Source organism: Electrophorus electricus, chromosome 4, assembly GCF_041902795.1.
Source record: "Electrophorus electricus isolate QZ-2024a chromosome 4, ASM4190279v1, whole genome shotgun sequence".
Classification (NCBI taxonomy): Eukaryota; Metazoa; Chordata; class Actinopteri; order Gymnotiformes; family Gymnotidae; genus Electrophorus; species Electrophorus electricus.
The window spans coordinates 11336384-11564397 of NC_137500.1; the positions used below are offsets into that span (position 1 = coordinate 11336384).

General features: G+C 42.1%; 5 protein-coding genes, 2 long non-coding RNA genes and 1 other non-coding gene across 25 annotated transcripts; 3 read left to right on the plus strand and 5 right to left on the minus strand.

Annotated features, from left to right (window-relative positions):
- Positions 1 to 6771: 6771 nt before the first annotated feature.
- cmasb (cytidine monophosphate N-acetylneuraminic acid synthetase b) lies at positions 6772 to 14313 on the minus strand. Of its 2 annotated transcripts, XM_081712376.1 has the most exons (8): positions 14021 to 14313; positions 12698 to 12840; positions 10784 to 10936; positions 10094 to 10227; positions 9826 to 9920; positions 9244 to 9415; positions 8753 to 8918; positions 6772 to 8638 (listed from the first exon to the last, which is right to left on the minus strand). In XM_081712376.1, the coding sequence occupies exons 1-8, from the start codon at positions 14212 to 14214 to the stop codon at positions 8424 to 8426; spliced, it is 1272 nt and encodes a 423-aa protein (XP_081568502.1). In that variant the 5' UTR covers positions 14215 to 14313; the 3' UTR covers positions 6772 to 8423. The 2 variants fall into 2 exon arrangements, with proteins under 2 accessions (XP_081568502.1, XP_081568503.1); XM_081712377.1 differs by lacking the exon at positions 10784 to 10936.
- A 4633-nt stretch (positions 14314 to 18946) lies between these two features.
- Positions 18947 to 19087, minus strand: LOC113572153 (U4 spliceosomal RNA). Its single transcript, XR_003410076.2, has one exon. It is a non-coding gene; the product is annotated as a U4 spliceosomal RNA (small nuclear RNA).
- Positions 19088 to 34388: 15301 nt separating this feature from the next.
- On the plus strand, positions 34389 to 128647 carry plxnb2b (plexin b2b). 8 transcript variants are annotated; one of them, XM_035535967.2, is made up of 41 exons: positions 34389 to 34775; positions 55915 to 55950; positions 56355 to 56369; positions 61803 to 61880; positions 62034 to 62104; positions 62508 to 62615; positions 99858 to 100996; positions 101397 to 101591; positions 102826 to 102951; positions 103201 to 103301; positions 104576 to 104702; positions 105315 to 105471; positions 105764 to 105875; positions 106444 to 106555; positions 106982 to 107083; positions 107483 to 107578; positions 108422 to 108509; positions 109508 to 109674; positions 109948 to 110096; positions 110782 to 110884; positions 111920 to 112056; positions 112442 to 112624; positions 113027 to 113138; positions 113961 to 114176; positions 114814 to 114993; positions 115296 to 115435; positions 115598 to 115698; positions 115858 to 116087; positions 117018 to 117199; positions 118223 to 118289; positions 119136 to 119282; positions 119451 to 119607; positions 120488 to 120588; positions 120715 to 120799; positions 120987 to 121138; positions 122299 to 122459; positions 123563 to 123710; positions 123879 to 123943; positions 124235 to 124310; positions 124410 to 124484; positions 125656 to 128647. In XM_035535967.2, the coding sequence occupies exons 7-41, from the start codon at positions 99860 to 99862 to the stop codon at positions 125758 to 125760; spliced, it is 5592 nt and encodes a 1863-aa protein (XP_035391860.2). In that variant the 5' UTR covers positions 34389 to 34775; positions 55915 to 55950; positions 56355 to 56369; positions 61803 to 61880; positions 62034 to 62104; positions 62508 to 62615; positions 99858 to 99859; the 3' UTR covers positions 125761 to 128647. The 8 variants fall into 8 exon arrangements, with proteins under 8 accessions (XP_035391860.2, XP_035391868.2, XP_035391871.2 ...); XM_035535975.2 differs by lacking the exons at positions 56355 to 56369; positions 61803 to 61880; XM_035535978.2 differs by lacking the exons at positions 61803 to 61880; positions 62034 to 62104; positions 62508 to 62615.
- LOC113571277 (uncharacterized) lies at positions 66470 to 83691 on the minus strand. 2 transcript variants are annotated; one of them, XR_003409984.3, is made up of 4 exons: positions 83214 to 83691; positions 71061 to 71407; positions 70658 to 70791; positions 66470 to 66554 (listed from the first exon to the last, which is right to left on the minus strand). It is a non-coding gene; the product is annotated as an uncharacterized LOC113571277 (long non-coding RNA). The 2 variants fall into 2 exon arrangements; XR_014123165.1 differs by lacking the exon at positions 66470 to 66554 and having other exon boundaries at positions 69801 to 70791.
- Positions 112611 to 114833, minus strand: LOC113571283 (uncharacterized). The gene is made up of 4 exons (XR_003409986.3): positions 114720 to 114833; positions 113268 to 113336; positions 113067 to 113166; positions 112611 to 112743 (listed from the first exon to the last, which is right to left on the minus strand). It is a non-coding gene; the product is annotated as an uncharacterized LOC113571283 (long non-coding RNA).
- Positions 128648 to 130435: 1788 nt separating the features above from the next.
- tubgcp6 (tubulin gamma complex component 6) lies at positions 130436 to 147043 on the plus strand. Of its 7 annotated transcripts, none has more exons than XM_027001334.3 (26): positions 130436 to 130549; positions 131334 to 131469; positions 131577 to 132416; positions 133012 to 133175; positions 133311 to 133527; positions 133739 to 133900; positions 134063 to 134184; positions 134363 to 134426; positions 134522 to 134631; positions 135635 to 135726; positions 135878 to 136017; positions 136379 to 136528; positions 137035 to 137116; positions 137662 to 137750; positions 139658 to 139773; positions 139949 to 140087; positions 140182 to 140265; positions 140361 to 142521; positions 142742 to 142909; positions 143667 to 143835; positions 144175 to 144316; positions 144664 to 144858; positions 145096 to 145228; positions 145426 to 145639; positions 146144 to 146337; positions 146518 to 147042. In XM_027001334.3, exons 3-26 carry the CDS (start codon positions 131622 to 131624, stop codon positions 146607 to 146609), a joined length of 5994 nt encoding a protein of 1997 aa, XP_026857135.3. In that variant the 5' UTR covers positions 130436 to 130549; positions 131334 to 131469; positions 131577 to 131621; the 3' UTR covers positions 146610 to 147042. The 7 variants fall into 7 exon arrangements, with proteins under 7 accessions (XP_026857135.3, XP_081568511.1, XP_081568509.1 ...); XM_081712381.1 differs by having other exon boundaries at positions 130444 to 130866; XM_081712383.1 differs by having other exon boundaries at positions 130443 to 131469; positions 142754 to 142909; positions 146518 to 147043.
- A 64-nt stretch (positions 147044 to 147107) lies between these two features.
- On the minus strand, positions 147108 to 161421 carry appl2 (adaptor protein, phosphotyrosine interaction, PH domain and leucine zipper containing 2). Of its 2 annotated transcripts, XM_035523808.2 has the most exons (21): positions 161290 to 161421; positions 157662 to 157760; positions 157497 to 157556; positions 157177 to 157248; positions 156592 to 156679; positions 156298 to 156339; positions 156122 to 156180; positions 155810 to 155956; positions 155556 to 155638; positions 155251 to 155403; positions 154678 to 154866; positions 152173 to 152215; positions 152024 to 152080; positions 151410 to 151504; positions 150942 to 151091; positions 150774 to 150823; positions 150328 to 150502; positions 150189 to 150225; positions 149886 to 150041; positions 149598 to 149645; positions 147108 to 149415 (listed from the first exon to the last, which is right to left on the minus strand). In XM_035523808.2, exons 1-21 carry the CDS (start codon positions 161341 to 161343, stop codon positions 149284 to 149286), a joined length of 1989 nt encoding a protein of 662 aa, XP_035379701.1. In that variant the 5' UTR covers positions 161344 to 161421; the 3' UTR covers positions 147108 to 149283. The 2 variants fall into 2 exon arrangements, with proteins under 2 accessions (XP_035379701.1, XP_081568513.1); XM_081712387.1 differs by lacking the exons at positions 150328 to 150502; positions 150774 to 150823; positions 150942 to 151091.
- Positions 161422 to 163104: 1683 nt separating this feature from the next.
- c25h12orf75 (chromosome 25 C12orf75 homolog) lies at positions 163105 to 178157 on the plus strand. Of its 2 annotated transcripts, none has more exons than XM_035523593.2 (6): positions 163105 to 163302; positions 165065 to 165089; positions 166935 to 166970; positions 167072 to 167151; positions 169078 to 169119; positions 178044 to 178157. In XM_035523593.2, the coding sequence occupies exons 1-5, from the start codon at positions 163260 to 163262 to the stop codon at positions 169080 to 169082; spliced, it is 189 nt and encodes a 62-aa protein (XP_035379486.1). In that variant the 5' UTR covers positions 163105 to 163259; the 3' UTR covers positions 169083 to 169119; positions 178044 to 178157. The 2 variants fall into 2 exon arrangements, with proteins under 2 accessions (XP_035379486.1, XP_026857049.2); XM_027001248.3 differs by lacking the exon at positions 178044 to 178157 and adding an exon at positions 169238 to 170240.
- Positions 178158 to 228014: the final 49857 nt, after the last annotated feature.

The following is a 228014-nucleotide window of genomic DNA, read 5'->3' on the forward strand; positions in this document are numbered from 1 at the left end:
AGTTTCGTTGTTATTCATGTTTTCACAAAAGCTTGTTTCAGAGGGTCCACTCTCACTGTCATTCACACCTGTAAGAGCCACTTCATTGTCATATGAGTTCATTGTTGGAGTATAGAATATCAGACGTGTTTCTATACTCATCATTTCAAGCTGTAATGTTTCGGTGAGTCCGGGGTGGGGGTAAGATTATTGCTCACGGCAGCAACACTAGGTTCAGTTTCCCTTTGACACGTGACACTACCTTCTATGTATGGGTATCGAATATCCGCTTCAAACTTATCAGAGAGCCTCATTTTTAAAGAATCATTCAAGAAAACATGTTTCAATTGTTTAAATAACAATATCAATCAGGCTGAAATACTTTTCCAGCAGAAACCAGTTGATACATCCAAAGTTCATTACTGAATCTCTCCCGATATCTGCTCCAGGTTCATGACATTTATGGCCGTGAATCACTGAGAAACAAATGTCTACCTCATCCTCTGAGATCATCTTAAGATAATAAACCTTGTTTAGCCACATACCTCTCAAAGAGGCTTTCAATTATTTTAAAGACACTGATCTTTCCCAGTACTAATGAAGTTACTTCTCACTGGAACAATCCAGAGTGATCTGCCTTAGACTTGCACAGAGGCCTTGAAACCACCTGCACCTGGACTATAGATTTATGGCATTATTTATGGACTGAGTTAATCAGAATTAGATGGCTGTTTTCAGGCATACAGGCAATTTGAAAAAAAAACAAAAACAACTCTTGAAATTTCAAATGAATCACTCTATCCAGAAATTTATGACAACAAAAATGAAGAGAGAAGAGAAAAAATACCAAAATGCACTTAATTTTAACAAGCATTTGAAAACACCTTCATAATGCAACCCAAATTGTAGACATTGTGGTCCTATCAATTTCTGTGGAAAACTGGTAAGGGCAAAAAATATCCATCCCAAAATTTGATGTACAAGAAGGGTGTAACAGCCCAACCTGGGAAACTTATGGAGCTGTAAACCAACAATAAGTACATATTATCACTATAAAAAATCATGTGTCTAAATATTCCATCTGATTATTTATTATTAGTTAATTTACCAGAAGATTGGCCAAATTGATCAACTTTGTATTTTACCATTATCATAATTTACCATTTAACATATTTTGGGTTAACCTTTTCTCTTTTGCATTCTGCAGTTTCAATTTCTGGGGCTGAGCAGCTCCACAAAGCTTGCAGTATTTACAGCCAACATTTATTTGTACTTTGCATGACTGGTGGGTTTTTTAGTTGAACCTGGCATAATATCCAAACAGCAGACATGAAGCAAATTAGACAAATGGATGGTCAGTAAGAATTTGGTGATGTAATATCTTCTCATGGTTTCTCCTACCACTGCTATGCTGATGACACTCAATTATTTCTTTCTTTTCCACCCTTGGACACACAGGTCTCCAGACATATCTCAGCATGCTTGACTGACATCGTGTCATGGATGACAGCCCACCACTTGAAGCTCAACCCCAGTAAAACTGAGCTTCTGTTCATTGCAGATATTCCCAAACCTTACCATGACCTTGCTGTTTCCTTTGAGAACTCCCTGGTATCACCATCCGAAGCTGCCCGTAGCCTGGGCGTAACTTTGGACAACCAGTTGTCGTTCTCAACTCATGTTTCTAATCTTCAAGTTTCAAGTTTCTATATATATACAAAAATATATTACAGTGTATGTACAATATATGTATATTATGTTTATATACACAATGTACAATGTATATATGGATATTTAAATATGTAGGTACACAATGTACAGAATGTACAGTCCCATCTTGCAATTGACATATTTACAGTCATATTACATGGTGGTAATTGAACATATTACAGTTATGTTCCATGGTGGTGGTGGTCCCCACAGTTTATCAGTTTCCCTGATTCAGGGCCCGAATGACCTGTGGGAAGAAGCTCCTCTTTAGTCTCTCTGTCTTGGTCTTCAGGGAGCGAAAGCGCTTCCCTGACCTCAACAGAAAGAAGAGTCTATTGTTGAGATGGGTGGGGTCCTTCACAATCCTCCTGGCCTTGGTCTGACACCGCTTGTCGTAGATGGTCTGCAGGTCAGGAAGTTCCGTACAAGTGATGTACTCAGCTGAACGCACCACCCTTTCGACTGCTTGTCTGTCCTGCTTGGTGCTGTTCCCAAACCAGACTGTGATGTTCCCCATGAGGATGCTCTCAATAGTGCAGGTGTAGAAGTTCCGCAGTACCTTGGAGGGCAGTCTGAAGTCTCTTAGGTGTCTGAGGTGGTAAAGACGCTGACGAGCCTTCTTTGCCAGGGAGTTGGTATGGCGGGACCAGGACAGGTCCTGCGAGATGTGAACACCAAGGTACTTGAAACTATCTACTCTTTCCACCGTGGTTCCACTGATCCTCACAGGTTGTTAGTGCCGCTCCTGCTTCTTGCTGCAATCCACGATCAGCTCCTTTGTCTTGCTGACGTTTAGGAGGAGATTATTTTCCTGGCACCAGTTTTCCAGGTGTTTAATCTCCTCCAGGTTTGCCCTCTCATCATTGTCCAAGATCAGGCCCATGACAATGGTGTTGTCAGCAAACTTGACAATGATGGTGGGGCTGGAAGTGGCTGTGCAGTCGTAGGTGTACAGTGAGTAGAGCAGGGGGCTTAGGACACAACCCTGAGGAGCTCCAGTGCTGAGGGTGAGGGTGGATGAGGCACAGTTGCCCACCCATACTGATTGTGGTCTGTCTGTTAGGAAGTTGGAGATCCAGTCGCACAGGGCTGTATGCAGTCCTAGATCCTCCAACTTAGTAGTGAGTAGGGAGGGGATGATAGTGTTAAATGCTGAACTGTAGTCGAGAAACAGCATTTTAACATAATTGATGGCAAGATGGTGCCGGTGAGGTCGGCTGCCGTCACGACTGCTCCGTCCACACCTGGCACTTTTTTCGCTCTTTTCACTATCTTTTTCGCTCTTTTCGCTCTTCCCGCTACCCCTGATTTCTCCGCAGCCCTTCTCTCTACACCACGACGCATATCTCATACAGCAGAGACACTCTTATTTCTCTTAATATACATAGCACTCACCTCAAGCCGTCTCTAACCCCGGACCCAAGATGGCCGACGGAGATCCTGAGGGAGAACAAAGGACGTGACGTGAGGAGGCCTCGAGGGAAGCGAGCCGGCGTCAGGAACAGGCTGAGGACTCGGGCACACCGAGCTCCCTTACCCAGCATCCTGCTAGCCAATGTCCAGTCTCTGGACAACAACCTCAACGACCTCCGGGCCAGGATAAAGTTCCAGAGGGACATTTGGGACTGCAATCTCCTCTGCTTCACCGAGTCGTGGCTGAACCCAGCGGTACCAAATCACGCCATCCAGCCGGCCGAGTTCTTCTCGGTTCACCGTATGAACAGGACGGCAGATTCAGGGAAGTCAAGAGGCGGTGGAGTGTGTGTGTAAACAACAGCTGGTGCAACAATGCCAATGTTGTTACCCTCGCCCGCTCCTGCTCACCCAACCTGGAGCTGCTCGCCCTCAAGTTTCGTCCTTTCTACCTTCCCCGGGAGTTCACTTCGGTCATCATCAACACCGTGTACATCCCACCTCAGGCCAACATGGACACTGCACTGTGTGAACTTCATGAGGCTCTCACACAGTTTCAGGCACAGCACCGGGACGCTGCACTTATCGTGGTTGGGGATTTCAACAGCGCTAACCTCAAGCGTGCAGTGCTCAACCTTTACCAGCACGTAACCTTCCCCACTAGGGGAAATAGGACACTCGACCACTGCTACACCCCATACAAGGACAGCTACAAGGACAGCACTAGCTCATCCACCGTTTGGTAAGTCGGACCACGCTGCCATCTTCCTCTTACCAAAATATAAACAAAGGCTGAAACGGGAAGCTCCAGTTCAGAGGGAGGTCGCGCGCTGTACAGACCAATCGTAGGCCGCTCTGCAGGATGCTCTGGATGACGCAGACTGGGACATGTTCCAGCGCAGTACTGATGATGTCAGTGAGTTTACGGAGGCAGTAGTAGGGTTTATTGGGAAACTGGTGGACGACACGATTCCAAGAATCACCATCAAGAAGTTTCCCAACCAGAAGCCCTGGGTGGACAAAACCATCCGCGAGGCTCTGAACTCTCACACTGCTGCTTACAACGCAGGGATCATCAGCAGGAACATGGAGGAGAACAAGGCATATGGAGTGCGCAGGGCGGTGAGGGAGGCGAAGCGGCGCTACGGGAGGAAACTAGAGTGGCTTTAGATTCCTGTGGCAGGGACTACGGACAATCACGGACTACAGGAGCCCACCCTCCGGACTGATGAGTGCAGATGAGTCTCTGGCGAACGAGCTGAATACATTCTTCGTTCGCTTCGAGGCTACATCTAGCAGCGCTAATGCTAGCAGCGCTAACGCTAGCAGCGCTAATGCTAGCAGCGCCAATGCTAACAACGCTAGTGCTAATGGTACTATCGGCGCAGCCAGCGATGCAGGCGCAAAGCCCACCATAGAACAGCGCCCTGTCATCATCACGGAGAGTGATGTGAGGAGAATGTTTAATACCAGGTGAATACCAGGAAGGCGGTGGGACCACACGGTATCTGCAGGAGAGTCCTCAAAGCCTGCGCAGACCAGCTAGCACCAGTATTCACCGACATCTTCAATCTCTCCCTGATGCTTGGTATCGTCCCATCCAGCTTCAAACGATCCACCATCGTCCCCATCCCGAAGAAACCTCGACCCTCCGGCCTCAATGACTACCGCCCTGTTGCCGTCACATCAGTCGTGATGAAATGCTTTGAAAAACTAGTCAGAGATTTCATGACATCTTCACTGCCAGCCTCCATGGACCCACTGCAGTTTGCATACCGCCACAACCGCTCCACTGATGATGCAATTACACATCTGCTCCATACCACACTGACCCACCTGGACAAAGGAAGGGGTAATCTAACCCGGCCTTGCAGATTCCTCCTTTGTAACATACAAAGGATTCTACCCTTTCTCTCGCAGGAAGCTACCCAGGTGCTTGTACAGTCTCTTGTGATCTCAAAGCTAGACTACTGCAACTTGCTACTTGCTGGTCTTCCTCTAAGAGCCATCAAACCTCTACAACTTGTCCAGGATGCAGCAGTACGACTGGTCTTCAATCTGCTGAAGTTCACACGTTATTCCACTGTTGTGCTCCCTTCATTGGCTCCCTATAGGTGCACGCATCAGATTTAAAACCTTGATGCTTGCCTACAAAGCCAAAAATGAACCAGCCCCTTCATACATGAGATCAATGGAAAAAGCCCGATCTGTACCTCAAGTACTTTGAACCTCAAGTACGGCTTGGCTTGAAATACCTTGCTTCAGGTCTCATGGACCACAAGCATCAAAACTATTTTCTGTCCTGGCTCCAAGATGATGGAATGAACTCTCACTTGCTGTCCGGGTGCCAGTGTATAATAAAATGGTTACTCTATTTGGTCCCCCACATTTCCATATTAGTCTGATATGAAACAATATATAAACAATATATGTCGATATGTATACACACATCTGTACACATATGCACAAACACACTGACTGGACACTTCATAGGGTACACCTCTTTGTATCTACACTCTGTCTATTTTATCAGGTCCATTTATCATATTAGTACACTTTGGATGCTTCTAATAATTAGTTTGCCCCTTTTTCATTTGTCAGAACCCTTGCAGGACACAGTGCAGGTTTTATTTCCATGGTGGTTCATTCTTAGTGACACTGAAATGATGGTGGTGTGTTAGTGTGTTGTGCTGGTATTAGTGGTTCAGATACAGCACTGTTGCTGGAGTTATTACCGTCCAGTCTATTAAGACAATTGCACCTAGTGGTGTACGCTTTGTACTTGTAAAGTCAGAGATTATAGCTCATCTGTTGCTGCACAATTTGTGCTAGTCATCCTCTAGACCCTCATCAGTGGTCACTGGATGATACCCACAGAATGGTCTTGGCTGGATATTTTTGGTTGGTACACTACACTCAGTCCTTCAGCAACACTGAGATGTTTAAAAACTCAAATAACACTCATACCAGTCCAATACACACTAACATGCCACCATGTCAGTGTCACTGCAGTGATGAGAATACGTGCTCTGTGGTAGTACTGCAGTGGTGTAGTGGACATTCACGGTGTATGTGTGCATTAAGTAACTGCGCTAAATAAAATATAAAATGTGCTATAACTTTTGCACTAGCCACATTTAATGTTTAGCCCTCCCGCCATATGTTAAATTTAGAAATTAACAGTAATCCTGCATTAATGTGGCCTTATCAGAATGGGGATAGTATGATGATGGCAAGCTAAAAGAGCTGTAGGCATTTCATGCAAATGGTTCCTTCCTATCAAAGAGGAAACCACAAGATTGTCTGACAATGGCCAGACCATGATTGGGTTCACTAATGTATCATTAAGCACAAATTAAGTACATATATGCAGCGCAGGAACTGGCACCCTGCAATTCCATTTGGGTCTTTTCCGTCAGGGATTACACTACACATGTACAATTCACAAAAGATTCTTTAAATTAACAGTACCCTAGGTAAACATATGCTGCTTTATACATGCCAGCATTAATTTTTGCCCCATGATATATTCAATATTTATAACTCTAAAATCCTAAAATATGAATGAACATTATACAATGAACATTATACAAAGTTCATTCATATATATTTCATGAACACTTGTTCAAATGCTCCTTAACGCAAATAATATATATTTTTAAAAACAGCTTAATCCAGCACATCCAGACAATTTAATCCACACAGAACATAAGAGCAATAAACACTCAACCACCAAATTAATTAAAGGCTTGAGGAACAGAAATCATCATTGGGAAAACAATTTACATAAAATTTGCGCCTAAACTCCTGTGTTAAGGCAAGGTGAGTTTATTGGTATAGCATTTTTCATATACAGCGACAATTAAAAGAGCTTGACACAGAATTTAAAAATAAAGCTTATTACATCTTGCAATATATCACCTCAGGAAGGTTATTGCCAAAAGGAAAAATAAAAATAAAAAAGCTAAATAAAACAATGTATTTGTCACGGAACGCTCGCCTCCCGCGAGTCACGTGGTTTAGCCAGCCACGTGCAGTGGGAGGACCTTCGTTTGTGGCCACGCCTGCACACACCTGCACCTCGTAATGTCTATGTATTTAAACCCGTCTCAGTGTGTGCAGTGTCGTTGGTCATTGTTGTAGTGTTGTTTGCATGTAAACATGCAGTCGAAACTATGTTGGTCTTGATCATGTTAAAGTTTAGTGTGTCTTATGTTTGTTGTTGGTATTATATGTAAGTACCATTCTGGTCTTTGTTTTATTTCAATAAATGTTTGTCCAAGTTGAGAGTATGTACGTCCAGCTCCAAGCCCTTTGGCACTCAGGCCGCCATGTTACAGTATTAAAATTTTCACATTTGCCTGACACTTTTATCCAAAGCAACTTACAATTATGACCAAGTACAAGTTGAGCAATTCAAGGTTAAGGGCCTTGCTCAGTGGTGGGGTTTGAACCAGCAATGCAAATACCATTACAATGCAAATACCTTAACCATTGAGCTACCACTGCAAGCTTAAAGACAATGGATTTAAAACAGAAACAGATCATTTCATTAAAAGAAATGAAAGCTAAATGCTGCTTCTCCATACTTAGTGTTGTCCTTAGGCAAGATGAACTGATGAGCTTCTAGGAATCCAAGAGTCCAGCTTGGATTGTACTGTTTGAGCATATGATAGATACATTGGCTGTAAAACATTTAATGACTTATAGATGAGTAATGGTATCTTAAAGTAAATTCTGTAAAATATTTGAAGCCAATGTAAGGATTTATGAATCAGTCTAATGTTTTCCATTCTACTGGATCTTGCAAGAAATCTGACAGCTGCATTTTGAATCAACTGAGTTCAACTGAGATTCAGTTATTTTAAGGAAGACCAGTAAGCAGACCATTATTGTAATCAATCCTGATAGAAATAAAGGCATGCTTAAGTTTATCAAGATCTTGTTTTGACAAGAAATCTAAAATGTTAATATTTTTAGATGGTAGATTCTTGATTTAATAACTGTTTTGACAAGAGTCCAACAGAACACTTAGGTTGCAAACCAGTTATTTTTATTTGAGGACTCTGAAGTCAAGATAGGCTTTAAAACCAGACTTTAAATTCTGTTTGTTTAGCAAGGGAGAACGTGGTGTGTAAAAGCAATGTAGTCCAGAGAAACAAATTTAGAAAGAAAAGAAAACTAAACCAAGTAAAGCAAGAAGAATATGAACAGTAGCGAAGCAACAGTTTTAAAACAAAAAGGATTTAAAAAAAAAAAAAAATTCCACAGGAAAAAATTTAAATTGACCAATGTAGAAATAAGAACAAATTTAATTTGCTCTAAAAGTTTTTTCTATCGATGCAGTCCTCATACATCTCAGAAGTCACCTTCTTTTTCAGTAGTAGGATGTGCTGGGCAAACTCTCGGAGGGCTCCACGCCCTGACGGACTGTGGCAGGTGTACTTAGCAGCTATCATGGCTGCTACAGGGGCATCTGGGGGAACTCCACTCAGGCCAGCCTTCAACAGGCAGTCCAGGTCCTGTGTGTCTGTACCTGAGGTCAAGGAAAACCAGTGTGGCAGGGAGTAAGTTGCGTGAGAAAATATTGCCTCTCTGACATGCCAACGTGGTAAAGAACATGCTGCTAATTAAAATTTCTGAGCCTCACCAAAGTAGGCCACGTCTTCCCACTGGAGCCCCCTGTCTTTCAGCAGACATTCCACCTCTGCTTGCTTGTGCTCCACCATGTACCTGAGGGTGCAGCCAGCTTGCTGGGAAAGCTTCTCAGCAAGGGTCCTGGACACTGGATCATCACTGGAAGACATCAGGATTACCTAGCATCGATAACAAAAGCAATGATGCATTATGTGCTAGCCAAGCAGCAACATATTAAGAACGCAGGATATGCATAACTGATTCTCAGTATTTATCATCAAATGTTTTAACAACTGGTAAAAGAAACAAAACCAGTAAAATATTACATCAGGAATATGTAGTGTACATACAGTTCACCATTTGAACAGAAAATGCAATAAGACAAGAGAAAGCTAGAATGCTGTACAAGGACAAGTAAGTCACCAGCAGTTCTCTGCTCTTTAAGTCAATCACAAACACACCTGCTTCCAAAAACCCCACCCACCTATACACACAGACATATACCTCTGTTTTCTCACGCTGCAGCATTCCTATGGCAGTGAGATCTCGTGTGTTAGTGGACACCAGCTCTTCTCCAGAGGCTGAAGTGTACATCTGTCCATCAGTCAAACAGCCAGAGACAGAGCATAACAGGAGTCTGAAGTGTGCTGGTTTGTTCTGCCCAAAATAACCAAACCTACAGAATGCACAGTACAACAAAGCATTCATGCAGAAGTGAAAATTTATGCAACTGAATTCTGTTCCCTGTAAATTCCATGTTTCCTGTATTCTGTTCCTTGTAAATATGGCTCTGCTTTTTGAACATATGCAAAAGAATTCATAAATTGGAGTTAAACAACTTTACACTGACTCAAATGCTGTGTATTATATTGTATGCTGAACAGCTTTAGGTTATATACCTTTATAGAAATTGAAAAAAACACTATTATCCACCACACTGAAGCAACTATAGAACCACACAAAATGTTGCTCCAGCTTACATCTATGTAGGTTATCCACCATTGTACAAATAATGGAATAACAAAATACAATTACAAGACAAAATAAGAAAAAAGAAAGTGACTTCTTTGATGCCTTTTTCCCTACCTGAGAACCCTCTCCTCTGCCACAGGCCAGTCTATGTCTACATCAATATCCACACTGTGTTCAGGAAGCATCTCATAATAGGCGATTCTCCCACACTTGGAGAGGACAAAATATGACCACATACTTTATGCAAACCAGACAGACTTCACAATGAACCTCTACAGAACCTCTGATTTGTTTATATTAGTTATTTTAATTGATCACTGTGATCTGTAATCATCTTAGAGCAGCATCATTAATGAAGTATGAATTATATCAAATACTGCACCTGCTGAAGCCCATTCTCTAAGATTTCTCTTTTGTAGAAGTAGAAAGATCCATTCTCAAACAACTCCCCCGCCCAGTCCTGTCTCCGGGGCCTCTTGGCAAGATTGATGTTCAGAGGAATGGTGTTCTTCCCATCTGTAACAGGATTGAAATCAGAGGGAGGCTGTCCTGAGAACAGGTGCTTTTCATGTCATGTATGCAGAGCCGGATTACTTAAACTTACTTCTGCTCATATTTTAAAGAGCCAAAGAATGTTTCAGAGGCAACATCAGAGGTAAAATACAGGAACTGGCAGGAGGGTTCAGACTCTCATTTCATACTCTGCATACCTTTCATATTGCTTTCATATTACTACTTACTGAATAATTCACAGTAGTTACTGAAAAAACAAAAGCAAAAAAAAAACAACTTAATATTATCAACTAAATAATAAGCCTGGAATTTAAGATGTTAACTAAAGAAATACAATAAATACAATAATAAATACAACAAATATAACAATACAGTAAATAGATGTATAGGCTACCATAAAAATGAAGCGGATCCTAAAAGAGCCCTGCTATGAGACCTGCCCCAACTAGGGCTTACATACTAACCATAACTTGCTTGCTTACTCTTACTTTGCATCAACAGGGCTGCTTACTGCAGAGGTCATATTACATTTTTGCATTGGAAAAGGATTCACTCTTACCTTTGTTTACTTCAGACCATCGAAACTGGTGTCTGCGCACCACAGAAAAGACATAATCATAGCCCTTGTCTGTGATCATCTTTAATGCCTCATTGATATGGTAAGGGTGCAGACATGGGGATGTTGCTTGAATATGGCAGACAATGTCCACCTCTAAAAGACAGATGTGAGCAGAGCTTGTCCACCAAATGGGGAAAGTGCAGAATAATAATCAGAATATACATCTTTCTACTTTTATATTATATATATACACAAGATAACAATCTATCGCTGTGTTTCATAATGTGACTTGACAGAGAACCCCAAACTGAACTGTGCATGTGTGTGAGTACAAATGACCTTGGGCAAAGGGAGAGTGCTGAGCAACAAAGAGCCAGTGAACCTTACTAATAGACTGTGAGAAAGAAAGAATTCTAGCAAGCCAATGAGACATAGTGAAGACGTTCCCGCTTTGCAAAACTGTTAAGTTTAACATAAATGCTTAAAAGGTTAGCTTTTCCTCTTGAGATTTAACTGCTCCTTGTTACAGAGAATGGATTATTTCCAGAAAAGTTTATTCTTATTTTTAAACGCGTGTCATTCTGTGTTCTTCACTTGTCATGGACCTTAATTGGAGAAGAGAGAAATCTCTCCATGACAAAAGATTGGAGTGCTATTGGTTTAGTTTTCAGTTACAACACAACAATTACATATCACATATGCAGTTATATATCAATCAGGAGACAAAAACAGACATAATAAATATAATTTAAAATAAATAATTAAAATTTATTTAATAAAATAATTTAATAAAACTGATGAAAATAGAAATTAATGTACTGCTGTCTTTCCATTTTATGACATTTAGCTGACGATTTTATTCAAAGCAACTTACAATTATGACTAAGTACAGCTTGAGAAACTGAGGGTTAAGGGCCTTGCTCAGGGGCCCAATGGCAACTTGCCAGTGGTAGGGCTTGAACCAGCACCTTAACCACTGAGCCAGTGGTACCTTAACCACTGAGCTACCACTGTCATATGACATTAGAGGGAATACCTAAGGAAGGCATGCAGTGTGGTTAGGATCACATGCAACTGGGGATACAGACACTGAGTGGGTGTGGTATGGAAGAGCTGCTAAATTGATCTTTTAAAAACTTTTAAGGGGGAGAAACTCATATGCCTGAGTTTGCATGGACAAAAGCCATGTATTAACCTGGCTGTTTATAGTGTGCTTAGGCCAGTTTAACTTTCTTTACTTGTACATAAGCCAAGCTACTTATTTATGTGATTTGTGTGCAGATTCCCATGCTATTTTAGCTTTTACGCAGTTATATGGGGATTGCAATGAGTACACTAGTGAGGACTGTTGTTGAACTAGAATCTGAACATAACCTTTTAAACATGTCCCAGATATTAAAAAAAAAAAAAAAAGAACAAAGGCTAATCTTATGTCCCCAGGTTACACCCAGCACAAACATCTCCCCACCCTTGTCTCCCTGGCTTTACACCCAGCAGCGTGCACACACACACACACACACACACACACACACACACACACACACACACACACACACACAGACAGACACACACAGACAGACACACACAGACAGACACACACAGACAGACACACAAACACACCTCAACACTCTTTTGAAATGAAGTATTTGTGTCAGCCTGATGGTACCATCTGAAATTGTAATTTCCTTCCTTCTTTGACTGGAGAATAGCAAAAGGTTTAATAGTATTTTAACATTAATAAATCTGCAGCCACACAAAACCATCCCTTACTTGCTGACTTATGACTTGCCAATAAGTTTTTTCTTTGTAATGTTATATTAATAATATACTTTTTCATGTAAACATTGTTTAATCTTTTTGCATTCAGTGGTTGGTGCTGCTCCATCAGTGAAATGCTCATCTAAAAAACTGTACCTGGCCGCAATCTGAGGAACTCCTGGATGGTTTCTAGTGAGCTTGAGGAATCTCTGGACACCTCTGGACTCCGGCGGATCACCTGAGCACCCCACAGGTTGGCAACCCTTTCTATCTCATCATGGTCTGTGGACACCCACACACTGAGAACGAGCCAACAACATTCTGAACTGTTGCACTGAAGCTACGCATTTAATCTACCCAAAAGTGTAAACATTCAGCAAAATAATGGTGTTACACTATAGACACTTTCAGTAACAGTAGTTAAATGGAAATCATTATTTCTGTTGACATTTTACATTTGGCTACACTTTTCTCCCAACTCTGATATAAACAAAATAAAGTTGTATGAAAATGTTTATAAGCATGTTGCCTGTCCAACACTTTGTTGTATATTGTAATATACACTAGAAATGTCTGCTTTAAAAAGTAGTAAAAGCTATGGTAGAGGTACAAAAGAGAGAGATGCACATAAAACTCAAAAGGGCAAGGGCTTTCCTGCTTGACCTCTTCTACCATACACGTAACCCTCCTCTGTAGAGGCCCCTGCAAGCTTCTGCAAAAGATTCTTGGTAAGCCTCTGCAGACCTCTGTGTAAGGCACCTCATCCCTCCACCTTAATCTCAACCCAAACCCAATCCTAATCATCACCCTGGCCCTAATCCTGATGCTAACCCTAACTAACATCCAGTTGCAGAATGTTGTCAACTCTATAATAGCTTGTTGAGTATGATAAGATGGTATGCATTACACCTGTTACATATGCAGTGACTTCTCAAGTTAACATCTACATCTATAAACTTGGTCACTCCAAATAAAGTGGGAAAACAACTGAATTCACCAGACTATAAACAAATCTTAGTTACACTTACTTAAAAAAATGTTGATTAATCTACTGAATGTATTTCGAAGCTTCTCTACTTCTACATCATTTATGTTACTGAGAGTGTTGGATGTTTATTTCATCTTGTTTATTTAATCTAAAAAGGACCACTCAGAACAAAGTGTGATCTTTTTTCCTTTTGCTTTTATGACTGGTTAAACTAGGCTAATAAAACAATGCAGAGTCCACAATGCAGAGTTTTGCATTTGTTCCATGGTAATAAAAACAAACGATCCGGGTTCCTCCCTTCCTCCCAACAGTCATATCACAGATATGACCTCCCACATTGCCATCAGTATAGCAATAAAGTAAATTGTTGACCATATCATCTTAAACTAGATAAGCAAACATGAGACATATGTTTAGTGTTCTGTACACAGAGTACAGAACACTAAACATGGTCACAGAATACCATGAAAATAAAAGCACAGGCATCTTACCTGTCAAGAAGTTCTGAGTTCAACGCTGCTCTCACAACCCATCCGATTAGGGGCACCCCAGCAAGGATCTTGATATTTTTCAGGGGTATCCCTTTACTACCTCCCCTAGCCAGAATGAGTGCTGCTCTGTGGGTATTTTTGAAGCTTGAAGAAACTTTACTTTGACTGGGTGTTGATTTCATATTGCTCTCCATAGTCAACAACAGACTCCAGTTGAAGTTTTGCCGTTTGCTAATTACTGAGATTCGTTCAGGACTTTTGTATCTCTTTACAGGCTGCTATACCATACTGACGTTGCGTGGAAAGTTGCATGTGTGGTTGTAGTATCTAGTGACACACGCGAGGTGTGTGTTTATTATTCCGCTCCTCCCCTATGGAACATGGAAAGCCAAAGTGGTCAAAAATCACATCAAACGAAACGTTTTTTGTTTTTATTTGGACGCTTTTACGCCGCAAAATACGGCGTTAGTTTACAATACGCCGTAAAACACGCGACAAAAAAAATATCAAAAACTCCATATTTTACGCCGTTTATATGTCAGTTGAAATGTCGTAAAAACGCTGCTTTAAGAACTTCAGAACGCCGTTTTTACGCATTTTTGGCGTGCTGACAACGGTGTTTAAAATTCCGTTTTATAGTATGATAATGAGCTCCACCTATTGGGTTTGACAGCCAATAGACTAGAACTTTCTTCACCCAGTCACTCACGAACAAGGCCAGACCAGACCGGTTCAGTACAGATCTTAATCGGCTGATGAACCATTGCTCAAGTTTGTTTATTTTTAGGGTTTACATATGTGTTAATTCACTCAAGAATTTATTTATTCATACACTTGTTAGCTAGCTGGCTAAAAGTTTAGTAGACCTTGCAGTAGTGACCATGGTTAGATACTTCAGACATCATACTTTCAATAGGCACCTGTCTAACTAGTTAGCTAACTAGCTAGCAACATTTCCTACAGCTGGAAGATGGCGAGGAGGAACTTCATTTTACATTGTCGACGGACACTTAATGACCACTCGACTACTATTAACAGACAATCCTGGACCTGTTGTATTTAATTCCACATTAACGTGGTAAGGGCCATTTTAAATGAGTCCATTAAACTGATAAAACTATATCCAGAGACAACTAACTGATAATTGGCTGCAAAACAAAGTTCACCCAAAGGTAGACAGACAGATAGCTAGCTAGCTAGTGTAGTTAGTTAGGGTTATTTGACGAAACGTGACTTATTTTTGTGTTCCTGTTCCAACTCTAACCCTGCCTAGTAAAGTTTCAAGAATTGGCTGCACCCACACCTGTGCCTGTAAGAGTGCTGATCTAGAATTTGTGCTACCAGGACAGGTCTAGTAGAACTAAGAACAACTGATTTCACACATCCTCTTCCAACCAGGACTGACTTGTTAATTATCAGATTGGTTGGAACAGTGGGTTTGACCACGAAGGACATCAATCTATGCAGGGAATGGGCACTCCCAAGACCAGGGTTGGGAAACTGTGCTTTAGTTTGTTACATAAATGCCCATATTTGATTGAAATGTGTTACACAGTGCCTGCTTTTTGTCCTCATACATTTAACTTTAAATGACTGCAAGTTCATGCATCTGTGTATGTTGGAAACGATGCAAAGGAGTCTTGAATGGGCCAGGGGAAGATTCGTAAATGTCACTGCAGCTGATCAGCTAATTAATGACATAAGTGAATATCTCCAGGAAGTTCGGACATATATTCATTACCTGTAAAATGGTATTATCAATATATGGTGCTGAACACTTAGATTTGTACTTTTAAAAAATGTATTGATGGTTTATACTTTCAAGTGGGGAAAGCTGCCACTTTTTACAGGCCTATAGTCTATATTTAAGCAGAACTTGCAACCTAAATTGTCTTGTACTATTGTTGCAGCCAGTTCAAGTATACCAGGCACCGCTGAGTTGGAGTGGCACTAGAACTCAACCACATTACTCTATCACTAGAGACCAATTATTATTTCTGAGGTCATGTGGTTTTACAGCAACACTGATGGCAGACATTTTGCATGTCGTCGTGTACAGTCAGAAGACGTTTGAGGTAAGTTTGTTTAATTCTTGTATTGTTTGTGATGGAATGACTTGCCCACACTTCATTTCCCCCTCCCCTCCCCCCAAGTTATATAAAACTTGAAACTGAGACTTGCATATAGATATATCCCTATAAAATGAAATTCATACAGAATATGCTTACCTAGATAAACATTTTACTTATGCGTCACAAAAAAGGAGTGGAGTGTGAAACTGAATTCCCACAGTATCGGTCTAATCATATTTAAATCAACTTTTTACAAAATGAGACTAACATCTTAATTCATTCATTTTTGTACAGTATATTAAATGTTTTTATATATATTGTTGAATTTTTAATCTGGTTGTCTTTCTGGTTTTCAAACAGTTAGAGTTCTCTTGTTCTGTGTCATATTCTGACATGGCAGACTCTGCTCTGAATGAAATGATCAGGGACCTGGTGGCTAAAAATGACCAGCTTGGACCTGAGGCTGTTCGTGCACAGTTGCGTGCCATGGGAGTTTGTGTCCAGAGACGCAGAGTGTGGGCGAGTATGCGTTGGTTTAATCTTCCAGCAGCTGCACTTAGAGCAATGTATCAGACGCTACACTGAAGAGCATACCGTGTGGCTGGATGTAACTCTCGGTGGCAAAAAAAATTCATAAGGTAAAATACTCAGACCTTAACTCATGCCACTCTTTCTTGGGTAAATAAATTCAAATAAACTGTTAATTATAGACTTTTTGAAAATGAGTAGCCTAAACATCCAGAGAGATGGCAAGCTGTCTGTCTTCTTGTTCCCCAAAGCATATACTAACATTATTACTGAACTTTATTTTAGATGGAGGATGGTGTGGTGGAAATTCAATGAAACGGGGAGTCAGATGTGGATAATAAGTAAAAAAGGTTTTAATAGAAAAGAAAGATTCCACAGAGTGTGGGGCTCACTACCAAGAGAAGCCCCGAGTCATACAGAGCATTGCTTGATATACAATTCTAACTGTATGCCTTGACCAATCACGGACTTCCTGCCTCTTGTTGCTATGGCTCATACACCAATCAGCTTTAAGCGTTGCTTATCTCTTTCAGGCCGGCTGGTAACAATCTGCTTGAGTGTCATCCCTTAATTGCAAGCAATAAAGCAATTGCAGGCAATAAAACGAGAGACATTTTCCTGCTTATCTGATCTATTGTCTCAGTCCCTTAAAGTTATTTGCTTACATAAACATTTTTCCTAGGGAACAGGATACTGCTGAATGTATGTGAATCACTGAAACGCATTGTATTTCCTTTACAATGGTTATTCATGGAGGCATTGATGGTTATAGCCATCTCATCGTCTTCCTACGTGCCTCCAATGACAACTGGAGCAACACTGTGATGGAAAGCTTTAAAAGCACTGTGGCCAAGTATGGTATGCCTTCTAGAGTCAGGACTGATTGTGGTGGAGAGAACAATGCAGTGTGCTTACTGATAAATATTTTCAGGGGTGTCAAAATGTATACAAATATATATATAAAAAGTCAAAATATAGGTGTCAACCAATGCCTTAATTTTTATTAATTTGTGAATGAAAAACTTAGACTATGATAAAGATTTTATCAGCCTGTTGATCTTATTAGCTATTATAGTGCATCGTTCATTGTTTTTGTTTTTTTTTCTAGCATTCAGCCACTGTCAATATCACTAACTTGATACATCCGTGTAACCAGCTATCTGTTGCTTAATACTCTCTAAGGCATAGGCTACAGCTGAAGATCTTAAATGTCCAGTGTTTTTTGTTTTTTTTTCTCTTATGTAAGTCCAAGCGACTTACAATTATGACTGAGTACAATTTGAGCAATTGAGCGTTAAGGGCCTTGCTCAGGGGCCCAACAGTGGCAGGACTTGAACTGGCAAACTTCTTTACCACTGAGCTACTACTGCCACATTTAGGGCTCAGTGCCCAGATGAGCAAGTGGAAATGAGCATGGATCTCCAGTAATACTGGACTGACTCCAGCCCAACTTTTTGACCACTTTGGCTTTTCATGTTCCATAGGGGAGGAGCAGAATAATAAACACACACCTCGCGTGTGTCACTGGATACTACAACCACACACAAAACTTTCCACGCAAGGTCAGTATGGTATACCAACCTGTAAAGGGATACAAAAGTCTTGAATGAATCTCAGTAATTAGCAAACGGAAATTTGTTTTATTAGCAAACGGAACGAATTTGACCACTTTGGCTTTCCATACTCCCCAAGTCGGTTATCATGTTTCATGGGCTACAACACCAGTGTTGCCACCTCTCTTAATGCATTATTTCTCATTTATGACACCCATGAGCGTCAGTAATGACTCGCACACAATCAAACCAAATCAGTTTTGCACAAAACATTTCCCATTCGTTCGATTCTCTCATTTTACGGATCGCTACCGTACTCTAATGACCGTTTCCTGACAAGACGGGTCGATAACATTTTCTTTGTCGTTCAGTTACAATACACGTGAAAGTTAGAGAAATCGCACATCCTCCGTAACATTTTTATTGAACATTGTTTTCCACAATGTCACAACAACCAGGAAGCGTGAACTGGAACCGCCACTACTTTCTCGGAAAGTTTCAAATACATTAAAATACATTCAGTTGGATCTCTGTTAAAGCCACACACACGTTAATGGTAGACACAACATGTGAGTATGGATACAGTAAATAAAAATAAAACAATTGAAAACGTAACACATAGATACACTATGAATTTCAATAATGGCTGCAAAACATTTATAGCATTATGCAACACATGACAGAATTCTACATATACAAAATTAGTGTAAAAATATCCACACACCCACTCTATTCAGATAATTCTGGTTCTAACATCACAACAAAATGTGCAGTCTCCGTAGAGACCGTCAAAAATTGCCACAGCCGACTATATTTCAAGTCGTCAAGGCGGGGTATTGGGTAAAGTTTTCAACTAGCAATAATCGCGCCTCGGATAAACCTCATAGGCTACGATACTGCCACTGCGCAAAGCTGAGGAACGAAGTCTGGCACAAGATAATATATTTAAATGATTGAAATGTCCCGATGACGGTAAACACTGATTAGCTCCCATAGACAGCATTAAAAGTAATACGTTTAATTTTAGCTTGATAAAGTATATAGAATGAACATTTTTACTATTCATATTCCATTATATATATATTTATTTTATTTTATTTTATTTTTTTAAAAGTAGATTCGTAAAGATTCCCAATTGCATTTTGGGGGATAAGTAGGGCGTGTGCATATGGTTGACCAATGAGGAGGAGACTCGTGAAATTTCAGTAGCCTATAACATAATCCTGGCTTATTCCGAAAGCTAATTACAATACGTATGATTTTACAACATCAAGTCAATGTATAGATCTAAAAGAAAGTGCATTTAAAATTATTTAGATATATAGATATAGATAGATAGATTGATCGATAGATACCCGAGGGAGGTAAGATCAGCGTTCTTCCGGTATGAAAAAAACACGCTCGAGCACTGGCTAATACAGCACCACAAGATGGCAGTGAAGCTACATCTCCACACGCTAATGACGCATCAAAGCAGGCCTTGTTATTTGACTTCGAATGGTTCTGTAACTCATTTTCCGGCTTTACCATATAGCATTCAATGGCGAAATGTTAGTGTTTGTTTGTTCTTACAACACCATGCTAATGTATGCAATACGTTCATGCAAGGAGTTTGTTTAGTAAACTTCTTGGCGCCACGTCCATTTAAGTCACAACTCCCTAAATCTTGTGAAATGTAAAACTATACCTTGTGTAGGTAATTGTGCAGCAACAACTGCCTTTTCAAGTCAAATCTCGTCCCTTTAAATGGGTTTCTTAATAGGGTTTTTTTAAACGTTATCATTTTTCAAATGAATAATAGGCTACAATAGCTGCATCAGCAAATATCTCTCATGAAAGAGGACCATAACATCTAACAAAATGCCATAGAATAAGTGTTAATAATAGTGTATGTAAACACGCATATAAAATAATTGCAGCCTGTGTAAGTCCAGGACATCACGTTATCCCATCAAGATGTGAAAGAATACATGGGGGATGAGAAAAACAACAAAAAAGAAAACCTGTTGTCAACCAGTCAAACTGTTTTAGAGAAAAGGCAGTTTCCTGGAGGGCGTCGCCCACTTCGATGTCATTTTGTGAGCTTTTTCCATTCTAACGTGGAATTGTTTGTCTTAGCAGGAATGCTGTTACTCGTTTTCATGCTGAACGTTTTAAATGTGTCGATATTTATGTGTGCTCTGTGAATTTTTGTTCTTTTCTATTTACAAAATTATTTTTACCCATAATCCACAGCCTACATTTACTCTAATTGGTCTCTGTGTTATTTTAATGTGGACATTCAAAGAAATTCATAGAAATCCAACCACCAACAAACTGATGACAGGCCACCACTTGAAGATCAACCCCAGTAAAACTGAGCTTCTGTTCATCCCAGGTACTCCCAACCCTTACCATAACTTCACAGTTTCCATTGAGAACTCCTTGGTATCACCACCTGAAGCTGCCCGTGGCCTGGGCATAACTTTGGACAACCAATTGTCATTCTCAACTCATGTTTCAAAGCTAACCTGGTCTTGCAGATTTCTCCTTTGTAACATATGAATGATTCGGCACTTTCTCTCACAGGAAGCTTCCCTGGTGCTTGTGCAGTTTTTTGTGATCTCAAAGATAGACTACTACAACTCATTACTTGCTGGTCTTCCTCTAAGAGCCATCAGACCTCTACAACTTGTCCGGAATGCAGCAGCATGACTGGTCTTCACACATGTTACTCCTTTGCTGTGCTCCCTTCTTTGGCTCCCAGTAGCTGTACGCATCAGATTTAAAACCTTGATGCTTGCCTACAAAGCCAAAAATGGACCAGCCCCTTCATACACGAGGTCAATGGTCAAGGCTGATCCGTACCTCGAGTACTTCGAACCTCAAGTACGGCTTGGCTTGAAATACCTTGCTTCAGGTCTCATAGTCTCGCATCGAGACTATTTTCTGTCCTGGCTCCAAAATAGTGGAATGAACTCCCACATGTTGTCCAGACAGCATGTCTTCAAATGCTGTCTGAAGACCCATCTATTTGCGGAATATTTAAAGGACAACTGACCCTGCTCCCATATTGACTTACTAAATTAGTACTTATTGTAGGGTATTGTTTATTATTATGTTGGTTAATTTTTGTTTATTGCACTTATCATTGTTTAAGAAAGACCTTATGTATTTGGTATTTCTAGGTATCAGCATTGATCCCTGTATTTCTAAAGTATTCTAGTTCATTGGTATGTTGGATTCTAACCTACTGTAGTGTACTAGGATATATTCTATGAGTAAATGACAAAGCACTTTTGTAAGTCGCTCTGGATAAGAGCGTCTGCTAAATTCCGTAAATGTAAATCTAAATGATTCATGGTCACTTAATAAGAGGACCAAAACCCCTGATATTTGGAAGACAATGGTAGTTTCATGCACACACAAGTGGTACGTTCACAGTTTGAAATCAAACTTAAATTAGCCTAAATTAATTATTTGTAAATATCAAATAAGCTAAATTTTAATTGGTCCCTTCAAAATAGCACAGGTGTGAAAGAAAAAGTGTTGAGGCAGTCATTTTAGGTAAGAAATTGAATATAATTAATTTGTTTTTTTAACCATCTAGTCATATTCTTATGTTTTTCTACTACTAATGCTCATAAATAAGTTCGATTTCTTTGTAATTTTTACTCATGTGACTGTTGATCTTAAAGATCAGGCCAGATTAGATATGGCACAGATCCGATATCACGTATCGAAAGTTGCAAAAATGCTTGATCGGATATCGTTGAATACATTTTTATAAAGAAACCGATTCGACACGTGTGGTTTCCATTCCTATCATTTTGATAACCTAGTGTTCGGAATAGTTTACCTACCTTCTAGTTAGAGCATTTAAACGAGACAAAATGGCGTTTTAGCACTGTTCATTGCTAGCTTGCTTATATATATATATGTCTCCTCGACCAACTGTGATTTGTTTATTAATTCATTCTTTAAAAAAAAACAAACGATGCCTTTTCCAGTTTGGCTATGGAGTAAAGGAAATTCTGGGTCGGGGAAAGGTGAAAGATAGCAGACATCTGACCAAGGGATCCAGAGAGGAGAATAATAAAGTAAGATACTCGCTTTCTTTAAATTCACGAAGCTAATTCATCTTTGACTTTAGTATATTCGTACCGCATTTTTTTAAACGGAATAAACGCTGTTTTCCGCTATTCCGAGTGTTAAGGTAGACTCTGAATAAGAAGCTGGAGAATAAGGTAACTTTAACTAACTGTCCATAGATTTTATTTATTTGTTTGTTTGTTTGTGGCTAGAAAGAACAACCATCTTGGAAATATTCTCAGATTAAATTTCTATAGGTTTAAGCTCTGTGAAGAGTACTGGTAGTCTCTCTTTGCTCACTCACAGCCTGGTGTGCGCTTGGTGTATGGCGGGTAAAACAGCTGAAATTCACAAGAACAGTTATAAGGTTATTAAGTTAATGTGGAATTGCAGTTGCATTTGCTAATAAGAAAAATGCAAAAAATATAGTGTAAATTAAGGAGTGAGTGACTGATGTAGCCATACTTGGGAGAAAGAATGCACTCTGAGGGTGAGTACAGTAAAGCTGAGAATCAAGCAGGTGATGAGAAAGGCAGTAAATATCATCTCAGTAAGAGACACACTGACTGTAATGCTTGTCATTGACTGAAACGCATGCCTTGAAAACAAAGTTTTTTGTTTGTATAATTTTATTTATTTTATCTGTAAAATAACATATGTAATACATCTCGCACAAAACAACATCTTGCCAAACAACTAAAGAACAGCTCCACAGTGGTTTTAATGAAAAATCAGATCATTATCTATGTTGGGCCATATTCAAATGCAAAATATCAGTATTGTATCGTTATCATTATCGAACCAATACTAATGCCTGCAATCAGTGCAGAAGATTTTTTTAATCCCACCCTTGCCAAACCACCGCACATATATTTTTCACAGTTGTGTTTATCCAATATGTCTAACTAAAAATATAATTCACATTTCAAGTAAACCTGTATATCCTTCATAATACAACAGTAAACAAGATGCTTTGTATTACACAACTATATTAGTCCTTGCAGTCTCACACTTTGCAATAGTTAAATAGGGAATAAAAAAGTTGCCAGTGAGATAAGGATGCCTAAACATCACTGCAAGAGCAGAACTCTAGCACATGCTTCAAAGTTGGGTTAATTGTTTATCAAGCTTGTACTATTTAAGGTAGTCCACACTTGAACCAACTAACTCATTAGATAAGGAAAGTAGATAAGGTGTGCACTATTGCACCTGTACATCTTTGATCCTGCACACTTAAGCTTTAACAATAATTGAACACACATAATTAATCAAATTCTTCAGGAGCATCTGAATATTGGAGCCAGGCCTGGTAGATTAGAGTTGAAACAAAGTTCTGCAGGAGAAGGGTTTGGTTACTGTGCATAAATTATCTCATTAAAACTCAGTACATCAGGAGGGTTATGCAAATAGTTACAACAGTTTACACAGCACTCTTGGTTCACATATGGGAGTACAGGTAGCCTATGGAATGAGAAAAGAGACATAGGAGTAAACCACCCTTACAATGCACACATTTACCTCCACCTTCTAGTAAGCTCTCAGTCTCTTTTTAAGCCATTCACGTAAATACCCTCAGGTGCATTTCATAAGCAGAACCCCACCCCAGTCCTGCAATACCCCAGCCAGCCAAAAGAGGACATGGGGGTCATCACAGTATCTTATCTCCATTGTCCTATTAATAAATATACAGTACATGCCGCTGGTTTTAATGTAAGGTTGACTTTCCCCTACAGTGATCCCTTTGCATTTAAGATGTTAGTTTAATTTTCCCATTGAGCTACAGTTGTCTGTTGGTGTGAGTGCACACTGAGGGTTTGAAAAAAAGGCAAAAAGATATAATATTTGGCTTAAAGCTATCATTAGATAGGAGGGATAACATTACCTAGCCACAGCACCTTTAAGGGATCCTGATAATATGGGATCCTGCATGCAGCAGACATTTTGTGTGAGGCAGGATGAAAAGTTAACTAATTCTCTATATGAGAATGTTTGGTTTGTTTGTTTAAAAATGTTTATACCTGTCCGAATCATAGACTGTATATGTATAGTTGTATAAACAATCTATGATTCAGCGAGGTAATGGTACAAATTAAAATAAGTGATGGCTGGCCACTCTGTGGGGCATTTTTCCACACTGATTTTGTGAACAAAAAGGAGAAAAGAGATATTGAAGGAGTCCAATAATATTTAGTTTTTCTATGTCTGACTCTTTCTTTGAGTGGACGTTTATTACAATAGGCTGGTGTTAACATTTATTGTTAAATCTGTTTCACAAAACTTCACTTCCTTTTAAACTTCGCAGAATGTTTTTTTTCCCCAATGAAAGGCGTGGTTTTGTACGGAAAGCCAAATTGGTCAAAATTCACGACAAACGAAGCACGTTTTATTTATAAAACGGCGAAATAAACACCACAAAATATGCCGTTATTTTTCACTACACCCTAAAATATGCCACAAAACCCATCAAAAACACAGTATTATACTGCGTTTACATGTCAGATTAAAATGCTGTAAAAATATTGCTTTAAGTGTACAGAACGATACAGAATGACAGCACTCGACAATCCGGGGCCAGATGTAATTCAACAAAAATGAACAAGGTAAGGGCCATTTTAAACAAGTTAATCAGAGTCTGTTAAACTTGTAACATGAAACTCTAACCAAAGAGTCCAGTAGTACTGGCGATCAAATAATTTATTTAAATTATTTCTATAGCTGCAGCAGTTTCGCAAAACAGCACCACACGCATGTGCTACACTTTATCGGATTACAATGCACAAGCGCCGGTTTGCTGGCTGTACATGGCTGTAGCTGATTAAATGGGTAAACAAATAAGGCAAGTGAAGCGTCTGTTTTTGTCTGATAGTTAGCCATCAAGTTTGACACAAATGTGCATTTGTTCCCACAAGATGACAAACTTGCTTTCAGTCTAGCACTAGAAACAACTTATGACTGGCCAACTCTAGCTACATTTGGGTGAGCTTTGTTTTGCAGCCACTTATCAGTTAACTAGTTGGCTATGGTTAACGTTAGTGTTTTACTAGTTTAACGGACTTGACAATTAACTCATTTAAAATGGCCCTTACCTCGTTAAAGTTGATTGAATTATATAGGGTCCCGGAGTGTCGAGTGCTGTTATTCTGTGTCCATCTACAATACAAAATGAAGCTCCTCCTCACCATCTTCCAGCTATAGGAAATGTTGCTAACTAGCTAAGTTAGCTAATTTCCTATTTAAAGTACTTGCCCATTTAAAGTACGATGTCCGAAGTACCTAATCATGGTCACTGCTAGGTCTACTAAACTTCTAGCTAGATAGATAACTTTGCTATCTAAAAACTGTACAAATTCATAAATAAATGAATATATATGTGGATTCCAAAAATAAACAAACTTGAGCAGTGGTTTATCAGTCTATAAGCTCTATAGTGAATTGGTCTGGTCTGACCTTGTTCGTGCGCAATTGGGCGAAGAAAGTTCAACTTTATTGGCTGTTAAAAACCGGTAGAGCTCATTATCTAATTATAAAGTTGCGCTTTTAACGGCACTGGAGGGAGGCGAAAGCATCTTAAAAACGCTGCTTTAAGTACTCTAAAACTGCGTTTTTGAGATGTTTTAAACGGACATATAAACGCCATGTAATACAGTATTTTTTGATGGTTTTTGTGGTGTATTTTACAGCGTAGCGAATAACAACGGCATATTTTGCTACGTAAAAACGCCCAAAACGTCGCTTTTTTCGCCTTTTTGCAAATAAAACGCGTTTAGTTTGAGGTGAATTTTGACCACTTTGGCTTTCCATAGCATCCGGTGTTGCATCGAATTCTGTGATCTTCGGCTTTTGTGACCGAAGACGACGCTAATTTGTAGTTGCTCTTCACGGGCACGAACGCTTTACGTAGTAAGATATGCCGATGCGCTTTATTTTCTCATTCTGCTACTGTTACCAAGCCGAATGATGAGAGATGCGTGTATTTACATTTTATGTTGTCTATTAATTACATAAATGTACTTAAACATGAATGTCATTACAAATTTTCTACATGTGAGGAAGGTCAGGCAATATATACGCTAATAGCAAGCTTTTATGCCTGAAGAAATCAAAACGCCAGGCACAATAAAACATTTAGTAAACGATTAATACACACGCTATAAAAGGTGCAACCACACACAAAGTGGCTTTATTTGTTTAATTTATACCAAAAAAATTCAATTCAGACACTTTGCCCAGACAATGTTCCCTTAGTGTGTAGGTCCGAGAACTGTACTGCAGCGCCCCCTCTAGGTTACATGCGTATGCAGTTTGGCGCCACGAGAGGATACAAGTCTGGTGGCTGCTCATTGGAACTCGCATCTAGAGTGGATACTAGATTCACTGTGTTTACTGTATTTACCTGCAAATTGAATATATTTTCTTCGTATTAGCGTCGTTCTGACAGAAGAGCCTCTGCTAACCAGTGGAACCACAGTAAGATTGTTCCGCATGGGAAAACTTAATCTTATATTCTAGACTCTTGTATGTATATAGATTCAAGCACAGTTGTGCACAACAATTATAGAACCCGAACTGCAGCTATTTTTTTTTTTTATCTTCCTGAATGGCCATTCATGCTGTCCTCTTTGATTTCTACACATTTGAAATTTTGTACTAAGCTCTTAAATAATAGATACCCAAATTGAAACTGTACTGCTGTTGGTGCGGACTAGAAGTAGCTCAAGACAAGTAAAAAAAAAATTTTAAAAATTAAAAAAAAAGGTTTAAGTCAGAAACCTGGAACATTCATAGATAACAGGTAATGATCCTAGACCCTGCAGATAATTTTTTTCAGCAGACCTATTCCTACATTTCACCATTGGGTTCAAAAAGCACTGAGTAACACTAAGAAAGATACATTTAATTTTGTCTGTGACATACAATGCAATACTTTTATATAAGAAAGGTATTGCAAAGCCACTGGAATAATTATATCATACTTCATGCCTGTTCGATCGTGCTAAACAGATAATGTGCACCATTTGTAAGATGCTCTCTATTGGGCTTCATTCATTTGGATAAAATGTTAAAGAAAGTTTAGTCTCCTAAAAGGCTTTTAATATTTTATTATTGTGGAGTCGCAGTGGGGTGACAAATTCCCATGGCAGATTATGAAACTGTGACAAATGTGCCTATGCCTGGTCCTGTCTTTAAACGCTAGATATGGAGGTTAATGTGATTAATGATGTAATGACCGATTTGTACACATACGTTCTGGCACAATAGTCATCAGTTAACACAGCTGCCATCAGAATATGTGACCCCACATAGAAAAATTGAAACATTGAAAAAAACAGCAAAACTTTTCAGTTGACTTACCATTCCTTCACCTTTTCAGACAAAATTAAATGAAGAATTAAAACATTCTTAAAAGGAATGGACAGAGGAGCCTTGGTATAGGGGTCATCAATTCTGACAGTGGTGCACTTTGGTGCTCTCCTCTCTTAGTTTACTTCATGAGAGGATTTTCACCAGCTACACTGTGAGCAGTGCTTTCTCACACTTGTTGGGTTGGAGACAGTAAATCCAGGTGAGTATGCAGATAATAGGATTACAACATGTGTGTGTCTGCAATCTCTGGTGAGCACAACTTGTCTTTCACCTTTAAGTTGTCTAGAATGGACCTGTGCTTTTCAATATAGTCAGACAGCAGCTTGGTTACATGAGTAGAGACCACTGAAGGTCGATGTGCTCCACTAACAGTACTGTGACCCTTGGCTTACTTTCTGTATGCTGTAGATATCAGCCTGTAAAAATTATATTGGCATTATACATGATTGTTGCCAGTAGCCTAGGTGGATGATTGATCATGTCTTCATATGCAAAGAACTGAAAAGCTCTGAATACATTAATAAATCAGGGTGTGACGGAGACCGTCACTCCCTGAAGGGTAGTGTGATGGAGCCGTGACTCATAAATTTAAAATGGATATTCTGGCTTCTGTACCAGTGAAGTGGCTTAGACATCATATTTACTGCCTGGAAGACTGGGGTACGAGACCGCGTATGGTTGTTGCCCTCAGCCTTTGCTACACGGGGCATTATATGATACTGCAGCATGGCAAATGCTTGATTTTTAAACTGATTATTAAAAAAGATTAGGTTTTACTGACATTCCCCATATTCACTGTATATATGAGAGAAAGAGACAGAGTGAGTCTCTCATTCTCTTTGGTGTACAGAGGATTTTACCAAAGTAAAATTGGTAAAGATCCTTGATGAGTGTCTATTTGCTCAAAGGAGCAGCTTTGATGAGAGATTTTTGCCCTTCTCCCTCTAGACAAGCCCCCCGGATTCTGCAGAAACAAGATATCCCCAATGCTCTCACCATCACACTTTCAGATAGTATAGGATTCTTCTGTTCAAGTATTTGCTTTTTCCAGGAATGTTTGGTATAGTAGACTAACATCATTCATCTGCCCTACCACATAATTCCAGGATTATTCAATACTCAGATAACATGAAATAATTTGCTGTAATATTCAGTCAACTGCATTATTTTCCTGCAGTTTACCCATTTACAGTAACATGGAATTTAGCTGATACCTAGAACCCCTTTCTAAAGGAGTACGTCATTCACAATATCAACATGGGTAAATAGCAGCTAGTGTCAGACTGTTAGAATAATCTTATTGCACTCCCTGGTGCATGTGAGTCTTCATTTCTTCCTGTGTGACACTTCATTGCTTTGGGTGCTTGGTTCTCACAGCCGGTCCTGGATACCACATACTTTGCCCTGTTCCTTGGACCTTACCTGCTTTAACACACTTGATTATGAAGCCCTTCTCAAGATCAGCCTTGTCATGGAGTGGAGAAAAGGGCAAGGCAAAGTGCATGGTGTCCCCAGGATAAGGACTCCAAATCTCTACTTTCAGGAAATAATAAAGATTTTCGACATGTTTTTATTGAATTGTAAACTTGTGATAAATCTTTAATGTTATTTGTTTAATGTGTTGATATTGAAAAGAAGATCCATGTACTCACTTAGGCTAAAAAGATCTTTTGAGAGGGGCAGTGCCTCTTACCACTCTCTGAGTTTTGGCCTTTACATTTAGTAACATATTCTTACGTATAGCAAGTAAATGTAAGCCATTAAACTAATAAAAGGTTCTTTAATGTATCCTTTGACTTTTAGCTCAGGGATGAAAATAGAGTGCAGCAGATGGCAGAGCCATGGCTCAGTTTCAACATGAGAGACCAAGCTGCACCCACGCAATACACACAGTGCCATGAGAGAGCCTAGATTTGCATGCTGCCTTGCAGAAATAGAAAAATTGCACTGACAAATGCATTTCCAATACCTGCCTTTTCCTGAATCTTAAATGTTCTAAAGAGGAGGGCAGACCTAATGTCATAGTTGAATCACTTCTCTCCAAACTTAAAGGATTTATAGATTACAGGTATTATGCCGCAGAATTAAATGTAGGCCTGGTTTCTAAAGTATAGCCCAAAAACATTTAATGCTCCATTCAGGATGATCTATATTACAGCAAAGCAGGGTTCTGGAACCAATCAAAATCTAGAAATCCAGAGTGGTGCAAATGTATTCAATAACTGGTCAAAATGATTAAAGCATAGTACTCTGTGTATGTGAGTCTGAGAAAGGGAGGGAGAGTTAAAAAAAAACAACAACAACAACAACAACAACATGTTGCTACATTCATTATCACTTCAAAATCAGGGTTTCTAATTTTTAGGCAAGTCCTAAAGGAGGTGGAAAGGGGGGCAGTAAAACAATGGGCGGGCATATCTTTAGTCATATTCATAAGCCAAAACTATTCCACGTGCTATTTACAGACCAAGTTGCCTTGGGCATATAAGGAATTCATCATGTCCACCAACTGTCAGGGCAGTACAAAAGAGATGGTTCCGCGCGACAATCATGTTTATTGGTATCTCGGTTTAGTAGATGCACTAAACTAGCATCTACTAGCAAGAACTGTGGGTTTTTTTTCTTCATAAAGAAAAACAGTAAGCAGAATTAACCAATGAAAGTTGTTTGGAGTTAATAAAACTGAAAAATATTACACAATCTTATGGGATTGTTTTATTAAATTAAATACAATTTAAAGGATGATATAAAATGTTACACCGTCAGCTGCATTAAGGCGAAAACTGCTAATTTAGTAATTTAGTGAGTTATTACTGCTAGTAGTGTGGCTAACGCTAAAGTACACATCTGAGTTTTAACCACACAAAGGCTCAGAGGAAGGCCTTTAGCTGACCCTGAATGGAAATGATTACAGCTGAGCTAATTATACTGTCTTAAATCGAAAGAAATAAACAATTTTTAAATGCGAATATGTCTTGATTTAAGTGTGATGCGTGGCCAAACGTGCGCTTTGGAAAAGGTTTCAGGTTTGGCTGCGACGGTGAGGAATCATTCAATCCATAAGATGCTTCGGCTTTTGCGCGGGAAACAGCACAAGCTCGCAGAAACGGGTCTGACAGACGTGGACGAGCTAAGAGATTTGGCGTTACCAAGCTCAATGTTTTTAATCAGAAAACGATGCATTATGCGGCTTCGTATTTCTTATTAAATGCACAAAATAAAACATGCGAAAAGCTGTAAATTATAGTCAAATGAGAGCTAACGGAAATTAGCTGCCACTAGCCAACAGCTAACTGCTAATAAAATAAGTTTACAAAAATTAAATTTAGTTAGAAATGTTAAAGAAATATCAAGCAATAAATCACCAAAATTAAGCTAACATTACCGTGTGGATGTGAGTTTAAACTCGTAAAGCTGTTTAACTTGCCATAATATCTACCTCTACTATGTGCAATAACGGTTAGAACTATGAGTTCTGCTGAGCTGCACTACGTGCTCTGTCAAGTTTAATATGACTTGAATAGCCAATCAGAAATAAAGAAATAACTTTACACTGAACTGAGCACAAGTTGAATAGCCTTTGCTTGCTTCGTGCTTGAGGAGGCAAAGATAAACGCTCCCTCTATCCCCCTCAGCATTAGATTTTGGTAAAATCATGATTTCTGTTCTTTCAGTACATACTTTAGTCTGCCTGGGCAGACTAAAGATGTCATTTCATGTTTAATCACTACTCTACACACTGGTATCAAGAACAAATGATAAAATGCCAATAACAGGATTGCTTGGCATCAAAGTGTTATCATTGTTTTATTATAAACAGAACTCAGACATGTGCAAAATTGTATCTGATATATGCATGTCCCACACTAAAACAAACAAAAAAAATGTTGAATTAACACCAACATCCATTTCCTAGTAATTTATGCAAAGTTTGGTTCTGTCACTATCTATAGGTCTCCTTCTTATGAGCAGTATTTACATTTCATGTTGAGAGACACTGAGTCTGTCTCACCAGCTGTCCTTCGGGTCTACAGTACACACGGTCCCAGGAAAACAAAAGCCATACAGCCTGTCAATCACGCATTCATCCACTAAACTCTACACAGAGACTCTCAGCTCATTAGCATGAACTCAGCCTGACTTGGGCTCTTGCAATATGCACTATGCCTACATTAAAAGTCCCGGATATTCCAGAACAAGGCTTTTTTTTCCTCGCTGCTGTTCTAGTATTATATCAACTTATTATATCAGGCACCCATACTACAGGGTGTAGTCAGTCCATCATAGGAACTTTGAGAGTTAGAAGTCAGAAGGATAGTCAGTACTGTGCTCCACTGAGTTGTTCAATGACTCCTGGCTAACAGTGAGCGGTATTCATGCCTAAAATAACCTGCCTCTGAGTGTGCGATGCGTTTTCTCAGCTCAATTCCCTCCTGCCATGCCAGTCTTGTCTGTGTCAGAGTCGTCCATCTGGTGTCGAGATTTAACTCCAGCCCTGAAATGTCTCTCAAATCACACCTATCTGTAGTCACATCAAAGAGCCTTTTCCCTGACAAAACTTGTCATGAGAAGGGTTAGCTTTAAAATTTAAAACAATCATCTCGACTTTTAATCAGAGTAAATCTGACATTTTGTGCATTTTATTACACTAGTCGCAAACTGTTTAATAACAAAATAAAAAAGTAGACTAGTAAATACAGATTCCTGCTGAGTTTACTAAGAAATATATGGAATATAAAATATGTTAAAGCAATTATGATGCACCTTGCCAGAATTAATAAATTAACATTTGGTCTAATGTTTTCTTCCATATCCATTCCCTTAAGAAGTCTTCTAACCTGCCACTGAGTTGATCAGCCATATAAACAGTAGGGGGCACTCACACTACTGGTAACTAACAGTGGAGGCTGAGAGTATGCGTGGACACAGCTATCGAAACATGAAATGTGTATCAAGGTTATGCTGTGATTAGGCAAGGTCAGACAGTTAATGCAGGTTCAGCGTAAATTAAAAACATATTAAACATGCAGGTCACATGTAACCATCAGTTTCAGAATTGGTTGATATTTGAATTGAATGAATTATTATGGAACTCTAATAAGATTATTTTTGTCTTGAGCCAGAGGTTCACTTCTGCTTTCCTGACAGCTCACTTCTCATGACTCCTGAGTCACACATATTCCTGACCTACAACATTGCTTTACAACTCACATGGAGAGACTTTATTCCTGTTCCCTGCACACATGCCAAATGTTTTTCTTTTTCTTGCATATTGTCAGTCTGCCAGATACACATGCTGGCCTGCCCCATTTTTCTTTATCATCTCATCACTCACTCTGAAGATCTCTGAAGGCAATTTCTCTGTTTCCCTACCAATCTCATCCCTTTATCTCTCCCTCTCTGGATCACTCATCAGTCCATTTCTGCCCCGTCTTGCTTCCAGCTGTCTCAGCACTATGAGCCTGACTCATGCTTGCCACTCTCCACTTCTCCCATAAGCCATTGGGGCAGTGCCCACTCTCTTCCCAGACAACTGCATTTGCATAACCATAAATCACTTGCCATGGTGGCATTCGGTGCCAGACCAGCCAAATGCCAACTGCCAGGCTGTTTGTGCCCACCCGCTCTCGCTCTCTCTCTCTCTCTCTCTCTCTCTCTCTCTCTCTCTCTGTCTCTGTCTCTCTCTCAGGAATTCAACTTTCTGGAGCTATAGAATCATCTTGGAGGTAAAGAACTGTCTATCTAAAAGTGTTAGATCTCCCTTTAACGCCAGGTACAGTTTTTAAAAGTCAAGGGGGTGAAGGAGGAAGATAATCTAATCAAGACTGTAATACATGGTAGTCACAGTATGGACTTAATTAAGGCTTGGTCACAGATTCCACCAAACACTGGAATGCAAAGATAGGAGAGGAAGAGTATAGGATGTGGAGGATAGGATACAGAGAGACAGAAGAAGCACAGTGACAGATAGGCTACAGAGAGTGAGTGAGAGTGAACAATAGAGTACAGAGAGAGATGGGATTCAGAGAGAGAGAGAGATAGCTCTAAAAGAAATAACTAAGAAATCAGCAAGTAGAATAGGAATTGAGCTGGTGATATACATTTATGACAAAACTATTGATTTTAGACTTCATATTTACAACCGCACAGTGGGGCAAAAATAGTGGAATATATTTCTCCACACTGACAGAAATAAACTATTCACAGTCCCATTACTGGAGAATAGATGTCTCCCAGGCAGTTAAATTTTCACAGGTGACTAGAGCTGCAGATTAAACTTGGCTCACCATAATCTTTTCAAAAGTGAAAAGTGTGGGCAAGGCTCTTGCAAAACTCTGAGGATCATAAAAGTGAAAGGGATAGTGTGAAATGAGCTACGGAGCAAAATGGGCATATAACCTCATATACTGCTTTCAGAATAAAAATTTAATTTGTTGTCCTCGTCAATGATTTGAAAGAAATGTTTCCTAAAGTAGAGGACCTAACCTCCCATTTGACAGTAATCTGCAACGGATTAGAATAAAATCAGTTTAAAGCGATGAAGTGGCAGGAAATATGAAACGTCAAACCAGCGCTAAAAGCCTGCGCACTCGACGTGTTCTCCAGAACAGTGTCAAAGACAGCCTATTCCCATATTTCTACTCGTAGCCTAATTTGTTTGCATTCTCTATCAGTTGCATCTTTCAGCGCTCTTCACCACCGAGAAAGGGGAGGGGAAACAGATAGTCCGCTCTCTCCGGCTGCGGTTCGTTGGAGCCCTGCCATGCCGTTTTCGACCAGTAGGCTACGGTTCCACTCGGTACGTTACAGCACATTAGCAGGAGGTGAATGCGAGCAGGTCTCACAGGTTGCCTCTATCCCACTGAGCACGCGGTACAGACCGAGCACACCTGGACGAATCATGTGACCTGTTACCTGGGCGTGGATAACCCGACTGTAATTTTTCTCGATGCTTTTGTTGAGTAGTCCAAGCTGCCCGGTATCTTTCCGTAGGAAGCCTGAACTGGTCTTCAGCTTTTGAACGAAATGCTGTCATTCAACCCACAGTTGTTTTGAAAGTAAGATGTGAACTTTTCGTACGTCGCTTTTTGGGAGTCTATTTCTCGTGCTTCAGAGGGCATCTGAAATCTGGACGCTTCGCATTCGTGCAACTACAGTTCCGCCAAGGTGAGTGGGGCGTGAGTGTGTTTAGCGCTACGATGGCTCTCGCTGTGAGCTGCCTGAACTGTTTATGTCTAAATATTCCACGCCATTTAAACAAAGTTGCATACAGTTAGCTTGTGGTCTTTACTCATGTGCGTCAGTTTGTAAACAATAAGTCAAATTATGGTTGTGTAGATCATATCTGAATGAAGGCAAGTGGCATCGGCTCGTTCCGATGCCTGGTGCGCACATATCAGAACAAGAATATCTTACCCGAAACAGAAATCCTGTGCGTCGTTATAGAAGTAGTGAAGTCCCTGCTGTCACGTCAGGAAGGGTCTTGCACGGACGCATTTTAATTACGTCTAGCCACATGCCGAAGCATGAGCCTAACCGCTCTCCAGGTTTTCCTCGTCGCGTGTTGGTTTGTCGGCTTTAGATTGTTCGGTGACTCAGCTGAATAACATACTGCAGCGAAGAAATAAATTACTCCGGGTGGGTGGGGGGTAAATAAATACTACTTTGTCATTCGAGTGTGGTTCGCGATTTATTTATCTATTTATTTATAATTAGGTTTACGTCCGGTCCTATGGGCATTATATATTGGTTTAATAACCTAAGAAGCGAGTCACTTATTTTTTAGTTTCTGTCTGATATATTAAGAACCGTAACGTTTAAGATTTGTTAAATTATTTCTCAGTGCCTCAGTGGTCCTTTAGCTGGCAGTGTGTTTACTTTTTCTGGAGCAGGTAGGGAAAAATACTTTTTCTGGTCTTCCTATAATCTCTTCAATGTATTTGCCACTGTCAGATCACTCTTGTGATGCAAAGGGTCAACCTGCTCTCTGATTCATTCAGTGTGAGCACGTGTGAGCGTGGTCATGGTTGTGTGTGCAAAAGTCAACAGAAAAGCTCTTTAGTTTTTATCATTATGCCTGTAGCTTGTGTGTCTTAGTGCTAAGAGGCCAGAGAGACAGAAGGTCCCATTCAGGTTCCCGTGGGATGTCTGAGATTGTTCTGTCCTCCGTATCTCTCGGCCCCTGGCACTCTATGCTATCACTGTGATGGTTGGTTGAATCTCTAAATTGTGCCTTTATCCAAGTGTCCTGTGTCTCTGGCTGAGACTGACAGATCTGTACTGTAAGACAATAGCTACATCTCTGGAGGATTATCCTCATTAAATGACATTAAACAAATCCTCTAATGGAGGAGGCGGAATAAAAACATACTGTATGTGGGGGGGGGGGTGAAAGAGAGAGAGTGTGTGTGTGTGAGTGAGTGAGTGGGCACAGCTAGGATTGGGAGTGGCAGGGATTTCTCTCACTCCTTGGACAGAGAAGGGCAGCTTTGTGCATCTCTCTCTCTCGCTCTCTCTGTCTCTGTCTCTCATTCATCACTTGCCCTCTCTTTCCAGCATGTGCGCACACACATACGTCTGTACAACATTAAAAAAAAGAACAGCTCCTTTCTTTTTCTCATGATACCAAGCTTCACTTTCCTTATCTGCTGCCCTTCAAGTAGATAGAAAAGACTGGCTGTGCTTTATCAGAGGCATGAAGCAATGATAAATGATTTCTCAGTACAGTCCTCACAGCTGAGGATGACCCCATTCACCTTGAGTCACTGTGCTCTTTTCAAGCCTTTTTCCATAATGTCATTACTTTCATAATACATCCATTACTTGCAATCATAAGCAATTGTGAAGCCGTCCAGCTAAAGTGCCTGATGTTTTTTCCTTTGTTTAAAGCTGAATAAACAACTAAATACCTGACACGGCAAGCCACAATAAGCAGGACGTCTTTGTGTTTACTTGGGATATTTCTACCCATGAAACATTCTTCTAGCACTGTAGACTTCCTTTTTGAAGGCCCCCATTTTCCATGTGTTTAGCATTACTCATGTAGAAAGGCTCACAACAGTAGAGACTATACTTTACCTTTTCTCTTTACAGCCACTCAGTAAATCACTGTAATACTGAACCGAAGAGCCATGTTGTCAAAGTTGTTTAATTCCTACTGAATTTCTTCAAGTAAAGACCTGGTTGTGTGGAAGTTTGGGTTTGTGCAGTGATATGTAATGATTAGGCAGATGCTTCTTTGGTTCTGTGTTTTGTTTTGTTTTTCTCACCTGATTTTATACTAGCGTCACTGGCTGCCAATTCCCAGCACTATCTAAGTCTCTCCTTCTGCATGATAGCTACCAGCCTAGGAGAGGGCAGCATGCCTCTTCCTCAGTCCCAGTGTCTTTTTGGTTCTGCCATTGGCAACTAACTACCCAGTTAATATGACCTAACATTACTCCAGTTTGACAGGACTTGGAGTCTGTTCTAAGCCATTTTCACACTGAATTAAACTAGGGCCAAATGTGTTCTCAGTCCCCTCTCAGCCTTGGATGATTGTGGCATTGATGGGCTGTGAATTCATATCCCAGCAATAAAGAATCTCAGCTTCTTTTTTCTGTGAGCTCTGATAGGCTTGACATGTCAAACCTTTTTTATCTAGTCTGTACTAAAACGTCTACAATTTAAAGGCATTTTGTATCATTATTAAATACAGCACAACAAAATTTTTACTTTATCTACCTATATGTCTCAAACCAGGCTGCTGCCTAACAGATTATATTGATCTTATCAACGTTTGTCAAAATTAAATTTATATCTTTACTGGTTTAAATTTATATCTTTATTATAGCTCATTATCCCTCCAGATCATTATCCCTCCTTCACCAAACTTTACTGTTGGGACTATGCATTCTGGTAAGTAGTGTTTTACTTGCATCTGCCAATCCGTGATTTGTCCATCAGACTGTCAGATAATAAAGCATAATTCAGAACTCCAAAGATCTTGTGTCCACTGCTCCACAGTCTAGTGCAAGTGTTTTTACACCATTACAGCTGATGCGTTACATGTTGCCACTGATCATAATGATCTTGGGCTTGTATGCAGCTGTTCAGCCATAGAAACCCATTTCAGGAAGCTCTTGATGCATACATCTTGTGCTGATGTTGCTTAAAGAGGCAGTTTAGAATTCTGTATCAAGTGATGCAGCTGAGGAAAGACAATTATTACATGCTATGTGCTTCAGGACTCAACTGCCATGCTCTAGAAGTTTGTGCGGTCTACCACTTCATGGCTGAACTGTTGTGGTTCTTAGATGCTTTAATTTCATGATAAAAGCTTAAAGTTAACAGGAGCGAATATGACAGATAGGGCAGAAACTGTCTTGTGGCAAAGGTAGCATCTACGACCATGTGTGATGGAGACCACTGTTCCTTGAAGGAGAGGATTGTATGATGGAGATTCAGTCAGTAGCATAAATGTGTGCTCTGGCTGCTTTGCCAGTGAGCTGGCTCTTTTGTCATCAGCATGCATTTGCCACCGGGAATGCCCAGTTTTGAGGCTGGACATGGTCGTTGGACACCGGTATCAGAAGTGGGATGTTTTCATGAAGCCATTGATAATGTGAATTCCCACATGAGGGGTTTGAGTATGACCTTGGATGAGGGCTGGATACACAATGGACACATGGAATGTATCAAATGCACAAGCACATTCTTGGAAGAGGTCAGTGTGTCAGAGACTGTCACTCAATATATGTACCAGGGAGCTGTCTTTTTGCTATTGTCCAAACGTTTTCCAACTTAAAGGCAGGGGTTTGAAGCAGGAGATGATTGCTTCCTTTTGCCTTTGATACACAGTGCCATATTTAAAGTCACTGAACTCTTCAGCATGACCCATTCCACTGACAATGTTTATCTATGGAAATTGCATATATAGATTTTATATACCTGTTGGCAGTGGGTGTGGCTGAAACACCAGAACTCAATCATTTGCAGGTGTGTCCACAATCTTTTGGCCATATAGTGTATCTATTTTGAGTGAGTGTTAGTCAAGCAATATGAAATGCTGGCTTTGATTGTTATAAATGTACTTTTTATACAAAGAACTTTTCGACAAAAAAAACCCTGCTGAATTCATCTTTTGCTCTCTGATGCTGTTTCTTGTGATGAGTGTTGTCGAAACCTCTTTTCAGGTGATTTGGCATGGAATGACCTCTAGCCTGCTCTAACAAGATACTGTGAAACTAAATCATGCATGAAAATGAAAACTGTTAGCCTCATAGTTTATAGCACGAAAGACTGAAAGTCTTCAGAACAAGAATATCTTACCCGAAACAGAAATCTTGTGCCTCGTTATAGAAACTGTTTTGGGCAGTTAATTCTATCTCAAGGAAATGGAAATAGAAACTGACATGGTCTGTTTCGATGGCATTTATCCTTGTTCTGGCAGTAGTATTTAGCAAAAACTATTTCTACACCTATGTTCTCCCGTGTGCATCACAGCGTTAATAAACCTGGTGTGGCATCATTTGATGTGTCCTAAATTTGTCTTCTAAGGTCTTAGCAATTTTCGTGGCTTGCTTTTTTATTCATGCATGTAGGCATGAGAAAGCTATTGCATCATTCTACTAATTTTTAAGCGATTATGACCCAGTTCTTACTCTGAGAAGCTTGGAACTACCACCACTTATCTAAAATGGTTTTATTTGGGTGAAGAAAAAGATTGTCCTGTTCAACTGATTGTCCTTGGGGACTCTTTTTTCCCCGCTTCTTCAGAGGGTCCTCCTATTGTTAAATGTGGTACTATCGACCCCCCCCCCCCCATTCTGTGGAGTCATATGGCGTCTTCAGTGAGAGGTCTTTTGACCTCATTCAGGTCCTCTGTGCCCTCAATGGGAGGCAGGCATAAACCATGTGTCAGTGAACTTCTGCCTTCTGCAGCTCCGCAGTCAGATTGCTGTCTTTTCTATAATGGTTTAAAATTAGGATTTTAATCAGTGATGTTGGACTTGCACCAGTAGTGAGCAGTGGCTTACTCCCACACAGAGAGAGGAAGCAGATCACTCCTTTTATTTGTTGTGTCTATAAATTAGGCACAACAGATCAGTCTCTATGCAGATGAAGTAGCAATGAGATCTGTCCCCCACCCCCTATTTCCACTTTCTTCATTCACATATAAGTTCAGTTACATCTGAGAGCAAAACCTTATGGAAAATGGCTGGTGTGAGGTGAGATCCAATTCATCCTCACACTCCCCAAACAACAACTGGCACTGTCAGCCCGAGGGTCTTGATCTGATCGTCACTTCACCCACTCTGAGCTGCTCGCCTTCCCTCTCGTTCTTTTTTTTCCATTTGCTTACTCACCTTCTTCACTGCTTTCACACTACCACAGATAGTGGCATATACCTCATTCAAGCTGTTGCACAGTACCATTTACCCTATTTTCTCTCTCTCTGTCTCTCACTCTCACTCTGTCTCTGTCTCTTATTCTCATGCTCTATTTGTTACTGATGGAGCACTAAAATCCTATTGATTTGGAGAGAGACTTTTTTTCCCTTTGTGTGACCACAGACATTCAGAGTCACTATAAGCACTGTGTATAAAGTGTTTCATGCTCAAGTGAATGGAACATCTGTAAAGTGCACACATGTTTAGGCTTGGCCCAGTGGATCATATGCTCTTGGACCACAGACTCTGGTAACAGACATGAAACAGTTTATCACTGCAGAATAATGCTTGTGTGCACAGCCCCGCAGGGACGCGTGAGAACCACTGTACAACTATGACTGCTCTGCTTTTTCACCACATCACAGAATGAGCTGGCAGAAAGGCATGCAGGACTGCTGGGATCCTTCATCACCCCACAGACTCCCACACTCTTTATAAAGTACAGTACTTGGTCATGGCTATTAGGATGCACTTCCTACTCTATGTAGACCATGAAACATATATAGTAACACATTTCTGATGTGAAATGATTTGGAAATGCATAATGGTGTTCTACTGCGCTATCTTACTATATTTATTATACTAATAGTCACTCCAAACCCTGATTAGGAATTCTTTAATTTAGTAGGTTTTTTTGGGGACTGAAAGGGAATGAAAGGAGCTTTTTCAGAATGTCTTCGTGCGAGACTGAGACTACTGAAGGCATGCTTTTTCAGCTTGCCATGTACCAAAAAGTCTTTTTCAATCTGGGTGCAGTGACTTTATGAAGGCTACATGAATGTACATAATGCAACTGGACGGACAAGACACTGATGCATTATGTTGTGGTGAATAACTTGGCTCTCCTTTAACTGTTTCATTCTTAATTTATCACTTTGAAAAAAAGAGTTCATGCCTGAAGCCCACTCACTCGAAGGGAAAAGCACTAAATGATATATCCCCTTCATGTCAGACACACTGCTGCTTTTGATTCTGTTTGGAGAGTATTAGCTGAGCACTGGAGGGTAAGATTCATCTCCACAAATTGTTTGTAATGCCACCGATCGCTAAACTAAGCTCATGATTTATGCCACAGTAATTCTTAATGATTGTCTTTACAGTATGACTAGTGGGCAGCTGGATCATATTATTTGTATGGTCACTGTTTAGTGTGCTTTTTTCCCCCGAAAATGTATTTACATTTCAAAAATAATTTTCGAGTGGTTAACTGCAAAGAAAGGGAGGTTGGCTGAAGTCAAACTGCTGTGACAGATGGAGGACGGGTTAAAAATCTGCCAACAACTGGAAACCAAGGTTGCCCAAAGCTGAGAGAATGGGGAATTGTACTGGCATGCAGGAGTGCAACAGTGGGGTGCAAAGGAGGAGAGGTCATGTTAAATGATTCATTCGGGCCTCTATACAGAATATAAAATTTTCAGAGGGGCTTTTTCTTGGACTTCAGAAAAAAGAGGTATGAGAGCTAGATAGATAGAGAGATTAATCTCTTCAAATGCTCAGAACATTAAGTTAGAATGCTTAGTATTAATTAATTAGTGACAGTAATTACCCTGATGGATCTGTATCCCTCACCCACTATTTTTGCTCTGGCCATGGTATTGAATGCTAATGAAGGGGTCAAATGTAGCAGGGTCCATAGGGACTGATGAGATGGCCCAGACAGCATGAGCACTGGGTGGTGGTTAGAAAGCAGCAGGTTTCAGCCCTGTTGAGGCCCAAAAGGGAGGGAGGTCCTGCTGCTCTGAAGTGTTCCAGAGTTAAATCAGAGAGCCAGAAATTCCAGCTATGCCCATTACAAACAGATGTACAGTGGAAAACCATGAGTATGTGGACCTTCAGAACCCTGTGCTGGGCTGTCATGCTTTGCTCTCTAGGCAGCTCTTTCTGTCAGGTATCTAAACTCTCTATTCTCATTTGTTCCCTTCATACTTTCACTTTTTTCTTTTTGTTGAGTTTTTGTTCTGTTCCCCCCTCGCTCGCTGGCTCTCTCTCTCTCTCTCTCTCTCTCACTCACACTCTCACTCACACTCACTCCTTCTCTCTCTCTCTATCCTCCCATTTTTGCTGCTTATATACTCTTTGTTCCTTCTTTCTGTCACAGGCCTGTTCAAATCTTCCTTATGTTCTACCACTCCAGTGCCTCGGGCTGCTGTCTGTCTCTAGTTCGATACATCGGTAAATGTGTCATTGGAGCTGTGTGTCTTGGGTGTCTACAGGTGCCTCCAGCAAGCTGAGCTCATTCACGGTGATCAGGGTAGACATGCATGTCTTTGGACTGAGTCATCTGGACCTTGGCTCAGGCGGTAAATCTATGTTCTCCAGTTTCACTTCAGTTCCTTCAACACAGACAAGGGTTTTCTTTTGGGGGGCTCTGTGTCAAGGAGACACAGCACATGACAATTGAGTCACACTCTTGTCCTATGGTGTGTGTGTGTGTGTGTGTGTGTGTGTGTGTGTGTGTGTGTGTGTGTACAACATATGTTTTAATTCACCAGTAGTATCTTCCCTAAAGTCTCCTCTCTCCTCACTGGGTGGCTAGTATATCCTTACAATATCTGCTTTATGATCTTACCACGACCTTAAAAGTCAAACAAATGGTCCAGTTTAAGCCTCTGACAGTACAGTCTGCTGCACAACCCCTACAAACATTTCTAAACACACTCATGTGACTGAAACAAGTCTATCACCATCCCTTTGATGCCTATTCTAACCACATAGCACATGCTGACAAAGCCAGTGTAAAAAGAAACCAAAACATAGTCCTTGAATCTTAGCATGCCAAGTTTCTGTGCGGTCACCGTCTGGTTCTGCTCTGCTGTTCACTTTTCATTAATGTATGAGTGCTTGCAATACAAGTCAGTGATCTCGGCATCTCTTGGATCTCTAATTATTGTCATTAGAAGAAGTGCTTCAGGTGGGGTCAGGCAACCTTATTACTGAGCTCACAGCTCTGAAAACAGTCAGCATTTGTTACTCACTTTAGTGCAGGCGACACTGCCAAATTGGTCTAGTTTAGTGAAGAGGAGAGGGAGATGGTATGTTGCAAGGATTTAGGCTGACTGTGTAGACTCTTTATGATCACTTTGTTTGCAAGAGTGGTAACAGGTTAAGGAGTGTTCCCAGAAAACTTGTCACCTGAAATTACAGTCAGACCTCACATGGCCTGTCAGCATGTGCCATTGCTCTGTTGCTTTTCCCCTGCTGTTGAATGGGGTTTTACCCCAAGCTGTTCAGTGCATCTCTTATCTTGTCAGTTTGGAATTGACAGAATGCGCTGCCCCAGGGCAGTCTCCAGCCCTGGTGGCCACGGGGTGCGTTGTCATTTCTCAAACAAGCCTCTTCTGTACCAGTCACTGTGGCGTAGGTGAAACTTTAAAGCAGCCTGTCCACCACATCTGTCTCTGGCTGCAGTCGAGCTGTGTCTGAAATCATGTATTATGCTCTGATTTTCAGAATGATGTTCTTAATCTCTGAATTATGTGTAATTTAAAAATGGCAATATGAAGGCAGGCCAATGTGGAGAAATTATACTACTGAAACACATTTAAAAGATATGACATGTTCATAAGACAGCTACTTCGTTAGGTAACCTAGAAAAGGTTAGCTGGCATATTTCAAATATGAACTACCTAATGTAAATTGTTTGAATTAAATTATGCATACTTAGTGAATGAGTGTTCAAATATTTATAATTCATAGACCCTGTTTACACTTGCATCTTGTCCGAGAATAAGTTTTCATGCACCCAAGAAGCATTTACAAAATGGATTTAAACCCAATGGGTCAAACCACTTCGGGAAGTGGAGTGAGACACATTTAAGATAAGATGTTATACAAATGTAAATGCATCCATCTCCTCAGCCACACTTAACAGTCAAAACCTCTCACTATTCCCATTATGCTACCCGGTGTAACAATTCAGAAACTATGAACACATCTTAGTTAACATCTTTCTTCTAACTTTAGGAAAATGGAAAAACAACTTACAAAATTGCAACATAGGAAGTTGTCAGGTGGAATGATTGGATTTGCTTTCTTTGTACTATTTGGCAATCAGATTTCAATCAGGCTAAAGTTATGGTTAAAATGTTCTCAATACAATCTTATATACAAAATTCATGAGATGACAGAGTGCAAACAGGGTTGTAGATGCAGCCAGACCTGATGTTAGTGTTTCACTGTTTTATTTTGGTCACTGATGGCCCCATATATTTCATTATGTGGTGCCTGACTTGCCTTAAATGGTTTGGCAAGTGTCTTCTACAGTGCACCAGCTGACCCGCTAATAAGAGTTTAGCTGTGGCTGGTGAGCTCTGACATGGCCTGCCTCTATGGATAGCCACGGATTTCCCATTCTTTACCATGGCCCACGCCCTCTCATACATTACCCAGTCATATGCGACAACGTGTTCTGGACAAGGGATGAGCCATAACCCTTGAAAAGCCTGGTCAAGTGTCTGTCTAAAAAAAAAAGAATAAATAAAATAAAGAAGACCCGAGGCTTTACTTTTTTCCTAATGATTTTCTGCATTTTCAAGAAAGGTAAAAGGCCATCTATTAACTCTGGAACCAAATTAATAGAAAGATTCCCCCAAGGCTAAATGAATATGAAAAGAAAAGTAACAGTCTATATGCTGTTACACTCCAGTCTTCTAATGGGGCATGGAGAAGCTAACTGTATCATAACATGATGTTATTGCTTTGGCAATGACCTGCTAAGCACTCTGACATATAACAAGGTTAACAGAGCAGATGAGTGAGTTACAACATGACACAGTGGCTTTTGGTGATACAGGATAACGAGCAAATGCCAAATGAAGCGCTGGCATAAAAACCCTCTATTAAAGTGCAGCAGCTTTGTGACATTTCATTGGGCCTTCCACCCAGAACGATAGCAAATAGAAAAGACTCATGTAGACCATGGTGTGCTGCTCTGCAGATCAACCTCGGGCAGTTAAGTGGTATGGTCGTTTGCTTTGCGTTAGTCTGGGCCACCTGCACGATAAGGAGCCTGTGTAGGACAGACCTTTAGAGCATCAGACGCAAAATGATTGGTGGGTGTGGAGTGAGATTACAGGATTTCTACTGAAGTAGGTTAAGCCTTGAGAAAAGTTATGTGTGTCAACCCTTGGTTTCTGCCAGTCTAAATGGCCTCTATAATACCTTTTATAAGCACTTTAAGTGACTAAAAATACCCTTGTTGCGTTGGAATTCCAATCAATCCCAGAGTAATTGCGGCCTGGGCTGGAGAGGCTAATGCCTGGTTTAGGCCCCCTGCAGTCAGACCTTTCCCCCTCACTCTCCGTGATCAGTTTTGAGACCCAAGGATTCGATTTCCTACCAAGCTCAGATCACAAACACTCTGAGTGAACAGGAAAGCTCAGAGCATTGTGCTGGTGGGGACCATACATGGCTGGCCTGTTGTATTCGTCCACCAACAAGGTTGATCGATTCTGTTTACTCGGGCTTGTCTAAGAGCAATCTCTCTCTCTCTCTTTCTGAAAATAATCCTAACTTTAAATTGCATGATTCTTTCACCCCTCCCTAACTCTGTTCTGCACTGCCACCAGCCTGGTGGAACTGGACGGGCCCACCATAGATCCATGAATTCCTCATAACTCAATCTGTCGGGTGATCAATAATTCAATTCTACCTGTGAGCAGACATATCTGGATCCAATCTCACCTGCACCTGCCTAGTCCTCCCCTTACCAAGGTGGGCGCACTGTCCTTGAGCTTGGGCGGGGGGTGTAGAGAGAGAGTGTTTGTTTGTTTACATGTATAGCTCTGTTGGGCCATGACACACTGTAAGTGTGAGTTTTCTTGCAGACTGTGTCTGTATATCAAAGGTGTGGCTCTCATTAGAAGTCACACCATGTGGGTAGAGGCGGGGTTGACTTGTCTGATTATTAGGGCTGGGTGATCGGTGGGGCCAACGCTCCTGCTGCACAAGACTCTCTTATCCCGCTCCAGCAGTTAGCTGGTAGCCGTTCTTCCCCGCCTCTGCTCCATATGATGCCTGCCAGGGTCATTACCACGAGGCAAGGAGGCAAGGACACAGTATTTACTTCATCCTCATCCAACCCTGTCTGTGCTTTTCTCTGCCTGGATCCAAGGCAGTGTCCCCCTGCCCCGTTCAGGGTGTCCTGAGCTTATTTGCAGACAGGGCTGCAACTTTAAGAAAGCTTCCTTCTTTTTTTTGATGGCCAAAACTTTTGTATAGACAAAGTTGGAAAGTATCTTCTGCTTATCTGTGAATGTCCTCTTTGTGTGTCAGTTAGTCAAAAGCTGTTTCAAGGAAACAATATCTATTTTAAACTGCTTCTTCTCTCTGATAACAATTAGGCCTGTATTTCTGTCCTAGCAGAATCTCTCTCTCTCTCTTCCACTCATTTTTGTTTTCAAAATCTCTCCTATTAAATGTGTTGTTAAAAACACAGACATGAATAAGACAGGGAGCAGGAGAAGAATTTTCTTTGTGCTTACTAAAATCTAACTCTAGTGGGGACATTGCTTTGAAACAGAGATGGCTATCTCTGCATTAAATCTCTCTGCTTTTGAAATATTATTTGGCCTGTTGTGACCTCCACTCTACAAACTTGGTTGATTCTTTCCAAAAAATGCACAAATACTTGTTTATCACTGGCGGTTTCAGTATCCATCTCATCACTCTTTTTAGAAAGAATGCTTGTTTAATGTGGATGAAAGTTTTATTCAGAGTGCAGTGATTGCATAATTTCTTTTAGGCTTTCTGTATGAGTTTTTTCCAGATGTTGTTTTTTCACTGACATATTGAGAGCAATATGTTTTCCTTCCATGCCAATGCTAAAGACCTGTAGGAGTGGGGACAGTGTGTTAAAATCCCTGTAGTAGCAGGGACAGTTTATTATAAGCCAAGCAGTTTCTCTTTAAGAGGCACGTCGTGTGCCCCTAGTTGTTGAAACCCATTTGTTATAAGGTTTAATTAATGAAGTGAGCTTAGAGGATAAATTAGACCACTTGTTTCTACATTCAAGTGACAGGGGAAAAAAAGAATGAGAATGGTATTATTATTGCTGGCCAGTAGTTATCAGTTCCTTTTGTTGAATAAATCATTTTTTTCCCCTCCTGCTAAAATCCATACCATAGTGCTCGTATTTGGAAGAGTGGAACAGTATTGCTTGCCTAATGAGAGGTGAGCTGCCTGTGTTTTAGACCTTTTTAAACCCACCGTGAAATTACTCTTGAGTTTTCATACTTCAGCTGAATGGAACGTGTAATCTGAGTGGGAAAAGCTGATCCATGATCAGGCTTAGAGGGGCATGTGCAGTGGCACGAGATGTGCAAGGGAATAACGCACATCTCCATGGCACCTGAACCTGGCTGGGCCTTTCTGTCCTGCTGTCTATGCCACTTCAGTGACATTCCCAGCTCTATCACAAAACATGTAATCTCTCTCAGTCACACTCTCTCTCACACACACACACACACACACACACACACACACACACACACACAAAAAACCTGCTTCAAAAATGAAGTTTATTTTTCTGTCTCATCTGATCAATGTTTTCTCATTTTGACAGGAATGTAGATGGATATTAATGGAAGACTCCACAGGCCCTGCTGCCCTGGGCTTAGCAGAGCCGGCGATATTTCAATAATGCCTCCATCTTGGCTCACCCCAAAACTGGTACCCTTATTCATCATTGCCATTTTGGCCCTGAATGGCTCCAGATGTATTTGCCACCTAGTTGATGTTGTTTTGAAACCTTCCCATATATGTGCACGCCCCAGGTCATGCTCGTGGGGCCCATGTCTTGAAAGTGACTGCACAGGAGCCAATTAAAGCAGGAACTACTTGCTGAGCATGCTGCAGGGGTTTGATTGCAAACGTTGCGACCGCTGATGTGGTGTTGCGACGTTCGATGCATGCTGCTTTCTTGGCAGCCACCACTAGTGCAGTGTGAGCCGACCTGCTGGAGCACCTTCCAGACAGGCTCTGAGGCAGGAATTCCTCCAAGAACATAGCGACACACCCTCATCCAAGTAGCTACGAGCAGGGAATCAGGGAGTGCAGCATAGTGTCCAGGTATTTGTGTGTTTGGTCATGTTATTTCAATAAAATACTGAGTCATTGTCAAGGGCCTAATGATTTAATTGGCTTGTGGGAATCCTTAGAACAGCTTTGACTCATTGGTATACTTGCTCTTAAAAGCACTTAATGTTATTAGCCTGGCCTGCAGTACATGGCTAGTAAATGGGGAGCACACCTCGCTTAAGGAGACATTGTTTATTCTGCTCTAAACCGGCCTCAGGTTACAACTGTAGCTCTAAGCACATGGAACTGCGTGTTCTTTAAAAAAACATACCCAGCATGTGTGACTGTGTGAAGACTAAGGAATGACTAATAGGGTTGCATTAAAGATGTTCACATGGTGGTGAGTGATTTTCTTGTTTAAAACTATACTATGATTCAACATTCTTTCCTGCAGCGCTTTCATCTGTTTTGTATCCTGTTTTGTATGGAAAGACACATGTTATAAATGTAACTTCCAGTCAAGCAGTCTTGTGTTCTGCCATGATTTATCCCTAACCATAAATAGAGTGTCTGCAATGTCCGTCTTACTACCCACCATGTTGGATTGGCCACTAAATTGGTTCGTTACCTGGACATGTCTGGCGAGCTGCCAGCTACAGATGGACTTCTCAGAATTTGTTAGTCATTTTGGGATTACACCCCATCCGTCATATCCAAGATTCCGAGCTGCAGCCAGGACTTCTCAGCTGGCACCTGCTGCTGGGCTCACACACCCACAGCCTTCCAGTGAAGAGCTTTCAGCCTCACAGAGCTCGAAACTTCATCCCAAATAGTTTCAGTTGTAAGACAATCTATTTTTCTCTCATGTCTCCAATCCAGGACAGGCAGCTTTTGATGTTTCACCACATCCCTTGAAGATCCCATCATTAAGAGTAGTTATTTGTGTGTGGAGATCCATTAAGAGTAGTGTGTATTGTGCATAGCTCTAATGTCCTGCACCGCCACACGCGCCAGTACACAGCCACCCCAACCTGGTGAGGGTTTCCTGCCACTGACCCATATCTCAGCACCTTTGTTCAGGGGGAACTGACCCATATCTCAGCACCTTTGTCATGCTCTGCACTGAAATGGCTTGTTCGGAGGAACAATTAGTCCGCATCATAAGTATTCAACTGCACTGCTGTTTTTAAATTAACCTCAGTGGAAAAGCTGATCATTGTTGTCTAAGTGATTGTGTGTGTGTGTGTGTGTGTGTGTGTGTGTGTGTGTGTGTGTGTGTGTGTGTGTGTGTGTGTGTGTGTGTGTGTGTGTGTGTGTCTAGAGGGGTGGGTTATAATGCATTGCTTGTGACATTAAAAATGAATGCACAGCTCTTGGCCCTTGTTCTCAGTATTGCATTCAGTAGGGGAACATTGTTTTATGCAATCACAGTGTGACATGGCAAGCCTCCACATTCAGAGCCCTGCCGTTTTACCACACTCAAGACAGGTCTATAGAGAAGCTGAATAGTGGTGAAGTTGCTCTCATTTCCCTCATGTATTCATTTCTGGTTTCTGTTTGTCTCTTCCAATGTATTGTATATTACTTGTTAAGACACTTGGTAATGAGTTTTGTGAGCAGTCTGACTAATCTCAGGCAATCATACAGCCTGACAAATTGACATTTTTGAACAGCCTGTCAATTGACATTCTATAGTAGTGTAAAACCTGTATTTTTATGTAGGAGAATGAATGCAAAATATTTTGTCCATATTGTGCTATGTATGTGTGTACCCCTTGTTTCAGTTTCGTTCATGCTACATCTGCTGGGCTGTAATTAGTTTTTAGTTGTCTTGGGGACTGTTGAAATCTACAACTTTTAATAAGACTCAGAAAATAAGCATTTATCAAAGTCTTAATAAAGATGTGTGAATCCATGTAGACAGCAAGTCTTAACATGTGAATGGGGACAGAATCTCATTACTGCTCAGAAAGCTGCAGCTCAGCCTAGCTTCCACTTGAACACTCTGGGAAGGATTTGTGTTTGAGGTGACAAACTTGAGGTGACTCTCAGCAGTTGCTTTGTCAATATTGTCAGATTCATCAGTGTTTGCTGTCTGCAATGACCCTAACCCCACCTGATGTGGCTGTTGATTTGTGAGCATTTTTCTGTCACTTTGATCATCGGTTCTCCTGCCGATCCCTCTCTTTTCAATGAGAATCTGAAGCAGGATCTTCAAAGCCCTCTGACCAGAGCACGAGGCTAATTAGGGCAGACTGTTGGGCTCTGAGCCAATGCAAATCAACAGGCTGACCACGCCCATTCCATCTCTTTGCCTATTCACTTGAGTCGTACCTTACCAGGCTTGTTTGCTTCATGTAGCCTCCATCTCTCCCCTTGCTCTGTTTGGGCTTTTGCCTGGCTGCCTGACACTGTGAGCAGTGGAACAATAGAGGCAAAAGATGGAATATTTGTGGGTGGGCATGGGAGTAGAGTTGAGGGTAAGAACTAGTAAAGTGAGGAAAGAATACAAATGACTGTGAGAAAAGCGGGACTGAATTAGGCAGACACTCAGCTGTTCAGGCATGACACCTTTCCATAGCTTAAGGGGCATTCCTTCCCTCCAGTGAGGCATCACTGTCTCACCACCTTGTTGTGTCTCTGCCCTCAAGGCTTTGTTTGCCTGGCCTGTGTCTTACTTTTGGCTCCAGCTGCATACTTTTTGTGCCTGTGCCTTAAAGGCATGAGAGGGCTTCATCCCTGAGACCCCTTACTCACAGGCACATTTGCATGCATTTATAGGGTAAAAAACAGGAATCCCAGGGTTTCAGTGCTAATGCACTGGAACCACCATGGGCACAGGTTGCTGTGAGTCCCACACACAACAGCAGGGCCCCTCAACTAGTTTTTCACACACGTGCATGTCTGCTGAATTCCTCCATTCACTGAGGGATCTAGTTTGAGGAAAGGCCAGACTAGATTAAAAAGCAAGGACCCTGAAAAGAAAAGACCCTACCATCATCTCTTCAGGGCTGCTGTTGTTGACTGAAAATATGCTTTTCTTTATTCCCCCTCCTCACCCTCCCTTTTGTTTGTTTTCTTGTCTCTTGGTTTGTATCTGGCCAGCGATTGATAAGCCTGAATCCCTGACAATCCAAAAGCTCTGTGTGTGTGTGTGTTGTGTTGTTTTGTGTTTTCGGGAGTGATGCAGCGGGTGTACTTGTTTTTATCTAGCTTGCCTTTTCCAGATGGCGCACAGCAGAAAGAATCCACTTCCTGACACGCTCTTTTTCTCTCCTTCCTCATTATCGCCCGGCTGTGGGCTCTCGTAGGAATCTGGGCAGGTTTTCAGGGCCAGAACACACACCCCCCCCCCCCAACACACACACACCACAAGAAGCAGGAGGGGTGGCTCACTAGAAGGAGAAATATGCGAACAGGACGTGTGGATGAATATGTGTGTGTGTGTGTGTGTGTGTGTGTGTGTGTGTGTTTCACAACACATTTGCTTGAGTACAAACACCCACTTCTACCAGTTCTGCCGTGTTATGGAGATTGGGGCAAGGGTTGTCACATAGCTAAATATGCTTCCATGTACTCAGAAGCTTCACTCTATTTGAAGTAGGATCAATGCATCCATGTACTATATCTGTTAAAGTTAGCAAGCCATTCTAGGTTGAGTTGTGCAGTATGTTTACTACCTGTCTACAGTGATGGCTTACGCTAAGGTTTGAAATAGTATCTCCTGATGTATAATCCCAGAGCCGCGATGTGCTCATGTTTTGGAGCCCCAAACAGAAAGCCCTGCCAGAAACAGGGCTGTTCATCATGGCTTTGCAGGGTGTGGGCCTTATCAACTTGCCTGTGCTTGCTTGCATCCTAAAGGGCTGCTCCTTGCTCGTTCATTGCCATGCATTGACAGGCCTGCCCTAATATCCTCGGGGTCGTTGTGCTGTTAGGCTGCTGCCATCGACTTTTGTCTTCGTCTTGCTGCTCCTCCGGCTTCAACTGATAGACGGTCAATTTGAGTGCGTGAGGATAATGGCAGTGTGTCAGTGGCCACCAATCTAACCGTTATCTACAGCTTCCACCAGTAAGCTAGCTAACAACACAGAGAGGCCCCAAATGCAATTATCGTCCTCTCTACTTCAATGATGTGTTTACATTGGTTGGAGGTGAGCTTGGTGCATGCCCCCACCCCCCACCCCCACCTATCAGGCAGCCAGTCATTGTTGATGGTGCCCCTAGTGATTGTTTGTTTGTTTGTTTGTTTAGTTCAGACATTTTAACGATTTGTGAGGTTTTACCCAAGTAGTAGGATTCAGTTTATTGGCTTATTGAGTTTTATGACTTCCCTATACTGGTGAGAACTCCAATTACATATACAGTGGAAGACTATTGTTCTATGTCATCAGAAGGTCCAGACAAATGGATGGACCACATCAAACTTTAATGCCAAGCTTCCTGCCTATTAATGTGTCAGACAGTGAGGAATTCTACATGGTGTTTTATACCTGAGTTTCTTTGAAACTTTGAAATGAGCCTGAGAAATCGAGTGAGAGAGATATGTGTATATATATATATTTATTTATATATATATATATATATTTATATATATATATATATATATATATATATATATATATATATATATATAAATATATATATATATATATATATAAATATATATTTATATAAATATATATTTATATAAATATTATATATTTTTATCTATCTATCTATCTATCATATATATATAGACTGTTTTGAACAGATCAAAGATTATGCTAAAACACCCACAAATGGAAGTGACCAATCCACAAGCTTTTGTGGGTGTGGCCTGGTTTTTGTTTTGTTTTTTAAATAAAGTCAGAATGCCAGAGTCACATGCCAGGGTGCAAGTTCTCTTTCTAGCAACAGAAGGCATGCTGAATGCTGGCTGAATTGCTCAATATGTCTTCACAGTTTGGAATCACACATTACATTGTGACTTTTCAGAATAATACTTCTTTAACCTCAATAGTCATTTGAGCTTCAGATGATGGGCCTCCTCTTTTACATGTCAGTATCTGGTGCCTAAATGTCCAATAAAAGCAGCCACCATCATTATCAAGATACACTCACTGCCCACTTTAATAGAAACACCTACTATGTAGCTATACTCACTGATGACTTGAGTATTAAGCACACCTGCATTTATTTTATAAGTGTACATTTGCAGACTGTAGCCCACCTATTGCCATGCTCAGTTCTTTGGTCACCCTCAGCCTCATTTATACCCAATGTCAGTTGCTCTTCAAAGGACCACTGCTTAAAGGATGATTTTGGGTGGTGAACTGTTCTCAGAGTTGACTGACATGGTAGTGACATTTTCTTTGTCAGACACAGTGGTGTTTGAAGGAGATTTTAGACCTGTCTGTCCCTGTTGGGTTGAGGGTGGATGCCAAAAATAACCAACCACCAGCCAACAACTAGTAATAAAGGACTAATGTAGGACTAGAAAACGGTTCGTGGACACAACAGACTAACAGTATACTGAAGTGTTGTTTTCCTTTTCATAAAATCATTTTTTATTGAAATGACTTGCAAGTGTATCTCTTTGTTATATACTTAATTTCTCAGTCGTAGGCTACTTTTAAAAAACTGCTTAATAAACATGTAGAAGGTGTAGCAATTGCGGAGGAATGATTTGCAGTTTTAAAAGTTATTTATTAGTTTTGATGATCTCTTCGTCAATGCTTATGCCGTGTGTATGTGTGTGCTCCAGTGCTCGTGTGAGAAACGGACCTGGTCGTGAAGCTCTCAACCGCCTGTAATTAACCATGGGGAATGCAACGACCCCTCCCCCAGTTCTCCTCTGTGCACCTCCCCCGCTCTCTTGCCTTCTCATACTCACACTTGACTGCTGCTCATTCTCACTTTCTCACATTTCCCCATGAGAGACACTGAGATGACCAGGTCAAAGGCTGTGGACAGATCTCAGCCTGAACACAGATTAAATTACGTCTTTGTTTGTTCCATAGGCATAAAACCCAATACTTAAACGCACAAGCATGTTCAGTCAGACACGTGCGCAAACAGTCGTTTGCCAACTTTCCCACGGCTGTTGGTTGTTTTTTTTTTTCTTACTCACGTTTGCTCCTTCCCCTTCCATAAATATTAAACGCCGAGATGGGCTTCTCGCGAGTCATGAGTGCTCCGATTCCCCTTTCCCCCACTGCAGTTCTCCCGGGAACACCACGGTCAACCTTTCGCACATGGTTTACCTCACTTTCCCCCTCCCTTCTTCTCAGCTCTGAGAGCGCGTGAGGAAGTCTCCCGTGGAGGTCTGTACTGTTGTGTTTGTAGACCATATTACGATTCAGTGACAGGATCTGGTCTGAGTTGAATACGGTTCTTTTGCTCAATGTTTTCATAGCGGGCAGCTCTTCTCCCTCTGGGAGCGAGTGTCTGGCAGGGCCGGCACTAGGCCGGAGCATTGCCACTGCCCCCAAACAAACCAAAAGCAATTTTTCTTTAACTTGTGCCAAACCAATCACAAAACTGCGTTTTTGCTGTTTAACGGGGGTAGTGGTAGCTCAGTGGTTAAGGTGCTTGACTTGTATTTGGAAGGTTGCTGGTTCAAGCCCTGCCGCTGCCAAGATGCCATTGTTAGGTTCCTGAGCTCAAGTTGTACTCAGTCATAATTGTAAGCTGCTTTAGATAAAAGCGTGAAGTTATTTTATTTGGCTGAGCAGATGTGTTTTAAGCTTTGTTGCAAACAAGAGAGGTAGTTTAGCTAGTTATTAGGGCAGGTTGTTGGGTTTAAACAGCTTTACAAGTTTAAGCTTGCATACACACGGTAACGACACTACTACTTCATCTTGACAATGTAGCCAATTGTGTAACATTTTATATTTGCCTTAAAACCTTTTATTTTAGTAAATATTAAGACAATGCCCTAAGATTATAGTAACAGATTTTGTTTTATTAACTCCAAATATCTTTCACTATATAATGCTGGTTACTGTTTTCTTTTTGAAACAAGTTCACAGATCTTGCAGTATTTCAAGGGTTATCCAAGGTGCACGAGGCATCAATATCGCCACTGAGTTACCAATGAAAATAGAATAACCCCTTCTTGTTTGATATTCCTGATATGCCCAAGGCAACTTTGATGTGTAAATGACATCACATATATGTTTTACTGCAACCCCCCCAAGCAGTCTAGAACCAGGGTGGCTCTGGACAAAAGTTAGATGTTGCACTCTAAAACTCTGAAGGCTTGAGGTGGAGCAATTATCTTTGTGTTTGAAATGTCTCATCTGCTGTCGGGGGGATAGCATAATTGCTCTAAATAGCTTCCAAATCAAGCTTTGGCCTAGTTCACTTCATTGTGAGCATGCAGATTGAGGTTCAGTACATAACTGTGCAACTACATTGGGCCAAATAACAAACCCAGAGGATCACTGTAATGGCTGTGAGTAGTACTGTGCCTTATGCTTTAGGTTGTAATAGCTAATGGCTTGAGGTTTAGGAGAATGATGTTAAGCTTTTGCTGGTTACAGCCACAATTTGCTCCTCTAATGGTCCTTGAACATTTCAGCCTGTTTTTCCTTCCCCTTCAAAAAGCACTTTACATAAATTGAAGCACACGTTCGACTGACTGTATCTGGCAGAACAGCTGGATGCATAATTCAGGCTTTGATTAATCCGTATCTGTCACACGGTGAGCTCATTTACCCAACTGATTAGGACTGATTTTGAGGAAGATTAAAGTTTGTGATTCCAGTTCTTTACTTACTTTGTGACATATATTGATGATCTTCAAACTTGCATCGAACCTATGGGAGAGCGGACTGTGTTAGAGTTGTAACGGCTGTCATCTCTGCTCTCCACAGCTCTCCTTCCAGCACCTCGCTCTGGCTTTAATTCAGGTAAGATAATGGGATACTGCTCTCTCCCATCCCCTAACATCTGTCATTCACGTTAAGTAGGCTCCAGTCCATCCTGCCTTCCGTCACGGTTCTTGAATGCTTTCCTAGGGGGGAAAGTCTTGTGATTCTCTCTCTCTTTCTTTCTTTCTTTCTTTCTTTCTTTCTTTCTTTCTTTGACTCTCTCTCTCTCCCACTGTCAAATGAGGCTGTACTCATTAAATGTTTCCAGAAGAGTAGGAAATCAATGGTGCGTTTCTTGAGAAAGAGAACTTTTTCTTTCCTTAATTCAATTTACCTCTCCTTATCTGTTTGCACTTCTTTCTCTCTCCACCCCTCCTTCTTTCTTGTTTCTCTTGTCTTTCTCCCTCTCCTTTTCTCCTGTGAATTGCAAATGCCTAACTGAGGGAGCACAAGCAAAGGTAAGATCAGCTGCATTCAGATGTAATCTGCCTTGTAGGCGAGAGGCCATAAGCTTGGCTGGCTGTTCAGGGTTTTTTTTTCTTTAGTATCCATCTGGATTGTTTAGTATCCATCCCACGATAAGGCTTCTGCAAAGCTTTATTTGGCCTGACACACATCCCGACTGCTCAGGCTATGTGGAGAGTGCAATTTGAAAAGTTTTTTTGTCTGTGGTAGCCATTTAAAGTTAAAGCAAAGGCCACATCTCTTCATCTTTTTCTTGTCTCTCTCCATCATCCTCTCATGCTGCTCTCAGGATCTGCCCTCTTAGCTGGCAGCACTTGATCTGATTAGGTCAGCGGGGCTGGGGAAGAGCACAGTATGTCATGCAGAAGTTTGGGCGTCAAGTTTCAGGGCCTGGACGCACTTTCCCCTGAGCAGCTCTAATTATTCTTCTTTGTCTCTCTCCCATTCCCAACACACACACCCCTCAATTACACTCACACACAGTTCCTCACTTACTCAGACACACACACACACACACACACACATATTTCTTTACACTCCAACTATTACTCATTATGTTCTCTTTGCACCTTTAGACAGGTTCCACCACCTTCACCACTACCACACACTTGTCTGCACACAAACATGCGTATGCACATGCGCGTGCACACACACACACACACACACACACACACACACACACACACACACACACACACACACACACACACACACACACACAGAGAGCATAATTTAGCAACCTGGCCATCTTGCAGGCAGTTGTGCTGCTATCTGCAATGAAGCAGCTTTGCTAGTGGCACTTGGCTGACTCTAGAAGACAATGCCTCCTTCTATTTATTTATTATTTTCTCAAATGGGCCATTTTTCCCGCTGGTGTAAAGGAGGACAGGAGGCAAGCCTGGATAGGGCCGCAGCAGTTTGCGCTGTCCTGCAGGTCACGGTGCAGCTCATTGTTCGAATAATGGATGTGCTTGCAGCAGCTCCCTGGGAGTAGCTATCACTGGAGTTATCTACAGTGTGCACACACGCCTGCACACACATGCTCGCACACACACATCTAAGAGCTTGAGTAACCTGTGATGAATGGCTATGAGAGTCGCTGTGTGCGATCAATAAGCCACTAGCAACTAGATGAGTGAAATCGGACTACGCCCCCCTCTCTCCACCCCCTTCCATTTCTCCTGAGTTTAAGGACGGGCATGTCTCTGATGAAAATCCGTAGTTGTTTTCTCATTGCTGGTCAGTAGTACTGGGTACTGCCCATCGCCCCACATAAATGTGCTGGTGTACACACTTGTGGGAGAAGTGTGTGGTGCATTTGATGGAGGGGAGAATAAGCCTCCCTCAGCACTGATAGAGGAGTCCAACTGAAACTGGAGATGAGCTGAAAGCATCTCATCCCTTTTACTGGGTAAGAGGGAGAAGATGGCTTGGGTTACAATCAAAGGCCAGCTGGTTTAGCCCCCCCCCCCCCCCGCCACACACACACACACACACACACACACACACACACACACACACACTTTATATCTCTCTTGCTTTTCTCATGCTTTCTTAAGTGCATTCAAATAGACAAGTACACAGACCAGGGACCATCAGGAGACATTCAGAATCTTCAAAAGAAATCTGCATATTTCTGTGCATTTTAACCAGATGTTTTACTTTTGTTTCTAGAGTGTGTGATTATTCTAAAGCACTGACTAATTAAGCCTTCCGGACCATCACAGCAACACACCCACCCACACACCCACCCACATAACCACAGTGGTATTTTAGCAGGGGCTCCATAGTGGCCCTGAAGCATCTTTTGCATGCATGTTGCAAGAAGGTAAAATGTCTTTCCTCCTCCTTCCCACTGCCCCTGCCTTCCAAGCTTCCCTTCACTTGTCCTGCTCTAAGCTGCCTGTTTGTTTGCTGATTGTATGGCCGCTGGCCACTGCACCTGTTGCCGTCAACATCGTGTATGTGGATATGATGCTGCCCCGGTCACCCCTGCCACAGATTGTGTGTGTGTGTGTGTGTGAGTGTGATAGAGAGAGAGAGAGGTAGGATGGGGGGTGTGGGAGGGGTAGAGTGGGTGATCTTGTCTTCTGTAGACTGTCAGATTAACTGCCCTCTTGGTCTAATGAAGTCAGGGTCAGCTAGGGGTGTGCGTGTGTGCGTGTGTGCGCGTGTGTGTGTGTGTGTGTGTGTGTGTGTGTGTGTGTGTGTGTGTGAGCATGCATGCAGTCTAATGAAGGTAGGGTTGGATGCAGTCTGTATCTAATTGGTAATGTTTGCCTATGGCTACCATGGCTTTGTGTGATTGAAGAGTCCGGTTGGGGTCTCTCCTCTTTTCTACACTAACAGAAAACACCTATGCATACACATTACCCAAAAAGCTCGCCTTAAATAAAAACATCACATCTTTCTTGCAAACAGACATGCTTGCTCGCTCTCTCTCTCTCTCTCTCTCTCTCTCTCTCTCTCTCTCTCACACTCTCACACTCTCTCTCACACACACACACACACACACACACACACACACACACACACACACACACACACAGTACAGTACCCTTGAATCTGTTCACACCACCAAATTGGCTTGAGCAAGGAATCTGGATCCTTTAAAGACTGGCATTTCAATTTAGGAGAATTGCATAACTGGACTATAATTTTAAGGTCGATGGGCAGTGCAGCAGACTCAATCTCTGTCATTCAAATACTGCCCTACTGTTTGGAGACCAGATCTGTATTTTCTCGTCTCCAGTGTGAGTTTGCTTTGCCTCCAAATCTCACGGCACCATGAACAGATCTCATGGCACATGAACAGAAACTTGGGTCACCTGACCTTACAAAAGAGAGATGGTTTAAAGAAAATTGCTTGAATCAGTTTTAACATCACCAGCAGGAGGATCGTGGTGATCCCTCACACATGCTTGCAGTGCTGGCCCTTTGCTGGTCCACTTGGCTGGGTGGGAACTGGGACACAAACTGGTCACAGCAAATGGCAAGTTTGGTCCCAAGGCCTAGACCCTCGCATCTAGGGCTCATAAGACAGGCTGTGTGATTGTGGCCTGAAGATATAAAAGCAGGATTATTTCATTGATTGATTGTTTATTCAGTGCTGTAGTAACCTCATAAATCATAAGTCACTCCCCACTAGAAGCAAAAATAAACAATAAAAATGCTTGACCTTTGTTTGGACTACATAACTGTGCCATACACTGTTCTACTTCCTTTCTTAAAAACTAGTTCAAAGAACTATTGAAATCACTTAATAGTCTACAGCAATAACAACTAAATAAAATTCATAGCATCGTGATCATCATGATGATGATGAGCACATAATTATATACCTCATTAAACAGATCACATGAAACAGGTAAATAGTAATCTAAACTACTACAGATACACTGGATCTAATTACAGTGTGTTGGGCCAAACCTACTGATGCCTAAAGCTTCCACAAAAGATTCCAAAATCAATGACAGTGGGCAGTAAGGGAGTTAAAGGGAAAGAGAGAGGGATGTTTCAAGTGTGTAGCTGGTGTTACAAATGCTCCCATGAGAGGTATTGAGATGCTAATTGTCCTGGAGCTCGCCCTCTCCAAGTGGCCGATCTTGCCAAGCCGAGGAGAAGTCTTTCCCAGCTCAGTGCTACCTCTCTGGCTCACTCTCCGTCTCCTCTATCCTTTGCACTCTCACCTCATTTTTGTCGTCCCTTCTCAATCACTAGTCACTTTTCATCTTGATTCTCCTTCTGTGCTCAGTTTCCTCTTTTCCTCCCAACACCCCTTCTCCTACTAAGATACGCAACACACTGATGGTGGGAAGTTTGGAGCTCAGCCAGGAGAAACCCCACTCCAGCCTCATTTGCCCAACTCGGAGAGAGGGGGGTGGGACAGGGGGAGTAATAGTGGGAGAGAGGGACAGACATATAGAAAGAATGAATGTGCGGGGGGGTGGGTAAGGTAGTGAGGACTGTGGGGCAAGAGGGATGTGAGATGAGAGGAAAAAGGGGCCACCATAATTAGCTGAGCCTCTTCTCCCTCTCTCTCCTAGCTCGTTAGGGCTTTACTGGCTGCGATTGTTTAGCTGTCACACTCAGCTCTCCAGGGACAGATGGGAGGTCGCCTCTCACAGAGAGAGATGCAGTGGTCAGCCTCACCTGCTCCACACCTGGGCTTCTTGCGCTCGCTCTCTCTCTCATTTGTTCTCTCGCTCTCCCACTTGCGTGTTCTCTCGCTTGCTTGATCTCTCTTTCTCTCTTGCTCCTCTTTCTCTCTCTCTCGCTCTCTCTTTCTAGCTCGCTATCCCTTCTCTTTCCCTGTGGCCTCTAAAATGAGGTTGCCACCATGGCTTACTGGCTGCAGGCTCAATCTCCCCTTCTCATCAACAGCCTGAAGCCAAGCAGAATGTACAGTCAGAAAGACTGCTAGTTTGTATCTGCCTTCTTTTATTTGTCTCAGCAGAAGGAAAACCTAAAGCTTCTGTAAAGACGTTAATCTCTTCTCAACTTGTCTTAGGCTCTGTATGTTCTATACAGCAGCATGGTACCAAATGTCCACATGTCATGCAAGTTTCTTTATTTGGTCAAGATGGTGGAGCTTAAGTATAATCATAATAAATAAAATAACTATGGGGCAGCATTATAGCATTATAGATTACAATTAACATCTTTTCATGAAGGAAGCTGTCAAGCATGAATGATCCCAGCCTCCCTCTTCATAATACATGAGACATGCCCTCCACAGCCAGAGTTTCCCTCCCATTCTCGTGCACTGTCTGCTCTCTTCTACTAGGCCAGTTAGCACGAAAAAATGGGCTTTGAGTACTTTGTATCTTGGCGAGGTTTAACTACTATGGCACATTCAACAGTGTTACATTAAAGCCCACCTGTTTCTGCACCAGGCCCCTCTACATGCAAAAATCACATTTATGATTCGTTGTAGTCTGGCAGTTATCATGCTAGCTAGACAATGCTAAAAACTAGTAGGAGCTAGATTATGGCTTATAGGTACACTATTCAAATAATGTTTTAAAAGTAATGCTTATGTATACTGGTAAATGTATATGAATAATGTCAATTTATCTACTCTGGTCTCTATAAGATGATCATATATATTTCTTAAAATTCAGAAATAGGTAAATAGGTCTTAAAGCTCACGGCATAGGACAAGACATGGGGAAATGATTGCCCACGCAGTGACCTTTAAGACCTATTTACCTATTTCTGAATTTTCAGAAATATATGTGATATTTCATATATCATATATATTTCAGATATATAGATTCTTTTGCGCAATGAAATAATTAATGTTAAATATTGTTCAGTTTCCCGTTTTCTCATTAGGCCCTCATTTTCTTTAAGAACAAATTTCTTTGAGCATCACTGGTTTGGTATCACTGCCCTTTCCCTGGCTTTGTGCCTTCCTGCTGCAGGTCTGTCCATATGTAGCTCTCGGCAGAGTCTACCTGTGTGAGGCTCAGGAACAGCAAGGCTTGATCCTCTCCATGCTGGTACCTTCTAATCTCCTTGTATTGCTTTGTCTTCTGTTCTCACATATTTATTCTCATTTTCTCTCTCTCTCTCTCTCTCTCTCTCTCTCTCTCTCTCTCTCTCTCTCTCTCTCCAACTCTTTTTCTCTGTCTCTGACTTTCTTTCTCTACTAGGCCAATAAGCCCACTGGTATTAGTGTTGTCGGGATGGAAGAGGATGGGATGCGCCTGCCTCTCTCTAGCAGGTGGTGCCTCAGCTTTTGTTAAGCAGTGCATCCTGGGAGTGTGTTTGGTTTTTAAGAGCTGGAAAATGTGTGAGAGATTTTCGTGGCAGATTTAAATGCTTCCTTCTCTTCAGTCTTCGTTTTGCACATCACCCGGGCCTTCTCTCCCTTGAGCACAAGCAATGGAGTTTGATGGCTTCCATATTCACATGGGGTCGCAGCTGTCAGTCACTCCACTTGGGGCCTCAGTGGGGGGTTTGGACCCTGAGCTAATCATCATTTGTGGGGAATGAAGTTTTCTTTTCTCTCCCCTCACTCTGTGTTTTGTGCTTTGCGTGTGTGTGTGTGTGTGTGTGTGTGTGTGTGTGTGTGTGTGTGTGTGTGTGTGTGTGTGTGTGTGTGTGTGTGTGTGTGTGTTTGACAGGTGACAACCCTCTACACAGCAGAGCTTCCCCCTGCTGTTACTCTAATTGGTAAATGAAGCACTAGCCCCAGACAGAAGGCTAGAAGGAACACAGTTTTGGTCTAATAGGTTAGTTCTTTTCTTATGCTTTCATAGCTAGTTTAAATAGCTATTTTTTCCCATTTGAAATGAATCATTTTAAATTTAGGTTCTGGTCTTTTTCAAAGTAAAAGAAAATATTAAAATTACTCAGAAATATGTCCATAAGTGATTTTATTTGAAGCTCTTTATCTGAGCCCTGAGGTCTGCAAATTACTTTGTATGAGTCATGTTAAACCTTAATCATAACTTTGCTGTTTGTTTTACACCTCTTTCTGCTCTTAGTTATGAATATTTTTTTAATTGCTCTAGCATTTTGCTTTGTCAATAAGTCTAATAAGTTGGAATCCTCAGTACATTCCCTCTCCTAACAAATTAGGCACAGCTAATACAAATTCTTTCTTAACATAAATGGTGCATTGATCAATGATGTATAATTCAGCCTAAAATAGTGTGCTGTTTCTACACTCCAGATCTGTGCAAAATTGTGGTTTTGCTTTTTCATCTCAAGGCCAACCATAATCCTAGAGCAATTAGGGAGAAAACCGAACAACTATGCTGGTCATCATTTGCGCTTGTTTTTAATTTTCCATGAGCAACTGTGCACTCGGCAGGGTGGGAGATATTATAAAACACCTCGCTCGCTCCTACCCTTCCCTCTGCCCAATGTGAGTTCCTCTCCTCCAGTATCCCATCACCCCCTGTGAGGATCCAAGCTGTCACGGCAGCCTGGGCTACGTCCCTCTTTGCCAGGGCACGGCAGGACGGGATGCATCCTTCGGGGGCTCCCGATGCCCCTCTCTCAAGCTGCCGCAGACCAGTCCCTTCCTGCACAAATGTTATCTAAATGCTAAGCACTTTGGCATGGACCCACAGGAGTGCCTTGGTGCACTCCGCAAGCTCAGAGAGAACAGTTTGCTGGCCTTGAGCATGAGGCGCCTGCTCAGTGCAGCGAACAGGAACATGAGCCTATTTCACTGTGTTTGAATTAGGGAGCTGCGAGGCACTCTTAGGGGCTGGCAAAGCTTTAGATATGGAGAGATTTAACACAGCCGGAGACAGAGAGTACACATCATAAACAGATGGTGCTCATATCGGCCCTCCGCACAGTGTTGGTTCAAGGCTTTCGGGTGAAGACAGATCACGCATCAAGTGATACTGGTCTTGCATAACCCCTTATCCTTCTCTGGATCTTTTCCTACATTACCACTGGTACATGACAGTTTGTAAGAGATTCTTTGGACAGGGCAGGGTTGTGAATTTGTGAGAGAAGTAGGAATATAGGGGTGAAAGGGAGGTGGGGGATGGCTCACCAGCTTTAGGATGCTAAGCCCCTGAACAGTGTGGTTGGTGGTGGTGAAAAACTGCTGTCCGGTTCTCACTGATCAGGTTGCTCCTGCTCATGTGCCCCTTGCACGATCATGTAGCACGAAGGCAGTTCTTCACAGCTCAGCAATATTTGGGGGCATAAAAATTGAAAGCTGGTGTTTTTTTTCCCCCTGTGCAGAAACAAAAGGACATTGCTGACTTGTTCTAAAGTGATCGCCACAAAAATTCCAGAGTAGTTGCATTTTCAGTGCAGGCAGACGCATGCTCAAACCTGTCGGATTCTGTCAGTTTTTTCATAAGCAACTAGTACTGTGTCCATGTGTCTCATTTGTGCATATATGACTCCTCACATATTCTGTCTCTTTCTAACCATTGCTGGGTGGGAGTGATGGATGGGAAACATCTATAGCAGGAATGAGTTTAATTTCTCTCTAGATCAGGCCTGAGTCCGATTTCACTGTGAGTCTGTTTTGAAGCTAAAGACCTATCTCCCTGTACCGAGGCTGCTGACAGGACTCCCTGTATTGCTCCAGATCAAGCTAGATGACGTCAGGCCACTTTTCAGATCACTGCCAGACATACTTAAAGGTTTAGGGACATAAATTGCCATCTCTGTAACTGCATATTTAGGCAGATGCAGGCACTCTGAAACAGATAATGCTGTTGTTATACACTGCTTTGAATAACAATGAATAATATATAGCATTTTCTTGTTGTGAGCAGTTGAGAGGAAGACAGGATATGACTATTATTTCCTGAGTGGATGCCACAGGAAGTAGTCATCCAAACAGGAAGATGATGCGCGCTCAGTCATGGTGGGCATTGCATCTTTTCCCTTATTGCAAACCTTCAGAATGTTGCTGCGTTCACAAGAATATGGACAAATTGCCAACTACTTGAATTTCGGCTTTTCTCTTCAGATACTTGTACACAGCTGTCACCAGTGTTGGTGCTCTGGGCTACATGAGTCTCTTTTTATTTGGTTGCATGGAGAAATCTAAATAATGAAATGGAGCTGGTAATTGGCCTTTCACGGTAATTAGGCTTTGGCTGTCAGCTAAGCCAATGCCTTTCTCTCATCGGAAGAGTCTGAACCAAGAACAGTAATTACTATTATCTGTGGGGGATGTTGACACAACAATAATCCTGTTCTTAGTGAGCCAATCACAGTGCCCCATGGCCACCACCCTGGCCCCCCATTTTTTAGCATCTATTTCAAAAAGCATTTATCTTTAGGGTTTATGCTAATTTACCTACTGTCCCGTCAGCCTCTGCTGCACCAGAGAGAGCCTGACCTGTGTTTCTGAATTTTCTGCTTGGCGATTCTGAAAAGCTTGCCCATATTTTCATTAGACGAACAGCTTGAGTCTCCCATACTAACAGTGTGATGCTCGACCATAAACAACATTATCGGGCATCTCGGCGGGCTTTCTAATGCACCGGTAATCCTGTCATTTCATTCATGGGTACCTCCGGGTTTATTCTGCTATGGCGCAGGCGTATCTGCTTGCCTGTCTGCCTCTGTGAGAGATCGGATTCCCTTCACCCATTGCTGTGCCACACCCACCCGTGGGTCCCAGCTTCTGCTGGGCTTGTGCGAGCGGAAACTGGGACCTGCTGTTCAGGTATGAAATGAGACGCCAACTGGTAAGGAATTATACTATGGTTATGAGCCATATATGCTAAGTTTAGTCAGTGGAGTATTATTGAAAAAAGGAGTGTTAGTGATGGGTAGTGTGTGGGGTATAAATTTCAACCATTTACCAAGACCAAGACATTAACTGGGTTTAGGGCAGTTAAGTTAGGCCACTGCTTTTATAATTCCTTATTTTCCACATTGCCATGATGCATGGCTGAGAAAGGCCATATGGAACACTATTTGTGGAGAAAGGGTTTTTTAAGCCTAGCTGTTTAAGCCTTGCCTGTCTGACGTGCTACTGGACTGAGGAGAAACGGTGTCTAGCTATGAACGAGAAAATGGATCTAGCCATGCATCTTTGTGCATTTCTTTAATAACATAGCACAGGTAGTCGTGCAGAGGTTCCTGCCACCAAAGCTGAAATATTTTTTAATAACTCTCCCTATCTGTACTCTGATCTGCTTTGAGACCTCTAACTTCATTGCACTAGAAATGGAGTGCTGGAACGTAATGAAAACTACAGGTTCCTGGGAGATAAATACAAGGATGATGCATCTCTTTCTCCCTGTTAGTGTGAGACTGGATTGCAGGTAGGTAGTGTGTGTCCTCCATGCTAGCTGAATCACGTGTGTGTGCACACACCTGTGTGTGTGTGTGTGTGTGTGTGTGTGTGTGTGTGTGTGTGTGTGTGTGTGTGTGTGTGTGTGTGTGTGTGTGTGTGCGGAATGATGAGCGCAGAAATTGCATTGGATCTGAATTAAACATGCTGCTCCTCCTGTGCTTGAGGCATGATGGACACTCAAACATATTGCAGGCAGAGAAAATGACTTCATAAGTAGGATATTTATGAGAGGATATTGTGTTCATTTGATTACAATAAAACATCCATTTTGTTGAGAATGAATGGCATGGGAGCTGGCGACAGTTGGAGGGAATAACCGTCTCGGTGTCTGCCTCCAGTGTGGCAATGGGCAGGCCTTCTGAGATTAGCTTTCTTTGTGCTGCGTACATAACCACAAAGATGCGTTAAAGAGAAGTAATAAAGAAATATATCTGTTTTTATTGAGGTTTGGTGACAGGGTTATGTTTGGGAGGTAGCATAAAGAGCTGGGATGCCGTGCAAAGTGTAAAGTGATATTATGGGCCATTAGACAGGGGCAGATCGAGGAGCACTCTGGTAACCACCACAGCAGGTAATGGAGCCTATCACTCTACCACTGATCTCCACTGATCTCCATCCGGGGTGCTCCTGGGATGAACCCAGTCTAAAACAAGGTCTGACCACCAGCCTATCCTTCAGAGAATCGCTCATACAGCACTCATTCTCTCACTCCCCTCATCTCTTTCTCCTTCTCTCTCCCTCTATCTGAAATTGATACTGTTGTGGAAATGGTGTCGCAGCTTGTCGAGGTCATTTGAAGCGCAATGTTGATTGAAGTATTTGGCTTCCCCTTGCATTGCCGCTGTGAAGGTGAACTTGTGTGTTAAATGGTGTCTTTTTTCTTTTTCTTTTTTTTTTTTTGGCTGCACAGAGCCTCACTTCCCTCCCTCTGCCTTCTGTTATGGACAGAGCCCTTGGGATATTATGTCGCTTTGCCACTGAATTTGTCTCTTCCGACTACTGACACCAAATGAAAATGGTTAGCTCCTGCTAAGAACCCACAGACAGAGCGTTTCCCTCACTCTAGGGGAGATGGGGTGCCTCAGACTGTACAAGAATGTCCCCAGAGCTCCACCCCTCTGCTCAAACCCTATCCTTCAAAGCCCAGATAAAGGACCCGTGTACTGTCTATTGTCCTTATGGGCTGGCTGTGCTGTACTGCTTCTCCAGTCTTTAGGGCGACCACTTAACAGGGAGACATGGAATCCCAGGCATCCTGAGCAGAACCAGATGTGTTTGGTCTGTTGGTGTCTGGTGGTTTGCCTGCCTGATTTCCTTCAGTTGTGATCATTGGATTTGTTCCATAAAACCCCAGTTCTATAATGATATGATGACAAGTGCCAAACTTGCGATTATAGCAAAAAGTTAATTGCAGCAACTGCTCAGATTTGGCCTCTGCATCATAAGCTATAACAGTCTATAATTAGCTATAAGAGGCAATAACAAAAGTGCTCTCAGAATCATGATTCTTATAGTAGCTAGTCTTACACTGTTTTGATCTTGACACAATTAAAAGGCCATGAATTATCTTTGTTTACCTTAAGCTGAACTGAGAGGATGATCGTGTTGGTGGTGATCATGATTACATAATAAGCAGAGGGGAAGATGAGAAGGTCACTTAGACAGACTGCAGAAGGGGAAATGCAGAAAAACGTCACGTCGCACCTTCACCTCCAGCGTGAGCTTCTGCAGCGTGAGTGCACTATAGCCAAGCGCATCCCTTCAGCAAAGGGCAATGGCAGAAAGCAGTGTGCCGATCTTCTGGGTGACTTGCAGTACAGCATTAGCTCATCTCTCATCCTGATGTGGCTTAGACCAATGCATCTTGGCACCCGTTAGTCTGCCTGTCCAGTCGGTCAATGTAACTTAAATGTTTGAGGCTTTTCCAATAAGCTTCTTAAGAATGGAATGGGAAGTGAATGGTCAGCCTCCTGCATGTGTTTTAGCAATAACGGCACTTCCTAGAGCGCTCAGGGCTTTGGAGGGAGCTGCTGCCTGCCAGTGGTGCAATTAACCGGAAATGGTTGGAATAATTGGATGAATGCCAGCAACTGGGAAAATGAGTTTGTATATTTTAGAAATGTGCATAGTGTGTTGTTGATTTGCTAAGCCATTGGACTTGAGCCATTCCGTCTCAGGCCGCGTAGATGAAAAACTTGTCGCCCTCTCCACACCCTTCTGAGACCCAGCCTAGTGGTACGCAGAACAGCTTGCTATTAACATTGAGCCATAGTCCAGGCTGCCAGCAGGACCCAGCCTCGCCGGCTTCTCGCACTGTTCTCACAACCACAGCCGTGTAATTGCATCCAACCCCCACCCTCCCCACCTCCAGATAGAATCTCAAACATGAAGTGATAAAATGTGAAAATTTACCCTCTCCCGCCCCCACCCTCTCCTCTGGTAGTGGCTGGTCTTTCATGTCAGCATGTGGTGGGAGGGGATGAAATTAATTGGGTCACAGTTAAATGGTGATCTCTGCTCCTGGAACCCCCTACATGCCGGGTTCTATTCGGCAGAGCAGCGGTGTATACTGTGGCAGCCACTATGACACAAAGCCAGTCTGAAAATTGGAAACTCATAGGACATTGCAGCATTGCATCTTGGAGCTATGCAAAATGCCCCCTCTGCCTAACTGGCATAGGGTAGCTGGGCGAGACACAGCAATCACCAAAAAAAAAAAAAACCCCAACTACAAAAACAGATTTGGTAGGCCGAATTTTATCAAATGAAATGTCTGGTGGAGACATGGTGGTTTAAAGAAATCCTTAAATGTAAATCAAACTTAATTAAAAGTTTAAGTGCTTGGCAGTGAATAATTTGGCTATACATTGGGCACTGTGCAAATTTAAGCTGTACTGCCGTCCATATGTATAAAGTTTTTGAACTTGTATTTTCTTTCTCTCTGTTATTTTGTCTTGTTCTTTTCATTCTTTCATTTAGTCTAGCTCTCTCTTATGGCCCCTTCCCTCTCTTTAGTGCTAACTCTCTGCCATATTTGTGTCTCTAGAGGAGTAAATGACCCAGAACATGGCTCTGTGTCTCTGGCATTCTGATCGGAGGGCTGCCTCATTGTTCAGAGCGTGTGCTCGCTCTCGCGCGCTCTCTCTCTCTCATGCACACTCTCTCACTCTCGCACGCGCTCTCTCTCTCCTCCCTCCTTCTCTCTCTCAGCTCACACATGCTACTCTTTCCTCCCTGGACCCATGCCCTCTGTTCTCATCCATCTTCATCGCTCTACCAGACGCTCTCACCTCCAGACGAGGCCATCCTCATCCTCACCTCCCCCTGACAGCCACTGCTGACTGAGCAGCACATCACCAGTGTACTCACACACACATGCCTGCACACACAGAAACACTCTTGATCTGACTTCATGTGCACTAGTGTGTTAATTAGAATTGAGACAGCCATGTTATCAACGTCACCCTCTTTAATCAATCTCTCTCTCTCTCTCTCTGTCTCTCTCTCTCTCTCTCTCCCTCGGCCGCTCTCCCTCACATGGTGGAGAGAATTGAGGTACAGCGCTGTGTGCCGGGGTTATGGAGAGTATCCGTGCCAGCTGTCAGTGCAGTGGACCACTGCCAGCCCCCGATATGTCTCCCTCTACTCACATCCACTCGTTTAGTGCTCTATTCCTATTTATTTACCCAATCACTGCGTTGCAGAGGCCACAGCTATCTCTTTACTCACTTCTGCTTGTTTTCTTCTGTCTCTTTCTCACTGTTGTTGTGTTTGTGTGCTATGTAAGACTGCAGTGAAGCTCAGTGTCCTTCAGCTGTGTGTGGCATCCAGAGTTCTCCTCCAGGGAGCGCAGACAGGGCTGGTCAATGCAGAGGGCAGACTGCACCCACTGCTCCCCTGCCTGTTAAACAAGGCCTGAAAGTGGATACGCTTATGCTTGTGTGCGTGCTCGCGTGCACACACACACACGCTTTACCAGCATCCAGATATATGACGAAGAGCCGCAGCTGGGAAGACAAGGCTGACAGGATTAAAGTTTAAAGTTGCAGTACTGTCATGTGGAGAAGTGTTACAAATCTTTCTCAACTAATCCATGAATTTCTCGTTACAAAGCTTGTGGCTGCACAATAAAACTTTAAGGTGTCCTCTGAATTAATAGACCATGGTTTTGATAAGGTGCTTCACCACTATGAACTACAAATGTCTGTTTTTTTGTTTTTCATGTATTTATACAGCATTCAGTTTTATTTGTCTAATGCTTCTTTTTATAAATCAGTGTAAAATTCACCTCTTCCCTATTTTAACTGGACAGCTTGTCCACAGTAATGTTCACTGTGTTGTCCACATAAAATATTGTTCACTGTATTGCGAGCACCGCTCTGACAGAACATAATCACCCAATACATGTTACCCAATTGGCTCCTGGAAGGCTACAGCTAGACAGAGCTTAGTATATACTCCTAGATTCCCACTAGTACTTACAAGATGTGCTGGAACAGAGAAAGAAGCATGCAGTGATTTGGTGAACACGACAAAATTTAAGGCAGTTGGGCTACAACAGCAGATGATCACATCAGGTTTCACTCCTCTCAGCCAAGACAGAGGACACAGGCTCCCTGAAATTGCATGGTTAAAAATTTAGATAATAATAAAATATTGCCAGGTCTGATGATGAGTTGTGATGGAGGAGTGTGTGTGTGTGTGTGTGTGTGTGTGTGTGTGTGTGCGCATATATATATATGATATGATATATATATATATATATATGATATATATAATATGATATGATTTTATGTATATAATCATGTTTATTAAGTATTTTCGGTATAGTGTGTGTGTATGTGTGTATGTATGTATGTATGTATGTATGTATATGTTTATATACTCATTCCGTTATAATCCATCATTATGTCATCCTGAATCCTGCGCCCAGCTTCTTCTCGCTAGCGCTGTGCATCTGTTGGTTGCAGGTGGAGGACGGCTGGGCTTGTCCATGTGCATCTGTTTGTGGCAGGCAGAGGAAGGCTGGGTTTTTCTGCTCAGGTATAGAAACAAAGCTGTGTACTGTTGTCTGGCTGTGGGCTCATCCTACATCCAGGACTGGAGTTGTTCAGTAATGCAGGATGCGGGGTGTTGCCTTCTGGGGCTCAAGTGGATCACGGCCTTTGGTTTTGCTGTAAGGTCTCTCCTTCACCATCTCCTCTGAGCCCCTCGAGACAGCAGAGAAAGGCTCTGCTGGGCAAAGAGGAGGCTCTTCAGAAGTGGAGTTTCAGAGATTTTTCTATGAATGCATTTTCCCATATATATATATATATATATATATATATATATATATATATATATATATATATATATATATATATATATATATATATATATATATACATACACACACACACACACACACACACACACACACACACACACACACACACACACACACACAAACTATATTCTCTCTTTTTTGTGTGTGTGTGTGTGTGTGTGTATACTGTCACTCTTGTCCTTTTGTTTTTCAAACGTGCTTCATGTGTATCTACCTGGCGGGAGGTTTAACACTGTCTCACCTCCTGCATATATAGACAGAACCATGTATGCGCATGCAATTCATGTTAACACAGACATATTGCATGAATGCCTGAGTAGCTTGATAGCAGTTTAGGAGAGTAAACAAGTGTTGTGCCTGTTGTTTACTGATTGATAAGTGTTTTCTATACTCATTTTAGGCCTGCTTTGGGGGTTTGCCTTACACACGTTTTTAGAGACAGACCTCATAGTGGCATTTTTTTTGTGTGTGTGTGTGGGCAGGGAGCATGAACCATCAGGCTGCTCCTCAACATTTGTGTTCCTGTATGGACATTTCAGATGGCAAGGTTGGAACTGTGGAGTGGCTTATCACTTTTGGGCTGCACATCAAAGATGCAGCGAGACGATTAATGCGACTTGGATAAAATCTCATCTCATATATGTATATATATGCTTACTTGTGGTAAGAGTGACCAGATCTGTTGACAGCAACAGCAAGGGGTCACCAGGTTCCTGCAGCTCTGACTGCCTCCTGCCTTTGATAGGTCATAGGCCTCACTGGATTCCCCTCCTTCAGCCCTCTTTACATCCCACCACCCTAACTCACACTTCTTGGAATAAGAAAGATGCTTTATATCTGTAACTGTGTATCACTACACTATCCAGAGTTATACTTCATGAATCCTAATAAGATGTGGGGGGGGGGGTGAAATTTAAAAAATTGTTTGCATGAATGTGCCCAAGAGTACAAACCATTCTTTGACAAACAAGCCCACATTTCATTTTCTGTTATGGCTCTCGGTTTAGAAGCTGGATTTATTCTGCACAAGTCACTGTGCAGTAGTCCTGACTGATCCTTTTCAGGCTTCCCTATTTTGGTCTGAGACCGTGGCTGAGAGGAAAACACTCGGCTTTTATTTCAGCTGTGACCCGGTCTAATTCCAAGATCCACATCTTGGCAAGGCTCACTCACCAGAGCAGCGAGAGGAATTCAGACCTGGAACATGCAGCATCAACACATCTGCAGACTGAACAAACTTGAGCCTAAACAACCCACACACCGCCCCCCCCCCCCCCCCCCCCCAAACAGACTTGCTGTTAGAAATACAGCGGCTAGAAATACTGTTGGCAGAGGCTGCTCTAGACCACTGTTTTGAGGTCAGCTTGCATTTTTCTCACAGTGGCCAAGTGCCACATTTAGGCCGGCGAGCTCATAAAGGGAGAGTTTATGGGTCTGTTAAAAAGACATTATTGGTTGGGTGGTTGTTGGGTTTTTTTTTTTGGTTTGTTTGTTTGTTTGTTTTTTTGAGATCTAATGATATTGTAGTGATATTGCCCAGAATACAGCAACAGAGTTCCGCTCCACAACTGTTAGCAGGTCCTGTGACATGTCATCCTCACTGTGGAGATACTTTTATATGAGACTTCCTCCCCGCTCTTCACGAGCCATAGATCTCAGTCTCGTTCGCAGTCACTTTCTCTTTTCACTCTCTCACCCACTGGTGCCATCTCTCACTCTTTAACCCCTCCCCACTCTCGTTTGCTGAGATGAAATTGGATTCTCATCTGTTCGAGATTTGAGGTGCTGCTTGGCCTTTTTCCACACTGAGAGCTGGTTGTGAAGGATCTGGAAGTTCTCTCACCAACCATACATTTCTCCATTCCTGCAATGGTGTGTTAGAGTTTGATTTTAAAAGAATGAAGAAAAAGTGCTTTCTTTTATTCATATTTAATTTTTGGACTCTTTTTCCAATCCAACACTCCAAATTAATTCCAGCAACTTGTCATTTTACATTAGAGCATGAAGTGGACTCATGGATGGCTAAGGAAAGCAGTCTTGTCTTGTTGCCATGGGAGCGCTTTCTTATTGTGCATTTGGGTAGTGAGCTACTGCCAGAACTTCAACCCACCTGTTTCCGGTCTCCTTTCAGGGGGTGTGCGATGCTCCCAGCATGGATAGAGGCTTTTACACAGAGCCCTTTCCACACATATGATGCGTATGCCTGATGATTAAAATATGCATGTTTGACTGAGGTGGCAACAGGAATGTTGGATATGGCCTCTGTTTGAATCTGCCCTACTCGAAGCATCTCTGCTCTCATGTGCTATCCTTTCATCACATTCGGGGCAAATAATAAAAAGATGATCATTTAAAATATATTTGACCAATAATCTCTGAAGTAGTGTGGGCTCTTGAGATATCAAACTGTATTAGACAGCAATTACAATAAAATAATCAATCTGCTCTTTATCTTTGTTTTTGTCTTAATGTCTGCCCCCACATGCCTCTAAACCTCTTATCACCATCTGCCTGCATTTCATCTGCTCTGTTTGAGATCCTCCTATCTCCTATCCCTACTGTGGCGTATTCCAGGGGCCTGCAAGTAGCTGCTACACACATGCACATGCCCGCCTGCCTGCGCCTATCGGCCATCCTAATCGAGCCAGGCGAGCACACCTGTGCAAACAGATGTCCACTGGGACAGCACTTGCTCCCCACTCCTGCGTGGTGCTGCTCAGCTGCCGGGTTGCTCCCCTGGGCTCAGCAGGGAGATGCAGGAAGTGCTCCCGGGGTGAGGCAGGCCTCAGACGCAAGACAAGATGCCTGCAGGGATCGTCTATCCACTCACTCTCATGATTTCTGCTTAATGCTCTAGCGGGCACATGCTGTGAACGAGTTGGTTCTATTTTTAGGGATAAGCATTTAGCCCCGTGTGTTTCTGACATCTCCAAGCGAGTGCACTGACCTGTGAGCAGCAGGTATAATTGCATTGGTTAAGATCTTAAATACCTAAGTTGACCCTAGTTCAGCCTGCAAAGTTTGATATATGTATGACCCCTTTCCCTTTCTCTCTCTCTCTCTCTCATATTCATTTATATATATATATATATATATTGTGTGTGTGTGTGTGTGTGTGTGTGTGTGTGTGTGTGTGTGTGTGTGTGTGTGTGTAATTATACATAGGATGTCAAATAGGCTCTGCCATACTATTAGAGTTTCACACAGGACCCAGCCCTCAATCCACACTCTTGCAAGATCTTCAGGTAGGCACTTCTTTGTCTGTTTTACTGAATTAAGCCTACGACACATCAAGAAGGCTCAACAGTGACGTTTGACCCAGCTCCCTGCAAGCTCACTTTTAAACTAACCTGGTAACTAAGGCCATACCCAGCTCCACTGGTACTGCTAATGAATGCTCAGTGAAACCAGTTCCATCTGGATCTACGATTCTAGACATAACAATAATATGACACACAACAATGCACTCATGCATTTCCCAGAGTAGCCTGTGCTCTTCTCATCCACAGCCACTGACTAGCCCTTTCAGCTATTCCAGGTAATTCCTTCACAGCTATCCTTTAGTTTACAGCCTCTAAAACCAAATTCCACTCTATAACTCTCTAAAATAAACTATCCGCTTACTTTCAGAGTACAATACAAAATACCAGCCTCGGTATAGTTAAAGCAATACACTGCGCGACCTGTAGTTTTTTACCTACATCTATGTCAACCCACCTACTGATATTTATAGCCTGCACCCTTCCACCAACACACTGCCCCTCATGCACAACCCTTATCGCTCTATTCATATCAGTACTGGGGAAAGGAGTTAACCTCTGTGCTTATTATCGAATAAATATGCTAATGAGCTGAGCACCTGTTTATGTCTCCATGTGTGTGTATAAAATCTGTACCCACTAGTCCCTGTAGTTTTGGGGTCTTTTTTCTCAAATGCTTACAGACAACAGAAAAGTTATATAGTGGAATTATGCAATGTGGAGCTTTTTGGAAACTCATTTTTAGCTCTGTTTGTGACTCTTAATACCAAATATGACAGAAAAATGCTAAAACCATTTTAAGCTAATTATACTGTTTGAGGTTTAACACAGGAATATTTCTTTAATAAATGTATAAATATAAGATGCTGCATTTTTTATAAATGAAATTCCCAGTTGCAGGGGAGATCTAGGTGCAGGTGATTGTGGCTGGTTATGACCAACCTGGATGAGGTTCAGAGTGCTGCTGGTGGTTTGCTCTTTAGCAGTCCACAGGTGTCTGCCATTGTCTCCAAAAGAGGTGAGGGAAGGCAGATGAGAGGGGAAGGGAGAGGTGTTCATTGACCATCTCCAGAAATGTTGACTTGATGTTAATAATGTGCTTTCTGCTATGTGCATTTGTGTGATTGCAGTGAGGGCTGATGCTAGCGAGCACAGGTTCAATAACTGCCCCCACCACTGCCTTGTGTTGCAGTGATGCATACTTAAATTAAATCAACAAATGATTGTTAAATTTTATTTTTATTTTGTACGATGCTGAAAACATTTGTCAGGTCAGATATTGTTTATGCAATATTGTTATGCTTTGAATACAATACGACCTCTTCACACAGAACAGCCATGTGCCACACCCAGAAGGAACCCATGACACACCATAACCCCCCACACACACACACACACACACACACACAGAGCCAGGCTCTAGCAGCGGGTGTGTTTGAGCTTGCGCATCATGATGTTGCCAAGAGGCAACTCTCACCACACCCATCAACACACTACCCAGACACACACACACACGCACGATTCCTGGTTGGCAGTTGATCTGGGTCTCATCTCATCCATAATCTGTGTGTTTTGTTCTGGGCAGTGTGAGGATTGCCTAATGATCTATTGATCCCACCATCGACCTCTGTCAGCTACGGCAGGGCAGCAAGTGAAGAGACATATCTGGCATTCACACTTCCTCTCCTCTCCTCTCCTCTCCTCTCCTCCATACCCATCTCCCCTGCTGTCATTTTCCTGTCCGTCTGCCCTTCCCCCCCTCTCTTTGCTCTGCTCCACGGAGATTAGGCATTACCCGACTTTTAACATCTGGCTGGAAAGCATTAATGCATTCGGCCTACCCCATTATGCAGAGGCGGCACGAGACCCAGTTCACATCCTACCAGTGATACAGGCCACACCTTGTTACGAGCTTGTGATTGCTATTTATAATGGGTTACAAAAAAAAAGTTCACCAAAAACCCATGAGTTAGTCTGAATGGAGCATCTGAATGGAGGTGAAAAGCATGGTATCTGAAGCAGGCCCAGAACAGTGGTCTTCCTCTAGTCATGCCTGTCAAAGAACATGGTTGTTTGGGTGGCACTCTGGTCTCTGCTAACCTGCAATTTATTCTCTACCAAGTGATATAAGGATGAGTGAATAATAGCACCTACTAATGCGTGTTAAGTTATGCTGTAGGAGGCATGCATCTTGAGATGAGCTTCCTCCAAGTCCCCCAGGCCAGGCTGTGGAGGAAATACTTAATGATGCCAATGTATTAGCTCTGAGTGCGTTTCTGGTTTGGGCTCACTGTTCTTTGGTAGGCACGGGAAACATTTAATGCATTATGCACCCATAGCTGCAGTACTTTTAGTTCACTACCACAGCCATCACACTGCTGTATATGGCTGAGAGAGACAAAGAGATGGAAGTATGTGAGAGAGAGAGAAAGAGAGGGGAGAGAAAGAATGTGAGTGAGAAAGAGAGGGGAGAGAAAGAATGTGTGAGGAAGAGTGAGGAGCGAGTTGAGCGAGATTGGTTTTCCAGCAGTACCTTTAGCTACAGTCAAACAGGCTAAATAACATATTTTGGTGTGCATGGCATTCATTTGGGGCAGACAGAAATAAAGTCTACCGATTTTACACTCATTGCTGACTGTTGGCACCACTGGAATTGCCTCTATGCACCTGTACCATTATGGGGTACACCATCAAGGGATATTTGGTATGACTGCATTTCTGAGGCTGTCTGGGACCATGTTCGGGAGCTATTTAAGTCCGGCTGTGTGTGAGAAGAGAAATTCTCTCTTCATGCCTCTCAGCTCTGTTGAATTCACCTGCAATTCTCTACTGGCAAGGGGAAATAACCTCATGTCAAAAAGTCCAAGGCTTAATTGGAAACATTTCTGTAGCGTGTTTTCTCAGTCAGTTTGATTACAACTATTCAGTCTGACCAGAGGTTAGAGATATTATTTTACTTTGACTTGCTGGGTGGGGTGTGCGAGAGAGGGGCAAACCTGTGCAGCTCATGAATGGGTGGGTGGGGGTCAGATATGCAAACATAAGTTCCTGAAAGTTAAAGTGAATATTATAGCTGATTGTTCACCCATATGTGCATGTGCACATGGATCCATACTTTTCTGTGTGTGTGTGTGTGTGTGTGTGTGTAAGAGAAGAGTGCACTCATGCAGCAAGTCTGGGCACATCTGTTTGTGACTGGCAAGGGAAGAAAACCTTGGGAACAACCGGCATGAGTAGCTTACATTCAGAAGTGTTCAAAATCCCCAACATTTGCACATGTACACATGCTTTTACACACACACACAGAGTGGCTGAGTGGATCTGCTGTTCAGTTGAATAGAACAGTTGTACTCAAATCTGGACCCCAAATCCAGTCAATCCAGTGGATTTAGTAGTCTGTGGTCACTAATTGTACAGTTAATCACCACCTGATTCATGGATGAAGGGGGTGGGTAGACAGTATGTCCTGGAGGACTGTGAATTAAATACCTCTGGCGCCACAGTGGCATTTTGGGTGCAGTACCTTCTAAATCCCTGAGGGAGAGATCATGGCTGTATGATCACTACAGCACAACCACACACATTGAAGAACACTGAGCCAGAACTTTCTCTCTCTGCAAACATTGTCTGTCAGTCAATGAAGAGTACATTCTATCTGCAGGCAGACTGGAGATGGCAGAAAAAGACCTCCTTATTGCTGGAAGAAAAGACTCCACTGCAATTAAACCTGACACCGTTTAGAGCCTCACACACAACCATGTGAGGGCCTGGCAATAATGGTGATCTGAACTCAACTCAGGAGGGGGGAGGCAGAAGGAGAGGGGGAGAAGGAGGAAACAAGGGAGAGAGGAGCAGTGGGAGCAGAATGCATGACTAGAGGGACAGGGAAGACAGAGATGCCCCCGAGCACAGAAGAGTGGCTGCTGCTATATTCTTACATGTTACAGTGGAGCTGGCCTCAGCCTCACACCGACAGAACCAACTCCCCTCAGCCAGTGTGTGTGTGTGCACGTGCATGTACGTGTTTGAGAGAGAGAGAGAGAGAGAAAGATATGTTCATGTGCCATATCTATATTTTGTAATCATTGGGGCTTATGGTAATGAATGAATATACTTTGTGTGTGTGTGTGTGTGTATGTGTGTGTGTGTGTGTGTGTGTGTGTGTGTGTGTGTGTGTGTGTCAGGGATGGATTACTGTCCAGCCTAGTGCCCAGGAGCCTCTGACCACAAGGCTCAAGGGAGCTCAAAGACTGGAAGCATCACTGCAGGTGTAAAAAATAAATCCCTAGTTTATGTATGAATCAGTCAGGAGTTCTGAAGCCAATGTGCCAGTCCACCCACAAGTACAGGAAAATGTCCACAGATTCATCTTTGCAAATATAAAATTAACAGTAAGCCTTCTCCACAATTAACTACACAAACATTATCACTGAATGACTTTGCGAGGAGGAAGGTGAGAAAGAAACTTGTATATAGTCTGAAATGTATACTTAATTTTTTCGTATTGTTTCTGCTTTAATATTGTATATTGGCAGATTGAGAGTTGTCCATTTAATGTGGAATGACAGAGTTATTGCATGATTTAGTTTTTTCTATCTTTGACTCCTGGAATACTCTGTTGACATTCCAAAAGAATATTCTAGACAGGGTGTTATCATGGTATTAGCAATTACCGTGTGTGGCTACTTTTTGGCTTTGTACATAATGTATGAAAGCGTTTACTGAAGACTGTCTCTACTATATGAGTGGGATCTCTGTGTGTGTGTGTGTGTGTGTGTGTGTGTGTGTGGTTGCTTGGTTATGATTTGTGCATGCCTCTATAAACCTTTACTGGGAACTGTTCCCAGCAAAAGACTCCAGTATCAGTTGTCCATGGCAGAAAACTGTAGGCATCACTGCAATTATGAAAGGTCAGTTGTGAGCATAGATGGGGTAAAATTATATTGCATCCCTGCCTTTATGGTGTATTTGTATGATATCTATGTGCAGACATTGCAATTTATAACTCTCTCTCTCTCTCTCTCTCTCTCTCTCTCTCTCTCTCTCTCTCTCTCTCTCTCTCTCTCTCTCTCTCTCTCTCTCTCTCTCTCTCTCTCTCTCTCTCTCTCTCTCTCTCTCTCTCTCTCTCTCTCTCTCTCTCTCTCTCTCTCTCTCTCTCTCTCTCTCTCTCTGCCAATCCAGCCTTCTGGCTTTTACAAGCTGCCAATAGTCCGGTGCTAATGTAAGAAGCTATGAGCCACTCCCCTTTCTATCCTTAATACTAAAAATGATTTAGTCACATCGGCAGAGGAAGTCCTTTTATCCGTGCATATGGGTTGAGAGGGTCTGAGGTTGGCAGGGGTTATAATGTGGAATTACACAATCGCAAGCTCTATCTCAGCTCAGCAAAACGCTACGCTGTCCCCCCATCCCCGATAAAACGTTTAATGGGGCTGCATTTTTGTGGATTTAGCCCATGGATAAGGCGCTGCTACAGGGTTCACCATGTACCAGGTGTCTTTTGCCCTCGAAATATTTTGCGTCGCAAAATCACGGCAGCTTTCAAGCGAGACGCGAGTTATTGCACGAGCACTTTCAATCCTGCTGGGTTCTCTCTCAAATTCTTTCATTCTCTTCGTTGTTCTATCAAACGTAAAGTCATCCAACGGATGATAACTTCACGTCGTTATGATTTATTCATTAAAATGACAATGTGTTTGGGTGGCAGTTATTGCCCTCGAGCCCAGCAGGGGCTTTATTGTTGACGTAACACCAGCAAACTATTAAGAACATGACCAGAGGCCCCATGCCTAGTCCTAGATTGGAACGAAGGGAATAGTGCTAGTTAATTTCAATAAGTGCGTGTGAGTGAGCGCGGGAGAGAGCACGGGAGAGAGCGCTGGAGAAGTGTGCAGGCAGCAAATTAGACAGGCCTGAACGTGTGGATTGGCACATGTTGCACCATGTGATCACACGTGTTTTGGGGGAGGGTGTTCGGGAGAAGGTGTCAAAGTGATGAAGGGAACAGTGGAAAAGAGGTGATGGAGATGGAGAAACTGGAGACATGCTCGTGTCACACATTTCCTTATCTCCAGTCACATATCTTTAATCAAGCATTGGGATTCCATTTGTTTCTTAACATTTTAGAAGGTGCATTTTAATTATATGTAAAGCTCATTACAAGCCCTCTTCACTAGTAATGAGCCATATTAACCAACATGGATATTAACCAAATTGCCATAGCTCATAAGCAGATAAAACTGTTTTGTCCAACTCTCAATAAAGCTTTCTGATTTTGTGTATTTTGTTATAAATGCTTCAAGCTAAATAAATAGCAATTAGTTGTTATGGAGTCTCCAAAAGTCATCTTATTAACAGGAGCAGTTTTTGCAAACGGAAGGCCAATTACTTCAGTCATCTTCCATGCAGCTTCTTTAAAAAGGCCAATCAGATAAGTGCATTGGTGAATGTGTTTTATCTTTACCCTTTGACGTCTTTGCTCAGGTCAAATGTGGCTTTAGCTCCTTGCTGGTCTAGCATCTTAAGGTCACAGAAGTGAGAGAGTGGCATTGTGAGCTTAAACCTTTTTAATCAGAGTTTTACGTGAGCCATTTAAGTAAAGTGGCTTGAATTCATCAGGTCATTGTGATGAGAGTTTGTTTTCTACATGTGGATAGGTGGAGGACTCTGTGGAAAACAGCAGTGAGAATAGTCTGGAGCTAAGAGTGTACAGCCAAAGTCACTTTGGGATTCTGGAGCTGGAAAAAGCTTCCCTCCTTACACGTTGCCAGGGAGACACATGTTTGTGCATGCACAGGCAAACAGGAGTCTCCCATCAAGAAACACTCAACAGACATAATGAATCATTCCAATTGTCTAAAAAACAATATGGAAAGTGGGCATTAATTATAGCAGCCGGAAGTGTGTGGCAGTGAGAGGAGTGTGTGGGCTGGGAGAGGGATTATGGAGGCCCAGTGCAGGCTTGGAGGCCTCGCAGTTCTTGGCTCTCATCATTTCCTGGCTTGTCTTAAGTGTCAGGGAGCAATTCCAAAGCTCTGTAGCTCATACAGCACTGGCCCCCCATATGGCACTGCTTCTTCATGTCTTCTTTTTGGGATTGAACAGACCCCCCCCCCCCCCCACTTCTCGGCAGCACCTGGGTGTGCTCCAAAACAGAGTGCCGTGATCCACCCCCCACCCCCTGGTCCCGCCTGTGCTGATCTGTGCTGGTGCATGGGGAGCACTGGCTCTGGTGGGTGTGTGCCTGCTCGCTTGCCTGGGGCAGACCAGAGAAGGCCCAGTGGGACTTGTGGGGGAGAGACTGTCTGGCAGTGTCAATCCCCTCCCATGCTCGGGCACTCTCTCCCTCCTCCCTCTCTCTCTCTTTCACTCTCTCTATTCATCATGGCCATGTTGCCATGTTAGTGCTGGCGCTCAGCTGGGAAAACGTGTGCAGCCTGCTGAATGCCATGCCACAGGGGGTCACACTCGCCTGCACACCCGTCCACATACTCACATGCACACCTGTACACACACTCATGGGAACCCACACCTAGCCACACACTCATGTGCGCCCACACACTCAGACTACACTACCATTATGTTTGGGTTTTCGTAGCCTGAGGGCAAAGTGACACCTCATTTACATGTGCTGGAGTAGCAGACATGGTTACCATGTACCCCCCCTTCCCCCAGCCCCCCTTTTCTCATTTTTTGGCAAATCAGAGCTGTCGCAAAGGGACTGATGAGGAAGAGACTGTCTGGCAGTGTAGACACACACAAACACACATATATAGAGACACATAGACATACGTGCTCTTCGTCTCAGGTAGGTGGACAGCTACAACATGTGTGATTGCACAGGTGGTCTTACACATATGTATTACCTAAAAGTGTCTTGGTAATTGTGGCATTTCAGTAGAACACAAGTGCTGTTTGTCTGCACATGATGTTGGCTCTCAGCGGTTAATGGCTGTGGAAGAACAGTCCAGCCCTACTCTACAGTCCATTTTCTAACATCCACCTCTCTGTGTGAGCTCTCTCTCTCTCTCTCTCTGTCTCAACCCCTTCTCTGTGTGATCTCTCTTCAAAAGTCGTTAGCTGGAGCAGCTATTCATCCAGTCACCCTGATTGTGATGGCTGATCTTTCTTCTCACACAGGGAGCCAACCTGTTCCCTCAACATTCCTTGTCTTTGGGTGTTAAAGTCTGGTCAGTTATGATTGGAAAGGTGCCAACTCCATACAGTTGCACTATATTGGAGTATCACTCAGGGCTTGTGACCCATCTGTTGACATGATGTGCATTTGGTTGGACACAGATGTAGAAAGGTCATACTACTACTATTAGTCTACTATTCACTGCAAAGTGTCACCTAAAACAGTCTATTAACATCCCTTTGGATGCCCAGAATAAAAGAAAGTATGTTCTTTCTGAATGTCCTACAGTGAGGCAAAAGTTAGATGATTGCTTACCAAGTTTCTGCCTTCCAGCACTCCAGCATTTTGGAAGAGACGGTGTGGGTCTGTATGAAGAGATGGCATGATCTGTTAAAGAGATGATGTGGAGCTATATGGCTTTGCTGGAGCTCATATTCCTCTCCTGCAGGAGCTGGTTTGGCTTTTTAGAAAGCAAAGGAAATTCAAAGGGAAATTTCTGGAGAAGCCTAATCCAGGTTGATCAAAGTGCTCTGACCAGTTCAGAGTCAACTCACTCTCTTCCCAGCTCTCTCCCTTTCTTTCCTTCTCTCACTCAAACACACACACACACACACACACACACACCACACACACATATACAGCACTGTAGACTTTTTCAATTAAACTGTATCCCAAGCAAGACTTGGCAGAAGGAGCACGAAGTCGTAGGGGCAAACAAGGAATAGGGACCAAGAAGGAGCTAAAGGACAAAGAGACAAAGGAAGCATTATTGTGGTGGTAGGATGCCAGTACGCTTAGATTTTTTCAGTCCTTTATGTGGTAGTTGGACAAAAAGTACTGAGACTGATGTCTAAAACACCTTCCCAACACCTCATAAGTTGCTGAGCTTTTATTATCCAGGATAAAATGGATATTTTATTTGTCAGTGGTTGTGATGGTGCCTCAAGGAGGAATTGGTGGCTGTTAGTTGAGCCATGCAGTCAGGATGGCAGAGCTGACTTTCCACTTGGTGATAATATCATGTTGCATCCCTTACTCTGAAATAATCCCTCATGGAGAATCCCTTTTTGTGAAAGAGCTTAATCCAAGGAAATGCTCACCAGTTTTTCTGCAGTTTTTCAGAATTTTACTGCTGAGATTCCAAGGAACTTTGTCAGCAAACTTCTTTCATTTGAGATTCTGCTTTGTAAAGAGAATTATTGTTGTGTAAAACGTTCACTTATACCAGAAGGTTCCAGGTGAGAAATTTTCTTACAAAAAAATCCCTTGTTACTTCTTATCTACCATTCCACATAACACAGGAATGGCAAGCATTTGTGGGGGTTTTTTAATAGTTGCTTTTTCTTTTACACAACCAGAGGAATTTAATGAACAAGGTTTCTGCTGTACATAAATATTTACTGTTGCTGTAGTCTTTACCATGTGGGTTAGATCTGAAATGTGCATTCTCTCCTAAAGTCATTACCACCATACCGAATGAGACGGATTGTAGTAAGATACAATGCTCATCTCCATCATTCATACTTCAACATTACGTAGGTAACCATGCAGTTTAGTGATGGACTGTCTTTTAATATTATGTTCCGAAACCATGGAACCACCAGTTCAGAAAAATCAGCATTCCACTGCAGTTTCAGACATGCACACAGCATCGTTGGAATGCATTAGACTGTCACTGATTGCTGGGGGATGAGAGGCAAACATTGCCTCCTCCATCAGACGATGGGTACTCTACTGCAAAGTGTGGCTGGCCACCTGCCATCTTTAGTGCAGCTCAACTCTATAGTAGGTTGCAGCGGCTTGGTCCAAACCCAGCTGGATAAAAGCCGGCCTTATGAAACAGTTTCATGGAATGATACAATATATCGTGACTGAAGATGGATGGGTGAGGCAGTAAGGGACCGAAAAGGTTGAACCAAGAGGAGGGGAATGACAGGTGGCTGGGTGGTGCTGTCACTACGAAAAGCTGATGGGGCTTTAATGTGTCCCGAGGACACCATGAAAGCTAGTCTGAAAGTGGTGAACATGCCACCAGCAGTGACACTGGGCCCAAAAAACTTTGGGGGGGACTCGTTTGAGAGAATAACGCTTGCCGCTGGGGAGGGCGGTATTCCAGAGCAGATCAGCTGTGCTGGCTTCAGCCTGGCAGCAATCAGTGGTGGACAACAGGGAGAACTATTGCCAAATAGATCAATAAAAGAAGGATCACTGCCAATGTAACTTAAGCATTAAGTGAAATGATTAGCTCAAAGAAGGAACTTTGTTTGTCCTGGTTCTCTCGAAACTCTGTACTTTACTACAGTTTTTAAAATCTCTACATATATATATATATATATATATATATATATATATATATATATATATATAAACATAAATATAAAACACACACGGCTCACAGCTCTTTTGCATATATACACAAGAGTGTATAAATATCCCAGTGTGTATACACTGTGTACATTCCTCACCACCCATTGTTTTTCAAAGTTACCAGAAAACTTCATATCAGCTTTTAAACTCCTGTGTATCTAAGCTCTCCCTAATCACCACTACACTAAATCATTGTGTCAGTGTCAGACTCATCAGACCCTGCTTAGCGATTTAGAGCTCTGGAGATTTGCAGTTAAGGACTGAAAATATATATAACTGGGCAAACAATTCGGTGATCACCATCCCAGAACTGCCTGTTAAGTGGTCTCCCTCTTCATGCATACACACCCTCTCAGTGGCTTCTTCCTGTCGGTGTGATAAAGGTGTAATTGGGCTCTGTTGCAGTCTCTCTTGCTATGTTTATTCCAGCTGTGGGTCTGGCCAAGCTGCTGGGACATTCTTTCATTCATTGCTTTTCTTGCATTATCTCCTGCCATACCTCCGTGGCCATGGCCCACGGGCCTCTCTGACAGGAGACTGATGTGCTGCTCCTCGGGAGTCACTGCTCCCTCCCCACTGAGGATGAGAGTTCAGCTTGCCCCTGTAGAGGAGCTGCCTGCTTTGCTGAGGGTCTGTGTACAGACACACTCGAATGTATGCACACCTTTTTCTTCTGTCTCTTGCTCATGCATGTGTTTTGTTTCTTCCTTTCACACAGTTGCATGCAAACACACAAACACAAACAGAACCCTGCTTAAGCAGTGGGTCTGGTAGTATTCACACACACACTCACACACACACACACACACACACACACACACACACACACACACACCATAGCTAAGTGGTTGTCAAAGCTTTGTTAGCACAGCCATTTGTCCCAGGGCAGATGAAGGTGAATCTGCTCGTACTCTACTCTACTCTGCCCTGCTGGAGAGTGTCTTGCTTGGATAGAGGCAGGGATTGGGTTTGGGTCGGAACCCAGGGCTTGGGCCTGTTTTACTTCATCAGGCACAGGAGCAGCCCACAGCCGAGAGCTCTCAGACCTGCCCGCTTGGCTGTAAAAATGGTGCTTAGGTGCCAGGCCCAGGGCCAGGCTGCGGGAGCGGCTATACATGTTATGGAGGCTGGGTGGGCGTGGAGACAGGCTGCAGAGCCTGAGGTTCAGGGCCTCTGCTCCACTCCCTCTCTCTGTACCCATCTCAGCATTCATTCTCTTGACCAATACTATCTACTACTGTAAAAACGCACCACTAAAAGGATTTAATCTCGCCAGCAAACATAATCCAGTCTGTGCCACTGCTAAATGGTGGGAAAAGTAACATGCATCTTGCAGCATTTTGAGCTAATGAACTACAGTGTTCAGCTATGGAATGCTCTCTGTAGTAGAAGTTAAATTCTCAAAAATACTAGCTCTGATTTTAAGAACAGGTTACTACACAGGAAAAACTTATCATTTCCTATTACCGTACATATCAGCACCTACTATTATAGCAATTCACTACAGTTTTTGTCTTACAGTGTGTGGGCTTCTGCGTGTGTTTTAGAGAAGGAGATAAGAGTATACATCTTTGTGCAAGAACAAACACTCCTGAATGTTTGCTGTCTAGCTGTGCTGTTTTATTGTTCACAATGTAGTTTGAGCATCTCTGCTGTCAAAAAGTTTCGCGTGTTAATCCAGATGTAAGCGGCTAACCGTGTTATTGAAAACAAAGCCAGCAGATCTCCGGTGGGGTGAGGTGACAATGCTTCTCATAACCTGTCAAAGACAGGACCTAAACTGTGTGTAGGTTTCGCATGTCCTAGATTAAACTCCAATTCCTGAAGCTGTATGTAACTCTCTATGTGGGTTTCCGCCCTTCTCATTTTTGGTGTATAAACTGTAGTAAAAACAAAGACCTGCGTGCAGGTTCGTTGTGCCTCAGGATAAATGCAGATTTTAAGCAGACTAAGGCTTATTTAGTGTCTTTCCTAGTAGTGTGTCTTTTAAACAGTTCATCCTGTCTTTTAAAAGGAGTTCATTTCCATGAGCTTGTGGAATTTGTTATACTTATACATTTTGAATTTTGCTGCCATGTTCTCTATTCTCAATTGTGTAAATGTTTCAGAATATTATCCAAAACTGTGACACAAACAGGCCTTCCCCATAAGATGAGCCTTCTTGATAAATATCACACTGTGGTCTAGTTTATGTGTGCTGGTTTATTTTGTACATGTAGCTCTCTTTCTCAGATAAATTGAGAAACAGTCACAATACTGCATGCTTGTGTGTGTGCGCACATACATACAAAGACAGATTTACTTCTTAAACTGCATGGAGCTCAACTTTGCTCTCCCACTCTAGCTGGCACCATTCTGCCATTTGGTCTAGTTCAGCCTAACGGCACCTAAAACAGGAGCCAAAAGAAAGGTGGGCAGAATAGCTTCCCGCTTCTCCACCTACAGTCCTATAGCGCGTCAGGAAATAGCAGAGCATTGTCCAGCTTTCCCTTTTGCTTTGTGTGCCGGGCTTCCGCAGAGATGTGCACGTCTACGTTCCACAGCCATGCAGAAGAATCACCTCAATCCACCTTTCTTTCCCTCTTTTATATAAGACCACTTCCTGTCATGCTATACTTGTAATCAGCATTGTTTTTTGTTGCTCGTCTCCATCATGTGACTGCCTTGATTACAGAGCATATTGAATGGAAAACTTGAGAATCATTTGCTGCTGAGGGAATGTTTCTCCTTGGCACACTTTTCTTCTCTTTAACTTCCTTTGCTTCAGGGTACATAGTAGTTTTGCTATGCAAGTTTGCAGCTGGAATGTAGACATTATGATGAGGCCTGCTTTCCACGTCTCTCGCGCTCTCTCTTTCTTATCCTTTCCATCTCTTCTCCCTGGCAAGCTCACAGGAAAGCCCCCATGCTGCTCCACACACCACAACCCAGACGAGAGGAACCATAAACAGGACGACGGCTCCCCCCACGTGCGCCTTGTGTCAGGGCGGAGTCCTAGACTGCTCTGCTCCACAGTGTTCCCTCATCTCCGTAACGCAAGACTTGCTTGCACACAGGGCTGAGTTTGGAACGGCAAGTCTCCGGAGAAGCAGCTGGCGGCAGCTCTGTGTAAAGAGGGCCTGATTTGAATAAAATCATGCGAGAGCCACTGCTGAGTCGCGTGCAGTCCCCCGCTGGTGTGAGAAGTTGTATTCCATCTCTCCACACAGCCACAGAGATGAAATAAGCGCACCCTCTCCCAACCGCCCTCTCCATCTCTCTGTCCTTGGTTTGAGCTGAGGTATTCATCGCAGTGCCACCCAGGGCAGCAGCAAACAAGTAAGTGCAGGGTTATGCGGCTCTTTAACTAATCTAAAACGACATTTGGAATACTGTTCTTTCATCTTGAGCCGCAGTAGCAGATGAGCAGATGTGGTCGTCACAGGGGTTGGGCCATGGGGATGTGTATCTGTGGAAGGGAGTGCTATTCTCTGAACACAACACTTAAAAAGCCGTTTGGCATTCAGGCTGTCTCTTACCAACAATGCAGCCACTGTGCAGATGCTCTCATCAGGGAGAGAAGTGCTTTGTAACTGGAAGTCCTGTGTTTATGAGCAACCTTCCTCCCAGTCAGAAGCATTCTTCCCTTATTTTCCTTGTACTTGATCTTCACTATGCTGTTCCAGCCACTGTTGCCTTCACAGATACAGGGGCTGGTGTTTTCACTGACTGGTGTTGCTCTGACAGATACAGGGGCTGGTGTTTTCACTGACTGGCTGTGCTTGATGTTGCTGCTGGGTGTTGCATAAAGGCAACATTATTGATAGCCCCTCAGTGTTGCACTTAACAATCGAAATGATTGATGATGCAAGAATGTACTTCCGTGCTTAAGATCAGTCTGAGTTACAACACCACTGTGGGCAGTGTGCATGAGGAGGCTTATAATGATATTTTAAAATTTCAGTATTTTCAGCCACGGTGTTAGATTTTGGGTAAGCACACGAGCTGTATTCAGGCTTAGGGCTGGCAGGATGAAGAGGATTGGAGCCATAAATCCGCAGACATATAGGTCATGAGATTAATAGGTTATTGTGGATCGAAGCGTTGGGAGCCATAGCCATTTTTCATCCTCGTAATTGGGAAGTGTCACACAACGACGTGCCGGTTTGGGGATGTTTGGTCAGGACATTGCGCTGTCCAAATCTCTCTCTCTCTCTCTCTCTCTCTCTCTCTCTCTCTCTCTCTCTCTCTCTCTCTCTCTCTCTCTGTGTGTGTGTGTGTGTGTGTGTGTGTGTGTGCCGGTGGGTGGGTGTCCGTGTCCGTGAGCACCTCTCCATTCGGCTTCGATGGTGAAAAATATCAGTGAGATTGATAGGCAGCCTAGAAGTTTGAAAAGACTGGAATTCTTTGCTGATCCCCACGCTGTCTGTGCCTAGCACGGAAATAGAAATGCGATGGATATCATCATAGCCTTACCATCAAGCCCATCGTCAAACGGTTGCTGTATGGTGATTTTGGAAGCCATTTCTCTTCATTTCTCTCGTCCTCGTCATCTCCGTGACAGTAGCTGACATGTCTCCAGCGTACACCAAGCGTTTCAGATCGAGAACCCGACAGCCCATGTTGCTTATCATTACGTACATGCTAACAATAAACGAGGCCCGACTGACGACTGAGACTATGAGCCTTGATTCCACCGTAATTGGCTATGTGTTTGCCTCTGGTTGTACGGTTAAGACTAATTAGGCTCAAGAGTAATAATTAAAACGATATAGCATGGCCCGTCAATACAGGAAATGTATTTAGCGATAGCAATTAGGGAATTTATCACCTGTAAAGATCCTATAATAGGCTACGTTTTCATTTTTTTATCTTCTAGTCTGCAGTATAGACGTATATGCATGTAAAATAGATTTTTCCAAAGGGGCCTTTTTATATAGACCGCGGTTAAGCGCTTAGCTGAGTTAGCGCTAAACCCTGCCGGAGCTTCCTCCCCATCCACGCACTCCACACGCAGCGACATTAAAGTTTCATGCGTAAGATGCACCTCATTGGGAGTCTCCTGCGTATTTACAGCTCAGCGAACGCGTCCACTAAAACCCTTCCAGGCCCCTATTAATCATTTAGCAGATCAGTGTTGAGAGAGAGAGAGAAAAAAATCGTTGCATTTCGCTAGTGAGGCAAGACGTGGCACATTGAGGACAAGAAAGTGGTGTCACTAATGTGTAAAATGTAAAAGTATCATATATCTTTATATCTTTTACAGTGTTTGGCAGTCTAGTTCTAGGATTCTTTTTTGAATGACCATATTTAGCCACAGTATTGCCTGTATGATGCTCTGTTATACGATTCAACGAGAATCCAGTGCCACATTAATAAAAGTGCCAATGAAAGTCTTTGCTGAGTGGCAGACAGTCTACCTCCTGCCTCCGTGTTAGCTTCAGGAGACACAAACCCAGGACAGCTTCTAAATCACTTTGCCTCGCAGTCCGCAGCTTTACTCTGAGTGTTAGCGACGTATATGACTGGATGTTCCCGCCGGAGCCTACCCGCAATTACACCCTGATAGAAAACACATTCATCTTGTAATAACATCTAGCGTGTGCTAATTGATGATGGGGTGAAGAAGGCTTTGGGTATTAATCGGTCATGTGCAGAACGAGGTGGGTGACGTGCAGTGAAATTACATTAGCATAGCCTTACATTTCTGGAGTCCAGGAGCTTGTGCTGCGATTGATGCGTTGGGTAAACTGCTGGCGGTAGCTCTCCACCCTCCCTGTGCCTGTGATTAAGAGGAGAGGGGGGCTTCTCGGGTGTCTTGCCCTCGCCTGCTCTCCCCAAGGTGGCCATCTCGTTGCAGCGAAGCCGCCAGAGAAATTGGCTCCACTCGGTGGAGCAGGACGGCGATAGCTGAAGCGCGAGAGTCAATTCCGTAAAAGAAGTCCGTCTGGGCTCCATTCTGGGATTGAATCGTCAATTTCCATTCGCGCCTGCTGTCCAGAATCATAAATGAGCAACTGTGTGTGGGGGGGGGCGTACGACCATGTGAGAGTGGGGCAAAGTGACCACCCATTGATGAAGTTGCAACTTGGAGGAGTCAGACGTGGAGCTGGGTAAAGCCTGTCCTCGTCTCTGGTTCGGCAGTGTGGGTGACGAATTCAGGTCGGTGTGTGCATGCTGTGTGATGCGGTTGGGCTGGGCCTGCACAATGATGTGCGCAGTGTGATGCAGCCAGGCTGGGCCTGCACGGTGGTGTGCGTTGTGGCTGTAAATATGGACAGAAGGCTGGTGAGATAAAAAGTTTGGAATGAGAGAGCGACTGGCAGCCTATGCCGCTATCTGAACTGTGCCGCACGGACGGGTGGTGGGCAAGAGATGCGAGAGGAACGGTGCCAACAAAAGCCTGCTTTGATGCTGCACAGGCCTGCCTAAGCTCTGACAAAATGTCACCTTGTACACTAGACATGAAAGCACAGTCATCAGAGGAGGAGGGGGGGAACATGTCTGTGCAGTGTGTATATGTCTGTGTGTGTGTGTGTGTGTGTGTGTGTGTGTGTGTGTGTGTGTTACAGTGTCCACAGAAAACTGAGCCATTCATCATTAGAAACACCCCTATTGCTTGTCAGAATTGTCTGTCAGATGTCAGATGGATGAAGACAGTTTGTGAGCTTATGAGAGTGCTAATTTCCCTTAACCTGAAAACCTTCTCACCCCAGACTACCGCCAGCTGCCATTGTGCCATACAGCAGGCAGTCCGGACAGCTAGTGGGTGGTGTGGATAATAGGCTGAGCCTTGAACCCCGCCAGACAGGTAGGCGTCCTGAGGTGATAGAAAATACCTCCTGGTTTCGCTAATACCAAGGTCCATTTTTTAAGTATTACAGTCAGCAGACGTGACCACAATACCAACAAAAGCTCAATGCTTGAGTGACCTCCACTTATCCTCCTAATGGAACTTCTAACTTGTAACGGATCAGAGAGCATTCATCTCGAGTAGGTGGCAGGGCCAAGGCCCACAGAGGGCCAGATGGGTCAGACAGGGGGTGGTGCTGGCCGGGCAGCAGCTGTCAGCAGTGAACTTGTAGGAGTGGTCCTTCCTGCATGCCTTGACTGACAGCTCCCTCATTACCCTGCTGATTTCAGACTTAGGATGGAGATCTGCAGATAAAGAGAGAAGGAGGGAGGAAACACAGAGAGAGCAGGAAACGGACAGCAGGAACCTCAGCGTTTCAGCAGCTGGGTTATAGCACGGAGGTTCTTAAAATCACAGCCGAGTATCAAGTGTCACTCGAAGCAGATGAATTTTGGTAAACGGTTCAGAGCAGATCACGAAGCACTTATTTATGGGTTAGATTATCGCTGGGGCCCCAAGTGGGCCCCACTCTAATATCCAGCTGTCCAGCAGAAATGTATGGGCCAGGTGCACTGAAGATAAATGCGGTCGTACAAAAAATTGCTGCCCTAAACAAAACGCATGACACGGCAATGATTGCAGCATAAGAGAAATGCGGCTGCATCTCTGCTGGTGTGGAATCACCAAGACTTTGCACCGTGTGACCCCATTGTTTTTGGAGGCGCTATTGTTAGCGTAGAGCACGACCCCAGAGTCCAGAAGTGCTGAGGAAGGGAAATCGCCATCGTCTTCATGCTCCACCGTGCAGACTGGGCGGGGGGTGGGTCTGTGGGGACAATTGCTGGCCAGTGAAAAAATGGCGGGCAACTTTCTCTTTGTTTACGCTGGTGACATTTCATGGAGAATGGCGTTTAGATGGCAGCCATGCTCAGTGCTGTCACGAAAAATAGCAGACGCACGCATGTTGATCTCGAAGATAAAGGTCAGCACTGTCTCTGTGGACCTAATCACCTCTTAGCCCCAGTCTCAATGAGTTGCTCTTCTCTTTGCACTGTTGTAATGAGCGCGCGGGAGAGAAAGAGAGCGACATGGAGTGTGTGCATCTGAATGTGCGTTAAGTTCCAGTGAAGCACCTGCCACAGTGGAGAAGCATTTGAGCCAGAGAACAGTGTTTCTGCTTGCCTCATTAGTTTTCAGTCCCTCTTGGCAGACTGTAGGAGGATGTATGTGTTGAGCATGCTCCCTGTTCATGAAGCACTGTTGCTCTGTTTTCTCTGTTCTCTCTCTCTCTCTCTGTTCTCTGTCTCTCTCTCTCTCTCTCTCTCTCTCTCTTTCTGTCTGTCCTCTGCTGGATAGGGCCCTCATTAGCTCTGAGGGGCCACAGGGATTAGATTAGCACTGGAGTTGGGCCATCATAGCCACATAATGGTGTTTATTTAGCCATTACCCAGACACCTCTTAGCTGTGGGACTTGGGGTCTCTGACTGCCTGCACAGAAGACTGATGGATGTGGAAGGACAGCCACTTGGCTTAATCCCACCATGTTAAAGTCTGTCTTGGGCATAGCCTTCCAAAACATGCATTACTCACTGTGAAAAGATCATTATATTCCTATACATGTGTGCTTGTATATGAAAGACTGGATTTAGGCATGGATTTATGACTACAACGCAAGGTCACACTTGAGTTAACTGCAAAGCACACAGTCAGGGATGAATTCTGCATAGCCCAGCAGGTGCCTGCACGCTGGCTGTTAGTCACTCACAACTTTCCTATTATCATACAGCCTGCTCCAAACGTGGCCATTCCCAGGCTCAGCCACCGCGCGAATCGCAACCGTTAGCCACACGGCCATGGGCTGCTGTATGCCGCTGGGAGATGAGGGGGGCAGCTGGCATGGAAGTGAAATGCACAGATTGCTCTCTGACCCCCTGACCCTCCTCCCCCACCCTCTCTGCCTAGGCTTGGCTCTCCCTAGTCTGACCCCAGACTCGCTCTCTCTCTCTCTCTCTCTCTCTCTCTCTCTCTCTCTCTCTCTCTCTCTCTCTCTCCTCTCTCTCTCTCTCTCTCTCTCTTGCTCTCTCTCTCTCCCTCTCTCTCTCCCTCTCCAGCCCTCACGGAACACTTCCATAGCCTGGGGTAGCATTTCGTTTTGCACACTGGGTGAGCTTGGTGACACTACCAAGGCATAGAGGTCCTGACCTTTGGGCTACCAGCAAGTAGGATGCAAGATCAGGATCACTAGGCGACAGAGCAACCTGCTGGTCATTGGAGCATTGTTCTTGGCGCATTGGAGCATTGTTCTTGTTCTTGCAAGGCAGTTGAAAAAGATCTGAAATGAGAGTGGTGCTGTAGAAGGCAGTGTCTCATCAGGAGTGGATCAGTATTCCCCTTGAATCTGTGGCAGCAAAGGCAGGAAACAGCTCCGCGTTGCCACCTTCTGCATGGCTCATTGGGCTTTATGAGCGCAGAGCGCAATCATTAAAGCCAATAAGGTGTGTAATAGATTTCTTCCATGACTTCTTAATTGTACGGAGTGTGTAGGGAAGTGTTTCGGAGAGGACTGAGTGGGAGCAAGGAGGAGTGCTCTCCCGGTGTGTAATCAGATTTTGTCAGGGCCAGTTGTAGCCAGTTGTAGCCCACACTTAAACAAAATGAAACACACACACACACACACACACACACACACACAAACCTTGTCAAAAGCAAGCTCATCTAGAATGCAGAGGCCTAGCAAGCTAAAATAGATTATCTCAGCATGCAGAAATGTGTGTGTGTGTGTGTGTGTGTGTGTGTGTGTGTGTGTGTGTGCGTGCGTGCGTGCGTGCGTGCGTGCATGTGTGTGTTGTGCGTGCATGTGTGTGTTGTGCTTCAGTACACAGCTGGTGCTGAGACTGGTAATATGGAAAGACCAGTAGAACTAGAAACAGTCACATGGGCTATCATCTCCAACCAAAATAAATAGGGCCTTCCATGAGGTAACAGGATGGGGCAAAAACAAGGCGCTTGTGCAGAGAATAATTGCACAGTAGTGCTCTCACACTCACACAGAGCTGGTGGATACACATACCTCCCTGATCAGACACATGATTGCATTCCTCACTCTGCCTCCTTATCCCTCTTTGCACATGAAGTATGTTTATATTAGTGCCCTAAAGACAAGGGCGGAGCTAAGTTGCTTGGATTCTGCAATTCTGTGTCCTTTGTAGGGTGAGTGTACTTGTGTGAGTGGCCCCTCTATGGGGAGTGAGCATTAGTAGCATCTGCCCCTCTGGCTCTCAATGCTGGCCTGGTTGCCTTGGCGAGCCCTTCTCCCCCTCAGTAAGTCAAATTGAAATAAATGAAGTGGCAGTCCCAGCAGCAGGGTAATTGTTCATATGGAAATTGGATTGCTGTTGTCACACAAGCTTTTCCAAAGCACCTCTGAAACCATTTTCCTTCTCTCCCCCTCAGCGATGGGGGGCTGCTCCAGCGTGGTTAACGAGTTTAATTTCTCGTTTCTATTGTCTACAAATAATGCAATGTCCATTATCTTTGTACGGTCTGCAAAAGCGTTGTTTGCCACTGCCCTCCTGCTGTGTTCTGCTCACCCCCTTTGTCATCTAGTGTCTCCACACTTTATCAGGGTTTAGCAGGCCACCAAAACATGACTGATTGGGGCAATCCATCAGATAGAGCTAGACTGATTGGCCAATTAGAGTCGACCCTTCTCCCGTCCTGTGGGAAATGGTTTAAGGCTAAAGATAATTTAATAGCTCTCCTCCTTGTGGGTGTGTGTGATGGCCTAATATGAAGTCTTCAGCTGTCATTATCAGGACAGCAATCTATAGGGTTGAAAGTGGCATCTGAATGCATTACTAGCCAATGGAAGAAGCATCCATTACGTTTTCAGCAGGAGATCTGATCGGTGCATTTGTGAATATTGAATTGATGTCCTCCTCATTTTTCATCATCATTCTTTTTACCAGCTTGACAAGCGAGCTTAACTTTGTTGTGCCTCCTCGGCTAGAAAACAAGCTTAAATTCAAAATGTTGCCATTTTAGTGTAAAAGTTTGAGCTTGTTTTTTGAAGAACCTCTTTGTCGATCCTGGGTCCTGTGGACTAATTTCCAGCCATTCCTGTGGTCTGGCTTCCCACAGCACCGTCAGTTGCTGTTTCATATCCTAAGACCAGGCTGTGTGAGCGCCGGAGTGAGCATGCACCGTTCAGTGCTGCAGTGCTGATCGCTTTGGATGTTTCACCAGAGTCAACTGCAGGGCGCGACCTAATCTGCCTGTTCCACATGAGAAATCCATAACCACAGAGACAGCTCGCTGGCCACAGGAGATGCAATCAAACGGTCTCCCACACCCACATACAAACGCACATTTGTCTATCTCTGCTTTGACTTTTGAGGCCTTCCACTTGAGCCAAGCTTATATGAAGCCTCTTTGGATTGAGCAGATTTCCTTCCTTTGGTAAAACGATCTGGCTGAGCTCTACAGAGTGGACATATATCTAGAGAGTCCAGACTGGATTGTATGGAGTCATGAGCAGGAATGAAAAAAAAATGGTTGTGTTAATAAAACATGCAGTCTTTTATTTAGTTCTGCATAGAAGAGAATTTTTAGAGAATGCAGTAGAAAAGACCAGATAAGCTCTTCAGGCAGTAAGTACACAACTGAATCTATCCTTAGCATTCTCTCTCTCTCTCTCTCTCTCTCTCTCTCTCTCTCTCTCTCTCTCTCCCTCTCTCTGACTGTCTTTCTCTGCCTGATTTCTGATTGATGTTGGAGTTTGCTTGTATTAATACACATTTCTTTCTTTCCCCCTTCTGCTCGGTCTCGCTCTCCACTTTCTCTCTGTCTGCTCACTTTCTCCTCGAGGTGTGCCTTGTGGTCTCCACACCCATTATAATTTAATGTCTCATGCTTTCTGGCAGGATCACTCCAGATGTGCCTGGCTCATTAGCACTCAGCTCATTTCATTATTATTTATCGGTACCAATTTTCAATGGCGCTAGCTTGAAGCTAATGTTCTAGCCCACAGCTAAATTTCGAAGTGGTCATTTGTTTCCAGGAGCTCTAGTGACGTTGATATACCCAGGTGTGAATAGTCTTAAGAAATATGGATGGCACCACTGAATGCAAACAGCACTGCTCAGTATTCCTGCTTTCTGATTGGATTGTGCAGAGCTCCGGTGTGACACCTGTGGCATTGTGCCAGTGTTGTGCTGGTTTTCCTGAAGCCTTTGATGGTGTGTGAGCTCCAGTCTCTGGAATTAGGAGTGTGAAAGAGTGATGAAAAGAGAGGAAAGCGTTCAGGGAGTGATGGCGTACTAGGGGAAAAAAGTTCAGGATTTTTATTCTTCACAGCATTCAGTGACCTACAACCCAACATCTAAGGGAAATTTGTACAGAAGCATATTTTGTTGGGCGAAGTGAGCGATTTGCATGAATAAGCAAATGATTCTTTGAAGTTATGCTCTGTATAGTACATGAGTGGAGATGAATTTTCTGTCACTCTAATCACAAGATGCTCTCTTCGGAGTTTCTGTCAGGAAAGAGTTCCTTGATTTATATTATAATAAAGAGGCTTTTGTCTCATCCATTTTTTCTTTAACAATGAAATACTGAGGTACTTCGAATGGGAGAAAATACATATTTTTCAGTAGGCTAACACAAATGTTCTTTAGCTGTGATCTATGTAAGTTTCTCTTTTAAAAAAATCAGTATTTTATGAGCAAATTTTGACAAATACAAAGTTCTGTAGTCTACAGTCCTGCTGGAGCCATTTTTGTTTAATTCACTGAAGCATAATACTAGTTCACTCCATCTTCATTACCTACAGCCCCGTAAATCAACACCCAGCCAATTAGCATCCTGTCACTGATTGCATTTTGGCGTTTAGTTGCTTGGAATGTTCTTTCCCCCAATCTGCATTGTGATTCTTGTTCTTTTCTATTGGGAGAGAGTTGATGGATTAAGGCTCATGTGTTCTTTTGTCTTGCATTAGCAACACAAGCGATGTGTCAGAGGTAATTGGATAACAGAAGACGCATACATAATTCTCAAGTGGAGTATGTACCAGTTATCTATACATCTGAAAGCTATTTGCATTGTGTCCAAGGAGCTTGGTATTGAGTTAGGGTGGCTGTCATAGGTTTTAACTCAAGCTCTCTCTACACACCAAGATCTGTCTTCTTAGATTAGTAAATGATCATTACTATCTCTTCACAGACAGCTGGGGCCTGAAACAAAGAGTGTTGGCCGTCTGTGTTAAGTTCAGCCTTCCTGACCCAGGGTTAAGGATAAATGGGAGATAAGTAGTTTTGCTTTGCAGCTTGATGAAACAGTAGGCAGGGAGTGTGATGTAGTGTCTGTTGGAGGTGTGTGACCTGGGGAAGTGCCTGCCTTTTCTACAGTGTTGGGGTCAAACATGCATGTCTTCCCTTCTGATTATTATCTACAAATAATGTGTGGCAGCTATGTGCAACACAAAAGCTTGACCTTTTGCATCTGTGACTATTACCAGTTTGATGTATGATCACTGCAGAATGGTTGCTCAGTTAAAATAACACTGTACCTATTGCAGGAAAGGGATTCAGCTCACTTGATGGGCATGCAAAAAGCAAACATGGAATTTTACTACCACAAAGCGCACAAAGAACATGTGCTAGTTTATATCATTGTTTCAAACTCAAGCACAAATTGTTTAAAATTGTTTCAGGGTCTGAATTAGAAAGGGCAGACACATTTACCCGGAGAAATGGAATTTAAAATAAATGAGCCTCATGCTCAGAAGGGGGAGGAAAAAAACTCAGATGAAGTTGGGCAATGAGGAGACCAGAGCTTTTATGGAAATCAGAGTGTGAGCTGAAATTAACCGAGCCCTTGGGGGTGAATGGATAATGAGCTGTGCACGTGGTGGGAGCTGCAGGGGAAGGCAGGTTAACACAACCTAACAGTCATCCATGCTCAGCCATGTGGGAGGCTCATCAGAACTGTCTATTTGACAAGTGTGCCTCTAGGTTTAGCCGTATGACGGGAATCAAGGGCAGAGACTCCACTACCGATTTCTCCAAAGCTCATGTGAATGTGTGTATGTGCATATGTGTACATGAAAATGCAGAATTGTAAATTTCTTGTGATTCAGGCAGATTTTCCTCTCAGTTGTGTGTGTGTGTGTGTGTGTGTGTGTGTGTGTGTGTGTGTGTGTGTGTGTGTGTGTGGCTGAGAGGCTTTGTGTTCGTGCTTAAGTTTGTCTGTGAGTTAAATTGCATTGCTGTCATTTATACATAATGAAATAAGCAACAGATGATTGGCTGTGCTTGAGCAGCTGTGACCAAACTAAGATAAACGTCCTCTGAGAGTGAGCGGGAGACAAGGGGGAAGGTAATTGCAGACCATCACTTTGTGTTCTGCTCAGATAGCTTAAAGTTCTAAAGTCTGCTGGGATGTCTTAATTATTGACTGGAACAACTTGTAGCTTGAATATGGTACTTAAAAGCCAAGTCCTTTTTGAAAGCAAACTTAATATATTAGTGTCTGTAACCATGGAAATGTCAACCATGGGTCTAATCATTCAGAAACATATTTTAGTGTTTATAGTCCCAATAGAAGCTGCTGGCTACCATCGACCTTAGAAATGCTTCCACTTGAATGCTTTCATAAGGGAATCACATGACTCTGGGCTGTATTTAGCTTCTGTAAACATTTATTTCTTTCATCTTCTGCTTTCTCTCTCTCCCTTTTTCTCTCTCCCTCCCTCGAATGTACAGAGATGGCGGGTTGGGTGCTGATGGTCCTGCTCGTGGTGTGTGTCTCCTCTGTCTCTTCTGAGGGGTCGGTTCTGGAGTTCCACACGGAGACGTGTATTAACAGTGTGGTGCAGGACCCTCTCACTGGCCGTGTTTACCTGGGTGCCATCAACGCCATCTACCAGCTCGATGCCTTCCTCAGTCTGGAGGCAAAAGCAGAGACAGGTCCCAAGAAGGATGCCCGCAGCTGCACGCCCCCCATGTCCACCTGCATGTCTGCGGACCTCAAGGATACGGACAACATCAACAAGCTCCTCCTGGTGCACTCGGCCAATGGATCGCTGATCGTGTGTGGGAGCGTGTACAGAGGCATCTGCTCACTGCTGGACCTCAGCGATGTGAGCAAGCAGATCTACTACAGTGACAACAAAGGTGAGCGCACGTACGCCGCCAGCATCGAGGAGAACGTGCCAGTCGTGGCTGTCATGGCCACATTCCAGTTCAAGGACACCCCTGAGAAGAAGCCATTCAGTGTCTTTCTGGTCGCAAAGGGCTATGGGAGCCAGGATAACCCCAAGCTCATCACCACACGTATCCTGGAGAACTACAAGGACTGGGTGGTGTTCGAGAACATCGTGGAGGCCTCTGGTGTGCAGACCATCCCATTCGTACCCAAGTACCAGCACCAGTTCCGCTTTGCCTTCAAAGACTCCGGCTTTGTGTACTTCCTATTCTCCCGCACGCAGGACAGCTCGGACAACAGGAACTTTTCCTTCGTGTCACGCCTTTGCGAACAAGACGAAGGCTACTACTCCTACACAGAGCTCCAGCTGAACTGCACTGCCAATGGTGTGCAATACAGCAAAGTCCAAGCTGCATACGTGACTGAACCAGGAAAGGAACTGGCCCGCGCTATGCTGAACTCCGGTCAGTTTGGGACTATTACAGTCTGGGATAAGGTGCTGTTTGTTGTGGCCAGTCCAGACGGTGAGAATGCCACAGACTCTGCTCTTTGCATGTATCCATTAAAGCGCATAAATGAGAGGGTGGCTGACATCCTCAAAGCTTGCTATACTCAATATGGGAAGATTGGAGGAAGAACAGCAGTGTACACCCCCTACATATCCAGCACAAACAACCCATGTACCAATCGACATAGTGTAAGTAATGACCATAGTGTAAGTAGCAGAGCAATGGCTTTGGCAGTAATGCCATTTAGTTTGTAGTACAGGGATGTCTCTACAGGTCTGTCCCACTCTGCAGAGTTGTAATTACAACCTAATTTAAAACCTGACCTTGCAAATCAAAGCCTTTATGAATAATGGTCCATACTGAGCAAGTGAATGTTGGAGCCAATTGTGCCAAGTTAGCTTTGGAAAACGGGTAAATTCTAGAGTGTTGTAGACCTCCAGAGATGGTGATTCCCTATTTTTAAGTGCATATTTGAGGACACTTCTGTAAAGGTTTAAACCTTTGTTATGGCTGCTAGGCTTCAGTGGATTTTCCAGAGATACTCCAGAGACTTAAAGACCCCCCCCCCCCCCCTTTGCTCCACCACAGAAGGAGATAGTGGACCAGAACCGGTGTGGAGCAGAGTTTCTCCGCTCTCCGTTGGCCAGCAAACCTGAGTTTGCCCTGCAGGCAGAGTCAGTGTTCAACCGGCAAGGTCGAGGTCATCTGACTGCGGTGGCCATCGATGTGGAGAATGACGACACTATAGCCTTCCTGGGGAACAGCCTCGGAGAGGTGTTGAAGGTATGCTTCAACAAGAGAGCAACAGTAGCAATGATGACCACGTCCTAGAGCCTTCACAAAAGCAATGCTCCTTAAGTGGTGGTTTGGCTAAAACAGTGGTCACTGACACTTTTCTACGAGATTTGCCTGCATGCTGAGTTCTCTTTTTGACTGTCTATAACACCTGGTCTGGGCAGAAGGTATTAATTAGCATGATCAGGTGTTGGAGCTCAACTCAGCTGGAAGGTTGGTTTTCAGGAAGAGAGTTAATGACCACTGAGTATGAGTGACAGTTGAGGTGCACTTTACATAAGTAACAAAATGGAGGTAATGGTGAAATATTATGCTTAGGGAGCATCTTAAATTTTAGTATGATTAAATGCTTTAAATGCTTTTATCTATGACTAAGAATTATGGTACTCAATAAACAGAAGAGGTGGCTGCAAAGCAGAATAATTCTGTTTTTGTTTAAGACATCTTGAGGTACCTGAAGATGCCTTTTTTCCCTCCTCTGTAAATGGTGTGCCTCATTCTTAACTTGGCTCCCATGCAACAGGGGAAAAATCAGTTTTGGCAGGTAAGGATTGTGTGTGGTAATTCTGTGGATCTGTCAGGCAGAAGAATGAAGTGTGAATTATAATTGTGTCTGTGCCCTATTGTAGAGCTGATGAACAGTTTGTTTCGCACACAAAGCTGGTGCATAGAGACTATTTCCAACTTTGCTTTACAGACTGCAGTAGTTTAGATAAGCAGGCTCAGGGTTATTCTGATCATAAATGAGATCTACAGATACTCTTTGAATATAGACACTGACTAGTTACATTAGATTTGTTTTTAGATTATGAGTCAGTGCCTACATGCAGCCTGTGGTTCCAGCCATGTGAAGCCTTCTCTACATGGGCTCTGTCCTTCATTAAGACTAGATCTCTGGCAGATTGAATGGAAAAGAGAAGCTTAGATTGGAATTGCTGGCATCTTCCTTTCACTTATCCAGGCCTTTCTGATGCCTGCCCTCATAATGAAGAGCACTGTAGGATATTTTTGGCATTCTAGAGCAAGGATCCTGGTGTTTGTGGTCATTAACCGGCTTGTAGGCCATTAGTTCGGGAGTGACATTTTGGCAGGTGTGTCTCAGGTGTGTGGGACGCCATGTGTGGGTTTTTACATAGCGGACATGGATGACGGATATCCCTTGTCCCGTGCTGCACTGCATAATTGTGATCTGCTCTGTGGCTATTGTTCTCCGACTGCGCAGGTTCATTTGTCAAGCAATCCAGAGGTGTACAACAGGGTTCCTGGTGACACCACAGGCGACCGTGTGAATAAGAACCTTTTCTTTGACAAGACCCAGAGCCACCTGTACATCACCACGGAGAAAAAGGTGCTGCACTGAAGTCATTCATCATGGCATTAAGGCTGTGTGTATTGGTGAAAGGGCTCATTTCTCTGCCTGGGGGTAACGTTTGATGTTGAAGGAATATGCTCTAACACCTACCATTGTGTACACCTCCGACTAATGCCACATGCATGGTTCCATAAAATATCCTAAAAATGGGGCATAGTTTAAATCTAGAGTCAGTCAAAGTTTTGTGGATTTATTTTGTCTTTTGCTGTTTCTGTGGGCATGTAGATTACAAAGGTGCCAGTGCAGTCCTGCCATCAGAAGACAGACTGCAAGTCATGTGTAGCCCAGAGAGATCCGTACTGTGGCTGGTGTGTCCTGGAGGGAAGGTGAAGCTTCTTTATGATCTTTATGATCTGTCTACTTTCTGTGTAATGTACAGAAATGGGCATTTCCTAGAGCTCCTAATTCAGTTACCTTTTTTAATTTGTCATAACAAAATAAAGAGTTTTAAATGCTCACCACAAACTTACATAACACATCTTTGTAACAAGTCCTTGAAGATTGATTAATAGCCACATAAAACCAGATTTCATATGGAAGGAATTTTGCTGGAGTGCCATCTGCATAAGAAGTTTGAATGGTTGGGGGCTCGGCTTGAAACTATACAGTGTAACAAGCTGAAAGCTTACAAGTGGCTGGATGGTTATACAAGTCCCAGGCACCAAAGGGCTTCTCCCTGCAACCTGGGACATTTAGCAGAATAAATCACTGCAGCACCGTAGCTGAGAGCTTGTGTATAACCATGATGATACGCTTACACTGCAAAAAAAAAAAAAAAAAAAACACCACCACCACACACACACATAAAACAACAAGGTTTCTTTAGCAAGTGAAAACATCTTAAGCATAGGCAATATATCTAATAGTTCGCATTGTGAGATTATTATAAATATGTAAAATTAGTCCAGTTATTTCTGGACATATTTTTAAGCCTAAATAATTTATGAAGTGAAATTTTCTTTGGATCCATTGTTGGATAACTACTTCCTTCAGGCAGTTTCTTCTTAAGAGAAAAACTATGTAATTTTATGAGTCTAACTTTCTTAAATTTTAATTTTTTCAGTTTAGTGTACACTTCATTAACATGCCAGTTGCATTGCTTTTTTTTTAACTATTTATAATTTAGCCACTTTTAACATACTAATTACAGATATACCCAACCAATTCAGTATAAGCACCTATCTTATAGGTAAACCTTTAATTATACAATTCCATTCACAATCAGTTGTCAGGACTGCTGTTGGCTAGATGTATTGGGCCATTATCAACTCAGTGATACAACTGTGGACCATAACTCCAGATGTAGTTCTACACCCATGTGTCACCTATTACCAAGACACAACACATGTACAACAATGTCCTACAGTTAAAAATCCTCCACCAACTAAGTAATACTGGTCCTGTAGTCAGAAACTACCTGTTGATAAATGGGGTGCAGGGAGGCTTACCGGTCTGTGTGCAGTGCGGTCTGTAAATGTATGACCGTACAGTGCCTATAGCCAAGATGTTTCGAACAAACTGGTCAGTGCCTGCCCATTGCATGTAGAGCAGGTAGTTGTGCTTTTCATATGGGTCACCCCGCCCTATCCCTGCCCCATAGGTGCACCAGGAGGTCGGACTGCCTTCGAGCTGAGGAGAAGAATGCTTGGCTGTGGAGCCCCAAGCAGCAGTGTGTTAAAATCGTCTCCTTCCACCCTCCCAGGCTCAGCTGCAAGAGGTCCCAGCAGGTGATGGCACAGGGATCACGGACACAATTACTGCACTTATTTTAATACTTCCTTTCTCAAACAAGCATTAAAAAAGATAAGCACACTGATCTGTTGCCCCTACTCAACAGCTCAACAGTGCAGCCATATGGTGCATGTACAGAAGGAATATACTGCATGCTAATTCAGTTTTATAGCCTGATTTTGCACTTGCTTGCTCAGACCTTATTGTTGCTTCTTTAAAGTTCTGGACTCTTACTTTTATTTATGGTGGTGTATTATTGTGTTATTGTGTGTAAATTATGCTAAGGCCCTTTTTAAGTTTGCACTTGTTAAGGGGAGATAATGGATACCTGTGTAAAGCATAGTTTAGATTTTCAGATGATTGCAAACTTTGGCACTTATACAAAGTAAACTAGTTCTTTATGGCTTGTTAATATATATTTTTGCCTTAATTTCCAAGCAATGGCATCAAATCAGACAATATAAAGACATAAGTCATAATGTTACTTTGCACATGATGTGTACCAAAGATTTTGTGTTTGACTCTTCATAGATCCGCTCATTATGTCGAGGTGTTCTAGCGAAGCTCATGACCCAACCCCACACCCCTCCCTTGCTGTGTTTTCATAGGTCGAGATCAACATCCCTTCCCTGCCCAGCATTAGAGACTTTGACAGAATTCACTGCATGGTGGGCTTGTATACTAGCAATGCCACGATGGTCGATTCCATGGTGAGCTGCCACCTGCCACCCTCTGAGATGCTGCCGCCCACACCCCCCAACCAAGGTACCCAGCTGCACCCCAACTGCCCTGCATTTCACAACATTAAGCCCTTTTTTCTGAAGAGTTTTTTTTTCTTCATTTAAAGAACTTCATCACACTGAATGCATTAGCACTGAGTAATCCTATCATATTAAAATGCATGAAAATGTTCAGTACTGGAGAACAAAGTTAATGCTATCTAGTACTTACATCGAATAATTATGGCATGTACTGGTACTGGAGGATGTACAGTCCCCAGCTCCCACTGTCATTAACCTACAAGGTTTCCCACATTGTTCCTGCCTGTCCCATGCAGACTCCGTCTCAGTGCCACTGAGAATCTTTGTGAACGGCAGCGTGGAGGTGGCTGCTCGTGACTACGAGTTCTACAACTGTGCAGCAGCTGTTCACAAGGCAGAAAACACACCGTGAGTGACTACCCCTGTCCCCGTCTCACCCAGCCCAGCCCCGCCTTAAGCACCGCTGTGTTTCATGCTGATGGTGGTGCGCGCTCTCTCTCTCTCTCTCTCTCTCTCTCTCTCTCTCTCTCTCACTCTCTCTCTTTGTCTGTGTGTGTGTGATGAATACATGCATCTGTATGGATGAAGCTAAGGTTCGCTCATAAATTGTGATGCATGAGTGAAGCTGGAATTGAATTTGCTTCTGCAGGTCCTGCTTTTCTTTCTTTTTTTAACTCCACCAAGAGCAGGAAATTGCTTTAGTTTCCTATTCATTAATCAAAAACCAAAGTCAATCTGTTTTTTCCTATCTCCTATACTGTTTGGCTTTTTTTTTTCTTTTCCTTATTTCTTTTTGTATGTACTGTGGACTGTATCCAATGAATGCACACTCCTGAGAAGTGCAGAGATGTAGTTTATCACAACATTTATGCACTGCTGAAAAATGTAATTATGGCTCCAGGGGGTCTGTGTGTTGACACTTCCATCTTTTTCTGTAGGTGTATATTTTAATCTCTCTCCCTTGTTCTCCTCGTAGGTGCATAGCGTGTGTGAGCAGGCCATGGGCATGTCAGTGGAACACTGCTGACCACACCTGCTCTGACATGAGCAACGCTGAGTCAGGCCCCAACATCATCAAGCACAAACAGGTGCCAGCCACTGAACCTCATTTATTTGCAAGGGTCTTAATGCTGTGTGTGCACCACAAACTCCGTCTTCAGGTTGTGCAGGAGGAAAAGGCCATGGTTACTAGGATCACAGCTGTGTATGCATACTGAGCCGTGCAAGACTGAAAGACAACATTGCAAACATTCCTGTCCTCAGGAACATTTGCCTTTGAAAAGATTAATTGGAGCAAGCTGCTTTGAATGAAAGAAGCTGCATGAATAATTTGCATGTTTTCTATACACTAGACAAAGTCGAATTTGGCATAGACGCTAGCAAAAATAACCTTAAACCCTTTCACAGAGTTTTTCTTTTTTTCTTTTTCTTTTCTTAAAGTAATTTGAATCTGGTGATCCTCACAACAGACTGTGGAGTAGTAGTGAGATTTGTGCATTTCCCATGTGGTGCAGGCAAAGAACTGTCCACGGTTTGAGAACCCAGACCCCACACTCATTCCGGTGGGATACAGGACTCGCATCAATTTTGAAGGAGTAAATCTGGAAGCCTACAAGGTGAGTGGTGATGCCGCTGAAGCTGTTGACGTGAGTGAATGTGTCTGCATGCCCAGGTCCTGTCTTCCGTAATGTTTGTAGGAGTGCTACTCTGGTTTAGGACCATAGGATGGACAGAATTATTATGCATGGTATGGACAGAATTATCATGGTCTGAATATTTTACTTTCATTACTGTGCTATCCTCCTTCACATTAGTTCTTGTAGAGAGAGACACTTTACTGAAGCCTCTCCTGATTATGGAGACTACTGGGTAACATTTGAGTTCAGTATTAGCTCTGTGGTATTGATGTTGTGGGATTAAAAGGTCACCATCAATACACACACACACAGACAGACTCTGAACATAGACCTACCCTGAACGCAGTATTAGTTTACTAAAAACAATTGATGTTGTAGGACCGAGAGTTCACTATAGGGACCGAGCTGATGAAGCAGTTTGAAGATGATGTGACAACAGAAGAAACTCCCTTTTTCTATTTCAGTGGATACGTGGTAGGTAACACACAACCATCACTCCCACGCTCTCGCTCTCTCGCTCTCTTGCTCTCTCACTCTGTCTCTCTCACTTGCTCTCACTTGCTTTCACTCTCCTTCTATATTTGTCTCTTCCTTATTCTCACACTTATGCAGTATGAACAATAAGCCTTCTTGCTTCTGTGTAATGCAGTTGAAGTAGATATTTAATCATGCTCATCACTATTAAGGCAGCTGGATGCCATTTCAGTCATTTAAGTCTGTCATAGCTTTGCATATGTTGTCTCCCTTTAACTGGACTAAGCTTTAAATTATGTGCAGAAGACACGGTCATAAATGGTGACTAGATTTAGATGTGCTTCAGCCCAAAATCTGTCAGCAGAGCTCACACACAAGCTCCCTTCCCTGAGTATTCTGCTAAGGGGAGAGTGAAAAACTGTTGAACTCATTAGGGATCAGCACTGAAGAGCCCCACTCCCAGCAGTAGCACAGCAGAGAGGTTGGGGTTACGGCACCCCCTGATGGTCAAAGCTCCAGCATGTCGATGTGTCCTCGCAGTGAACGCTCTCTCAACTTCCCAAAGCCTCAGGCCCCGGCAGGGCCCGGCATGTAGCTGCACACCCAGAGAACAGCCCTGGGGCGGCGGCTCCATTTCAAACAGGCCTGACACACTGCCAGGCATACTCCAGAAGAAGGCAAGAATGTGTGTGGAAAAGCAGAGTGCCTGCAGATATGAGAAGCAGATTGTACTCGAAGCTGCCTACATACTGACGTGGGGCTCGTGTAGAATCAAGGGAAACTTTTAACAGTGTGACTGGGTCTCTCTCACACTCGCTTTGTCTCTCTGCTGTGTGTCTTCAGTTTTCATATGATAAGGCCCAGGAGATGAGTGTCCTGTTCCATATCAAAGACAAATACACAGAGAAGAAGATTGACAGCACACTCAATGGTAAGTCTGATGCTAGTAGGAGTTTAGATGGTTGTATGTTGTAGGGGTGTTGTGTTTTAAATTTTCACGTTATGATAACATGGTATAAAATATCAGGGTTTCATGGTATCATGATATTGACTAACAATTTTAAAACAGAAGCCAGTGTAGAGATCACATGAATTATGTCATGTTTTACATAATGTGTGCTTGTTAATTAAAGCAGAAAACAGTTACTGACTTGGCTTAACAGTTCTTTTGTTGTTGTTGTTGTTAAATTATGCCAGGTCACACCATGAACAGGTGAATGAATACCTCATTGCTGAAATTTGACTTGAGCTACCATTTCTATAGTTGGGAAACAATATACTTTGTTTGCATAGACTTAAAAGAATGTAACCAATAAACTACTTATGAGAGCTTTTAATACTATCTGTTAATTACTTAGCTAGTGCTTTTCTGTGATATGTATAGGTTTTGATGTTATTTCACGCAGTTGTTTTCAAATGCTGAGTTGCAAGAATATTGTGGGGTTGCAGGCACTTTGTGGAAAAAGTTCACAATCTCGAACATAACTTTCTCATAAATATGCTTACTTTGTCAGTAGCTATGACATTGTCGTTCTAAGTGGGGACACAGAGGAGGGGGATTGAATGAGCATAGACATGTGCTGCTAACTCTGTTAACATTAAGCCAAAAATAGACCGCTTTGCTGCTTCTGTATGTTAAATTGCCATCTTGTATGATAAAGTTACAGAAATGCCAGAAGCAGCAGGAGGTGTAGCAATCCAACAACCATAGTGTGCTGTGACCAGCTGAGCATATCACATACACTGTGGCTCTCTTCAGCAGGGTTGTTCAGTATTTTGTGGCATATAATAAATTCAAATAAATGATTACTTTGTGTGTGTGTGTGTGTGTGTGTATGTGTGTGTATATATATTATAAGTTAAATACTGTTCTTGTAAAGGTTGATTTTGTAGTGCTGAACAAGGGTTCTCCTTGTCCTTTGCGTTTAGTAACCCTGTATAACTGTTCGCTTGGCCGCGAAGACTGCAGTCTGTGTAAGAATGCACACCTTAAATACGACTGTGTGTGGTGTGCTCGGACACGCTCCTGTGTGTTTTCCAAACTCTGTCCCACTGCTGAAGAGGAGCAGGACTGCCCTCCGCCTGGAATCACAGACGTGAGCTCCTTTCCATTCAAACACTTTTCACCTATCCCATTCCTACACTGATTGTATGCACCTTTGAATCCAGAGAGCTTTTCCTGTTCATGTCTAAGGGGCCTGTTGTTAAGGTGGTCACTAAGATAAAGCTTACTTTGTTTTTTCAGGAGTTTTCTTTTTGGTTTATTTTTTGGTATGATGTAGTTCAATGTAGGAAGTGTGGTAGTGGAGCCTGATAATTTATCTGCACTAACTATCTGCAATCTCTTTTGTCTTCACCGCTCCTTCTAGATCATTCCACACTATGGTCCCCTGAATGGAGGAATCTCTGTCACTATTAAAGGCTCTAACTTGGGCATTCAGAAGGATGACATCAAGAGCATCACTGTGGCAGGAGTGCCCTGCGTCCACCAGGAGGAGAAATACTCTGTTTCTACCAGGTGATGTTTCAAGATGATTTACTGAGACCTGTAGATCAAACTGAAGTCCTAAGGGACAAGACAGAAGGTTAGTGAGAATTAACCTTAGAATTCTGGGATAATTCCAGGGTCTCAGGGTCAGTTTGCAGCCAGGTGTCTTTCAAAGTGCTTCTATAGCACATTGTTTATAATATGTGAAAATGCTTGTTGTCTTGTGTGTTTTCTTCTAATCCCTCAGTTTCCTTTGAGTTCCCTCAGCACTTGTAACTGTTTCTGATATGTAAGTCTTAAGCTTAGAGGTATTGAACTGCGCCTCTCTTAGCAGAGGAGGAAGAAGACTTGCATGATAAACTCAAAAGCCCAGCCAAAGCTTTCGAGGTCGTTCTGGTGCTGACCTCTCCTCGCCAATGACCTGGCTTAGGCTTCAGGGACATACCGGTTTTGAAAGCTCCACTCAGAGCTGCATATGGTGGGGGTTTGGGGAGGGGAGCATGTAGCTGAGCTGAGTGCTCTGGAGGGCCTCTCAGAGCGTGTGTGTGCTCCGGGGTGAAGGTGCAGGGCTCTGGCGGCACTCTCTGTGTGCACTGTGAGCCAGAGGTCACGGGAGGTGCAGGCATAAGCAGAAGGTGGAAAGCCAGTAGCACAGCAGAACGACAGTGGGCAGAGACGGTGGAGCAGAGCTAACCCACCCAGTGCTCTTTTGCAGTGTTGTGTGCAAGATCGGCCCATCAAGCCCACGTGCAGGACGGGTGGAGGTGGAGGTCAGAGGAGGGAGGACAGGGATGTCCTCGGTCTTATTTACCTACCGGGTGAGTCATGACAAAACTATATTACCCAGCGTGCATCACACATCCACTACAATTCAGTCTGGCACTGATAAATTGGTCATTTCTTGCTGAGCACACTTGGGTTCAGCATCCTGCTTTGTGTGTCTGGGCCATTTTACATCCTTTTCCCCAAACAAAACAGCGAAACTGTTCTTAGCTGTAGCACAGCAGGATGATGTATTTCATCTTCCACTGTGTGATTATTTATCTGTCAAGTTAGCAGTGCACAGTAGACTCTGTGCATAGGCCAGTTTTATTACATCGATATTATAGGGGGTTAACGTGGTTCTATTGCTCCCGCCGGGTCTTGCTAAGGCTGCATGTTTACTCAGTGAGCTGACAGTGTGTGCGGGTACAAGAGCGAGTGAGTGAGAGAGATGGAGTTCCCTGCGCCAGTGTCAGTACAGCCTGTGGGAGATGTGAGACTAGAACCTGGGGGAGTTATGATATAGTTAAGAGTAGGTGGTAATACAGTTAATGTCTTTCACTGCCAGTTTTTTTAGCTGCTGCTCACTCAATTAGCCCCCAACTGATACTCACCCCCAGGATCTGAGATTCAAAAGCAACATTTAGACAGAAGGCTGTACGGTTTCCCTCAGCTTAGTACTGTGGCTCTTTTTCCCTTTTCATCAACTAATCGGATTTGATTGTTCATACAAGCTACCTGCTTGTGATCATTTGCTGAGACATAAATGACATCAGATCGGACTAAACTGTGTTTGAATGCATGTTAGATGTATGATACCAAATGATTTGTGCACAAGCTAAATGTGTATGTAAAAGGTCAGTAGTACAAACAACAGTGGTAAGATAATTTGATGATTCTGCATGCCCTTGTGAAAAAAGGAACACTTTTTACTCATTCTCATTCTTGCGAAGGCCTTGCTTTTTACTGGCATGCCCTTGTAAGTGCTTGTGGCTGACAGAGGCTGTTGAATGATGTAATGTTTGGAAAGCTGCCTTGGAGCTGGCCAGTAATACGTTTTTCTTCCTGTTGTCTTCTCATCCGTTTCCCAGGATCCCAAGCCTGAAGCGGTACACCCCAAGAAGGGACCAAAAGCAGGAGGGACCATCATTACCATCACCGGGACTGCCCTTGACACAGCCTCTGAAGAAGACATTAACATCACTGTGGGTGGAGTGTCATGCCCAGTGTGAGTGCACTGTTGCATCATGGGAGACGTAGCTTGTATAATTACCTTTATTTCTTAAACAGTTGCACTTATATAAAAGTATGTTGGCAGATGCAGTAGAAAGTAATTACTCTTAACCTGTGAGGGTTCTGTGTGTACACGCGACCTTATTTGCAATGCTGCTCTCTCTCTCTCTCGTGCTCTCTCTCTCTCTCTCCTTGGAGATTTCCCATCATCTCCTTTCATTCATAGTGTCCCAGTTATCTTAACCTCTCCCCTCAATTTTCTCCTCTGCTGCTGGTATTTTTCCTCATTTTGGTTTGACTGTTACCACTCTTGCTTAATACATTTTCTTTGAACCATCCCCCTCCACCTCCCTTACCCTCTCCCTATTTTCCCCTCACAGGGAGCAGTTTGGAAAACAGATCACATGTAAGGTGGGGCAGTATGGGGCTGAGAGGGTACCCTCCGACCCCCTCCCTGTTACGGTGATGTACGGGAAGCAAACTGTCACTCAGGTCCCTGCGTCCTTCCAGTTCTCCGCCAACCCCGAGGTGGCCGACCACCAGCCCAAGGAGAGCTTCGACTGGTGAGTTTGTGTTGTTTCCTCTTCCCTTTGGCACCAGGAGCTTTGTTCTTCTCCATTTCAGATGACAAATTGCTCTCTGTGCAAATGCCAGTGGTGTGTGCACTTGAAAACAGATTGCACTGGAAGAAAACAAAACACAGTCAAATTGCTGCCTTTAGTTTAATCTGTAAGAGTAAAAGCATGGTTTAACACTGTGGGTTTTACTCAGCTTTTTGAGATTAATCTTGAAGACAGAGAAGTAGAACAATTTAAAATACTTTCACTTTGTTTAGAAAGTTGCATAACAGAAAGTTTTAAATGAAATCACCACGTGTGTGTGTGTGTGTGTGTGTGTGTGTGTGTGTGTGTGTGTGTGTGTGGTGTGTGTGTGTGGGTGGGTGTGGGTGTGGGGGGGGAGTTCAGTGGTGGAAGAAAGATTGTGGTGACTGGTTCAGGCTTTGACCTCATTCAGAAGGCTTCTGTCCGAGTGCAAGTTTCAGCAGATGAATGGTCAGGACTTCACACTCCTTTGGAGGTACTGAGACTTTCACAGTGCCAAACATCTGTAGAGACGTAGGGTTAACATTCAATTGACATGCTGTCCTGAAGACAAAATTGTTCTTCCTGCATGTTTCTGAATATTGCTCTTTCTCTTTCTTTTTACCTGAATCCCACTTGGCTCCCTAAGATTCTGGTTTCAATTTTTTGATGTGGCAGATGGTCAGTTCCAAAGCTGTTATAAACAAAAATGCAAAGATTAAACAAGCCTTAATTTTGCACAGAACCTGATACATATTTGTTTGGTATAATCTTTCTCATCAGAGAATAAACTCTAAAATTCACCTACTTCTCCATGTCTGTACATCCCCGCCCGCCTCCAACACCCACAGTCATTCAATTCCCATATAGCATTGCTGAATACAAATGCGAGTAAAGACCTGCAACCTTCTGCAATTACTTAGAGAAACTTAAAATGAAGCCTGCTCTAAATTTATGTGGAATATATGGAGGTGTGCTGGAATTTAATACAAGGTGAGGGCATTTCAGTGAGGTTCTGTGCTGTGGAGCTTGAGTATGTGCTCTTAGCTCTCAGTCTGAGTGCAGCAGAGATCTGACTCATTTTCATTTAGAGGCTGCACTAATATGATACTAGCTGTTCTGCTTGATTAACACAGAAGGCAGCAGCGGTGAGAGCTTCTCATTCTTCCTGCCTATGTGCATGTTATAGGCGTGCGAATAAAAACAGCCCTCTGTTATCACATCTCATTTGTGTATGTGCGTACGTGTTTGTGCGTAAAGAAATTCCACCACACTTTTGTATTCTCAATATGTATTTTTATGTTCTGTTCCTTCCCAGTTTGTCCAAGAGGCTGCCGGTAAGAATGACACCACTCTACAGTTTCTCTCACCTTCCGTGAGCGTGAACAGAACACACGAGGGCCTTTCTTTTAGAACGTTCATCCACCTGGACAACCACATAGTAGAGCTCCAACCGTTTGAATACCACCCCGACCCCACCTTCAACAAACTACCCAGCAACGTCATCACCGAGAACAGCATGATCATTGTCACGGTGTGTCTACTCAGTAGTCGCAGAATACTTCCGTTTGTCAATTTTTGGTCTCAAATTATTCTGTCGACCGTAGTACCTGCCTGAGCTGAAGATTTCAGTCGCACTCGTATTTTGAAAGACTCGCGAGTCGACTTGGACTTTTGTGTAGGCCTGTCTAACTCGCGACTTGATTCGGTTAAGACTCGTGAAATTTAAGGTGTCAATAATCTAACCGATCGTTAGAATCAACGAGTGCCTTTAATCACCTTCGAGTTGCCTACAAAAACTTTGATTCAGAATAACATAGTCGATGCACTACATGCAGCTCCAAAATAAAGGACACTGGCAAAGCAACAAGTTTTATAAGACATCTTAAAACGGAAAGCGAGCGTGTTAGCTAGCTAAATAGTTAGCCTGTTTGGATAAAAAGTATGCTAGACAGATAGACCGACCGCTAACAAATAGTAACGTTTTTAGTAAGTTCTTGGTGTCGCACTCGTAAATATCTCTGGTATCTTCAAACATGAAACAGCAGCTAAGAATTAACAGTCGGAACCAACCAACCCATAAATATTTCACCAGTCGTTAATTTGAAGATATGCGGATATGCTCGCATATGGAACATATTTTCCAACTTGTACTTGTGTTGCCCATTCAGGGTCGTGGGTTTTCCAAAGCTATGACGGCCAAGGAAGCGCAAGCGTTCCTGGGCGACGTGCTCTGCAACGTGAACACCCTCCAGGACGACAAGCTGTTCCTCGACCCGCCCACCACCACGCCAAGGGCGCGCTCCAAGAGACAACGGCGGGACACCACGTCTGAGCTCCTAGACCTCCTGGTGGGTCAGCAGCCCTGTCCTCCTCCACCACTTCTGACCTATGATCGTAGTTTTTATACCTGATTTGGTAACCCACAGACCCCTTTTCATCATGTTCCTACTGTAATAAAGGTGTAATGACTCCCATTAGTAAAATTAAGCGTACAATTTGCTTTCCCTTTTACTACACATGCAGATATTTTATCTCAGTTTGGTGCGATGTGTGTAAGACCTTAACCAGCATATGAATAAGTCTCCAGGATACATTGCTCTGTGTTGAATTCAGTTTTAATCTGTTATTTCTGATATGCCTTCTGTCTCAGATTAAGTTTGGTAATGGTGAGTGGCTGGTTGGCTCCGTGCACTATGAGAGGAAGTATGAGGTGAAGCTGGATACGATCATTATTCCTGCGGTTATTGTCCCCATGCTACTAATCATAGCCATCTCTGTAGTCTGCTACAGGTACACAACTCCATCTCCCATTTCATACAGTAAACACAGAGTTGACAGCTCATAATTTTCTTTTTATTATTATTATTATTATTACTCAAGTCTTCAAAAGAGACTGTCTTCCGCTCCGTCCCTCTCACTCTGTCTGTCTGTCTCTTTTTCTCTCGGCTTCAGGAGAAAGAGCCAGCAGGCAGAGCGGGAGTATGAGAAGGTGAAACACCAGTTAGAGAATCTGGAAGAGAGTGTGCGTGATCGCTGCAAAAAGGAGTTCACAGGTCATTAACCACATAACACATAACACATATATGCTGTGTATATGCACCTGAAAAGATTCAACAAACCATCATAGGTTTAAGTCATGACCTCCCCCCTCTCTCTCTCTCTCTCTCTCTCTCACACATATGCATGTATGCACTGTCTGTACTGCTCAACAGATCTGATGATCGAGATGGAGGACCATACGAACGACCTGAGCGAGGGCCGTATCCCATTCCTGGATTATAAGACCTACACAGACCGTGTCTTCTTCCTGCCCTCTAAAGACGGTGCCAACGACGTGATGATCACCGGCAAGCTGGACATCCCCGAATCTCGCAGGGCCACGGTGGCCCAGGCTCTCAACCAGTTCTCCAACCTGCTCAACAGCAAGACCTTCCTCATCACTGTATGACAGTCCTCTCATGTAGACATCAGATTACATGTACTCATTAAGTTGATGCTTTTGGCCAAAGCACTTTCCATATGACATTTACTAGGACAGCTCAATTGGAACACTTATTTTAATGTTTTACTTATGGGAACATCAGCTGAGATCGATCCTCTTGGTTTACATTTTCATATCACTGCTTCCACAATCAAAGTTCGCCATTGCACTTCTAATGTCGTTTTCAGACACCATTGAGGTCTTATCTTCCTTGTCAAAGGAGAGAAGGTCTTTATTCTTATTGACATGCATTGAACAGTAGCTGGGGGCATACCTTTCTGAATAAATGAAGCATAATGTGTTTCTCAAGTATAGAAATTGAGAGCCAGTTATCTTCATAATATCCCAAAGCCATTACAGTTTCCCTTCTGGGCATATATATTCATACCAAAAACAAATCCATGCCCTCACCTTATTCTATATGTTTCATAATGCATGCGTGTAAACACGTACACACAGACACACAAATCATAAGAGCCACTGCTTTTATTATATCTCAGCATGATCTTTCCCACTGCATGCACTAGTAATTAAGTAATGACACATATGAAACAACACTTCACTCCATTACAAAATGGCCCAGTTATTTTAATGATATCAGAGTGCATTTATGATACCTTTATTATGTCACTTTTATTCACTGTGGTCTAATGGAGCATCTGCTCACAGCAAGAATTTCTGTCAGTAATGAAAACATCAGAAATTGGCCTCGCCATCTCTCTCTCTCTCCTTCCCTCTGTTTGTCCCTCCTCTCTCTCTCTCTCTCCCCCCTCCATCCCTCCCTCTTTCACCCTTCCTCTCTATTCCCACTCTCCCTCTTTATCTCTTCCCCTTTGTCCCTCCCTGTCTGAATCTCCCACTCTCATTCATTCTCTGTCTCTCTACCTCTAGTTTATCCGGACTCTGGAGGCCCGTCCAGACTTCAATGCGAGGGCTAAGGTGTACTTTGCATCTCTGCTCACCGTGGCCCTGCATGGCAAGCTGGAATACTACACAGATATCATGAGGACACTTCTGCTGGGGCTAATGGAGGAATATGTGCAGAGCAAGAACCCCAAACTTATGCTGCGTAGGTGAGCTCCTAACACCCCTCAGCTCCATAACCCCCCCCCCCCCCCCAGCACAGCGTTCTACTACACTGTACTCAGGATTAGCCTAGTAGGGGATAATTATACTGCTGTGCTCTCACATTTGGAGCACCAATTAGTTTGTTAGAACATTTGTGCATTATGAACTTCCCACCCACTTTATTAGAAACCCCTCTTGCACCTACATTCACTGGTCCCTTTATATGACACCCCTGTCTTATAGGTGCATAGGTGTGCAGTCTTGTAGGCAACTTCAGCCCATTCCTCACTGGGCAGCCTCTGATTGCAGGACCACATCTAGCAGGATATTATTTGGGTGGCAGGTCATTTTTAGCACAACCCTTTCATGGCAGTGATATGGTGGGATGTTACACTGCTATGAGTGTCAGGCCCGGCAGTGCTGCTGGAGTTTTTTTTACACGTGTCATTGTCATTTCTGGGTTCAGGGTGGTCTGCCACCCAAAAACATACCCAGACAGCAGGACTCCCGTGGTCGGAGACTGGTTCTAAGGAGGGTTTGAAGGACAGATAACATAACTGCTTAGCAGCAGATGGGATGAAGCTTGCACACTGTTTCTACCAAATACATGTTTCTAAAAAAGTGAGTTGTAATTGTACCCCCCACACACACACACCCCATGCTCTAAAATGTATTTTCTTCATTGCTTCTTCTTTTATTTGTTATTCTTTGTTTCTTCCTCAGCAGCTTTACCTAAACTCTCTTGTGAGTGTAGATTAGGATCAGATAAACATTAGCCCGAGCTTTGCTGCCTTTGCTGTGCTTATAATTATTTTTAGCCATTTGTTGGTCTCCCACTCTTTGCTAGTTTAATTATAATTCTCCTCAATCAGACGATGATCCAGGGTAATTATCCCCCTCGCTGATTATCCCATAAGTGTTCATTAGCTGCTAATCGCTAACATTTGGAGCATTTTGGGGTAAAAGAACAAACAGTAATTGGCTAGAAAACAAACATGGCTGTGAATGCGCGCATATTTCTCCTCAAGGTCAGAGACGGTGGTGGAGAGGATGCTGTGTAATTGGATGTCCATCTGCCTCTATCAGTTCCTAAAGGTAATGCAAGCACCAGCAACACATTTACCCTTTGTGACTAGTGAGACAGTCTCTCTGTGTTACAATCACAGTTACCTTCTACCAGATTAGCTGAGAGAACCTGAGGGGAGCACTACACTATACTGTGTACAGTTCTACACACTATTCCTTTTTTATTATTATTATTACAAGGCAACTGCCACAGCAATTTGATGTTGATGTTACAGAAAAAAAATATTAAAACATGTCAAGCAGTGTATTTTAAAGTTAATTAATAAATCTGACCATATTTTCAAAAGTACAAAAGAATTGTAAATAGTCATACTGTGCTTGGTGAGGTTGGTTGTTCTTGCTTTGCTCTCAAGCTCACCACCATAGGGCCTTTTGTAAATGTGGGATGAGTCATGCTTGAGCCATGGCTATGATGTTGACTTGCTCGCTCCAGACAGTCTGCAGGGGTGTTATTAGGTGTGAATCAGCACTCGAGATGACAGTGCCAACGGGACTTAGTCCAGTTGAGCCCAAATGAGCCTGTTACTTTTCACACTAGGGCAGATAAGCTTGCTCCATAAATAATGAATGGTGCAGATATAAAGCGTTCCCCTCCCGTCTTTGAAAACAGAAGGAACAAGTGCATACTGCAGGAAGAGAGGTGTGTACAGTGTGGGCACTGGTAGCTCAGTGGTTTAGGTACTTGACTAATAATCAGAAGTTCCTGCAAGTTGCCACTGTTGGGCCCATGAGCAAGGCCTTTAACCCTCAATTGCTCCAGCTGTATTCAGTTATAATTGTAAGTCTCTTTGGATAAAAGTGTCTTCTAAAAGCTGTAAATGTGTGGAGTGATTCTGTGGTGTGCTGTATCTGTAGGACACTGCAGGTGAACCGCTGTATAAACTGTTCAGAGCCATAAAGCATCAGATAGAGAAAGGGCCAGTGGACGCCCAGGTGAAGAAGGCAAAGTACACCCTCAATGACACAGGTCTGCTGGGCGATGATGTGGAGTACTGCATGCTGGTAAGGGCATGTGGGTGTGTTTTCAGAGGGGTTGGGGTTGTGAGTGTATGATTTGTATAAGAGTTGTGAGTGTATGATTTGTATAAGAAGCTTACATTTTCTTACATTCTCTTCACCTGTTCTCCTACTTTAGTGCCTAGGATCATAACCTTTGAACTGTTGCTCCAGACCCTACAGGTGTTGGTCCAGGGCGAGGGTCATGATGTTACACCAGTGAAGGTGTTGGACTGTGACACCATCTCTCAGGTGAAAGAGAAGATCATTGAACAGGTGTACAAAAATCTCCCCTATTCCCAGAGGCCCAAAGTGGAGAGTGTCACACTCGGTAAGGCCATGGCAGAGGGTGGGCATTATTTATTATTTATTGTTTTTCAAGACTTACAACCCTGTAGCTTTGCTGTTATTCAGCTGCTGGAATGTTTGTAGTGGCAGTATGAAGAGTTGACTCTCAGATGGCATCCTTGTACAGGAATGCAGAAAAACTTCTTGATTCACGCTATCTTGGCCTCTGGAGGGGAAAAAAAGAAAACACATGTGGCATGTCAAGTGCAATAAATAAATCAAAAAATAATCAGATGGAGATGTTGCCTGGCTATATGATGACGGATTGTTTCTGTCTAGCATACAGCATTTTTTTCGTACTTTGGAATGTTTATGAAAAATGTGATTAATTTGATTTTGAAACCATTTCAAATTGATTCAGGACAAATGCCAGCACAATTTAATGCCGAAGTGCTGCAGCTGCATGTGAACTGGCACAAAACTGTAATCACTGCATGATTCAATATATGAATCACTCCACCACTAGTCTGTAGTGTAAGATATTAAGTAGGAGTGCCCAAATCACTCCATTTGGGGCAGTGGTTCTCCAGAGATTGGCGGTCTGTCAATAACATGCCAGCCAATCATGATTCAACTTGGTCGCCTGGCAGAGCAGGGGATTAGCATGTGGTGAGGTGTTCTACAGCAGTTCAGTGCAGTGACCAGAATCACCCCAAACCCTGTGGGAGGTTTTGTTCCATCATTCATGCTGTACACTGTACCATTTACATAGCACATTTAGGTGAAAGACAAAAATGAATTAAAGATACAATTAAAACAATATATGTACAAATCATAGGCTTTTTTAAAAAAATGTTTTTCTCTCTGACATCAGAGCTTGATGTTTGTACAACGCTCTGAAAGGTATTCCTCCCCCTCCACAGAATGGCGCCCTGGTTCCACGGGACAGATCCTGTCCGATCTGGATGTGACCTCACAGAAAGAGGGCAGATGGAGACGCCTTAACACACTGGCACACTACAACGTGAGCATCGTTCCCTAGAGCTTGCTCACGCCATCAGCTATGGATAGAGTTATAGCGATCAAGCTGCAGGACCTTGAAATGCACTGACTGGAGTGATAAAGATTCGTGCATGTGTCTGGCTTTCAGGTGCGAGACAACGCCACGCTGGTCCTCTCCAGAGTTTTGCACACACAGCAGTCATATTACCAAAACCACGACAACCACGAGGAGAGTAAGTGCAAACTGTTGTCCTTTTTAGGAACATCGTGACTTGGGTGGGTTTTTAGAATCCCTTGCTGTTGACTTGTATGTATGCGCGCACTCCAGAATGTGCACATTGCCCTACGGATCACTAGCATGGTGAGGAAGCGCTGACGCCTGCTCCCATGGTCTACCTAATCCCTCCTCTGCCCTCACAGGAAATGCCTTGCTGGAGGACGATAAGGTGTTCCATCTGGTCCGGCCCGCAGAGGAGCTGGATGAGGTGAAGTCAAAGAGGGGTAGCATTAAGGACAAGTCCATGACCAAAGCCATCACAGAGATCTATCTCACTCGCTTGCTCTCGGTCAAGGTAGATACCGGCTCCACCTCCACTTTTGAAAGACTTGTGTTCAGCATGCAACGCAGAACCCTTTACATTACAGTAAAGACTTTAAACCAGAAGGGTCCCCATCAAACCTTCAGGTGTGAAAACTACTTACAACAAAATGCAGGGCTTAATGGTTAAAAAGTGCTTGGCGTTTCTCGTGGGCCTGTCTCAGAGACGATCTCTCGCTTGGTCCCAGTGGGCCGTGTAACCGCCTGTACAGCCATACTGCACGGCAGCCGTGTGCTTGTGAGTGTGTGTGAATGTGTGTGTGTGTGTTTCTTCTACAGTAAATTGTTTCACCTTAGGCAGCATTAACTGAAGACTGGAAATGCAGCAAAGTAAACAAGAGAAGTGAGGGCTCTACACTGGAGACTGCGTATTTGCCAGTCTGAATAGCGCTCAGTCCAAATCAATATATTTTCAAGGCAGCAATGTTTGACTGTTGGATTGCTCTGGCAATCCTAATGATTAGCATGGTGCTGATTTCAGTATGCTGGGGTTGTGACGAGATGCCATTTTCATTGTATGATAATCAAGCAATATGTCAGAAGTTTCCAGTGTCTTGATATTGCTTTATGGACATGAAATGTCAGTATCATTTCATGTTTGCTTTATTAGCGTTGCCGCACCTCTGAAAATGTATATGACAACCTATGTTTTATGACTTTGGTGTCATTTGATATTCTTTAGATATATTATCATCGAGTAATGGACATTCCTGGTATGTGTGTGTTTTCGTGCTTTGTAAGTCCAGCTTTTCACTGCTTTTTGTCTGCATTCCCCACCACCCAGCCCTTAGGGTTCCATGTCCTTTTTTCCCTCAATGTCCTAGGGAATCTCATTGTTAGCATAATTTGTGCAGACTGGGTTTTGTATTTCTCCTGTGTACGCGGGTGTGTGCTTGTGCAAGAATCTGTTTGTGTGCACGTGCCTGTGTGCGTGCAAACTCAGTATGTCATTATGACTTGTCCTTTCCAATTAAAAGTCATTTGTAGGGTTGTGCTGATCCGCTCAAAACAAAGCAGCCTATGCTTGAGTGACACCATAAGAAGAGACTGCATATGTTTTGTATTCCTCAGCATTTATTTGTGTGTGTGTGTGTGTGTGTGTGTGTGTGTGTGTGTGTGTGTGTATGTTTTCAGGGAACACTGCAGCAGTTTGTGGACGACTTCTTCCGCAGTGTTCTCTGCTCAGGAACCATAGTGCCGCCTGCCGTAAAATACTTTTTTGACTTTCTGGATGAGCAGGCCTTAAAACACGACAACGTGGATGAGGAGACCATCCATATCTGGAAGACCAACAGGTACATGTGGATGTGTGTTCGCCTGCATGCATGCGGTCCTGAACCATGCCATTATAAATATAGTAGCAGGAAACAACCTAAAGAGGCAAAGATGCACTGGATGTGCAGCATCAAGCATCACTCGTCCTGCGGGAGCATGACCCGCGCGTTTATATTCCGGCTGTCTCATCTTCGTGTGGGACCTCTCCGCATACATTAATGTCAGTTCCGTGTTTGTTTATTCCCACTGACGAGTTGTGTGGTCGCATGGTGAGATTGGTGGCTCTTAGAGGCATGTGAATGAAGATTATGAGCAATATCGACTGCACACACTTGTTTTTGTTTGTTCAACCAGCAGAGACCGCTTCTACTAAATATGGGAGCGCCAAGCAGCCAAACAAGCTTGCTAATTATGTCCCTGGTTAATTTAATTGTGCCGTTATTATATTCTCTTTTTATTCTGCTACAGTTCTCTGGCAGTGCAGGGGAATGCATCTACTCCATAGATATTCCAGAATTACCCATCTTGATTAGTTTGTCTTTAAAACGTGTGATGGAACAGATTAGGCCTGCTTGTGATTCTCTGGCTTTGCTGCATTTGAAGGTTCCAGAGTCTCTTGTGCTTTTCTGTTTTGTGTGTTTGTGTGCGTGTGTGTGTGTGTGGGGGGGGGTGATACATGCATGTGCGTGTGTGTGTGTGTGTGTGTATAGTAGGGGGTTGCATGTGTATTTGAGCATGTACTGAGTTTTTTGTTCAGGGTGTGCCTATTTGCTTGATTCCATTGTCAGAGTAGCAAGAAAGTGTTGGTTAAAAGGTCATTGTCCTCCTAGAATCTGAGCACACTTAGACCAGTCATGAAGGGGTATTCAGAATGTAGTGTGTCACAGCAGGAGCTGTAAAAAAGGAGCAGATAGCTCTGCAGTGATCGGCTGACTTATTAAATCCATTCACAACTACCTTTATTTGAACAATTTGCCTTATTGCCTCTTGGTCATCAGGGGGCTAACAAAGAGTGTTGGAACCTCTCCTGATAGGGCTTCCGTGACTAAGGTTATATTCTGTAGTAAAGTACAAATGTTCTCCACAACCCTCTCTCACCCACTCTCTCTCCCCTCCTCCACAGTCTCCCGCTGAGGTTCTGGGTGAACATTCTGAAGAACCCTCATTTCATCTTTGATGTCCATGTGACAGAAGTGGTTGATGCGTCATTATCAGTCATTGCTCAGACCTTCATGGATGCCTGCACTAAATCCGAGCACAAACTCAGCCGGGTGAGGCAGAAAGAGTCCATGATGGCCTTTCATCTGTGACCAGTTTTACTGTTCCTGTTAAATATCTAACAGCTGAATTTGGCTACAGCCTTTGGCTATGGAGAGTCAATAGACAGCAACAAAGACATATCTTTTAATTAATAAACTCCATTTTTCTCTTTCCTGCAGGACTCCCCCAGCAACAAGCTTCTCTATGCAAAGGAGATCTCCACATACAAGAAGATGGTGGATGAGTAAGTATTCTTAGTTTAATCACTTGTAAAGGGTAATTATATTATATCACTGTTATTATATAGTGTATTATATGAGTAATTATGACAAATGGTTAAAGCTGTTTTGTTTAGCTCCAGTTTATGGTTGATGGTGCAGATAAAATACGTTTAAGCTAATGTTTCAGGCCTGCAGAGCACCTTTGAGTTTTGACTGTGAATTAAGTGATAGGTCAACTCTTTTACACCTGAATGTGCCTTGAATGTGCCTTGTGAAAACACGTTGATGGTAAAGTGGATTTGCCAATCCCACAGTTACTACAAAGGGATCCGACAAATGGTGCCAGTCAGTGACCAAGACATGAACACGCACTTAACTGAAGTGTCTCGGGTGAGAGTGGCTTCTTTCTGTGAATTCTTAACCTGACTGCTGTGCACCAAACGTTTCTGAGTGTGTTCCTGTTTAACAATCTTCCATTGTGTTCTGTAGGCATACACAGACAAACTGAATACACAAGTGGCCCTCCATCAGCTGTACCAGTATGCGAGCAAATACTACAAAGAGGTAGAGGTGCAGGCACACCCACAAGTGTGTACACACACACACCTCTATATACACACTCACACACACACACACACACACACACCTATATATACACATTTGCTGAGTTTCCCAAGTCTTGAAATTCAGGAATCCACCTTAATACCTTCACATCTAACACGAGACTTTCTTTCATACACTCTTCACACTGATCTCTCTCTTTAAATCTCTCTCAGAATCTCAATAAAGTTTTATTTAACATGTGTATTGTATGGATTAAGATTTTGTCTTGGTGCTGGCAATAAGTTCTATAAGTACATATGACAGACCAGCCCAAGAGAATATTTATACAATAAACAAATACAACTGTACATGAAATAATTAAAAATGTATACATTATACAATAAATCAAAGAACTATACATCAAATAATTAAAATTTGTGATCAAAGAACTCTACAATAAATAAGCAAAAATGTAACTATAAAGTTACATCAAATAAGTCAAAATGTAAACATATAATGAATCAAACACCTCTATATCAAATAAGAAAAAATGGATACATTATACCATATAATGAATCAAACATAACTGTACATCAATTGTCAAAATGTATATATGATATGATCTAAACATAACATAATATGTGTATGCACTGCCAGCAACACACTGTAGCAATCACCAGTTTATAATGGAAAAAAAGCAGAGTAAACAGAAGTGCCTAATGCAGAGTCCAGAGTGATGACGGTTCAGTGCGTTGAAGGATCTGGTGAGCGATGAGATCAATCTTCAGGGCAGAGGAAGTGGAGTTTCATCCCGCACAGCTGATTGATGAGGGACATGGCCCGGGGAAAAGAACCATTACAATGCCTTGTAGTTTTTGTTATCAGTGACCAGGAACGGCTTCCAGAGTGAAGTTTTTGGAATAGAATGCTTGCAGGGTAGGAGATGTCAGCAGTAAGTCTGGCTTTTCACCCCACTCACATATCTGTCTCTCTCTTCTCTTTTCACCCCACTCTCCTGTCTGTCTCTCTCTTGTCTTATGTGCCCCACTCTCCCATCTGTCTCTCTTCTCTCTCTCTCCCCTTCCACACATACTCCTTTCTCTCCCTCTCTTTCTTTCTCCCTCCCCCTCTCTGTTCCTTACTTTGTCTCTCTTTGTCTCCCTCTCTTTCTCTCTCTGTCTCTCGCCCAAAGGTCGTCCTGTCTCTGGATGAGGACCCTGCAGCACAGAGTAAGCAGCTGACACTGCGTCTCCAGCAGATTGCTGCTGCGCTCGAGAACAAAGTGACAGATCTCTAACCCTGCTACGCAGAGATAGAGAAAGAGCGAGAGACTGGTGTGAAATGAAACTGCCAGTGCTCATGTTGGGCTCAAATCTCTGACATAGAAAAAATGTATAGGAGAAAGAAAAGGGAACAATTTAAGGCCCTCAAAGTGTAATTAACATAACTATAATCAGATGTTCAATTTCTTCCTGTGTAGAGAAAAAAAAAAGTTTTAAGAATTGTATTATATATTTTTTTTATTGTGCAGTCTTTATGCAGAAAGCTTTATAATAAGAAAATAACTTTTTAAATGGACAGCCTTGTGTTGACTGTGTTTATAAAGCCTCTGTGAATATGTGGATGATATATTGGTATGTATGTGGTGGGTGTGGGTGTGCATGTGGGATGTGTGGTGAATGCATGTGTGGGGGATATGTGGTCATAGACGTTGAGTGTGAGTTGACTGCTAACTGCTAATTGCTCACAAACAGAATGCCTAAATTCTGACCAAAAGAGAGGTGCCCAGTGGTCTGTATGAGACCCCATTTAGTGTGCATGCATGTGTGTGTCTGTGTGTGCAAGTGTGCACCTTTGTTTTTGTGTGAACTCACCTTGGGGTCATGAACTGTCCAACAAAACATCATCTGATGGTTTCTGACTTTCAGAAAGTAGAACTTTCCAGCAGGTGTTGCATTTGTTCCTATTTGTGCATACCTGCCTGGCTGATGGTGTCAGCATCTACCAGAATAACACTGTAAAAGCCAAGAACATCACTAATAGCACATTCTTTCACATGCTCTTAATTCACCATAACAGCATGGACCAACCTGAGCACAATGAGATTCAGTTTTGGCAATAGTATAACATATGTGTGTGTATATGTCGACACAAGGCATGCCATTTTTTATGTGTTCTGAGAAGTTCTTTTATTTTGTTATTTGGCTTATTATGTTGTCATTCATTTCATAAATATGGTTATTGTTATACTGTTCAATGGAAAATTCTAAATTGTTTTATTTATTTCATAAACAAATTATTTTTTTATTATTCAAGGTACCAAAATGTAATCTTGATGACAGTTCAGTTCATTGATGGTTACATCCACTTTATATTTACTATGACAACATGTTGCAACATATTGACTAAATTACAACTTGTCCTAATTGCTTAAGATGCTGAATTGGGTCTTTGCCCAGCAGGTGGTGAGGGCCAGCCAAATACAGCTCAAAGCTATTGGGCCTACTTTTTCCAAAGCTCTGCTGAGGGTGAAGAAGCCATTTTAATGCCAGCAGCTGTATGCATTCTCACTGGCACCATGGCTCTGAGTTGTGCTGCTGTGGATGGCGACAGGCACTGCCTAACCAGCAGTTGCATCTTAGGATTTGGTACTAAACAATATGGTACTCTTGAACTAAACTGCATTACAGAATTTTAACTGCAAAAGAGCATATGTCCTATGATGAAACCAGCTACCCTGTTTGTTTTTTTAAGTCACCATTTCATATCTTTCCTTCATACCTCAAGATGTCATCAATGTACATACCAAATACTGCAATACACAGCAATTTTTACTCACTATTTTAACTATAGTAGGATTTGGAGAGCCTTTTAGAGGCTGGTAAATATTGCTTTCTGTTAGTCAACTAAGAGCAGTTTTGCGGTCTAATTAGTAGTGATTAAGGTTAGTACTTGGGTCAGGAAAAGCTGGTCATGGATCAGCACGGAGCCTCTTCTTGAGCTGTATCCCTCAGGGCTCCTGTTGCCCTGGGACAGCCGGGTGTCTGGATTCAGGTCTGTGGGTGGTGAGATTCCTCAGTATAGTATCAGATGTCTGTTCCTTGCCTCTCCCTAATCAAACAGTGTGGGGCGTTTTAGGGAAGCCACTCAATTCCCCAGTGCTTTAAAGAAACCAGCGGGAGATTATGTGCTTGATCTTGATTGCATGCAGGCTGCTGACACCATGCTTTTACATATGCTCATAATATTCCTTATTTTTTCATTTCAAATTCCTGACCAGTGACACAAGCCACTATAGCTCAATGTAACGCTTTTCAGCCTTTCTTTCGCCAAAATGTGCCTTAACGATATTAGGTGTTAAAACTGTTGTTAATTATATCAACGATATTGAGTGATGGTGGCCGGTTTTAGAGATAGGATGCTTGCAGAGTCTTTGCAGCTGTGGTGTAGACCGTGAGTTAAAATGCAGTCGTCATGCTAGGATAATTTGTGCTGTAGCCACAATGTGCCAATAGGGTGATCACAAGTAAGGGAGAAAAGGACATTTTTATAATGTGCATATCTTTTGGGCGTCCGTGGTTTGTGTGCGAGTGTGTGTATGTCTCTGTGTATGCGTGTGTGCATTTGTAGGAGTATACTGGGAACAAGCTCAGATTATTCTGAACTAAACTGAACCATGGTGAATGTAAAGTCATCTTCCCAACCAAAAGCATCTGTTATTTTGCTTTTTTTCCCCTTATTCAAGAGGAGAGTAGGTGATAAAAGTGTTGACTAGAGTGTTTCACTGTTGTGTTTATCCTTTAGGTCTTTGTTTCTATGCTATTCCATAGTGTGTATGAAAAGTATCTATACTCGACAATGAATTTCTTACTGCTGTGCAGTTGTTTTTATTCCTTCATGTCCTATGATTATATATGCCTTTGTATTAAAGAAAAAGCAAAATCTGTCAGCACTGTATTCTTGTGTAATAATCCTATGCATTTGAGGTCCAGGAAAATGCCAATATGTTGTGCTGTTATCAAGATGTTTCTTTTCCTTGTGAATGTGTAGTAAACTAAGATTCTTGGGACTGTAATTTACAGTAAGGCGGGAGCCTACAGACTAACCATGGCTCTTTAGGCCTGGTAGCTCAGAAGAGTTCTTACTTGCCTGATCTGTTTGTACTGAAGTACTCACCATTCAGCGGGGGGGGGGGGGGGCAAGGCCTGACAACACACCTTGCATCTTACAATAAATAGATACTTCCATTTCTGTGCCTCTCTCTGTTTTTTCACTTAAAAAATTTGCCTCTTAACAATCTTTAAGGTGGGTTAGCAGCCACCAAATTGCTGTGCGACCTATAAATGACCTCGTTTTCTTATTAAGATGTCAGTAAAGACTGCACACAAACAATCTTCATGCTGCATTATGTCACCTTTGACTCTTACTGACCCCTTGAACAGCCCATGTGTCATTATTGGAAGTGTGACACTGCCAGTCTGTTTGATTGTTGCAAAGTAATTTTGTTGAATTACCACTTTGATTGTGTGTACTTGGTGCTTATTTGAATGGGTGCAGTCCTATAAACTACAAAATACTGAACCTGTCCAAACACTTGGTTGCTACTGTAAGTCACTTAATATGCTTTGCTCCATTAAAAAATCTAATCAGTCTGTTAGATTTATTAGGTGTGAGCTACGTAGAAAATAAAAATGTAAATAATATTTCAAGACTCTAGTGATGGCCTATAAAAGCTCAGCAAAAATAAAAAATTAAATTTGAAAAAGAGAAATAAATAAATGAATAAATCTAAAAAAAATGAAAAGGCAGTGCATGCTGTTCCCTTCTCTCACAAACGTTAAGCAGATGAACAGAATATCAAAGACAACCTCAAGTCCCATGAAACCAGACCAACAGAGCAATATAACGCAAGATGTGCACCCACCATCCACCCCTCCTGCAACAAAAAAAGAAGAAAGGGGTGAAATCTCCACGGGTTGTTGATACGCCAGAATAAATTACATTCCATCATAGAGACTCTCTTGTGTGTTCCACTGTAGAGAGAAATCTAGTGTAAGCATTCTAATTTGAGTTAGATAATATCACTGTGACCTGTAATTGTGTGAGTGCAGCGCACTCACAATTAAAGGCAATCAAAGAAATTAAGATAATGCAACAAATGTAAATGTATAATTAGTGTGTTTGAAGAAGAAGGAATAAAAGTGGTGGGTAGAAACTCTTCACTCCCTCAGCATTTTATCCTCTCAGTCTTAGAAGCCATGTTCCACAAGGTTGCTCAATTTATCAGACCAAATAAATGAAAATTATACAATGATTTTTATAATATTTTTTTTCATGCTGAGCATGTAATGATTCAAACACTTTTCTCTTTTCCCATCACTCTTGGTGGACTCAAACTCACCTGTCAACCCCCTCGTGCTACACACTTTCTAATGGCATCCAGCCCTTTCTTCCTTCTTTTTCCACACAAATGCTGCAAGAAGAAGAGCTTAAATAAAGCAGAAAACCATGGAAAGCAAGGTGACGCTTGTCATGATTAATACTGTAACGACTGACCACTATCAGATGCCGTAGGTGGGTTTGTTCGCTGTGACGGTAGCTCCCATAGGTGTGTAAATGTATTTGTAGCCAGCTTTGATACACACACTCATTTTTAACAGTGAGCGACTGTGATCGGTGGGAACTTAATCCTATAAATAAAGTGTCGTTTTCTGCTTCAGATATCCCTCTTTCTCTATCCGTAGGCAAAAGGCAACGGGAAATATCACTTCTAGACGTGCTTTAACATTTTGCAGTGGGTTGAAGCATACTGAAAATATGAATAATGCATAGACAGAGCTATAAAAGCATTACATGCAGTAGATCTTATTATCAATATTTATTTACATGATGTTTACCGACGATAAGGGCTTGTAATTTGACAAATTTTAACGTTTGGCGTACGCTCCGCTAGCTGGCGCGCATTCGTACCGGAAGTGATCACTACCAACAAAACAACGTCTCTCCAGTGGTGCCTGAGCACACTGAATTTTACCCAATTAGGCCTGTCTGTGGGCAGTATTTTTGAACCTAGCGCGGTCGCGAAGGTAATATAACAGGAAATCGCAATATTTATTTATATTTCCATTCGTGTGTTCTCTACAAAGATTATTTATTTGTATTGCTTGTTTACATGTGCAAACAAACCTTAGCCCTAGCTAGCAATTTTAGCGGTTTAGCTATCGTAGTTTTGATTTCAGCAAGCAGTATAGCGTTAGCTGGCTGCTGTCTAAAACAAGGTTTGTGGACTAATTATATTGCAGGTATATAGCTAACCTTTGCCAGTTAGGAACCTAGGGTGATGGATTATAATTAAAGTCAGCGTTATCCTTGCGTCTGGCAGTCAGATGTTGGGGTTCCTTTGGTAAGATGTGGTCACATTCGTGTATGCAACAATTAGCATTGTATTTAAGTATCTAGCTGGAAAGCTAGTCCAGATCACTACCATAGCTAGAGCACAAAAACATCGTCGAGAGGGCAGTTAGCTGGTCAGCTAGCTCCCAGAGATTTAACGTTACAGGACCCTTGGGGCTCCGTAATACCGGGATCAGTGTAGCTCACTAGATTAACTAACGTTACGTTAACTAACTAGATGGGTAGAACTAGACTTAGCTAGCAAGAATAAACTGATAACGCCATTAATTGAGAGAGTATTGAGCCCTTGTCTCTGAACAATAGCTTACAATTGAAGTAGATATATTTCAGTTGTAAGCTATTGGCGATATATTGCGAAATAATTTGAATTTTGTTTTCTCAAATGGCACAATATAACTGAGTCGTAATCAAATTATGGGAAGAAAAGAATAAAGTGTGCTTTAATATGTCCTCCAGGACTGGGAATGGATATAAAAGTGTACTTGTTCAGGGTTCCACAAATGGTTAAATATCACAATTACCACACTCCTAAGCCATGTAATACTGACCCCAGTACTGGTCCTCATAACCTAGATCCTTGAAAACATTTGTGGTAAGTAATGCGTTCTAAAATCTTTTTTCTATGTATGACCATATCAGGGATTATTGTTATTAGTATTTTAGATTAAAATGTTTTTTTGTTTATTTTTGATCTTGCAGGTTCCTACACTGTTCATACATTGACAACAGTGCCTGTAAGTCTCCATGCTTCGTGGCCATAGTGTTTCGGAAATGTCCACTTGGCAAAGTGGCAGCACAAGCATTACGGAGCTCCTGGCCGCGCTCTGTGATTGCAGCCTATCTGGAGTGTCATGGAAACGGCATTCTCTGGGGGGGATCTCACGGGTGAGTGTACGACGGGTCCTCCGCCGACGTGCATATGGCGCCCTCCTCTCCAGGCTCTTTCAGGACGGTTCCGCCAGACCCAGCTCCACTGCAAACGCCTTGGCCAACACGCCTGCCCACAACAAAATGCTGATGATCTCCTTTGATCTCCGTGTGTCTGGCTGCACTGAGGAAGCTGAGAGGCTCGAGAAGTTGCTGGCACAACTCCATGAGATGACCCACGCCTCTGGCCTGGCCGAACTGGACTCCGTCCTGGAGCTGCTGGTGCAGCTGGCTGGATCAGTTCCCCCGCCTGCCTCCTCTTTCAGCAGGGACTATATGCGGCGGGTGCGGCCTGTGCTCCGTAGGCCTCCACCAGGAGGCTACCTGAGCCAGGAAACACGGAGACTGGAGAGCAGGGCCTGGGCTCTGGTGTGTGGAGAAGAGTGGGGGGTGTTTCGGGGTGCGTGGAGAACCTTGAGTCTGATGGACGCACCCCCGGGCACTGGGCTGCCAGGTCTGGGGAGGAGACAGGAGGGAGAAGAGAGGTTTGATAGGGACACCAGGCTGTCCCTGTTTGGAGCCCTGCAGCACTCGCGGACAGCGGATATGGACGTTCGGCTGGACCTGCCGCCTTTGCCCAGCAACGCAGAGGTCACCGGGCTCAGTATTCGGGTGAGATACTGAATGGTGAATCAGCTGAGTCAGAGCTCAAGCCAATTCCAGAGCAGTTTACTAGGTTAGTTAAGTTTACATTAGGGATCCACCAATAAATTTGCCAACAATCAGTATAGGCTGCTATGAATGGGTGATGTGGATTTAAATTATTTAAATTTAAGGTTTGACCTGGGGGGAAAAAAAACAAAAAACATACATACATTATATAGTGTGTGTGTGTGTGTGTGTGTGTGTGTGTGTGTGTGTGTGTGTGTGTGTGTATAGGAAGTCGACAAAATCTGTCAGTATTAATTACATCAGTTGTAATAACACTTAGTTTTGCTTTTGAATTCAGCCTTGAAACATGATCCTGATTGAATTGTCTCCCACAGTGAATGTTGCTGTTTTTCTGTAGTGTATGACATGTATACGTATGGTATGACTACTTGAGCTACTGATGCCACTGAAGAGTAGAACTTCAGTATACACTAATTTAATTGCAAAGTATTAAATAAAAAGTGAAACTTCATAGCAGGCTTGCAACGCTTTTGTATCTTTTTTCAGTGAGTAATTTTCTGATAAGCATTTGGGACGCGTCTCTTTTTGAGTCCAGGTGCCTCAGTGCATGGATCAATCAGAGGATGAAGGATTCCAGTCAGCCTCCAATCTGACTCCAGACTCTCAGTCGGAGCCTAGCCCCAGCCCAGAGGTCGATGTCTGGGAGGCCCTGCGCACGTTTGTGCCTGGCAGACGCCGTTGCTGGGAGAACGTGGGCTGGTAAGAGCTGCAATAGGAGCAGGCAGTGAAGATAAACCAGAGCAGAGCCTTCAGTGAAGTCATTTGGGTCTTATTTTGTCTAATCCCAGCCCCCCCAAACTCTCTCTTGCTTTTCCTCTCTTTTCCCCTGCCCAGTCCTCCAGGTCAGAAAGAGTCTCCCTATCTGACTGAGGCAGGCCGTGAGGCCTTTGATCAGCTCTACCGGCTATGGGAGGGCGAGCTGAGGAACATGCTCTCCTCACAGACTCCCTCTCCTCTCCTCCCCCTGCCTCTGGACAGCCAGACTCAGCTGGTGAAAGACCTCCTCAATGTGCTCATAGGGGTGGCTTCCACTACGTTTCCCCTCAACGAGGTGACCTCATTTATTCTCCATTGCGGAATAGGATGGAAGCCCATGCATATTGCCCATTTGTAAAAAAGCCAGTTATCACTCTGTTTATACATCTGTAGTCTGAAGATAATGAATGTAGTTGGCTCCCCTTTGCCTTAAGAAACGGGGTGATGGGATTCCTGCATGCCTCAGGTTCACGTCTGTTTCTCGCTCTCTGCACTTTCTGTTCTAGGCGAGTGTGCAGTTCGATGTGCGTCCTGACGTGTGCGTGTCGGGGACATCCCCAGAGAGTGTGTCGCGGTTGTTAGGGGAGCTGGCACAGTACGGCACACATTACCTTCGCCTGAGCCGCTTCTCTCTGGGCGCAGCTGATAAGAAGGGCCTGGTGTTTCAGGTAATGGCTTCCCAGCATTCTTACCCTTGGTGCGCTTCAAGGGCAAGCTGTCATGCACCTCTGTTCTGGAGTCAGCTTTTCCCAGCCTCATTTGTATTGGAACTATATTAAAAAAGGCAAATCTAATCTTGCTGTGTTTATTTTCTGTGTATGTGTGTTCAGGCCTTCACTGGTGGCCTGAGGCGTTATCTGCACTACTACAGGGCATGTGTGCTCAGCACGCCAGCCTCTCTCAGCCTCCTCACCATCGGCTTCCACTTCCGCAAGCTGGGCCGGCAGCTCAGGTGGGAATGGCCTGCTGTCTGTGTGTCACCAAATTGCTGCCATATTCACAGGGCTGCACTGCCCATTGTCAGGCTTGTTGAGATCTGTACATCCTTCAGACCCTCCTGTTGCTGTATCTGGAATAGCTGTGTAGATTTTGTGTGTATTGACTGTTGCCATGCGCTCTGTGTTCATCAGGTACCTGTCAGAGCTATGTTGTGTGAATGGAGCTGTTGGTGTGAGCCAAGCCATCTTCCCTGTGGTAGGGAACATAGACATGCTTTAGGATTTTAGACTAGGTAACAAGACTGATTTGCAGTGGTCTTTCTAACAGGTGAACATGTTCTTTTCCTGTAGGGTGTGAAGCTCCTCTCTTATCTGTATAATGAAGCACAGAGTAATTGCAGTAATGAGAACTACCCTGTACTGCTGTCTCTACTGAAGAGCAGCTGTGAGCCTTACACAAGGTCAGTGCATAGTGAATTTCTCTCTCTCACTCACTCACAATCACTCTCTCATTCTCATTGTGTCTCATTGTCTCCATCCAACACTTCTGATTTCTATCCTCATCTTCAGTGTTCTGCTTTAGATTTTGCCCCAATTCCTTGGGGCAGGTTTGAGAGCACACTGTGGATCCTGCCTCTGTTCTTCTAACTTCCAGATTTTTTTTTTTTTTGATGAGCACAATGAAAAACTATAGAGGCAAATTTCCTGTCTTGTTCGAATTAAGCCTTTTACAGACTTAAGCATTGAATTAAGTAAATTCTAAAATTGGAATTGCTTAATGAAGATTATTTTCTAATAGACTGCTAGACCATATTGTAAGGCTATTGATTTTGCCAGCAGTTTTTTTTGTTTGTTTGTTTGTTTTTTGTAGTGTAGCGTGTGTTGAGTCAGCATAATAAGGAGCACTGGGTGTGAGAAATTCGATTGCCATCAATTCCTTGCCAAATATCATTACCTGCGCTTAAACAATGGCATTGCCTCAGCCATAAGAGATGCATGTAAGAGCTGCATCCTTTTAGACCTGAAATGTAACTACATACCTCATGACCTTTACACAAACAGAAATCAAGGAACCTGACTGTCGTGGTCATTCACAGAGTGACTTAGTGCTGCTCTTAGGAAAGTCAAAGCTGACTTCATTATGTCAGAGCAGCTCTCAAAGTACATATCTATTTGTAGCACCATCTTTTCTTGATGCAAAACACAACCAGGCATTGATTGGAATTCATTACAGGTCCAAGGCCGCTCTTGCACTTGCTGTTATAATGACATGTTGCTTAACTCTTGTTGTGGATGATCGAACTCGATGATGGCTGTGTGCAGAATTCTTTTATAGCCACTACTAAATCTGAGCTGCAGAGAAAGAGCTTAATGTTTTTCAATTTATTGAAAAATTCATTCAAAGTCTTACTATATTGTGTGATTGTTTTATTTGTGTGTGTCTGTGTGTGTGCATGTGTTTAGGTTTGTGTCAGATTGGGTGTACAGTGGAGTTTTCAGAGATGTGTATAAAGAGTTCATGATACAAGTGAATGAGGACTACCTCAGCTACAGGGGTGAGTTTATCTATAAATATAGCATCTAAATGTAGACACTCAAAGTGCAACATTCATTTTGACAGCTCTGTATAACACCATCTTTTGTTCATCCTGAGCGCTAATTGGAATCCGTTAAGCAAACGAGCCATCTCCCTGTGTCTGTGCGTAGATAAGCACTTCTGGGTGCAGGGATACACACTGATCTCACAGGAGGCTGAGGACTGTGTGCCCGTCTTCCTCCGCCACATCGCCAACGATGTCTACATATGTGGGAAAACGATCAACCTGCTCAAGATCTGCTGCCCGCAGGTCAGCTGGTCACAGCTGAAGCATCATGATTCTTTTTAGGAGTGTGTGCTAAGAAGTATTGCCTAATTATACGATAGTACCAGTGTGTGTGTTTTGGTTTTTTTTTTTGGTTTTTTTTTTTTGTTTTGTTTTTTTTTCAGTTTCATCAGAAGGGATACAGCATGTGCACTAACTATAAATCCACCACCCAAAGTGAACATCATTAGAAAGACTTATTAACAGAACAGCAAAATTAGGGATAATTGGCACACGGCTCAGTAAATGTCAGTTTGATTATGTGGGGGGGGGGGGGGGGTGAAAGGTGCCTCCCATGTACTGTCAGCTTGTTTGTGTCCTAAAACTCGCTGCGTGTCTCCCACAGCACTACATCTTCTGCTCAGAGCTTCCAGTGCCACGGATTGCCGTCATCTTCTCCCTGCAAGAGATGGAGCAGATCGAGAGGGACTGCGCTGTGTACCGAGGCCGCATGGAGACCATTGCCAAACACAGTGCCGTCAGCAGGGAGGAGCAGGTGGTGCATCCACACGGACTGGCAGCTGCGACTGCCGACATATTTGAGTCTGAGGCGAATTTGAGATGCTTGAGAATGATTTGATAGCGAAGCACCATGTCCATCATTAGTCATCTAAAATTGTGTATATTAGAGGAAAAGTTTCTGTTCCCAAATTCTGGTGCAGAGAATTTCCTATATTTGTCTTTGAGCCCTTTGGCTGATGTTGGAACAACTCTAAATGTGGCTAAATGTACTGCCTCGCTGTTAAGGTTCTCAGTAATATTGATATGATGGCTTGAGAGAAATGAAAAATATGATCCATTAACATTATTTTCATCAGAAATGCCGGACATTTCTAAGCCAGAGGGCTGGATGTGCTCTTTTCTCTTTATGACTCTCATTTTCCCATACGCTCTTCCTTCTGCTCTCTCCCATTTCTCTTTGTTTCTCTCTTCTCTCTCTCTCTCATTCCTCTCTCTCTCCCTCTCTTTCTTCCATGTCTACCTCTCTCGCTCATGCATTAGGTGTTGCGTACAGAGCTGGCACGCCAAGAGCTCATCAATCAGGTCAGAGTGTCAGCAGTCAAGACACTGGAGAGCATCCGAGGTCAGAACAAGTCACCTAAACCATATTTATCACAACACCTCCATCTCTCCTAGACTCCAGCAAAATGACATATAGGCAATTATTATAACAGATTTTGTTCTTATGGTGAAATATGCCATCACATCTTTGCACCTCAGGCAGCAGTATGATGGTCGAGAGAAGAAAATATAGCTACAAACGGAAATGCTATGTGAACTGCTAAAGAAGTTCACATGCTGAACTATCACTAAGATAAAGCACAGTACTACCCAAAACATAATTAGTTGAAAGTGTTATAGTTTTATTCAAGCACAAAGATTTATATTCTAGCCTGAAATTCCACTTTCCGAATACGTGTAGCTGTAGCTCAGCTCTCCAGCCTCTGATTTGGCTCTGATTGCGTCAGGAGTGTGCACACTTTCCACAGGCATAAATCAGGCATTTCTAATTATGTGAGGCACAAAAGCAGTGGGAAGTGGGCAAGCCAGTAGGAAGTGGATCGAACAGAAAGGCAAATTTTATGGCCCAGTGGCTAAGCGCCCACTGTGGTCTCTCGCCCCCTGCAGGCCGCCAGGTGTCACAGCGGCTAGCTGAAGAGGTTAGAAAGAGAGAGCGCTTTGAGGCGCTTCGGCAGCAGCTGGAACTCGACCAAGAGGTGAGAGGCACACCAGGCTTTGGGAGAGTGGTTGAGTAGTTTACCAAGATGTGAAACAAAAGGGAAGTAATGTGTGCTCACGTTGAGGTTTTCCTTGTAGTGAAACGGAGACACAAAAATCAATGTACAGTTGTAAACGTCTGACAGGAAACAGTTATGTAAACCAAATCTTGATTCCTGGTATTCATCTTAGTTACCTCATTCTGGTCACTGCAGATAGTTTATATCTGAGACTGGTAGACTTTGAGACTGTAAGCTGTGCATTTTGTAAGATAAAGTAAAATCTATATGCAGGCTTATATTTTTTTCATTTTTTTAATTGTAATTTTTTTCTGTCTTAATATGCTAGTTTTTAAGAAACATTGAAAGAAACTAATATAGAAAGATAACCTAGGATGGAAAGGTCATATCTGTTCTCTGGTTTACTACCTTAATGTGAATAACTTCCAGCCCAGTTGTGGCATTCCCTTGAATTGCTTTACAGTTGATTGAAACAGAAATGCTTGCGATAAGGGAGCTTTCACATTCTGTTAAGCCTCTTTAACAGCTGGTGTTCACACCAGTGAATCACCAGCCTCTTTTCCCATTTGAATAGTTTTCTCTTTTTTCCATTTCTGCCTGTCTAATCAGCATGTCAACAAATTACCACATTCTGGTTGCCTGTTGAAGTAATATGTTTCAACTCACCCCTTACGCTTTCCACTCCATTCAGTCACTTTTTAGGCATTTTAGACATAGTGTAATTTAGGTGGTCTGTACATGTGTAATTCACATTTTTATATAAATAAAAAAAACACTGGGGCATCACCTTTTCTGGTAAGAGCAGTGTTCTTCAGTTTGGAGTCACTTTTTGAAATTTGCGTTGTGCTATTGGAATATTCATAAAGCCCCCACTTCAGTGACTTTGCACCTACAGCTATAAATACTCCAATTCCGCATGTTTAAACTTGCAGATTAGTGGCTCCAGCCTCTTTCTCCTGTTGCTGGAAAGGAGTGTTCCACATTTTGAAATAATAGTGAGGGTACCAGAGCGATAAAGTAACACATGAAATTATGTAGTGACCAGGAAAGTGTTAAACATCTCATTTTTTAGATTCTTCAAAGTAACCACCTTTTGCCTTCATGGCAGTTTTGCACATTCCTGCCACTATCAAAAATCTTGGAGAAGTTCACATATGCTGAGCAGTTAGAGACTGAAGACTTTTACATACTTTTTTTAATGAATTAATATGCACCATTTCACTAATTCACTATATATATTTGTCTTAAATAAATTTAGATCTAAATTTAGGTTTGGAATACATCTTGAAGATTATGAAAAACAAGCAGTCAGGTGTGCAAACCTCTGACTGATTTCATGAGTCATGAGTGGTGTCTGTAAGTAAGCATGTGAGCTTTAACCAGCAGTGGGTTTGGCTTTGTGTGTGTGTGTGTGTGTGTGTGTGTGTGTGTGTGTGTGTGTGTGTGTGTGTGTGTGTGTGTGTGTGTGTGTGTGTGTGTGTGTGTGTGTGTGTGTGTGACTAACAGTTTGATTTTTCTTCCAAGAGGAACAACCAGGAATCGGATGTAGGCAGAGCATGAATTAAAAGCCAAGAAAACAAGAACATAGAACACTTCTACTCACCCTGTTTCCAGTAATCTTAGTCACGAATTTGACCAGGCACTTTACAGTCTGTGAATTACCATACCTAACACAAATAGTTTATTTAGTATTACTGCTAATTATTTGATCAAAAGTAAATCACAGCTCCCAAAATGTAGTGTCACAAGAGTATGAACTTCAACAGCGAGCCTACCTTTTAATGTGTGTGCAGTGAGTAAGCGTGTGAGCTTTAATGTGTGCAGTGTGTGAGTAATTGTATGAGCACTGATGTACGTGCATCAAATGAGCTTTAATGTGTGTGCAGTGGCGTGGTGCTGCTAAGAGAAGGGAGCAGGAGGATGACTTTAGCTTCGCTCGAGAGCTCCGAGACCGAGAGCAGAGGCTGCAGGCCCTCGAGCAGCAGCTGGAGCGTCGTGCACGGTGAGGCCAAGAGGGGGCGCTCTGCAGCTGGATCTCCATTGCAGGATAATGAACCATGTGTGATAAGTGTGTGTGTGTGTGTGTGTGTGTGTGTGTGTGTGTGTGTGTGTGTGTGTGTGTGTGTGTGCGCGCGTGTGCACTGTGCGCGTGCGTGTGTGCGCACACGCCTGTTCAGCATGGACCTCATAGCACAATACAGTCGTCTGTCTGAGGAGGCGGCTAAGAGAGAGCGAAGGGCCATGTGGAAAGTTCAGAGGATAAGGCTGGATGAAGCCAGAGTGGGCTTCCTCCAGCAGGACCAGCAGGCCATACAGGTCAGACCACCTGCTGCAGGTCACTTCACAAGTCATATTGCCATCCTGCTCCCTTGACCAGTGTAATATTTTTGTGCTTCTGTTTGCCTTGCAGGCTCTTCTTAAAAAATATCCTTTACGGCATGGAAGTCCTGCACAGGAACCACCTCTTACAACAGAACCACCTCATCACTTGCAGGTCTGTGTGAATGCAAGACATTTCACTAGATGTATATGCCTTTCTGTAATTGTGCAGGGCTTTGCACTAACATGTGTGGCCCTCCCACACTGTAGGAATGTCACACTTCTGAGACAGAGATGAAAAATCTGCCTGTGGAGCAAGAAACCACCACTGGATCTGACTCAACCTTGCCCTCCCCCGTCACCAGGGGTGCCGATGCACTGATATCAGATGAAATTGACATCACAGATTTCTTCCCTAAGCCTCCGCGTGCCCCAGACAGCAGGGCTGTGGCCCAGGCTTTGCATGACATTGGCTCTGACCTACCAGAAATTTCTGGAAGCCCTGCTCCTCTCGACTATGACTTCTCCTCCCCCTACAGCCCTCTGGAGTGCCTTAAGCTCCATCCCAGCTCCGCACATCCCTCCTTCTCTCACATCAGGATCAGGGAAAACGTGTCGGAGGTCCAGGAAGCAATGCCCGCTCCAAGTGCACACGGTCCCGCCTCCTGGTCAAGCTTCCCCCTGAGCCAGTACGTGCCTTCAGTGAGGCCTGCGGTGAGCCAGCATGGCTGCCTTTCACAGGGGTCAGCACAGCCAGGGAGCACCAGTGTCGCCTCAGGGTATGGTGAGCCAGTCGTCCCCCCGGCAGCCACCCTGACTGAAGAGGAGCCAGCGGGGGAGATGCGAGAGCCAAACACAGCCACGCTTACGATGCACGATACAGGCGAGAAGAGTTGCGACACACGGCAGGAAGAGCTTGTAGGAGGCGCTGTGGAGTCAGAATGGAAAAGTGCCCCTGCCACCGTGGCGCAGGTGGGCAGCGCTAACGAGCAGCGAGATCTCCTTCAGATGACAGCTGAGCAAGATCCAGCTGAGCTGCCTCTCACCATTGGCCACAGCCAACACTCCGATGTCCAAAGAAAAGATGGGCATATCTCAGGAGTACTTGGTGTTCTTCCCTCCTCTTCAGGCCAGGGCCACACTGCTGATGGCCTAATAAGGATCGATGAACTTGTTTCTGAGGTTACAACTTCTGTCCATTCCACTGGTGTCCATAGCCACATCTCAGGTGCTCATATTAAAATAGGAAAACTTGTTTTGGAGGTGACTACCCCTACTCCTTCTCCTAATGCCCAAGGTCATGCCTCTGATGCCCATATGAAAATGGGAGCGCTTCTTTCTGATGTTACTACTCCTTTACCTTCACCCGGTATCCATGACCATGCCTCTGATGCCCATATTAGGATTGGTGAGCTAGTTTCTGACGTGACTACAACAGTTCCCTCCCCTAATGTACATGGCCATGCCTCCGATGCCCATATTAGGATTGGTGAGCTAGTTTCTGACGTGACTACAACAGTCCCCTCCCCTAACATACATGGCCATGCCTCTGATGCCCATATTAGGATTGGTGAGCTAGTTTCTGACGTGACTACAACAGTCCCCTCCCCTAACGTACATGGCCATGCCTCCGATGCCCATATTAGGATTGGTGAGCTGGTTTCTGAGGTGACTACAACAGTCCCCTCCCCTAACATACATGGCCATGCCTCTGATGCCCATATTAGGATTGGTGAGCTAGTTTCTGACGTGACTACAACAGTCCCCTCCCCTAACATACATGGCCATGCCTCCGATGCCCATATTAGGATTGGTGAGCTAGTTTCTGAGGTGACTACAACAATCCCCTCCCCTAACGTACATGGCCATGCCTCCGATGCCCATATAAAGGTTGGTGAGTTTGTCTCAGATGTCGCTGCCTCCCGACCTCGTTGGAGCAAGCATGGCCACTCTTCAGACAGCACTCTAAAAGTGGGTTGTGTGATGCCAGACAGTGGATTAAATTGTTCCCCATTACCAGGCAGCACATACGGCCACTCCTCAGACTCTAGCCTGGGTGTGGGGTGTGTAGTTGTAGGCAGTGACCAGGCCAGCCACCGTGTGTTGGCCAGTGCCTATGGTCACAGCTCAGACTCCACACTGAAGGCCGGGTGTGTTGTATCTGGCTTGGAACTGTTGCCTTCCCCACTGCCCGGTAGTGCTTATGGGCACTCGTCAGACTCGACACTGGGTGTTGGGTGTGTGGTGGCTGGGGGAGAGCCCACTAGGCCACCCCCTCTCCCAGGCAGTGCCCATGGGCATTCGTCTGATTCTAGCCTGGGTATGGGCTGTGTGGTGCATGGGGTCATTCCTGGAAGCTCGTATGGTGAAGCCCCACAGACAGTTCCAGACCTTCCCACAGAGCACAGACATGAAGGCACAGAGACCCTGGGTAAGAACTTCTTAATGTACAAGCTATCTATCTTCTGTTAAAAGACATGAAAATTATAGTTTTCTGTTATGTAACTGATTGATTATTTGCTATGTAAGTGTGATTTAACATCAAGCCGCTGATCTGTATATAAGACCGTAGCACTAACGTGTGACACACAGGTATGCGCGGTACATTTAAAGCATATGACTCTGAACCCTCTGCGGACTCTCATTGGCAGACTCCCCCACAGGGCCTCCCACTTCGCTGCTTGGCCTGAACACGGGCCTCGCTGCCTGGGCTCGGGGCCTGGGCCTGTCCCCCAGAGACAGCCCCGAGGATGACTACCTCCTCAGGCTAGCCTCTCAGTACCAGGCTGAGCACTATGAGGATTCCTACATGCTGATGAGTGAGTGCCACTTCCACTGGATAACAGGAAACTGATGAAAATTTAACAGAGCCGTCATAGCCGGGGTGTGAGACTAATCAAATGGTGCAGAAAAGGCCTCTGGCTGATGCTGTGAAGCCCAGAGTTGTTTGTAATTATTTTCTCTGAGCTGTTGTGACAGCGTTGAGCTTAAGTCAGTTACCATTTTTTTAGCCTCTTCTCTAGCCTGCATAATGAAACACTCCTGGCAACAAGCAATTTGTAGGCGTCTCTAGTTTGTCAGTTGTTTCAATTACTGTTATTTTGCTTGGTGTTGACATCCATACCAAGTTAATTTACAGTGCCGATTGTGCTACCTTGCATTTGGGGTAGATGCATTTAGCTCAGAAGTGCTATGGCAGTATTTTTTTTTATGCATTGCCTTACACTTCTGGGACCCAGTGAAAAGTAACTGCAGATTCAGTGTTCTCATTTGAGGTCGCGGTTACTCACAAGCGCAGGGATCGTTTTGCTGTGGTGAAATGCCTGTTTACGGCTGATGGTATTTGTTTCTTGCCTTTGTGCTGGAAATATTCCTCGCATTCAGTTGTTATTTTTGTAGACGTCCCAAAGTGCAGTGTGTGTTGTCATTTTTCTAGGGGTTTCCAAAGCAGGCAGCCCTGGGAAAAAAATGCCTATGCTAAATATGACTCACTGACTTGATTCAAGTTTTCCTCTAAGAAATGTTTCTGGGCTTGTGTGTAAGTACATACATGTTTGTGTGTGTGTTTGTGATCAGTGGCAGCCCCTGATGTGCAGCTCCTGCAGCAGGTGACGCGCAGGCCAAGCATGGCTCTCCCTATGGACTCCCTGCACTGTGCCACAGACTCCACTGCTGTGCAGCTCAGTGAGATGATGCCTCTCCCTGTGCTCATGAAACATTCCGTCACGACACCACTCATCACACAGTGAGTGTGTCTGTGTGTGTGCAGGTGTACGCACTTGTATTACTATGCCAAATACCTTCACACGTAAAATCCCAGCATAATATGAGGCAATTACAACTCTGCTTGCATCTGTTTTTCATTAAAAAAAAAAAAAAAAAAGACGTGCCAAAACAGAGGACAAGGTTAGGATGGTAGTGTTTTTTGCAATTATCACTTGAGCTAATTATAATTACATAATCATAAGCAAGCATAATAGAAGAGAGAGTATGAGCAAAAAGCAGATGTTGACTCTCCCAAAAGCCTGCATTTCAGCACTGACTGTTGGGTAAAGAACAACCCCTCCCTCTCCCCCTCTGTCAGTCTGTCTTTGGTGAACAAGGCTGTGGTGGATTACTACTTTGTGGAGCTGGCGGTGGAGAAGCACTTTGAGGCTTTGAGGCACTTCCTGCTGATGGAAGATGGCGAGTTTGCACTCTCGCTCACTGACCGGCTCTTTGAGAAGGTGAGAGGTGGAGCGCAGCAGCAGCGACCTGCTGGCCCGCCACATCGCTCTCTGGAGAGTTAGCCCAGGGAGGGGCTGATGCGCAGAGCTGGACAGACGTCGCCGCTTTCTGCTTTCATTTGCTCTAGCCGTACCTATTCCAGTAGTGGAACTTGAGGATTCCATTAAGCTGTAGCGGCAGTGAAAGTGCCAGGGATGGCTGTAATTGTTCTGTCGCAAGGCCTTCCAGTTATGGCTCTACAGGTCTGCAACTTATGACTGATGAGTGCAACAGTCAATTGTGTGCAGCAGAAAGGTCATATTTTGTATTTTTCTCTGCGTGCATGCGCGTGTGTTTTGTTTGGCAGTTGGGCAGCGGGCAAACCCCTGGTGAGCTGTTGACTCCTCTGGTGTTGAACTCCATCCTGAACAAGGCTATGCAGTACAGTCTCCATGGTGACAGCGAGCTTGCTGCTAACTTCACTTTCGCGCTACGTTACCTGCCCGAGGTCTTCCACCCCCATGCCCCCGACTCGCTCAACTGCCTGGAGCTCCGTTACAAGGTGGGCAAGAAATGCCCCCCTCCGCGCCGTCATCGCACCTTCTCACAGCTTAGCTGCTTTTGCCTTTGCTGTCTGTCTGTTGTCACTCCTGTTACATATCCTCACTTCAGTAAAAGCAGCAGTGACGCACATCTTTTTCGTCTCTTAACCTATTTTAATGAGAAGACGACATGTATGATAAGATGTGTAATAGGCCCTTTGAGTGTATTACAGCAAATGCTCCCGTCCTGTTCTTAGGTGGACTGGCCATTGAATGTGATCATAACAGACAGCTGCATGAACAAGTACAACCGTCTCTTCTCCTTCCTGCTGCAACTCAAACACATGGTGTGGTCTCTCAGTGATGTCTGGTTCCACCTCAAACGGACAGGTGAGCCTGTCGGGTACAGAGCATTACCTGCAGCTCCTGTTGCTAGCTTGAATTACCCCTGGCAATGCCAAGCTGATGGGAAAATGTATTTTGTTTCTCAAGTGAACATGATTAGATAGGCCATAAATCACAGGTTTTCTCTGTCTCACACGTGCATGTGTGCTCTGTCACACTTTCACACTCTTTCTCACTGTCAGCGCTGGTAAAGGGAGCAGGTTGCTCTGTGCAGTTCCGTCAGCTCCAGCTGTACAGACACGAGATGCAGCACTTTGTCAAGGTGATCCAGGGCTACATCGCTAATCAGATTCTGCAGGTCTCCTGGAGTGAGTTCACTCAGAAGCTCAGCACTGCCAGTGACCTGGACACCATCCATCACACACATGCAGAGTACCTTAACAGGGCCATCTTCAGGTTAGCACGTTGCACAACACCCAACCTCCCCTCCCCCCAATACACACACAAGATGGGTACCTCAGCAGCACCATCCTCACAATGGAACACCACACTTGTGTACAAATACTCACATACATACAGTAGTACAATGAGGACATCTTCAGGTCAGCATAGTGTACTGCAATTCTGCATTTTGTAGTTCTGAACAAGCTTTTCCTTCTCTTCACTCCTTTCCTACGTTTCCATCTAGTTCAACGTTCAAAAATAAACAAGGACAGGAAAAAAAAGATGCAAACATTCCTCCACAAGAGTCTCAGTTCTCAAGTATGCACAGCGTCAAATTTTAAAATGTTCCCAGGTCCAGACAAGTAGAGAAAACGCCGCAAAAGAGATTGAGATGTGTGGTCTGTGTTTAGGGGATGAATTCATTTGACTTGTTTCATGTAGCTTATTCATGCCATTTCCCTGGCTGCGATCTTTGGTAGCTAATGGTCTGTTTACTTGCTGCCTGCTCCTGCCCAGGGCTCTGCTGACAGAAAAGGCTGCTCCTGTCATGAACATCATCCACAGTATCTTCAGCCTCATCCTGAAATTCCGAGGGCAGCTGGTCGCACAGCCCTGGGAGAGCCAACAGGGGGAGACGGTGCACCCATGCTTCATTGCTATGCAGCAGTCTTATAACACCTTCAAATATTACTCACACTTTCTCTTCAAAGGTGAGGCAACACACCTCCACCCCAGTTATCTCACACGATACAGCTAAAGCTTATGAACTTGAGTTAAATTGTTTGTGAATATAAATGTGATGATCGTTTGGAAATAATGTAATTTCTAAAAGGTCATTATAAAAAAGTTCTGTACTAAGTATTTCCTTTTTTCTGTCTCTCTATGTGCAGTGGTTTCGAAGCTGGTCGACAAAGGCTACCAGCCTCATTTGGAAGACTTTCTGCTGCGCCTCAACTTCAATAACTACTACAAAGACTCATGACACGTCTCTCTGCTCATGAAATGGGGCTTTTGCTTCGGCCCCATATTGAAGTCAGTGAGGCTGTCTATATGCTAATAAGGTCCATATGGACATTGTTTCCCTGCAGTGTGACTGTGGTGCTGCTCTATGCATTGTGCTTATGCTACACTAGGCTGCATGTGCCTGTGTACATGTACATTGTGAAAACCTACCACTTTAGTGACATACCATCAGAGAAATTCAGACTTAAATTATTTGAAAACTGTAAAGCAATTTTTCTTGCGTGAATCTGTTCACAGAGTTTGATCTTTGCCTGCAGTCATCTACAGTAGTAGACATTGAGCTCATTCAGTGTGATCTAAACCCCATTTACCAAATTAAGGTTGGTGCTTAACTACCATGAGTCAAACTGGTCCCAATACCATGGTGTTACATGTAGAATTAAAGCTTTGATTTTCAAATTTGTGTCTCTTTAACATGAACTCACTGATGATACTAGCAGCCACAGAAACAGAAGAGTTAGAAATCAATACAGGGCTTTATTAAAGATGTTCTAGTTTGTGTTAGAAAAGACATGCATGCAAATCTTCTGGACAATGGCAAGTCAATTTCACCAAAAGTTATTACTCCATAAGCACTACTTCTCTTAAAGTCCTTTTCTGAGTTTCACCGAATGTCAATGTTTGTCGTCTTACGCTCCCGATGCTACAAGCCCCCAACAGACAAAACAAAAGTTGTTGAAAACCAGACCTGTTTACATGCAGTTCAATCTATTGCAGTCTTCTCCAGACTCCAATCAAATACTGATGGGAAGCCATAACTTGTCCTTCCACCAAGACCACTTTGAACAGCCTGTTTTTGATTAAAGCACCGAATCACCATGCTTCTCACACAAGCCAGCAATTATTGTTTGAGGGAAAAAAACAAACAAAAAACAAACAAACATGTATTTACCACATTTATATACAATACTGAAGTACAACAAACTGAGTTATATAATATGCAAATCACAGCAGATAAATTATAATTGCCCACAGGCATAACACAGCCAAGCAAGCAGAGTAAACAAGTAATATTTAAAGGGGGTGAAGCCCTTTAGGAAAATGGGAATATAGTCAGAAAGCCCATGAGCCTGTTTCACTGCTAGTCTTAGGGATTCACAAGGCTTGTTCTACCCAAACATAAGCCATGATTGTAAAATGCATTTTAAATCTAAATGCTTATAATTTGCTGTAAACAGACCACTGCCCTTAGGCCTATGCAAGAAATTTTACATTAAATCTTATTGTATTGAAATTGGTCATTTCAACAATGGACTGTTAAAAAAAAAAAAGTTTATTTAATTCAAAAGGACCTGAGGGGGAAAAAAAATGGAATGAATGAAAGAATTCAGCGCACAAGCTGAAACCAGCTTCTGATCCTTTTGGCCATAAAGCTGCCTTGTATCCAAAACAAACAAACAAACAAACCTGGCTGCACTTGACTGCTGACTTAAAACCATTTTGCCTTTACTTTTACACTGTCACTGGGAGGCGGACCCTTGATCAGCAGCACCTGTTAGCCAGTAGCATCAGCATGGACTCCTTCCCCCAGCACGAAAACTACTGCTGTGTCTCAGTACCATACTACTCTTCCATTTTTATTACTGTAGCATTATCATGAAACACTTCCTTTCAAACGAGTCTATGTAGATTAGTGCAATATTCAAACTGGAAGTGCAGTTATATTTATTTACCAAAATAATGTAACCTGTGTACCAGCAGATAATGAAACATATGAAGAGCATGTCTAGCTAACTGCAGTCTATCAGTTAGTGACTTCTGCATAGGCTAGCTTTTAATTGTTCACTTAACAGAATTATTGAAATTTTACATTTAAATTATTGGAAAATGGGCAAATTAAGTCTGATGGGAGAGAAACTATGACTTAGGAACCATGACAACACAATCTACAACAAAGGAACAAGATAGCGCCCCTTTCAATCCCACTCCTTATTCTGGGACTAATTTTAGTCAGATATGGTGTTAAGGACCCACGTGACAAGTGGGGGGTTGACCAGTCCACTCTGTAAGAAGCATCAACTCCCATACTACTAAAATAGCCCTATTTTTCTTCTGTCTTTGAGACCCAGTCTTTACTGAAGACTGGACAATAGCCAGCAAAGCCATTTACTGCTTCAAGGTCCTATAAAATCAGCTCTGATGAAGAGTAGTCAGAGTGTTTAAGGCCTAGACAAAATCAACCCATACTTCAAGGATGTCTGAAGTACACCACTGTTTTTGAACATGTGCTTGTAAATGCTTAAAATCAGTAGCCAATTCAACATGATGAGTAGGACATACCATAAGCATAAACAGTCACCTGAATAAATCTAATTCATGTTTTTCTCTCTACTGCCCAAGCAGACACACGTGGTGTTCTAATAGAGGCATCGGCAGAAGTATCAGATTGGTCTACTTTCACGGGTATTAGAATGCAAACATCATTTAACATTTTCAGACAACCTCTCAGGCATGAAAGTTCACTTGAGCCCAAGTGCTGGGTGTTGTGGAAGAGCAAAACTAGTACTGTGTCCTATTGGAGTGGAGTCAGTGTGGTTGTTACATGGAGGAGAGCTCAGCTCTTTCAAAAGGGTGTGAGCAGCCAGATGTGAGCCTGCAGAAGGCTGAACACCAGGGCAGCTGGCACGAGTGCATCAGGCCTCAGACTCCAGGTCATCCTCTCCTCCCTCATTAGCCGCATGTCCCGCCTCGCTTGTCAACAGCAGGAACTTCCCATCGTTGGTCAGGGGCATGGACTTCATCAGCTGGGCTAGAGCCTTGGGGTCCTGATATCACATACACACAATGTAGGAAAATACAAAAGTTTAAAGAGGCTAATTAATCAATAATGGAGGTGGACAGATTTTGATATTGACTGAATTGTACAATATTTGATTACTGACCAATATTGTATTTTATTTATACAAGTTACTGTGTTGATAATCCTAACAATGCTTTTGGACTTTACCTTCTTTGCTTCTGCAATCTCTTTCCCCAAGTTTATTGTGTAGCAGATCTGAGGAAATAAATGTAAATAAGCAAATTTACAGCTGGACACTGCATACAGAAGGTGACCCAGACAGTAAGGCCATATATACATATACATTATGCATATATATTATATGCATTATTAAAACAAAATTTCCCACTGTCCAGTTGTGATCTTCCACAAGGTTTTTTCCCTACTCCATTTCCCTTTGCCGTCCTAATACCAAGCTTGCTGACCCGGTGGAGCAGTGCTGATGCTGGCAGCTACCTTCTCTCCTTCGGTGTTGCTCTCAAACACGAAGGCGCTGAAAGATGGCCGTCCCTCCTCGGCTCCCTCGCTCCAGTCGGCTCCCTCCACCACGAAGCCCATGAGCCTGGAGTTCTCCTGGTGCGCCGCAAACTGTGTCACGTCCCTCAGCTGGAACTGGCGGAGAGGGCACAGAAAGAAGAGGGAAGCAGAGCAAAAAAGTCAGAAATCAGTCCTTACTGCAGACTCTGGATTGAACGACGGAAGTCAGTGAAGTTAGAGAGTTCACTGCTAGAGCTCTGTAAAGACAACAACATCACTTACACTTATTCTAGTGACCTGTGTCTGCGGATCAATCAACCTGTTGGAGGGGGGGGGGAAAAAAAGTTTATTGTGCTTTCTGTAGTATCTGTGTAGATGAGATTTAAGGTGTGGAAATGGCTGGTCTCAAGGCCACGCCCACCTGAGGCAGCTGCTGGTCACCATCAGGTGGGATTCGGCTGTTTTGAAGATGTTGTGTATGGCCCGTGCTGCAAGCACCTGCCTCATGGCCTCATAGATCACTTCCTGTGTGTGCCCTGAGCGTACAGCCATGGAGCCCAGGAAACGCACAGCAAACACCTGCTGTAGCAGGGAGTCTGCATGTGCACACGCACACACATGCACACACACGCAGAGCAGAGGGGACTGAGACACACTGGAGCTCCCCTGCACATTCACTGAATGAGATGCCATTTAATGATCCTTCATAAAGGAGAGCTGTCTCAACACTGAGCCAAACAACTGTCAAGCAGCTCTGAACACAACTGAATGGATGTCTGGGAGTTCCATTATAGCATTTAATGACCTATGCTGACCTTAGCTGTCAGCTCCAACTGAGGAACAGCTAAATTGAAAAGAGAGTCTCACCATCAGTGCTTGAAGAGCTCTCTTCTGTCTCACCAAAAGGGTTTGTGCGTCTGTATAAAAGGGTTGTGAAGAAGAAATAATGATGATCCTTGTAAACTAAGCTTAGACTTGGTGTAGGAATCTGGTCCAATGCGTTTTGTGTGTGAAATGGCAGTGATGTCCCCTGACCTCCCTCCCGCCCTGTTCTGGTCCAGGAACTCAGATGCAGGCAACACAATGTCGAATTGGATGGGCGTTCCAGGGGCAATCAGGTCTTCAGGCTCTGGGACAGCAGGGGCCTTTTTACTGCTCCCAGGGACCAATCCGCCCGGCCTAGCCCTACACAGACACGACACTGACCTAAGCATAACACCAACTCAAATGGCCATCAAATGTGTAATGTGCAAATAAAAGCCACTTCATATCAAGACCTGACAAGGGACTAAGTGTATCTAAACCACTGTCTTTAATACAGTACACAGTACAGCATAGCTCAGTGCTTTCTTGAGAATTAGCTGCAGAGTTTAATCAGGGGTGTTTAATTATGGACCAACGATTGTAGTGGTTACAGGCCTGAACTCTGACTGCAATTAACAGCCAAAATGCAAACGTGTGTATGTGCGCTGTTAATGAGTGTTAATGCAACATCACTCTCACCTATCAGGGTTGGGAGAGCCCTCTGCTCTTTTTTCAAAGCTTGTGATCGGAGTGACCGCCTGGATGGCCGTCTGATTCAACCTGATGGCCACTGCCTGAGGAACACAGAACAGCCATCCTCAACAGATCTAGTATAAACAGTTAGGTTTATGCCCAAGAAGGTACAAAGAAGCCTTGTTCTGATGATATGTACTAGAAATGACAAGACAAGTTACTTGGGTAAGTGGATATTCAGTTCTCAGTGTTTAGACCTGCTTAAGTACATGGTGATTAGTGGGCTGTCTGCTTACTCATACAGGGTACTTGCTAGCTAGGGAAAGCAGGTCAAAGTCCATTTATATGTTTACTTTTGGATGATTACACCTTCTCACTTTCTCAGTCTAAATACATAATCAGCTTCTCCACCATCAAAAGCTTAGGCCTTAGGGTCTCTATGGACGAAAAGCCCTACTTAAGCAGAAATGTCCTCTCCTATCAGTACAGATCAGTATTATACGTCACGTATGTTCAAACTAACATTAGTAGGTGTATTTCTAGTGGCACTGCATCTGAACTTGTCAGTCCTCACCACAGCAGGCATGTCCTGTGTGTGCAATAGGCTATTCTGGGAGTACCTCAGGGTTGTCTGTTAGGTAGATTTGCCTGGAAATGTTGTTAATGGTGCAGATCCACTGTAGCAGGAAAAACAAGAGACATAGTCTGGTTAGTTAAGCGAACATTTTAAACTATTTGAAAATATGTAAAGAAATGTAAGAGGAGGCACCTCTTCATATTCCCTTTTGCTTTCTGCTTGAAGAATCAGAGACCTTGAAGTAGAAAGAAGACATTAGCTAATTGCATCATAATAATGATAACCCTGCAAAAGTAGTGCTGCACTTAAGCCATGAGAAGGGCTCAAGGATATTTCACTGGGATAGAGGTATAGTAGCAACTGTGTAACATCAATATCTACAAGTACCAAAGAGAAAGGTCACTGTAATATCACCCTGTGTTATCTTTGTTCTGCCGCCAAGGGTATTCAGTAGCTGCAGATATCACAGGAAATATCAGTGTAATTATTTACTGTTGGATTAAACAATGCGTTGAGAAAGAAACTGAACTCTTCTCTTTCTTTTCTCCCTCTCCCCTTCTCACTCTCCCTGGCACAGAGCCTGTGTGCCGAATCTTACTGTGCTTTTGCCTCGTCCTCACAGGTAGAACGACATTAATATAGCAAGGGGAAATTGATTTCGGAAATGTGATCCTCAGAAGATGGCTCTGGGAACTGAGCAGTTGAGAAGCAGTTGAGCAGATAGAGATCAGAATGTCAGAACCTAAAATGACTCATGCTGAATTTCCTGTTTTAGCAAGCAGTCGCATTTACCTACACAATCAACACAAATGAGGTCTTAAATCTGAATCTTAGATAACATTCTGCATGATCAAACACTTTCAGACAAAATGGAGTGTGTCGTATGCGTCTGTGTGCTATGGAAGCTGAGCACTTGACTCTTGAGTTGGTTGCTAAATTATAGATGGAGGGGTGGAAAGAGAAAGGTACACTTCAGGAAATGACTAAGTGTAGCCTAAGAAAGAACTGTGGTACAAGGAATAAAAAGACAGAGGAAGAAAGTTATTGGCTGAAGGTAAAGAGCAGTGCAGGAAGGAGAATAGTTAAAGGGCTTTATGCCTGTGGTTACTCTAAACGTGCACCCTACACTGTAAATTGGCTGGCTATGCGATATGGCCACAAATAATTGGACACCTGAACATTATCTGGCTTTTCACAAAATTTATATGGCCATGGGAATTTGTGCCCAATAATTAAAAAAACTATTTGTGAGGTGACACACTGGTATTTGACCATAAGGACTGCCTTGCAAATCAGTGTTTCAGTTTATCCCAAAGGTGTTCATTGGGGTTGAAGTCCCCAATGTCTTTATGGGCCTCAGACTATGTACAAGGGAACAGTCATGCTGGAACAGGAAAGGGCCACAAAGTTATTATTATTAGTTACATTTATATAGTGCCTTTCTCAAAGTCAAGGATGCTTTACACTCAAATCACACATGCTGATGAGAAGCAGCAGCCAATTTGCACACAGCATACTCTATCAGAAACCTCAACGCCCTGGGAGATTGCACTGGGTGCAAGAGAAGGGGAGGAGGTTAAGACCAGGACAGAGCACCAATCATCACGGAACACACACACACACACACACAGTCATATAGGGCAATTTAGAGTGTCCAATCTCCATGTTTTTGGTCTGTGGGAGGAAACCAGAGACCCGAGAGGAAATCAACACAGACATGGGGAGAAAATGGAAACTTCACCTAGACAGGAACTCGATCCCAAGACCCTAGCACTTAGAGACAAACATGCCAACCACCAAGCTGGAATCAAGAGCCTAGTCCAACTCCTAAACTATTATCCCTCCTCATCTAAACTTTACCATTAGCATGTGATGGGTAACTTTCTCCTGGCATAAACCTGACCTAGATTTGTGCAACAGACTGCCAGATTGAACCAATTTCTACTTCTCCAGAGTCCCAGGGCGATGTGCTTTACTCCACTCCAGCCGACACTTGGCTTTGTGCATAGTGATCTTGGGCTTGTGTGCAGCTGTTCGCCCATGGAAACCCATTTCATGAAGCCCCTGAAACAGTTCTTGTGCTGATACTGCTTCCATTGGAACTCTGAAATGAGTGCTGCAACGGAGAATATTTACGTACTTCAATATTCAGCATTTGGTTGCTCCTTTCTGTGAGTTAGCTTGGTCTGTGCTTCATGACTGAGCTGTTGTTTCTCCAGGATGCTTCCGTTTCACCATAACAGCACTAGATCAAGCAGGTTTCATGACCTGACTTGTGACACATGTGTTATTCTATGACGGTGGCAGTGAACCTCTCAGTATGTCCCATTCCACTGCCAATGTTTGTGTCCACATACCTTTGGCTAAACAGCATAGATAAATGTACTTTCTTGATAATCTTTCATATATTATTGAGGGGAGCGCAGAAATACTTTTTTAGAAAAGCCTATAAAAAGATTTTCAACCTCAATGAATCCATAACTGAGCAGATGCTTCACTAGCTGCTGTGTTGCATAAATGTACAGCAATATATTTTACGGTCTCATGGACAGCAAATGGCTCAGTGGGGACTCCTGTAATCCCAACTACAGGACACTCTTCTGCAAGGCTAAATAGTGCTTTCACAGAATATGCCCCCAGTTAATTACACATTTTTGTATACACACGCACACACACACACACAGCTTCTTGCCATACGTTTTCCCATTAGGTGATGTGATTTGAAAGCAGTAGCGTCTGTCCTCGCACTCCACGGCCATGACGGAGCTGTTGTCAAGGTCCAGCACCATGCCGCCAGCCACGGCTCCACGTGGCTGACACATCAGGTTGCCTCCCTGGGTGAAGAAATACAGCCGGTCCCAGGCAGTGGTCACCAGGCCTGTCTTACTGCAGCAGAGGGGAGCATGGAGAGGGAGAGGATCACAGTTCATTACAAAACAAGATATTTGTATTACTTCCAAGCTTTCTGAAAGTTAAACTTCTAAATGAATGCTACCCAACAGTAATTAGTTATGGGATATAGTATAGATATGCGTTATATGGTGACTTGTATGCTGGTCTATGAGAAACGTCTCTTTTCTGTGGTGATCGGAGAGACGTGGGTTATTTCCTACCTTGTGAAAAAACAGAGTAAACAGGTAATATAAAACACTTCAGTGCACCATGAATTTCAGTTGTTATAAGAAAAAATTGGGGGATTGTCAGAAAAGACATTTCTATCGAGGCCAGTCAGGCCACAGAGTGGGAGGAGGAGAGACGAGAGCTGTTTACTTCCTAATGTTGAGATAGCCTGCTTTCTGGATGAGCGTTCGGTTGACTGGCTCACGGTCATAGTCAGGCATATAGACTGTGTCGTCCACCGACAACAACTCTCTTTGTGACAAACGCATGCTTTCTGCCTCTGCATCCAACTGGGCCTGGATACTTCAGAGAAAGAGACACAGACAGAGAGAGTAAAGCAAGGAATTTGCATCCACTACCTAAAACACAAACTCCTCAAGCTTTTACGATAACAGAGCTAAAATGAATATATCTTGCATGTATATAGCACATTATTTAGAAAGCTGACCATTTACCTGTGAGTCATACTGTTCACAGAAGCCAGAAAACTGTCCATTTTCTTGGAGACCAGTTCCATGCCTTTCTTAAAGAAATTTATCTATATGGAGTTGATAAAAGGAAAGACATATGTTTGTGGCATTGCAAGTTAGCTTGTATTATTCGTTACCGTCACATTTCTCTTGCTGTTAGACATTAATCGTAGCTTGGCGTGTCCTGGGTGCTAGTCACTGTTACATTACGAGAGGAATGTGTAAAAGAGCTCTTGTACCTGTGCTTGTGTGTATCCCAGTAAGGGTTCCAGCATGGCCACTCTTTTTCTGTACTGTAAGGCATTGAGAGCACAATAATACTGCATAGAGGCTTGGTGCTGCTTCCTCCGGCAGTATGCCACCTCTCGAACCACCTCCGCTTTCAGCTTTGGACAAGACACACACACGCACAAATATAATTATCAGTTTGCATTATTGTCATATTTATGTATATGTTGGTCCCCAAGTTGTTTCATGTGAATAAACATGATGGATTTGTGTCATAAGAATCCATCATGTTTATTCACATGTGCTGAGGTTTAAATTCTCACCTTTTCATTCTCTCTCTTCTTGGGGAGTCGACTGTATTTCACCATGGCTGCCTCGTGCTCTGGGAGACAGGAAGGCCATCATTTCACAATGAACAAGTCCAAAATATACCTAATCATTTCCATTATCCAGTCCAAAATATTCCCATCTGTTGTTACATGGGACATTCTGCACTTACCATCAGTGGCAATTCCAAATATCTCTTTCAGCGTGCTTATTTCTATAAGTAGATACAGGATAAAAAATTTTTTAAAAAGACTTTTAGACAGTGCAAAAATTCACATTCTTCTAGGTATATAAAAATATATATATATATCTTTGTTGAAATGTTTGTCAACGTTTAGTTATTTCACATTGTGACAGAATGCTTCAGTGTAGCTGGTCCACAGTACACAGAAACGTAGCTCTGACTGCAGCACTGCACATTTGAGGAGGACACATTTCAATTAATTTCTTTTTAACACTGCCATACCAGTGAGGTCCTTCTCTCTGAACTGCACCATTGGAAACACCATCTTGTCAGCAATCTGAGTGGCCAAGTCAGCATGCAAGGAGTTTAGCTGAGAGAAAGAGAGAGGAAAACCATGAAGATGAAAAAACAAAATGACAACAGGCGTTTCACGACTGCAGTAAGCGGAAAAATAAAAGCCTACTACCTAAACCACAACACTAAAAACAAAGTTCTTTATACCCTTAAAAATAGATCGCATTCTGCTCTCTGGAAGAAGAGACTGGCTTTAGGAGAGCACTTAAGATCAGTGCAGTAGCTTCTATCCCAAGCCACCTATAACCTTGAACTTGCTGTCTGGTAAAGCACCTTCCATCTGTTCCCTTACCCCCTGCTGGAACTTCACACTGTCTCCACCTATGCTACTGCAGGGAGCCACCAGCTGAGCCTACTTACCACCACACCCAGCTACACACACACCAAACACACACACATATATACTCTCTTACATATTGTAGGTTAGACCTAAATATACACATTCAAATAGTCTCGTACATAGACACAAACGCACAGAGTCAGTCACAGAGGCACAAACACACAAACTCTTACCTCTTCCACTGTTTTGGCAAACTGTTGAAGCATGCTGATTACCTCTTCATCCCCCTTCCCCAAAGCAAAGTTCTGTGACAACAAAGAAGCCTAGAATGACTCTCAGGTCAAAACCCTGAATCAACCTGCACTCATCTGTTGACCCCATTCAGTCTTGTAAACAGACCTTTTTAGGAAGATGTCCATAAACCATCACAGTATTTAAAAAATGTCCCAGTCCATTTTGACTCTTTCACAATATGTTGATTATGACAGAACAAATGCACAGTGATTGCATTCATGTTATAGATTTGATTAGGGAATAGTCACACATACTTTACCTGTTTCTCATACTCATCTAACTGTTTGGAGAGCTGTTCTGTGGCCAGGGACATCTCATTCTAATTATACATACACACACAAACACAATCATTTTCAATTATCAGGCAGAATCCCAGACTTCTTTGTAGTCATATTTTGTGCTTGTGCATATAGTGTGGGTCTACCTGTGCCCCAAACACTCTTTGCATAGACTGCAGGAGCTGGTTAGTGTAGTCTGTAAGAGTACCTGCATCCTCCTCAAACACACTGAGCAGCGAGCGTGTCTGAAATACACAGAAGCATGCAAACAAGACAAGAAGCCAATCAGACGAGTAACGAGTTACTCACACCGCCCATAACTGAGAGAGCACGGATGCAGAAGGCAAAGGTTCAGAGTCTGTTCCTCAGCGGGTGGCTAGTGTGGGTGTGGTTTGAGAGCAAACAAAGAAAATAATCTGGCATTTCCAACTCCTGCAGCACCCGGTGATCACGGTGGCAGCACTCCAGTGGAGCACTAAGATCAAACCTGCCAGACCTGCCAACTGTCTTAGAGCTGCAGGGTTGGGCCAGCCCAACAGCATGCTGTCAGTCTGATTCACTCCCACTGCTTATCACACTGCAGGGAGGAGAGGCATGCTGTGAGGAGTGGCCTTTTTCTTTCTTTCTTTTTAAACCATAATTAGACTTATGGATATCTGAACTGAATTCAGTGGTATTAACCCACAAGAATACCATTCGTCAGAAATGGGTGAATTCCTGTGATTCACCGGAACACTCACTGGGAACGTCAGAGTTCAGTCAGCACGCTTTCTGCATGCTCCTTAGAAGAGTTTTTAACTGGTTTGTAACTAGGAACAGTTGATTTTGATGCAGCAGTATACAATGCACTTCTCACAACTAATAGCTTTTTTCAGAGGCCAACTTTTTCAATCGCAAGTCATATACCTTAAATGAATTGACCATGCTCCTCAGAAGTTTGCATATGTAGCTTTAAATCTGGAATGCTGCCTAAAATAGCCCATCTGGTATGCTACTTATCAGCATTTAGTTTATCTGCATTTTTCCATCTGAAGCCTGATTTCAGTACTGGGACTAAATCTACTTAAGCAGATAGACAGTGGGAATGATGCTTAAGCTGTAACCATGGCGATATGGATATGGCCCAGTGGCAGGTGGACTGTTGCCTGTATCCAGCCAGCCCTGGTGATGGACACCACCACACACATGAAATATTGGTCTCCTACCCTGTGCTGAACAGACTGGAATTATCCTAACGGCGAGTCGAAATCGAAGTCAGGTTCTCCTGACCTACTCTCTCAGACTGTAGCTCAGTATGGTGAAACCTTACATGTCCAAGTTTCATGATGTGACCCCTCATGTGGTGAAATGTACACCTATTCCCAGGTATCCTGCTACTCCTCCCAAATAGCACCTTTCCTAGTGAGTAATGTTTTTGGCCAAGACGAGTATCGGCTGATGATATGTACAGTGCCCAAAGAAACAAGTCACAGGTAAATCCCATGTTAGGTATGTCAATAACACTGAGCAGGAAATGAAGGAGCCAGTTGGACTCAGTGGTTGTGTGTGCATATGTCTAGCTACACAATCAGCCTGTTTAGGTGCTGAGGTACTGTCAGTGTATATGACAGCTGTTCAGCTGACCTTGGAAATTTCTGCGGTCATCTCTCGCTAACATATTCTGATATGAGGTTTACATTCACTGCAAGGTAAAGTTGTTAATAATGATTGCACAAGAACACAGCAAACACAATTAGCACTATTCCATCATACAATAACAGCAGTCCTTCACGCTAGCACCAATTCTACATGCATAAGATCTATTGGAATAAGTAATTTTTCACACACTAATAATTGATCCTCATTAACAGGTTGACTATAAGCTATAACTTCTTGTATTTAGTACATCACTACCTGGAAGTAGTCATTCATCCACTGTATTTGCTTGTCCTCACAGCACAAAGCACATTGCTGAATTGAAGTCTTAAGCAACTGAAGAGGATTATACATATCTGTAAAGATTACACAGAGTTTCATTTAAAAATGTGATTAGCTAATAAAATTTTTGAAATCCTATTGCCAGTCAAAACAATTAATTTGTTTTTTAAAAAGTCAATGACTCCATGATGCCAATTACTTAATCTAAGTATCTTAAATCTTCAGCAATTAAAACCTATTTTAGAATCATTGTTTCATTCCAAGGTGTTCTGAATAATGAGCTGATTATGAAAATCCACCCTGAACTAGTTCCCAAACCAAAAAAATGGGTGCCAGCCCGTTAAATGGTCTTTAGCTACATCCTTCTTAGGTAGCAAGACAGACAATATTTCAGACAATATTATGTAAGTGTTTTCATAGCCTCGTGCTTTAGATTTAACACCCTGATGCTTCCCTACAAAGCCATGAAAAGACTCAACCTCCCCATCTCTCACATCCTTCAGTACACTAGGTCTTCTAGCACTACTCTTCAAGAGCCAGGGAAGACATGCCTTAAGACCTTTCTGTACAGTGGAATTAACCACCTGTCCATACAGTATAATCACTTGCCATTTTTAAACAACTTCAAACTCCTGCCTCTTAAAAAACGACAACAACAAAAAACAGGTCAATGTGCTTTGTGTGCATTCCCTCTGAGAGGGTTCTAGCTTAATGGTATCTTTACTCTCAGGCCTGGTATACCAACATAACATAACATAACATTCTTTTCAACTAAACTATTGTAAATCTCTGGACAGGGATGGTTGCTAAAGGCTGTAAATATAAATGTGCTTAAGCCAATTATAGACTGATATAGACTTGTTCTATGTATACTTGATCATTCTCAATTTCAGCAATAAGCATCACATTTGGACTGCAAAGTGCTTCACATGGATACAAACCATCTTTTGTAAGAGCCATATCAAAGAGCTACATCAAACCCTCTTTAACATAAACTGCATGTGTTTCCCCACTGCACAAATTGGTGTGTTTCAATCAAAACTCCCTTCAAATGCATTGTTTTTCATTAAACCATGACTATGTCAGCTGTGACAGGGCAGGAACTAGAAGACAAGCACTATGAAATAAGACATCAGTCCTGTTGCTTTAGTGATAGAACTTTTCTTATAATCGATCATCCTGAGCCGGAGACTGTTTACTCCAGAGCACAGTTACGTTACTGAGAAATGTTATAGTGATTATATGCTATTCAGTGAAAAAACAACAACTTTCCAGCTAAGAATGTTATTTCGTTTTGGACCTTTCCAATATGGATCAGACGGTATTTCACAATCAGGCGCTACTTGTCTGATAGACAAACAGATTCAGACCCCTCCCAAACTGTAAATCGGGCCCTTTTATTTTTCACCGACCTCGCGCAATTGATGCATTTACTAATGAAATGTCTCGGAAATGATCCTACGTGACTGTAAAAGAGGGAAAACGCTTTCATTATACATTTGAAAACACACTATTCAATTCCTAAAAATAAATAAAAAACAGAATGCGTCTACTCCAATATGGCCTTTCCTCAAGAAGAAAATTACATAGCTAACGCTAGCCGTTTAATAATCTGGCAGTTCTGTTTCATAATTCCGTCGTTTCGACGGCGTTGGACAAATTTAATTTCTATTTGGATCACCGATAAAGACTGCACAATTAATCGACTTCAGCGCGCTGTTATCAATGGAATCCTGGCGTTTCGACAAACCTCAACCGTTCGCCTAATCTATAGTCTAATATAAACTGCGGCCTGGTTAAACAGCTAACGTATTCCTTAATAGGATATATATTACAGCAAATAAATGTTTACCCTACCTGAGGGCTATCTTGAAGGGCTTCTTCAAGAAGTAATTTATGTACAGCCGGCATCTTGCTAGCAAGTGATGGTGCTTAAATTATTCAGGATGTGGACTCTGTTTCCCAGGAAGCAGTGAGCGACTGTGGAAATGCGAACGATCACGCCGCCTTCATTTCCTCAAAATAGTTTATTTTTAAGGTTTTGGGTCCATGATAAACTCCCTGCACAAATAGCTGAAATGCGCTTAGTGTATATTGATACGATTTGATTTCTTTTGATAATATATATTTTTTACTTTTCACAAAAAGCACTCCGTCGTCAACCCTATACCGACAGCGCCCCACACTGCATGATAGACATATTCTGGGATTTGGATGTTTCGGTCTTGGAAACGCGGTTAGATGAGATTACATGGTTGATGTGTTTTTCTACATAATGTACCAATGTTAGTTAAATTATTCCCAATATATAGTCGAACTATCTTACTAGTTACCTTTACGTAAGTAAATCAGTTTCGCAAAGTATAAGAAAAGTAATTATATATACAGTAAACAATCAATAGATTCACTGTCATGTGGGTTTAACCAGGTCAGTCACCATCACCATTAGCTATTACTAGCAGCACTGTGGGATCAAACTCTGGTCCGTGAGAGTCACGAGTCCAGTGTGATTTGATGATTGTCCTGTTAAACACACCTGATTCAGCTCATCAATCAATTGCCATGTTTAGCAGTGTGTCTCAGAAGAGCAATCGTCACTTTGCTGGACTCCAGCCTTCAAGGACCAGACTTTGATTCCCTAGGACTAAATGCTTTCAAGGTACTTCACAGGTTATTTATTTATGTTTAACAAATGAGAGTTGAAATGTAGAATTTTATAGTCTGAAATTATCAACAATGTTAACTGCCTACCAGTTTTGCTACCAGCTACATTTGCATGTAGGCTGCTTCAGATGGTATAGTCAAAATCTTTGAATAGAAATCATGTTTAGCTCTCTCTCATGTTACAAGGGTCACTCATCTAGATAGTGGCCATTGCAAAGCTTAGTCCTCAGTGCAGCTGCAACTACAGCTCATTGTTCACACCTGAATCCCCAGTACTTATCTGAGCCACATCATTTATCTGAATTCCATTGTTATAATGTGCAACAAAATCATCTGCCTCCTCACCCTGTTCCATCCTTCAAATCCTTCACCTTTCTGTATTCCACCAGCCTTGACTGAAATATTTCCTTAATATGTAATCTGCTATACATCTTAAAATATAGATTTCTGTTAGTCTGCTAATTGTAAATGTGACTGTTGCTTTTCATAACTGTCAAGCCATAGAAAACCTTTTTGCTTTGCAGTTACTCTGTTTTTGGACAGCCTTGAAACAAGGCTAAAATATGAATTATTATACCACTGAGGAAAATCTTCCCTGGCTAAATGGTTCCAAATATCAAATCAGAGATCCCTTTTTCATGGTTTGAATGAAAAACCTGTTTGTGTGGCTTTTAACTACACAAACTGTTGCTTTGGTCGTCAGCCTGGAGAAGTTGTGAACACAGCAAAGTCTTGTCTTTGCAATCTCTTCTGGAGTACTGAGGTCAAGGGTTATGGGTGTGACATGTGTAATGTGAGTGTTGGGCTCTTCTGAAGACCCTTTTGTTGCTCAGTGGGAAAACTAAAGGCTTGCCATTTGCTGGTCTATCTCCCCATCAGACCCTGTTTCCATGGCAACTCTGTCATGGTGGAGGAGACAAGCCAATCAAGAGGGGAGAGCATCTCCCTCCCTCCCCCTCTCTCTCTGTGGCACTGCAGACCATTCCAGGCTGCATTAGAGAGCCAGAGAGTGAGGAAACCCGTGCAGTGCAAAAGTGCTGTCGTCCATTTATCCTTTCTGCCCTACCTCTTTATCCTCTGCCTTTTACCATACTCCTCTTTCTCTTGCTCCCAGTCTCTTCTTAGGAAGCTGCTCTATCAGCAGGACAAAGTGGAATGCCAGAATGGGTTGTGGAAATTCCTCTGCCACTAACACCACAACAGCAGGTGAGTGTGTGTGAGGGGTGGGGGGGCAGAGTTTGTATGTTGTTTTTGAGACCAATAGAGTTTGAGATTTGTTTCACAATACAGCATTGTATTGGTACACTCTGTAAATGATGGATTAATTAATACACCATGTTGACAACCTGTGTTTGTATGTGTGCCAGTGTAGTTGATGCAGGTGTAAGCCTGTATTTTATCCTGAAGTCTTTCAGTAAGTCAGCATATCTAGAAAGAAACATTGTCCTCCCAGAGAATATACAGTTGAATGTAGTATCTTACATGAGAGCTCAAAGCTCAGATGTGATTCATGCATGTTGGCACCTTATGGCGGTAGGAGGCATGACATGAAAGAGAATGCGTTTTGCATTAAAGATGCCTCGTCATTAACCAGGGGAAGAATTCTTATTCAGCAGTATACACTGGGACGGAAAAGACATGCCTCCTAGATGGACCCATTACTCGTATTTGTGGTTACATGCTCTGATTTATTTGGACAGGTGTTCCCTCATCCTGCCCTTGGTTTCTATAGTCCTACATGTATTTGTTGCCCAGTACTCTGTTCACAGAAGTAAGTCTGTCAGTAACTGTTACTCCTCCATATACTTATTTTCTTTCCCTCTGTTCTCCTATCTCTGTTTCCCTTCTCTCACCATACATGGAGTCAACTTCACATTTTGCCACACCAGTTTGGGTCTTTGATCACTTAACAGATTTTATTCTGCTATTATCAAGCCATAGTTTGTGGCAGTATCTTGATGTCATGTGTTGCCTTGGTGACGCAATAACAGCTGAAACCTTTCTGAAGCGCAATTGCTGTTCGTTCTTAGTCATGCTGAACAGAGAGACGCTAGTGCAATGACCTTATCAGTCCCGACTAGCCTGTTAAAAACACTGCCATTCATTCACCAGAAAGCACCGAGTCCATCTGATTCTTGAGAAACATTTCTTGGCCACTGTATTTATTACACAAGGGAGCCTGAATACATTGTCTGAGCCTCCAGAAATGTTACTTTTTTTTTTTTTTTCTCCTCCTGCTCTTGTCTTTTCAGACATGGTGGGATAGAGTGGGTTTAGACACCTAGATTGTTTTGGTTTTTTTGTTTTTGTTTTTTTTTTCCCCACAACTGTGGCTTTTTCTGTTGTACTTCCTGTCCGATGCTATATATGCTGTGCTTGTACGCCATGTAGTTGACATGAGCAAAGATCCTTCAGAGCCTTTTTGGAGAGACAAGGCTATGCAAGCTGCTCAGCCATGACAGAGGCCGCAGGCATTGTGACTTTATCAAATGCATTTGCACATCTCCAGGCCTGCCAGCAATACTCTGGGCGCTTCCTGTGGCAAAGAGCTGAGTGGTGTGTGAACAGGCATGCTGTTGTAGGAGCTGCCTGACCCACGTGGGGCTAAGCAGGGTCATTCTAAAATCTCACATTGTAGCTGCATGGAAGAACTGGCCCAACGTCTGTCGTTAACTCAAGGATAATTTGATTTTTAGAATAGTAGAAAATGAGTGTGGCTGAATGTAAGTAACTAAAAGAAAATGCAGCTGCTAGCATATTTGGCTGATTAAATTAACCAACTAGTAGCAGAGATGCAGGCCTCCTTATTTTGACAGTAAGTGCCAAAAGTTCTTGTTGCTGGTTAGTGCTGTTCAGACAATGCCTTAACACGCATACAGATTGACTGTTGTTCTCGTGGACAATTAGAATGTGCTGCAAGGGTTTTTACAGAACCAATTAAAAGTATGTCTTTTTTGTCCCTGCACAGGGCCTGCAGAGGCTGCTAAAGATATGTAAGTGTCACTTTCTGTATTTACAAAAATGAAGCAAATGGGGGAAATTGAGACAATCTGACTATTTTCACAGTATAAAATGATCTTCCTCACTGTAAATTCCAGGCAGTATGCTTTAAGTATTTTCCAGTATATACTTAACACATGGTCTTGCAAGACCATTCCAAGAGCAAAATAGTTTTGCTGAAAACAAGTGTAAGACTGAAGGAGCTATGCACACTGGTGGTGAGAGATTTGTTTTTGTTTTTTCTATGCAGTGACATGCCCATACAACTTCCTTTATACAACTTTAGCGCTTCATTTGTGCCGGAACAAGATCCGGCACGTCTCATATTTTTGGAGTGCATTCACCACCTTTGTGTTTGCGTGTGGGGTTTTGTTTTTCCCCCTTAAACTATTAGCAGCAGACTAATCGAGACATTAAACAGAAATGACTGCCAGTAGCAAATTAACTCTGAAGTCTCCGATGTGGTCCAACCTTCACGGAATGCCTCCTGCCTCGTACGCTTATTTAAAACTTCACGATGAAGTTGTGCTTTAACTTAGCACACAACTTGACATCTGTACATGGCTAGCTAAAATGGTCATAAAATCATGAAAGTGCCAGACGTTCAAATAACCATTTTGCTCTAGCTGTATCCTTTGTTACCAGTAAGTTAGCTAGCTAGCTTCCACGAACTACCCTCTGCCAACCATGAGCGATGAGAAACGCCAACATTGCGATTCTAGTTAACTCGAATTTATGTGCACAATAGCCTAGCGATACCTAATTCTTTCAGTTGGTGTCAAAGTAAAGAGAGGGCAGTAGAGGGTTTTCCAGCCACCTTTTTGCGAATTTTGAAAAACACAAAAATCTGAATTCCAAAACAACCAAATATCACAAAGATTTACGATAGGACGAAGTGGAAAAGTCGGAATATCGCTAAAACCAAATATGAAAATGAGTGAATGAATGGTGGGGTGGTGTTCGAATAAACGAGTTTAGTCTCTCCATTTTGTTGGTTTGATGCCATACGTAATCACGGTAGCCCATATCCTCTAAAGTTACTTCACATAACCACAGGTTCTTCAAACAAAACAACCACCCGTGTTCAGTAGTGCACAACCACAGGACTTGCACACACTCGATAAGTCTGCGTGCATTGACGCTTTCTAAGATGAACTTGTGGAAGAGATTCAAAAGCAGCCTGCTCCAGCCTGTGTTCACCGCACTGGTAAACACGGACATGCGTGCTGCTGTTGGGCTGAGGCTCCTGTGGGCCCTGAACGCACCCTGCCCAATCAGCATTAATTACTGAAGTCTCCAGCATTCACATCAGCACTACAAGAGCCCCATGACACTCGTCCCTAAACGCTGTTATGGAAACAGTGCTTTTGGTTTAAACTAAACGTTAACTTGTGTTTTTATATTCAGTCAAAATTCTCATACAACATGACACACAGAATTGTGAGCTCACGATGTCAGAGTTCTTTAGAAATTGAATTTTTTGCTGCAAGCAGCAATATGATCATTTGTACTTGTCAGTAGACCAACACTAGTGCTCTGGGACACCCATCTCTCTCTACTCCTTCATGCAATATCTTTTTTTTTTTTTTTTTTTTTTCTTTTATCTTTTAGTTCTCTGATTACCAGTGTGATCATCTTTATGGCACAGATATGAAATTTAAAAACATGCATGTCCTCTGTCAAGTGTCTGTCAAGAATTACTCATAACTATGCAAAACATTTTGTTGGTGGATGGACGGACAGACAGAAATGGATTTAAAATAATCTAAAATTAAGAATATATATATATATATATATATATATATATATATATATTTTTATTTTTTTTTGTGTAACAGGACAGAGGAGCCCTCACAAGATGATGAAAAAAGAAGGTGAGATGTGATGCACCTTTTAACAGCTTTAACCTGGTGTGTGTATGCATGTGTGCCTTGTGTGTTACCCTGAGCATAAGACTATTTATTGTTCCCTGTAGGAACTATGGTGGAGTTTATGTGGGCTTACCAACAGATCTGACCACAGTAGCATCCAGCCAGTCCAAGTCCACCAGGAAAGGTAAGCCACTACAATTACTCCTGTTTCTAACAGTGTTCAGGGGAATCACCAAGACAAATCTGAATATTCAATGATGGTACAGCCTTTCAGTTTCAACATTGTGCAAGAACCCATTAGTATATTGACACTCAATCTGGAGTGTTAAACATATCTCAGAGCTTGGACAGTTTTATTCATTCTCTGTTGTGCTGTCATCATTAATCAATGTGAACATAGACTAAGCATTGCTTGACTAAATATCCATAATAACTCAGTAGAATGAGGGTGGCATTACCACTCTATTACACAGCAAGCCCAGATAACGCAGACAATGTGGTGATTTGATATGGGAAGTCAGTGTAGGATTACTTTCAATTTAAAGGAGTGTTTGCTTCACTTCAGATGAGAATTTAAGCAGTTTTTTGGTGGCTGCCAAGTGCCTGAAATGAGTTCTATTCAAATCAAAATGCATGTAAAATCCAATTGAGATTGGTTGCATTTTATATTTGACAAATGGTCACCTATTTGTTCTGACAATACATATTCATCAATGCAATTAATTAATTATTATTAAACCCCCCCCCACCTGCACTCATCACTGTCTGTAGCTGTACACTACTGTCACTACATGACACTGTCTTACATTTCCTAAACAAAATTGTTCAAATTGGCTGTTTTTGAATACAAAGGTTACAAGTGAAATGAACTGTTAAAGGCTAAGCACCAGCTAAGATGAAAGTGTCAAACACACATACAGCGAAGGCTGAGTTTCTAACTATCGATAATCACATTTTTCCCTGCTAATTTAGGAATAACACTTAAAAATGTCTTCAGAATCCATCATAAATGTCATCCGTGTGACGCAGATGGTGGACAACAACTTGACGTTGAACTGTAGGTGATGCAAAGTGACAAGGTGTTTGTCTTTGACTGCAGTAATTCAATGTACAGTAGGACCCCTGTGTACAAATGGCCAAAAGAACCCAAAATATCCAAAGAATGGACACAACTTTTAAAAGGACACGTTGGAAAGTAACGTCCACTTACTCGGTTAGCCATACTGCTTTACCACAACTCTGGGTAGTGGAAAGCTGGGCTCATATGATAACTTTATCTTAAGGCTGCAGCTTTTCTAATGAAATGGGCATGTAAAGAAACTAGAGGTATTCAAGAGCCTCTGTGTGCATGAAAGTAAACAGGGTTGGTGCAATTACTTCACCCATTTTAGTTGACATTAGCTATCTAGTGGCTAAGATGACTGACTGACTTCCTAAGCTTGGTGGCTCAAGCCATACTAGGCTAGTAAGTAACTGCATTACACAGATTTAGAGTATCTTATGAAATGTGAATTCGACATTGGTTAGAACCAGTGATGCCACTTGGGCACTTTCTGAATTTCTGGAGCAGCATCAGATTTTTCCTTTAAGTTAGTCATTTTTAAAGAAATCGATATGTTCACTTTAATTCACATACATTTTTGCAGTAGCTAAGATGATGTGAAATCTTTAGGAAGGTCCATTGGGTGGTGATTAGCCTTTTAAACCTGTGCAGAAGCAATGTGGTCACCATTTTGCCAAGTCATGTTCCATCTGTTTGGTGAATGGGGTTTGGCTAAGGACACTGAATATGTCTGCCCTGTATGTACAGTATTGTGTTTGAGATGTGCAGCAGATGAAATGTTCCTGGACATATCTGAACCAGATGTATTTAATAACATCACGGGGCATGAAGGGGGTGTGTGTGTCAGTGATGGCCACATCACACAATCTGTCGTCATCTCTTTAATGACTTTTTAAAGGGTTTCCAGCGGAGATCACACAGGTTTTTCAGTTATTATGTTTCATGAGCTTACCAATTGGAGGCATCTGCTAAACCTTAAACCAGACTCAAATGTAAAATATTGGACTTAATTTATATATGTTCTGATGGGGCCCTCTTCTTTTGCAGACTAGCATGTCCTTGAAGTAACAGCAGGAAACCAAAATACAGGTGGGCCAAATTTGACTGCATTTTTCATTTTGCAAATTGCCTAGAGAAATTGGTGGTTGAGTACCAACACAATTCAGTTTCAGCTGGAATATATGTATTTTCCATCTCTTGTGGACAGCTGAATACATTAAACAAAGGAGCTTTTTGTGGACTAGCGGCTGATGAAGAGTTTATATTTGCTCAAACAAACACTGAAAATGACTTTTGGGTGACCTCACGGCCTACATGGAGTGGTGCATCGCGCGGCGCTCTGGGAGCAGTGCTGGCTCTTTGCGAGGAGTATGCCCATATGGGAGCACCCACTCTCTGATCCTGTCTGTTACTGCCAGCAGAGAGGCTGCTAGGATTAGAAACAGGAAAAGATGTTCCCAGCATTAAAACAACACTGGAGTCAACATGGCAGGGCATTCATAGCTCAGGAACATGCCTGACCTTTGATCACAATGAAGGTGTGTTAACATCCAAACCTCCAATCAACTCCAGGTCTCTGCAATAAAGGACTAACATGCATCTATGTTCAAATATGTGGGATATTAAGTTTATAGTAAAGCATCTAAAAAAAAACACCGCCTTAGATTGCAGAGTCAATCATTGTTGTACTTTCACTGATGCTACTATTGTATGGAGTGAAGGATTCAGACATACTGTCCAGTTTTATGTAGTCCTGACCGAACCTGTCAGATGAGGGTTTTCATCACTATTGCCAAATGGGGAAAAAAATTAGTACAGTAGTTTCTTCATATTCTATAATTAATGATTTATATTGGTACATATTTTCTTGTCTGAAATGTCAAATGAGAAGGCAAATCCTATCCTTTAGGCCTATATATAAATATTTTTATATATATACACACACACATGCAATATTAATACCATTTCAAGTACATGTGTATAATGGGGAGTGGGGTGAAATGAAAAGCTCTCTCATCCATTTAGTCTGCTTATATACACACCAGTGCAAGTGCTCATTAGTTCCTGAGTTTAGCTTACTAAAAAGGAAATGGTTTTGAAACTAGTTTGGGTATGGATTCTGTAAGCATATCTTGTATGGAATGATGACTGTATTGCTGTGTTTTTATAGTCTCAGGTGGAAACAGAAATTAAAGTGTTAGAAACTTCAAGAGTACAAACTTCATTTAATGTTCCACTTGAAAATAAGAAATGCCAAATATTACAAGAGTCCAACAATCATATGCAGTGCATTAGTCTGTCACTCAGTGTCATAGAGACTGTTTCTTTGCAGCATATGGACTACAAACATGTTCAAGAACAACATTTAGGACCTCTTTATGGAACTTTCATCTTTAAATACCAAAGGCACCAATTAGCAGGAGGTATATGCTGTATATTGAGTATCTTCAGAGGTGCAAGTTTGACCATAAAAAAGATGATCTCAATTATTCCCTCATTCTAGCAGGCAGAAGCAACACCTGCTGTGTTTATAGTAGGGGGATAAATGCTGCAATGGTCCAATTACTCGCGTTTCTCCACAGACTAGTTGGAGACTTGCTCAAATAGCAGATGAGAAATCCCTTATGCAACAAAATCAGCAATGCAATTATGTCTAGCTGTATGCAGCTAGTTGAGGAAACTAAATTTCAAGTATGTCCCACTGACTGGTGAAGTTATGAATCATAGTACCCCTCTATACCAGTAGCTATATATATGTCTCTGGAGTGGTGGGATCTGTCTCTGCTTTCTAAAGTGAAAATTGGAACCTATGCCCTGATCATGGTAGTCCTGTAAATTTATGCATGATAATTTATCATCTATAATGGAAATTCTAACCTAATCTTACAAAGATGTACAAATCATAAGATCTGATATATTGGTAGCTAGTATATAGTGTCATTTAAAAAAATTTTTTGAAAGAATGTAGTCATGCAAAAAAAAAAAAAGTACATTTTCATGGTTATTCAGGCACACAGTGTTTCTAATGGGGAAAATATAGTAAAAAGTTCTTAACATTATTTAAAAAGCACATAGTTAAAGACACATGTAATTGTGTGCACCAAAGCAGCTTTGCTCCAGAATCTGTGTCACCACTGGACAGCTCTCCTCTAGAGGCTGATATTAAAGCAGAGCAATGAGCAGGCTAGTTTTCCACAGCATTAGAGAGAAGAGGCTTTCCCCAGTGAGGTGTGAACGCCCTCTCCAGTCTCCAGGGGGCTCATCAGAGGGTTCCGCTGGCTAAGATGGGTAATAGAGGGAGCGGAGGGGACTGACAGAGTGCAGTAACAAGATGTCCAGGGACAGGGAAGAATTGGCCCATGCAGGATGGGAGCAGCTGGGAAAATGAGCGCACCACGGCAAAAATAGTTCACCAGAAGTTCAGGTGGAGATAAGGAGATTACAGGGGATGTGTGTGCGTGCGCGCATGCATGCTTGCATACATACATGGTACATGAAGTGTGACCAGTGGGAAATACACTATGATGAGTACAGGTAGGTAGAATTTGCAGGATCTGATGAGTATATTTACATATTGAACACATGGTCTACTAAGACCCTCATCTCCTCCAGCCAAGTGCCTCCATTGTACTTCTGTAGTCATCAATCAAGAATGGCATTCATCTGGCCCAGCACTGCTTTTGCTGTCACCATTAAAGATAATCTGGTCTGATTGAGAGGTGAGTGAGACAAAGGTCACCTTGTGTGTAACAAGGACCATACATATATAGGCTTGCTATATATAGTGCATTGTATATATTTGACAAAAAAGGAATATTTAACACTTTAATCACAGAAGAAGTTGATGGTAAAAGAGAAAGTTGTTTTACAAATTTGTGCAGTAGGTGTCAGTATTGCCCATAGAATTCCTTAGGATATTTTTACTGTAGACTTTGTCTTAGATTAAAGCAATGCTGAGAGAAATGAAAATATTCTTCACTGAAGGTACACATAGGAAATGTTTTGTTGACATAAATATGGCAGAGCAGCATGTAGTTAAATCAATTCTGATTACTGCTAATTTATTGGCTTCTGCTAATCTAGCTAATTAAGTCTTTCTGCAATTTTAATCACAGCCCCAAACCCAGGCAGACAGTATTATACACGAATCAAGCTACTTATTAGCACAAGATTGTTTGCCTGAATGGACTACAGTTCCCACCTGAACAAAGCTGAGATGCAAGCAGTTCCTTGTTGAGATTATCCTTATTCACAAATGTTTACCAACTGTAGTATTTATTAAATATATATAAAAAATGTGCTCTCAAAATACTGAATTGTCTTTATCCTTAAGTACTGTATTAAAGTAGAACTGACAGTGCTGCATATGTTGTGGTATTTCATGCAGACTGTATATTGTACTCATGGAAAGTAATCCATAGGATCAGTTTTATTATTCAATACTGCATGCATAGACCTTGCTTCTCACAATTTCTGTTCAGGGAACAGATATTGTACCATTACTCTCATCTGTTTTGTCTAATCCCAGCAGGGTTCCTTTACTGTGTCCATGTAATCACTTTCATAAGAATACTGTGGGCATAAACTGATAATAGATCCAATAGGTCACAAAGTTCCATATTGACTTGCCTCTGGCAGTACCTCTGCAGAATCAGATCTGTGCATGTTCATTTGAGTACAGCAGTAATTGAACTTCAATTTGAAAGGTTAAGGGTTCCATCGCACATGATGTTTGTAGCTCTCTTAACAAAAGCACTTCACCTGTTGCTGCAGATGGTTAGGGTAATTTGAAAAAGGTTAAACATATAAAAGTTTGTGATTTATCCTTCTTGGTTAAAGGAGATGTATTAAATAAAAATTGCATTTTCTTTGCCAGTCCGAATTTTTTTCCTCCAAAGTAATCGGATAAAGCAGCATCAGTGATTATTTGTAGGATATCTTTAAAAATGTAACATTTTTAAAATAAACTAACTTTCAATATGGTGTGGCTTTACAAATGTGTTAAAATTAGAAAAGAATTGATGGCTTTGTAACCTGGAGGCCCGAGTGCCGAAGGGCGAGGGGCAGGACGCACAGGCTCCAGCGAAGAACATTTATTAACACAAAGACAACGGCACTCACAAGTATTACAAACGAAGAACATGAACAGGTTAACATTAGATAAACACGGATACAGCTAACAATGACAAGAATAACATCAACACGCTACGTGAACAATGACCAACCCTTTGACACGGGTATATATATACATTTAGACAAACAAGGTGCAGGTGCGTGCAGGTGTGGTTGCAAACAACCCTCGCACTGCACGTGGCGGACCAAACCACGTGGTTGCGAGAGGGAGCGTTCCGTGATAGGCTTGTTTTTCTCTCTACAAATGAAATACCTTTGCTATAGGCAGAAGTAGTAAAGTTGATACTTATTGATCTGAGAAGAGTCCGACAAAGAAACTGTTTGGCACGTTTTGGCACGTTATCACCATTCTCTATAAAACCCACGATTTTTTTAAGACTTGGGGCCAATTTATTATATGAAATATTTTTAATAATATATGAAATATTTTATTCTGTTTTCTACTAGTGTTACTCGTCTCCAATTCCACAGTACCACCAAGCCAGGAGGTTGAATGCTAGCACATGCTCCCTCCTCCACCTTATCTGGGCTGAATTGAAATTTCCATATGTGACATGAAATTTTAATATGTTAAAGGGTAGGTGCTTGTTGTAGGAGCACTGTTCAAAGTTTGTAATTGTGGAATGGTACACCAATGAGAAGTATCGGGTATGTTTTAGTATACCGCAAAATTATGGAAAAGTTTTAGATTTTTTTAAAGCATATTTTGTCAAAATGAATGATTTCTATGCTCTTTTTAGGTTTATGTTTGTTGTCTTGTCTTGAACTCCAGCATAAACTGGGCTTATTCGGAGGAGTTAGCTATCTGCAAAAAGTAGTTTCATTCCTTTCTCTACAGCTTTTTCATTGAAATACAAGTGTCTTGGGAGTTCACCATATTTAGGCTTCATGTTACACATTTCTCTTCCTTTCTTTACAATACATTTTAAGCACAGATTCAAAGTCAAAAACATAAATCAATATCTTTTCACACAAGCTTTATAGAAAAGCAGTGATGCATCTGTCCAACTTTACCCCATTCCAGATTCATTCCCACTGTCCCTGTGATCTTTCCATTCCTAAGCATGTCATGCCCTGGACCTACGCTGAGCCCTTCAGTGGCCTGCAGCTCCACGCCACACTCCGTATGCTTCCAATTACAGACAAAAGTGGTGAGGCGGTCTTTCGCAGCATGTGGTTCCGTTTAGAGCAGGTGAAACAATGTAGGAAAATAGATCCGTCATTCACTGCATTCCAGAGGTCAGGGGAGAGCAGTGCTAAATCATAGAGGGCTAATCCCAGAAAAGGTTGGGGAAGAGGAGGAGAGCAGCAGGCAGAGACCACGTTTGCCTTAATGGGCATGGCACTTCAAAGCTCCACAGGGGCCTGACAGGACTCCTGCTCTATGCTCCCCGGTATCAGTATCATCATGGCTCTTATTTATTTATTTCTTTGGCAGGGCGAGGAGTGTGGAATTCCTGTTATGCTTATGGCTGGACAACCTGCAGCTTATTCCCATCATGACCCCCTGGGTCTGGCCTTCCAGGTGGTTCTCCTCAAAACATCTTAGGAAGTATCTAATTTGATTTGGGGTTAGTATGGAAGGAAAGGTTTTTTTAAACTCTTTCTACATTTGCCTCAATATTGAAGCTTAGTTGGGTGGTGGTATCTAAGCTTTCACTTATGTGATATTCCTTGCATGGTGAATGGAACAAGAAAGATGCAGGGCAGATTCATTGTATGCTACCTGCCATCTCTATACAAATACTAATACCTCTTCAGGCTAAATGTAGACTAGAGATGAATAGAGAAGCTGGCGTTTTATAGCTATAGCATTTATTGCTAGTGACAAATCCATATGCTCTTAAGCTTACAGCAGTAAGTCATCTAAAAGATATGTTCCATACTACCTCGCAGGTGTTGACGTCTACACCAGCAAGTCACAAACATCCTTAAACAGTGTGTCCTATTCTTGGTTAAGATAAATGATTATTTGAGAGTCTACTGACCTGGCTTGCTCAGGAATCAAAAATGATGTGGGTTGCAGTGATGATTAGCATGCTGCCAAAAAAGTTACAGCAACTAACCTTTCTCGTATGCTCCAAAAAGCATAATGAGAAACACAAAGGTAGTACAGAGTCATAGAGCTAGCTATGCTGCAAAAACCAGGCCAAGTCTTCCTGTTAAAAACACAGCCATTCCATCCTCAGTGGTCTCTCAAGGAATGGTGCCCCTCCCCAGCATTCCGTGGTCCACTCCAGGTTTTTATACTCATGTAAAACCAGAAATTAAAGTTAACGTTAATTTGTTCTGCAGTCTATTTTCTCTTTAGGCTAATGAACACAAGGAATGTGCCTGTTTCCTCCAAAAAAATCCAGGGTTCATTCTTACTGGCCCTCCCAAACAAGCTGCTTTCCTTTTATTTTTTTATTTTACTGGTAACAGACGGAGGGTAAAGAATGAGGAGCGCATTGGATGTAAATGCTCTAAAAATGTGTTTTTATAAGATCATAAATAGCTGAGCACTTTGATTGCTGATTGGACTTAATATCAGGAAACAGAACATTACAGGCCATTAGGCTTGTGTTCCACGACTGATTAACCCTACGAGCACGCAACACTATTAAGTAGTCATACATCTCTCTCTCTCTCTCTCTCTCTCTCTCTCTCTCTCTCTCGCTCTCACCATGCCATCTTGTTTTACCTAGATGCTTTGCGTTGTAGGGTAGAGCAAGTAAAATATTATGTGCCTAGTTATATCATATGCACTATAATGCCCATCCCCAAGCTATACCTTTAAATTTAGTGTCCTACACAGTTTAATTGCACCCGTAATCCAATACACCTGGATGTTTGTAAACTTGAGGCTAAACTCTGCAGGAGGAAGTGTACATTATCTGTGGACATATCCTTGCATAGGACAATACAGCTAGGAACATCCTGAGCCATCCTGTTCAAAACTAACTTCAAACCTATGGCCATCTTTTGTTCTGAATTAATTTGATTCACAGATTAGCCAGTCACCTAAATCAGCAGAGAAGTCTGCCTAGATAAGTTTTCATATTCTTAGAATATTTTAAAGTAGTTCGAAATGGTAGTTCTGCTCAAGTTTTGTAGTGGATGCTTCGTTGTACAAATCCAATAAAATAAATATAAAAAAACCCAAAAACCCAGTAATGACATGTTTCTTTCAGTAGAGACAGCAGACATAGAGATAGACAGTGTTTCTGGTCTATGGACTTAAAGAGTTAACCACAGCCATATATCATTCTGTTTGTACAACTTCAGTGCCACCACTTTAAGTGCTTGAATTTGCCACTTGTGGAAGGTGTTGATTAATGTCTGACACTCCACTGGTCTCCACTGTCAATAACATGTAATGTATATGTACTTAATGAGGTGATGTCTACAAACCACACTCAGACTGTGACTTGTGAAGTTGTATTTGGTTACATCAGTTTCTTGAAACTTGAAAATTAAAAATCTGTTTAGCCAAAATGGGACCAAGATTGTGTTGGGTTATGAGTCCTTTCAGATTATGTATTTTTAATCAATGTTATTATAGTTGCAGTGGGTGATTGCATGTAAATGCATATCTTTACAAATAACTGAGTTTTACAATATATTGTACAATATATTGTTCACTTAATGAATTTGATATTTCTCATTCCAACACTTGTAGAAAATCTAAATATTAAAGAATTCCCTACAATCAGTGTGTTTTTTAGTATTTTGCAGTAATGCAATGATTAAATATAGTAGCACACATTAACGGCCCTTTAAATTTTAAAATGGACACTTTAGCTTTTTTGTGCTACAGAAAAAAATTTAATTTTGTCTCATTTAGTTTCATGTACACTCCACTGAAAATCAGAGGAAGCACTTTTGAGAATAAAGAGAATGAATTGCTTTATTGTGGGCAATGAAATGATGCTTAAAAAACCCTTTGAACTTTATGATTAATAGACTCTTTAGTGAATGTAGCCTTGTGTGCTGTGTATTTGATTTACTCCACAGATTTGGGGAAGGCACCATGAGCAAGGCGAAGTAGATTTCAAAAGAACCAGAACCCTTGTAGCAATGAGTGATGGGTGAGCACAGGGGACTTTCAGCCTCATACTGAAATGTCAACAAAAGTTCAATAACAACCAGCTTCTAATTTCCTTTCATCATTAGATTAATGAACCCAGAGACATAGGAGGTTTCACCTCAATGCTGCAGACCAAATTTAGGCTACTGGGGACGTAATGTCTACCAACATTTTGTTAAACATAATCCTGTCCTGAGAAATACCCACAGTAAAAAGTGTAACATTGTGACAGTTTTTGCCTTTCAATTACACAGCAAATTCCCTCCCCTCAGGTAATCTCCCCTGTCACAAGACAGCTGCTAACCAGAGAGGGATATAGTTGTCATGTGCTTCCTCCGAGGCACATGCAGCCAATCACCACATCTTTTGAGCTACAGCTCATGCAACATTAGGGGTAACATGCTAGGAGTACAGCGCTATACACCCCCTTCTTATGTATGCCCTCACAGACACCAAAATTGGCCAATGTCGCTTTTTAATGGACAAGGAGAGTGAGTATGCCATCCATCCCTGAGAGCACAGCCCATTTTACTCTCTTTGGCTCTCAGCCACGGTTGGCCCGTAGCATCATAGGGGATCAAGCTTGCAATCCCTGGAACAAACTGTTTTCTGGTCCTACTTGAGATCCCTACGGGTTTTAACCTGACAGTCCTACTTGAGATGCTTACAGGTTTTAACACTGGATTTAAGAAACCCTTTGTCTTTTACATTGCCACATGAATATGATTTTATTAGGAAGTGTTTAAACAAATACAATCTGGGAAAAGAAGGACTTTTAACTAATGCTAAGAGGCTTGTCTCTTCTGTGCAGGACCAGGAGGATGTGAGCCCAGTACTGAGGCTCACAAGAGAGGAGGCCCAACGGGTGTGGAGGAATGCAGCTCATCCAGCCCTCCAGAACAAGTATAAGGACCTTCTCTTGGATGGTGGCTCATGCAATCCTATCGGTCAGGGCTGTGATGCACTCCCAGGGCATGGCAGCATCTGAAACATGTCCACAGATGGGGAATGGCCTTTGGGTCATAATTGGCCCCCTGCAGTGCCCAAGCCTGCAAGCAGGGGAGGTCCACTGATAAGTTTACCAGCTAGCAGTAAACTGGGTGGACCATGGTGTGGAGCAGTTACCAGCAAAAATATTGTTGCACTTTGGCTCACCCTAAATAGTGTGAAATATGCCTTGTGGACTTCCTGCAACCTGCTGTTGGGGAAGCATGTAATGGCGTCCCTGCGTGCCATGTTAAAGCTGGTAACATCCTCACTGCAGGGGGTACAGAGTGTCACCAATAGGAGGAGGTGGCTGAGGTCACACGCAGAAAGGTCCTTGCTACCACAGATGCAGGCTTCTGTGGAAGCGCCCTGAGGGTAGGAGAAGCCTGAGAGGGTGCAGCTGGCAATGTGATGATCTCCGTTGGCCCTGTAGGCCAATGGCTGGCAGGCTGGAGTAGCTGAGCAAGGTAAACCACCCTCATTTCCCCTGGTCTTCTCAGCAAAACAGAATTTTATAGCTCTTATTGGTATTCAGTCTTTATTACTATTGCTATTTATTGCTGATTCCTTTAAGACTGGATTTTAGAAGATTTGAAGTTTTTTAATAGATGAAACTTTTGTTTATTTTTCTCTGTTGTCCATACATCCTAGATTATCTAGGTAGCTTTAAAGTTATCGAACTAAAGCTAGGTTATGCTTCATGCGTAGTCACTGGTGTGAAGGTTGGCGCAGCAATAATGACATAATGTCGGAGCTTCCAGTCAAAGTGGTACCTCTCAAATTTGGCAGACACTGCGTGGTGCATCGTGAAGATGGATGGATCTGAAGGGGGGCTGGCTGAGGAAGTACGCCTCTATAGCCATTTATTTGATCCCTCTGTTAGGGAACATAGGCTATGTTCACATTACCAACCTGAAGTGACTTAAATCCAATTTTTTTCCTTAATGTAACACAAATCTGTGCCTTTTCAAATCTGATTTGTTTCATTGTTGTATATGATCCTAGATCAAATGTGTATCCATTGTGACTTGAATGAGAATGGTCAGAAAGGAATTCAAGTGGCTTTTCACTTATTGAGGTCGTTGTCATCCCTCATCAGCAGCATGGCAAAATAACAATAAAGGAGAACAGTGACAACAGTAGCTGCAATAACAGCTAAAGCTAGCCCTCTGGCTTTTTTTGCTTTCTCAGCCTAATCACGTACAGATAATTAACAGTTCGCTGTCCTCCACAGTGAAATGCAATGTATACATGAGCTACAACTGCGTCCATTATACTGGGTTTAATCATATGAGTCTTCACAAATATTACATATTTTGTTGGTGGTGACGCAGGTGACTTGTGCAAAAAACTTGCATGCCATTTTGGAGGACAGATGCATTCAACTTGCAATTATTAATGTGATCTATCAAGAGAAGTAAATCCGATCTAAGCAAATAAATAAATTAGAATGAACAATGTATCTTGTAATGTGAATGTAACTATAGATGAAAGATCATAGAAATTCATGGAAGGAAAAAGAAGAGGCAGTTTGTTGTGAGACTTCTGAAATAGCAACAATGATCTGGCCCACATCCCCTATAAGTTCTGGTCCGGATCCGGCCCAGTGGATTTTGGCATAACAGGCCAGTATCAGCAGGGATCCTGTCTTTGGTTTGTCTTCTATACTGTGCTCAACCCGGTATGTCGGCCAGAACACCAGGATGAGTCTCAGAGTTTAATAATGGAGGTAGGGAATTCCATTGATAGCAGTACTAGCAGCCATTGTCATTGGTTATGGCTGTGGTCTAAACACAAATACAGATATCACTGTAAATAACAATGTTGCTTACAATGAAATGCACAATAAACAAAAACACATTTATAAGATATCACAATGATTAAACTGATATCAATATAATAGATTCTTGAGTACCCTCTTGCGACAAATGTCTGAACTGACAATGAATCAGCAAGATTTAAGCAGAGGAATAATGTAACAATGGTTAGCATTGTTAAAATACTGAATTAATGACCAAACAGATATGGAATTGAGTGAAACCCATGCAGCAAGCACATTGAGCAACATACTCATGTGGTTGGGACATTAACAATCTTGAATATTGTTGAACATTACTTCCTTCCTCCAAATTACCAATAGGAAATGACATTCTGTCAAAAACGTACAGGCTTTGAATGAACACATTCACCACTCAACGACCCATTGTAAATCTCTAAGGCAGAGATTCATCAGGCTGCTCCATTAAGAGAACATTTGGGGTCACTGGGTCAAAATCACTAGTGTCTGAAGAGACATATCCCAGTGGCTTCGAGTTGAGAATGCCCTCTACTTCAGTGAGCATTGTCCAGAGAACTTCCCCTTGAATGACTTGGGTTCCCATTGTAGTTTATAGATTGGTCTAAGTGACTAAGTTAATTTCCCATGCCCATCCACCCCCAAAGTGAGGTGTGGTGGGAGGATTGAATCAAAAGGAAATCTTCTGCTTCTCTGCAGGACTGTATACAGTGATGAGAATGCCTCTCAAAGTTCCCTCTCTCCTTCCCAGAAGTTTGTGGCCTGATCTGAAAATAGCTCTGCAGGTGTTCCTCTCTGAGTGATGAATCTCCCCATACCCATCAAAAATGAATCAGCATCTATAGAAGTCATAACATAATATAACATGGTCAAACACTTGAAAATTATCCCCCACCACTTTTCTATACACCATACCATGAGTACAGTGTGAGTACTTTAACCTCCAGGGTCCTGAAACACTCAATCCCTGTAGGGTAGAAAGCAGGCTTAAACAGGTGGAGGTGGGCCACAGGAAGATCAGCCATCTTCGCTACAGTGAGTTTCGACTTCCACCAGCAGCAATCAGCACAGGTGCTCTGGAAATCACCTCACATTATCTCAGGAGCCATAAGCAGTGGCAGATCTCAGTGAGCACTCATCCTGGGCCTGGATGTCGCAGACATCAGTAAAAGTCCTAAACCGGAGTTCAGTACTGCCTGATCTGAGCTCTTCAGGCAGGTAACTGATAATACCAGGATCATTGCTGGCCCACTGACGCAACTCAAACCCAGCTGACAGCAGAACGGCTCTTAACTTACCAACTAGATGTCTGGCCTCAGCAACAGCAGGTAGGCTTTGCAGACAGTTGTCAACATAAAAACATTTCACAATGGAGAACCTCACCTCGTCCCCTTGTTGGCTGTTCGTAATGTGGCACTGAAGGGCAAAGGTGTCACAGCATGGGCTGCAGGTTGTGCTAAAGGGGAGTACTTGCCAATCATATACTGCTACAGGCTTGCCTTGGACCACGTCACACCATACGAAGCGTAGTATGGTGCAGTCCTTGGGGAGTAGGCAAACTTGGTGAAACATACTCTTGATGTCTCCTGAGATGGCTACTGCATGTTGGCAGAACCTTAGCAAAACTCCCAGCAGAGACGCTCCTAATGTGGGCCCTGGTAGTAGGTTTTCATTCAGGTTTTGACCCCTGTACTGATGAGAGCAATTGAACAGTAATTGGTTCTTACCATTGTTATTGACCATGTGGTGGGGGACATGCCACACTTCCTCTTCCTCAGACAGCTTATGAGGCTCAAGCTTAGTCACTGAGCCTGCCTGGATTGTTTTTTGGTTTTTTTATCTTTGCCTTATAGGCCATGTTTCGCTCAGGATCTCTGGACTGCCTCCGTTCCATAATCCTCAAGCTCAGCATGACAGCTTCCTTGGTTGCTTGAATGCGAGGCATATCCTTCAGATGGAGCAGTGGTGTGGCATAGAAGAGGACTCCATCTACATCCACATGTGAGGTCTTCATCTCAAGAATGCTTACAGGCTCATTATCCTGCTTTTAGCGGGTCACTAGCTTCTTGCTTCCGAATGGAACAGTATCGACTTTCCATAACTTCTCAACATGTTTCATCAGATGACTCAGCTGAGGCACTACTGACGTCACCAGGCACTGGTGTGGATTGATCATCTGATGTACTACTCTTGCAGGCCCCCGTAGCATCCAGCCCAGTCTAGTCTAAATCACAGCAGCACCTCCTGGAGGACCTAACCGGATTAGCTCCACAGGAGTAATGAGGTGCGGGTGGTTGCTCCCAATGAGCATTGACTTAAAGGGCAGTAATTGTTTGTATTTATGCTGAATTTGCTCTATGCCGTAAGCATGATTTGGTAAGTCAATGCATGCAATGGTGAATGCTCCTGTAATGTGATTCCTCTTCTTTGGGGTCACAGGAGAGGTGATGGAGAAGAGTCTGTACATCTTGTTGGATGGTACGCATTGGTAAGTCTTCTGGAGTACCCTATAGACCAAACTTTTGTGTGGCAGGGGTTAGCAGCATTGTCCTCTCTGAACCATCATCTAATACGGGGAAGGTGTGGAGTGTCTGGTCGCCGTGATGGAGGAGAACCTGGGGTGCTGGGGTGAGCTTAGCTATAGTGGTACACTGACTGAGGTAATGTTCTGAGCTGTACTAGAAAGGACAGTACGGCTTTCCAATCCCTTGTGCAGAAGTACACTTGGGTGCTGGAGTGCCCTCTCTCCCCAGCCAGACACATGCCAAGCCTTGTTCCTGTCTCTCCCTTACTCCTTTCCCTGGTAGCTGACCATCAAGGTCTTGGCACCAGGCTTCATAGTTTAGTCATGCTGCAAGGTCAGACAGCATGCCACTAGTTCCGGAGTGGTGAAACATGCAGCGGCAAAACTCTGCCCTCTGTTCAGGTGGTAGCTTACTGAGTAGGTGAGGTACATGTGAGCCACACTGTAATTCGTCTTCTCCTTCTGGGCCTAGAGTCTGGAGCATGCCTACCAGTGACTGGATCTGAAGTACTAACCTCTCCAATGCAGCAGTGTGTCTGCATCTCACATCAGGAGAGTTCATCACTGTAGCAGTCCACTTCAGTTCTGATGAGATAGGCCAATCTTATCATTTAGAGCCACCGTAGTTTCGGACCATGGTGTTGGGAAATGCAAATAGGCATCTGCAATCAGCTTAGCTTCATCTAGCTTCAAGTGATTCACTAATACTTGATATTTCAATAGCTCAAACCCCTCAACAGCAACAGGTTTTCTAGTGCAATCCTCACATTCACTTGGGTCTCAATTAGTGAAGTTAAGAATAGTAGGATAAGGCCCTCGGTAAGATGTGTGCCAGTCATCTTCTTCACTATCTGGTTTTGCCTTGCAGGGTAGGCATGTATCTGATGAAGCTGGCTCCCGCTGCTTAGCCCATGGGTCTCATTTCAACTGAGAGCTACAAAGGGGAACCTGACCTAACTGGAGAAGGCAAACAGTCTCAGCCAGTTGCTTCATGTCTATGCTGAGTGATCGAAGTTCTGCTAGGTCTAATGAGATGTATTGTTGGGATTGTTGAAGTAGAATATGCTCATTCTGAATCTCCTCCAACTCTGCTCTAATATAGCTTGCAGGGTGCTTGGAGAGCAGGTGTGGATGAGGAGTGGGGTGATCTTGCTCTGGATTCAGCTGGTGTACTATTCTATTTATGTGGCACCTATCAGGTTTCGCTAGGACATCTTCTTCCTCAGCTGCAGGTGAGGTAAAGGGCCATGAGTAGAAGTGAGTGGGGTCATCCTGGCCTTTCCCTCCTGATGCCTTGTCTGCTCCTGATCTTGCCCATGCCTGTTATACTGATAACTAAGTCTACGTTGTAGTTATCATATTGGACTATTGGGTCATATTTGCCTCCTTGGCGGTCCTCCCTGAGCATCTCAAATATGATCCCTCTTCAGTTGGTAAACATAGTCAAATCCAGCTCAAAGGACCATCAGTGTGGGGGAGACTTCTGCGTTTTATGGGGGAGATGGGGTTAGAGGCACTGGTTTGTCTTTTATGCTGTGTTCAACCCGGTGTGAAGGTCAGAATACCACTTAAGGCCAGGATGAATTCGAGAGTTTAAATTCCAGCGATAACAGTACTAACTGGCATTGTTTTGTATATGGCTGTGGTCTAAACACAAATACAGACATCACTGTAAATAACAATGTTGCTTACAATGAAATGCACAATAAACAGAAAACACATTTACACATAAGCGATCACAATTATTAAACATTAAATTATTCCACCCAATTAACAATAGTAAATGAGCACATTTCAACTTACATTTTGTCAGTAGCGCACAACCTTGGGATGAACACATTCAACAGTCAACTACCCAGTGTAAAACTAACTGTGAATGATGATGTCCCAATGCACATATCCGTGCGATTAATACTCCCTGCCAATTATGAAACACTTAACTGGGGAGTCAAAATAAGCTAAACAAACAAGATACAAATAACATCAACTCCTAAATATAATCCATGACAACAAGAACCAACCTAAACCTTCATATCAGTGGGGCCTTTTGTACAATATGATAACAATACTTTCCCAACTAGGCTTTAAAATATGAACACAATCATTTAACTTTAAAAAATATATAATATAAATAATAATTCATAAACAGTAGCCATTAACAAATAAATTGTTATTCCGCATGATATGCAGAGCTTCAGACCTTTCCATTTGCAGCTAGCTGTTTAGAGCTTCCATCTGAGACCTGTATTAATTAACATGGTGCATCATTTCTTATGCAAGCAACCTAAAGAGAAGTAAAAACAAGTAATGTTTTATTTGTGAACAGCATTGTGGCCAAAAGTAGTGTATCTCTGTAATTATCTTTCCTATAACTACCTGGCTCCTGGTAACTACAGCTGTGAACCATTAAAGATTACTAGATATATGTCTGAATGATAATGAATGATAATGTCTTATTTGACAATTTATTGTTGCTATTATGTATCAGTTTTAATTAATTTTGATGTACATTATTGTAACATTACTTTATTAAAAGTAATTTTGGACCATTTTATTGGTACAGTTGAAATGTTCACACAAAGTGGTGTTAATTTTTACATCTACACATTCACTAACAACACATTTTGTGTTTATCCTATTTTAAAGTATTTTATGTTTTCATGTATTCAGGCCATAATTATGACATATCTCTGACCTTCATCAACATACATGTAATACCTCCATTTTACATGAATGTAAATGTGAATGTAATGTAAATGTATGAATGTAAATGTAAAAAAAAAAAAGAGAATGAGAGGAGAAAAGGAGTACCTTTAGAGAATTCCAGAGAAACGGACCACACTGATCCACACAACACTCTGTCCTATACAGAGAGTGGTGGAGACCACATGTAGTTTACAGTGGGCTAGTGCAAAAGCTCTCGCAAGCTTACCTGCAGATGGAAAAGAAAACATGTCAATACTGTAAGGTATTCTTTAGTGTTCTCTATGCAAGAATAGGTAAAATGACTGCTATGAAATTAGATACAAGTACATGCATCTCTGTTGATCTCTGAATAGTTTAGCTCGGGGGTGTTAAACTCATTTTAGGTTATGGACCACATTCTGTCCAATGTCAAGTGGGACAGACCCAAAAATTAAATCAACTAGCTGTTAGCAATCTTGGAAAATACCTCCCACCCTTTGCAAACACCAGTGGAAAAACAGAGTAGGACATTCAATGGCAGATTGATAAAGCTGTGCTGGTTTAAAGAGCCCTATGTGAAGTCCTCTGCTTTATGGCTCTACAGTGAGACAGTACTGTGGTCTGAACTGCTTTATGGCTCTACAGTGAGACAGTACTGTGGTCTGAACTGTGCTGAATCATATGTCATTACATCTTAATATATTTTATCATCTTAATTAAATGGTTAGCCACCTTGTCTGAACCAGCGAACAGTCTGTGTTCCCCATCAACTTTCACAGGTAGAATGAGGGCTACTATGGTTGACGTCTTAGAGTTCAGCTGTGGCGAAATTTTTGCTAACAAATAGTTGCCATCTAAATAATTAACAATTTTAGTGTTGTTTCCACACTGATTTTATACAACTATTAAATTTCAAGCCTAAATTGATTAAAATTGGCAGCTTAGTGGTCTTGCTTCGTAGATTGTAATATTTAGTAGCTCCCAGCAACAGCTCAAACTCAATAAATAAAATAAATATAGCAATTATTTTAGACGTAACAGTGCCTTACTGAAGCAAAATGAGTTAGCAAATGTTAACAGCTTAAAAATAAAGAGCATGTTGTTAGCTGGATAAAGTTTGTCCAAAAAGCTGGGCTGCATAACTTATAAAATACAAAGATATCAACCCTTGTTATCTGACTCTGCAAAGTTGTATTGAAGGTGTGAAATGAGTGTGACTGTTCTGTAGATTCACCATAGGTAAAATGGATGTTTAGAATCATGACCCGAAACTACTGAAGCCGGGTCAAATCTGCTAAATGTATGTGACTTTTATGCGGATCTGCCGGGAGAAAAACAGATCCAGAACAGAGTTGTCTGCTATCTGGGTTGGAAAACATGTTGGATCACTTTGTCAAAACCAAGAACACAGGAACACACCACCTTCTTTTAAATCTTTTTATCTGCTTAGCAACCATAAACACACCAGTTATTAATCTTTATTTAAAGGCCTGGCACAGTATTTTATCTCCTTACTCAAAATGTTATATTAGCGGGAAGTATGTGATTATTCTCATACTTTCTGCCTCAGTTCAAAATTTATTGGGTACTGTAGTGTGCATAAAATACACTCTAAATTTAAAAAAATTTGTATACTGCCCCCTAATGTCCACCTAGGAATAACACTTTATGTGGTGTTATCTTTAACGTCATATATAACGCTAACTGACTATAGCAAATCATAAGCTGTCTTATATTGTATAATTATGAACTATGAAATCAACTGACCCTCCCATACTTCACTTTGCAGCAATCTACTCAGTAACAAAGATGGCACATGCATACAAATGCTCAGTGCTGTGGGCAGCCATATGGACAGCTCTCAGACATTCATTCACTTTTACTGCTTTTTCAGGGTATGTCAATGCAATGTTACTTGTTGTTGCAGAGAATACCGCTAGGATGAAAGTGCTAATATAAATGCACATGTGCTCTTGTCAGATTTGCACTGTTCACTCAGGCTTAATGAAGACTTATGTTATGACATACTTTTATTGTGATTTTAGGTAGTTAGCTCTCTAGCTATCTCTTAGTTTTGATTAGTCTTTTGACATCATCACAATCAAAATTATGATAAATGAAATTAGCCTTTTCAGCCAAGTTAACATTGGATCAACTGGATCAATTGGAATTTAATTAAACCAGTTTAAGAATGACTTTTATAGATGCTGCCTAAATAGCAGCTGAACAGTTGGTAACATTCCATATCAATTAGCAAAAGTGTAAAAAGCACATCCATAATATATGAACAATGCAGTCAAAAAGTGTCATAATTACCTACCACATGTGAACATTTTGCTACTCTTACAAAAGGATCATTTGCACTGAAAGGCTGTCCAGTTCTTTGTTAGCGATCAGTGACAATGTCCTGAGGAACTATGAAGGTACAGCTTATGTGGATATGATATGATCATACATTTACATTTACATTTATGGCATTTAGTTGATGCTCTTATCCAGAACAACTTAAAGGGTTACAAAATCATTCAAAGTAAAACTCCAGAAGAACATGATCAATTTTACAAAGCTTTGACCAAACTGAGGAGTCAAATGTTTGGAGTCAACACAGAGGAATGTCTCTACACACACACACCTGTAAATACTAGGTCACATTGATATTTTCCCCATTTGACAGATGATCTTATCCAGAGCAACTTACAATTTCAGGCATGTTAGAGATATAGGCAAATGTAGTGTCAGTGTGAGTCTTGCCCAAGGAGTCTCTTGCCCAGATGGGGTTTGAATAAATGGAATCAGGCCATGCAGCAAAAAAGTAAAAGTCATAACAAAGATTCCAGCAATTGAGAACATCTGAGCACTGAAACAAGTCTACCAAATGTGTCAAGCAGTACTGTGTGATCATGTTTTAGTAACATATTCATAAGATGAGGATCTTCTGAAGCATAAAAGATAATGGTCAGGTATTCTCTGGATAACAGTTTGAGGATTTTTCAGCAGCTTATGATATTGAGCATTTTACCACTAGCCTGCACTTTCCGAAAAAGAAACATATTCTCAACCAGAAGGATCCCTTTATGGTGTACAGAGAGAGTACCATTCAGAAGCTAAAGTCCATCCCAGTTGATGCTAAAATGTTAATAGAGAACACTTTTCCAACCATATAGGAGAAGCTTGCTCTTCAGAGTGCAGACCTCACTTCAGTCAAAGCAAAAGATGCCAAAGCAAAGATTAACTATAAACAGTCATAATCTACTACCAGAACTCAAACCAGGAGATTCAGTAGAAGTTAAATGAATGGCGAGAAAGTTTGGGCTACAATGCCTAGTTTGGAAGAGGCACAATAATACTTGATTGAACCTTGTCTGCACAGAAGAGCAGAAAAGCAGAAAAGATTTATTCTGGTTCTTTTATTTTCTCAGTGTCTGAGGAGTGGGAAGAAATTACAGCAGAGCTGATTCAAGGCAAACACCAACAAAATACAGAGCCAATGAGAGAATCAATGGTAAAAGAACATTCTACAATTTTCACATTATCAAAATGCAAAGTCATAAAGTAGCCATCCTGCTTGAAACTCTTTGGAGCTAGTTCATTGATATCCATATGAAGCAGTATAATCCTCGATATCTGAGTGGGAAACCGGTAGCCTTTGGTTAGCAAAGTTTCATGATAATGAGAAGAAAAAACTGAAAAGGACTTGCTCTTGTAACAAAAAAAGGGTACATTTTTATAGTTCTGTTACAACAATGGTTTTGAAAAGTGAACACGATGTTCGCAGTTAAACATACTTCTAACTTAAAGGGTGGTGTAGACTTACATTTAAGCAATAGCTAATAATGCAAAGCAGCCTTTATCAGTAATCAGGTTTGTCAAACTACTGCTATCTCTGTGACTCAGAACAAGCAACAGTGCATTATACAGAAATTTACTTTGTGTGCCAAAGTGCAATCTGCCTATATTGTTTGTTGTACACATTAAACTGTTTAATGGGTTCTCACTGCTAAGAGTTGTCATTGACATTACATAGTGTCAGAAACTTTTCTTTCAGCCAACCAGTGTTACGGTGAAAATGGAATTAGATATTCCACAGATTCCAGATATCCACTCCTTCCCAATATGGGGTGCAGTGAGGTTGACATGTCCCCCAGTCATGTGCTGCTCAGCACCCAACGACACACACACACAAACCCGCACCAGCCGTTCATTCCAATCACTTTACTGTTCTCATTCACCCAATTATTATTTTGTTTCCCACAACTGTTGCTCATCACCACAAACCTATTTAACTCCACAGGTGATTCCAACCAGTGCTTTGCATTAGCCTTGCCAAGACTAAAGCCTGGCTCTCTTCACTCTGTTGTGAGGACTGTTCTGTGTAATTTAAAAGGTCTGTTTTTGTTTCTTTGTTAATAAAAACTATTTGACTCCAGTGCCTGGCTTCTCTGTCATCATATCACACCCATAAATCTATGACATAGGAAAAAAATGCATAGTCATCTTCCCTTTCATGCTAAGTATGTTACTGGCTTCTCTATTGTCAGCATGAATAATATCTGACTTAATAGAAATAAGTAAGTGCTCTTTATTCATATCCACTACAGCAACCTTGGCTGTTTTTGTGTATTAATTTGTTTTTGTTTAATCTTCTGAATACATGTAATCATCATTCATGAAGATATAAACACTGAAACAAAGAAAGACCAGAAAGATCTGGACCAGGAAAAAACCAAATAGCTGTACACAGTTCATGGTTCTTTGCCAAAGGATCATACATTATAAACCTATTTTTTAAGTATTTATATTGTACATCAGTAACTATTTAATTCCTGTAATGAGATTTTTAACTCCATGCTTGTGCTCAAAGTTTCAGTAAATCTGATGTTTCTTAGCACTCTACACTGCCACCAACCAATCAACGATCTATATTTATCAACCCCTATAAACACCATCATTCCGTTCTGCTCATTCCTGTAAGCTCTCCTCATATTCCACTTAATGTCAGTCAGTGGATAAGGGCAAAAATCCAAAACAAAAGCCATGGTTGACAATGTGAAGACATGCCTTTATTTTGGAGCAAAGGGTGTCATTTCCCAAGATTAGTAAGAAAAACAAAGCGTACCAAGATTAAAGGCTGATGGATTCCTCTGTGGCCCACCAGAGGCATTATAGGCAGTGATATGAGGAAAGTGGAGGCAGTGGAGGATGCACTATCAGTGATTGCATAGAACCGTGTACATACCAAACCAGAGCAATCCCAAAACTTATCTGAATTTAGCTAATTCTGACCATTCTTGTTCATTCTTTGTTTCAGCAGAGGTATTTAATTCTATAAAAATAGATGAGTATTTTCTATCTCGATAATACCTTGGATAAGTCTATCTCGCAGTTATTTAAAACATTTACTGCTTTGAACCTAAAATACAGGATGTGTATCATGCTAGACCCATTATGTGTCCACTCTAGTTGAAGTGATTATAAACATTTGAACTAAAAAGCAATCTCTTCCTCGGTTTACTGTGAGACTGACAAAATGAGTTTGGTCAGCCTCCAGAATAAAGCGGAAAGCATTGCTTCAGCTGTGGTCTGAGAGCGAACGTCATAGGTGGCTGCCTCCATTCCAAACCCTGCCCACTCCCCCTGAGGCAGCACTTCTCCCCAGCCTTCTGACCGATGCCCCTGATAGATTTGGCTCTCCACTCTGCAATTGTGGAGACGTGGCAGGATCGCAGTTCAGACGGCGTCTCATGGAGAGAGCAGGATCTGGGCATGGAATGGGCTTGTCCATGGCAAGCCTTCAAATAGTGTGTGGCAGGGCTGGCATTTCAGAGCTGTGACCAGGATGAGGCTGAAAAGGGAACCTGCTGCTCTTGGCAGGCATCTGACATTGCTGGGGAGAACATTGAAGAGATTAACCCATCTGTTCTCAGAAGATGGGAGTTTGAATCCTACTAAACAGTAGTGCAATGGTTATGAGGTTATGGGTTAGTGTTCTTGTATCCTGCAGTGTTGACAGCAAAAACACAGGTAGTGTTAATTGCAATACAGTTATACTGAGATAAGTGTAACATGAAGAATGTCCACATTCATGAATCCGAAGCACAACATTTAGCAGTTGAGAACTTTACTGTTTATTATTCTTTAGACATTCTGTTATTCTGTGTTGTAGGGATCATATAAAAGGCTGAGCTGTGAGCTCTGTTTTGTGTCAAAAGCAGCAATCATGCTTTGAAGGAGGATTGACCCTTGAACTTTGAAGTAAAGTAATGACAGAGTCAAGGTTTACCAGAGTTACCTAACGTCAGCATCAGTCATTGCTCTGATTGAGTCCTGCTTGACAAGCAATAGAATAAACGTGTGGACATGTGGCAGTCATGACTTGCATATCTTCATTTGTTTCATCATACAGGAAAAAGCACTACATGAAAATATGATTTAAAGTTCTCCCGAAATGTAATAATGTCCGAGGCTTTTGTGTGAATATGAAAAACACAAGAAGTGTAGTGATGTTGTCTCCATCCTTTGTGCAGCTCTTATTGTTTGTGTTACATGTCTAACTGTATGTTTGTGTGTGCATCGATATAAGATGTTATGTGTACCTTTGCCAGTGACTACATATCCTTTAATTTCTCTTTCCTCTAATTATCTAATTATGTCTTCTGGTACAGTCCATCACTGTATCACTAAGGCAATGCAGCCTCCAGCACTATGCCTGGATAGTTCACACCTGTTTGACCCTGACATGGTCTGTTCTCACTCACACCTGTTTCAGCTTCACCTGCTCTCTGTTCTCCTACATTACATGCTCCATTTGGTAAGGTTATTAATCTTTATGTTTTACAATATGCAGGTGATTCGGGATATAAGGACGCTTTGTAATGGGTTTCAGACTCAATTCTGTCATGTAGTCAGACATGTAACATGAAAACATATCTCAGCAGACAGGCTTGTGTGCTAGTCTGGACCTGCATGAGATCCTCCCCAGTCTCCTCCATGTAATCTGATAGCTATCTTCACATGTAATCCCTGACCCAGTTCAGACAAACTTGTCAGGATAAAACACTTTAGCGGGAGCTGCAGTCAGTCCAGTGACTTATGCAACTTGCTTTTACCTCATGGCATACACATGCAGTTGTGACAAATTTGTTCAGCATATACTCTTCCCCTTTGAGACGACATGGCGAAAAACACTTAGCTGGGAGTGTGAAAGGGGGCAGCGGGTGAGAAGGGAAACACATAAGTGTAAAAACAACTAGCACAGCCCCAGTGAGGAGACCAGGCAGGCCTGCCTTCTGAACTGATTTTCAGAGGTTTTGCACAAAGAGCTGGATGTAACCATTTAAGCTTGAAAACACTTTCTGTATTTGAATCATTCTTGATCAATCTTGTGGTTCAAAGAGGTATTATTGCCGTCACTTAATGTATTTCTTGATGATTCTCAAAATCTCTGGAGATATTTGGTGAAAGGATACTGTGACAGGAAAAAGGAAATAAATACATTATCACCAGATATGCGAAAGCCTCTGTACAGAAATTATCAGCATAGTATTAGCTTATTAGCTCCTGAGGTCAAATTAGAGCATGAAATAAATGTACAGATGTCTAACTACTGTCAAATTCTTTTCTTACTTACATGGCATCAGCCATTTATTATTCAATCCAGAAATAATTTAAAATGGAGCTCAGTTTTGACATAAAATAAGAGCACAAGAGATCATTAATTATTCCTGCAAGAGCATATAGAGAGATATGTTAATTCAATACTATGGTGAACAAAATACAGAATACATGGGACTCCAGTTTCTCTATTCCTGTACACCATGTCAAAACTGAGCTCCATGCTCCCATACTCAATGAGGACTTCATGGTCATCTCTGCTGAGGTGAAAGTGACCCTTAGTGTGAGAGACAAAAAGCCACCTGCATATATACTGAGAGATATATGCAACCCCTGAGCTGCTTACTCCAGGCCCCCCAAGCATATGCCATATGAACACCATCGACAGGAAGTAGGTCAATAAAATGAGCACGAGAACCCTTCCTGCTCCAGTGTGCCACTAGCAAGGAACCAAAAACAGCCCTTGTTTCCTGAGTGTTTCAGGCTTCAGCCCTGAGAGAGCCAGACCTGAGGATGGAGGATGGAGGTGGGACGGGGCTTCCAAACCTGTCAGCGAGACAGAAATGCGCGCCGCTCTTAGATGGTCCAGATATGGTGGGATTGGATGCCTCAGAACAGAGGGAAATTAAAACAAAAATGGAGGGAATGAAAAGGGGAGAGACCTGAATGGGCAGGAGGGCGATAGAAAGCAGAGCATTCCTCTCTAATGAAGTCAAGCAGGGGCCACAGAAATGAGAGGGGAGGGATGGCAATCTGAGGGCTTGCAAAGCACCTTGAGCATGATAAAGACAGACTGGCTCTTTTTTTTGGACCTGCAACTCTCCCTCTAAACCCTTTCTTTTCCTCCCACCAGAAATGTTAGAGACAGAGAGAAAGAGAAATAATGACTGTTTTGAATTACTATTAGAACACATATGGCCAAGTTCTGAAGCCCTTAAATAAGCCTAAATTTAGCTTGAAATGTTTCTTGGATAGTGAAGGAAATGACTTTGGTAAATATTCTTTTAGTGAGATAGTGTCTATTCATACTGCAACACACAAAGAGATAGAATATATATATACTCGACAGCCATTTTATTAGGTACGCCGTGCTAGTACAGGGTTGAACCCCCTTTTGCCTTGAGAACTGCCTTAATTCTTTGTGATTTCACAAGGTGCTGGAAATTCCTCAGAGATTTTGGAGGCTTTGCTTCATGGTTCAATGTGCTGTGCGTTAAGAGATGCTCTTCTGCATACCTCAGTTGTAATGAGTGGTTATTTGAATTACTATTGTCTTACCCTTAGCTCGAACCGGTCTGGTCATTCTCCTCTGACCTCTGGCATAAACAAGATATTTTCAATCAGAGAAAAGCTGCCCACTGGATATTTTCTCTTTTTCTGACCATTCTCTGTCAACCCTGGAAATGGTTGTGTGTGGAAATTCAAGTAGATCAGCAGTTTCTGAAATACTCAGACTAGCCTGTCTAGCACTAATAACCAGGCCACATTCAAAGTCACTTACATCACCTTTCTACCCCATTCTGATGCTCGATTTGAACTTTAACAGGTCTTGATCATATCTACGTGCCTAAATGCATTGAGTTGCTTCCCTGTGATTGGCTGATTAGATATTTGCGTTAGCATTAAACAGGTGTACCTAATAAAGTTGCCGGTCAGTGTACTGTGTGTTTTTATACAGATGCACTGTACTTATATATTATTTTTAACAAAATAGTTACCAGATACCCTTGTCAGATCTCACATTGTTTACCAGAGGTGGATAGTATTGTGCTGTATACTTTTTAAGGCTCACATATTTGCAGGTAAAATGAGTACTCCTAATGTGTATTTTTTAGTATGAAAGTAAAGTGCTGTAACGAGACAACATCTGATAGAAAAACATTGGCTAGCTAAGTATAAACTAACTAGCTAAGCAGCAGTTAAACAAAAAAAGGAAATGCAGCAGCTGAACTAAGTCATGGCATCCAGTAATGCAGGCTCCATGTTGAGGTATTCTTTCAAGAAAAGACATTTTACTTAATTAACAATTTAACTAATACTTGAGTTCCTATTTTAAAGTAACATCTACTTTTTATACTTTTAGTTGAGTACAGTTTTTTATTACTCCTATGTTTTTTTCTATAGAACATCTTACAGCCAAAGTTAAGAACTTCCAAAGCTTCAATTACAGTAACACAATCATGCATATTTTACATTCCAAATGCAACCTCATCATAAACAGATGCCTTTAAGTATAGGTCTTGTGTTTGGGTTTGTCACTAGCTGTTGTTTCATCTTTTCAGAGATCTACTAGTTCTACTACTAGATCTACTAGTTTTATCATTGTAGCTGATAAAACCTGTTCCTGCTATCATTTATAAAGGTAAGAACAATCCCCTGTCCCCTGATTGGATGAACCTGGAAACCACGCCCTTTGTTTTAAAGCCTCACAAAGTCACAAATGTATTTCAGAACGGCATGTCGCAGGCATGTGTAGATTCCTATCTACATGCACTCAATCACATTCACAGACACACACGTCACCTCATTCTATGTCCATCTGGACTTCATTGATCACGGGGAGGTGTATTGTCTCAGTTATACAACCAAGTAAAACAACAACAACTCCAATTCAGTGTGGGCCTGCTGGAGATGCTTTATCCTCAGAGACAAGTACACTGTCTCTGAATGTTTGGGTGGGCTGAGGGAAAAGCCTTAAGCGTAGGAGCTTTTGTTTCAGGTGAGGGACAGTCTGAGATGTTGTTGCTCTGAGTTGCAGCCATGTGTTGTTGTTAGTAATGGAAAAGGCAGTTAGGTAGTGAGGCAAGGCAGAGGGAGGTAAGGGGCCTCTGGAAGGCATTACGCTTCTGTCACTCCTCTACACAGTCTCACTGCAAACAGCTCGTTGTCTGTTCCCTATTAACTTTACACTGGCATCACACTGGCTTTGGCTAAATACACAAGTGTTAATGTAGTTGTAATAGTCCAAATGTATCAGCCATTCACTCAAGTAAAGCTGGGCTTGGAAGCCTGACCACTGTTTCCCATATACTGCAATCATCACTTCATAACAATCTAACCACAAGCTGAAGTAAACAAAAGGGACCAAGCATAGCATGGCATGTGATGCATGATGAAAACAGCATTTAAGAGGTGCAACCATGTCTGATGACCAGTAGGTTGGAGACTGTGTTAAACTGCATCCTAACCATAAGCTTGACTGTGTTATTGGAAAATAGCCCGGTTCAATTAAGCCTCACTTAAATGCTGTTTAAAACTTACAGTAGCAAAGTGAATGCAAGTGTAAAGAGTGGGAAAGAGAGACTGAAAGTGTACTTTCTTTTACTGCGAAATCCATTACACTAATTCTTTTAATAATACAACCAGGGTTGTTTTTTGTAAATTGAGCATATGTAGTTGGATTTGTGTCTGCAGGGAGAGATGGCTTCATCCTGATGGCTTATTCACAACTTCTGAGCCTAGGCCAGTCACTGTTCTCTGAGTCACTGTTCTTTAAAGTCAGTGTTTCTTATAATATACTATCTATGTTGTCTGTAGGAGTTGTCTATAGAAAAGTTCGTTTAACACAGTTTGCTTATCTGCATCCAGAATGCTGTCACAGAGACTGTGCAGTAAAATTCATTAACCTAATAAGATTTACTTAGTCTTTTATTTACTTACTATACTGGGAATTTTGAATCTTCCTGATCTACCTTTTTAAAAAACTTTTTATTCGTGGCAGCAAACCACAGAGTAATATATGGTAACCTGCTTTAAAGATGTTGCCTTACAGAACATCACAAACTCTCAATCATTCAAAATGGTCCTGAATAGCCTTTTGTCCTGCCTCTTCTCTGGCTCTCAGCTCTTTGTTTCTCCATCCACCTCTAACGCAGGCCAGTCTGGTGTGGCTACCTCTCCCAAGCAGACCTGCAGCAATCTGATGATCAGCAGCAGCCGCTTGATGAAAAATGGCTTCTAGGGTCTGAGCACACGCTTGAATTTCTGCTCCTGTCCACCTCCTCCATAACCAACACACCTGTTGGTTAAAAAAAAAAGAAAAAAGAAAACAAGCCTGCATTCAGTAGCTAATCCATAACCACATTACTGTGGCATGATTTTGTGTTATGGCAGTGCAGGGAATATGGAGGTGTGCTGGACAGGGAGCTGGGTTGTGTGCTTGATGGGGAGCTGGATGGTGTGCTGTGCAGTGTGCTGGATAGGGAGCAGGGTGGGGAGCTGGACGGGGAGCTGGCTGGACTGTTCACCCTCTGAATACTGCCCTCAGGTTGAAACCGCTTTCAGCCCATGATCCTGTTTATATGGGACATGTGAAAACAGGCGTGTCACATGTCAGCAGGGGCCCTTCTGTTCCCTCACACGATGGTAATGAGCACTAAATGTGCCAGGTGTGAAACAGCCACCTGGAAAAACATGGCTACAGGAGATCAGGGTCATTACTGAATAGGCCAAAAAAAACAAAACAAACAAAAAAAACAACCCAAAATGTCAGTCCAACCCCACCCTTTGGTAGCGGACTTGCTTTTTAGTAGACCAAGAATGTAATAAGACAATTAAAAATACCATTTCAGTTTGACCTATTCACATTTTTGGCTTCAGTATCTGTGTACTGTTTTAGATTATATGTTTTGAATATTTTAGTTTTTAGTTCTGTACATTGTCTGTGGTAGATTGAGAAAAATGATTTGTTGGAGACATATGAGGGGATGCAGGGGTTGATACCATTGTATTCAGTCTTCTGTATGACTTCTCTTTACAACCCCACTAACCAGTACAGCAAGATTTTATTACTTGGCTCTCCATGTGTGCATGTGTGCGTGCATGCACGTACACAAGCATGTTCATGAGCCTAATGGAAAATATAATGATAAAATGACTATGTTTCTGTCTTTACTTTTCAAATTAAATTCAGAATCTTGAGTATGTGTGTATGCGTGTATGGGTCGGGTGCATGTGTGTTAGTCTCCCTCTGCTAACACAGAAAAGAAACACAGTAGAAAATGGAACTGGAGTCACATTGTTACCCAAATTGGAGCAGACAGAATAGAGAAGCCACAGAACTTCATTAAGTATGCTCTCAACTGCACACCAACTCAAAGGCACTAAAACTAATATAAGTTTACTCTAATATTTCCATTAGGGAAATACACACTGATTTAGTGAGGCTTGATTGCAACAATCAACAGTAACTACATAAATTAGATTGCTGTTGTAAACTGTGGAAATGCAGGATGGAGGTAATGTGTTTTTAAAATCTTTTTTCATACTATGCACTGCATGTCCTTTTCTTTTTAATCATTGTGTATTTGCTGTCTTTGTGTTCACCATAACAATATATGCACTAATGAAGTATGAAACATTACACAAATCTCCATCCCAGCTGAGCTATATGGGGCTTACTTCATATCCTTTACAGTCTAGGCCAACTGAAATTTTCCAATTAGGTCAATGAAGATCGATCATATAACGTTTATGTGTCATAAACATATCTCACTTGTTCCAACTTTTCATTATTCCAACGTGTTTAACTCTACAGATGATTGCTAAGCAGTAGATTCGGGTTGGGACTGGGCCACAACTGTCCCTCCCACCTGTGCTCTCTTTTTTTTCCTTCTTTTTTATGTGTCAGAGTAAGGGGTAACTCAACAGAGCAGCAGAAAGCTCTCTGCATGATGTTCTAATGGTGAGTGAAGGTAAATTGCATAATGAGATCAGCGGGCTATTGGGACTATGTGTCCCAGCTACAGTGGAGGAGCAGGACGAACAAAGCGCGTCTGTAAACCATTCTGGCCCTGACAGGCCCGAATGAACACACTGTTTCTGTAATCCAGACCAGAGCCAGATTGCCTCTTCAAATGGTTCAGCCTGGGCAAATGGGCAAACCCCTCCTCCCTAGGCTTTTCAAAAATAAACCTACCATCACTCTGCTAAACGAGTGAAGGAAAATGAAAAGCAAAGAGCTCTTGGCTCACGTGAGGTGATGCTGCAAGAACGCAGACTGACTGTACAGAGGTGTATAGACACCATGCAGTCGGGGGGCGCTTAGTGGCATATGAGGCTTTGGGACACTTCTTAAATGAGCTGAGACCAAATAGAGTCAAAAAGACTGCATTGTTTTTATTGTAAAAACAAGCTGCATGTTCAAATGTACAAATGCAATCAAAGGGTTAAAGCATGGGGGGGGTTGGAACTCATACTGGCTTCAAAGTCATAGTCAAAACATTCTTTAATTTAGCAGGTGTGTCATAAAATATCTTCACATTACAGTCTTATGACTAACAAACACAACTGCCTCTTAGTAAAATATACTGCTCATGTTCTACAATGAATTCTACAGTGTAACAATTGCAATAACTGAATAAATTGTCATAAATTCATCCAGGCTAAATAAAATTTATTAGGCAAGTTACAGTATATGTGCAAAAATCTTGAGAAAGAGATTTAAACAACTGATAAGACTCTGCGAGTCACTGAATCACACGTACCCTGTAGATTTATGACCATTCCAAAGTTAGTCATACAGCTCCTACAGAGTTTACCATCAAGATATTTACAATGTAGCTTAATTTCCAGATAAGCTGTATATGTCAGATAAATGTTTATTCTTTGTGACTGTGGATCTCATATCCATAGTTTTGCTTTTCTGTGGATCTGTCTCATGGGGACTGTTCTATAGAGATGTCATACACCTTTTTTTTTGGTTGTTATTCTTTTATGTCATTCTGTCAACCACACTTCTTGTTTTCAACTTCCTTTCTACTTTTTCTTTCTTTCCATACCCAGGTTTGAAGCATTTACATGGCATGGCCATTGTCCTAGTTGACCTCAGTAACACAGAGGTCTGATCACCCTAGACTGGCTGAAGACACAAAGATAAGCACAAACACAGTTCTGATGTTTACACAAGCCCCAGAGAACTTTTCCAAGGTCCTGTCACTTTTCCCAAGAGCATGTCAGTGGGCACAAGCACAAAGAAGGCACCATGACTCCATCATCTGCCTTCGCACTGTCTTTCTGTTTGGCGGGCTCTAGTGTCCTGGAGATAATGGCTGAGCGTGACTGTATAACAGAGTCTGCTGGAGAGGAGTAAACGGGAGTTGCCTGCTTAGCCCGCCGCAAAGATTTATGGGCCATTTCCTCAGGGCTGGAGGGGCTGCCCAGAAGCAGACAGGCGAGACACACTCATCAGCTGTTCTGTACAGACATTTATCTTCTCACGGCAGTGTGTGAGTAAGTAAGGGTGTGTGTGTGTGTGTGTGTGTGTGTCTGTAAGTGTAAGTGTGAATGCATACATATATTTAAAAGTGATCAAACCTTCAAGGAACTAGTTGCCTAGTTATTTACCTAGTTGCTATAGCCACACCACAGGCCACATGTAGTATCAGATGTCTGAGGTGTTAAGGTCAAACACACATTAAAATTGTACATACGCACTGCAATTACACGCAATATAAAATTGACGAGCATAGCAACACTAAAACGCATGTTTTACACTCTGGGGTAACAATACATGATTTCAAAATTGACATATTGTGGGTATATGATCTGGTCACATGAAAAAGTCATAGAAAATTGCTCAAAATGTTTCTGAATGGCACAATGGTACAAACCTACTTATATGAGATGTAGCAAATACCAAATTGATTAACCTAATTTTTATTCATTAACCTAAATATTTATACCTTGTGGTTAATACCTTGAGATCTGGCAGTTTATTCATGAGGAATATATGAATGTAGGAGAAGAGCTAAGGAGTTTTACCTTTCAAAGGTATTGGGTTTCAAGTTATGCCCAAAGAAAGTCATAAATGTACAATACCAAAGTGGAAAATGGTTGCACTCTGTCCAACACACACACACACACACACACACACACACACACACACACACACACACACATTTTGCTTTAACATACAACAGCTTGACAAGCAGAGGTTGCAGTATGTTGTTGTCATACTATATGTGCTGAGGTGCTGGTTGAAGGTTGGGGGCTTGTTCTAGAGCTATTCTTCTCCTTAGATAATGTGTGTACTGGATCTGCTGGATCTGCCAAAAGAACATATGAAAGGACAAATATGTGTGTGCTTGTGGGTCAGATAATCTGGAATGGCTCAGAGTTGGAACTCTCAAGTTTTCTTCAAATTACAATTTGATTTATTCAATTTCACAGGTACATATGAGTATGAGTTGTGCACTCATGCTCAGATACAAAGATTCTCTGTCTCACGCTCTTTCTCTGTGTATGGAAAGGAAAACATCTCACTCCAGCAATGAGAGACATTGCCTGAGTCAACATTGCCAGAATTGGAAAAATATTTGACTAAAGCTATTCTATAGATGTATGTGAGTAAGTCAGAAAGAAAGCAAGAGAAATATTTCCTACAGTACTGTTCAGCTCCATAATCCCACATAGCTATACTTATGCTTTCACATAGAACTGCTGGATGAGTGCTGGTTTGTCAACACTGTCTATGTGCTTCTCTGTCCTACAGTTCTTTAAATCTACAATAGATATTCTGCTTAGTGAACTGCCCTCTCACCTCAGCAAATTAGTTGGTGTATGTATGGGGCTGTGTGTGTCAGTTTGTGCATGTAGACCATGTTCTCTGCGTGTGTGTGTGTGTGTGTGTGTGTGTGTGTGTGTGTGTGTGTGTGTGTGTGTGTTTGCATGTGAATGTTTGTGTGTTTGTGCCAGGACTGCGCTCTCTCTCTCTCTCACTCCACAGTAAATAAATTAATGCATTTGTGAGTGTGTGTGCACATGCGTTGACTGTGCTCTCTCTCTCTCTCCACAGAAAATGAATTAGTGTGTGTGTGCATGGACTGTGCTCTCTCTCTCTCTCTCTCTCTCCACAGTAAATGAATTAGTGCATGTGTGCAAGTGTATGTGTGTGTGCACAGACTGTGCTCTCTCTCACTCTCTCCACAGTAAATGAGTGTGGTGAGTGTGGCTTCACTGTCCGTGTGAGAGGGAAATGCCGAGGAGGAGCAGTCAGCCACTGCGAATGGCAGCGGCTGTCTCTGCCCTCTCACCAAGTCCACATCCTCCAGCCGGGCAGCCACTGGTGGCATCCTTGTCATGTAGAACCACTCTTGAGGGATCGCAGGGAGATTCTGATGCTGTCTGTCAGAGTTGGATAATTGCTGTAAAAGCGTCAGACCGTGACCATTCTGATTGTGACAGGTTGCATAAATCTACCCATTTACAGGTCATCAGATATAATGTGTGTTCTGTGTGTGTGTGTGTGTGTGTGTGTGTGTGTGTGTGTGTGTGTGTGCGTGCATGCGTGCATGTGTGTGCGTGTACTGGAGTGTGTCTTTGTCGAAGACTTGCTCCTGGCAGCAGGGCTCAGAGTCTGGCACTGAGAGCACACTGTGCTCCAGTCTAGTTAATAACAGGCTAGAGTAAATCCCAGTGCACAAGTTCCCACAGCCCAGAATAAAAGTGAGGACTCAGACACTCAGAAGAAGGACACCCATTGCACATAAACCTTTTCATGAAAGCTAACATGCACAATCTCTCTTCTCACACACAACAAAATGCCAAGCATTGAATGAACTCTTACACTGTTCATGTGTGTCCTCCTACTCTCAGAATGACACTATAAGTGGGATTTGCTGTGCTTTTTCACACAGCCCTAAACATAAATACACATATTTATTTTTCACCTTCCTTTCATTTTTCCCTGCTATTTAATCGGCGCATGAAACTCCCATGTATTGCATCTAGCATGGAGTCTCTTTTGGTTGAATGTGCTTGTAAGCTACCTTTTCACTGACGAATATGCGAATATTCAAAGAGTGGTTGTAACTTACTTTAGATAAAAAAGCTTAGTTATAGTAAAATATATAATGGATTTTGTTACAATTACATTTTGTGAGGGTAAAAATCTTGCAGATGATTTCCTTTTAGCTAGGTTGACAGCTCTGCGTGCAGAGGCTACTCTAAATTCAGAAGTGAACAAGTAAGAAGAGGTTTTGCTTAAAGTGGAGGCTTGGTTTAGTTATTACATTATTCTTTCAGCATGTTTAGTTTATGAATACATTATTTTGATAGTGAATTTCTATACCATGTTAGAATGCCAGTCATATCTTTGTGTGTTGAAATGCTGGCCAAAATATAGAGAGCAAAACAAAGTCTCAGTGGTTTCCATGAGCACCAGTGACCGGAAGGACTTTTGGTACTGGTAAATTCATCATCCCCAAAGCCGTGATGCCTAAATTGCCTGCTTTCTGGCTCTGGCCTACAGAAGCATTTTGGAAATTACTCACATGGGACACTGAATTTTCCTGAAGGCAGAGCGCAGGTTGTGCCACTCTCTACAAAGGGAGGCATTTGCCTGAGATGGAAGGGGTGGAGGTAGTGTGATGGGAAAAGCTTTTCCCTGTTGTGACTAGTCAGTCCCCACTGCTGGTATTCACTGGCATGGAACTTGGCGGCTCCATTGCCCAGCAGGGTTTTTGGTAAAATTCACCCTGACCGTGTCTGCCTTTGTGAATGCCAGCAGTACAGCAGATATGAGAGGAGACACAAGCACACACACACTTTCTAGAGATGAAAGGGCCTGCAAGCTGTAACATGCTGTCTCTCCCCTTTCTCATAAACCAATGGGTGGGCCTACAGACATGCCGATCATTCCTGCAGTGCAATAAAACCAGTGAGGTGTATGTGTGTATAAATGGGGGCTACTGAAGTCTGATTGTACCAAATGATGTCTGAGCAGATAGGGGAAAGGGAGGACCTCCAATGTCACCAAAATAAATGTTGACTCTGTGGTTTAGGCTAATCGAAAGAGAACTGGTAGCTCACAAGGTATGCCCACAAGGATAATGCTTATTGTACAGAGTGATTCTTTAATACCCCTCATTTACTTACACCTATCGAGAAAGTACCAATGGGAATTGATTCGAGGATTGTTGTTAGTGGTGGTTTGGTTTTTATTTGTGTATGTGTGGTGAGCACCTATATTAGTTGATATAATTACAAGAAAATAATCATGCATGGCATCTGTGCAATAAATAAACACATTCAAATCACATTCTCAACCTCAGTGGTCTGAAATCATTTCCAAGTTAATGTTAGCTGTAAAAACCCATTAAGAATCACATAGATAGACCAATTTCTATCATTTCCCATCATGACAAAACTCATTTACATGTGGTAAACACAGAGCGAGAAACAGTTGGAGATGGGGCTGACATCTGAGGCCCACATCATTGGAATGTAGGAGTGGCCTAAAGGCATGGCTCCTTAGGCCCAAATACAGCCCCAGTTAAACCCAATTAAAGACATTCAAATGCAATAAAAGGCTCTGAAATCTCCTGCAGAGATTCTGGGAGCACTCAGAGTTTTAGTATGGGTCAGAATCAGAGCATAACACCCAGGTCATATGACCTGCTAACTTAAAGACTTAGTGAACATTGGTGTCAGGTCTCTATATGACCAATGGTGAATATGTAACAGTGGCGGTTCAGAGGATGCGAGAGGTAAGGTTGCTCCAAAGTGCTCTTTATTTTCCATTGTCAGAACGTGAAGATAACACTACAAACAGTACACACTACTAGGTTTCAGTAGTCCTTGTAGCAACGTGAATGGTGGTAGTGAGCAGTCCGACAGGCCACTAATGTACAGCGCTCTCTCTCGGGACCTGTGGGTTTAAACAGAGAGAACGAACAAGAACAGGTGAATGTGATTAGTAGGCAGGAGACTGGGAATGAGGCAGGTATTTAGTGTAATCCCTAGCAGGAGTGGGCGTGTCCCTCCTTCTGGCTTCCCGGCCAACCATGACAGAATACTGAAAATTTTTTACTGTACACAAGTTTTTACTGGAGTAAATGTTTCTTTGAATTTTACTTAACTACATGCATATTTTTTCCAATACATTTCTCTAGACCTTTGCAATACATTTTTATGAAAACAACAAATTAAAAGAATAGTCTACACAAGCAAGGCTGTTTTACATCCTCCTATAGCCCATCACCCCCCTCCCCCCAACTCAACTAGGTTTCCATGGTTATGATCAGATCACATGTGTTGCATGACCCTTTCTCGTATGCCCTAGATTAATTTCCGCCATGGCTGTTCAATTTCATCATAAATGAAGTAGCTGAGCAATTAAGATAGCCATCTGTCGTGTCCTGTAGTAATAACTGTTGTAATGGCGGTGCTGCAGGACAATGACAAAGGTGTATTTCAGGAGTAATAAATGGCACTTCCATCCAGTTAAGCCACCCACCTGTGTCACTCCTGCCTTCTTGCTTCATTAGATTCTGAAGGACATTTAGTTGCGCCCTCATCTACAGCTAAATTCTTGTAATAAAGTCTTGTAATGAAAATGGTCATTTTGTGTTATTCAGCACCAAACTGCCTTGGGCATCAAAGACACACATTTCACTGTAGTTCTGCCATGACCATAATGACAAACTATGTTTGCAGTCAGTAGGGGATTAGAGCCTGGCAATGCCTAATATTTTTAGCTGCAGTCAGAGCAGAGAAGACTGTGCTTTTTCTTAACACAGGCTGAAAGTGAATTATTAATCTATGACAATACTAAAGTAGATAATTGCCTCAAATCACCTCCCACACCCCACTTTTTAATTCAAGGTTAGCAGGTCTACCATATTCATCCATCTGTTTATTGTGAAGTGTATCGTCTCTGTACCTGTCCTCTACCTGTTAGATTAGATTAGTATTTACCGTTATATTCATAACAACAAATTCTGACCTCACAATCTGATTGGCTGAGAAGCGGTCTAACCATCCTGATATTCGTGATAGCACTGGGTTTTTACAGCAAAACTGTATCACCCATAAACTATCAACTACCAACATGTTGTTACTAGCTTTATGCATGCAACCCTGGGGTAGCAAACTGTTTCCAGGTCTACACTGGCAAATGTCTCTTTCAAAACTGAATTGTACTGAAAGTCAATCAATTCCATTTGCAGTTTTGCTGGCACAGACGGGTTAGTAGTGAACCGTGAGGTAAACATCTTGATTTTCATCTTGAGAAAATACTTGAAAAGCCGGGGAAATATCACTAGCAGTATTTGTGTCTATCATTGGATTGAGTTCGACAAACTCTTCAATGACGGTCAAAGAATCGTCAACACCTCGGATGAAAACTGCAAACTGAGCTGTGCTCTTGTCTATTGTGATGGAAAAACAACTGAAAGATTTTACTCTGTCCTTCAACTGCACGTCCAAATCTTCCACCATTTATGTGACTGTCCGCTACAGTTTGTGTCAATAAACATGTGCTTGCCAGGGCATTCCAGTTCAGCTGCCTTCAACACGCATGTTTTAATGAACTCTTCGTCGGAATATAGCTTCGATGCTGATTCAGTTTCCTGAGCGATGATAAAACTAGCCTTCGCAGCAGCATAATCAATCTCACGATTATGAATGACTATGAATGCGCTGCAATTAGCTGGTTTACCTTGCCTGTCCAAGGATGCCCAGTACATTTGTACATTTTAGAACGATTGGTTTCATAATGATTGTTGAATTCTTTGTGTACAGTACAGCCACTTACTGAGAACAAATTAAACAAAAGGGATTGCGGTTTATGTGTGAAATAAATAGGCCGTTGTCCATTTCTCCTGCTACACTTGCCATTCAAAATCCACTTTACGTTTATTGGACAAAGACATTTTTAATGTATAACATTAGCCTGTGGCCTATGTACGTTACTCACGACTGGGAAACAGTGCCAAACAATAGCAAGAAATGACCTCTAGTGGATTAACTAGTAACCACACTGAGTGTCAATAATGCCGTAATGGATAAGTCTGGATCTGTACTATAAAGATTTCCCCTATTGTGCTCATATCTTTGCAGGTCATACCAAATCATCTGGTGAGACGTATGAAAACAGTGGATGATTTTATAAGATAACATTTGATATGCAGCCCAAATGGACTCAGAAGGAGAGTGTGACTGCAGATACACAGCTTTTGTATGATTTCTGGCATTGTTTATTGAATTACCTTGGCATCAAAATCGGGTAAGCTACATATAGTCTAAGTGTTAGGAAACCTGACTCCTGGCCACTTGTCGATGTCCATGGACTGCTGGTTTTTAGTAATTTGGATGGATCTCTATCGAGTCCAACTGCATTTAATTTAAGCATACAATTGCTTGTTTAATTCCTAGTTTCACCATTTCCCCAAATAAACTCAGCTATGTTGCAGAAAGCTTTGCCACTCAGTCCAACTGAGGGGGCGTATTCTGCAGGGAAAGTGTTGTCAATACATAGCCTTTATTCAGAATCTGCCAGGTCCCTTATGGCCTGGCATATGTGCCCTCTACCTTCCTAAACACAATGTCCACTGTTTAGCAGGGTGTGCCTTGTACCCAGAGCTAACTGGATGACCTCACTGTTCAACAAGCATGACCCAGGAGTGGAAGTAACAAATTACAACTACTCATGTTACTGTAATTAAGTATTTTTGGAGTACTTTTTTTCGAATCTGTAATTTTACTCTTACTTATGCATTGCACTGTGTAATCAGCTTTGCTACTTTTACTTTTCACTACCCAGTAGACCTTTTGCACTGGCAGACCAAATCGCACCTACAAGAGTACATCTCATACAAACTAGCAGATCCATCTGGTTCCCATGCTACCTACAATTTAAGCTGTATCCAAACTCTTCACCTGCATTTTTTAGCCAATAATTGCAAATGGGGCCCACTGCAACAGGCAGAGGTTTGGAGAGGTGACAACTGACTAGAACAGTGCGAGAGTTGGCAATGATTTAGGGACTGAAGATTTGGACCAAGCTGGCTAATGTATATGGGCATACTTGCTTAAATAATTAAACTATATTGTATTAGATTATACAAAATATTAGAACAACCACTTTCACTACAAATTGTTAAACCACTAATCATTTAACCAAATTTACCACACTTTCACATTATGCTAAAGAACTAATGATAATTCATTAAACAATCATTAATCTTATTTTAGTTAGTTTCCCCTTTGGTGTCAATAGCAGTGGTGTGATGAGGTAATCCAATGAGATAATATTTATCTTTACAAAGAAAACATCCATTGAAAATTGACCGGTACCATGACATCACCGTGACAGTACTTCAAAGAAAAACTACACCTACACCAAATAAGCACTCAGCAAGTAAGCAAACCAGGTTACCAGATGTGATGTTGGCAAACAAACATGTTCCACAAGCAACTGTTGACAAGCTTGTCATCAATTTCATATGTGAAAGTTTACAGCCATTTGCAGTGGTAGAACAGTCAGCTTTCAAATAATTAGTTACCACATTACAACCTCAAACCAAAATCTCTCTCCAGACGCACTGTTCATACTAGAATCTGTGAAAACACTCATCACATGAAGATTTTGATTGCAGAATTGGCTAAAGTTAAGTTTGTTGCTTTCTACCCCTGATTGTTGGTCTGCTCATCAGAAAAGTTATCTTGGTGCAGGTCACAGTCCATTGTCAATACAAGATTAGAGTCAAAGTTGTAGGAACCACAACTGATAGTGGATCCAACTTCAAAGCTTTCCATGTATTTGCTGACCTAGATGCTCTTGATCTAAGTGATCATACACTGGAATATAAACCATCTCAAACCCCTCCCCCAATTCAACCATGGCACCTGCTAAATCATGTGGCAACAGATGCTGGCAGAACGCTAGAATGACACCTAGAAGAGGCTTTCCCATGTAACTTTGGCAAAATGCCAGGGCATTTGGAAGCAAACTGAACAATCACATTTGGCTATTGAAGATGTAGAGGAAAAGTGTAAGCTACAAATCATACATCCAATGCAAAACCCTGGAATTCAACTTAGCTTGCCAATGAAAGTATAGTGGCAAACTATTATTATAGTGGGCCACCAATTGCTGGAGTCAGTCTAAGAAACACATTTTCAAGTGGGCAGTCAAATAACCTGCTGCTTCCAACAAAAAACATCCAATCAGAATTAATCAAGTGACATCACATTTGGTAATAAAAGTCCCCAAAAATACAAACTGTGTAACAGTAGTAATGTAATTGATTTTTCATACATGCAAATTACAATTGATTTGAACTTTAGTGTTTTAAGGAAGATACCTGAAAGGGCACTGGGCTACCCACAGGTAAGTTGATAAGAAGTCACCTCATTTATATGTTTCTGTATGGTGTAAGGACCTGTAAGGACTTGGGGCTGATCTTCTCACCGGGGCCCATTTGCCCATCCTTGGTCACCACCCATACCTCCTGGTTGGTAAACTGTGGTTTCCCCCCTGCATCAGTCTGCTTTTTTCTTGAATGCTTCAATGACTCAACGAAGACAGTGTTGTGTCTCCACCCAGACCTGCTCACTTTCTTGGAACCAGGATTGCACAGCTGGTAAGCTGGAAGTAGGTGGGTTCCAGAGATAAAGAGGGGGCTGGAATCCCAGAATGCACTCAAATGGGGTGAGCCCAATGGATGCATGTCTCAGGGAGTTCTGCCCAAGGAAGATATGCACTCCACATGTCTGGGTGTTCTTGACAGTATAGATGGATACATTTGCAGAGTTCTTCATTGGCCCCCTCAATTTGACCATTAGACCTAGGGTGGTAACCAGATGTGAGACACATGTTGTGTCATGTTGAGTCTATCCAGGAATTCCTTCCATAGCCATGATGTAAACTGTACCCCTCTGTCTGAGACAATGTCCTCTGGGAGACCTATCTGGCAGAATATGTGCTGAAACAGAAGAGCAGCTGTGGGGAGAGCAGTGAGAGGTATGAATCTTATCATTTTAGAGAAATGGTCAAAAACAGACAGTACTGTTGTGTTGTGTTCAGATTCTGCAAGGTCAGTTATAAAGTCAGTAAAAATGTGTGATAAAGGTCTGTTCGGAGTAGGTAGGGGAAGAAGCTTACCAGCAGGCAGCAACCAAGGGGCCTTGCTCCATGCATATGTAACACATGATGCTACATGTTGAGCCATGTCCCTTTGCATAGATGGTCACCAATACCAAGCTGCAAGTAGTTGTCCAGTAAGTGTCGCACCAGGATGACCTCTCCCTAACAAGGTATGGCCCAAGTGATGAGGGGGGAATGACACTGCAGTGGGACATAGTATGTGGCTGGGACACTGCAGGTGTGGATTCGCCCAGGCTATGGTTCAGTCAAGAGCCTAGTTTACTGCTCCAAGGAAAAAGGAGGCTAGTAGAACAGGCTGGATCTTGGCTGGATGGCATGGCTTCAGGGTCAAACTGATGAGAGAGAGTGTTGGCTTTAGTGTTTTTGGAACCTGGTCTGTTTGTAATAGAGAAGTTGAAATATGCAAAGAATATGGACCACCTTGGTTGTCTGAAATTCATATGTTTCATAAGCCTGCAGATATTGTAAATTTTTGTGGCCCATCGTGACCACAAAAGCATTCGAAGCCCCTTCCGACAAGTGCCACCATTCCTTGATGGCTAATTTTATAGACAAGAGCTCCCTGTCTCCTACTCCATAGTTCCTCTCGGCAGGTGACACCTTTTTTGAGAAGTATGCTACTGGTTTGTGTTTGGGACTGGTTCCAAAATGTTGAGAGCACTGCTCCCACTCCTGTCAGAAGCATCCACCTCTACTGTATAAAAGACTTAGCGGGCTCTGGATGTTGGAGGATGGGAGCTGTGGTGAAGGTAGCATATGCTACTTTGGCTTGTGTACTCCACACCAGGCACTGCGCTTTGCCTATATTAGGTCAGATAGGGGTTTTGCTATAGCATTAAAATCTCTTATGAACCTCTTGTAGAAGCTTGAAAATCCTAAGAAGCGCTGCAAGTCTCGGCATGTCTGAGTACGGGCACTGGGTTACAACCTCCACCTTACTAGTTTGCATCTGTATGCCAGTTTCATTAATGAGATAACCAAGGTAGCTAACTGCTTGCAGATGGAACTCTCGTACAGTATAGGCTGTAGGAGAGTGCAAAGAACCTGGCATACATCACAGACATGTTTGTCTAGGGATGTTGAATAGATCAAAATGCCATTGAAGAAAATGACTACAGACCTACCCAAGTACTCCTTGAAAACCTGAATGAATGCCTGAAAAAAAGAAGGCACTGTAGCTAGGCCATATGAAAGAACCAAGTACTCATAGTGGCTGGATGAGGTACTGAAAAGAGTTTTCCACTCATCACCTTCTTTAATCCTAATAAGGTTATTGGCACTGCATAGATCTCATTTTGTGTAATACCAGGCACCTCTAAGTTGTTCCAAAGCAGTAGAACAAGAGGCAAGGGATGTGGGTACCTCACTAAGAGGGCATTAAGACCCTGGTAGTCTATGCATGGCCTCAGCCTAGCATCTTCTTTACAAAGAAGACACTGGCTAAGGCAGGTGAAGTGAAGGGGTGAATGTACCCTTGAGCCAAGGCTTCCTATCTGGGAGAGAGGATATATCTTGCACAGAGGAGGTCAAGTATAATCAAGGAGGTGACTAGCACAGTCTGTACTGCAATGCAGTGGGAGTAGGGAGGCCTTAACAGGACTAAAAACATCCACCAGATTGTTGTATAGGTTGGGTACAGATATATGGATGTCAGCATTAGGGCTTTCTATAGATGTGGATCTGAGTGGAAGGGCTATAGAATTAAGGCTGTGTGCTTTACAGAAGGGAGACCATTTAATGACATGATTATTTGGCCAGGAGATATGAGAGTTGTGTGTATGCAACTAGGGCAGACCCAAGATGGATAGGGTGATCAGGAGAATCGATAACAAGAAAAGAGATATTTGTGTAGTGCACTAGTTTGGAGGAAGATAAGGGGTATTTGATGGGTAATGGTGCCTTTGCCGACAGGTCCCCCATCCAGCGCGCTCACAGTTAGAGGCATCAGCAACATATTGATCCCAAGCTTGCATAAGAATCTTTTGTCTGCCAGGTTTCCCACTGCTCCAGAGTCCACTAATGCTACAAGAGATAGCGCACCCCTTGTGCGTAACCACAGATGATAGGCGAAATTTAAAAATAGCAGAAGGAGTGCCGCTGACATGGATGGTTGGATGATTGGTGGCTGGAGTGTGACACACTTTTATACAGAGTTTATACAGGGTTCCTACACAGTATGCAAAGGTACAGAATAACACAAATTATATAGTTAAAAATTAATTGGATTGTTATTTTAGAATTTAAAGATTTAAAACTGATGTAAAGTTTGGTTATTGTTACTTTTGAAGATGATTGTGATTGCTGCCAATTTTAAATGTGTTTTCATGTATAAAGCAAAGGCCTGCTATGTACTTGTTTGGTATTTGTAGCAGTACTGGTCAGGGACCATCAGGGAGTTGGAACATTATAAGCAATCATGATGCCCTGCAGTTTAAGTAAGACAGTGTCAACCAGCCCTCTCAAACATCTGTAAGAACATTCTTGAAAAGCGTCCTCTGGTTTATAAATAATAAATTAATCTTGGGATTGGGCAATACATTTGGGATAAGAACAGTCTAAACCAACAGCACAGGAGTAGGATCTTCAACAATATTCTTTAATGATCTCTGTGATTTCAAAGCAGGGAGACACATGACTGAAATTATATTTGCTTACATATTCAAGGAGTTTGCAACTGAAAATTTTCCAAGCTTGATAGATTTGAGGCAATGTACATTTAGCTGACACTTTTATCCAAAGTGGGCTTATAATTATGACTGAGCTCAACATGAGCAAGTGAGGGTTAAGGGCCTTGAACTAGCAACCTTCCAATTACAAGTAAAGTACCTTAATGACTGAGCTACACTCTGGTTAAGTTTACAGGGATGGTTTGTTTTACTAAAAGTTGAGTTGTCACATTTTGTTGCTAAATGATCCCCGATACTTAACATGTAATTACACAACAGTTTGATGCTTTCCTTTGCAATGAAGCCAGAGCAGTCGAATACCTTTCTTAAAATTCTAGCTATACCAAGTCCAGAGCTGATATTTCTTCACCAGCACATGTGAAGGTCTCTACCCAGAACTCTGAGGCTTTGTTTAAAAACTGCTTCTTCTTTCACATGGTCAAGCAACAGTTGAACGTGGCTAAAGCCACGCGGAGTACTACACTGTGGTCGCACAGAGCCTCATGTGTGATCATGTCAGAGTCTGTGGGTCAGTACCCAAAGTGCTTCACCAAGGAGCTACTGAAATATTGTGCAAGTGCACAGACCAGGTATCACACCTACCTGGATGAGGAAAAGAAGCAAAGGGAGAGGAATGAACAGGGGAACAAAAGAAAAGTGGCTGAGGACAAACTAGAAGCACTTAGGAACAAAATAACTATGGAGACTGTGTGTGTAACTCCAAAATGATGCAGATATAAAGGCTGAAAAAGGTAAACGCAAATCAGGCAGCACCATAACCAACTTGATAATGAAGTAAAACAACCTCTGAAGAAGATTCAAAGAGAGTTAACTGAAATAGAGAGAACAGCTGCTGATCTTTGATGTATTGTTTGTAGCCTCGGTGTAGGGATTTTACAGCCTAATAAAATAAATTAACTTAATCATTGCTGTTGATTGAAGTTTGTGTGTTGTTTAGTTTTTGATTTTCATTAATCTGTACATATGCATGGAGTAAATGGCCATGTTTACAACTTACATTTACATCTGCATATGGTGAGTCCTTAACTGCAGCCCATCCCATATGCCCATTAGTCTCTTTTTCCCTCACACACATATTTATAAGTGTATGAATAATTTTAAAAAGTACTTGTCCTCTTGGATGATGTTTTTTATGTTGTTTTTTTGTAGTGAAAGAGTGTTGGTTTTCTTTTTGTATTTCTAAAAAGATCTAAAAAAGCCTTAAATTTGATGTTACAAATGGGGCTGTGACCTTGAATGATTATGAACTGTAATATGCTGACCCAAATACAGCCAGATTGCACTGAACATTTTGCATCTTGGCCAACCCCCTGGAAGACCTTGGACCCTGGAAGAAAGTAGGCTTTGACATTGTAGGGACATTCCTGCCTTTTCTTACAGTGCTAACTTATAATAAACTTATAACGTTCTCAAGCTCCTGACCTCTGTTTTCAGCCACCAGAGGAACCCGGCACTGACAATGGATCTCACTGTAATTTAGCTGCCTTTTCTGACTGCTTGGAGATGCATGGTATACATCACATCCACACATCTGTCTTATCCCCTGCAGCTAATGGCACCATTGCAAGGTTCCGTCGTGCCCTAGTAAGCTAATCCTGCAGTCGCAACCATAGGCAGAGGCTGTGATGGACTGGCTACAGGAGTATCGCACTTACCACATGCCACTGCCTTCTTTTCATCCCATGAATTGATGTATGGCAGGAAGAACCTGCTACTATCTTCCACTGTGGAGCCCCAGGATGAAGTCAAAGTATAAAATTAAATGCTATGCAGATGCCAGATATGGTGCTCGCAATCCCCTTTTCAGCAAGGAAGACAGAGTCAGGATAAGGTTTCCCCATTCATCTCCCAAAGCCCACCCAAGACACCACCCAAGGTGGTGGAAAATAGAGGGTCCCAACATCTTCCTGCTGAGTGATAATGTGGAATGCCGCACATCCATGGTTGCTTGGATCGGCTCGCTTTCCACCCACAGTTAAGAATCAGCATGCATATATCACGCCTCTACATGCATACACTATAACATGGGCCTCCCTGTGCTTGCCTCAAAGCAGACACAAAAATGGGACATGGAATTGTCTATGCAAATAGACTGTTGTCTTTTAACTGCACCAGGTTTAATGTAACACTACTCTATTAAAAAATAATATTTCATTTTCATTTATACATTTTGCTGATTTTGATCTTACTTTTGTGTTCTATGCATTGTTAAGCAATTGCTATAACATGGGTGGCCATTACATTCCAGTGGCTGTTGAATTCCAACACAGGACAAGCTCACCTCACTCTCGTTAATGAAGTAGTGATTATGAGATCACCTGAACCAAATCTTAGTTAATGGACAAAGTGAACCGCTGGTGGTTACATAATTGTAAGTTGCTTTGGATAAAACTATAAATGTAAACTTGCAAGTCATACCCTAAGGTTTTTGTTTGTTTGTTTGTTTTAGGGCAGTGGTAAAGGTACTTGACTTGTAATTGGAAAGTTCCTGGTTCAAACCCCACTACTGCCATGTTGCCACTGTTGAGCCCCTGAGCAAAGCCCTTAACCCTCAATTGCTCAAGTTGTAATAAGTCATATTTGTAAGCTTTGGATAAAAGTTTCAGCTAAACACTGTAAATGGTTGAGAGCTGGCCAAGATACAAGAAAGCTGTGATTAAAAAGTGGGTTATACCACCAAGTACAGATTTATGAACTCTTTCTAAGATAAAACAGTAGGACTATGTTTTTAAAACATTATCATAAATGAACTTATATTCTTGTTTTCTTTGTATTATTCAAGGTCTGAAAACACAATCTTTTTTGTTGAAATTAATGTTCTAAATGGCAATATTTGTATTTGGAAGTATTTTATGGCATAAAACAAAAATGTTAATTTTGCTCAAACACATACCTGTAAATAGTAAAATCAGATAAACTTATCATTTTTGCAATGGTCTCTTTTTTCCCATAACTGTGTTTTTTTTTATTTTGGCAAGATGCTGCTTTTTGTAGATTACAGCTGCCAAATGATTATTATGAAGCTTGTATCCTCTAAGCATTTGTTGACATTGAATTGTGTACCATTTCCAGAATGCTAAAAATGAACAGTAAGTGTTATCTTTCACTTTGCTTTATTACTGATTTAAGTTCTTTTTCAAAGAGGGGAGATGTGTCCTATAATTACAGTTAATATTGTAATGCCCGATGTGGTGCTGTAGAAGAATGTAATGTTAAATATAGGCTGTGCTTTCAATATGGAGTAACTGTTTTGTTACTCCATGTTACATTGAGGTTACATTATTTTTCAAGATATTATGACAGCACATTAACCTAGCTAGGCTGTGTTTTAGTTGCTACCTAAAGTTTTATTTACAGTTTAGTTGCTGTTGGTTAGGTTAGCTAGCTAATCCAGGCTAGGAAAGGCTTTTTCATTATTTGTGTTGTTTACTTTTATTTTTGGTACAAGTAATTGACATAAATATATAAGGATGCTTAATATCAGTTACTTCACTCAATATTTTTTTGCACTTTTTATTTTTCCCATAGGTAACAAACTTTTATTTGAGGTATTTCTATGTATCAAAAATGGTAACTTTACATCTACTCTAGAATGACTAAGTATGAGTACAGTGATTTCAAATATTATCCTCAATCAGTGCTTCTTCCACTAGTAACTGGGTGACAGAGAGAAAGAATGAGAGGGAGAGATGTTATGAACAGAGTTGTATGAATGTGTAGGATTCAAAGCAGCATAGTTTTGTGATGAATCCGCCAAAACCAATGAGCTCTGGTGCAAAGAGCTAAAAAATGAGTAACAATTCCATGACTTCAAGTATGAGAGACCTGTTGAGAGGAAGTGGGAGAGAAACTGGCTAAATGCATTGGAAATTTAAGCATTCCTCTTTGTGTGTGTGTGTGTGTGTGTGTGTGTATTTATATAAACTGTTTCCACACGTGACAGGAACGATGAAGTATGCCCATAGGCTGTTATGCATCCTAAAACCAGATTTGCTTTCTTTTTCCTTATTTCTTTCCTTCTTTCCTTTGCTTTTACTGGAATTTGTACTTTACAGAAAGGTTTCAAGAACAGATGACAAAAATAACATTAACTAATTCTTAATTATCTTCTTAACTTACCCTAATCCTAACCTAATGTTACTTTAAACCATTCATGTCTGCTTCCACCAGTGCAGGCTGTAATTTAGCAACTTAAATCAATTGCAAATCCTACATAAAGTAAAAAAACAAATTGTCTTAAATATTTCATTTTTGTGTCAAAAGAGCTGTATTGAGTTAAATACCTGTATGACAGTTCTGTGAATTTCACATCCTGAGACAAGGTAGGTAACTTGTTTGTTCTCTTGCTCAAAATGATGAATGACTACTTTTACTTGTGTCATTTCTCAAACAGTCTCTTTCCTATTACCCCTGCAGAAGATGTTGTCTTAGGTGTTGTCTAGTCCAACTATGTATGTGCTTGTGGAAACTAGTGACGTTCATATAAAAAATGCACATTAATGCAATCTGTTGATGGTGGAGGAACTATATATGTTTTTATGAAAAAAAAATGCTCTGAAAGAAGGCTGTGTGTGTGTGTGTGTGTGTGTGTGTGTGTGTGTGTGTGTTTGTGTGCCATGTGTATATGGTTAGGGTACCTCTTTGTGTGCTCATTCTTTATCCCCACGAGGAAAACACAAATGCACACACATGCACAGACTGGACGGGTGTAAAGGCACACTCTGCAGTGAGTGAATGAAACCGCAGAAGAGAGAGCAAGTCAGGCTTTGGCCAGAGATGAAATGAAAACGACAGACGGGGGAAGTGGAAAAAAGACAAGAGGTCACATATGCTTGAGGAGGAACAACGAGGGGGAAGGAACATTAGCCTGGATCACAAGCGGAGAAATAATTTAGCACGACTGCCTGGTTCCTCTTTCATCTCAGACAGATGGGCTGGGGGAGCAGACGGCCCTCGCGATGGGAATGTGTCTGCAACTAGACCAAAAACAAACTAGACTGCAGTCAACCAAAGAGTGAGAATATTCTCAGCCAAGCCAAACGTTGACCAGCTAGTTCTGAATTTCTCAGAGGGAGAGTTCACTACAAAAAGATTCAGACATCAAAAATTCAGAGAGTGAGTATGGGATAATAAATAATAATAAATAGATGCCTAATAGAAGCAAAACTGTTGGTTCGTTTGAAAAGGAATCAAACTAGGCTGAATGAATCAAACTACACTGATTTATCTTATGAATGAAGTGAGCACTGACATCTTTAACAACTAAATCTAATCATAAAATATAATTGCTTTAAAAGTCTGTTGTCTGTTGTCAGTTGTGTGTGTGTGTGTAAAGACATGTATAAACCAGGATATTAATAAAAGATAATCTCCACCAAAGTAATTTGTAAAGATGTAATAATTAAATAGTACCAGTCGAAAGTCTGAGAGCTCCTGTTTGGTTTTCACACCTATTTATATGTTAAATTGTACAAACCTGTGTATAATGACTGAATATTTAATTATATTGTATCACCTAATATTCTCATTATAATTCAAAACATTATTAGAAAATTTGATTAAATCAAAATGGAAATTTTGTAAATATCAATGAAATGATCATCCAAAACAAGTGTAAAGCAAGATAGATTATGGGAAAGAATCTGTCAAAATGCAATCATTTAAGCAAAGCAAAAAGAAGTTAAAACCTTATAGTGGTCCTTTATGGAAAATTAATAAACACTCAACGGAGTATCTGTAACACTGACAAGAATTACTTAGAGGAGAGTTTAGATACAATCACAGTCAAGTTTACTCATTTCAAGATTCAGACACCAGTGATCAGTCCTCAAACCAGCCCAACTAACTTTAACCTTAACACCATACCTAATCCTAACCCCAACCCTAATCCTAACCCAACTTTAAAATCAACCATAAACCTAATCCTAACCCTCACACTGACCCTAATACTGACCCTATCCATAACCAAAATCCTGTTATACAATGTTGTCAATGGCATGTCTATAACAGCTTGTTGCATACAGTAAGATGGTATGTAACATACCTGTCACATGTTCAGTAACTTCTGAGGTTAGCACATATCTACATATATGTATTAGACAGTCCAAATAAAGTGAAAAACAATGAAATTCATCAGATTATTAACAAATCTTAGTTACACAGTTAATTAAAAGTCTGTTGAATGATCTACTGAAGTTGTTCAGGTGCTTCATTACTGCTACATCATTTGTATGTTACTAAGAATTGGTCGAGTGTTCATTGTACATAAAAAGGACTACTGAAAATAAAGTGTGACCAAAAGGAATATTTATAATTACTTTTAAAAATGAAGATCTACATGATCAAGTTTTTTGTTTGCTTGTTTGGCTACTTTTGCTCCTGATGTTCATCACAGCCAGTTTCTACTCCAAGGGGAAAACTCAAGATCCGGCTCACACATTATTATAGGACAGCCAAAACTACTGCAGAGGGTTAACCATGTGGTTTTGAATAAATAACCTAATAGACATCCTTGATTGGCTATAATGACTCTGTATAGATAGAGACATCCTACCCACCAAATGAGAGCACCTGCAGTTGTGATGCTGTGAACTCCTAGTGACAGATGTGGCATCAGCTGTTCAGAAGAAATGCCATAAAGTTGGAGGAACTCAAAGAAACCATTGAGTGCAGCATAAGAGAACAACTTGCTAGGCCAAAAAAGGAAAAGAAAAAAAGAAAAATAACAACCACTGTCAAACATGGAAGGTGCATCACTCTAAGGTTGCTGTAATGGTTAGAGTTGAAGATCTTAAAGTCAACCCATGACCATTTCAATCAACATGAGTTTCACATTTCTGACATCAGGCAGTTAGTTGGGCACACCTTCATTCTTCAACAAGATAACAACTTGAAACACACTTCAAAGTAATACAGTAACTATCTGGAGCAGAGAAAAGAGTGTGGGACTTCCTAGAGTGCATATGTCAGGCCTTTACGGAACAAAGTAGACAAAAAAGTCATCTCTAGTATATGTTGTAGAAGAGCTAGATAATTCTTACAGAAACATCTTACTCAGAAGTGTCATACCTAAGAAACTGTTATTAATGGGGAAACTGCTATTTTAAAGGAGCAGTAGATTATTTGTACCACCAAAAAGCAACAAAGTGATTATTATTTTTTACATTTTTTCTTTAAAGTGCAGTTTATGTGAGATGTAGGATCAAATTTCTTTGTAGTCCTCAAATGAACCAGTTTATGCTCCACAGGTCTCCCACATGGAAGTAGCCATTGTTAAAATAGACTTAATACAGAATGTCTGAAACATTCAGGACACTAGGTGTTGGAATATTGGCTGTTTCATAATATGAAGAAGAATCATTGAAAAAATAGAGACTATATGATATATAGTATAGATATTTTCTCTCTGGGGCATTGAGGGAACAAACTGCTAGCTAAGCCCCTACTGCAGCATACCAGCAGAATGACCAACTAGGCATTGTTAATGAAGTCATTCCCAGCCACAGCTGTGATGATGCAAGTCTATAAAATAGAATTACACCATTAGCAAGAGCAGCATATCTTCTTAACGACACATCAAGCTAATGGTAAGATGTTTATGTAACATGGGAGTCAGTGGACCAAAGTGTACCCACTATATGAAAACCTCAAGACACATCTGTTCCAGTGAATGATAACACATCTAAATACTATGTGTGTGACAGCCACTGCACACCTGCTCAGGTATAAAAGATGTGTGAAGTTAGGAATGCTAAGAAAGGGATTAGAAACATTGATTAAATACATAATTGTCATAATGATTATTCTATGAGGGCCATTTTTCTTTAACCATATTACCGTTATTCAATACAACTTCACACAAAAAAAATGTATTATCTGGATATCAAAAGTGATTATACCTTATGGAAGATGAAACAATGTTAGATACATTGGGTTACTTGTGATCACTTAAGATAAACTAAAATTAAATAAAATGTCTAGAAATAATCAGAATGACTGTATGTACAAAGTGCTACAAAGGAAATTGTATCTAATGAATAGAAATGTTACACTCCTACACTCAAGATATTTTCACTGGATATCTTTCCCTAATAAGATACCATGCACATTGTAAATAAATTCTATTTTATATTTATTAGATTTTTGTCACTTCCTGAATATTCCTTCTTAAAGTTATCTGGGGGCCCATATTTGATGCAATAGATCTTGTATTTCTTTAGCCAAAGGAACTCTTCCAGTATGGCTTTACAAATGATTCCCAAATTCCCAGCTGTTTTCATTTTCCCCAACAGAGATGGGAGTGAAGCTCCTAAAGAGTCCTAATGGTAAGAAAACCTTTGAGAAAAAAAACCCACAAATGGATTACCACCTGCTATTTCATTGGTTAGTTCTAAAACATCTGTTAGAGTACAAATGTGAAGAAATGCATGAGCTGGTTAATTGTATAGAACACCAAAATTGTACCCTATGTACCATATGTATGATGCAATTCAGTTGCACCATTATTTCCACTGTAAGTGTATCCAAGCACGATATAAATTATTTTTAAAAAGTATTTCTGAAAAAAGTCCTCTTATCTGGCATTCAGGGAGATCCTGTGAATTATCCACAACATGTAAGAATCCTTAAATGTTTTATTATTTCCATCACCAACATCACATGTCTGATCACAAATACAAAAGTGCAAAAAAATATCACTGTAAAAAGATAGTATGTTGTCTTGCTTATTCTTTCTGTTAGTGTTTGCATTGTGCAGGTATACAGTGGCCTTGTCACTGATGGACAAAGCAAAAAGAGTTAAAGCATGGAAACAAATATCCTATGATATTTTGTCCTAGTCTGTACTGGTTTACAGTTTCTAATTAACCTGCAGTGATAAATAGACTATGATGGTAGTGCATCTGATTTCTACCTGTAGTGTCTGTAATTAATCACTGACCTGTTGTCTACCTGTTGTTACTAACTAATCACTGAGCTGTTGTCTACCTGTAGTATCTGTAACTAATCACTGAGCAGTTGTGTGTGAAACTGAAAGGCCTTTGTGTTTGCAATGAGATCATCATTTTTTTAGATTGGCAGATTTTAGAGAGGAACATTTTTAAGAGCAATTTTAAATATATCCAAGACTAATATATAATATATAATTACAATAGAATATAGACTTCTGATCATTAAAGACACTTAAAAAATTGCTGCTTTTTTATGTATGAACATTGTAAAACAGTCAAAGACATTACATTTATTGTCTTAAGGTTCATATTTACAATTCAAGGGTTATTTGAATATGCTTTAGTACAAGTGTGCTTAACTGCTTTGGAAGTCTGATTAATGTGCATTTACTCAGTGACATCAAATGGTGCAGCTGGACCAATTATTATTGGGGGTGGTGGTCCTTAAGTAGCGCTCCATTTAGGGTGATGAAAAGGATAATTGCTCATCTGAACTCACCCAAAACACCTTCTTTAAGTCTCCAATGGCAGCTTATGATTCTAAGAACAGAGGAGATTCTCTTCCTCTCTTTTCCTCTTGCCCTCTCTGGAAAGAAAGCAGAGAGGAGATATGGTCTTGTAGAGCTGACTAATTGCCTACCATCGAGGGATATAGGCACTCGAAGATTCTCTAACACTCTCTTTCACTCAGTCACACTACCTGTCTCACTCTCACTCTCCTTTTCTGCTTGAGTCATTGTTCAGTTATGAGGGAGTAGGCATGAATGAATGAGAGTGTTTATGTGAGCCAGTGGGATTTGCATTAACCCCTAACCCTCTCCTCTCCACACTGCAAGAAATCACCAACAGTCTGAAGCTCTTTGTGTTCACCTATGCTGGAGCATTCTCATGATGAGGCCATGTTCCATTCATAAACTCAGACTTTAATTCATTTATGTAACAGTGTAATATTAGGATCACAAGGTCACTGACACAGATAACTACTGAAAACATAAACCCAGATTTAAAACCAAAGGCCAGTCTTGTGAGACTTGCTTTGACATATGTGATTACATTTCCTTTTCTGGAACTGTGCACTTGCCCCAGGAATGCGTGAAAGTCCATAGCAGTCCCTCCACAGGTTCATATTTTGATAGGTGAGCACTGAGGCAGGCTGAAGTCAGGCGTAAGGAATGTGAGGCTGCACGTTAATCTCTACTGCTCCAAACACAGAGAAGCATATCATTACTATATGACCGATGCCTGTTTGGAAAGCAGGGAGGCATTCATTATATGCTTTGATGTTGTCACAACTAAACTGCTTTAACCACTAAGAAATATCTTCGAAGCTTAAAGGGGCAGAGCTAAGCTTGCAGGTGTGGGCCATGGACCTGCTCTTCATATTAGATCAATCAGCAAGCCAATAGAAAGTGGGAGAAATAAAGATGATTCAACCAGAAGTGGATCCGACAGCCATCTCCTAATCATTCTCTCACTCCTGCCATTTGTCTAAGATACAGGTGATTCTCTGCTCAGGGGTGTGGGATATCCATAGGCTTAGACATGGAGAAAGTGTGGTAAATTTTGAAACAGACACTTTAAATTATAATTGTAGGGCAATAACATTCTACTGTTCATTTGCCTTCAAAAAATACAGTCATTCCAGCAACATAAGGAACTCAGAGAAACATAAGAGAAAAGCCACTTTAATGTGCTTATGAACATGTTAACTTTTTTCTTAACTGCACAAGATGTGAGATGTGCTAAAATGAGAAATAAATATTATTTTTATTTATTCTATTATTTCCAAGATCCAACATTTTCAGTATTTCAGTAGATTAGTAGTTTATATAATTTCATTCAGCAGCTACATGCTGCTTCAAACAGTTTGATTCAAGAAACACATATAATATTAACCCTTGAAATGCCTAAACATGGTAAATTAACAACCATGGTAACAATTCATGGATCACTGTAGCCTCATCCAGACCACATCATTCTGTATTCATATAGAACACATCATTGTGTCCTTAAGCACACCACATCATTCTGTCCTCATGTAGAACACACCATTCTGTCCTCATGTACTGTAGAATGCATCATTCTATCCTCATGTGGAACACATCGTGTCTTCATGTAGAATGCATAATTCTGTCCTCATGTAGAATGCATAATTCTGTCCTCATGTAGAACACATAATTCTGTCCTCATGTAGAATGCATCATTGCGTCCTCGTGTACTGTAGAATGCATCATTCTGTCCTCATGTGGAGCACATCATTGTGTCCTCTTGAAGAATGCATCATTGTGTCTTCATGTAAAATATATCATTCGGTCCTCGTGTAGAATACATAATTTTGTCCTTATGTACTTTTCTGGCCATCACTGTTTCTTCAAATTTACAAAGTTATACTTATTGAAGATGGCAGGAATTTAAACCTGATATGGTGTTCAAAAGATTTAGGTAAGATTTTGTTGTGATGCTGTAACTTCTGATTGAACAAAACTGAGGGGGCTAAAATACTTTGACTGTTGGAATTTCTCATTTTTATGAGTTACCAAAAGTTAGAATGTTTACAAAGAAGCACTTTTATGCAGGCAATGGTAATTGAATTCTCACCATTTCTCTAATTAGCAATCCCAGTTTAGCTTCTTTCTCCTCTTCTCTCTCTCTCTCTCTCTCTCTCTCTCTCTCTCTCAAACACTCCTTCTAGCCAGTCTTCCTCTAGTTCTAGTCCACACTCTCCCTGGGACCCTCTTTCATTTTTTTGTGTCCCTCCCCCTCCAAAACTCCAGACAGGTTTGGGAGAGGTTGCGTGCGATGGAGAGAGGGATAGTCTTTCATCAAGCCCGCACAAGTGAAGGGGGGGGGGGCAGGCCACTAAAGCAGGGATCACTTTTCAAAGGGCTATCTTTTCATTTGTTTTTCTTCAACATTTCACTGCTGGTTAAGACCAAAAAAAATTCTGAGGGAGAACGAGAGGGGAGGAAAGAAGCAGATGGCCATCACTCATAAAGGGCAGTTTTCCAGGGGCATCTCCTCTTTGATTGTGGGAGAGTTGTTCTTTCTGGCATAGCAGCTAAGGAAGATAGTATCTCCACCAGAGAAGTATTTATGTACACTGGCTCTTACCTTCCCTGAACTTAAGTGAAGGTTCATCTGAAGTCACTAGCTGATTGCATTTGCTGAAACTACCTCTTTAAAAAGGCTCTGCTTCTCTTCTCATTCTATTGGCCATTAAGTTGATGAGAAGTCTATGACTGAGACCCCCACTTAAAGCAAATCTAAGACTACATAGTTTATCTCTGGTAGATAATGCCTTCTAAAGGCTACATGTACATGTATCAAATGTGTCAGTCCTGGCCAAGAAGCAATGTATGCAATGAAAAAAATCGGGGGCGGGGGGGGGTTAGATGATGGAAATCAAGAGGCGGTGGTTGGTTGGTCAGAATTAGTTTCCTGTCAACTTTTAACTTTATTACTATGTCAAAGAATATAGGCAATGTTTACGAAGGGTCCTCAATACCATGAGCAGGAAGCCATACATACACTGCAGGTGAGGTAGGGCTATAAGGAACTGCACTGTATTTTAGCTTCATGGGAAGGTGTCACTTGGAGGGATAAGAAGGTCTTTAGCCTGTGGGAGATAACTTCACTCCTTGACACTTCATCATCTCCAGCTCCAAGGTGTTTTATATGACGGCTGGGCTACACTGGACCCACTTCCAGAAGTCAAGGCTCATAAAAACGCTTTACTGGTGACAGGTATGGACCACCATGAAACATGATGGTTTGAAGCCTCAGCGTAGTTAGATCCAGTAGCCATAACATACATTTATACTTTCTTTTGCCTTCACATTAAGTCCCCATCTGTTGATCACCTTCCTTCATCCTGACGTACAGTTACCAGTGTGCTTTTGTCTATAATTTTTAAGGAGGTCAATTAAAGTGATGAAGGGTTTTTATTTACTTTCTGCTTTGACAAAAAGGACCTGTGAGAAAATGTGTTTTGTCATTTCTAAGGTATGTTATTTGATTTTGATTGCTTCTCCAAATGGGAAATGATGTGAAGTTGTTGGTAAAGTAGATTCAGACCATTTGACTTGAAAATGTGGGCTATTTAAAAAGCTGCTTAAAGAGGGATCTAACAAATTTGGCTGTGTGATGGAATCACCAGTGCTGGTTTTGTGCATGACGTTTCTTCAGTTTATAGTGGGCAGGGTTCTCTTCTGGTCTAAAGTTTTCCCATTGCCCATAAGCCTGGTGAAGAAAGACTTAACTAGTGCCTAGATATGCCAGCTCTATCCATGTCTGCCTGTAAACCTAATGCATGTAAAATCCATTAAATTAACAACTATACCTTTCTTGCACTACTCTCCCATGAATAAAGTCCTTGAAAACCACTGTTAAATTAGCCTCAGTTCAAATGTTTTTCCCCATTCAGACTGTGACATTTAACTTCATTTGAACGAGGCTGAGTCTAGGCCCATCCTAGGAAAAGGTGAATGGAAAGCAGGAATGGGGAAGGGAGAAGAGAATCTTTAATCACAGAATCAGTGCCCTACAAAAACATAGAATCAGACACAACTTGAGAGGGGAGGAATGCAGCTCAGCTGGGAGATGCATTCAGACCGTCACGCTGTGTTCGAAGTCAGAGCGTGGAGAGGCGGGACTTAAACAAAAACCAAATTGAAGGATGAGTAAAAAACAGCATCAATTCAGCCCAGTTACTGGGAACTGCTCCACATCTGTGAAATTTGACAATGATTCTCTCTCTCTCTCTCTCTCTCTCTCTCTTTCTCTTTCTCTCACACACACTCTCTCTCTTTCCCTCTGTCTTTCCTTTTCTCTCTCTGTTTTTCCTTCATGCCTGCACAAAATATTTACTTTTTCAGGCTTTTGATGTCACATCCACACAATGAGGCAGATTCAGAACTCCTTCAGAATTGTGCTCCTTCTCAGCCATAGGGTCATTCTGCAGCTGACGAGATTTTACGTTTTCACAGCAACATTATTCATTTTCTACCACCATCAGAGTTTATTAATTAGTTATTTTTGTGGAGTCCTCAGGAATGTCCATTTGCTTCATGCTCAGTGTCCAGTGTCTGAAACTGTGATTTACATATCATGTATAATATAAATATCAAGAAATTGATTTTGAAATGGAATTTAATATTTAAATATAAAACATGCAATTTGATATTTTTTCATGAACTGCAGCCTAGATATAATTTGTATACATGTGCATACATGCAGATTTATCATATTTCATAAAAATTTGAAGCACTGAATATAAATCAACACACAAACTTTTTGGTGTGAGAACTGAATATGTTGTTAATGCTGATCAGGGTGATATTACTCCTTAGAGCATCAGGTACACACCAGCACAAACACACCATGACAAACATGGATAAATACCTAAAGCCATGCAAATCACTGTCCCAAAAACATTAGCATGTACAATGAACTACACTTTGGAAATTCCTGAGAACTTGAAGGAAGAGAAGAGGCTCACATATTCACAAGAGCAGCACTGGTGTAGCTGGCCAAAACACACAGAAGAGAGGAGAATGGGGAACGTAGGTTAACCACAACACCCAACAGCCCAATGCAAACTAAATGGTCTGGAGGGGAGATTCTTTTAACAGTTGTTCATTCGAAGGCAGGTTTGAGACTCAATTTGTGTGCAGATCCTGTTTTCACTATTGCTTTTGCCTCATTCAAACTCATTCTACCTGTGCTGAGATTAGCTTTATATTTATTAACTTTATTGAACATATAACCCACAAACAGTACCATATAGAAGAAAGCCACCACAAAACCCTAGTATATTTGCCTTATATAAAAATGGACTAACACCTAGGTATAAACAAATGAGATCTTTAAAAGCTTCTTGTCACCACAAAAATCTTGATGTGTAAAAATATTTTCAGCTGAATTCCATATTTTGAAATACATAAAAGATTACATTCAAATATGGAAAAGCCATGCATGCAAAGCTACTGTAGTCTTATCTGACTTACTTACTACAACACACAGAGAGACATACAGAGAGGCAGATACAGGGAGAGAGCAAGAAAAAAGAGAGGAGGTTGCTCTCATGAACAGCAGGAGACAACGTTTTCTCTAAACATTTTACTCTAAACATTTCTTTGAAGCTTTTGGGCAGATCCGGGAAAAGGGTGAGATTACCACAGATTATTTTCTTTAAGTGGACCACACGCACTAACAGAATACTCATCAAACAAATCCACACATACACATATAACAGGAATATACAAAAAGGACATTCATGAAATGCACGCAATACACATCTACTAATGAAATCAAAGCCCAAGTGTCTGTGCACACATGCACTCAGATAAAGTTGCAACTACACACATGCAGGCTGTACTGCAGTGTAAACTGAAAAAACAGACACATCTGCACTTTCTCTTTTCCTCCTCTCCCTCCCTGGGTTAAGTCTCTCCCTCCCTGGCCTCTGTGGTGGTTTGAGAAGGAGCCAGACATTCCTGACAGGATTGCCGCCCAGACATCCAACAGCAGCCAGTCAGCAACAAATTCCAGAATAGCAGGCTAAAAATAGAGTGGAAGAGAGAGAGAGAGCAGTAAAGAAATAAAGGAAGATGGAAAGAAAGCATGGAGAGAAGACTGAGAGAAACGAGGAGCGAGCAA

Coding starts and splice junctions, on each gene's coding strand:
- cmasb (XM_081712376.1), bottom strand. CDS start 14,214: ATGGAGAGCAATATGAAATCAACACCCAGTCAAAGTAAAGTTTCTTCA. Junction 12,841..14,020: donor AACTCAGAACTTCTTGACAG/GTAAGATGCCTG, acceptor GCTCGTTCTCAG/TGTGTGGGTGTCCACAGACC. Junction 10,937..12,697: donor GTTCCTCAGATTGCGGCCAG/GTACAGTTTTTT, acceptor TCTGTCTTTTAG/AGGTGGACATTGTCTGCCAT.
- plxnb2b (XM_081712372.1), top strand. CDS start 74,668: ATGTCAAATAGGCTCTGCCATACTATTAGAGTTTCACACAGGACCCAG. Junction 115,436..115,597: donor ATCTCTGTAGTCTGCTACAG/GTACACAACTCC, acceptor TCTCGGCTTCAG/GAGAAAGAGCCAGCAGGCAG. Junction 115,699..115,857: donor CTGCAAAAAGGAGTTCACAG/GTCATTAACCAC, acceptor ACTGCTCAACAG/ATCTGATGATCGAGATGGAG.
- tubgcp6 (XM_027001334.3), top strand. CDS start 131,622: ATGCTTCGTGGCCATAGTGTTTCGGAAATGTCCACTTGGCAAAGTGGC. Junction 132,417..133,011: donor TCACCGGGCTCAGTATTCGG/GTGAGATACTGA, acceptor TTTTGAGTCCAG/GTGCCTCAGTGCATGGATCA. Junction 136,018..136,378: donor TCAAGATCTGCTGCCCGCAG/GTCAGCTGGTCA, acceptor TGTCTCCCACAG/CACTACATCTTCTGCTCAGA.
- appl2 (XM_035523808.2), bottom strand. CDS start 161,343: ATGCCGGCTGTACATAAATTACTTCTTGAAGAAGCCCTTCAAGATAGC. Junction 157,761..161,289: donor CCCTTCAAGATAGCCCTCAG/GTAGGGTAAACA, acceptor TGTGTATTTCAG/ACACGCTCGCTGCTCAGTGT. Junction 156,340..156,591: donor CAGAGAGAAGGACCTCACTG/GTATGGCAGTGT, acceptor ATCTACTTATAG/AAATAAGCACGCTGAAAGAG.
- c25h12orf75 (XM_035523593.2), top strand. CDS start 163,260: ATGGGTTGTGGAAATTCCTCTGCCACTAACACCACAACAGCAG. Junction 163,303..165,064: donor CACTAACACCACAACAGCAG/GTGAGTGTGTGT, acceptor GTCCCTGCACAG/GGCCTGCAGAGGCTGCTAAA. Junction 165,090..166,934: donor GCAGAGGCTGCTAAAGATAT/GTAAGTGTCACT, acceptor TTTGTGTAACAG/GACAGAGGAGCCCTCACAAG.